General features: G+C 45.5%; 3 protein-coding genes across 5 annotated transcripts; 1 reads left to right on the forward strand and 2 right to left on the reverse strand.

Annotated features, from left to right (window-relative positions):
* Nucleotides 1-5818: 5818 nt before the first annotated feature.
* Nucleotides 5819-109576, reverse strand: PROSER3 (proline and serine rich 3). 3 transcript variants are annotated; one of them, XM_069201131.1, is made up of 14 exons: nucleotides 109251-109568; nucleotides 94852-94939; nucleotides 84602-84764; nucleotides 62630-62958; nucleotides 60579-60736; nucleotides 60083-60171; nucleotides 55494-55576; nucleotides 54053-54186; nucleotides 50454-50650; nucleotides 47516-48610; nucleotides 17940-18114; nucleotides 15585-15666; nucleotides 9411-9498; nucleotides 5819-5959 (listed from the first exon to the last, which is right to left on the reverse strand). In XM_069201131.1, exons 2-13 carry the CDS (start codon nucleotides 94860-94862, stop codon nucleotides 9432-9434), a joined length of 2583 nt encoding a protein of 860 aa, XP_069057232.1. In that variant the 5' UTR covers nucleotides 94863-94939; nucleotides 109251-109568; the 3' UTR covers nucleotides 5819-5959; nucleotides 9411-9431. The 3 variants fall into 3 exon arrangements, with proteins under 3 accessions (XP_069057232.1, XP_069057233.1, XP_069057234.1); XM_069201132.1 differs by having other exon boundaries at nucleotides 84602-84710; nucleotides 109251-109564; XM_069201133.1 differs by lacking the exon at nucleotides 47516-48610 and having other exon boundaries at nucleotides 109251-109576.
* Nucleotides 109577-109825: 249 nt separating this feature from the next.
* Nucleotides 109826-179108, forward strand: LIN37 (lin-37 DREAM MuvB core complex component). Its single transcript, XM_069201134.1, has 10 exons — nucleotides 109826-110113; nucleotides 124567-124622; nucleotides 125698-125773; nucleotides 127641-127691; nucleotides 134408-134437; nucleotides 135975-136060; nucleotides 146374-146540; nucleotides 148129-148275; nucleotides 174777-174850; nucleotides 178383-179108. The coding sequence occupies exons 2-10, from the start codon at nucleotides 124589-124591 to the stop codon at nucleotides 178462-178464; spliced, it is 747 nt and encodes a 248-aa protein (XP_069057235.1). The 5' UTR covers nucleotides 109826-110113; nucleotides 124567-124588; the 3' UTR covers nucleotides 178465-179108.
* A 57424-nt stretch (nucleotides 179109-236532) lies between these two features.
* Nucleotides 236533-243043, reverse strand: LOC138246490 (alpha-crystallin B chain-like). Its single transcript, XM_069201135.1, has 3 exons — nucleotides 242659-243043; nucleotides 238098-238220; nucleotides 236533-237429 (listed from the first exon to the last, which is right to left on the reverse strand). Exons 1-3 carry the CDS (start codon nucleotides 243025-243027, stop codon nucleotides 237232-237234), a joined length of 690 nt encoding a protein of 229 aa, XP_069057236.1. The 5' UTR covers nucleotides 243028-243043; the 3' UTR covers nucleotides 236533-237231.
* Between the last annotated feature and the right edge of the window lie 45315 nt (nucleotides 243044-288358).

Raw genomic sequence — 288358 nt, forward strand, 5'->3', positions numbered from 1 at the left:
ATCTGCCCCAATGCAATCTGCTGCACTCCAGTTCAAAACAATGTGTCCCACTCCAATAAGCCCCATTGCAATCCAAAAAATGTGCCCCACTCCAATCCAAAACAATTTGCCCCACTCCAATCCAAAACAATGTCCCACTCAAATGCGATTTCATTCCAATCCAAGTCTGCCCCACTCCAAACCACCCCAACTTAAGTCTGCCCCACTCCAATCCAAAACAATCCACACCACTCCACCTCACCCCAATCCTATCCACCCGACTCTCATCTAATCCACCCCTCCAACCCAATCCACCCAACTCCAGTTCAATCCACCAAACTCCAATCTGACCAATCTAAAACAACCTGCCTCACTTGAGTTTGATCCCACTGCAATCCAAAACAACCTGCCTAACTCCTTCCTGCCCCACTCCAATCCCAAACAACCCATTTCAATCCAAAACTGTCTGCCATACTTCAATCCAATTCACCCCTATCCAATTCACCCCACTCCAATACACCACACAGTCCACCCCACTACAATCCAGTCCACCCCAGTCTAATCCACCCCACTCCAATCCACCTCATCCCAATTCACTCCAGCCCAATCCACCCCACTCCAGTCCGATCCATCCCATCCCAGTAGTCCACGCCACTCCAATCCACCCACTCCATCACACACTCATCTACCCCAATCCAATACACCACATCCCAATCCTTCCCACTGCAGTCCACCACGCCCTAATCCAGTGCACCCCATTTCATCCACCCCAACCCACTCCAATCGACCAGTCTATTCCAATCCACCCACTCTACCCCAATCCAAGCCACCCCAGTTCGCCATACCCCACTCCAGTCCATCCAGTCTACCCCACTCCAATCCATCCAGCCAACCCCAATCCACCCCACTCCATTCCTATCCACCCCACCCCACCCCACCCCAGTTCAATCCACCCCACTCTAAACCAGTGAATCTAATCCACATCACTCCAATCTGCTCTAGCAGTTTCATTCCAACCCAGCCCTATCACTCCAATTCAAACTGCCTATCCCAATCCAACCTAATGCACCCCACTCTAATCCACCCCAATCCCATCCACCTCACCCTATTTCAATAAACCCCACTCTAATCCAATCTACTCTAATCCACCCCCACTCTACCCCAATCCTATCCGCCCCATTACCTGAATCCACTCCAACCCACTCCCCTGTATTCCACGACATTCCACAACACTCTCTACCACTGAAACTCTACTCCCCTCTACGACATTCCAATAAATAAACTCTACAACACTCTACTCCCCCCCACTCCACTCTGACACTCCATGCCACTAACGTTTAGCCATGCTGAACAGCAGCCACACTGATGTACAACATGGTAAAACACATTGAGAACGCCAATAGCTATGGTATAGGCAAAACCTATTGGCTTTGCCAATGCTTGTTTTGCTGTACTCCTCTGTTTCCATTATTGTCTACACTGCGTTTCTTACGTTCAAATTGTACTGCTTATCATTATGTTGTGTCAACACAACAGGAGCTACTAACTAAACCACATATTTGTTGGGGCCATACATATTCACACACAATAAGGGCAAACGTGATATAACTTTAAAGAAAGTAATGGTTCAGAATGCGAGATCGAAAGATTATCGCATATGTCAATAAACTCTCTGCCACACAGAAAAATAATCACAAGTTTATATATGGATAATGCTGAATGTGTCCGCCTGCCGATTGGCCGTCAGGCAAATCCCGTGAGACACAGACCCCACCCCCCTCTGCCTTTTGAAATACCATAGGCCATTTGTGCTGCCCATCAGTACCTGGAGTGCCCCGCATTGGATAATGCTTTTAGGTGGTCCAAGACTAGCTGCATAGGGGCTGCCTTGAGCAGCCAATCATTAAGTGCAGGAGTACACACATTCCTGACCTGAAAGGCTATTCCACAACCATCAACATGACCTGTGTGAAAACCTGAGAGGCTGATGCAAGGCTGAAGGCCAATGTAGTAAACTTGAAGTGGCCTGACCCCACCACAAAGCAGAAATACTTCCTGTGGGACTGCAGAACTTGGAAGCACATGTGCTACTGCTCCAAGCACAGCATAGAGTCTTCATGATCCAAGGTCTTCAGGCGCCCTCAACTGTTCCTCTGACCCACACCTTGAGAAGATCAGCCCTTAACTGGCTAAGAATGGGCTGGCCGCCAGTGACAAGGCAGGCGGGCACTCCTCTCCCCTTCCTCAGGACCTCCTAGCCATGCGCTACCACCTGCGGTGATGCGGTGACGTGGAATAGCTATAGCTCGTGTTCGTCTCAGATTCTTTTGATCTCTCTTAGTCATTATTCTCAACTGTGCATCCTGGAGAGTCCAATTTTCAGTGAAGAGCCTGCACCTTGCAATAGTGGCCTTAACTCACGAGCCAAACCTGAACAGGAACACCCCCCCTCCACCACCCTATTGTATTTTTATTCCTTAGATTTTTAAATGTATCCTATCCTCCCTTCTACCTCTTCTGTGTTTAAATTATCGGGCTCCTTCGCAGGTCATATTTTACCACTCTTCTTTCACTCATCATTAGATCTCTACCTTGGACAGTCATTAATCTATAGCTGAAATTTCAAGATGTCGTCTCCAGTGTGGACACCTAGATACGTCCCATCAGATGTTTGTTCAGTGATAACACACCTTCATTTTCTGTTGGTTATGTCTTTTCCTCTGCACCCCATAATTAATCTGATTTTATAATAGCAGTTTGCCAACGCTGAAGGAATTTGATAAAAAAACAATACTCTTGTAGACATCTCTTGGCACCTTTGCACAACTCTTAGTGGCAGTTTTCGATCATAGTTGTCAATCCCACACCAGCTCAAACCATCTTAGAGTCTTTCCTTTCTTTCGACTCCATCATGTCACCTGCAAATGTGTGTACAGCTTTTCCTGACACTCGTTTTCGCTGATGATAAAGACTCTAAAAAGGTTGGACTTTAATGCAGTTCCTGTGGCATCCCACCTGTCACCCCCTCTCCATTTATTACTACCTGATGTCTAATACCACTTGGCCATCTCTAGATCATTAGAAATATTTCATTAGGAAATGTTTGTTAAATAATTAACTTTTTTTTGGTCAGTTACCTTCTTCAACTTTCAGTGTAGTCAGAAAATCTTCAATAGTATCACAAATGTGATTAAAGTGTCATCAATTGACAACCTGTGCGACTGTGCTCTGAGAGGTAAAGCTTGGCACTACCTTTCCTGTGTTCCTCTAACATGTGCTTGTCTTCCGCTTATGAAAATTCCTTACGAGCAATCTAGTGCCTCCAACCACTTCCTTCCAGTCTCGGTTTTGGACGTCTGAATCTATCGCTATTTCTTTTTCTTCACTGAAGCTGTAGTTTGTTCTTTTGGTGATTGTGCCCATCTCTACACCTACATGCAGACACACCTCTGAATGCCACCCGCCAGCTTCCATCTCCAGGATTTCACCATCAAAGGTTCCATAAGAACAGGCTTACCCAAGGTTCATTCATTCAGCTTAACACGTGGGTGGTCCTAAAAGCATTCTTCCACAATCCAACAAATGCAGCTACAGGAATGTCCACATTACCGTACCGTACCGTACATTACCAGCAGGTGTCTCTGGTCCAATATCTTGACAGGACTAAGCATTTCTGAAAATCCGGTCAGCTTTTGGTGGCCATCCGACGTCCTCAAAAGGGTGGTCACTCTCCAAGCAGGTCATCTCAAGCAGGATGCTCCCTTTAGGGCAGTTACAGGGCATTCCGGCAAACTCTACAGCCCTTTATGCAGCAGCAACAAGGGCGATCAGCCACCTTAAAGTCACCACAAGGCAATACTGCCTGGATGGAGAGGGGTTTAGCAGTGGGACAAGCAGTTCTTCATCATCATCTGTTTTGGTAAGGTGAGCCTCTTCTCTTTATTCCCACCATCCGCTCTCTGGCATGTTTATAACTATGTTGTACTGCTTACTATTCTGATTCAAAGCATGTGAAACTTGTCTTCACCCTTTGCTCTAGATTACCAGTTTTGTTTTCTTTTCACACTTAGGCTTGAAGTCGGAGGTCTAGTGCACCCTCACTTTATCGGGGGAAGCCTGGGTCTTTTCCAATGAAGTACTTCTGCTACAAAAGAAGCACTATTTGGAGCCCTTCAAGGCACGCCAACATTTAGTATTGCAAATCAAAAGAATGATTCAAATATGTGAATCTAGAAGACCCAACCGTGGAGAATGACCAAGTAATAGGGTGAGTGCAGCCAGATAAGACAAATAAGCAAAGTGTTTCTTGCAGAGAATAAGCTATTGCAGACTGCAAGGCGGGCATTAGAATAGGAGTGGAGCATCCCTTTCTAGATACAGAGTGTGAGACAAAATGGTGACTAGCTATGGAACTGGAAGAATGGAGGCAAGACTGTGGTAGAAAGAGCAAGAGAAGGATCATGAACTGCAGACATAGTGGGGGAAAAACAGGAGGCACAGAAGAAAAAGGCCACATGACAGGGAATAGTTACAGAGCTTCTAGAATTTGATGAAGACATACCAGGAGGACATGCAGCATGAACAAAAGGAGTTACCTCCCTTTTATGCAGTGTGTCTGGGGACCATGCGTAGTCCCAATGGAGTGAAAGCCAGCTGTATGAGCGTGCGCTGTCTTGTGGTACGTTTGGTATACATGTGCACTATGCAGATGTCGCTACACGTTGGGCATTTCTATCTCTGCTTCTGGGGTATGTGCTTCTCCACAGCATCAGTTCCTATGCAGAACTTACTGGGACCTTCTGCCTACGGCAAGACAGAAAAGGATGTCAATCTCCCTCAGAGCAGGCACCCGGTGAGTAGTCGGAATTGTGACAATATACAAGACTGGGCCAGGAGGTCTGACAAGTATTCACCACCAAATAGCTTTTTTTCTTGACAGCTACTTACATCCGTCACTGCAAAACCTTCTTCACTACAGATTCTAGAGACACTGAAACATCAGGAACGAGCACAAAAAAAACAGTGTCCTCGTAATCTGGACAGTGTGGCCCTTTTAGAGATGCTTTGTCATAATTCATTTACATATAATCACGTTAATTAAAATATAATACAATTTTACCAGCCCCCCTCAGACGTAACAAGACAGATTACCCTTGGCAAATCCTAAAGATGCGAATTACATACCACCAAGACTGCTACCGAAATCACATCATCACAACTAGTCGCCTTTTTAGGATAATAATGGTACTTCTTCCTAGTTGAAGCCTTTTTCTCAGACAGAGTAAGATATGCTGAGTGTGCAGACTGAGTTCTCTTCATATGCCAGACTGCAGTGCACCTCACAATCTGCAGGTTACATACTGGGGTCCTAAATCACTTTCTTTTATGGTTCCATTTAGTTATATCGTTTCTTTGGTACTGCCATCACTACTACTATTTAAAGTCCTTTGAGAAAAACTTTAGGTCCATACATAATGGCCTCTGTGCGCTTCTCCCCATCCCCCAAGATGTATGCAAGTATGCAGCCTATATTGCTTCGTCTTTCTGTAGGCCAACATCCATTGATGTCGCTTTAAAGGCATTGAATTGCAGACGATGTGGGGAAAGAGTAGTCACAGTAAAGTCACTAATTGTATAGTCACTTCCAAGGTATTGGTCTTAGGGGACATGGCAGACCTCATGTACCTGGAGGTAGTCAGAGAAACTTTACCAACAATCTACAGGCTGGACTAGTCAATGGAATCAAAACAGGAAGCGGACGAGAAAGGGAAGTAAAAAGAGGAAAACTAGAGAGGGGATTTGAACAGAAGTAAGATCAATAGACTTACATACACAGTGATGAGCTACTAGAATCTTTTTATTACTTTAAAAAATAGATATATTGCTGGAAATGTTCCTTTTGGATCCTGATCTGCAGAGTGTGCAGCTTCCTGATAGCGCCACTCACTGAAGCGATACTGTTTAGTCCATCATCCAGGAACTGTGAATACAAAGAAACCACAAGCGAGAGATTAGAGAGGACACATTAGAAAGGTGGAGTACAAACATAGGGATACACACTGATGTCATGAGAGTGAGGTGCCATATTAGTTATCAGGTGTACATCAGATGGTATCAGTGTGAAGAACAAGTTACTTACCTTCGGTACCGCATTATCTGGTTGAGACATAATCTAGATGCCTTGGCCAAGAGAGCTGAAGTGCCAGGTGATCCTCCGTCATCCAATCGCAGGATGGTGGCAAAGATGGAGGGTCAATTTCGAAGGGGAGGGAGTAGCCCCTTCAGACTATTTGCAAAACCCATCTATCTGACGTGATGGATTGACAGCAGGGCAGGTGATGGCGAATCCTGCCTCCCATTGGTCCCTGATAGGGAAGCGCCAGAGTAGGAAGGTTTAGAGGCTGCAGCGGGAGGGGTGGTGGGCTGGGAAGACCGCAGGTCCCCTGATCCAATAGGACGTTGGATCCTACATCCCCAGCCACGCAGAAGCTTGGCATCATGCGTGTCACGGTGGCTGGAGGGAAAGGGATGTGGTTTGACGCCCCTTCTGTGGCCACAAAAGGGGCAAACAGCAGACTGGGGGGGGGGGGGGGGGGGGGGGGATGGCGGAAGGTGGTAAAGGGCAGCAGCGAGGCCCAAGGAGCAGGCCGAAGCCCCCGACTCCTTAAAGCTCTCGAGCACCGAGACTGCTTTGTCTCCAAAGAGACAGGTGCTATCAAGGGGCACGTCCGTAAGCAAGGCTTGAACATCCCTCGAAAATCCGTACGTCCTCAACTATGCGTGGTGCCTCAAGGCCACTGTCTATGTAACCGACCTATCCAGTGAGTTAGTTGCATCCAGTCCACATCATATAGTGAACTTTGGTGCTTCTCTCCGATCAGCAACAGCTTCAGAGAGAATGGCCCAGGCCTCCTTCAGGACCTGTCGCAGCACCTGCGTGAGCATGTCTTATAAAGTATGGGATTAACAGCCCATAAGTCATGCGGCGTTCACGGACTGCAATGCCAGACTGGAGGAAGAAAAAAATCTTTTTACCAAGCTGATCCAGTCTTTTGGATTCCTTATCCAGGGGTGCGGAAGGGAATGCGCCTGGGGATGTAGAGGCCTGGATAGCCAAGCTCTCAGGGGTGGGGGTCTATGGCGGCAGGCAATTGTCCTATTAACAGGAGCCCCTGTGCTGGGTTTGGACCAAGTTCCCAGCAGGACATCAGTGAGGGCTTCATTAAAGGGCAAAAAGGGTTCTGAAAAGGAAGTCCCAGGCTGCAGCACTTCAGTCAGACCTTGGCAGCTCTCCTCACCACCAATGAATAAGATGCTCCCTCCTCGTAGCCACGGTTGGGGGAGAAAACATGCCAGCGTCAGGGAAAGTGTCCAGACCAATGGCTTCACCCAGGTCCTGAGCCCAGTCCATGGGGTCATCAAGCTGGTATTCTAAAGGGTCCAGTGACCCTTCCATACTCTCACCGTACCCATAAGAATAAGGGTCAGGATCCAACCTAGGGAGCAAGTTCCTCGTCAAAGTCAGAATCTGCATCGAGCGACGCTGGTATGGCTCCGTGTCAGAGTTGGGAATGAGTACAGGATCAACGCCAACCACGGGCCAGGGCGGCATCAGGTGCGTTGACGTCTGAACCATCATCGGGGAAAGACGCAGTGGCACGACGGATGCCAGTTCGTATCCAGGAACAGATCCCAGGGTGCCCACCAGAGCCGAGGCCGAAGCTGCCGGCATGGAACCCGAGGGGGCCCCTGCCAACCCTGCGGCGCTAGGGTCCAAAGGTGCTCCAGCAGGGTCAGACTGCCCAAAAATGAGGTTCATGGCCTCATAAACGCACGCAATTAGGCAGGGGTGGCTCTGTCACGCTTAAACTCAGGGAGGCACAGCGCCGACCCAAAAGTCGGCTTTCGTGGAAGGGGGCCTAGAGCGACAACACACCTTTTCCCACGTCATGTCATCCAACCACTGGGGTGAAGACAAAGAACGCCTGCTCTTCTTCAACTTCTTCTTGTGCTTACCCGAACATCCTGAGGACTTAGAGTGGGAGGACGACAAGTGTGGACTCCGCAAGCGGTCTCTGGACCTTCCTCTCAACCAGGAGCAATGCTGAGATGATCACCGGGCTGCAATTAGCTTTAGGGACCGCTCCCTCAAAGCTTTTGGGTTCATGGCCGGCACTTGGAGAACAACTTCGGGTAGTGGTCGGGCTCCAAGCACCAGAGACACACAAGGTGCAGACATTCCAAGGTAAGGAATCTGCAACAGAAGTCTCTATCACATTTTTAATATTCATGATGAACTACAAAAAAGTGGTGTGAGCAGCATTTGGCATTTACAAGTGTAGGATACCTCTGTCTCTCAAAAGTACGATAAGGACACGCTCTTACTATTTTTAATCCTTTGAAAAAATCAGGGGTTTCCATTTTAGGCCCATACATAAAGGGCTCTGTGCACTTCTCACCATTCTTCAGCCTGGCACCATTCATTCATTTGGCAAGAGGAGCAATGATGAGTGTGAGAGATTTTTATAAAATACTCACAATGGTGAACTACCTGATCTAAATGGCATTTCATGTGGATGTAGCCTTCTGTTCTAGTAACTGAACAAGGACTGCTCAAGTCCATTCAAGTATTTTGTCAGATGAAAAACCAAAAATGATAAAGAAACCATAATAATGTACTCTACAAGCAAGGGCGTGGGTGTTCATGACTTTGGCCACGGTGGAAGGTGTGACATAAAACCATCCTATCTTCCCAGCTCTAACAAGAAAAGTAAAATGCCAGGTACATTTGCTCAGTGTAGAGAAAATGCTGGCCAACTCTGAGTGAGAAGAACCTTACATTGAGTAAAGAGTTGCTTGTGCTGCGCAGGATGGGAATGGGTTTAAGTCAACTCAACGTAGTCAAAAAGCAATGGCCATTTGTGTACCTCCATGATAAACTCCTACCAAATGACAGAAAACACACACAAGCAAGAAGCCTAGAGTCTGCATTTCAGAAGAGGGAGCCCCGGAACATCTCTGCGGCATGGTAACGTTTTAGGATTTCATTTCAGTTCCTATATGTCCCGGTGTTGTATAGATGTAAGTTAAGCTTTAACTTTATTAATTTAGATACGTTTTAGATGATATTCTCCTGCCTCAAGTATGAGTGAAGGCTTTCAGGAGGCCTGCCAAAACGCTTTTATGATTGGCTCAAGACTGTGCAGGGGACTACGCGGCACCTGAATCAATGTGGAGAAGGGGGGGGGGGGGGACCACCAGACTCTACCTGTGGCAGGATGCTTGAGTAACCGTGAACTCAGCCCTCGTTTTGGTTGTGACAAACCAAAGCGCCCCAATATACACTCAAGGCACATTGATGTGAAAGACGCAATGCTAGTAGGAAGCGCAAGAAACAAAGCTGTACATTATCAGTAGTTACAAATACTCACAGTTATCAGTAGCAATGAGTGTCAGTCTGGCTCAGGGGGCTCGGAAGACTCATGCGATTCCAATTTGGTAATAAAGGCATCCACATCCCTGGAGCAGACAAGAAGTTAAGTGAAAAGTGAAACTGTGTGGTATGCTCTGATGAGAAGAGAGATAGAGGAGAGGATGTGTGTGCAAAGTGTCCAAATGAGAAAACAAAAAACAACAACATGACTAAGTGCGCAGAAATTAAACGGCGGCAGAGAAAACAGAGTTACAATATTGTTTTTATGAGGAAAAAGCCAGAGACCAGAGGAAAGATTGTGTGTCCCAGTAAGGAGATGGGAAGACCATCACAACATGACACATACAGAAAGAGCTACGGGATAGAAATGATGCTCTCACAGTGACACTTTACACAGAATCCATAGTACTGGTCACCCAAATGTAAACTGAAGCCTAGAAGGGTTACCTAGGAAGGGGGGCTGAGAGCACACTACCGCATATCCCAGCACAGTTTGCCCCTTTGCATCCTGGTAAAGCAGTTCACAGATAGCACCTACTTGAAAATTATCTGTAGTTTTTCACCAACGTTGGTGCAGACATTGCTGTAAATCTCTAGTCACTTATTTCTGGGTGCTCCCAACCCCCCTTCCTGTTTATCTTCAAAGGAAAGCAGAAGATCTGTCATGAAAAACCCACATCACATTGAGACCAGGAAGAGAATATAAGGAGCTCTCAGAACTCGACTCAGACTTGCTGCTCTTTTGGGAACCTATGTCAGCGAACTGAAATGATCAGGAAACAAAGGACGTGCGGACGGTGGACTATAGAATATCTTGTAATAACCCCCACAGCCCTCATTCCTAAAGTGGTAAAACTTTCAAGAAAGAAAGATACCCATATAGAACACATAATAAGAAAAATCTGACACAGCAAAGATCTATAAGAGGAAATACGGGGCATCTCGAGCATGTTTCAGTAGTGCCAGAGGAAATGGAAGAGAACTTCAAGTATACTCTATTTCAGCAACATCTCTGAATACAAGAACAGCAAGGGCTGCACAAACAACTACTAAAACAGACAAACTCTTTTTAGGTACTATGATGCCTAAGACTTCTGCACTAAGATGCTGCCCCTGATCTTGACTAATGATCTTGCCTCCGTTTTCTGAAAGCTCCACCCAGACACTTACTGTTCAGGTGAGATCAGTGATCAACAACCCTGATTTTTTTAAATGCAGAGGATCTATGGTTTTCTGGAAAAGGCTAACGTGATTGTACACAAACTGGATGGAGACCAGGATGAGCAGTACGTAGAGGATGAAGAGGAGGGACGAGAACAAATATGCGATAAGAGCAGCTCAGATGAGGATGATTCAGGTGTAGTTCATATTTATTCAGAGTTAGCGGCTTAGAAGTTCACCAATGGAACAAGAACATAGGATCAAAGTTGACTCCTGGAACATGAGAGGGTGGAATCACTTTGATGATAACAGCAACTTCCACACATAGTGAAGATGAAGATATGATTTACAGCGAGATATACTAGATGCTTTGATGCTTTTATGCTATGGGTAGATATGTTATAACAGATCTGCACTGAAATCAAGACAAGCAAAGTAATATCAGCTGAGCCGTAGGAATGCCACACATGATGTATCGTAATGCCAGTATGGCATATCAATTTTTTTTCTTCATAACAGTTAGTAAACCCTTTATATGCAATGCCTTTGTAATTCTATCAGGGGCGATCATAAACCTACATTATGATTATACTGATTATGGTCGATATGGATGGAAGTTAAAGGAGCTCTGCTTGGTGGAGCTAAAGATCATCACTGGGGAGGTCCTTCCCACAAAGGATGTTGGTTAGGTAGGGTCTACAGAACGTGGCGTTGAAATGCATTGTAGTGAATGGCAGGCTTCGAGGGTCACTCGCGCCATCACCATGCACTGCTAATTACCCCAGATAGTACGCCACTCATAACATCTTCTATGACATCATTGATAATATCACTGTAACATCTGCAGTGAAATTACTGATGAGAAAACGGTGCATGGCGAGGGCGCGAGTTATAGTTACCTTAGGGTACGAGTTATAGTTGCTTGAAATAACTAACTATAACAGCTGAATTTCTATGGTTTTGTGCATGTAAAATCTGAACCTAACTATGACGTTCCCATAACCTTTGGCTTTTTAGTAAAAGGAAAAAAAATATTAATATATATGATTTTTCAGTCAGTGAAGCCAAAACACGTCAGCCATTAATACTTTTTGTTCACACTATTTTTGAAGTACTGGTGGTAACCGATAAAACATTAATCTTTTTTGCACTTTCACTGGCTGTGGACGTCTCTCTATAGTTGTGCTGCTGTGTCACGAGTCGAGAGAGAGAGTTTCACTAAAATCCAAAGGTTACAGGAATGTTATAGTTAGGTTCAGATTTTACATGCACAAACCCATAGAAATTCAGCTGTTATAGTTATTTTAAGTAACTATATGTATTTGCACCTTAACCTGAAATCTGTGACAATCTCCTGGCATTTTTCAAGAACAAAATTGACTCCCTCAGGTACCATATCGCTGACTCCAGTGTGAGACCTTCTGCACATGAATCTCAGTCCTCCACTGATATATTTACAGGACTCGAGCCAACACATCCCTTCAACTGAACGTACTTATACTAATGGAGTTAGCTTCAGTGTCGGAGTTAGAGGTTAAAAAAATTCCATCCTTCAAGACGTCATACCTATTCTGGGATGCAATCAATGCTAAATTAATTAACCTGGGCCTACCTGCAGCCGTACTGCTTATTATCAAAAATGGAAATAGCTCCCTAGTTAGTGCGCAAATCCCACAGGACCAAAGACATGCAATCATTACCGTGATTCTAAAGAAGGACAATGCAGAACACAGTGACTTGGCAAATTAAAGACCAATCTTTAGACTCCCTTGTGTTGATAGGTTTATTGAAATAGTGGTGTCCCAACAACTCTATCATCTTGAGAACAACACCTTCCTCAATGACCTCCAATGAGGCCTTAAGACAAGAAGAATCACCAAAACTACCCTAATAAACATAAAGGAGGAACTCTGGAAGGCAGATGGTGATAAAGTTCTTCTAGATCTCTCTGCCGCACTCAATACCAAGGATCATGATGTGCTCATCCACAGGTGGGCATTAATAACCACGCAGTAGCAAACAACAGCACCAATAGGGTAATTTGGGCTCTTCCTCTTTAAAACTACAAATATCTACTATGGTGTACCCTAGGGTTCTGGATTGTCTCCAACCCCATTCAATGTCTACATGTCACAGCATCCTGACTTCCTACAGCGCTGGATACCATTTCCACGTGGACGACTCCCAGCTCCATCGAAGGATTGAAGTTGACTGGGGCTCTGTAACCACGTTTTCTCACTGCGTAAGCCCTGAAAATTCGCTATTTGTGAAATGTAATTCATACCATAACTCACTCCATTCTACATAAAAACATAGATTTCTTTTAGAGATTAATAAAACACCAAGACATTATAATAAAGAGACTCAACAACTATATATGAAATGCTCATATCGGAGTAGATTTGGAATCCTTTCATTGAATTTTATGACAAAACAAGAGAAAATGTGAAGTTCTCTACCCTTAGATAGTTACAGTAGTTTGATTACTGCGTCAGGAGCACCTTCTATATTTTGGAACTGTATATGATATTTTTGTCGTGTGGTCGTATATGCCATGGATTATGCATTCTTCCCTGGTTCCACTCCGCTGTTTTCTATTGTTGTCGTATCATTACTACGAGTTTCTAATAGCCCCTATTTAACTTCTATCTGTTTTGCTCTAGAGTCATGGGACGCTAAAGCTCGCAGGCCGCCAACGCAACACCAAGATCATTTTTCTTAGCTAATGTGAAGCCCAGGTCCTGCTGAACTCAGTGCCTGCCCATGTCCAGGTCCCAAGCTCAAGGGGAGGAGGGAAGTAATGCCTGGTTATAGATAATGAGTGACCAAAAAGGCCAAAACAAAACACCAACTTCTGTCTGCCCCTATGACATTTTATTTTTTTCCCCTCAACATATCTATAGCTAAAATGGACTTTAGTTGCTCTAACTGAATGTTAGCTAAAGTCTATAACTAGTTTTACCAGGAGCATTCCTATCTTTGTTATAAAGAGCTCACCAACGTCTGGCTGGGTAACTGGCAGTACACCCACACTGCTCAGCCTGGCTAAGGCTTCACACAGGGGTATCCTTAAATTATGTTCCATTGCATACAGTGTCATAAACTCTTGGCTCACTCAGTGCAATAGCCATTGGTACATAACAACTGACTCCCAAGGGTCCCAAACATCTTTGCATCGTTAGCTTCAAAGCCAACGTTAACGCTGTCCCAAGCTGTTCACAGACTTGGCTTGTCTATGGTCTACTTTTAACATGTTCAGTCACTTCTCTACTTCTGGACAGAGACTGGTAGAAGAACCCAATATTTTAGGGCTAGCAATATAGTCTGCTCGTTCTTTAAGCATGCATCAGTGGACCATGCATACTTGTATGGATGCCTCCTCGCTCTACTTGGAACTGAACCTTAAAAGGAGAGTGATGTTTCATCATACTCCTTCGAACCACCTGGATTTTGAGCAAAAGCTGTGCAAGCAGACGTTCTTTAATGTAATACTCTTTAAATAAGTCTTTATCATATAAGAACATACAGCTCTCAAAGATGCACAACAATGACAAATGTCAGCCGCCCTATTTGAGACTCATCACATGATATTACCAACACGCTTTAGAATGATAAAGCTCTAAATAGCAAACAATTTTCATTGATATGACAAATGAAATGGGAAAACTACATTCTGTAAAGAGCAGATGGATTAACTATTCCTTCCAAACCCTACACCCATCCCAGATCCAGAACATCTACACACCACAAAGCCTCAATATAGCAATTATGTAAATAATTTTACTTGGGAATCAAGGCACACACAGAATGGGCTCTTAAAAAATGATGTTCTGTGCTGACTAACACTTAAGTACTGGATCTTAAACAATGTAAACCTAACTGACGGGTACACTGAGAGCATTCCCTCTAACACAAAAGATTACGACAGAAAATGAGAAATAAGATGTGGGGAAGTGAGCTGTCATTGCTCAAAGAAGTCACGAGGAGCCACGTACTGTCAACTAAGCAGAGAGCAAGATTATAATAGGAGAGCATTAAGACAAAGCAAGAGAGATACAGCATGGAACAGAAGCAGGGAAGGAATCACACGGGTTGATGCTTGAGTGGAGGGGACGCAGGACAAACTTATTAGTACTCTTGGAGGGGCAAAAATAGATATGGAAAAAGCAATATTAGTTAATGTATTGGAAAAGCAGGCAAAGCAATGAAAGTCAAGCTAAAGCAGATATGGTCCATGTGATATATACAAAGACTGTGCTGTCACCAACCCTGTATCTCCAGCACACAATTCTGTAGCAGAGACAGTGGAGGATGGGAATCTGCTAAGGACCTTAAAGGCCAAAGCCATTTGCTTTCCTCAAGGATATAGCCATTGAGGAAATGCCAATGCCAAAACATTAACAAATGTCTGCATTTCAGGCAACCTTTTAACACAAAGCTGCACCCTTATGATCCTCCTGCACATAGGACAAAAACAAAGAAATTCTGGAAGGCACACAGCACATAGGTAGGTAATGTTTGTGGCAGGGCAATAACATTGATAGACTGGGCGAGAATTATGTCAGGCAAAATCTATAAACAAAGCAAAGAAGCTTAGACTGACTGATAACAGTGAAGGAAAGGGATAAGCAAGCAGAAAAGTATGGGGATCCTTTAGAAATAGATCAATCGATTTACAAGACATGACCTCTATAATGGTGACCTTGATGGATCAACCTGCAGAATACCAAGATAACCCTTTAGGTAGGACAGTGCCGAAAGTTATGAACTGTTACACAATAAGACAAGGAGGCCAGCGTGTATGCACACAGGTAAAGTTCTCATAAGAAGTCAAAGTGATGGGTTTAAAGCCCTAAGAAAAGGTTATGGATGGAGCCAAAAAAGGCACTCCGCAGGAGCAAGATCTCTGGACAATGGTGATATAGGACACCTCATCCTGACACCTGAAAGACAAAAGTGATGACGAGTTGATAGCATGATGGTAAGGAAAACAAACATGCAGTTCTTTAACCTGAGTCGTTGAAGGATGCCGTTTCGTCTCTCTCTCAGCACCTGCAGCAGTGGATCATCTTCAAACTCAGTGCCATCAGAATCTGTATAAGACAAGACAAGATTTTGTGATGAAATCATTATGACCAAAGATGACCTGAATACCACCAATCCCTGGGTAACGAAACCCAATCCTGTAAACAAGGCTTCTCCAACAAATAGCTTGTGAGTAAGTCTATACCTGCAAGTATGTCTCCTGTGTGCAGACCAGCCTACTACATTAGAGGCTTTTGCTTGATTGAATGGATATATGTATAACATTGAAAAGTGTGTATTCAAGATGAAAATATGTACATTTTCAGAACTCATAAGTGGAGGTTTGGAGGAAAATTATTGAATTTCCAGTTCATCCATTCCTACCACTGAGTTGGGTAACAATAAATATGTTATTTCAGTTCAAAGATACTTCTCCAGGTAAACTTGTACTTTACAAATACATGTTATAATATGTTTCAGGCGGATATTGGAGTTATAAATCATGCGACGTTGGGAGACTTATTACCCTAGTGCATTGCAGCTATGGCTGCCATGTATTACCCAGGTAGAAGCGTCTAAACTTGAAAATGCATGTTTAACACTCTGCTGGCATCCCTGACTGATGCACAAAGTTGATCACTGCTGGTCATCTTGCATAGGGTTGCCACTAATGTAATCTTGTCTGATTTGGTCACTATTACAACAGTAATACTATTAGTAGCTCAGGCTGATATTCATTGTACATATGTAACTCTTATGAGAAAATAGGTTGGAGATCCCTGCTGTAAACTGAGATTTGTCCCTCTTGTTTGCCTTGCCGTCACTCTCCTTTTTTGTTTCTCTTTCAGTGTATTTCTTCAAAAGCTTACCTCAAAGTTGAAATGAAATTTGCCAGGCAAGAGTGTACGTCAGTTGTTGTTGCTGTAGATTGGACTGAAGGTCCACCAGTTCTTCTGTATTACAAGGGACTACTGCAGATGATGAACCAGGTGTCAATAGAGTGAATCACAAGGACTCCTATTTTTCTTATTGGTCAATGTTATTTCAGGCATTTACCCAATTCTTTTGAATATAGGAAAATGTAAAAGTAAAACACTTTGATGTTTAATGATCTTATCCACCTCTGTTTTTCATTGGTCCTGCCATAATAAAAACACTTGGAACCCGCTGTACTAAGACCCATTCGCAACCCAGGGTGAGCAATTTATACACTGACTGGTTTGCAAATGGGTATGCAATTTACGACCTATGTACTAATACGTTTTTGTACATTGCACATTTATGGGAATTGCAAAACCACATCTCTAATTAATATTAGGTGTGTCGCAATTTGTGAGTCCCTATAATTGGCTGCCAGTGCAGGGACAGCAGATCACCATCCTTGCCTTTGCTTTCTCGTCAGAACACATTTCTTTAATAACACTATGAACTGTACACTTTGTTTAATAAAACCAGCCTGTGTCCTCTAAAATGACAGTTGCTGCTTTTAAAAACAAATGTTTCCTGTTTGGGGACACATGTGGGGAACACAAAGTGGCCCCTTGAACCACTATCTACTTACCCTGAAGCTGCCTGAGATCATTTCCAGTCACTTACCATTCCCCTTACTGATGCATGCCAGCACGAACTGCAATTTGGAGGAGACACCCTTTTCACATCCCATCCTAATTGTGGTACAATATGGTTTGCAAGAATCATTTGGTGAGTCAGAAAGGCTTTTCCAACTCAACAACAGAGGTTTAGTACATGGCTCAACATCACCTTGCAGTAAGAACCCTGTGATGTTGCAGTCATCTGCTTTGTGTCTGCACACTGGTTTAGTATATCTGGCTTCTAGTTCTCAAGCACTGTGGTGAACCCGTGGTCCTTTGACTGGGAGAGTATGTTGTAGGCTCACATCGTGGCTGATCCTTGAAGATCAGACGTTAGTCCTGGTGATAAGTGGTCTTAGAACTGGGTGACAAGATGACTCAGTAGGGCGCAACTACAACTGTGATACCGCTGACATTTTTGGTACCTGCCGCTCATTGTTTCTGCAGGAAGAAAAACTTTGTGTATCATCATGGTCCACTGACGCCCATTACCTGAGAACTGTATCTCCTCTGAAAAGATGCACCAGCATGAAGACTCTTTTCCTCTCCTTATGTGGAAGCAAACTTTACTAGCTGTATAGTAACCTGTCCCCCATCCAAGGCAACAGGATATCCAAGGTGTTTTAATATTTCTTCCTTGTTCCACAAGCAAACAGATATACTCACCATCCCTAGATTTGAGAAAGCCTACAAAGACTTACATTTAGATTAGTTTTACTCTCTAACAAACTTCTGAAGATGATGCTCACCTTCTGCGTCATCCAGAAGCTGTGTTGCAACCTCCAGGGGCTGCATTCGAGGCTGTTCAACTGTGGCGCTGGTGCTGGGACGTGGCTCATCACTGCTGATAAATGGCTGTTGCTTTGATTTATCCCCAGTCGGGTGTGGAGATGTGGGGGGAGAGAACAGTCTCTCGGACATCACCTAAAAGAATAACATATGCCTCATCAGTTAAAGTTCTCAGACATTGCTCACTCTTGCCTTTCACAGTTGTCATCAGTACCACCCCATCATTTCAGCGCCATGGCTCCCAACATGCCCACACACCCCATTTTGAAGGAGGGTATTGATCTGCTTCTAAAAGGAGTGGCAACACATCTTGATCCAGAACCAATGGTGAAAATGTGCCTTCTGTTTCAGATTGTTCTGTGCTCAATGGAATAGACTGGAGGATGTGCTGTTGTGGTTTTAATCATCACCCATGAAAGCTAGTTTTCAAGGCACTTAAACATAAAATCACGGACTATGTCACTCTTCCTACTGATGAGAGGGCGTCTGCATTACACCAATATTTAGAGCATTCCAAAAATCAGTGCTGCCATGTTAAAGCTTTGTATACGAATAGTATTGTGAGATAAGTTTTCCAACTGGCTCAAAAGACAATCAGGTGATGTAAAACTGAGGATTTAAATTACTAATATGAGTTTTTTAGCACTGTTATTTAGCATTTTATCATATAATAGCATGGCAATAACAAGTAACTAAACTCAGCATAACTATGATACCATATTCGAGTCTGTTTTCACGTTCCATTGTACTAACATAGCACTGTATAGTCCCAGTACAATTTATTATAGGGATAACACTTGTTCACGATCTAATCGACAAAGTCCGTCTCTCTCACTGTGAATCCTTACAACTCCTCCCCCCCACGGCTTTTTTGCATTTATGTATATTGGTTATTAGAATTCTCTGCTAAGACTTACCCCCAGATCCCCAAATCCCTTTCTACATCTATTCTACCCTCACACAAAAAACATACGTCTGCTACAGCCCATTCAGTCGTGTAGGCAATCTGGGATTGAAACCGAAGGACCACACGGGAGAGCCAAAGTATAGCACTTCTTGTTTTTGCCAAGAGCAGTCCCAGAGAACCAAACCTTTTTTGGATTTTTCGGTCTTTCTTGGGTCTAGGTATTAATCCAGAGAGGCATTATTTTTACTGTACCACACAGCTTTAAGGTGGTCATTTGACCAAGCTTAGCAACCACCGCCAACCAGTGATCCATCCCACCACACGACCATGTCATGGGTAAAAAAAAAAAAAAAAAAAAATATATATATATATATATATATATATATATATATATATATATATGTATATGTATAGTCCGCGCGCGCATCACATCTCAGGCAAGACACTGATCGTGTCGAGAATATTCAATTAAGTCTCTGGTGTGCCAGGTAGGTGCAGAGTAGAAGTGACTTTTTCCACATTTCTTTATTGATTTTTAAAGATGATGCACACATTTACTCTTATCGGCGTTCATTGCCCACAGGCCACATGCAGGTCACAATTCACAATATTAATTTACCATTCACCCTTCAGCCAATAATTTTCACCACTCTGTGCAAGTGCACCTGATCTGAGTCCTTCTCGATTTTATTAGATTTATCCGCAGCGTTGAAAACTATCTCAAATGACATTCTGCTGCAACGAGCTCATTGTGGTATTTCTCATCTAGCTCTGGCCTGGATCAAATAGTTCTCATCTAATTGCAGACAAAATGTCATGCTAGGATCCTTCTTCTCCCCTGAAAAACCGGTCAACACAGGTGTGCCCAGGGCTTTTCACTAATCCCAGCTTCAGTTAATATTTATGCCCCCCTAAGTTACACATCCTCATTGGGCATTGCTGTTGCTTCCTATGCTGATGACATGAAAGTTATGCTGTCCTTAGATAAGGCCTCTTTGAGCTCTAAGCTAAATTTTAAATGTTGTCTGACTGAGATCATTCGGGTGAAAATGCAACACCGATAAAACAGAGATTGTGCTGTTTGGAAGCTTCAATACCTTTGACCCTATTCTCTGGTGACCATCTTCTACCTCGCCTTCTCCCTCCTCCAATCCAGGTGGCCAGAAATCTTGAAGTTAAATTTGACTCAGCTTGCTCTATTTTTTACCTCAAGCAACTAGTGTAGCAGGCACTTGCTTTGGCCTCATGAAAGCTTTGAAAACATTTCTCGACTTCATTCCACTTGCTGCTAAGAAAACAGTTGCTACTGCTCTAATATCATCACTGCTGAAGTTCAGTAATAGCCTGTAAGCTGGATCCTCTAAACTCACTATTCAGAAGCTTCAGGTAGTCCAATGTGCTGCAGCCAGACTGGTCCTGAAACTTTCCCGTCGGGCTTCGGTTTCCAGACCCCTGAGAATTCCACATTGGCTACCAATCTACAAAAGAATACTCTCGAAGATCCACCTATTAATATTCAGGGCCCACAGAGCTTCGGGACGGGAATATCTATCTAACAGATTTCAGGTCGTCAAAGGCTAATCTCAAGAAGGTACCAGTATTTACACTTAAAACTAAAGGGGGTAAATAATTTGCAGCACTAGCAGCCAAGGCATGGAATCACATGCCTATACATCTTCGTATGATTGAATCTGAGGAAAGGTTTAGAAAACAGCTGAAAACATGGATCTTTGGATTGCCTGATGCACTTTGCTATATCCTCATGATTTGATCTAGGTCTTCTCCCTTTCAGTCTTTAATCTGGACTAATTGTCTGTTCAGCGCCAGGATGCTCCCTTGGGAGTGACAGTTGCACTATACAAAAACCTGTCATTCATTCATTCATGCTATTTTCTTTTTTAACTACTTTATTTTTGACGGTTATATAAACAGTAAAAAAAAAACAACAACAAAAAACCATACATTTGTGGGTGACCCAAGCCATCAGCCTATATGACAATTCATGAAAAGGACTGGGTGACAAGGTTACATAGTTTGCCCAAAAATTAAGAGGCAATTATCACATATATCCCCACTGAACCTCAGGTATTGATCGCCAGAACCATTGTTGTCCTACTGGAGCGTATTTTAACCGTTTCTGTGCCTTGGACGAGATGACCTCGTCCAAGGCTACAGTTCCCGTGTGCCTTGGACGAGGTCACCTCGTCCAAAGCCCGGGAACTTGGGGGAGCGCTAGCGCGCCCCCCCGTGCAGCCCCTATGCCGCCCAAGGCGGGGATGGAAGGGGAAGACCTTCCCCTTCCACCCCCGACCCCCCCCCCCCCCGGGAATCTGATGACGTCAGCGCGCGCACAGCGCACCGACGTCATCAAGTGTTGCCGGACGCGCTGGAAGCCATTTGCTTCCAGCACGTCGAGGGTTAAGGACCCAGAAAGGTGAGTCCTTTCCTTTTTTGGGGTTTTGGGGTGGGGGGAAAACAGACACGGGGGAAAGGAAAGGGTTTTTCCTTTCCCCCTGTGCCTGTTTTCACTAGATTCCTGCTCCACGATCGCGGGCCCAGCAGGAATCTCCACTAGCCACCAGGGATTTCTCCAGGTCTGTTTCTTTCGGGGGCGACCCCTTGGGCAAGGGTCGCCCCCCGGGGCGCATTTTTTTTTTTTAGTATTTCGCACCCCCCTGGGGGCAGCGAAATCCACTAGACACCAGGGATTTTGTTTTGTTTATGTATTTTGGGGGCGACCCCTTGGGCAAGGGTCGCCCCCCCCCCGGTGTCAATTTTTTTTAGTGTTTTGACCACCCCCCCCCCCCGGGGGAGGCAGATCGCCTTTTTTTCCGGCCGATCTGCCCCTGGGGGGGGCCAAATCCACTAGACACCAGGGATTTATTTGTAAAGAAAAGTTTCTTTTGGGGGCGACCCCTTAGGCAAGTGTCGGCCCCCTGGGGGGCTATTTTTTTTTTCCTGTTTCGGCCCCCCCTATGGCAGACAAGGCATTTTTTTTGGACGATCTGTCCCCCAGGGGGGTGGAAGCACACTAGGCGCCAGGGATTGTGTGGTGTGTGTGTTTGGGGGCACCCCTTGGGCAACGGTCGCCCCCCTAAAGTGGGGAAAGTTCGTACTGGCCATCTCTGCCCCCTTTGGGGGCAGATGGGCCTATTTTTGTAGGCCCATCTGCCCCCAAGGAGGGCAGAACCCACCAATACGCCAGGGATTTATTATTTTTTTTCCCCTTTTTTTTGTTTTGTGCTGGGGGTGCCCCCTTTGGGAAGGGTCGCCCCCTAAAGGGGGCACAGAGGTGTTTGCCCATTTCTACCCCCCTTGGGGGCAGATTGGCCAATTGTTTTACGCCCATCTGCCCCCGAGGGGGGCAGGATCCACTTAGGTACCAGGGACAACTTCTAAGTTCTTGGTGGTGGGGTGTTTGTCAACTGGCGAAGTATTTGTATTTGTGATTATAACAATTTATTTCTTCTTTTTCTTCTAGTTCAACGCTTTTGCTTCCTTTGCTGTGGATCCTTGCGGTTTTGGCAGTAGTTGTCCTGCGGTTTGCATAGTTGCATGTTTTAGGTAAGTGAAAGCAATTTACTCCAAAGGAGTATTGTTGACATGCATGAATGACATGTTTGTAGGTGGTGTACTAAATGCAGTATTGTGTGTTTGACATTGTCCTTAGATTTGGGCACAATGATATTTGCGTTGTCATATGTCTAATTTTCTTTTTTCTTTTTAGTGGTTTATCATTGGTGATTGCTGTCTGTGCAGAGTAGTTGCTTGGTGAGTATCTTTTTCAGGCAAGTGAGTGGTATAGTTTTTTTAGTACATAACTCTTTGTGATAAAGCTACACTTTGTTTATTACTTATTTTAGTGCTAGTTGTTGGCAATCCATTTGTTGTTAGTGAGGATCATGGCTAGCCGCAGAGTGACCGCTAAGCAGGTTGTTCGCATGCTCTTTGAGTAGTCTTCAGACCATGATTACGACACTGACTCTGCATCTGAGGCAGAGGAGGAAGCAGGAGATTCTGGAAGTGAGTTTTCTGTCAGAGAGTATTCTTCTGATGAGGAAGCTACTCTCAGTGCAGATGAAGGGCCTGTGTTAGAGGAAGACACTGATGTGCCAAGAGTGCAGCAGCCTGGGGCTGAAGGGTTTCCCATTAGAAGACCTGACACCTGGATTGCCCCAAACATGGAGCAGCCACAGTTACCTGCATTTACTGGTCTCCCAGGGTGTAGAGTTAATACGGAAAACTTTTTGCCTGTCCATTTCTTTCACTTGTTTATGGACGATGTATTTTTGGAAGAGATTGTGGAGCAGACAAATGTGTATGCAGAGCAATATTTGCGGGACAACGCTGCCAGACTTAAGCCTCAGTCTAGAGCTACTCAGTGGGTTTCCACATATCTGGAAGAGATGAAAAAGTTTTTAGGTTTGTCTTTTTTGATGGGGTTGATCAGGAAGCCGTCACTGGCTTCTTATTGGTCTACTAGTCCAACGGCTATATTTCCTGCAACTATGACACGTAATCGGTATTTGCTTCTTCTTCGTATGCTGCATTTTGTAGACAATGCTTTAGCCTTGCCACGAGATCACCCTGATTGTGACCGTCTTTTTAAGATTAGGCCTGTCCTTGATCATTTTGTGGATCGGTTTTCAGAGGTCTATGTTCCAGGCAAAGAGATAAGTGTGGACGAGTTTTTGGTCCTTTTCAAGGGGTGTTTAGTTTTCAAGCAGTACATTCCTAGTAGGAGGGCAAGGTATGGGATTAAATTGTATCTGCTGTCAGAAAGCAGTACAGGATATGTGTATAATTTCCGGGTCTACACTGGTAGGGATTCCAGTATTGACCCTCCTGGTTGTCCGGCCACTTTTGGAGTTAGCGAAGAAATTGTGTGGGAACTTGCTAGACGGCTGTTTAACAAAGGTCACCATTTGTACGTAGATAATTTCTACACTGGAGTGCAGTTGTTCAAGGAGTTGTTTAGAGTGGACACTGTTGCTTGTGGCACAATCCGTTCTAACCGGAAAGGCTATCCAAGGGAGCTTGTCTGTAAAAAACTAGAGAGGGGACAGTGCAGTGCCTTGCGGAATAATGAGCTGCTAGCTATGAAATTTTCAGACAGGAGGGATGTGTACATGCTATCTACCATCCATGATGAGAGTACTTCTCCTGTGACTGTATGGGGTCAGGTTGCGGAAGTGCGCAAACCTGCGTGCATTTTGGACTACAATAGGCACATGGGTGGTGTTGATAGAGTAGATCAGAGGTTGGAACCTTACACTGCTCTTCGTAAGTCTTATGTGTGGTATAAAAAGTTGGCCCTACATTTATTTCATTTGGCAACTTTTAATGCCTTTATTGTATACAAGGATTGTTCACCTGAGTCAAGGATGACATTTGTTAAATTTCAGGAGTCGGTGATAGAAAGCCTTATTGTGGTGGAACCAGCAAGAGTTCCTAGAGTAGAAGTGGTGGAGGATGTGGCTAGATTGAAAGATCAGCACTTTCCAGATCACATTCCTCCCACTCCCAAAAAAGACTTGGCCACAAAGAAATGTAGAGTATGTGCCCGGAGATTAATCCGGAGGGAGAGCCGGATGTACTGCCCCAAATGCCCTTCAAAGCCTGGGCTGTGTGTGCCCAGCTGTTATAGAAGTTACCACACAAAAAAAACTTCTGGGAAATACCGTGAGCGTAAGCTGTCTGTTATATATTTTCATATGTTTCACGGTTGGCATCTCTGTCATGTATTTAGTTAGAGCTTTTGTGTTTGTAGTTTTGTGCTTATTTTATAATTAGTGGTTTCTTTGTTGTTTATAAACAAAAAAAAAGTGATGGCGGTGTGCGTGGGGTGGCGCTTGGCTGACGGTGTGCGTGGGGTGGCGCTTGGCTGGCGGTGTGCGTGGGGTGGCGCTTGGCTGGCGGTGTGCGTGGGGTGGCGCTTGGCTGGCGGTGTGCGTGGGGTGGGGCTTGGAAGGCGGTGTGCTTGGGGTGGCGCTTGGCTGGCGGTGCCAGCCAAACGCCAGTCCACACTCCAATCAGCTGGTGTGATTCTTGTATCAGGCATGTGGGTGTATGTAAGTGATGGGCCCTTGAGTGGCGAAGTCTGTCGATGTGAGTGTTGTAATGTGCTGGGCCTGTGGCTGGCGGTGTGAATGGTCTTGTGCGTGTCATGTATGAAAGGTGTGTGAATGGACTGTAAAGCGGTTGGTGCCTTGTCGCGGCTTTACAGCTCACGAGCTGTGAGTCATTGGTTCCGTTTTTTGCCTTTCAGTTATTAACAGTGCGTTTCATTTTTGTCACGCTAGGTGCCTTGGGTGCCTTGGGTGGGACCCCGATGAAGAAGCATGCCACCAACTTGGTTGGTGGGTGAGGGGTCTTTTTCACATAACCTAAGTGCGTTTCTTTTCACAATTTTAGTGTTTGGCACATCACGGACGTATGTGCACACATCAAAATGATATATTACAAAACTACCTGTGTTTGGGGGGGAGAGGGCACCTATGTTTTGGTCCTGGGTGCGGCCTTCATCTAGGGAAACCTACAAAACCCAGACATTTTTTAAAACTAGACACCCCAAGGAGTCCAGGGAGGTGTGGCTTGCGTGGCTCCCCCAACATTTTCTTACCCAGACTCCTCTGTAAACCTCAAAATTTGCTTAAAAAAAGCATATTTTCCTGACTTTTCTTAGTAGGATCACCGCTCCAGCACATAATTCCTACTCCCCAGTTTTCCCCTCAGTCTCCCAAGTAAAATGACACCTCACTTATGTGGGTCCCCAAAGCAGTCAGTCTAAAGATGTATAAAATAATATGTCCTTATAAACTTGCTGTGCTATCCCCTCTATCTCTACAAGTTTTGGGCCTTATTCTGTTGCAGGCACCGGGCCCACCCACACAAGTGAGGTATCATTTTTATCGGGAGACTTGGGGGAATGCTGGGTGGAAGTAAATTTGTGGCTCCTCTCAGATTCCAGAACTTTCTGTCACCATAATGTGAGGAAAATGTGTTTTTTTTTTTAGCCAAATTTTGAGGTTTGCAAAGGATTTTGGGTAACAGAACCTAGTCAGAGCCCCACAAGTCACGCCATCTTGGATTCCCCTAGGTCTCTAGTTTTCAAAAATGCACAGGTTTGGTAGGTTTCCCTAGGTGCCGGCTGAGCTAGAGGCCAAAATCTACAGGTAGGCACTTTGCAAAAAACACCTCTGTTTTCTTTAAAAAAAATGGGATGTGTCCACGTTGCGTTTTGGGGCGTTTCATGTCGCGGGCGCTAGGCCTACCCACACAAGTGAGGTATCATTTTTATCGGGAGAATTGGGGGAACATAGATTAGCAAAACAAGTGTTATTGCCCCTTGTCTTTCTCTACATTTTTTCCTTCCAAATATAGGAGAGTGTGTAAAAAAGACATCTATTTGAGAAATGCCCTGTAATTCACATGCTATTATGGTCACCCCGGAATTCAGAGATGTGCAAATAACCACTGCTCCTCAACACCTTATCTTGTGCCCTTTTTGGAAATACAAAGGTATTCTTGATAGCTAATTTTTACTCTTTATATTTCAGCAAATGAATTGTTGTATACCCGGTATAGAATGAAAACGCACTGCAGGGTGCAGCTCATTTATTGGCTCTGGGTAACTAGGGTTCTTGATTAACCTACAAGCCCTATATATCCCCGCAACCAGAGGAGTCCAGCAGACGTAACGGTATATTGCTTTCGAAAATCTGACATTGCAGGAAAAAGTTACAGAGTAAAACGTAGCGAAAAATTGCTGTTTTTTTCACCTCAATTTCAATATTTTTCTTTTTCAGTTGTTATTTTCTGTAGGAAACCCTTGTAGGATCTACACAAATGACCCCTTGCTGAATTCCGAATTTTGTCTACTTTTCAGAAATGTTTAGGTTTCTGGGATCCAGCATTGGTTTCATGCCCATTTCTGTCACTGACTGGAAGGAGGCTGAAAGCACAAAAACATTGTAAAAATGGGGTATGTCCCAGTAAAATGCCAAATTTGTGTTGAAAAATTAGGTTTGCTGATTCAAGTCTGCCTATTCCTGAAAGCTGGGAAGCTGGTGAGTTTAGCACCGCAAACCCTTTGTTGATGCCATTTTCAGGGGCAAAACCACAAGCCTTCTTCTGCAGCCACTTTTTCCCATTTTTTTGAAAAAAACGAAATTTTCACTGTATTTTGGCTAATTTCTTGGCCTCCTTCAGGGGAGCCCACAAAGTCTGGGTACCTCTAGAATCCCTAGGATGTTGGTAAAAAAAGGACCCAAATTTGGCTTGGTTAGCTTATGTGGACAAAACGTTATGAGGGCCTAAGCACGAACTGCCACAAATAGGCAAAAAAAGCCTGGCACAGGAGGGGGAAAAGGCCTGGCAGCGAAGGGGTTAAATGCCAGCACTGCATAAGGTCGGGTTGGAGCCATTTCAGATGGGAACCCTGTCTCCGTGCCAGGTTTTTTCAAATTTGTACATACGGTCGTGGACCAGTGCCAATAATTTCTCCATGGCGCAGACTACCATAACTGTCCCTACCACATATTAATGGGGGGTGTGCTTGGGAGTTTCTATAGCTGGGCTATGTTAAGCCAGGTGGCCAACAAGAGCAGAGAGATCAATTTTCCTACCTGGGTAGTCATGGGCTAAGTTCCAAAGTCTCCACGATGACCCAGAATTATCATCAGGGGATGGTGTGGAAGAACGTTTGCAATAGTCTGTATCTGGGTAAGAACTCTGTGCCAAAAGGACTGGATGTGGGGACAGGACCACCATGTATGCAGTAAGGTGCCTCTCTCCCCACAACCCTTCCAACAGGTATCTGCCTGCCAAACATGGAGCAGAAGCTGGTGGTGGAAAGGTACAGCCTAGTCAATAACTCATAGTTAATAGCTCTATGTTGAATGCATAAGGAGCACCCTGCGCACTCTTCCAAATTATCGTCCAATCGCTGTCTGGGATGCCGACTTCTAAATCCTCCTCACATTGCTGTGAGGCATTGGCATGCTTTTTGTGGAAGCCAAGCTCAAGGATGCACTTGTATAGCCAGGAGATACCCCTTTGTCGAACATTACTGCTAAAAGGGAGGGATTCTAAGTTTATCTCATCTGTGCAAATCTTATCACAATGGGTTCTCCCTAGCAACAAATGTAGCATATTTGCGAGTTGATAGGCACCCTTTCTATTTAAGCCAATTTTTTCAATTCAGCCTTCTTGTGCTAGAAGATCACCATCCTTGAAAAAGTCTTTCAGAAGAGGGGAATCCCCAGCATTCTGAGAGGTAAATCCTGGGTCTAAGATGGGGAACTCTGGGTTGTGTACTATGGGGGTCAATAGGAACGGATACTTGGGGAATGACTTCTTACTTAACAGTCAAACACCTTCAATATGCTCAGGAGGGGGTATTTATGTTGGCCTATTCGGTAGCCGCAGTATATATTTAGGCAGAACTTTATAAAGGCCTCCTACACCTGTACCCATGGTTAATTATATGGAGTGTAGTTCCAGACCAGGACTGGACTTAGCTGGGCCTCCCAGACTTAAGTGACCACATCAGGCAAAACCAGGCCAACCTCAGTTAATGGAGGAAAAATAGCTGAACAAGCCATTCTAGTGAATTTACCCTGCCACGCAAAATGAAGCATTTTTTGTCGGATGTGTGTCAGTGTTGGTTTGGTAATGATCAGGGGAAGCATTTTTCAGCACATTAAGTAAACGGGCATGAGGTTCATTTTTAGGCTACTCATCCTTCCCAGACAGCAAATCTCAGGCTTACCCCAACATAGAGATTTTTAGACAGGGATTAAAGAAGGGGAGGGATGTTACACTCATACAGTGAGCTGGTGTTTGCCGGCTGAAAGATTCCCAGATATTCAATAGTCCATGAAAATCCCTTCTGCTGAATCTTTCACATCTGCACGAGGATCCCCTCACGACCATCTTCTTTGATTTGGAGTAATTTATCCTAAAGCCTGAGTCTTCTGCAAATTGGTCTAACTCTGCATGCAAGATGGGAGCGCTCGATCCAGGTTGGCAATAAAATAAAGGACATAATTGGCAAATAACACTAGTTTTTGCTCGGTCTCACCCATTTTCATGGTACCTATATTGGGATTGTGTAGTAGGTTAGCTAATAGCGGTTCCATTGATAAAGGAGGCCAAGGGAGAAAGAGGGCATCCTTGCCTCGTCTTCCTGGAGTATTTTTGAAGTATATTCACAGTTAATCTTGATTTTTGCTATTTTCTTTTATAGTTCACCTGAATGAAGGCTCTTTTGTTGATTCCCAGATGGATCTTTCGCAGTAGCATTGAAAGTTAAGGTGAGTCCACTCTATCGAAGGCCTTCTTGGCATCAAGGAAGAGAAAACCCATCAACTGTTTGCACCTTTTGGTCACTTCTATCAACGTCACTGCCAGTCTGTTGTAGTCAGCTGCTTACCTATTTTTAATAAAGCCAGACTTTTGGATGTAAAGCATTTCACTTCACAGCTAAGTAATGCAATTGACAGGTATGAGGTGCAGCGCTGAGGATTTTTACCTGGTTTAAGAAGCAGGGTGAGGTGGGCTCCCAGCAAAAAGACTCTGGCAGTCCTGAAAGTCAGGAAATAATTGAATACTTTTGTAAGAGGCTTGGTAAGTAGTGAGGCACAGGCTATATCAAAGGAGGCAGAGAAGTCTCCTGGGCCCGGATATTTACGACTCACTAAGCTATTAATTGCTTCTTCTACCTCCTATATAGTAATGGCCACCTCTAAGGAGCACAGCTGTCCCTCAAGTTCTGGGGGTGGAGGTCTTGGGGTATAGCTATTCAGATATTTATCTAGGGATGTACCATCAAGATTTTGGTGAGCAACCAGGGACGAGTGATATCAATGAAAATCGGACAGAATCTCAGGTGTTTCTGATGTTGCATGGTCTTATTTTATCTTTGATGTCCTGAATATGATTCCTGGTGGTAGCCTGACAATTTGTAGGCCAATAGCCTACTGTCATGCTATATTCTGAAGCTGTCTGCCCTAAAGCGACCTATCCATTCTCATCAATTGGGAAATAGGGGCAGAGGAGAAGAGGGGCAAAGGAGTAAAGGCCAAAACAAGAGTTCCAGGGAAGGCTACATCTCTCATTCACCATCCTACCCCAGATCTAAAGCGACTCCTCAGCATTACGGAATGCGCATCAGTACAGTGTTCTGTCAGGGTGGCCTTTCATCGGATTTTGCTTCTAGTTGATCTAGATATCTGTCCCAGTCTGTGTATCTCATACCCCAGCCTCCTGTGTACATGGGGTTCAACAACATAACTATTTCACCATGATCCCATTAGTAGAAGCGAGTTAACTTAAACCAAGCACTGCTGGCCCACATCCTGTACTGCAGTGCAGACCGTGTTCCAGTCACTATAATTTCAGAGTTCCGGAAGGTCAGCTTCAGAAAGGCTCCTCCTGTTTATCTATTTACTATTCTTTCATTAGTGTAAAGTCTATACGAAAAATCATACCTCTACTCAACCCTGCGTCCCACAGTAGCTCTAGAGTCACCAGTTAATATAAATTAAATTGATTTTGTGGTTTTCTTATTTTGTTAACCCAAACTAGAGGCGAATTTAGTTAAGAAATGAATGCTGGACACAAATTAGATCTTTATTTAGCCGAGTACTGACCCTCAAATTCTGCAGGGACATGATCCTGAAACCTTAGTAGTGTCTTCTCTAGAATTTGTAATAACTACTACTATGTTAAGTTCTAATATGACACTGATTAGGTATTTCACAAGTAGAAAACCTTGCAGCACAACAGCGAGGGGGAAGGGGATTCTTCACTTTTTGTCAGAAGTGGATCCCTTTTCGATCTATTCAAAGAGACATGGATTCGGCCTCATAGCCCCCTCTTTGCTGCTGAACTATTATCTGTAAAAAAGCCATAATCTTTAACCATTCTCGTTTCCTCACCTGCCACCCATAACAGTGAAAGCTTGGAAGATTGAGGGTTGCAAAATATTCTACACATTTGCATGTTACTATTTACCCTCAGAAATTAATCTATATTGATTACCTCTGATAAGTCATTTTTGTGTTCTTCCTAACGTTGTTGCAGTTTCAAGAATCTTTCAAACTTTCTGATAACAAAGCTCATCCACTTTGGCTCCAGTATGGCAGCCTCTGTCAAGCAAGGGACAAAAGGAAGTGGGGTCCAAATAGTCACATTTCCCATCGTAACTCCCAAAGAGTTATTTACTCCTCGACACAGAAAAACAGCTTAATGGAATTACAAACTTAAAATGATAGAGGAACTATAATCATGGAATGGCTTTGCTTGATTTGGAGTAACTCCATTCAGTAGTTTGAGAAACTAGAGTTTAGAACTGGGTTCAGTCTGGGCATGATGAGGTTAAACTATGGAGATATGTAGATGCTAATCAGCAGGTACCAGAGTTTGTGCCTCTCCTCCGGTCCTGAGATTCCAAAACATAATCACACCTGACTGGAAGAGGAAGCTATTTCTCACAATTCCAGTTTCAGGTCTGCAAATCTAAAGCTGGGATTGCAGACCCCCAAAAAACAAAAGCTCTTCGATTGGATGGATGCAACAGAGAAAAATCAGTTACAGCCATATTGCGGGACTCAGGAGCTCACTCCTAAAATCATGAAAAATAAACTGAAAAGAGCCATGGAGGGGACAGAAGGGCAACTCCCAAACCCGGGCTCAAGTTGAGGGGAGCAGGGGCTGGGGGAAGGTTGAGGCGGAAGAATCGCCAAACAACATTTAAAAAAAGAGAAGTATATTTTGTTGTAGAATTCACGAACCCAGCAGCAGGCTTCGCCGGTCCCTCTAAAGCAACCCCTGAGGCGAGTAAAGCCTAATCACAGGTCCACAAATCCGCCACGATAAATCCTTGTTGGATGTCTTGTGGGGTTCACACCACCTTAAATAGGCCTGGGAACATCACTTCCTGCAAGAGATCTCCGCTAGGATTTGCAAACACTTATATAGGGTCTGCCAACCGCAAAAATGTTTTGAACAAAAAAAAAAAAGAAAGGATGAATGTTATGTGCAGTGGGGGCACGATGCAAAGCCCCACTGTGTGCCCCTGGCCATAGGCCAGGCCCTGTACTCAACCCCAGCTGCACATATTCAAAGGTCAGGAATGACTGGCCGTGGAATTCTGAGGGTTGGGTGCAGTGCCTGGCGTGAGGCTAGGCCCCGCTACAGTTCCCTGCTGCACATGGCCAAAGCAGCGTGGGACGGCCCTTCAGGCAACCTCGATGCAGAAGGGGAAACAGTGCACAGTGGGAGTTGGCCATATAAAGGAGGTTAAGTGGAAGAAACAGCTGGATGTGGAATATGATCAGACTAAATATATATATATATACACATATATATTTTTTTTCTTCAGCAAACAGGTTAAAGTTAAGTTGTGATTCCAAACATGTTTCTCTCGTGCCAGCCATTTCAGGATGCAGGGCATGGTACTCCTGTTCTGTCCTATAAATCAAGAGACCATATATGGGGGGGGTGGTGTAGGCACACCTTGACTCAAAGGATATAGTAAGGGGGAGGGGGCACAACCCCCAAAGGGCCCTCCCACACAGTAAACATATATTAAAAATAATTTAAATGCGTCACTCACTCTCAGGATCCTTTTCGGGAATTGCCAAACTGACTCTTTAAACAGTGGCCAGGGTCCAATGCACTGAGGTACTGCAAACTCCATACACCATTTTAGGAGTTGGAGGTTCCACGAATCACAACAAAGTACCAAAATCCAGGGCAACCTTCATGCCCACATACCGTGGGCAAGCTGGCTGTGTGTTGCTAGGTGCAGGCCCACCTACCAGCAACTGCTGCGCATGGCCTTTGGCCGCACGAACCTAGAGCTGGAAATTAAGTGCACCATAAAAGTAAATAAAAATATTTGGAAAAAAACAGTTAAAAACTGTGTTATCGTTCCAACTCAAATATGCAAAATCACTGAAATTTGCTAGGTATGATTACTAACTCACACACAACACAACACAGACCACTTTCCATGGTCAAAACAACAAACTGCCAACAGTGAAGAAACAAGAAACAAGGAAAAGGGCCATCAAGAGAACAAAATGGCAAGTGGTGCAGGGTGTATTGTGTGGACTAGTAACCACCATAAATGGATAATTTCAGGGGTTTTGCTTGTTAAAATTCAGTTTTTAACATTGTATTTTTCAGTGACTATAACACACACACACATATATATATATATATATATATATATATATATATATATATATATATCAAAACAAATCCCTTTCAGGGTTAGAGTGCCGCATAAATTATGCAAAAAAGAATAGAGAACTCTGGGTAGTTCCCAAGTTTAGGTGGAGAGCAGCTCTAGTAAGGAGCACCCTGCAACACCAGCGACACTCTAGATTTGCTCACCTCAAATGTCTGTTTATCTAGCAAAGTTTTTAAGCATTGGATCAGCACAGTGCTATCCACGCCGAGCTAGATAATGACAAAGTCTTTTGCCATTTGTACAGCAAAGTCTTTAAGCATAGGTTTGACACAGTGTCAACCTTGCCGAGCTGTAAAATGACAAAAGCCATTTACCACTCCAGGCACAGTATTACAGCTTTGGACTGGTAAAATACCATCCAAGCCAACCTGGAATGAGTAAAAGCAACCCCTGACACGTGTTTCGCTCTCATTAGAGCTCATCAGAGAGGTTTAGCTTTGTCCAGACACAAGGGAGCACCCAGTATAAGTCAAAACAAATCCCTTTCAGGGTTAGAGTGCTGCATAAATTATGCAAAAAAGAATAGAGAACTCTGGGTAGTTCCCAAGTTTAGGTGGAGAGCAGCTCTAGTAAGGAGCACCCTGCTCTCCACCTAAACTTGGGAACTACCCAGAGTTCTCTATTCTTTTTTGCATATATAAATATATATACACACACACACACATATTTCTATATTTTTCTGCATGACCTTATATTATATATTTACACCTATAGTTAATATTGCAATATTCATTAAACATATATGTGAAGGTTTGGTGTTTTTAGCTTTTATGATGAGGGAGGATACCTCCCAAAAGCTCCCCAATCTTTTTTTAAATGCATATATTTAGGTTGCTTTGCACTAGTAGTGACTAGATATTATATTTCCCAAATTCACTTCGATCCTCTTTCCTTGTTTTAGCATCTGTTTTTCTTCGTGGGAAGTCACTGCACTGAATGTGCAACAAAAAAGCTAAAAGTTCTATCTCAACCATCCCATTCTGAGAAAAATAAAATCAGCAAGACAATTCAAACCAAACCAGGAAATATGGCAAGGAGTACACAAAGAAAACATTAGACACATCAGAGCAAACCAAGCTAATTACCAAACAAACACTACTCACTCAACTTTAAAATGCACAGTAAGTAAAGATTTGCCCAAGCCCATGCTTATAAAATGTCTGCCCTACTAATCTCTCTTGACTAAGAACTACTCTTAATAACAGAAACCTGGATCAATGACATATTAGTAAACTACCTTCCACAAACTGCTACCATCAGAATACTCAGTCATCCACAAAGACAGACCTGAGGCAGCATGGGAGTCATTCACAAGAACTGCTCTGAACGTTCTACTTCAGAATCCCACTTGTTTCCCTCTTTTAAACTCCTTTCAATCTCGAGTCCACTATTTTTCAATAATACATGCTGTTTTTCATACAATTCACTCCCCCCATGGCCACAACTAAACATTCCGAGGAACTTGAGGAATTATTTACATTAATAGAAACTGATCACTCTAACAGCATCTTTATTGGTGACCAAGAAATACTATGGATTATTCTGAGACATCCGCTCACTAGAAAATAAAAAGATATACGTACCCGAAATTACCTTATACAGTTAATCCCATACGCAATAGACAAAAAAGTGAGCATGATTGACTTAATTTTCTCTCCAGCAAGCCGTATCTTACCAAACAACCCATTCAACCTAGATTGGTCTGACTAGTTCGCTATCCCCTTCGAGTCTGGGGTGGTAGGACTTCTGTGGCTCCCACTGGGTTTTCTTACCCAGACTGCTTTGCAAATGTCAAACTTTGGTTAAAATCACAGATTTCCCTTACATTTCTGTGAGTGAAAGTTCCAGAATCTGAGGAGATCCATAAATCTACTTACTGTTGCCACATTTCTCCTGATAAAAACCGATCAGCACTTGAGTGACTGGGCCCACAGCATGCAACAGAAATCAGTCAAAACCTGGACCTTTTGAAGCCAATGTGGTTTCAATAAGGTTTTCACATAGTTACAGTTTTGGTTCATCCCTAAAACATACATTAGGACCACCACACATGGGAGGCAGCATTTTAATTATTTAAGTGTGGAAACAAGGGTGGGAAGATTTTAGCCATCTGCTGTTGGCTGTCACCTAAACATGAGGAACATAGTACTTTTTGACCCATGCTTTGACGCTTGCAAGTCATTCTGGGTAAGAGAACGCGCCACAATCCACACAAGCCAAACCACCATGGGTTCCCCTGGGTCTCTAGGTTTCAGGAATGCCCAGAGTGGATAGGGATCCCTAGATCCTCACTGACTCAAAGCACAAATGTTACAGCCATCTCCTGTGGAAAGAGGAAATTGGGTGTTTAGGTATATCTTTCAAGTTTTCAGGGCATCCTGGGTAAGAAAACATGTCTTGATCTACAGGACCCTATATTGCCATAGGTCACTAGATTTTAGAAATTCCCAGGACTGGATAGGGATCCCTAGTTGTCAACTGATCCAGAGCCTAAATGCTGCAGCTTTTCTGCTTGGCAAATTAGAGAAAAAGGGCACAGTTTTACATTTGGGTTGGCAGAGAGCTGGTAAACTCCACTCATTCTACCTCTACCTGGGGGCACAAATACTGTCTTGTGCAGGAAGGTGGCGCTAGATACCAAGATAATTCAGAAACACACCCCATTTTTGTTTCCACTTTTTTCCCCTGGTAGGCTGGTGGGCTTTTTTGCAACCCTTGGTATACCACCTATGCACCAGTCCAAGGGACGACAGCAGGGGAGCAACGGGAAGGCGGGGGGAGGGAGGGTTGTCAGAAAGCGCACCAGAACATCAGGGGAAACAAACAGTGAGAAACAGAATGTGATATGCAGCTTGCCTCTCCTGGCACTGCACCCCCACCCCTGGGCACCAAACAGTCTTTCTGTCCCCTTAAAGGGAAGATTGGAGGATTCATATCTATTTCTACTATAGGGCAAAAAGACCGTCTTAGCATAGGGTACCACCCGTCTGTAAATTTCAAGGACTGCCGTAATTTCGCCCTGCCGTCCGCTGTCCGTGATGAAAGTCTTAAAGGACGGCATTTGTCCGTAATTTTAGCCTTTCACCAAAAGTACAATGGATGGTAGGGCGAAATTACAGGCAGATTAGTTTCCCCAAGTGGATTGAACAGCAGGGAGTCTCCTGTGCTCTGAGGGAGGGAGAGGCAGACAGACAAGAAACAGACCTTCTTGCCAGGGTGTCTCCTCCCCTAAAGAAATGCAAATGTGGGCAACTGGTAAATCTCCAAATACAAAGGGGCTTGAAAACCTACATTGACTTTAACCAAAGGAGTCACTTGAAGCTTTCTGATGGCAAAGATATTTTCTTTTAGAGAGGTACTGAAATGGTGTTCCAAGGTGAGCTGTGGAGTATGTGGTTTTAAAAAGTGTTATAAAAAAAATTAGTACTAGGTATAAACTGTATTTTATTCAAATCTGTATTTGAGAAGCACTTTTTTTTATCTAACCGAAATGTATTTGCGCATTTTGTACCAGCCTATATTATGATGCAATTGTTTTTATATAGCGCTTACTACCCCTGAAAAGGTGTCTAATGCATGTTTAAAATAAAGACTTACACATTCACAGTTCTTTCAGGGACCTCGGTACCTCATAGTACTAACAAACATTGGCAAAGCCAATAGGTCTCCTCGACGCAAGAGTTATTGGCTTTGCTAATGTGTTTTAGCCATTAGCCATGTTGTACACCAGAGTGGCTGCTGTTCAGCACGGCTAAACGTTAGTGGCATAGTGGTGTGGAGTAGAGTGGCAGAGGAGCAGTGGTGCAGAGTACAGTTCAGTTGTTTAGAGTGCAGTGGTTTAGACTGCAGTGGCATGGAGTGGCGTGAGACAGGGTAGAGTGGCATAGAGTGCAGTGGAGTACAGTGGCATACAATAGAGTGGCAGAGAGTGCAGTAGTGTAGAGTGGTGCAGTGGCATAGAATGCAGAGTAGACTCGTGTGGCAGAGAGTGCAGGGGCGTGGTGTAGATTATAGTGCTGTAGAGTGCAGTCGCATAGAGTCGAGTGATGCAGAATAGAGTGGCATAGAATGCAGTAGTACAGAGTAGATTGGTGTACAGTACAGTGGCGGAGAGTGCCATGTTACAGAGTAGAGTGGCAGTGCAGTGATGTACAGTGGAGTAGAGTGGCACAGACAGCAGTGGCTTAGAGTACAGTGGTGCAGAGTAGAGGGCAGTGGCGTACAGTGCAGTTGTTTAGAATGAATTGGCGCAGAGTGCAGTGGCATAGAATGGCATGGGGTAGAGTATTAGAGTGCAATGGAGTAGAGTGGCATACAATAGAGTGGCAGAGAGTGCAGTAATGCAGAGTGGTGCAGTGTCAGAGTGCAGAGTAGACTCGTGGCATAGAGTGCAGTGGCAAAGAGTGGTGCAGAGTGGAGTATTGTAGAGTGGTGCAGTGCAGAGTAGAGCAGTGGTTCCCAACCTTTTGACTTCTGTAGACCCCCATTTTATCAATACTGGAGCCCGGGGAACCCCACTGACTCATTATTGGAAACCGGGGACCCCCACGGACTCATTACTCATAGTTGGAACCTAATATTATTACATTTTCTAAGCAGTCACGGACACCCTGAGGAGGCTTTGCGGACCCCCAGGCGTCCCCGGCCCACAGGTTGGGAACAACTGGAGTAGAGTATAGTGCCTAGAGTTCAGTGGCATAGAGTGCAGTGATGCACAGTGCAGTGGCATAGAGTGCAGTAGTACAGAGTAGAGTGGTGTAGAGTGCAGAGTTGCAGTGTTAGTGCAGTGGTGTTGAGTGGTATAGAGAACAGTGGCATAGAGTACAGTGGTGCAGAGTAAAGGGCAGTGACATACAGTGGAGTTGTTTAGAGTGCACCGGTGTAGAGTGGCATGGGGCAGAGTAGAGTGGCAGAGAGTGCATTGGAATAGAGTGTATTGGTGCAGAATGTAGTAGTACAGAGTAGAGTGGTTTAGAGTATAGTGGTGGCCAGTGCAGTGTTGCAGAGTAGGGTGTCAGTGTGCAGTGGTGTAGAGTGCATTGAACTAGAGTGCAGTGGTCAGAGTGGCATAGAGTGCAGGGGCGTAGAATAGATTGTTTCAGAGCAGAGTGCAGTTGCATAGAGTGGAGAGGTACAGGGTCGAGTGCAGTGGCCTAGAATGCAGTGGCATAAAGTAAATTGTTTCACAGTAGAGTGAAGTGGCTTAGAGTGGAGAGGTGCAGGGTAGAGTGGAGTTGCATAGACTGGCATAAAATGCGATGGCATAGAGGTAAGTGGTATAGAGTGCAGAGGTGCAGAGTAGATTAGAGTGGCGTACAGTGTACTAATGTAGAGTGCAGGGGCATAGAGTTGAGTGTTACAGAGTAAAGTGCACTAGCATAGAGTGCATTAGCTTAGAGTGCAGTGACGTACAGTGCAGTGGCATACAGTGCAGTGTTGCAGAGTGGCATAGGGTGGAGTTGTGCGGACTAGATTGGTGTTGCCTAGGCTGGAGTGGTATAGTGTGCAGAGGAGCAGAGCGCAGTTGTGTAGAGAGGCGTAAAATGCAGTGGCGTAGAGTGGTACAGAGTAGAGTAGAGTGGCATAGTGCGAAGTAGCATAGAGTGCAGTGTCATAATGTGGAGTGGTTCAGAATGGATAAGAGTGCAGTGGCATGGAGTGGCATAAAAGTGGAGTGATACAGAGTAGGGTGCAGTGGCATGTAGTGGTGCAGAGCAGAGTGGAGTATGCATGGTGTGGTAACACACTGCTATTACAGACAACACATTTTTGATTGAAATGACCATTACTTTTGCACAGATATACAGTTTTTCAAAATCAAACTATACTGTGCACAGATGATGATGTGTGGAAATTGCATCACCTAATGCAATGATTTGTTTTTAATCATATAAAGGAATTTGTTTCCAGCACAGTTCAGATTTAACAAAAATGTGCTTCATTTGTACTCCTAATGCTGATATATTCTGAAATGTATTTAAATGTTGTCATGTGATAGAAAAACTCTTTCTTAACCCCAGTATCCAGCAAAATTGTCGCATAAATCCTCTCACTTTGAAGTCAGAGAAAGAAAAGTAAACAGTTCCCACCGAAGACAGAGCCTGACATTTGACTTTGTTCTTTGAATACACAGCAAATGTGATAAGAACAAGATTTACAGGCCTGTTTACAGAAAGGGAGCACTCAGAGGGATACTATAAATAACGTTTTGGCAAGGGAAGAGACAAACTCAAGCTGCATAGCCTAAGACAACTAAAGCCAGCAAATTGAAAGCAACAAAATGTAAGTTACAAACCACCAGGCCAATGGCAAGCAACGGGTGGAATGCATTCACAAGGAAGCACTATGAATGTACTTCAAGTGACAGCCGTGGGATACTTTGTGGGGAAAGTCCAGTATTTTAGTCAAGTCCTTATCTTGCAGAGGTCTGGCCACATCAATCACCCAGGTAGTATGACAAGAAGTGGTTTCCATGTTGCAGGAATGGTCTGTACACCCATTCTATCAGTTTGCCACCAGTTGCTATGGCGTAGAGCTTCTGGCACACCTCTTGTAGGGTTCGTGCTAGGTGGCAGACATGAAATAGGGCATTTAATGATTATTTACGGTGGTTTTAAGTAAGGAGTTGACCAGGGTGGAGATGGTAGTCTGCCACAAGGTCTGGAAATTTAGTAGGTCGGCGTTCAGAAACAAATCCTCCAATTTTAAGATACCTGCAGCATGCCACTGATGGAGTTGCTCAGAGCACAGCCGTCCTGTGCGAGTGGGAAGGCTTAGCAAAAGGTAGTGCAGGAGCATAGAGTTTCTTCATGTCAGTGAGTTTACAGGTTCTAGCAAGGCAAGAGAAAGCTGTGCGTGATAACCCCGGATGGTGATCTGTGGAACGGTTAGTAGGAAACAATGAGCAGTGCATTAAGCCTTCCTTAAAAGTCTTTACTGGTAAACCCCATCTCATGCAGGGAGGGGGGCAGAAAGCCAGCGAGCCACCGACTGGACCCGTGCAGCTGAATAATAGCATTCTAAGTCGAGAATGCCTCACCCATCTGCAGTTACAGGTAGCTTTAGAGTGGAAAGAGCTACCCGACGGCACCGCAGCAACCAAATCAGATGTGTGGTATGTCTGAAGAGGGAATGAAGGACGAGCAGGGGAAGGTTTGCAAAATAATACTATCATTGGGGTAGCACACCATCTTCACTAGTGCTATGTGGCCCACTACAGAAAGCAGAAGAGAAGACCAAAAAGCAAACTGGGCTTGGAGGGACCGTTCGCTCTGCAGAGATTTCCATCCAGCAAATCTGTGGGAGACTGGTAGATATTAATCACTAGGTATCAAAAGATAACTGGTTCCCAGTTGAATCTGAGATCTAATTGTAAGTAAAGGGGAAAACAGTGCCATATGTTAAAGAAACACTAATTACATTTTAAAATATTTACATTTTGTTTGTGTAATTTACATCCCAAATATTTTGAAGATTCTATGTGTACTTTGACATTTAGGGATAACCCAGATCACTAGTTTTGCTTTTGCTCAATTTCAAAACCAGTTAAAGACAAGGACAAAGTGGGTAATTGCCTTGCACAACCTTGCAAGGGGTCTGGCCCCTGCTCACCCTCATAAGCACGAACAGCGGACCATTGCACCAGAAGAGTTTGCCAAGGTGGATGGGTGTTGCTTGTTCAACCACTTGACAGTGGCCTCTTCTGTTTCTCTCCAGTGTGCAGAGACAACTCCCCAGGTACCCAGTGCCTTCCAACAGTCTTGGTGGACCCATCTTGTCTGATTTTAGGAATTGCCCCACCTTGTTCTTCTCTTCCTTATTGTAAGGAAAAGTCTCCCTGTTGCAGTTACCCCCCACTTTTTGCCTGATACTAATGCTAACTTGATTGAGAAGTGTGCTGGGACCCTGCTAACCAGGCCCCAGCACCAGTGTTCTTTCACCTAAAATGTACCATTGTTCCCACAATTGGCACACCCCTGGCACACAGATAAGTCCCTTGTAAAAGGTACCAGTGGTACCAAGGGCCCTGTGACCAGGGAAGGTCACTAGGGGCTGCAGCATATGTTGTGCCACCCTAAGGGACCCCTCACCTAACACATGCACACTACCATTGCAGATTGTGTGTGTTGGTGCGGAGAAAAAGGCAAAGGCGACATGGCATCCCCCTCAGGATGCCATGCACACAAAATGCTACCTGTGGCATAGGTAAGTCACCCCTCTAGCAGGCCTTACAGCCCTAAGGCAGGGTGCACTATACCACAGGTGAGGGCATAGCTCCATGAGCAATATGCCCCTACTGTGTCTAAGTCTATTCTTAGACATTGTAAGTACAGTGTGGCCATATTAAGTATATGGTCTGGGAGTTTGTCAAAAACGAACTCCACAGCTCCATAATGGCTACACTGAATACTGGGAAGTTTGGTATCAAGCTTCTCAGATTAATAAACCCACACTGATGCCAGTGTCTGATTTATTAAAAAATGCACACAGAGGGCATCTTAGAGATGCCCCCTGTACTTTACCCAATCCTTCAGTGCAGGACTGATTGGTCTGTGCCAGCCTGCTGCTGAGAGACGAGTTTCTGGCCCCCTGGGGTGAGAGCCTTTGTGCTCTTGGAGGACTGAAACAAAAGCCTTCAAAACCCTTAACACCTCCCCCCTGCAGGAACTGTAACACCTAGCAGTGAGCCTCAAAGGCCCAGGCTTCGTGTTACAATGCCCCAGGGCACTCCAGCTAGTGAAGATGCACGCCCCCTGGACACAGCCCCCACTTTTGGTGGCAAGTCCAGGGGAGATAATGAGAAAAACAAGGAGGAGTCACCCACCAGTCAGGACAGCCCCTAAGGTGCCCTGAGCTGAGAAGACCCCTGCCTTTAGAAATCCTCCATATTGGTTTTGGAGGATTCCCCCAATAGGAATAGGGATGTGCCCCCCTCCCCTCAGGAAGGAGGCACAAAGAGGGTGTAGCCACCCTCAAGGACAGTAGCCATTGGCTACTGCCCTCCCAGACCTAAACACACCCCTAAATTCAGTATTTAGGGGCACCCCAGAACCTAGGAAACTAGATTCCTGCAACCTTAACAACAAGGACTGCTGACCTGAAGCCCTGCAGTGAAGACTGAGACAACAACTGCTTTGGCCCCAGCCCTACCGGCCTGTCTCCCAACTTCGAAGAAAACTGCAACAGCGATGCATCCAACAGGGACCAGCGACCTCTGAAGCCTTAGAGGACTGCCCTGCAACCAATGACCAAGAAACTCCCGTGAACAGAGGCCCTGTTCAACAACCTGTAACTTTCTTGCAACAAAGAAACAACTTTAAAGATTTCATGTTTCCCGCCAGAAGCGTGAGACTTTCCACTCTGCACCCGACACCCCTGGCTCGACCTGCGGAAAACCAACACTACAGGGAGGACTCCCCGGCGACTGCGAGCCCATGAGTAGCCAGAGACGACCCCCCTGAGCCCCCACAGCGATGCCTGCAGAGGGAATCCTGAGGCTCCTCCTGACCACGACTGCCTGTAACAAGGGACCCGACGCCTGGAACCAACACTGCGCCCGCAGCCCCCAGGACCTGAAGGAACTGAACTCCAGTAAGGGAGTGACCCCCAGGTGACCCTCTGCCTAGCCCAGATGGTGGCTACCCCGAGGAGCCCCCCTGTGCCTGCCTCATCGTTGAAGAGACCCTCGGGTCTCCCCATTGCTTTCAATACAAAACCCGACGCCTGTTTGCACTCTGCACCCGGCCGCCCCTGTGCCACTAAGGGTGTACTTTCTGTGCCTGCTTGTGTCCCCCCCGGTGCCCTACAAAACCCCCCTGGTCTGCCCCCCAAGGAGGCGGGTACTCACCTGCTGGCAGACTGGAACAGGGGCACCCCTGTTCTCCATTGAAGCCTATGTGTTTTGGGCACCTCTTTGACCTCTGCACCTAACCGGCCCTTAGCTGCTGGTGAGCTATGGGCACCTATTCTCCTAAATGTTCTCAATGCAGCAGTTACTGTGGGCATTCCTGCCTCTTGGAGACTGGCATGTATTGTCCCAGTGTTTAAAAAGGGCGATCGCAATGACCCTAAGTCTTATCGCCCTATATCCCTCCTGGACTCACTGCGGAGATTCTGGGACATATCATTCTAAGGCGTCTGGAGGCCTGGATGATAGGAAATGACATCTTAAGCCGGGAACAGTATGGTTTTAGGGAAGGCCTCGGCACGCGAGAACAATGTCTTAACTTACTGATGATGATCGGTAAATACACGCAGGCCAGGAAAGGTACCCTTTATCTTGCTTTTATGGACCTTAGCTGTGCCTTTGATAAAGTGAACCGGTCTATTTTATGGGAGAGGCTAAATCATTTAGGTCTGGATCCTAATGTTGTAGAGCTGCTCCGATATCTCCACTCTGGGACAGTTGCAAATGTAAGGGTAGGGCCTAATGGGGAATGCTCAGAGGCTTTTAAACTTTCAAGAGGTGTGCGTCAGGGGTGTGTCCTGGCTCCTACTTTGTTCCTTCTATATACAAATGGACTGTCTGATTTTTTGATGAAACACTGTAGGGATGTCCCAAAGGTGAAGGGTATTGATATCCCTGTGCTGATGTACGCGGATGACGCAGTCCTCATGGCCCGCACGATGAATGGTCTCCGGGAAATAGTTAGAGCTTATGTTACTTTTATGTCAGCTTTGGGTTTAGAGGTCAATTTTAAGAAATCACATTTTATGGTTTGTGGAAGACCCCTGAGCAGGGTGGGGGAGCTTAGGGTGGAGGATCAAGTTATTAGCAGGGTCCATGAGTTCCCATACTTAGGGGTCATTTTTGATGAGAAAGGATCCTGGAAACCCTGTATTGCCAGAAGGGTTGTGCTTTTCCATGCAACAGTTGGTGCGGCTTTTGACTTTGCTGTAAGGGTAGGTAGTAGACCTATCAAGCCCCTGCTTGAAATCTATAGGCGGAAATGCCTTCCTGTCCTGCTGTATGGCACGGCACTTTGGGGGTATAGGGATACTCGAGCTCTTACGGTGGAAGAAAATCGCTTTTGTAGAAGGCTCCTGGGAGTTGGACAAAACATCCCTGGTTTTTGCCTTCACCTGGAACTGGAGCTTGAGTTTGTGCCGGATACTATCCAGTTGGCTCCCCTTCTGCTATGGATTTCAATCTGGAGTAACGAACATGCTACTCTTAATAGGGAAATCCTAAGGGATTGTTTGGCTTGCGACAATGTAAAGAATATTCCCTGGCTGATGCACATAAGGAAGATGGCTCATGACCTGGGGCGGCCTGAATTGTTTGATTATCCCGAGGATCTGACTAGCCATGACAAGAAATGGGTTAAGGACAATTTTCTGAGAATACAGGCCTCCAAAAGGGAGGGGGAGGCTTTAGGGAAAAAATCAATCAGGGACTACATCATGTTAAAGATGTGGGTGGGCCCTGAGCGCTATCTTTTAGAAATAAAGGATGTGAGGGAAAGGTCTCTCATAACTAGATTCCGCCTGGGTAGCATTAGAAGTAATTGGTGTTTCCCGCTAGGTCAGTTTGGGGACAAATGTTTTAGACTTTGCCCCTGCGATGGGGTGTCCCATCAGACCTTGCTCCATTTTACATTGTTTTGTGTTTTTTATGCACCGTTTAGAACTCATTTTTTATTACCTCTCCTAAGGCCCAAGGGTTTCGTGCAATATCGTCCTGCTTTTCTGTGGTTACAAATGGCCTCAGATATATTGGTATGGAAGGGCCTGGGATCATTCTTGAAGGGAGCTATCACCTGGCGTAATAATGTAGAGTTTTTAGAATGAGTTCTTCTATTTTATTGTTTTTTTATGAATGTGGTTTTTATATGTTCAGATCTATGATCGGTGTTTTTATCATATATGGTTTTATTGGTATATTAATAATGTATTGGTGATTATTTGCTGTAATGGATGAACTTTTTCATACCGAATAAAAGTGTTCTTTCTTTCTTTCTTGCTGGTGTGGTAACTTTGGGATTGCCTTGAACCCCCAACGGTGGGCTACCTTGGACCCAACTTTGAACCCTGTAAGTGTTTTACTTACCTGTGAACTTAACAATTACTTACATCCCCCAGGAACTGTTGATTTTTGCACTGTGTCCACTTTTAAAATAGCTTATTGCCATTATTACCAAGACTGTACATGCTACTGTGATTATTCAAAGTTCCTAGAGTACTTAAGTGAAATACCTTTCATTTAAAGTATTACTTATAAATCATGAACCTGTGGTTCTTAAAATAAACTAAGAAAATTTATTTTTCAATATAAAAACCTATTGGCCTGGAGTAAGTCTTGGAGTGTGTGTTCCTCATTTATTGCCTATGTGTGTACAACAAATGCTTAACACTACCCTCTGATAAGCCTACTGCTCGACCACACTACCACAAAATAGAGCATTAGAATTATCTCTTTTTGCCACTATCTTACCTCTAAGGGGAACCCTTGGACTCCGTGCATGCTATTTCTTACTTTGAAATAGTATATACACAGAGCCAACTTCCTACACTTATTATTCCAGTTCTTAGCAACAACCCTTTGAATCACTTGCCGTGGATCTCCCATTTGATCTCGATTTCATCCTCCTCTTTTATTATCTTTGGTTGGTAGTCCGGGCTCCCATTTCTGAGATAAATGTAGAGTCCCAGACATACACTCTAGTGCTGTGAGACTACAGACAAGTTGTGGGTACCCCACATCCTGGCATTAGGTGTGAGACTGCCGCCCACACCATCACCCTGCCTCTTTACATTTTTTTAAGATTGAAAGTCCATGGGCGCCTGGGGTAAGCCAGATGTTTTTGTTCAATTTGCTTAAGATAGCATAATTTTAATTACCTTAATGTGTCACAAACTGTTTGCCAGGGGTTTTAAAATGTTCAGAAACATAAATCAAAATGTTGCTGTTACTTTCTCTTCAAGAAAGATTGGGTAGATTTGGGTAGGGGTGATGGCCTTGCCGCAGTACTGAAGGACATTAATTTACTACTGAACAAGGGCGTAATGTGACACCTGAATGTAGCATACCAGGGGGCAATCACAAAAATACCACAGTGAATAAATAGTGCTGTGTTAAAGAAAAAGTAAATAAATGCACTGACAACATAGTGAGGCATGGACTCTCTTGCGTGTGTCTGTAAAAGTGACATTTGTTCTTGAATTTTTTACCTGAATTTTTACCATTTGTCCTGAATTTTTGTCCTGAATTTTGACCCTTAGTCCTGAATTTTTTACAGTCCTCTTCAGAATTTGCCTCAATGCCAGGTGGTCATCCTATCTTAGCATTGGGTCCTACTCTGGGGCACCAGATAGTCTTTCAGCTATCCGGGTCTGGAAGAATTGGGGGTTGGGTGGGGGGCAGGGTGGAGACAGGGTTAACCCAGTCACTGCTGGCCCATAGGTCAAAACCATGCCCAAAGGCATCTACATTTAAAATTTTCTCTCTCGTCCTCCGAGCTTCAGGGTTGGTGGGGGAAGGCGGGGCAGGGGGATAGTGTAACCTTAATTAGGTGCACCCAGCGCAGACTGGGACAGTGTGCCCGATTACAAAAATCCCAAAACCTCAGCGCAGGCGGTGACAGCCCGGGCCAAGAAGAGAGCGCTGGTGACAGGCACGGCTGCGGGTTGAAGCCTTTACTGGAGGTTGGGAGAAGAATGGGACGCCTGGGGGTACCAGGGACATGCATGTCTCGTTCCCCAGGGGCACCATCAGAGTCTGCGTCCTGCATCACTACTCCATGCCCCTGCTGTTACGTGGCTCAGGTGTAAGGGCAAAGGGGCCCATCCTGTGCCCGGTGCTAGGGCCCCAAGCAAATGAAGAGACGAGCCCCCGTAATCACAGTGGCAGAAGCTGGGTGCAAGGACGATCCATGCTTTGCTCTGCGTGCTGATGTCATCCAAAGAGAAAAGGGGCTCTTACCTTTTAGCTCACCTGAGAGATTTTACAATTGAGAATCCTTCTGCTGTGGCCACAAGAGGAATTCCCAGCTCCCAGTACTAGGACGTGCTGGACACGTCCTTGCCATATAAGAGGTTGTACCAAGGGTGCGACTACACACACACACACTGTCCTAAGATTGACGGGGAGGGCAGATGTAGATAGGCAAGCCGTAAAATAAGAGGCTAGATGTGGATGGATTGAGCAGCAGCTCTACACAGGCTTATACTGAAGATTAGAGGATTGAAATGGACTGACAGAGGTAGCTGTACCCACACAGAGACTAAAGAACAGAGGACAGAAATAGATTTAGAATAAGAAAGAGACAGCTGTAGAAAGAGAAGAAAATACCATGGAGGACTGAAAGAGACTGAGACAGGAGATACAAGAGTGTGGCCCCATAAGGTATCCCGTCCCCTTCTTTCACCTGTCCCAGGACGCTGCGAATGGGAGAACGAGCAGGTTGTCCATGTCCCCTCCTGACACCGGTGTCGATCAGACCATGTTTTACGCTCCCCGGGTGATGGGCTCCAGTCTCATCTTCCAGCGCTCCTCTATCCTTTGAAGTGCGACTGAAATACTTTTCCTTGGTCATCTTGGCTCTCTCTGTGGTCCTCTTGTGGGCAGTCTCTTGTGTCCTGGTGTCTGCTTCCAGCACACACTGGTTCTCGCTCCCATTCTGATGGGTGATCTTTTGTGTGGAGGACCCACCCCCTGGCCCTCTCTCTCTTTTTGTAGACTTATGGTGACTGATTTCTCTTTCCCTAGTCTCTTCCCCTGGAACCAGTTCTCTCTCGGTCACTCTGTGATCAGAGTTCTTTCTTTGGCTGGTACTGTCCTGCAGAGGTCCAATTCTCTCACTCCTGCGGCGAGAGTGGAGGGTTCCTTCGAGAGGGTCATCCTGAGGTTTCTCTCTCCATGCAGCAGTCGGTTTTGATGATCTTTTCTCCGACTCTTTCTTTGTCCATTGAACTTCAGACTCCTGCCTTCTGGAGAATGATTCTTGGTCCCTCTGGGAGGTCCTGTGTGCTGTTGGCATTGAAGTCGGCCTTTCTGAGGAGCTATAGACTCTGCGTGCTTTTCCCGGTAGCCAGGTGGAGGAGGTGTCCTGAGGGTCCTGATTCCTGGTGGTACGGATCTCTCGTCCCTGTTCTACTGGAGTGTGCTCCAAAGGAGTGACATCCATGGAGCTCTCGCACAGCTCTTCAGAACTGGCCTCATCGGGGGAGCCTGCCTGCTGGCTGTGCTCCAGTCTGCTATCAGTTATAGGCTGACCTCTGTGCATTCTTCTTTTCCCTGTTCTGGACTCCAAGGGGTGCGAAGCCTGGTGGGGGCAGGGTAGAAGGTCACAGAAATGGTGCAGGTGAGGCGGGACAGGCTGAGAACTGATAAAGTCACCAGAGGCCAGACGTTTCGCATGGGGCACAGGTGATGCTACAGCCGCGTTGTCCCATCTGGTGTCACCTCTAGGCCCTGTCTGAAGCGCTCTCTCCACCACCTTTACGTCATGTCCATCTGCACCCTGTCAAAAGAACATGCAGAAATCAATCAGTCGGAATGACCAACTACTATAATCCTTAGGAGGAGGACGTGCCCCATAACATTCTAATGGAGTAGGACAGATGTCCCTTCTGGGGAAGTTGAGGCCCCTACTTCCCCCAAAGGAACCACTGTCCTACTCCATGACCATCCTGCCCAGGTCCCAGGGTTTGTACATTTGCAAGGAAGCGGAGGCCTCTACTTCCCCTGAAGGGACCACTGTACTACTCCATTTCCGTCCTGCCCAGGTCCCACCGTTACCCCTTGTTTCTCATTGTATTGCCTATAACATCCTAGCTACATGCGTACCTCCTCAAGCCCTGTTACTATCTTTTAGGTCTGTGAAGATAGTTCTAGCACTGCAGTGAAAACGTGGAGTATACTATCCCTGCACACTACATGAGGCTCACTGCTGCCCTTACAGTGCTTGGTATTTTTGCCTTAATTGCTTTACCCATGGCGGAGTTAGGGTAGCCAAAGATGCCTCTGCTCTCAACGTAACTTGGGACGTCACTGTACTCCTTAGGAACCTAGGCTGTGTCCCTGCTTTCTTGATCATGAGACCGCATTGTGCTTTCTTTCTATATCACTGATGCCTCTATATTTTCTGGATAACCGGGATGCTCTGTGCTTTCTTAGTAGAATGGTAGCTGTGGATAGCTATTTGCTCCGGAATGTCACGGTGCTTGCTCATTTAGCTCTCTGGATATCACAGGTTAGCTCTGCACTCTATGGGTACTCTGAAATGATTCATACTCTGGAGGTAGCTTCATGGATGCTCTATCCTAGTAATTCAGGATGCCTCTCTACTCTATGTGTACCCAGGAATGTTTCTGCACTGTTGGCATACCCAAAGATGTATTTTTATTCTCTGTGTAGACCTGGTTATCCCTTGCTCGCTGAACAGTCTGATGTCCCTGTACTGTGTAGAAAGCCCTGGACTCCATTTGATCATTTGATCTATGGGTAGTTTATGGTGTTGCCATACACTATGGCCATTCCTCAGTGCTATTGGGATATATTGGGATCCATCATGGAAACTGTGTATTTATGGAACCTTCATGATCTCTGGGTATGTAGGGACGGTCCATGCTCTCTGGGTATCAATGGTTGATCCATGCTGTCCAGGTATTCATGGAGGATCCATGCTTTCCAGGTATCCATGGAGTGTTCTCTGCTCCATGGGTATATAGGGATCTCTCCAGTTATCTGCTAGGTGTTCTGGCAACAAGGGCAGTTCCAGGTTATATTGACTGGGTTGCCCAGGATGTCTCCATGCTCTCTGGGCTCCTGGATGACTCTCTGCCTACTGGGTATCCAGGATATCTGTATGCTGTCTGTGTGTCTCAGAATGACTATGTACGCTCTAGGTTGCCAAGATGTGCCTGTGCTCTGTGGATAACCAGGTTTCTCCTTTTTGTTATCTTTGGATGTCTATATGCTTTTGAAGCATCCCATGAAGTTTCAGATTTTTGGGTAGACCAAGATGCAGTGGGCTCTCTCGTTAGCTTAGCATGCATCTTTGATCATTGACACATGCAGGCCACTAGTCATGGTAGCCTGGGATGCCTCTGATTACTAGCTAGCCCGCCCTTTCTCAGCTATTGGTACCTCAGAACGCTGTGATAGTTCATGATGCTCTATTTTATGGGGGGGGGCCAGTGAGGTTTTGGGCCTTCAATGTAAATAAGGTTGTGCCACACTGCCCTGTTCCTCTTTTGACCTATCTTCTTTTTATGGGATGCTATAGTGTTATGTGGTTGATACCCTGACTGCATCTTAGAATTTGGTCTCAGTAGGCAAACAATCAGGCTGGGTTCACATACCTGCTTGGAAAGGCGAACTGGTGGCGAGAGAGATTTCTTCCGGGTGCTAACAGGAAGGATCCCGTCTCTCGCCTGTTCCATCTTCCTGCGAAGACGCCACTGGAACAATATGTCTTCTTCTGGCCGGCAGGGTGGCAGCACCTGCAGAGGCTGGTAAGGTGTCACTGAGATGGGCAATTGGAGACTGCCAACGGGTCCTGACAAAAAAAGACAACACCACAATGAAAGAAGCAGCATGCAAACAAACTAAAAACCGAAAACTAAATGGAAAAATATCCAGTTGGTTCCATCTCTAAAACTAGGAAACAATGCTAATGAAAACATGGCTGTCATGTTCTCCCAACCAAAAAGAACCTTCAAAACTAAAACATACATTCCATTACCAACCATTACCAACCAAAAAAGGTGGTAGAAAAATCACTTTGAAAGGCAGACAAACTCTTGTAATTTCCAACATCAAACTATAATCAACACCAAGCTACAACACTCAGCCTTGATACCTCACACCAATAAGTGCACACAGGAAGAACACACTGTAAAATTCCACAAAACACCGAAAAACACAACTGCCAACAATAAAAACAAAGAAATTACTTTCTCTCCTGGGACACTCTTTCTAGTCCCAGGAGTATTAAAAAACCCAGAAGATAAACACAAAAAAGTCCCATCACCACACACTGAGACTATGCGTACATCACTATTGGAAGTGCTGTCTCTGCAACAGACAAACAAGGCATCACACATGTAATAGACCTTGATAACTCAAGTGCTGGTCAAGGAAAAGGTCAAGAAATCCAGGTTCATACCAAAGTAGACCTCTAACCTGCACAGTGATCTACAGATTGATAAACCCTAGTACTCATTTGTAGAGCTATTTATTCACATATTCACAGAATTAGTGAATTCTATATGTACATGAGGAATTATCTATTCAGGTTTAGAACATCCTGGTTCTTAAAAGAAGATGTATCTGGCCAGAGAACCTTGGTTCATATTTGTGAAGGGATCATCAAGGCTTTACAGAATTCTATTACTTCCTATTGGACAGTCTATATGATATGAAAGGATTCAGCTCCTTCCTATAGTGGTGTCTGCATGTGTAATCTGCACTATTATTCGCAAGCATATCCTGCCGCTGAACAGGTGTGTGCGCCTAGCCTTGCCTAGGGGAGGTTGGTTAATTGAAAAAGATCAGGTCTTTAGCTTCTTGCAGAATTCAAGAACAGAGGTGGAGGCTCTTGTGGAGTGGAGACTGTTCCATGCGTTAGGACTGAGGTAAGAACTCCTGCTGTACTCCTGATCAGTTTCTGTGTATGAGAGGAATGTGTGCGAGTAGGACTCCTGTGGAGTTGAGGTGTCTGGGTGGTTGATGGAAGGAGATGCATCTGTTAAGGTGGGTGAAGCCTAAGTTGTGTAGTGCCTTAGATGTGCGTGAAGAGTTTGAAAAAAGCATGTTTGTGTATCGGAAGCCAGTGGACCTCCCTGAGGTGTGGTCTGATGCGAGTTCTGTGTGGAACGTTGAGGAGGACAGTGGCTGCCGAGTTCTGGATGGTTTGTAGTCTTCTGGTAAGTGGCTTGGTGATCTCAGCAAAGAGGGTGTTCCCATAGTCCAACTAGCTGGGAATTTTGGTGTGAGCGACAGTTTCTCTGTTGTCTCTTGGGAGCCATTTGTAGATCTTCCTCAGCATCTTCAGGGTGTGGAAACAGGATGCACCGACATGTGCAGTCAAGTCCAGTTTGCGTTGATGTGGATTTCAAGGTTCCTGCCGTGGGTCCAATTTCAGCTAGCCACTAGCTTGAGTCCCATGGCAAGGTGTTCTTGCCGAAGATCACTACTTCTGCCTTGTCAGTGTTGAGCTTGAGATAGCTTTCATCCAGTTAGCGATTTTTGTTATGCAGGCGGTGAACTTGTTCTTATGTTGGAGGGTCCTGTCAGAGAACGAGAGTACAAGTTGCAGGTCATTGGCGTAGGAGAGAATGTGGATGTGTGTGTGTGTGTGGGGGGGGGATTATGTATGTGTTAAAGAGAGTAGGGCTGAGCGATGAACCTTGAGGAACTCCACAGATAAATTTGTGGGCTTCTGAGGAGTAAGGTGCCAGGTGGACTGCTTGTGGTCTATTCATTAAGAGCAGATTCAGTGGATCCATGAATGCCAATCTCATGCAGGCACCTGATGAGGATGGGGTTCAAGACCATGTTAAATGCTGCTGAGAGGTCCAGGAGAATGAGGGATGACGTCTATTTCATCAGGATCATGTTGAGATTGTCTGTGGTGGAGATCAGTGTTGTTCTGTACTGTGGTTGGGCCTGAATCCAAGCTGTGTGGCAGCAAGGAACTAGTTGTTGGTGAGGAGGTTGGTGAGGTGTGGGTGGACTAGTTTCTCTAATACCTTCACCTGGTATGGTTGGAGGTAGATGGGCCTGTAGTTGGAAAGTGTGGCTGGGTCAACAGATAGCTTCTTGAACAGAGGAGTGATGGTGGCGTGTTTCCAGGTGTCCAGGAATGTGGCTGAGCAGATGAAAACGTTAAGGATGGGTGTTAGTGCTTCACTGATCTGTAGGAGTCATTTGGTGAAGGCGTGGAGGGGCAAGGGTCAGATAGGGCCCGCAGTGAACAGTTTCAATAGTGGTGATGGCGGGCCACACAGTCAGGGTTGGGTCTTCGCCATGATGAGAAGTTGAGCTGTGATGGTGATGGGGTCTGAATGGAGGGGTTGAGGTTGCCATGCATGGAGGGTATTTTGTTAGAGAAGAACTCCGAGATCTTGTTGCAAAGGTCTTACAAGCAGAGGTGATGTTGCTGGAGGCAGCAGGAAAAGTGGTGAAATCTTTCATAATGGTGAAGATTTCCTTGCTGCTGTTTGTTCCGGTGTCAATGAGGTCTGTAAGATCTGTGCGCCTGGTGTGCCGTATCTGCTGGTGGTAGCATCTAAGGGCGGATTTGTAGATGTCTTTATTCATGGTGTCTTGACTTGTGCCATCATCGCTCCTGTTCCTTGCAGCGGCGTTTCGTTAGACTGAGTTCCTCTGTGTACCAGCTGGCATGTGGTCAGGCTCTTGCCATTGGGTTGCGCTTGATGGGAGCCAGGGTGACAGTGCATGCCATGACCCAGGTGTTGAGGTTCTTGATGGCTCTCTGCGAGCTCCTGGTGTAGTCGAGTCTGGCAGAAGCCCAGTCATCTACAGTGATGTTTTTCCAGCTCTGGCAGGTGGGTCGGTGGTGGCAGGTCTGTGGTTGTGCAGGTTTGCATTTACAAAGTGAGGGAGTCCTACTTCAGATTGTGGAAGTTCCTATAGGAGGTGGGGAAATGATGCTTCTTCTGAGAAGCAATGGGAGGGAATTTTACTTCATGTTCTGTAGGAGATGCTATGAGGTACACATCAGAGAACTATCTTCTGAGGAGTTGTCAATGCAGGGTGAGAAACGCTTACTTCCTGTGGACATGAAGTATCAGGAAAGACATTTCTGCACCTGGAAATGGTCTCAATAGAATGTGTATATCATTTGAGAATTCTTACTTCCTCCTGCGGAATTGTATAACGAGGGAGAGAATTTCTTTCCAATGCTTGTAGCCTCTGGCCAAATCCTGCTTCTTACCTGTTGAGAAGTCTGCCACGGAGCGAAGCAATGGTTTTCTGATGGCGTCCTCATCTGACTGGGAGGTACCGGAAAGAGGAGATGACCCTAGACCCTCTGAACTTACTGGGGGGGTACTACTGAGGGAAGACTCACTTAAAAAGATTATAACAGAATACCATGTTAGTACACAAGCAGTTTAGCACAACCCTGTTGACTTCCAAGGTCAATGCTTCTGACAATGAAAACAGACTACTGAATGCTGGACCACAGTAAAGTACAATAACAATATTTTATAAGTCTGAATAATGCAGACAGCGTATTAACGTTGAATGAAGTATAATTCAGCAGTCTGATGGATATAGAATCCAGTCCAAATATTTTTGCTGCAACAGGAAAATGGTCTTAAAATAGCAAAAGTTCAAACAATTGTATTAAACACACAAATGCATACTTAAAATTGTGGAAGTGTTTTTTTGAAAAGCAGCCTGTTGTACCACAAACAAAAGTAGTACATGCAACGTTGATTAGTCATAAGCTGCAATCAAACAGACACCAGTAAGGAGCAAACAAGTGCAAGTCTTATGCCGGGCTATTGATTCCTCAAAAAAGCTTAAAGATGCCGAGTCAATCAATGAAGTAAATCACTACCTTTCAGATAGTAGCATATTTTATGCGACTGGCAAAATAAACACAAAAATAAAATACAAAACAGAGCATGCCAATTCACAAAAGAGCTGCCAATACCATGAACACTTTCATTCTCATGGGTTAATGTGACTTGTTAGTTTCGAGCTTTTAAAGAAACTGATAAAAAAAACACCTGTGGACATTTGGCAGGTTTCAACCACTATGGATGGGATGGAGTGGGGAGACATGAGTAGACATATACAAACCCTTTTTATGACAATGAAATCCCCATGGCCCCTGGACAGGGTGTCGCTGAGGTGCCCTAGTGTTAACAATGCAGCCAATGATCCCTGCTTGCTTCAGAAAGCTGACACACAACCCCCAGGTGATATTCATGTGGCACAGACACTAATGAGGTTGTAGTCACGAGGTGGAACAAGTATGAAATGGTCATGGGAGTGCTTCCTACTACTGTCCACATCTAAATAGCGCATGTTACCGGCAAGGATATGTAGGCGCTGAATACACTTTCTACTGCATGCAGAAAAAAACATTATGTTGTGGAATCAAATTTTGATAATACAATAGCATCATCTCTGGCTATGCTGTTGAAGTATAACCCTATTCATATGATGAAGGGTGCTCCTGTGACATCCCAGTGGAAGGGCTGAGCAATGGAGGCTGAAAGGAACCGGAGCCAGTGAGCTGAGCGAGGCTGGACTAAACTTGAACTAGTAGCGAAAGGCATGCATGAGCAGAGGAGGCAGGCGCCATTAGCATCTCTGGTACCCGAGCCAATTATCAACTCCAGAATAAAGTAGGCAACATTTACCTTCTCTGCAGAAGCCTTGCAGCTCTCGCCTGGAGCCGCAGCGTTTCCTGGTCAGGTGTACACAGCTGTGATGTGCCAGCACCCTGAAACAAAAGACAGATCTTACTCAGGAGCCCAACACACCAGCTGTAAACCGTGACTACAGTCCTGTGCCCTCCGGAGCAGCATCACCATGTGCTGGCAGGGGCATGTGCCACTCTTTAAGGGAACTTGAAAAACGAAGTCTCATGGCTTATTTGACCCCTCTAGGGGTTTTGCGTTTATATACATTGAACAAACTCTTGACAGAGAAACCAACAAGGCATCTGTGGACCCACTGTAATGCACCTGTCGATTCATCTCACTGACCCTTGAGAAGGAAGGGAAGGTTTCCTCACCCGCAGCAACTATTCCACCGCACAGGTATCCTCGTAACGTTCATATACATTAGGATTATTACCCACGACCAGGGAGTATCTCGGAACATTCAGAAATAACCTTTCATACAATGTTTGAAACGTGTGACTACAGCATTAACAGTGCAGAAATGTTTTGAAGTATCCCACGGAAAACAACAAATGGCGTCAAAGGATGGGATGGGATGGGATGGGCTCCCACAATGCACAGCAACAAACAAGCCTCCCCAGATTCGATTTGTAGAGTGAGATGGGTGGGATATATCCTCGCCCAAGAGCGATGGAAGGTTGCATGTTCATTTAAAAAGAAATACCCATTCTGGAGAACTGTTATAACTGTTCCTTCTACGTGGAAAGGATCCTTTCCAAGGTTCTTGCGCTTGTGGTAAAAGGACAAACCTTGAGGTATTCCAAAGCAGCGAAACAGGAATTAAATGCATTGCTAGATCCTTTCATGCACAATTTTTTCTTGACTTGTAAAACAGACCTTGGGCTGTGCTGCTGACCTAGGAGCTGCAACTCTACCTCTCCCAGACCTCTAGAAGGGAGGTTGCACAGTTTACAAAAGAATGTGGAGGCTACAGCAGGTATGGAACCTGCTGCACAGTAAATACTATCGGAGTAAAGTATATTCAAAACCCCCTTCTTCGATTACCCTTCTCTATTCCCATCCCACTGTCCAAGCATTCCCACCTTCTGGTTTATAGTCCCACATCTTTCAGATTAACTCAAAATAACGAAGAACCGGAAAAGGTCCCATATAGACAATCTGAGCACAAGACCCCTTTCAAAGACCCTCTGTTACTACCAGAGCCGGCAGGGGGTTCTCTCTTTCCTGTGGTCCCAGCTGTTCTATTGTTCATCAGTATCCTTGCTCAGTGAGCAGTACAATGACCGAGTTGGTTGGCGCCCACAGGCAGCCAGGTAGAAAAGGCTGGCATCTTGGAAATTAAAGGTGGTCTCTCTGCCAGGAGCCGCCCAGTGCTACTTATGACTAGAAGCTGGTGACCCCAGTGACACTGGACACAATCACCTGCTGGCAAGGCCATGTCTGCTCTGCGTACAAGCTGTAAGAGGGGTTGTTACTTCTTGCAGACTTAAGGGGGGGGGAATGAAGATCCTGGTTTTACCGTGCAGAATCTTCCTTCGCCGCTGGTGGGCCTGCTGGGACTTTGGATCCTTTGAGCCCTAAGTAGCCTCGCTTTCCTATTGTTCTGCCCCAGCACTGCCCTTGGATTGATTGCCCCCTCTTACCTTTAATCGTGTGGAAAGGAGAACGAATTATGCAGGACAAAAGTACCACACAGACGTCTTTCCCTGGTAACTCTCTATGCCAGGTGCTTTATCCAACACGATTACAACCAGCCACACATGACCAAGCTATAGATTTATCACATAATAGTAAAATAGGGCAATGCCAGCGTATGCCAACCTATTTTTAATCTTCTTGGAGAGTTCTGCTGGCAGGTAGTGGTACTCCGGTCTTTGTGAACCAGGAGTACCTGTGAGTCCATGGGTCAAAAGGTCCAGGTCCATCAAACTGCTTCAGGGAAAAAAGCCTGAACTCTGGATCCACCAAACAGCCATCAGGAGAGGGTGTTGCAAACAATCGTCATATTAATGTAACTGGTTGGCTACAGATTCAGGTCTCCACTCATACCTGGTATAACAGCCAAACACGGCAGGACATGCATGAGTCAGCACCATCATAAATAACCAGCAGTCAAGGGTCAAAACCTCCAAAGCAGCCAAAATACAGGAGCTTTGGAGCAACCGGAGTGTTTGGACATGCATCTGCCTTCCCCAAGGCAACTTAACCAGCACTATCAACACACACCAACAGTGCCCCAAGCTCACAACCACGGAGCAGTTCCATCCCCGCTGTCACAAAGGAAATTACCCTCACTGCCGCAAAGCAATGTCAACTCTACTGGCATAATGGCAGTCACACGCACACTGCCAAAAATCACAGCCAGACAGCAATGTGCTAACAGCCATTAAGCACCCACGTGCTCACAGCTAAAAAGCACATTCTCATTTGCAGTCACACAGAGGCCAGACACTGGTATGTGGACTTTGTGTTGTGTTTTTTTGCCGACGGACATTTCTCAGACTGCATTGCATCGCCTAATTAAACAGCACTGCAGTTGGAGGTGGCGAAATGCCCGTTGGCAGGGGTTGGAAGGGAACCACCCCCCTTTAAAAACAGCGATCACAGGAGAGCAAACACCAGAGTCGAGAACGCATAGGTGTTTGCCCCGAGGTGAAATGTCTCCAAATCACCACACTTATTGCCATAAAGCACCCACCCTCTCACTACCACAAAGCACCCACCGCTCACTGCCACAAAGCAGCCACCGCCCACTGCCACAAAGCAGCCACCCGCCCACTGCCACAAAGCAGCCACCCGCCCACTGCCACAAAGCAGCCACCCGCCCACTGCCACAAAGCAGCCACCCGCCCACTGCCACAAAGCAGCCACCCGCTCACTGCCACAAAGCAGCCACCCGCTCACTGCCACAAAGCAGCCATGAGCCCAGTCAGAACTTTGCAGGGGCTGCAAACAGATGAATAAACCCAGAGGGCTCTTCCCAATTCCTCGAGCCACGCTCTCCAGAGAGGATGACCATGCACCTGACCCACTAACTTCACCCTTGCACTCCACCATCGCTCTTCCAGACACTTTTCACCTGCACATACAGACTGAAAATGCCAGTGATTTTCTCCCTGGAAACAGGGCAGATCACATGCTAAATGATCCAATGTCGCCTGGTCTGTGTGGTCTTTGAAATTCTTGGGAGAAAACTTCTAATTCGCAGATGTTGTTGTGGGAATACTGGATTTCTGGCTCTCCAGTATCCCACACCAAAATACACCAAACTCCCACTGATGGCCTAAGATACTGGAGAAGAATCCATGGTTCCACCTTGGAGACAGTGGTAGGAACTATTTTGAGATGAGGAGCTGGCAGCAACAATACGGGCGTCTTTATTCATGCACCGCTTTGGTTTCAACCGGCTTTTTTAAATAGAAGCAATTTCTTCATGGTCAACAGGGTTGGTCACTTGTTAGTAGCAAGACAAGCCAACAAGACCCCATTCATGAATTACAAAGATTTAAAAAAGGAGTGATTCAAGGAATATATGAGGGACAAAGCAAAAAAAAAAAAATGTTTTTAAAGAATTGAAACTAAATGCTGTCACATGCTCACTGCCAAAGCACCTATATGCATTAGCACAAATTCCAACCCTTTCACTAGCTACAAAGCACCCATGCGCTTACTGCCACAAATAAGACACTCCTGTGAAGAATCCTCATCCGGCTCAAAAAATGTAAATAGCATAAAACAACATGCATAAAATACAAATCCACACATTAGTGTCCCAGTATCAATGCCGATATCAGTACATCAAGACCTAACAATGTGTAAAGACCTGCATCTCCTGGCCCAGTGAGCAAGGACCTGTTTCTTCCAGTCTCAGGGCAATCAAAAGCAACTAATATGACCAGCCTCTGCCTGCTACTGAGCAAGAGCTGGTGCAACAATCAACTTCTGCAGCCACGTGCTCACTGCATCAAAGCAGCCCCTTTGCTCGCCACCGCAGAGCTGGGAGCAGCTGCATGATCACTGCAGCAAAGCAGCCTCTTTGCTCGCCACCGCAGAGCTGGGAGCAGCTGCATGATCACTGCAGCAAAGCAGCCTCTTTGCTCGCCACCGCAGAGCTGGGAGCAGCTGCATGATCACTGCAGCAAAGCAGCCTCTTTGCTCGCCACCGAAGAGCTGGGAGCAGCTGCATGATCACTGCAGCAAAGCAGCCCCTTTTCTCGCCACCGCAGAGCTGGGAGCAGCTGCATGATCACTGCAGCAAAGCAGCCCCTTTTCTCGCCACCGCAGAGCTGGGAGCAGCTGCATGATCACTGCAGCAAAGCAGCCCCTTTGCTCGCCACCGCAGAGCTGGGAGCAGCTGCATGATCACTGCAGCAAAGCAGCCTCTTTGCTCGCCACCGCAGAGCTGGGAGCAGCTGCATGCTCACCGCCAGACAGCCGCTGCTTGATCACTGGGAGAGAGCAATGTTGCAGTCACCAACAGAAAGCAGCAACATGCACGCTGCTTCTCTCACCATGGAGCAATAATGGCATCAGTCCGCAGTAGAGAACTCAAGTAAGGATGGGTCAGTCTCCAAAGTACTGACCTTTCGAGAGAGACTTTCGCCACCGAGTCGACTTGTGTTCTGGGCAGAATTTCTCATAGATTTTCCAATCATTTTAGAAACATCATATTCTGTAAAAAAAAAAAAAAAAATAAACACACTTTTTTGGACTGACAGACACCAAAAGACAGAAATGGCAACTCTTACAAATCAGCTTGGCTTACGTAGTAATAAGGTAGGGACAGCAAGCGGAGCCTTCGAGTAATAGAACAGACAGAAGCCGAACAGCGTGCAAGCAACAGAGAACAACACAAGAGGGAGGGATTTCAATAATCTCAGGAGGGTTGCACATAGAAGTGTCTAGAAAGCAAAATAACTCAGACAAGGCAAGCTGGCTGGGAACCACAAATCTCAGAAACACACGTAGCGTTCAAGAACTGGATGCCAGGACGTCTACAGAAGAGAAAAAGCAGACACAAACCTAGTTGTCTGTTGGGTATAATATAGCAAAATGGATTTATGTAGCCTAAGGAGTTACCAAAGTGACTTCGTCTGCCAGCGGACAAGTCATCGCCAGGGCTGGAGCTCTTTGTGGGAGAAGAGTGAAGCCACCAGAAAGGCTTCTCCTCTATTGGCACTGGTGCTGAACGCTCTTCGCGGCTAGAAGGACGTCCGTGCCGGAAGCGTTCCATGTACCTGTGAGCCAGGAACAAAGCAAGCAGTCAGAGAAGTCAGCCACAACGTACTCAGCCTTCTAATGCTCCATCAGTCAGGACTATCTCTCTCTGTTATTTTCACCCCCTCTCACACTAGAGCAGGATGACGCCACGTCAGTGTCCCAGCCTTACTCTCCAACACTGCGAATGCTTCCTACCGTAACCATCTATCAATGTTCCTCAACAGTATCCATCAATACTTGAGGCACACCTGTGAGGGGCCATCTGAGCTATTCCCAGCCTGAACACAACACGGCAGAGTTACTTTGGTTGCCCAGGAACCTTTATTTACAATTATATCTGTCTTGCTTCAGTTAAAGTATTCTGAACCTGCTGTGCGCCAGAGAGAGAGTTATACAAATGTACATGTATATACTATTACTTTATACTAGGTATCATGATTTGTAATAAATGAGTTTGCAGTTCAAATCAGGAATACCTATTTGTCCATTAATACTTTTTAGTGAAGTACTGCAGTACTACTGGATATACTCACACAACTTTTGTTTAAATAACAAGTAAAATGCTGACGTTTTGGGGCATCAGAAAGCAGTAAGTGAGTATTCATGCATAAAGTAATTAATGATAAATGAACATGTTTGATAATATCATTGTGAAGAATGACATGTTACTCCTGGTCAAAGGCTGACCCAGCCGGGTTACCAAACATAACATATAACTTCCTACATGGCTTGTCTCTATTCTAGTAGGACACTACGGGGGCCGTGACACGTACCCTTGGCTTTCATTTGAGATATATCTATATATATATATATATATATATATCCAATGAGTGTGTAGATGTGCACACTCATGGGGCACTTCAGAACACCTGCTGGAACCTACATCTCAGAGCTCTGCAGTATTCATGACGCTCCCCAGAACAGGATGCTGTCCTTTCATCGATGGCTTATTTACTATTGAACTCTGACTCAAAGAAAAGGATGTTCCTCCTATGTTTAAAACAACAGATTATAAAGCAATCGCCCACAACAGAACCACAGGAGAATGCCTAAATAGCCTGACTACAAAGGAGGAACATACTTTTCTTTGAGTCAGAGGTCAGTTCAGTAGTAAATAAGCCATCGATGAAAGGGCAGCATCCTGTTCTGGGGAGCTGCATGAATACTGCAGAGCTCTCAGATGTAGGTTCCAGCAGGTCTCCTGAAGTGCCCCATGAGTGTCCCATGAGCTCCTGCTTAGAACTGATGAACACAGGCTGTAGGGGAGACAGTCTGGCTATCGCCCCGAAACTCACCTTTTCCCCTCCAATTTTCCCTGCCATTGTCTCACTCAGAATGGAATGATTTGGTTTAGTGGGGAGGATTCCAAGCAATCCTCTCTGCAAATATCTGTTAAAAGTAAGTAACTGGGCCTGTCTTTTGCCACTCACCCTAGGCCGGCTGAATATTAAGATTTTCACAACCAATTTTGTGGCCCAGGCAAGACTTTTATGCAGAAGTGGAAGACAGGACAAAGGAGAGCAAAGGACCTAGTTGCTGGTGCATATTTCTTCTCTGTATTTTTATGAGCAAATAAGTCCCGCTTGTCTTCCAGTCTTGGGCTCTTCCCAAAAGCCCTCTTTACACAAATTCCATGTGCTTTCAACATGTGTAAGGGACAACGAGACCACCAATTCCACTCTGTGTCCTAAGAGCACGTAGCCCGACTGCACTCGTTACGCCCTACAACCCTCCCTTAAATCAGATCCAAGTTGAGAGATCATATAGTAAACATGAAATAAAAAAATAAAAAAATCTACAGGTGTTTAAGGAAGATGGAGAAGGTAAAGAGAGGAGGGTAAAATATAAGGGAGGGACGTCAGGGCTGAGAAGAGGGCTCTTCTAAAGGCAATAAATGTCAAACAACATACTTGGCAATCACTGATCCATCCTTAGGAGTCCCATCAGCATCTTCAAACAGGCCAGAGACATCCTGTGTTGGGTAGGAAGGAGACAACCAACCTTCATTTGTCCACCCAGGCATGGGTTCCCGGGTGGCCCCCTCAGGAGACTGGGAGGTGCTGAGCTCAGTTGAGGGCCAGGACTCATCGAAGGGACTTGAAGAGCTAGCAGAGTTGTGGGGCTCCACTACCAGGCGCTGGGACCCTTTTAGAAAGTGTATGTCGGGCGGGCTGAGAGGGTCATCCGAGAGGCGAGCGTGAGAGGCTCCTCTTGGGTGCAAGCGAGCAGGGCTCAGGACCTGGGAAGAGAGGACAGACCTCACAATTACTTCAAGAGGACTACCCGCTTCAGAGCACCAAAAACAAACAAAATAAATAATACATGGTTGCTACTGTCCCACAGTCCCTACTCCATAATTACCTGAAAAGGCCTGTAAACGTGTTTCCCAAACGTATCTCCACTTTAAAGCTACAAGTGTGTAGGGTATGACTTTGGTGGTGATCAGCTCTGCGTACAAGAACTTATGATGGAATAAAGTTCTATGTTCTAGTGTGAGTTATTTTCAAACAAAGGATTCTACAGCCCGAGAGTTTGGTGGAAGTAACGTTACTGAAAATAAAAATACATCCTCTGGATTCTCCTTTCTTGTTGCTGCCCTCTTGACATTGGCGACGAATGTTCTACAGACCTTCTTCCTAATCACCTGTTCCCAACTGCACGTACTCAGCAGCACCGGAGTGGCTGCATGCCAGCACCAACTGGAGGCGCTGGTCTCTCCTTGTGGGGATCCACGTCTGGACACCCAGCTGCCTCCTGCCTCTACATGTTCGATAGCATTGTGTTGGAAATGAAGGGCACACCAGGGCAGACCGAGAACCAGGCAGTCAAACAAGGAACATAGGTCTACGCCTTAGCTATATGCACTTGTTTGCATCATATTTTTGGTGGGTTCAGTGCCCATCTCTTGCAAAGTTAAATACTGTAAGGAGGACATAGGGGGTTATTCTAACTTTGGAGGAGGTGTTAATCCGTCCCAAAAGTGACGGAAAAATGACAGATTTACCACCAGCCGTATTACGAGTCCATTATATCCTATGGAACTCGTAATACGGCTGGTGGTATATCCGTCACTTTACCGTCACTTTTGGGACGGATTAACACTCCTCCAAAGTTAGAATAACCCCATATTCTCCAACAGGGGATAGTCTGAGACCTTTACTATACTGGTGGGATTGAACTGTGCTGTTAATTAGGAACCCTGAAAGCAGACGTGAGAGTGGCGAGGAAGCCAACCACTGGCTAACGGACGGGTCCCCAAGCCCCTTTTAAGTTTTTTAGTTAACAAAAGATTTCACCAGCAGAGCACTCATGCATTGCCTCAGGCGAAACCTAAAACACGATCAATAAAGTTTAAGACACTACAAAATGCAGGAATGTGAGCAGACAGTGGCTGCTGAAATTCCACACTGTGTTGTAATACTGGCCAGGGGGTTGCAGGATGACTTATTCCCCTGCCACACTTGTGGTGTTTCCTACACCCATAAGAGCAAGGGGATCAATTAAGTTACAATGTAAAACAGAAGAAACTGAAATCCATGGAGGTGTATACCGTGGCCACAGCTTGATTCAAAGATGCAAATATATTTGCCTGCTGACACCATCATGATGGTCCCCTGCACCGGGACCTCTACTCCGACCAGGCTTATCCCTGCTGGACCGCCGGATCATAGTCAGAAAGGGCTTAGTACCGGCAAATGACATGCCTGAGTCCAAGACAGAAGACACTGGGCCTCATTAAGACAGCCAGGGCTGTTTTGGAGATTGTACCGCCAACAGGCTGGCGGGACAATCTTGCGGATTATGACCGCGGCGGAAACGCCGTGGTCGCACTACCACCCTGGTTGTCCCGGCGGTTTTAATCCGCCAGGGCAGCGCTGCCCAGGGGATTACGAATCCCCTTCCGGCCAGCCTGTCCATGGCAGTAGAGACCGCCATGGAAAGGCTGGCAGGAAGGGGAGTTGCGGGCCCCTGCACTTGGCATGGGCAGTGCAGGTGCCCCCAGGCACAGCCCCACAGTGCTTTTCACTGAGAACAGCGCGCCGGGTGCAGCTGCACCCGTCGCACAGCCGCAACACCGCCGGCTCCATTAGGAGCCGGCTCCCATGTTCCGGCCCAGCGGAGATGTCGGCCGCCGGGCGGAAACACTGTTTCCGCCCGGCGGGGATGTCAAAATGGGGCCGGCGGGAGTGCAGCCGCATTGTCGGCCGCACAGCAGTTAAACCTTGTTGTAATGAGGCCCATTGTCTGCATATGGTTTCATAGCAAGTCAAGTAGGCAAGCCAGGATCAAACTTCAAACCATGAGTCCAAACCAGAATTCATGCCTCCAGACAGCCTCTGCTTTTCACGGTCAGTAGGATTATATCAGTCTTCACTGTGGATTCACTTCTTGCAGATCACACCACCAAATGTTTCTTCTTAACCATATCCTGCTGGATGAACCATGTAGCCATTTTATTCACATTTCATTTGTTGTGTTAGTTTCAACTTTATTGCCTCCAGCTAAAATGTGCTTTTAACTTGGTGCTGTCTCATTTCTTCTTTGCCTTTATGGCCTTTAACACACTGCTGTCCTCCACCTGTGTTCATGTTTCCTCAATTTATGGTCACCTGCTTTTCTTCAGCTACTGGTTGCTATTCCCCAGAGCACCCTCCCTTTTCGCTTATTGATGAATACCCACCAGATAGCTGCATCACAAACAAGTAGGGTAGCTCAACCAGTAGAGAGACAGACTGTTTCCTTATTTGGGAATACAAGTCCGGGCCCAATTTGAACATCACAGGAATACTGTCAGGATATATGGGAAGACAATTAGTTTGGAAGAGGAAGCCTAACACACTGCGTTTCATGCTTTACCATCGGCAACCTCTCCCCACCCTGGTGGGACACTGCCACCAGGGCGGGCACGACCTCCTGGGGGACTTGAACAAAGGAAGGACTTCTTAGAAAAAGATCAACTGGACAAATGGCGAGATCCAGGTAAACTAAAAGTACCTGGTTGTTTCCAGACATTTCACCTTTAATGATGGAGACCTCAGGTACATCTAAAAAAAAAATTAGATGGTACTGGAGAACAATGGCTCAAACCATTTCCCTAAGCCAACATGTTTCTGCCCTAATGTTTAGCCAATACAGGTCTTGAGGGCTAACTATCCCTAATTAAGTGGTGTAATTGCCAAATATTTAGGACATTAAAACCAGTGTACCCAGGTGAATCCTACATGAGCATAGATATTTGAGAAATTCCAACCTCGTGATTTGAGGGGTGTTCTCAGTTTCTCAAAACGAATTCTGTTTTTTTTTATTATCCAAAAGGAAACCTGAGAGGACTATCAGTCCTAAGAAAGAAATCTTGGGTTAGGCGAACAGGGAGCATATGAGACAAGAAATTAATCAGAGGCGATACCATCAATTTGATGGATTCTTGTCTGCCCCACTAGTACATATGTTTAGGTGACCATGCAGACCGCAGCTCTTTAATTTTATTCAGCGTTATGTTCCCTTTGATGGACACAGATTCAGAAAGATTATTGTAGAACCAGAATTCCAAGATATTTCCGAGATATTGGATAGTAGATTTCCAATTAAATTTAGAGAAGCCAACAATTGAAGAACTGCAGTGAACATTCGGGGGAAGGATCTCAATATGTCTTTGTTTAGAGAGTAGCCAGTCAATTTTGTTTAGAAACAAGAATGGCAAGGTTAGGGGATCATGTGAATATCAAAATGTCTGCATATGCAGCCTATTAGAATGATTATGTTACTTTCCCTGTAAGCATCTGTTTGTGGCATGTAGTGCTGTAGATTCACATGCTCTGCATACTCCTGCCATCTAGTGTTGGGCCTGGAGTGGTGCAAGTTGTTTTTCTTTGAAAAACAAAGGATGGCGGTTACTGCTGGCAGTCCTGGTAGTGCCTGGATCATTCAAAGTCAGGGAGCAGCTGGCAGCAGGGCAACAAGCAGAAAAGCAATTAGGTCACCCACCAGACTGCAGGTAGCACGGCAACAGCAGAAGAGCAGTCCAGATGAGTCCCTTAATGCAGAGCAGCAGTCCTTCTGCCAGAGGTTCAGTCCCAGAAGTGTTCTCAAAACATGGGGGTCAGGTCCTCTGTACTTATACTCAAAAATGTAAGGGGGCATCAGTAGGTGATAAATCAGCCCATTGTGTGAGGCAGGGACAGAGTCTATAGAAATGTAAGTGCGCCCTCCCTTCCTCTCCCCAGCCCAGGAAGACTATCAGTATGCAGATGGATTCAGATGCCTTTCCTGTCACACCTACCTCCTCCTGTATTTTGGCTATCTGGTATGCACAAAGTCTAGCTGTCACTCTGCCCTAGACGTGGACTGGAGTCAGACTGGAAAACACTAGTTATAAGCACAGAGAAATTTCTAAAATAGTAATGTAAATTCCGAATATACCACTGAGCGGGATTTCTCTCTACCATTCCAAGCATATCAAACATGCCCATGCTACTCCTTTCAGATCAGAAATTACCACTTAAAAATAATAAGTGAATTCCCAATGCTAATTAATGAGAGGAGCAGCCCTCACAGTAGTGAAAAACTAAATAGGCTGCTTGTCACTACTAGGACATGCAAAACATAAAAGTGCATGCCCTACCTTTTATATACACAGCACACTACCTTAGGGGTGACTTAGGTGTAGTAAAAAAGGAAGTTTAGATTTTTGGCAGGTAGTTTGAAAAGCCAAGTCAATGTGACAGTAAACTACGCACACAGGCCCTGCAGTGGAAGGCCTGAGGCGCGCTTGAAAGGCTACTTCAATGGGTGACGCAATGAGCTATGCAGGCCCACTAGCAGCATTTACTTTACAGGCCCTGGGTATATGAGATACCGCTTTACAAGGGACTTACAGGTAAATTAAATAAGCCAAACAGGATTTTTGCTTATATTTTTCCTCCATGTTTATAAGGGAAATGGGACTGAATTTTTTAGGTGTGGTCCTTTTCATCCTTGGGAATGACCACAATAGCGGGTTCAGAAGCAGATCCTGACACACAGCTGGAAGTTTTGAAATGAGACGGGGTCAATTCTAGTGCATCAATGATTGTAGAGGCAAACGCTTTATAGAATTCAATTGGATAATACTCTAGTCTTGGTGCTTTACCAGATGGAATACTTGTAATGGGGAGATTAATCTCTTCTCTGGTAAATTAATCTTTCTGGTGGCTACCCTACCTAAATGGAGATGTGTGAACTTAGAATAACCATTAATAACCAGTGGACCCAGATAATTATGCAGAGGTGCTCCCGCACTCTGCTATGTGGAGCCACTAAGTATATGCTTAATTTATATTGCCCCAGAAGTGAAAACGCAGAGCCGCATATAATCACCACCCTGCAAGCTGAAGTCAGTCTCTTGTCATTTACCTTTATGCACCCTTAGACAAAGAGCGTAAAAAGCTGTTGGTAACTGTGTTTATCGTTAATATGGGATCTTTTTAGATGTTAACAGAGGCCACTCCACAGAACAGGGAGGTGGTAGGGCAGTACGGAATACAGGGAGTGCAGAATTATTAGGCAAATGAGTATTTTGACCACATCATCCTCTTTATGCATGTTGTCTTACTCCAAGCTGTATAGGCTCGAAAGCCTACTACCAATTAAGCATATTAGGTGATGTGCATCTCTGTAAAGAGAAGGGGTGTGGTCTAATGACATCAACACCCTATATCAGGTGTGCATAATTATTAGGCAACTTAACAAAAAACAAATATATACCCATTTCAATTATTTATTATTACCAGTGAAACCAATATAACATCTCAACATTCACAAATATACATTTCTGACATTCAAAAACAAAACAAAAACAAATCAGTGACCAATATAGCCACCTTTCTTTGCAAGGACACTCAAAAGCCTGCCATCCATGGATTCTGTCAGTGTTTTGATCTGTTCACCATCAACATTGCGTGCAGCAGCAACCACAGCCTCCCAGACACTGTTCAGAGAGGTGTACTGTTTTCCCTCCTTGTACATCTCACATTTGATGATGGACCACAGGTTCTCAATGGGGTTCAGATCAGGTGAACAAGGAGGCCATGTCATTAGATTTCCTTCTTTTATACCCTTTCTTGCCAGCCACGCTGTGGAGTACTTGGACGCCTGTGATGGAGCATTGTCCTGCATGAAAATCATGTTTTTCTTGAAGGATGCAGACTTCTTCCTGTACCACTGCTTGAAGAAGGTGTCTTCCAGGAACTGGCAGTAGGACTGGGAGTTGAGCTTGACTCCATCCTCAACCCGAAAAGGCCCCACAAGCTCATCTTTGATGATACCAGCCCAAACCAGTACTCCACCTCCACCTTGCTGGCGTCTGAGTCGGACTGGAGCTCTCTGCCCTTTACCAATCCAGCCACGGGCCCATCCATCTGGCCCATCAAGACTCACTCTCATTTCATCAGTCCATAAAACCTTAGAAAAATCAGTCTTGAGATATTTCTTGGCCCAGTCTTGACGTTTCAGCTTGTGTGTCTTGTTCAGTGGTGGTCGTCTTTCAGCCTTTCTTAACTTGGCCATGTCTCTGAGTATTGCACACCTTGTGCTTTTGGGCACTCCAGTGATGTTGCAGCTCTGAAATATGGCCAAACTGGTGGCAAGTGGCATCGTGGCAGCTGCACGCTTGACTTTTCTCAGTTCATGGGCAGTTATTTTGCGCCTTGGTTTTTCCACACGCTTCTTGCGACCCTGTTGACTATTTTGAATGAAACGCTTGATTGTTCGATGATCACGCTTCAGAAGTTTTGCAATTTTAAGAGTGCTGCATCCCTCTGCAAGATATCTAACTATTTTTGACTTTTCTGAGCCTGTCAAGTCCTTCTTTTGACCCATTTTGCCAAAGGAAAGGAAGTTGCCTAATAATTATGCACACCTGATATAGGGTGTTGATGTCATTAGACCACACCCCTTCTCATTACAGAGATGCACATCACCTAATATGCTTAATTGGTAGTAGGCTTTCAAGCCTATACAGCTTGGAGTAAGACAACATGCATAAAGAGGATGATGTGGTCAAAATACTCATTTGCCTAATAATTCTGCACTCCCTGTATGTAGTTATATAGTGTGTCCACCAGAAAGGGCACTATTGAAAGTATCTTATCCCTCTGATGGATACTTCTAACCAGAGATTTCCAACAGTAAAATAGATACCAAATCAGTACCTACCCAAGATGAAGAGTCAGTGGAGTGGACTCAGACCATAAAGTCTCACAGAACCAAATGGGTTAGGGAGAGCAAAGAATGTCAATAGAGTGACAAACTGCCCAACGTCAAGCGGGATCACAACTTTCAGTAAGAATGCCATCCGAGACCTCAGTACCAGTTTGTCTGGACATAAGGTGTTCGTGGGTGATTTACTGGAAAAAACAGCAGTTCACTCATTCTACGAGCTGACAAACACAATGAGGAAGACACAACTGAAGGTCTAAAGAACCAAGCGAGCAACCATGCATAGGCTCAAAAGACATACACATGAGGAATGTCAAGACCAATTGAGAGTCCTAATGTAATGTCACAAACTGTTTGGTAGGGAACATGTGTGTTAAACATTTCATGAATCTCATCACAACAGATGTTTTGAACAGGATAGTTGGTACAACAAATGTAGAAAGGCCAAAAAGGCCAACAAATAACCTCTTATACTGCCCACTGCAAGGCCTCGCTGGGCTAAAAATGAAACAAATAAAAGGATGTTGGACTGCTTCAACTACATGGGGTCAGTGTTCCAGGCACTACAGCAGTTTACGAACTTATCTCAGAGCCCAAATAGATGGATTTTGTGGTGTGGTTTCTAGTGTCAAAGATAACATCCACCACTTCAGGGAGCAGATCAAAGGCAGTCAATTGCCGCTGCTCAGTCTTCACGCATTGACACATAAGTTGTTGAGAGTCGGATAGAATAGAAGGTAGGTCATCCTCCCGAAGTGGTAGCCTGATTGAAGGACAGATGCTCATGCCAGGAGTTCCAGGTACCACATTCTCCTGGTCCAATCAGGGCCACTAAGATCATAGTTGTTCGTAGTCTTCTTCTGAATTCAATACAGAAGAGTTAGTGGGTGGAAGCTGTACTTTTTTCCATTCCAGCTGGAACGCGTCTCCTAATAATTGCCTTCGCGGAAACTCCAGTGTGCAAAACTGTTCACACTGAGTACTCGATGGTGGCGAGAACATCTAACCAGGGCTTTCCCTGCTGGTCAAATATGCCCTTTACCACCTTTGGAGCAGGCACCACTCATGATCTGTCAGAAGGAGACTGCTCAGTTTGCTTTTTCTGGCATTCCGGCTCCTGTCAGGCAGTTGCCGACCTGGAAGAAGTTCTGGCGCTTTAGCCAACTCCAGAGATGGAAAGTCGCTTGCACATGACCCAGGGTCCGTCACATAACTTTGCTTGTTGCAGTACCATATGGCAGAAGTTTTGTCTATGATAATCTGCACCTGCCGCCCCTTGATGGATAGCAGGAAAGCCTTAAGGATTAGATGAATGACTCGTAGCCCAATAGTTTGATGTGGAGCCGGCTCTCCATTGGAGACCAGAGACCTCTGAGATCTCCACCTCCCCACCCCCTCAGTGGCCTCCTCTCACCCCATAGCAATGCATCCATCGTCATTGTCTCTGGATGAGGAAAGTATTGTAGTCTGCCACAGGACATATTGTGATCAGTTAGCCACTACTGCAGATCTCAAAATATCTCCAACGAGATCTGCATAGTGTGACAAAAGGCGGGCTTGATGCTAGGCAGACTGGGATTTTAGGTTCAATTACTGAACCTGCATGTGCCAACTGGCATTGTTGACAAGGAGGCACAAGGCTAAAATGCCAAGAAGTCTCAAAGCCACCTTCACTGGGATCCTGAATTGAGCCTAAATGTCCCAGACTTGTTGCGGCAGTGGAAAGCCCTGAACTCTACCATGTCCAATATTACCCGAATGCATAGAAGTCTATGATGGAATAAGGTGGGACTTTGGCTCGTTTATGGTAAACGATGTTAGGAGTTCCGCTGTTGCCTTAAGGTGGTCTACGACTCACTGCAACAAGCTCCTTTCAACAGACAATCATCAAGGTACAGGAATACAGGAAGTCCTAAACCTCCAAAGATGGACATTGACCGTTGCAAGAGGGTTGCTGGTGAGGCCGAAGGGAGCCCAGCAAACTGAAAATGCTCCTGATTCCCCTTGAACTGCAAGTAAAGCCTGTGGTGCTGCAGGACAGGTAAATGAAAATACACCTCCTTCAAGTCCAATGACACCATCCAGTCTGCAAGGTCCAGGACAGAAAGAATCTGAGCCAATGTGAGCATTGTGAATTTGTTCTTACAAAGGAAGGCATTCCTGTGGTCAGCGGCCCAAGAAAGGCGTGAAGCCCCCATCTTTTTCCAGGATAAGGAAAGAGTAGGATTAACAACCCCGCCTGTCCCCAAATTCAGTACCCACTTTATGGCACCCTTGGTGAGCAATTTGCATACCTCCTGTAGCAGGATGGAAAGAGGCCCTCACAAAACTTGTTCTGGTGTGAGAGAAATATTGGGCAGGCCAGAGAAAAAAGGTAGGCCACAGTTCTTTTGAACAAGTTGTGAGATACATACGTCGAATGTTATAGATCACCAACCTGGGAGGAATCTTGCCCCCTCCACAGTAGGGCATTGCCACTGAGGATAAACTAAAGTGGGTTGTTGGTTGCTGTAGCAGAAGAAGAACTGGAGGACTGCTGCCCGTGTTGACCGGTAAGCAGACTGCTGGTGCCACATCTACAGCCCCAAAAAGACTGGGCTGTCTGCAGCCTGGGAAGACTGTTTGCAGTGCGCAACAATTCCATGGAATGTACCATAGCTGTAATATCTTTAAAATGATCTAACGCAGAGTACGCCTTCACTCCAAAGAGGCGAGACCTATCAAATGTCACATCCATTAGCCATGCCTGTACATTGTCTGAAAATCTGGTTGATCTCATTAAGGCATTTCTATGAAGTACAACACTAGTAATGCGTGCCCTGCCAATATGGTCTGTGGTATCCAAACTTGCACAAATTACATACTTGGCCAGATCTTGCTCATCATGGATGGTCTGAGCCAAAGAGGGCCTGGGGTCCTTCGGAACCGCCAACAATACAACACTGGCCATGTTCCAAAGAGCAGGTCTAGACTGGCCCAACGGACAGACTGGGTTTATGGATTCAGTGCCAGGTTGGAGCAAGAAAACATTTGTTTACCAAAGGCATCAAAATCCTTTCAGATTTTCTGTTTTGATTCACCTTACTGATCAAGGTCCATATGATGAGACTCTGGAATAGGGTGCTTGGTTTGAAAATCTGGGTCAAGGAGTGCAGGCATTTGTCGCTGTGCCATGTGGCGGTAAACAAGAGTGCACAAACATGCTTTCAATCAGGTAGGGTGAATAAATGAGAGCAAGGGCTCAGATGCTGCTGGCCCAGGGTGCAACATTTCTGTCAAAACATCTCTTTTCGTTTCAGTGAAGGGCAGCTGTAATGCTAGTACTTCAGCTGCACTCCGAACCACCCCTGTAAATGAAGAACTTCCACTTCCACTGGTGGCCCATCTGTTGAGTCAAGCTCTGTCTCAGGATAGGCATCAAGCCAGCTGGCTTTTTGAAAAATGAAGGTATAAGACATCATCAGCATAAAATGTGGGCGAGCTTGCCATCCACCGCAACACCATCATCATCAGTATCCTGAGATGAACACTGCTCTGGCATAGGGTCAGTGCTAGAACCAAAAAGAAAATGGAGCCTCTGCTGATAGTTGCAATAAGGTACAAATACAGGTTTAGAGTCAGGCTCCCTGACTACTGGTTGTCAAGCCTGAACAGACAATGGTTCAGGGTACAACATTGGTTTTGTCACCAGATCATCAACTGGTACTGAAGTCAGGGAGGCAGGCACTGGTTTGGATTCTGGGCGCCACTGTAGAAGTCTGTACAGGAGTTAGTACAGACCCAGTAACGGACCCCAAAGGTAGAGACTGCAATGGGGAAGGACCAGATGGTGGTACCCTAACCAGGGAAAGACCTGAAGGGGCACTAGAGGCAGCCAGAAAAGCAATAAAGATTTGCGGCATGGCATCTTTGAAGGCATTGATCTGCTGAGGGGTTAAGATTTGGCCAGGGGAACTCAGATGCATCAAGACTGACTGAGGAATTGGTTTGTGCCTGGTGACCTTGAGGGCCTGAGACTTTAATCTTCATACCTTTGCATCTTTTCTATGGTGTCAGAGTGGCGAGATGGGTTTAAGTCATGCTTTGTTTTCCTATGCTTCCATTTACCCAAAGATTTTGAGTGGAAAGCGGAGCAGTTGCGGGAACTGCCCAGTGATTGGGGACATGACTTGAAGCAGGACCTGCATAAAGATTTAGTTTTGTGTTTGGCGACATAAAACGTCATCTCCTAGCCTCTAGTTGCCTTTAGGTGCATTAGGGCTCATTTATCACGTGACTGAGATATGTCTAGAGCCCAAGCACCAAAGGCAAACGTCATGTGCGTCTGTTACCGACATCCTGTTACAACTTGAATCCTATTATTATTGTTGGGGATATTGTGCCGTAGCACACTTTTCAAAAGTTGTCGCAGGAGTTGGTAGAAAAGGGATAAGGTGAGAGTGGAACTCAGGATCAACGTCGGACACTTTCAGACACGTTTCTGACCACATGGAGTGAGTCTTTGTGCTCTTGGTGGCCAGAAACAAAGCCTGCCCTAGGTGAGGTGCTTCACACCTCCCACCTACAGGAACTGTAACACCTGGCGGTGAGCCTCAAAGACTCAGGGCTCTTGTTACTGCACCCCAGGGCACTCCAGCTAGTGGAGTTGCCCGCCTACGGACAAAGCCCCACTTTTGGCGGCAAGTCCGGCAGGAAAATTAGGGAAACCAGGAAGGAGTGACCACCCCAGCTGGGACCACCCCTAAGGTGTCCAGAGCTGAGGTGATGCCCTCCTTGCAGAATCCTCAATCTTAGTTTGGAGGACAGGGACCAATAGGGTTAGGTCTGTGTCCCTCTCCACAAAGGGAGTGGACACAAGGGGGGTGTAGCCACCCTTAGGGACAGTAACCATTGGCTACTGCCCTCTGACCCCCATAATGCCCCTAAATCCAGGATTTAAGGGCTACGCTGAATCCAGTTGTCAGATTCCTAGCAATCTCACAAGAAGAAAGAAGAAGGACTGCTTAGCTGAAACGCCCAGCAGAGAAAACAGAAGACGAAAACTGACTTGCCCTCCCAGCCGGTCTCCAATTTCAAAAGTCCTGCAAAAGAAAGCGATGCATCCTGTGGCTCTGGGGACCTCTGCCAAGCCTCCAGAGGACTGCCTGCATCATAGAGAACCAAGAACTCCTGTGGACACTGCCCTGTCCAAGAAGAAACTACACCTAAGGACTCTAGAGCCTCCCCGGATCCGCGAGTCCTGACCACTCTGCACCCAACACGCACGGCCCGTGTCCAGGTGGCCCAACCGACTAGAGACAATCCCTAGGCGATTCCTAGCAAGTGCCCACCCTGGGTTCACCTCTTCTCTCCTCCATGAGAACGCCTGCAGCATGAATTCAGAGGACTCCTCTGACCGCAACAGCACCGGACGACGATACCCGTTGCCAAAAGGTGCACTACACCCCAGCCCCCTGGCCTTGAGGAACCTGACCTCCAGTGCAGCAACGTTCAGCAGGCGGCCCTCGTTCTAGTCCAGCTTGCAGCAGCTAAGTGACCCCCGGAGTCCCCTCATAGGAAAGCATTGGGAGCCCGATGCTGTCTGCACCTAACTGCCCCTGCGCCACTGAGGGCATGTTTGGTGCTGACCTGTGGCCCCACTGGTGCTTCTCTAAACCCCCCACGTCTGCCCTCTGAAGACACAGGTATTTACCTGGAAGCAGACCTGAATCCGAGTGCCCCCAGTCTCCTTAGGAGCCCACATTAAATTTGACTTAACTTTGACCTCTGCCCCAAACTGTGGACTACCTAACCTTTGGAGACTGGAACTGTAAGTTGAGTACTTACCTCAAGACCGTACTAACTTTTCCTCCCCTCAGGAACTGTTTCTGAAAATTGCACTGTGTCAACTTTAAAAAAAGATTTTTGCCATTTATTCAAAAACTGTACAACTTGCTGATTCTAATCAAAGTAATATTGATACATATGTGAAGTATATATTTATTGATGTACTATCCTGCAACTTGAATCTTGCGATTCTAGAAATAAATTAACAAAATATATTTTTGCTATATTACAACAATTGGTCTGGAGTTAGTCATTGACTGTGTGCTTCTTCTATTGTCTGTGTGTGTACAACAAATGCTTTGCACTACCCTCTGATAAGCCTAACTGCTCGACCACACTACAACAAAAGAGCATTAGTATTATCTACTTTAATTTCTGTTAATCCTCTGGGGAACCTCTGGACTCTGTGCACACTATAACTCATTTTGATATAGTATATACAGAGCCAGCTTCCTACAGGGATAATCCAACGTGTGGAAACTGCAGTTAGAAGTATTCATCAGAAATAAAAGTACTTCACACCTCTGATGAAAGCTGAACACAAGCCAACACTAGAGGAATGCTGCAGGAGACACAGATTGTGGACTCTATTTTCCTGATGAAAAGTCCAAGGTGCAAGGGCCAGTTGTGTTCACAAATGCTTCTGGTGAAGGCCAGAAAGTGTGAGAATGTGATAAGCTCCAGTGTTTCTCCTTGGAGGACATGGCAAGCACAACATTTACCATCATCCCCTCGGACCAACTGCAAACAAAAGAATGACAGACGTAAGAGATTGGTAATGATTAAGGCTCCCGGATTCCCGTTTTTATGGATTTATACAGATAAATACAGACAGAAACCAGTCTTTTCCATTATCTGTCAATATTTATATAAACGGAAAAATATGTAAGATAACAAGCAGGTTTTATTTCTCAGTGGTGGTGTGATACAGAGGTGAAGCGTTTTGAGAGGTCTGTACAAGTGGAGGGGGGGAGGGGAGGAGATGACCTTCAGAATGTTCGACATTCTTCGAACCAGTAATATCTACCTATGCTTTTTAGGTATGTTTTGTTAAAAGAAAATAGCTTGAGAACTATGCAAGTGCAGTAACTCAACTGCTGGTTACAGGCTTCTCAAAGCAATTGCTCAGGGGGTTGAGTTTTTGCTGCAGTGACCGGCGTCTGACCTACATGAAAATGGCTACAAATCCAGTAAAATAGCTTTCTGGATATTGCACATGCTGCACAAATGGGTTCATATGTTGGTATGCGATCAAAAATATTTAGATTTTATGTTAAATCTCTGGTGTAACATGACTTCAACCCCTGCAAACAGTGAAATTGTATCTTGTGCTCCTCAGAGTCTCCAAATATCTCTTTAACAAATAAACAAGTGGAAACTGTCTCACTTGTGAAATTGTTGCTGTAAAGCACTGGTTTTTAATGTGAAACGTTTCTCTTCAAAAGAGCCATCAGCTCTTCACCGGGTTCATTTAATTAACGCCTTTGTCTTCCACTGTCTTTTCAAGTACATTTTCTCTTAAATAAATGTGTAAAAATGTCGATTGCATCTTCTTCTTTCTCCTGCATGAAAAAATGTATGTGGAAAAATAATGATAAAATGAATAAGAAACTATTACTATCTCGCAATGCACCTGCTTGTAATAAATGACTGGGGGGGTGGACAGATCTGGCATACCAACTGGAGCTTCGGACGATGGGTTACCCCAGGGTGCTTGAGGCACTATTCGGCCGTCCCATCCCCCGTGCGACCCCTGAAGTGACTAAGACGGTTTTGTTGGGCTGGCGCGAAGCCCAGGTGTCAGGTTGGTGGGGCTGTCTCACCCAGCAGACCCCATTATGGCATGTGGGGTGGTTGGCAGAGGTTTCAGCTCTGGAGGGATTTAAAAGATGGGACAGCATAGGAATCTCCATGCTTGGAGACGTTTGGGTGGGGCCGCGCATGCGATCCTTTGAGGAGCTCCAGCGACTTTTCTCACTTAACAAGACTCAGTTCCACAGGTACCTGCAGCTCCGTCATGCGTTACAGGTGTATATCCGGGCTGGGGAGGTCATCCCTGAGTTCAGTCCCATGGAGGCGAAGGTGCTGATGGGGAGTCTGGGCGGGGTCTCACGGATCTACCGCTCCCTGATTACCAACACCGCTCGGCCACTGGAAGGGCTTCATCGGAGGTGGGAGGAGTGGTTGGGTCCTATGGAGGAGGACTGGAGGGAGGCGCTGATGGCCCCTCGGGCCTTAACCATGGCCACTCGCTTTCGGGTGTTACAGACCTACTACCTACACACAGCCTACCTCACGCCCCTCAGGTTACATAGAGCGGGCCTCTGGCCCGAGTGGACTGTCCTCGATGCTTGGGCCTGGATGCCGATTTTTATCATAAGGTGTGGACCTGCCCGACCATCGCGGCCTATTGGATAAAGGTAACAACTGAGATTTCTGGGGTTCTGCATGAGGAGGTGGAGGTGGCTCCATTGCCACTCTTGCTTGGGGTCATGGGGGAAGGGGGGGGGAGTTGGAATCTAGAAGAGCCGATCGAACCTTCCTGGGTGTGGCATGTATGGTGGCCAAAAGAGACATAGTGGCGGGCTGGAAGGCAAGGGCAGCACCGACGTTGGCCAGATGGCGGCGAGGAGTAGACTGGTGCGCTCAGCGCAAAAAACTTCTATATTAAGCAAGGGGGTGCCCAAACAAATACAATAAGGTGTGGGGGAAGTGGGAGACAACATGGTGTACTTAATTTGCACATGGGCCGGGAACGGCCAGTCGTGTGGAGTCTGCTCCTAGCAGGAATTCGTGGGTTTTTAGAATATGTCTGTGCAAATTGTACCTTTGATGTAAAGTACTTTATAGTAGCTTGCGCGGGGGCGTGGGAGGTGACCCGGTTGTTGTTTTTGTATTATGTTGTGTATTTTATTGTTTTCACAAAAACCAATAAAGTTCTTTATAAAAATAAAAAAAATGAATAAGAAATAAAGATGGATCAATACTGACGGAAATGTTAAAAAATAAATACCATAAAAGCGGTAGCCCTAGTAATGATTAATGTGAACCCAGAACAGTAAGATTTAAATACCTCTTCAAAAAACCTGGACAAGGGCTGGCTTATATTGCATTGTACGTTGATTATATAATGGGTCATGCTGTAGGTGTGCCAAAGAGTAGTATCAGACTAGTGGAATGCTATGTAGTGGGGGAGTGTGTGATTCTATTAGTGGTGAATCTGTGTGAGAAGTCTTTTTGCATCAGTCACCAGAGCTGACCTTGACCTATCCTGGACGCAGCACTGGGATTAAGCAGAAAGCGTAAGAGTCGCGCAAATAGTAATTGTGGTCATCTGGTGTCCATAAGTTATTTTGCAGGTCCTGTGTACACTTATGATTTTCTTTATAACTTTTTATAAATCTATCTGGGTGGGCTGCGCTATATTCATCCTTGATATGATTTTCAAATATCTAAGAATGGTTGGGCAGCAGATCTCCAGCCATTGGTTGCCTGTAAGTTTTGTTGTTGAATGGTTGGACATGATGAGTTGATATAGGATTTTGCATCCTACTTTATCGTGAAACAGTTTTGTTATGGGTGCTTCAACTTGGCTATTAGGGTCTATGTAGCCTTAAAGGACGGTGTCTTCTGTGGTGCGGGAGTACTATCTCTGGGTAACTGGCATGAAGAAGACTGCCTTCCATCTTCACACCAAGATACCAACACTCCCTCCTTGCAACCAAAAGTTTTCAGTTTCCCCAAGTGGTTTGTGTCATGTTTAGACAACAAAAAGAATACATCATGATATTTGTGGATAACATTTTCAAGGAATATATAAAATAAAACTTTAGAAATGTAATCAACACTACACATCCAATACAAAATAAGGCAAAAAGCAGTGATTAAATACTGGCGTAAAACAAATTCAATCAAGTATAAGAGGGTGGTTGAAGAAATTAAAAAAAAATAAAAAAAATACTTGCAATAAATTACTGACAATTGATCACAACTGAAGTCAAAATGAAAGACGTTAAAAACTCTCAGAAAGAGTGAACGGGAAAGAGTGAAAGATTATAAAAATATACCATGACATGCCATTGAAGAAAGTTAAACATGGTGTCTGCTTTTAGAAGCTTTTGACAGCTACCAAAGTATCTGCTTTTAACCTCTTCGTTGCGTGGCCGACGCCCACACACCATCCCTGGTGCGGGTCACGACCAGTGGCCGACACCAGGAAGGGTATCAATAAAAAAAATGTAAACCCCCCCCCGGGAGACACAATTAATTTTTTTATAAAAAGGTAGGTGCCCCCTGGGGGGGTGGGGGGGGCGGAAACCCCCCCCCCCCCCCAGGGGATTGGTTTTTTTTCAAAAAAATAAAAATAAAAAATAAATAAAATGACAGGGGGGTCGCCCGTGGGCAGGGTGACCCCCTGTGGGGGCTATTTTTTTTTTTAGATGTTGTAGGGTTTCCCTGGGGGCCATTTTGGCCCCCAAGGAAACCATAAAACAACTAAAAAAAATAGATCTATATATAGATCTATATTTATATATCTATGTAGATAGATATATCTATGTACATGGATATATCTATAGATATATCTATGTACATGGATATATCTATAGATATATCTATGTACATAGATATATATATATATATATATATATATATATATATATATATAGAGGTAGATCTATATATACCAAAGATATTTATAAAGTGTGCTACTCACCTGTGAGGGTCTCAAGGCGCTTGGGGGGAGGGGGGGGGGGTGGGGGGAGGGAAAGGGGCTGGGAGGTTCACTGTTCGAAAAGCCAGGTTTTGAGGCCCTTCCTGAAAAGAAGTAGGTTTTGGGTCTTGCGAAGGTGGGTTGTGAGGGCGTTCCAGGTTTTGGGTGCAAGGTAGGAGAAGGATCTGCCCCCGGTGGTGGTGTGTTTGATGCGGGGGACAGAGGCGAGAGAGAGGTCAGCTGAGCGGACGTTTCGTGTGGGGGTGTGGAAGGTGACTCTCGTTGAGGTAGGCAGGGCCTGTGTTGTGGAGTGATTTGTGTGCGAGGATGAGGATCTTGAAGGTGATCCTTTTGTCAATGGGGAGCCAGTGGAGGGATTTGAGGTGTGGAGAGATGTGTTCGTGTCGGCGGAGGTCGAGGATGAGTTGTGCTGCTGAGTTCTAGATGCGTGTAGTTTGCGCTTGAGTTTTAGAGTGGTGCCGGCGTAGAGGGCGTTTCCGTAATCAAGCCTGCTGCTGATGTGTGCGTGAGTGACAGTTTTTCTGGTCTCTGTGGGGATCCATTTGAATGTTTTTCAGTATACGGAGTGTGTTGAAGCATGAGGAGGTGAGAGCGTTGATTTGTTGGGTCATCGAGAGGGAGGAGTCTAGGATGATGCTGAGGTTGCGTGCGTGGTTGGCGGGGGTGGGTGCAGGGCCTAGCGTGGTGGGCCACCATGAGGGGTCCCAGGTGTTTTTGTGTGGGCCAAAGAGGATTATTTCGGTTTTGCTTGAGTTGAGTTTCAGGTGATTGGCTGTCATATATATATCACTTTTGTCAATATGTGTGTGGTTTCCCTGGGGGGAAAAGGGTCCGACTTGTCTAGTGGCAGTTTTAGTGCCATAAAGAAGCGCAGAAGGTTTATATGCCTACTGCAAAGAGCAAATCTGTATTTTATGTAAATAGCTGAGTACATTAGCAAAGTCTATGGAGAGATGAAGGGCACTTTTGCTGGGTGGTAATGAGGGAATCCGAGGAGGAGGGAGTGGGAGCACCAATAATGATTGTTGGACTGGGCGCAGGAGGTGCTAAAGACTGTGACGAATGGTATGTGACAAGGTGTTTTTTGAGTGTCTTGAAAGTACGTGCTGATTGAGGGAAGAAGCGCAGGTAAGGTGGCCTCTACTGTTGCACGTATCTCACACACCATCGATTTTGTGACTGTCTACGTAGGCTAGTGTTTTAGAGCAACAGTTTAGCCAATAGCAGAGATGGCATCTTGATGGATGACTGCTGCCTGCACTCGGGTTATAGAGGACCGCTCTGACATAGAATCAGAGACTGAGACATCAGATACTGAGACAGCATCTGAGGGATAGGACAATGGCGCAGACTCTGAGAGTGATTTTTCAGTCAGAGGAGTCCCATTCGATAACTCCTCTTCCAGTACATTATGAGGGAGGTGATGAGGACAGTCCTGCTGTCCCTTCGCAAGCTGTTTGTGCAACTGGGTAATAGTGGGTTAGGCCAACCCAGAGAGCAGGTGAATGCGGCGGCAAGCAGAGAGAGAGTGCTCTCTTGGGAGCTCCCCAATTTAGTTCAGCCCCAAATTCCACCACCCAAATCATATTGTGGAGACATCAAAATTATCCATGGCAAAACAAACTGGTTTTGTAAGGCAGGCACCTGTGTTTTTGGTCCTGGATTCGGCGGCCATATAGAGAAACACACTAAACCCAAACATTTCTGGAAACTAGACATTCGGGGGAGTCCACAGAGGTGTGACTTGTGTGGCTTCCCCAAAGTTTTCTTACCCAGAATACCCTGCAAAGCTGAAATGTTGAAGTAAAAAAAAAAATTCTCGCATTTCTGTCACACAAACTACAGGAATATGCTGGGATCCACAATATTCCTACCACCCAGTGACTCCTCACCTGTCCTGATAAAAACACTACCCCACTTGAGTGCCTACACCTAGTGTCTGTGTCAGGAATGGATCACCCCAGGGTCAACAGCTGCCTCACGTAAGGACCAACATTGACCGTTGTGTGATCTATTCCTGTCGCAGGCACCAGGCCTAACCACACAAGTGAGGTATCATTTTTATCGGGAGGCTTGGGGGAACGCTGGGTGGAAGGAAATTTGTGGCTCCTCTCAGATTCCAGAACTTTCTGTCACCGAAATGTGAGGAAAACTTGTTTTTTTAGCCACTTTTTGAGGTTTGCAAAGGATTCTGGGTAACAGAACCTGGTCAGAGCCCCGCGAGTCACCCCATCTTGGATTCCCCTAGGTCTCTAGTTTTCAAAAATGTACAGGTTTGGTAGGTTTCCCTAGGTGCCGGCTGAGCTAGAGGCCAAAATCTACAGGTAGGCACTTTGCAAAAAACAGCTCTGTTTTCTGTGATGTGTCCACGTTGTGTTTTGGGGCATTTCCTGTCGCGGGCGCTAGGCCTACCCACACAAGTGAGGTATCATTTTTATCGGGAGACTTGGGGGGACGCTGGGTGGAAGGAAATTTGAGGCTCCTCTCCGATTCCAGAACTTTCTGTCACCGAAATGTGAGGAAAACTTGTTTTTTTAGCCACTTTTTGAGGTTTGCAAAGGATTCTGGGTAACAGAACCTGGTCAGAGCCCCGCGAGTCACCCCATCTTGGATTCCCCTAGGTCTCTAGTTTTCAAAAATGTACAGGTTTGGTAGGTTTCCCTATGTGCCGGCTGAGCTAGAGGCCATAATCTACAGGTAGGCACTTTGCAAAAAAACAGCTCTGTATTTTGTGAAAAAATGGGATGTGTCCACGTTGTGTTTTGGGGCATTTCCTGTCGCGGGCGCTAGGCCTACCCACACAAGTGAGGTATCATTTTTATCGGGAGACTTGGGGGAACATAGAATAGCAAAACAAGTGTTATTGCCCCTTATCTTTCTCTACATTTTTTCCTTCCAAATATAAGAGAGTGTGTAAAAAAGACGTCTATTTGAGAAATGCCCTGCAATTCACATGCTAGTATGGGCACCTCGGAATTCAAAGATGTGCAAATAACCACTGCTCCTCAAAACCTTATCTTGATCCCATTTTGGAAATGCAAAGGTTTTCTTGATACCTCTTTTTCACTCCTCATATTTCAGCAAATGAATTGCTGTATACCCAGTATAGAATGAAAACCAACTGCAGGGTGCACCTCATTTATTGGCTCTGGGTACCTAGGGTTCTTGATGAACCTATAAGCCCTTTATATCCCCGCAACCAGAAGAGTCCAGCAGACAAAACGGTATATTGCTTTCAGAAATCTGACATCGCAGGAAAAAGTTACAGAGTAAAACATAAAGAAAAATGGCTGTTGTTTTCAGCTCAATTTCAATATTTTTTTATTTCAGCTGTTATTTTCTGTAGGAAAACCTTGTAGGATCTACACAAATGACCCCTTGCTGAATTCAGAATTTTGTCTAGTTTTCAGAAATGTTTAGCTTTCCGGGATCCAGCATTGGTTTCACACCCATTCCTGTCACTAACTGGAAGGAGGTTGAAAGCACCAAAAATAGTCAAAATGGGGTATGTCCCAGTAAAATGCCAAATTTGTGTTGGAAAATGTGGTTTTCTGATTCAAGTCTGCCCGTTCCTGAAAGGTGGGAAGATAGTGATTTCAGCACCAGAAACCCTTTGTTGATGGCATTTTCAGGGAAAAAACCACAAGCCTTCTTCAGCGGCCCTTTTTTCCCATTTTTTTGGAAAAAACTAAATTTTCACTGTATTTTGGCTATTTTCTTGGTCTCCTCCAGGGTAAACCACAAACTCTGGGTACCATTAGAATCCCTAGGATGTTGGAAAAAAAGGACGCAAATTTGGCGTGGTTAGCTTATGTGGACAAAAAGTTATGAAGCCCTAAGCGCGAACTACCCCAAATAGCCAAAAAAGGGCTCAGCACTGGGGGGGGAAAGGCCCAGCAGCTAAGGGGTTAAGGAAGACTAAAGACAAATGATTTTACGGAGAGATATTTTATACGCTCCATCCCATGATGGTGAGGGTAGTCAGAAGAATTTAATCAAAGGTAGATGGAAAGTACGAAAACCTTCGAGCAGTCAGCTAATTAAAGAACTGCATCAAGGCCTAGAGGAAGGACAGCTCCATCCATCCCTGGCACCAACCCCCTCATCCTTTCCGGCCGACCCCACTCACCGTCTGCTTCTGCTCAGGCGTCAGAGGGCTGGCTCGAGATGGGTGGTAGTGGCCCTTGGTTTGGCCTGTTTCTGGAAAGGGGTTTCCTTGGTTGGAGAACACGGCATTACTGTGAGGAAGAGCAAAGAGTTTTAAAAAGCAGGAGGCTGTCTGTCGGCTCTCCCTAGTGAAGGGACAGGGAAAAAGAGCACAAAGAAAAAAGAGACAAGGTTGGAAAACTGAAGATACATTGAAACTGTCACTGGAGAAAAAGATAGAGGAGAAAATGGGGGTCTGGGTAGATCGAAAAAGGGCAGGAATATTAAAGCACCGTACAAGACAAGTCAATAAGCTTCAGTGATGAGCTGCAGCTCCCCTGCTATTTCAGACACAGGTCTCTGCAAATGAGCAGCAATCTGGACCTGCAGCTACTGCTTCTAGTTCACCACTGGGGTGAAGGGATAAAGGTGGTTGCATTGTGCTTCCTGCCTCCCAGTGCCTAGAAGCGCTTTGGAGCGCTCCTCCTTGTACTCTAAACAGCTGTAGGGAGAGAACTCAAGAGCCTAGGGCTCACCATCCTATAACTTGTGGTTATTAGCCTATCGCCGCACGAAAACATAGCTGCACCCTAAATTAAAGGACCCCCATCCTTCCAGCCTACCAAACGGCCCAGAGAGAGCCTCTTCCAGGCAGGAGCTGAGAAGGTGACCAGCTGTTAGTAAGTTACAGACCACAGACATTTGTGACGCCCAAAGAGTGTCAGCCATAAGCCCCCATTCTATGTCATGTTACCCCTTGCACCCTGACCCACACTGAGATCTGTTGGAAACACTAACAATTACCTATCACACCTACAGGGTAACTGTTGGCCTCTTCAGAGAGCTACACGGTTAGCAACATCACAAATGGGCATAAGTGCAATCCTGTGTAGTGCTTCCTTCAACTGCTACCCCCATTTTCGCAGAATTTAGGAGAAGGTGAGGCTGAACAGTTCCGTTTCTTTGGCATTTCCTATTTAAATTCCGCCTTGAAGCTTAGAGTCAAGGTGTGCCACAAACTGAGATCCTAGACTTACCAGTGTCTACCTTCACATTTCATCCATGTGATGGCTTCTCGAATGACCAGGCATGGAGGTGCAGATGACAAGATTCTAGCTGGCACTTAGTGAAGTCATGGTTTTAGGAATTAGCCCTGCCCTGAGTCCATGAGAGCCTCTGTACAGGCAAGAGGCAATGTCATTGCAATGCCTGTGTTCAGTGGATGTCAGTGGAGCGTGTTTGTGTGGTTTCTTTATAGGGCTTTGAATACAGAGAATACCGACTATTGCAATGGGTGGACCAGAGGACAGAAGAGAGGAGATAAAGGTGAGAATCTGTAGTCATTGAAACAAATTCCTGGATTTAAGATATATTGAACTCAATGAACACCTGGAGGTCTCCTAACCCAAGGTATTTTAGTGTCTGAATTCGGTAACTCCTGGTATATGTTAGAGGTCTTTCTACTTTGGTTAGAGGCCTTCCTTTCGCACTTGACCCTTTTTGCTCTACGGACGCTGTTGGCAGCCCGCGCCTCAGCATGCTTACCATGAAGCTCACTACTTTAGCAGGACCTTAACCTTTCGACTCACAAGGTTCGATTTTTTTTTTTTCAACACAGCCAGCTCCAGGATATATCAATTGCTGTAAATGAGAATTTGCAGTCTGCATTTTTTTTTATCATGCAATTTACCAATCTTGGAAGGATTGAAGACTTAGTCAGCCATGTCGGGATTTGAACTTGTGGCCTCCAGATCACTGCAAGTCCCAAAGGCCAGATCACTGCAAGTCCCAAAGGCCAGATCACTGCAAGTCCCAAAGGCCAGATCACTGCAAGTTCCAAAGGCCAGATCACTGCAACCCAGATCACTGCCTGTTCCAAAGGCCAGATCACTGCCTGTTCCAAAGGCCAGATCACTGCCTGTTCCAAAGGCAAGCGTTCCGCTCACTCTTCCATCCTGTTGGACTTGGCGACCAGCCTTAGTCTGCTTGCTCGGACAGGGGTCTGATTCTCCTTGGGGGAGGATATACTCGAACAAAATTTCAGGCTCGCCATCGTTCTGGTGTCAGATTGCTCCGAGAGCTGTCTCACACTCTCCTAAGTTTGTTTTTTGAAGTGTAACAAAGCTGGAGTGTGAATAATCCAAGACAAGGTGGTAGGCAATTTAACAGGTTAGAAAAGTGAAGCAAAATAAGGGTGCGGTAGGTAGGGCAGGGGCAGCGCTATTTGTTTCTCTGTTGTGTACACACAAGGTGTGGAGGGCGTCTCCAGCTGTGTGTGCTTATACCTGCTTAAAGTTTAGTGCATGCATATTTTCTTACAGAAACCGTGCAGCTAGCTTAGGGTCAGGTATGTCAACCTACACGTTAAGGACATACATACCCAGAGCTTTTTCTTTGGCTATGGCATGCAGGTGGGGATGCAGCGTGGCTTACAATGGATTCAGAAACCTAAGCCTTTGCGCTCTGGTGGGCACATAGGAGGCTGGACTGGCTTGTAGTGAGTACCTAGGGGTACTTGCACCTTGCACCAGGCCCAGTTATCCCTTATTAGTGTATAGGGTGTCTAGCAGCTTAGGCTGATAGATAATGGTAGCTTAGCAGAGCAGCTTAGGCTGAACTAGGAGATGAGTGAAGCTCCTACAGTACCACTTAGTGTCATATGCACAATATCATAAGAAAACACAATACACAGATATCCTAAAAATAAAGGTACTTTATTTTTATGACAATATGCCAAAAGTATCTCAGTGAGTACCCTCAGTATGAGGATAGCAAATATACACAAGATATATGTACACAATACCAAAATATGCAGTAATAGTATTAGAAAACAGTGCAAACAATGTATAGTTACAATAGGATGCAATGGAGACACATAGGGATAGGGGCAACACAAACCATATACTCCAAAAGTGGAATGCGAACCACGAATGGACCCCAAACCTATGTGACCTTGTAGAGGGTCGCTGGGACTATTAGAAAATAGTAAGGGTTAGAAAAATAGCCCACCCCAAGACCCTGAAAAGTGAGTGCAAAGTGCACTAAAGTTCCCCAAAGGACATAGAAGTCGTGATAGGGGAATTCTGCAGGAAAGACACAAACCAACAATGCAACAACAATGGATTTCCAGTCGAGGGTACCTGTGGAACAAGGGGACCAAGTCCAAAAGTCACCAGCAAGTCGGAGATGGGCAGATGCCCAGGAAATGCCAGCTGTGGGTGCAAAGATGCTGCTACTGGACAGTAGAAGCGTAGGTTTCTGCAAGAACGACAAGGGCTAGAGACTTCCCCTTTGGAGGACGGATCCCTCACGCCGTGGAGAGTCGTGCAGAAGTGTTTTCCCACCGAAGGACCGCCAACAAGCCTTGCTAGCTGCAAATCGTGCGGTAAGCGTTTTTGGATGCTGCTATGGCCCAGGAGGGACCAGGATGTCGCAAATTGCGTCAGGAGAGAGAGGGGACGTCGAGCAAGACAAGGAGCCCTCTCAGCAGCAGGTAGCACCCGGAGAAGTGCCAGAAACAGGCACTACGAGGATGCGTGAAACAGTGCTCAGCCGAAGTTACACAAAGGAGTCCCACGTCGCCGGAGACCAACTTAGAAAGTCGTGCAATGCAGGTTAGAGTGCCGTGGACCCAGGCTTGGCTGTGCACAAAGGATTTCCGGCGGAAGTGCACAGAGGCCGGAGTAGCTGCAAAAGTCGTGGTTCCCAGCAATGCAGTCTGGCGTGGGGAGGCAAGGACTTACCTCCACCAAACTTGGACTGAAGAGTCACTGGACTGTGGGGGTCACTTGGACACAGTTGCTGGATTCAAGGGACCTCGCTCGTCGTGCTGAGAGGAGACCCAAGGTACCGGTGATGCAGTTCTTTGGTGCCTGCGGTTGCAGGGGGACGATTCCGTCGACCCACGGGAGATTTCTTCGGAGCTTCTAGTGCAGAGAGGAGGCAGACTACCCCCACAGCATGCACCACCAGGAAAACAGTCGAGAAGGCGGCAGGATCAGCGTTACAGAGTTGCAGTAGTCGTCTTTGCTACTATGTTGCAGTTTTGCAGGCTTCCAGCGCGGTCAGCAGTCGATTCCTTGGCAGAAGGTGAAGAGAGAGATGCAGAGGAACTCGGATGAGCTCTTGCATTCGTTATCTAAGGAATCCCAAGAGACAGAGACCCTAAATAGCCAGAAAAGAGGGTTTGGCTACCTAGGAGAGAGGTAAGGCTAGCAACACCTGAAGGAGCCTATCACAAGGAGTCTCTGACGTCACCTGGTGGCACTGGCCACTCAGAGCAGTCCAGTGTGCCAGCAGCACCTCTGTTTCCAAGATGGCAGAGGTCTGGAGCACACTGGAGGAGCTCTGGGCATGTCCAAGGGGAGGTACAGGTCAGGGGAGTGGTCACTCCCCTTTCCTTTGTCCAGTTTCGCGCCAGAGCAGGGCTAAGGGGTCCCTGAACCGGTGTAGACTGGCTTATGCAGAAATGGGCACCAAATGTGCCCATGAAAGCATTTCCAGAGGCTGGGGGAGGCTACTCCTCCCCTGCCTTCACACCATTTTCCAAAGGGAGAGGGTGTAACACCCTCTCTCAGAGGAAGTCCTTTGTTCTGCCATCCTGGGCCAGGCCTGGCTGGACCCCAGGAGGGCAGATGCCTGTCTGAGGGGTTGGCAGCAGCAGCAGCTGCAGTGAAACCCCGGGAAAGGCAGTTTGGCAGTACCAGGGTCTGTGCTACAGACCACTGGGATCATGGGATTGTGCAAACTATGCCAGGATGGCATAGAGGGGGCAATTCCATGATCATAGACATATTACATGGCCATATTCGGAGTTACCATTGTGAAGCTACATATAGGTAGTGACCTATATGTAGTGCACGCGTGTAATGGTGTCCCCGCACTCACAAAGTCCGGGGAATTGGCCCTGAACAATGTGGGGGCACCTTGGCTAGTGCCAGGGTGCCCTCACACTAAGTAACTTTGCACCTAACCTTTACCAGGTAAAGGTTAGACATATAGGTGACTTATAAGTTACTTAAGTGCAGTGTAAAATGGCTGTGAAATAACGTGGACGTTATTTCACTCAGGCTGCAGTGGCAGGCCTGTGTAAGAATTGTCAGAGCTCCCTATGGGTGGCAAAAGAAATGCTGCAGCCCATAGGGATCTCCTGGAACCCCAATACCCTGGGTACCTCAGTACCATATACTAGGGAATTATAAGGGTGTTCCAGTAAGCCAATGTGAATTGGTAAAATTGGTCACTAGCCTGTTAGTGACAATTTGTAAAGAGAGAGCTTAACCACTGAGGTTCTGGTTAGCAGAGCCTCAGTGAGACAGTTAGGCATCACACAGGGAACACATACCTATAGGTCACAAACTTATGAGCACTGGGGTCCTGACTAGCAGGGTCCCAGTGACACATAACAAACATACTGAAAACATAGGGTTTTCACTATGAGCACTGGGCCCTGGCTAGCAGGATCCCAGTGAGACAGTGAAAACACCCTGACATACACTCACAAACAGGCCTAATGTGGGGGTAACAAGGCTAGAAAGAGGCTACTTTCTCACACAAGAGTACTCCTAAGATGAATTAGAAGTTCTTGTTATACTCTGCAGCAGATGGCCACACTCTAACAATTACTTTAAGATATTAGGCATTCCATAGTAGTTACTCTGTAGTCTTGATACAACCTATCCCTTCCCTTCTTTTGCTCCCTGTTTTTGTGGAGAGTTTTGATCCTAGTGGGGACTGTGTTGTCGAGGATGGTGAAGGAATGGTCTCCAAACTGTAATCATAGCATGTAGGTTCAGATAGTAAGATACAAGTCCCAAGCGTTCTTCTGGTGCCAAAAAATCTGATGAAGACCATTTCTGAATTAAATTGATTGCTGCAGTAGGGAAGTACAAGAATACGGTGACAACGGTACCATCGAGCGGCATCTCGCATGGTCCAGAGTTGTTATGGGACATTAGAAAATGAAGCTGGTGCATTCTGGGTAGTACTTGGTTTGGTAAGGATGTTGTTACGAGGGTCTTGACACTGACAAGACACACAGCCGCAGAGACAAATACTCCCCCTACACCTAAGATATGAACCAGTAGTGGTGTTGTGTAGCCATCTCGGTTATAGCTCCATGCACGTTATTTTAGCAAAACCAGGCCTGCAGCTGTGCACTTTAACCTAGATATATTTTATTCAGTTTTGTTTATTATTTTAAAAATTGTCACATTTGCAGTCTTGTTTTATTTCTCTCTATCTAGCTGTTCTTTGCCTAGGCCAGCACTGCGTTCTTAAACAAGACATTTCTTTCACTCTGTGCTTTTCTCAAGGCTGCAGTAAGATACATAGCCGGTAAACGTGTTAACGCTTTGTCTCTGGTATTCATAGAAAAGGTACACATCCTTACGTAGGGACATTTTCTTAGAACATTAGCTGTGTTATTATAAAAACACTTCTCCGTCCCATACACATTAGAGGGAGATTCCAGCCAGATGACCATGACTGTATGCTTCCTTACAGATGCTTATGCAGACTTCAAGCCTTTGCTCAGGTATGGGGGCTGATGTCTTCCCAGGGGAACCTGAAGGGCAGAACTAGAGCTTAACATGCTGTGCTCTAACATAGCCGAGGTAGGAATTAGTATATCAACTCTAGTGACAATATGATAGCGTTATTTTTATGCTTTACTCTCCTTGTCACAATTTTAATCCTGTCATGCTTTATCGTCCTGGTTATTGCAGTACATGCTTTATTATCTAAGATGCAGTTGCTTCATTAAAACCTTATTGAAACATATACTGCCTCTGCTTGTCCTTGTATATGTGAGACTAATGTAACTGAGAGAAATAGATGCAATCTGAGTGACCACGATTTCCCTGAGGAGTCAATTGTGTCATGCGCGACTGCCCAATCATCCCTGCTCTTGGGCATAGATGAGGCACTGCTAGTTAGCCAGAATAAAAAACCCGGATTAGGCCAACAGGTGTCACCTGCAGTGGATTAGACTCAGTCCCCCACATCGCAGGCGATTATGCCGCTCAAATCCAGTAGTCTCATTAGAATAATGAGAGCCTACGCGAAAGTGGTTTATAGGCTGTTTTCTACTTTATTGCCCGCCCAAATCCCCATTGTGGGAACCTTCTTGCACTGTTTCCAGGTATGGCTTACTGACTGACACCCGCCAGATGACTTTTAACTGTCTGGAGGTGAAAGACCTATTAGAGGAACATCCTAAAACATACAGTGGGCTCATTGCTAGCCCATTGCTTACCATTGGTTGGCTTTACTGTCACTGATTTTCTTGCTTCTCGTTGATGGCTTGCCCTCTTGTTCTTGTGTTTGTTCCTCCCGGAGCGCAGGCTCCTACCATACTTTTGATTGGATGACTTGTATCCTTCCACTGCTCACTCTAGGTGCTGCCTACCCGGCTTCTAGTATCCTCCCCCACCTGTTTCATCCCCTTTTCCTGCTCCGCTGTTGCTCCCCAGCCCCTTGAGGTACTTCTAATGCACAACTGTTTCCATGGGCCCAGTACCACCTCTCAGCTTTGGCCCGCCTCCTCTGCTCCCTCTCCGCCCTCGACTCCACCTTGCTTTGTGCCGAGCCTACAGAATAGCAGCAAAAGCATCAGTAGAGCCAATAGGTCTATTAGGTGGGGCTTACTGGCCCTGAAAGTGCTTGTTGATTTTAGCCAGGGTGGTAGGTGAGCACTGCTCCTATCCAGAGCCAGGGGTAAGGGATGGAAGAAGTGCCAGCACACAAACTGCCCCACAGAGAAGACAAGGGAGATGATGCATAGTCACAGAGAATACAAGCGAGAGTATGGATAGTCACAGAGCAGGCAAGCGCGATTATGCAGTCACAGAGAATACACGACAGATTATGTATAGTTAGAGAATACAAGCGTGATTATGCATAGTCACAGAGAACGCAAGCGACAGTATACAGAGTTCCTGTGGAAGGTCAGTAGGTGAGGGGCATAGTTGATCAAATGTCTGTAAGAGGCATTGTTGTACCACACTCACTGCTGCAGAATGGCAGAGACGTTTGGCTCCATAGACAGGCCCTGCCCAGCAAAAGGGCATGAATAAGAGATGTGGTAACAAAGGTGCCCTGAATCAAACACCCAGGCCACCATGGCAGCAGGAATCTGAACCGCTGCATGGCATGGGCACCGCTCTCTTGTTCCCCAGACCCAGCAGAGCGGATCGCTTACAGCATTGTTCCTCGCGTGGCAAGTTGGGTTTTATTTTCAACCTCTTTTCCTGGTCAATGTTCCACGAATAGAACTTTGTCTAACGGGGACGGTGGGTGAGCCGGGGGCACAATTTAGACACAAAGGGAGGGTGAACTAAGGCAGAAACGGGCAGGCTGCTTGTGCATAAATGTGCTGGAGAAAGGGCTGGAAAAGCATGTTTTGAAAGGAGGTGGATGTGGAAGAACCACATCCGGGTCACTAAACAACAGTCTAAATTGAGGTGTATGTCTGAGTTGAGCGCGAGTGTAAAGCTGGAAGAAGAGAGGAGATGCGAGGCACTATTAAGGTACAATGACAGCCGTGTGTGAGTGCCACAAGCCTCGAGCATGACGAAATGCTGCAGGTCACACCAGATGTCCTGTGAGAGAGCTGCGTGTGTATGATGGCGCTGGAAGCCTAGAGGAGTGCAGGTCAGGACTGAGGTACATTCACAGAGCTACAGTGTAGTCCCAACAGTGGGAAGCAGGGTGAGCGTTGTGCATTGACGCTATGCGAGGTCCCCGTGATGACACCGTGATGCGGTGCGCCAGAGTTGAACATACTGACACAAACTAGGCGCTGGAATAGCAGGGAGGCTGCTTCAGAGCTCTGGCAGAGCTGGCCTTGCATCCCAGTGCTGGATAGCGGGTGTGCTTCAGCCCGCTGAGAGGTACAGTGAGATAGCTGCGTGCGGGTCTCAAAGCTTGTTTAATAGTGACCTCTACAGACAGGATTGAGGTACATCCGCGCAGTGTATATCTAGCTACAGGAATCTCAAGGGGGTCAGCGGCTTATGATTAAAATAGGTGAATAGAACCTGTATGTGGATCTCGGCACTTGGACAGCGCGGAAGCTGCGGGCCAGGATTGAGGTGCACTGGCAGATCAGCTGGTGCACAGCCACAGCTGAAATAGCAGGGAGACTTCGGAGCAGGATGGGTGCACAGAAAGAACTGTAAATGCCGAATAGCTGGCATGCTACCTGTGTACACTGGCGGGGAGGCGGGAGCTGCAGGTCAGAATTAACGTAGCTAAATCCAACTGTATCCGGCTTTCAGTCCTAGTACACCAGGGGGCGCTGCAGGTTAGGCATGAGAACTGTATGTGGCTCGCAGGACCAAAACAGTGAGGGGTGTGGTAGGACAGGACTAAGGTGCACTGACAGAGCTGTAAATATAAGCTAGGGTTGGGATGGCGGGGAGTGTCAGAGAAGGAATGGCAGTGGAGTTGAGCTACACGTGCTGAGTAGCAGGGGTGCTCCCTACCAGCATTCAGGTACATTCTCAGACCTCTGGGTGTGGGGGAACAGGAGTCGAGGCCAGGATTAAGGCAGGTTAGTGGGCTCAGGGCTCTCAGTACTGGACTAGTAAATGATGCTGCAGGGCAGAACTAAAGTGCCAAGCAGGGAGGCGCTAAAGTCAGTAATAAAGTATTAATGGAGGCTGCAAGTGGGGGGCGACTTAGGCCAGCACTGTATAGTTCCTTGCATAGCAAGCAGTTTTCAGGCAACAATAAAAGTGCCAATATAATACTGGTTATTAATGCACCTGCTGGAGAGAGACCTGAGTTTTGTCTAGAGGCAGTTTTTGACTCATCTAAGGTGTGCAGTGGGTGAATATGCCTGCTGTAAAGAATGTGTACTATGTGCTGTAGAATGCACCGTTCTTGCCATTTTCCCAAATTTTCTAGGGGGGGGGGGGTGTAGAACCCCCAAAGCCTCACTGCAGAGATCACCCCCGTCGCTATGCACCCTGTGTGGGCTGGTCTGACAAGACGTGCCAGGGCTGCTGTGGGTTCCCAGTCCGGCCCTGGGTGCACTGGTAGCGCAACGGCGGGCCTCGGTACTGGGAGAGAAGGAGGCGCCCAGCAGACGGGCCCTGGATGCCACGGTCGGTCGGTGAGTGGGTGCTGCATGGACTGTGAGCGTGCAGTTTGTGCTCAAGATCAGAGTGCTGGAGCGGGGAATGCACGTCACGCTCCGCACGCGGACGAGCACGCGCCTCGCTGCCGTACCTGGAATCCATGCCTCCTCAGGGGCGGGCGACGAGGGTGCAGCGGGGCCCAGTCTCTTCCTCGTGGCCAGTCCTGCGGACCTCTCCGGCTGCACAGGGAACAGAGAGAGGAGACAAAGTCAGAAGCAGCCGGAGGCAGCAGGGCAGTGAGGAGCCCCTCTCTCTTTAGGTCTAGCTTGACAGCTCCAAACATGTCAACAACAGAAAATGAGCCCCAAGAAGCACTATCGAGGGGGCTTTAGCTCCTTCCACATGTCCATACGCCTTTCTAAATGTAGAGCGTGTGTACTTCCATTTAAAAAGAGCCCCTCTACCGCACTTTTTACTGTGTTGGAGGCGTCTGTAAATGTGCCCTCTCATAAAGAAGGCTGGAGTTGGCTATGGTGACACACAGATGACAAATGTTACAGGCCCGATTGCTTCATTGGTAAAGTTCATGTCATATACGATGTATCTCAGCTGTATACCATAAAAAGCCACGACAAAGACAATAGCTCTGACGCATTTATTGTGAAAAGCTTATGTTAAAACCTATGGGTCTTCAAGGCTGAACTATTAGTAGTGTTAAATCCTGTAGACAGGTATTTTGTTACATAAAATTACAACAAATTACCGTAATTTGTGATTACTTATCTTACCATAGCCTAGGGGTAGACAGTTTTCATTGTGAAACTCCTGGGTAGGCCCTTTTAGGAGGGGCTGTATGTTGTTGGGTCAACTGTAATTTTTAAATACCTTTAATTTTGTGCATACTATTTTCCTGGATCAGGTGTGACACCATTAGCTGTCGGCCAGCGCCTTGTAATAATAATAATAATAATAATAATAATAATAATACACAGATTCATAGAAGAGCCTTTGGCCAGCCCTCAGCAGCCGCTGGTGCGTTCGAATATCATTCACACTCTGCCTGTGACTGCATGTATCAAGTGGCAGTGAGTCAGCGCACTTCAGCCATTAACTCTATTAGCCCAAGAGTGTCTACATTTGGCCTGATCACAAGTGCACATTTACCTCAAAGTAAGTGCTCTTCACAGCGAGAGCTGGTGGGCCAGGCCAGTCCTTCTCTTTTTATAGGTCCACTTTATTTCCTCGATCTTTATTATGCTTTTTTATAGTGCGGCTGGCAGCTCCCTAGCCAGCCAGTGCTATCATATCACTTGCTTGCCACTTTTCATCCTGCTCAACCACTAGTGCTAAATGGAAGGCCATCTTGAAATCATTAAAATGATACACAATGTACACTATCAGTCTTAGAGTGCTGCCCAGTTTGGTTACTGGAAGCCCTCTTGTAACAGCATCGTGAATGGTGTTTTACTGTATTTTTACTGAGGACTGGAAGCACGCCGAGATCCACCCGCTCCAGAAGAAACCTACGGCTAACCCTCTGGACCTCAATAATTATGGCCCCATCTACCTGCTGCCTTTCCCATCCAAAGTCATCAACACTCAGCTCCGCAAGCACATCAAGGACAACAGCATCCTAGGCACCTCCCAATCAGGTTTCAGGAGCAACCACAGCACGGAGACCACCCTCCTCACTGCCACAGATGACATCAAATCAAATCAAACATTTATAAAGCGCGCTACTCACCCGTGAGGGTCTCAAGGCGCTAAGGGGATGGGGTTACTGCTGCTCGAAGAGCCAGGTCTTGAGTTGCCTCCTGAATGCGAGGTGGTCCTGAGGTTGGTGGGGAGGGAATTCCATGTCTTGGCTGCCAGGTAGGAGAAGGATTTCCCACCTGCCGTGGTGCGGCGGATGCGAGGGACGGCGGTGAGAGCGAGGTTGGCGGAGCGAAGATGACGGGTGGGAGTGTAGAAACTGAGGCGACGGTTGAGGTATTCGGGTCCCTTGTTGTGGAGGGCTTTGTGTGTGTGGGTGAGGAGTCGGAAGGTGATCCTTTTGTTGACAGGAAGCCAGTGCAGGTGTCTCAGGTGGGCGGAGATGTGGCTGTTGCGGGGTATGTCGAGGACGAGGCGGGCGGAGGCCTTTTAAATTCGCTGCAGACGTTTCTGGAGTTTAGCGGTGGTTCCTGCGTATAGGGTGTTGCCGTAGTCCAGGCGGCTCGTGACGAGAGCGTGGGTCACGGTCTTTCTGGTGTCGGCGGGGATCCAACGGAAGATCTTTCGGAACATGCAGAGGGTGAGGAAGCAGGAGGATGATACGGCATTGGCTTGTTTGGTCATGGTGAGAAGTGGGTCCAGGATGAATCCGAGGTTGCGTGCGTGGTCTGAGGGGGTTGGTGCGGTGCCAAGGGCCGTGGTCCACCAGGAGTCGTCCCAGGAGGACGGGGTGTTTCCGAGGATGAGGACTTCTGTTCTGTCTGAGTTCCGTTTCAAACGGCTGAGTTTCATCCATTCTGCAACGTCTTTCATTCCATCTTGCAGGTTGGTCTTGGCGCTGGTGGGGTCCTTGGTGAGGGAAAGTATCAGCTGAGTGTCGTCGGCATAGGAGGTGATGTTGATGTTGTGTTTGTGTACGATGTCGGCGAGGGGGCTCATGTAGATATTGAAGAGAGTCGGGCTGAGCGAGGAGCCTTGTGGGACGCCGCAGATGATCTCGGTGGGGTCTGGGCGGAAAGGTGGGAGGTAGATTCTTTGGGAGTGGTTGGAGAGGAAGGATGTGATCCAGTCCAGGGCCTGTCCTTGGATCCCGGTGGAGTGGAGGCGGGATATTAGGGTTCGGTGGCAGACGGTGTCGAAGGCAGCCGAGAGGTCGAGGAGGATGAGGGCGACTGTTTCTCCATTGTCCATCAGAGTTCTGATATCGTCTGTGACTGAGATGAGGGCGGTTTCTGTGCTGTGATTGGCTCGGAATGCGGACTGAGAGGGGTCGAGTAGGTTGTTGTCTTCAAGGAAGATGGTAAGTTGCTTGTTGACGGTCTTCTCTATGACTTTGGCAGGGAAGGGGAGGAGCGAGATGGGGCGGAAGTTCTTCAGGTCGATGGGGTCCGCCGTAGGTTTCTTCAGTAGGGCGTTGACTTCTGCATGTTTCCAGCTCTCGGGGAAGGTGGCAGAAGCAAACGAGCTGTTGATGATGGTCTGGAGATGCGGGGCGATGATGTAGTCGGCTTTGTTGAAGATGAAGTGTGGGCAGGGGTCCAAGGGGGCAACGGAGTGGATGGAGTTCATGGTGGCTTTGGTCTCTTCCGTGTTGATGCGAGTCCAGGCGTTGAGGGTGATGGCTGGGGTTGTAGGTTCAGTGGTGGTTGGCTGGGTCTGGTGTCCGAAGCTGTCGTGTAGGTCGGTGATCTTACGATGGAAGAAGGTGGCAAGGGAGTTGCAAAGGTCTTGTGAGGGCGTGATGGCGTTGGCGTTAGGGTTGGAGAGCGCTTTGACAATGTTGAAGAGTTCTTTGCTGTTGTGAGTGTTCTTGTCCAGTCTGTCTGTCTAGGAATTTCTTTTGGTGGCGTGGATCAGTTGGTGGTGTTCGCGGGTAGCGTTCTTGAGGGCGGCCATGTTATCTGCGGTGTGGTCCTTGCCCCAGGCCTTCTCGAGAGTGCAGCAGTTTTTTTTAGGTTCCTTGAGGGTGTCTGTGAACCAGAGAGGTTTTTCGGTGTTGGTCTGTCTTGGGAGGCGTCTGAGGGGAGCGAGGTTGTCTGCGCAGTTGGTGATCCAATGCGTGAGGCTGAGGGCTGCATCGTTGGGGTCGGTGGAGAAGGTGGGTTGGTTGTCGCTGAGAGTGGAGAGAAGCTGTTCCGCGGGGATTTTGTTCCAATGTCGGCGTGGGATGGATTGTGTGGAGGTGGCGAGTCTCACGTCGGAAGGTGAAGTGGACACATCTGTGGTCGGTCCAGTGTATTACGGAGGAGTGGCTGAAGGATACGTGGTTGCTGGCGGAGAAGATGGGGTCGAGCGTGTGTCCGGCGATGTGGGTGGGGGTGTTCACCAGTTGCTTGAGACCAAGGTTGGCGAGGTTGTCGAGCAGGGCGGTGGTGTTGGGGTCGTTGTTCTGTTCCAGGTGGAAGTTGAGGTCACCGAGGAGGATGTAGTCCGGCGAGACAAGGGCGTGTGGGGAGATGAAGTCAGTGATAGAGTCGCTGAAGAGGGCGCGTGGTCCAGGGGGTCTGTAGATGAGAGTTCCTCTGAGGGTGGTCCTGGGGTCGGTGTGGATCTGGAAGTCCAGGTGTTCGGCGGGGAGGGGGGTCTCTTCGGTGTAGGTGGTGACTTTGATGGAGTCCTTGAAGACGATGGTGATTCCTCCACCGACTTGGTTGGTGCGGTCTCTCCTGGAGATCTTGTAGCCGTCGGGAATGGCTATGGCGATGTTGGGGGCCGAAGAGGCGTTTCTTCCAGGTCTCAGTGATGAAGGCGACGTCCGGTGGAGTCCAGGAGGTCCCAAAGTTCAATGGCGTGCTTGTGGACGGAGCGTGCCTTGATCAGGATGCATTTGAGGTGGTTGTTGGAGCGTGGGCTGGCGTCCGGGGTGGTTTCACGGTGGAAGGTGAGTTTGCAGATGTGGTAAGCGAAGGGTCCGTGGGTACGTTTCGGGTTGGCTTGGAAGCAGGTGCTGGAGCGCCCCGGGTTGAGGGCGTGGAGGGTGTTGGGGTCGCAGCGGTGCTGCGGGGTTTGGGAGGGCTGGGGGCCAGGGGTCGTGGCGCTGGGCACGGTCCAGACACGGACGGGCGCAGATGGGCTTGCCTTTGGCGCGCAGCGGCCGCCATAAGAGGGAGGAGGGGTCAGCTGGGGGCGGGAGGGGGGCGACGAATGGGAGCAGGGGGTGACGGCGGGAAAGCGGAGGGTGGGGGGGTCAGGTAGAGAGGAGGGGAAAAAAGATAGGTGAGGGGGGGGTTAAAGGTGGAGGGGAGTAAGGAAGAAAGATAGGGGAGGGGGGTTAAAGGTGGAGGGGAGTAAGGAAGAAAGATAAGGGAGGGGGGGTTACAGAGGTGGAGGGGAGTAAGGAAGAACAGAGAGAAGAGTCAAGAACAGAAGAGTCAAGAACAGAAGAACAGAAGAGCCAAGAAGAAGGGTAAAGAAGAAGAGGAGAGAAGAGTCAAGGAAGAGGAGTCAGGCAGCAGAGGAGAGACCTGAGAAGCAGAGGGGAAAGAAAGAACCCGCAGGTCGGGGTGCAGAGGACAGAGAAGAGACACAGATGAAGAACACAGATGAAGAAAGAAGAGAGAACACGCAGGACGGGGTGCAGGGAACATCCGCTCACTCCATGACTGTGGCCATACAGCAGCCCTCATCCTACTGGACCTGTCGGCTGCCTTTGACATGGTTTCACACCTCACCCTCTGCTCAATACTCCACACAGCCAGCATCCACAGAAAGGCACTACAGTGGATACGTTCCTTCCTGTCTGGCAGAACCCAGAGAGTCAGACTCCCGCCTTACCTGTGAGAACCTACGGAGATCAACTGCGGAGTTCCACAGGGTTTCTCCCCAAGAGACCAAAAATAGCCTGGAGTCAATGACCACTCCTGAGTTTGTCACACCTTCTGATATCACTGATGGTACACTTAGTTACTGCAGCCAGATGTTCATTGGCTGGTAGGTCTACCAGTCTAGGTAAATTGTGGACAAGTTAAAGTCATTTGGGTTTTCCAGCTTTAAGATGATCAGAGTGTTGTAGTAGATTAAGGTGAAAAACAATTAAATCTGGAGGTGGGGTAATGTAGGCATTGAAGAAGAGTCGTTGGATGACTGAGGCTAGAGCGCCTGGGTCGATGATGAAAGATAGTGCTATGAATGAGGGCTGCAAGATGACTGAATGTGTCTGAGAGGCTGGTGGATTCCCAGTCAAGAATGGCAAGTTCCTCTAGCCTCAAAAGGGTTGTGGAGAGACAGAATTGTATCATGTAGCAAGATTGCCATTATGATGTATTTTTTTTTAAAGTCTGGTTGCAATTTCCCTGGGGGCTGCCAAGTGCTTTACACAGGTCAAGAAACTACAGGCCAAAATACAGGAGTGTTGAAATGTCTTCTTTTTTCCTGTTGGAGATGTTCAATAGCATCAAGTTTATGCTACAGGGAACACGCACATTGCAGCATCTGTCCATCAAAACAAATATCAACTCTTCTCATCAACATGATGGACACTGGGCGAATCAGTGAAGATGCTGGATACGTCTGACTTGGTCAGCATCTTGGAGTGACGGTATTTAACTACTCCGCCTGAAATGGGATCAAGCTGTTGAGTCTGCGATAGTATAATGTAAATGCTTGAGAGACTAAAATCCTACTTGCTACACTACCACCCATAAGAATTGGAGCAAATGAGTGAACTGATAGTACATTTAACTTGTAGGGCAACAAAATCTGCACCCGAGTCTCATTAATATTCCTACCATAATTGCTTGTATCTAGGGCCACCCAGGTGAGGGATAGCATGGAGGGAGATAAGTGGTGTAGTGCCATAAAACAGGTGTGACCAGGATTGATACCCTATATACTGGATTGAACTGTGTAGTACTGGGTACTGCTGTGAGATTAAAACATACATTATTTTCTGAAAAGGAAAGCACTTGGCTGGATATTTATTATGTCTGCTGGATGATTGTTGAGTTCTGAGCTTGTGCACCACACTACTCCCTTGAGAAGCCTTTAGCAGTACCCCCCCCCCACTAACCTGGGAATCTAGTACAGAAAGGGTCGAACTTAGCCCCAGTTGCAGAGGCAAACTGTACAATGGACACCAATGGCTAACAGCCACAACCACCACGGCTGGGGCTCAATAGCCCTTATCAGCTTTGTGCCCCACACCCGAAACGGGTCAGACAGGTGTATATATCTGCACACGGGACACTTACATAAAGTAAGAAGTGGGTAAGAGTCATATGATTCATAATGGTATGCATTGCCTGTTAAAAGCACATAGGGCCAGATTTATGGAAAGTGGCGCTGCACCGGGTACAGCGACACTTTCCCTGCGCCCCTTAGCACCCCCTACCGCCAGCATGTGTGCGCCGCATTTAAAATACGGCACACCATGGCGCAGGGGAGGGGGCGATAGTGTCATTTTTTATGACACTATTGATGTACTCTGCAGGAGTAGCGCCAAAATATTGGCACTACTCCTGCAGAGTACATAGGGGCCCATTCTAAAGAATCTCATAGATTTCCTTGCACCATTTTACCGACTCCTCTAATGGGGAAGAGCCCCCTTTGCATACATTATGCCTGGTGCAGGCATAATGTTGTGCAAAGGGTTACAGAGTGGCGCAATACACTCTGTAAATCCGGTGTGGGGATTTTGGCCTTGTTGGGCCACATTAAAGTCAAAATAAATAAATGACGTTAATGTGGCGCAGGGTGGCGCTAGGGGCCATAAATAAGGACCCTAAGTCTGTAAAAACACAATGGTAAGATACAAATATGGTTTACAATCTAAAGAACACAATTATTGGGGGTTGACTATTAGGAGTTGTTCATGCCTTTTCTGAACATTGTGAAGAATTGGACCTTGCGTATGATTGTGGCCAGAGAATTCCAACATTTTTGGGGCAAGCATATTTCAGTGTGGAAGAAAAGTTGCACTTTGGTAGATTGAGACGAAAGGAGCGTTTTTTGATCATCGTGCAGGAGTGAGATAGGAGCGGCAAACATAGGTTGTGGTATTCGGGTGTAGCGCTTTACACGTTATAGAGGCTGTTCTGTAGAAGCTCCCTGACTCAAGATTTACAGAGTTTAGTGACTTGAAAATTAGTATGATGTGGGCAAACTTTTTCTTGGATGACTCAAACTGCAGAGTGAAACAGCTTTCATTGGTGCCATTGTGGGTAAACCATTGAGCAGGGAGTTACTAAATTAAATTCTAGACAAGTGCTCCAACCTAATTATTCAGGTCAAATCTGGGGAGGAAGTGTCTCTTGACTTTTGCTTTGATGTGGGAGTCAAGTCTGAGTTGAGAGTCACGTAAGATAGCGAGAGATTTACCTGAAGATATTGTTTTCAGATAACCTCATCATTTAGTTTTTTGTCCAGTTCAGTGAAAGACACGTCTATTTTTAGAGACAAAATGAGGAAAACTAATTTCTGTGCATTGTGTTTTAACTTCATTTAATGCCTCCAGTGCTGGATATCAGATAGACAACCTGTTAGTTTTATAAGGTTTTCAGGGCAGTCCTTTTGCATGTACGGTGTCGTCTACATATTGATGGACAGAGACGCCATATGTACGCAGAATAAAACTTAGGAATTCAATGTAGAGGCTGACTAGAATTGGAGCAATATCTCACCCTGAGGTACTCCAAAAATGGATGGGGAGAGATTGGGTGCCTCCCCTTGGAGAGTGGTTGCCAGACATACACCAGACTTTATCACACAACAGCCCTTTGAGTAGTCTATGGAGCACATCCTTCCTTGATCAAGAAGGACTTGAAACCTCAAACATTAAGAAGTCCTTAAGGTCTGAATAGTAGAGGCAACTTATGCTATACGAGATAACACAATATAGTTTTGTATTTAAATGCCGAAAGCCCTCACCCGCCTAGGGTTGGCATGCTCCATTATACGGGCTCTTCTCACATTGGTAAGGACACTCTACCAAGGTGGGTTACAACTTTGAAAAACAGAGGAGCACTTGTGGTGGAAAACCTATGCAGCTAGTTCGCTGTGGAGGGCCCGAGTTTTCTGGTGTTGGGATAACCCTGTTGTGAAATGCAGAGGGAAAAACTCCTAGAAATACCTACTGTTAGACTAAACATAAACTGCTTTTATTGGTGTCTCCTGCGAGTATGGATAAAATAAAGGGAAATTATTATTCTACCCTTATCGTGAGATCGACATGTCTCTATCCCTCTATATGCCCTAACTAGGTGGCAGGAGTTTTCTTCAGGATCTACCTGTTCTGATCGAATCACTCAATGAAATGATATAAAAAGAAACTGAAACAAAGCCTAAGTATCTACAAGTAGATCAATGTTTTCCATCTTCCAAGGATCTAGTAAAAAACATTATAAGTAAAGTCAAGTGATAAGAAAGGAAATAGACATTTCCATCTCTGTATTGCATAGTGTTACCAAAAATAAGTGTCACTGCACACACGTTTGTGTAAACAAACTCTATAATTCAGACCTTGGGTACTTCCTTTTGTTTTGTGTTTTGGTTAGGCAGGAGTACCTGGCTTTTAGTGTAATCCTCTTCTCTCTCTTAGTCATAGGCACATGAACAAAGTGCAGTGGTCCGAGACCCAATTTTACATACATTTTCTAGAAAGGAGATATGGATCCACCATCACAAATTTCAGAACCAATTTGGGTTGTACCCTTTCAAGTGAACTTCTATGGCTGCTCTCCAGACACAGTGTTTGTGTAAAGGGATGCTTTTCAAGGTAATAGCACGGGGGCTGTGTCCAGACTGGAGCATCCCCAACATGGGCACAATGAAATGTGAGATTTCTGCACATAGCTTTCAGCCTCTCTAAAGCAGTATTAAGAGACAGGCAAAAGGGCAGACTTTATCCAGAAACTCCCAGACCTTGAACAATAGAAACTGCAGTCCCACCTTTCACCCCTACCATCCACCAAACGGCAGTGCTCAGGAAAAACTAATCAGTACTATGCTAGCAAAGTTTTCATGGAATTTCTAAAGTTAGCCCTGTCTCTATCCTCCTCACTTTGGGGTCTGGATCTCAACCTTCCAGGCACAGAAATGCAGGCAATATATTTTTACTGACTGGGGAAGGGGTCCTTATCAACCATCTCATGGAGCTGCATGAAGAAAAATATGTAGTCCCTGTGCAATAGAGACATTCTTTCTTTAATGCATTATCTAGAAATGGATCTCAAGAATATACAAAAGAAAGACTGTATAAAAAAAAACCTTTGCCGGTACATATATTTGGTTACAATAATACATTTGTTTACTTATTTAGGAGTTTTATTCAGCACTAAAGATAGCCTCGTGGTTAATTTCTATCCTACCCAAAGTCAGCAGTACTGCGGTCACTTAATACTCCCTGAACGCTGTAGACACTGTGAAGACTCATTTCCTCTTTACACAATACACCATGACCCTTTGAAAGAGCATGGCATTCACTCTAGGACTCTCTGCAACCAGTGGTAACTGTAGGGTTCTCTGTACTCCTATACCCTAGACGATCACAATCGATCCTCTAAAACAATTCCCACAGTACCAAGTGGTCATGCTTACGGGCACAATGAGATCTGTCACCCATCACTACAACTGGAGCTATAAGACATTATAAGCAATTGCCTGGCCTCTTGGGATGACTTTCATATTGTGCAAACTCCCAAGTCCCAATCTGCCCTGATCACCGTCTAGACTGGATGCTCTAAAGCAGTGCTTTCCAGACTTTTTAAAACCATGCTCCAATTTTTAAAATGACAAATTTTGCGACTGACCTGGCTTTAAGAGAGGCAATTTTTTTAATGGAACTAAAGCATTGTGTGGTAGTGCATTGTAATTTACAGATATCACATTTTCCATTGAAATGCCCACTAAATTTACACCGACATGCAGTTTTACTGATAAAACTATATTGCACAGACATGATGTGTGGAAATCAGGTTTCAGTGAATATTTATCATTTGTGCATCAATAAGATTTGTTTTGACACTATTAAAATATTTGTTCCCATCATACTTCAGAATCACAAAAAAATGTGCTTAACTTTTGCTTTTCTAACTGCTGAATGTGCACAGTTCATTTACAGGTTTTTACATTTTTGTTGCGTTACACAAAATGACTTTCTACAGCTTTTCCTTTCAAACTCCCTGAACCGCAGCAAGAATGTTACATAATTTACTTTATTTTCTCTGACTGCAAATTAAGAGGGGTTTGTAAACACTAATCCCATGGTAAAAAAATAAGTAGCAATTTCTCAGAAGACGAAGGCTGATATATGTCCTCTGTCTTTGATGTGCAGCAAATGTGGCAAGATAAATACAGAATTTAAAGGCTCCTTTCATTTATTAGTTGGACTTTTTCAACCCACCAAAAATCAGCTCATGACCCACCCGTGGGATTGTGACCCAAAGTTTGGGATTACTGCTAAAAAGCACTTTGAGTCCCAGGAACAAAGCAACAAGTTGCAATAGGATTGGCTTTTGAAGAAGCCCATCCCAGCAGATCTCTTACCTTTCTCTAGTGCCATCTGTGATTATACAGTATGATGGCCTCCAACTGTGGCACAGAGCACAGTAAATGGGTTTATGATTCAGCAGTCACAAACATTTAAAAAAACCTCAGAGAGAACATGCACAGTAACTCACTGCAGCCAATTAACAAACTGCTTTGCTCTATTTCTCACTCTTTTCCTGGCACCAAACTTTACGGATCACAGCTACCCTCAACATTTTGAACAGGTGTTGCACCTCGATTTCATAGCACCTGGTGCCCGGGCATCAACATAATTTCGAAGACTTTGCAAGCTGTTTACCTGAATAGAGCATAGTTACTTAGCTGTGGCAGCTCCAAATAACACTGGCATATGATTCAACAGGTACATCTCCATATGTGGAAAACTTGGAACTTTCAGGATGGTGACCTGGCATATCACTTAAGTGACAATGTGTCTGAACTAGCAAATTCACTCACTCACCCACTCGTACATTCCCCTCGTTGACTTAAAGCACCTGTTCCAGGGATCTTTCTCTAACCTGCGTGTGAATCATGACTTAACTGTACATGTTCTCTGACGGATGAAAGTGTGTCCTGGAATTCACCTGCTGGGAATGGAAGATTGCACTTGATACCTTCTATAATAGTAGGAAGCTTTCTTTGGTATTGCCATTCTGTAAGGAAGCAAAACTGCACTGCTGCTGCCGCCTGATTTGTATGTATCCTGTGGAGAGAAACGCTTGCAGTACGGCTGTCCTCCCTATATTTGTCTTCTGATGAGGGATGCTTGTACTATTTCTGCCCTAACTGTGCCTGTTTTATCAAAATGGGGCATCTCCTCTGCAGAAAGAAGGTGCTTCCCCAGCTTCTGAATTTAAAAAAGGATATATAGAATGCACTTGCATAGCATGCCTTATGAGCAGGGCATTTGTCACAATATTTGAAGTGAGATGCATGTAGACCTCAGGAAGTTCCGTCACAGTAGGGGCCAAATTTGAGCGCCAAAACATGACTTTTTTAATCTTGTGGCATGGACACACCAGTAAAAAAACATTGTAACTCACCCACACACATTTATTATTATACGTCTAAGTGTTTAGCAATAGTGAATATAAATGTTTTCACAAGAGACACGACCTTACAATAACCGAGGAATCCATAACTAGGAGTTTGCTCAACAAGTGAAAGTATTACCCTTGGATATTTACAGTGCTAGATGTAGAATCTACCATGAAACATACCATGCTAGGTAGGTGGGTTTCTTCATCCTATACGAGTATGAGAATGTATGGTAATTCTATTAGTGGTCTGGCTCTTTCTTCCAGGTGTGCTGTGCTTTTTCTAAGCTTGCGTATGTTTATGCTGCCACCCGCTCTTTACTTATTCTTGTGTTAGGGAAAGGTGCACTGCTACTGTCCTTGCTGTACCTTTGTTGTACTGTGGAGTTCAGCATAAACGTTTCCACTACACAAAAGACAAAGCAATCCATATAGCCAATGCTTGTTTTAATACATGACGTGAAACAAAGAGTGAACCCCACAACAAAATACCCGAGCAGAGTTTACTTTTTATTTTACGTGTGACACAAGCAGATTTTGAAATGAACAAGATGATGTTGTAACATTTTAAAACATACTTGACAATTGGCTCCATGCCATGTATAACACCGTCAGTTCTGGCATTTTAGCCAACATAACTTTGCATTCTGGTGTTTTCAACGCATAAAGTGTCAAGGCAAACACTGAACCACCACAATGGAACACAAAGTAGGCTGAGAAGCGAGGAAAGGCTGATTTGTTATGGTGCACTTGACAAACTCGTGAAATGAAAAATAAAATTTTGTTTCTGACTTTCTTCCTTTTTTTCTCCAGGGCTAAACAGCTTGGTGGGTGAGTTGCCTTTCAATTGCAGATAGTAATATCTCACTGCTAATGGGCTGACAGTAACACTTTTGGGGGAAAGAACCACATGCTAAAAAGACATTGTTTCCCAGAACAATGTGAGTGGCAGAGACACTATGAAAAAAATAAAATAGTAATAAATATAATAGGAATCATTATCATCCATTTGTACACCCGCACTAAACGGAAAGCAATATAGAGAAAACATTCACGAAATAAGAAAAATTATATAATCTAAATTAGTTGAAAAAACATCTAGCCTTTAGATGTAAATTGGGCCTCTTCAAATAGAGTTCGGTTGGTAGAGGCAGCCATTTTCCTAACCCTGTAGCACAAAGAAGCTAACACATGGGTGCCACTATGAGAGGAGCAGTGTATCATAGGGCACAAAAGTGAAGCAAACGCCATCATTTCCTCCCCTCAGAATTCACTAGTGTCATGGGTTTGACAGTCCCCTCACAGCTACTGTGACCTTGCAGTTGCCACTTACGGAAGCGCTATCTAAAACGGTGCTCAAATAGCACTGCTTCCTGTTTGAAGAGACTCCACCTCCAATACCCCCACAGTCGCTGTCACAGGGGAAGAGCGCTTCCCCATCAGCCTCAGGACTCCTGTCTGTAATATCACAGCCAGTCTGTAGGAAGGGGGCAAAAACATTCTCAAGATGGCAGCCTTGGTGTGTCTTCTCTCCTACAGCGACAGGCCTGGAAGAGTTGCTGTGGCACCTGGCATACATCCACTACACTCCAAACCAAAGCACACAGGTAAAAGACATTGTCATTTACAACACCAATACCTCCAACTGTCACAAATGCAAGACCCATTGCATTGCCAATGCTTGTTTTTGATTTAGTTGGCAGGTCTGTTGTGGTCACAACATGCTCTTTGCAGCCTCTTACAGAGCTCACTCGCCCTGCAACCTATAATCACTCCCAAGCGCTGTTTCGCCTGTGGCAGAGATCGCCGGCAGTCTTTAGGCACTGCAAGCTTCCTCCAGCTCTAGTACAACTGTGTCTCAGTCCTGCTACCCATTGTTATTGCCAGCTACCCTTGCTCTGATAGAGCTCTCATCATGCCACCGGAAGTAACTGTAGCATGCATGCGGTCCCTGATCATTCTGCTATTTGTAGTTATCACAGGCTCCCTGTAGTCTGTGGAGAAGCCATCACCCTGCAGCCTTTAGTCACTGTAGGCTCCCTGCAGTCTGTGGAAGAGCTAGTTCATCCTGGCATCGTTAATCACAGCAAGCGACCTGCATCCTCGAGCAGACCCCCTATCATCAGAATAGTTTCCATTTCCAGCTCACTCATCCTCCAACCTGAAGGGTCCCTGACCTGTCCTGCGTTCCCTACTTTCAGAGCTCTGCAGTTTTATATAGAGGACCCTTGGGGCACTGGCAGACCAACATACACTTGCAGACTCACTTCCCTTCAACATATTTATAGGGGGACCTGGCACATACTCCAGTACTTACCTCTCCACACTTCTGCTGCCTGTCTCATTCCAAGTCTGAACCTCCCGCGCTTCCGCCCGCTGTTGGTTCCCATGGCAACTGCCGGAAATTGAGGCACATTTTGGAGGCTACAAGATCTCTTCGTGTCTTACTGGTCAAGAATACATCACGTGCCTCGCTACGTCTCCCGGCATACAACTGAAGAGACTACGATTCCCGGCATGCCACTCGAGGAGACGTTAGTTCCTGGCATGTCTGACAGCTGCTTCTCCAAACTGGAAAACAGTAGTCTACAACGGGATCCGTCACGTCCATAGTTTGACGATATAACATTTATTTTGTATTGCGCCTGTTTTGTAGTCCTTCCATCTAACTAGTTGTTTGGGCTTCATTCCGTTGTTTATGAGCGGTTTGCCCGTCTTTTATCTACAGGAAACGGCTGTATTATTTTTCCTGTGCAGGGGCGAATGTATTGAATTAAGTGATTGGCTAAGCTTTACAACGTGACTTCTGGAGCCTGTCCGGACTGGTACATACTCTACCCTGTAGGGATTGGTAAACTGGCGTGAGTGTCATTATGGTGCGCCAATCAGAAGCAGTCTGTAAGCGATTTTTGACATCGGTGTGCGGAAGGCCGTGGGATTTGTTTGTTAGATCCGTGCAACAGCTCGACGCTGGGAGGCGGGAGTTTTGCAGAACAAACATTCCCTGAAAACCCCCTCGCGGTGCAAGGCATGCTGGCAGATGTAGTCCTGCAATACAGGGTTCTGCTTCGTTTCAGACGGCGAAGGAAGTTTTTCTGAAGGCCGTCTGCGCAAAGCAGAACGGAGGTAACCGGCGAACTCCATTCTGGGAGCTGTGGTGCGGCCGACGGCTTTCCGGAGGTATGTGAAGAAGAGAGAGGCAACATTCTGGTTACAGGCATATTTGTTGAAAATACAACCTTGCCCGCATCAGCCAGTGACCTGAAAGTAGTAATCCGGGCTTGTGCGCCTCTTCTAGTTGGCACAAATCTGTTTATACAATTTCAGGCTTCAATATTCGCCACCCCCATCTCTCACTTTAACCTTCCAACTGCTATACCTCGCCTTAACGCATCCCTGGTTTTACCCCAGACGTCTGCAAATAAGCGCAAACCTGGCCGAAGGTAGGGTTAGCATATTTTGAAAAACAAGAACATTTCACAAACGTATAATGAGCAGAACTGCAATTTGGCACCGACAAGTAGGCACATAATGACTTGGTTACCTTATAAAGATGGAAGACAGTTGGACAAATAGGCATATTTAAATGAAAAGGGGGGGGATCAATGAGACCGCAGCTGATAGGGACCAGGCACATCAGGGTAATACAATTGAGGTAAATCAACATCATAGATGACTCCTACAGCATTCAGTACATCCATGAATGGCAGTTGCGTAGTTAACATCAAGAAGAGGAAATACTACTTGGTAGCAATGATGAAAGGCAGAAGGCCAGTTGAGTTGGAAAGAACCGAGCATCTGTCATAAGGTTCCATAGAAACTGCAGAACAGACAGCAGAGAGAAGGAGGAGACAGCAAGAGGGAAGTGTCAGGAGGCTTCGAGTGCCACGGGTAGCTTACAACTAGAATAAAGTTATCAGAAGGTTAGAGATTTGTCTCAATCGCAAGGTAGCTTCTTGAATGTTGCTAGACAAGGAGTAAGCAGTACATACAGTGGAAAACTATTTCACATTCTTGTAGCACTTCCAGAGAATGTGTTGAGTCATAACCCTAGTTTGAATATTGTAGGGTTGAGAAGAAGAAATTCCGCACTGTGCAACCCTTGTTGACCATCAGACATTTTCAGTTAATCCGCCATATAGAAGAGTGTAGTATAAAGACGCAGGGATTACTTTAAGTAAATCTTTATTCAAATCTTCAACAGGATACAGCTCCTACCAGGGTGCCTCGCATTCCTCCTCTGCCCATCTCCGTCTCCCTTCTCACTCCATCACCGTATTCTGTCACCTAGGTTACTCCGCGTGGGAGCATGCGTGGGAGCCCCTCTGCATTCACCAACAATATAATTGCCAAGACCCAACACATCTTCCCCCTTATGTACATGAATAAACATTTCCTACAGTTAAATGTCTAACGAAATACAAACTTAATATAAACTAACTTTGCAAAATTGCATATGTGAAATTAAAACCATGCACTAAATTGTTCAAAGACAAAAACATTCCTTGCATCATTAAAATGTAACAATTTTTTTTAACAAATCCAAAATTAGATTTAATCATTATCATAGAACATATTCCTGGAACTTGTTTAGTAACTGCTTATGTCTGCTGGATACATTCCATAATGGATATTTGTTGACATTTGCTTCCACGGTATTATACTTTCTCACATATTTACCCCCCTTGATAACTGCGTTTCCCCTCCTTCATGATATGAACCTTAGACACTTTCTCCTTATTTCACCATTTACCATCTTCAAGTTTGACCACACATTTTTTGACCTCCATAACTTTTTTAGGTGCTGAGAATTTGAACTCAGTTTGATATAATTTTCGGAATCTTCACTCTTACATAATCACCCACATATAATTTAGTTACTCTTCCACATTCCTCAACATATTTATCCTGAGCTTCTAATCTTTTCTTGCCGACATCATTTACCTTATTCCTGCAGATAGGAAACTCTCCCATCCACTGTCTTGTCATTTTGGAGGCAGGAATTCTTCCCCTCTACAACTAACAGCCCACAATAGTTTTCTTACCTCTAACTTGGCATTTAACCTATTTGCTTTGGACAGTTGTACATTTTCCTTTATCGCTCTGTTAAATCTTTCTACTAAACCATTACTCCTAGGATGATATAAGGAAGTTATCGTATGCTTTATTCCTAGAAATGTAAAAACATTAACAAACTGAGACGAAGCAAACTGACAACCATTGTCCGTTAGAATTTCATCAGGAATGCCTTCTCTGTCGAATACGTTTTCTAAAAATTCTATGACCTTTGAACAGTTTGGCACTTTTGAAAATTTAACTTCTGGCCATCGGCTATAAAAATCCACCACCACTATACCATACTCAACCTCACTTCCAGCCAAAACCATTGGACCAATAATATCCACTGCAAATTTTCTCCAAGCCTTATCAGTAACGTTTATCGCTTCCACTGCACTAGTAACTGTGACTTGAGACTTCTCACTAATTGCACAGTTCATACAGTCTCTAACAAAATACTTGACATTTCTATCTAAACCTGGCAACCAGAAGCTTTCACAGATCCTTCTTTTCATTGCTCTCATACCTATATGCCCTTCATGAGCTAAGCACAAAACCTTGTTCCTAATGGCTTGTGGAACCACTAAAACATTATCTCTGTACAACAAATTATTAATGCCTGACAATTTCTCGTATACCTGTTTATATGCCTCACTCAGTTTACCCTTGCAATCACATTTTGATCAGTTTAGTGTAATGCATTTCTTCATTTTCTTGATTTGCTCATCAAAATTGATAGCTCATTCCCACTCTTCTTTAGACAGGGCACCTTCTGTAAGACTTTCTACAGTGCATATTAACTGTGAATCATCATCCTCATTATTTTCGTCCTTACTTCCCTGAATACCTAGAGGTGGAAATTGAGAAAGACAATCTGCTAACACATTTTTACTCCCTGGTATATACACAGCCCGATAATCATATTCCTGAAGACGATACTGCCATTTGAGGATTCTAGAAGTAGCCCGCTCCCCACCCTTAGTAGTAAATATACCCACTAAAGGTTTGTGATCAACTCGTACTGTAAATTTGGAGCCCCATAAGTATGGTTTAAAATGTATGATGCCCCACCAGCATGAAAGAGCCTCCTTTCCTATAGCTGAATAGGACGATTCTGCTCCCCTGAACCCCCTAGATGTAAATGCTACAACCTCATCCTTACCGTTCCTACGTTGCATTAGAACAGCACCTAAACCTTTGTTACTGGCATCAGTCGTAATGATGCTGCTATCATGTGTATCAGACAGTTTCAGAGGAATAGCGTGACAATTTCCTCCTTGATTAATTCAAATTCTCGATTATATTCCTTGCACCATTCAAATGTAACTTTAAAAAAACAAAAAAAATCCTCAAATTATAAGACTTCTCACTGCATTTAGGAATGAACCTGGAATAAAACTCAACTATAACCCATGAATGATCTTAATTGATCCTTATTCTCAGGTGGACATAATTTTTCAATTGCTTTAACCAAACTTTCCTTGGGTTCATTTCCCTCTGCTGGCAGTTTACAACCCAAATAATCAATGGATGTTGTACTAAATTTACATTTCTCCACACTCAAGGTAACACCCTTATTTCTTAAAATATATAAGGTTTGGTCCAATGTTGAATCATGTTGGTCCTGATCTCTCCCAAAGACTAATACATCATCTTGAAAAGCCAAAAATACATTTTTGCCCCTTGAATATACTCTCTGTCACCCTTTGAAAAACCACAGAAACAGAAGCTAAACCAAAAAGGCATACTCTAAAACTGAAATAGTCCTTCAGAAGTTATAAATGCTGTTAAGTGTCTAGAATCCGGATGTAAATTGATTTGATGGTATGCTGACGTCAAGTGCAACAAAGTGAAGATATGTACTCCTTTCAAACTAGACAACATCTCGCTTATGTTAGGAAGTGGATGATGATTGATCCATATATGATCATTCAAGTCTCTTAGATCCACACACATCCGAATCAATCCATTCTCCTACTGTGCAATAACTATAGGTGCAACCCAATCGGACTATTCTATTGGTTCAATTACCTCCTGGTTTCACAACCTGGTAAGTTCTTCCTTTATTTCAGAACGTAAGGCTAATGGAACTCTACGAACCTTGTGCACAGCAGGGATGGCATGTTCATTCAACTTAATTTTATGACTGAAACCCCTGAACAATCCCAAGTTATTTTGGAACACTTCTGGATAAAGTTTTTCCAACATATTATCCTTCACTGATCAAACTCCAACATACTCTTCCTTCAGTAATACTTGATCTGGGTTATTAGGATCTAAAATGATTCACAAATTCTTTTGGTCATGCCAACCTAAAAGGCATGTGTCCTCTTTAACAACATACACCACTCCTTGAGTCATGTTTTCTTTGAATTTAATTTCAGCCTCCAATTCACCCAACACCTCCATATGTTTTCCACCATAACCAACCGGCCGAACATCAGAGATGTTCAATTTGATTCCTTTGAATATGTCCTCTATACTTTTTCACTTATAAGCGTGAACAGTGATCCTGAATCTGCCATGACTTTGATTTCATGGCCATTGATATGCAATAAACAAAAAGGTCTTTTTAGAGAGTTTAAAATACACCCTACACAGTATCTTGATGATGAGATTCTGTAGATTTATCTTCTAACATCAATAGCTCATCTTTATCCTCAGACGAACATATCTGTTCTTTTGCCTTGTTTTGTTCAATTTTCAGTACCTTGTTTGTTTGCTTCCTGCTCGTTGTTTGGCAAACCTTGGCAAAATGACCCTTTATGAAACATTTAGCACACGAACGATCAGTGGCAGGGCATGAGGTTGAGTTGCCTAAATGAAAACGTACTTCCGTACCTCTAGCACGACAGATGCTTTTTTGTATTGAGTTGTTTTTTATTGTAATTCTTTTTATTTAATTTATTATATTTACTTTTTACAGCTAAAACATCTTGCTGTTGGAATTTTTCATTTGACACAGTCAATAGTTCCATATAGGAGACAGTAATTTCGATTTCTGGTCACTAGCTCTACAGCTTTTTCCAAAGTCAAATTGGAAGTAGATATTTTTTGTTATTTGTTTTTTCAACCAATTAATCTCTAATCATTTCGTCCTCGAATGATTTATATTCACAAAATACAGCTAGTATTCCTAAAGCACCCACAAAGCTCAAAGCAGATTCTCCAGGCATTTGTACTCTTTTATAAAATGTATGCCTTTCCATTATTAAATTTTTGCATGTTTTAAATCTTGTGTCTAGAGATTTTATAGCGGTAGCATAGTCATCAATACCACCTTCACCTTCTCCTTCGTTTAATGGCAGATCTATTCTGAGAATATGTTTGAAAATTTTCCGGCCTTCTTAACCTAAACAATGTCTCAAAACAGCAAATTTCCTTTTGTGTGTGAAATTTTCTCCCTCTAATTCATCAAGATATGCTTCAAAGCTTTCCTTCCATATTTCCCAGTCTGACTCTAAAGAAGATGGATTTGGAGTAAAGGCTGATGGTGGGATATAAACTGATGCATTTCAGTATGTGAAGAATATTTGTGCAATTATAATTTGCCTATATATATATAGTAAAAGCAAAACAATACTGTACCACTTTACAATGATGTGCTCTGTTTTGCTGCCAAAATGCTAACTTGGAAAATAACAATGTGTAACTCAGAATGCGCTTGACATAAGTAAGCGCTTTACTGCTTTGGCCTTAATGCTCATGCCTCGCCGTAACTTTGTAGCAGATGAAATCAGCGGGTGTACGGACTCGCACACACGCACAATCCAATGGATCCAGTGAGCTCAAACCAACACTGTAGATCAGCTGACGTGTGCGCCTTGTGCACGCACATGCTTGAATGCGTGTCATTGAGTGCAATGAACTCAAGCCTTTAGTCTCGGGCGTGGCGTTCAAGAAATAAACCATGAATCAGGCAAAGTAAGAGAGCACAGACACTTATGGAGATGCTGGAAAGCCCAAACCAGAGCAGTGCACTTGATGCGGCAACCTCAACAATCCTGAACAACGCTCCAATTAAATGGCCCGACAACAGCGTGGGCAAGGGTCCTGTTGAAGTCCACTCATCCCCACTATAAAGACGCGGGGATTACTTTAAGTAAGTCTTTATTCAAATGTTCAACATGATACAGCATCTCTCAGAGTGCCTCGCATTCCTCATCTGCCCGTCTCCAATTGTCTCCGTTCCCGTCTCCCTTCTCACCTTTTGCCTCCATCACTGTATTCTGTCCTCTAGGTTACTCCGCGTGGGAGCCCACGAGGGAGCCCATTTGCATTCACCAACAATGTAATTGCCAAGACCCAACACGTAGGCAGCTGCAAAGCATTGTGTCTGATGCAGACTGCCTTAGGTTTCATTGTTGCTTCAGTGGGACCAGAACAAAGGTTATGCCGCCACCTTTCTTGCACCCAGAAACAAAGAGAGCAGCAGCATGTAACACAACTTTAAAGGAGGTAAGATGAAAATTTAGTAGGGCAGTGAGGAGTAAATTCAAATAGTCCATTGTATAGAAAATAGGTGACTGAACAGCTGTCTGTAGGCCTTGCTCCAAATAATCTGCCTAATATCCTAAAGAAACTTAGGTTATTAATGAGTGCTTCCATGGAGCTTTGAGGAACTCTTTGTTGTAGACTGGCAATGCTTTATAAAGAGTTACTTATTTTAACTGCTTTGGTCTGGTTTGACAAGTAGGTGGTGAACCAGTTTAGAATTGCACGTTCAATACTCATTCATTCTTCAAGGAAGTTGACTATAGATATATGGGTGACAGTATCAAATGCAGCAGATGGATCTAGAAGCACAAGTAACCATGAGTTTCTTGATTCAAGGAACATGTAAGCGAGCCGTCTCCATGCTGTAACTCTGTATCAATAGGTGCCTGGATAAGGTTACTATGTTCCATTATCTTTAATAAAGGAAAAGTACCAAGGTGGAATGTAGTCGGGGATAGTGGAAATGTGGGGGTGACAGGAGCATTATCTAGGCAAGGTTGGGGCCGATAATTAGATGGTTATAACCTTCTATGAGTTCCCGTAATTCCCCATCATTAAGAGCGGACTCAGCTGTTATGGTGGGAGGTTCATGTTTTATCCTGGGAGGCTAGACCACCCATGATTGTCCACATTGAAACATAAAATTTGGTTAATAGCAAACTGAAACGGAGTAATCAGGTTCGATGAATTAGAACGTCAGATAATCTCAGAGTAGTTGACTTGTTCTTCCAAGTAAGCTTAGCGACCTGGTCTAGATATGGAGCAGCAGTGGGTTTGTTGATATGAGCAGCAAGATGGCATGAGAGCACTGATTCTTTAAAATTGAGGTTCAAGCTGTTCTGTAGCACATGTGCATATTGATCAAGTGTTCAACTAAAGTCAGATATGGACTGCAACAATAGTGAAAATAGAGCTGGGGAAGAATGGTTTAAGGTGGAGCAGCAGGGAGCCTGGAAAATGACTTTTGTGGAAAGGCTTTATGAGGTAGGCCGAGAGAAAACGCTTGGGCAAGAGGTGCAAGGATGATGGGGTGGATGTGAATCTGATGGATTTCCCTCCATCTGCTCTCTGTTCCTTATCAGTCTTGCCAGATGAAAATTAATCCTCCATTTATTTTTCACACTTTATCAGCCTCTACTCTCACCACAATAGAAATACAACTATAACTGGTTCTGACCATCAGGCCTTACTTTGCACCTCACTGTGTGGCTTCTTAATGCAGACAAACTGTTGCACTCTAATATTTACTCATTTTGCTTCCCCTGTCTATTGTTCTTATATTCCTTTTTATCTTTTGATACTTCTTAACTCTCACTACCAAATCACTGCACAGCATCCTCTGTTCCACACTATGGGCCTGATTTAGATATTGGCAGAGGGGTTACTCCATTACAACGGTGAAGGATTTCCCGACTACCGAAATCAAAATCCTATTATATCCAGTGGAGTTTAAATTTTGGCAGATTGGGTATCCTTCACTGTTGTGACAGAGAAACCCCTCAGCCAATATCTAAATCAGGCTATGTGTTTCCTTTTTAACCACCATACTATCAGCCAAATAGGAAGTTCACACTCTTACCAATTCAAAACTGTGGAAGTCGTGGGGCAAAATGTGGCATTGTCCTATATGTGAGCAACACTTTCCTCTTGCATGTGCCTCCTTTCACAGCCAACAAGATGGGCTCTGTGGTAAATTTGTCAACTTGACCATTTGATTCAGGATGGTAAAAAGTTGTCATTCTACATTTAATCTCACAGCTATCTAGATAGTCTCTCTTTATCTGACTGGTAAGTTAAGGAGGTTTGCACAACACTAATACAAAGGGCAATCCTTTCTAACAAAACACATTCATTAGGCATTTTATCACTGGATCAGCCATAACTTTCCTAATCATTTACCCCTCTGGCCACTTCTAACGATAATCAATGCGATGACGAAGGCTTCAACAACATAACAGCAAAAGATCCCATTATGTCAATGTGACTTTTTTCATGTCCCATGGAAAATCTCATGGGCTGTGATACAACTACAAATGGTTTGCTGGACTTGTCACTCACCTCACACGCAACAATCACAAACCCCTCCATTAGCCATAGTATTTGTTCCTGGCCACCAAAGATAATCTTGTGCGCTCCTGTTTGTCCCTGAAATCCTCAAATGTCTTTTGTGACTCATCTGAATAATCTGTCACTTCGTCCCTAAAGGAGGACCTATTCCATCACCCTTTAATAAAAGTCCACCTTCTTGTGCTAGTTTGCATCTTCCTCTTTTTGTTAATCTTTCTTTGTTAGATTAGCCTACTGCTACTAATATGGTGTCTTCATTTATCTCTAGATTCCACATTTCTTTGGATATCATTAAATCTTCCTTTTCTCTAATGCTAACCACGTCCTCTTTAGTATTCGCCCCTTTGACATTCATTTTCCAACTGAAGAGGTACGCAGGGATATTGAATGATTACTTACCAGTAAGCGCCAGTACTCTAAGTCCTACTTGTGCTTGTCATAGTTATTACAAAGTCACCCACCATCCCTCTTTGCCTTTGATTAGACTTAGATATTTCAGAAGGGTTCTGGGTAAGCTACCCTTTTATGGAACCCAAGACGAGGGTCGGGCTAGCTAAGAACTCTCTTACTTTTTGTCTGTCTGGGAGGTGGAGCCACGTCAAAGTGTAATGACTGGGATGAGTAGGACTAAAAGTATTGAAGATTACCAGTAAGTAATCTGAGCATTCTAGGTAACTCACTCAATCTTCCGATGTCTAAACAAATGTGTAATGTTATCTGATAGTCATGTAAAGTGCTCCAATGGCTTTGTGCCAAGTGTACGCTATATGAAACTGCAAAAAACAAAAGCATAAAGTAGAAAAAAAAAAATAAAAAATTTGGAAATCACCCACACATCTTTAATGAACGATAAAGAGCAATCGCAATTGAGAAGGCAAGGCACTTTATAAGTCAAACCAAACGGACTGTTAGAGACAGTTGTAAAGTCCTGCACTACCTGAGCACCTTCAATGCAGTGACCCACTGGCATACATACATTTGAAGACATCAAGCAGTGTGAGGAAATGGGGTGTATTTTATTGTGTGGTTATGCAACCTCACTATGTAATAAATTTACCAACCGCTTCAGCACCAGTCGTTGTCATTTTCTAAACCTCATAGCTCGACCCTGGGTAGCTGTAGGTCTGTGCAGCAAGGCTTACACAAACAAACAAGAGTAAAGCATTTAACCAGCACCAAAACAATCAAAGAAGAAATCACCGAGCCACCCAAGAAATCCAACACCAATTATTAAAAATAGACTGTATTGCTGTGTATTTGTAGACACCACTACAAAAAAAGATCCACTAGAAAGTTCTGGAGATTTCGAATTTACACAGTACGGTAAATCAAAATATTTCACTCGCCCGCGAACAACCATTGGCAAGTTCAACAAATTTGACAGAAACATTTTGAGCAGAAACTTTGGATGGTTGTATTGCGGACAGATGTTTTGGGCAACTAGTTTCAACAGGGATCCAGTCAGGGGGACCAGAAAGGCCCTCAGGAACTGTTACCTTAACAGTTTAAGCAGTCTTCAGTCAGTTACAGGCACTATTATCTTTTGCTGTTGGTTCCTATGGAAGTGGCACCAGCTTGCCCCACTAGGTTTCTCAGCTGTTGTGGTCCTGTGCTGTGAACAGGTCAGGCAACTGACTCTTGGAGTCTCTTGGCTTTGGCTGGGCTCCGAAGATGACCTTTCCACAAGCAGAACATAGCAGACACAGGCCCTCTTTTTTGATAGCCACCAGGTTTAGCAGGTGCAGTCTAAGCCAGTGCAGTCTTTCTGTTCCAGTTCCTCAGTGCAGCACGGAAGTCCTTCTTTGGTCCTTCATCTGGTCCAGTTGTGATATGAAGTCTAGGTGCGAGGGGTTCCTATTCATATGCAGAAAATGCCCTCAGGGTAGGATGTGGTGGATAGACAATGGGTTACCAGGTTCCCTCCCTCCTGATGACTACTTCTGGGAAAGTTTGGCATCTGTCTATTCCAGGATTCACCATTCTGCCCACTCCAAACTTAGCAGAACCAGCCTCACTGCGTCCAGAGCTCTCTAGCTCAACACAGGTGTGGCTACCAAGGGGGCTACATGCCTCTGAGAAACCGGTTTGGCAACTGGTTTCCCCACCCTGTCCCTAGTGCCAGCAAGGCTACCTACTGTAGACAATGGAGCAGCCCCTCTCCCAGGTGTTACCCATTTGCCCTTCAAAGGCGTCTTCTCCTTTGAAGCTCGTCTTTTACGCCAGCACCTGCATGACTTCCTGCAGGAGGGAGGTAACACCTCTCTCCAGTGCAGGGTTCTATTGTCTCCTTTCATGGGAGTATTTATCATGACTGTCCAGGAGGGCAGGAAGCTGTCTCGGGGACAGGCCCCTTTTGCAACCAGACATAGGAGACTGAAGGCAACAAATGGCAACTTTGTAAAAGTTGCACACTGCAACCTGTTGCATTAATTTCGACTTGAGAATCGAGTCATGCTTAATGTAAAAAGTTGTTTGATCAACTTTGGTCATTCTGTCCAGGAGATAGCACAGCTGAGGTGTCAGTGTGTAACCCTGTACTCACTAATGGGACAAACAAGTCTATTCACAGTAAAAAAAAAGTCTGTTGTGCATTTTTACTGTCAGTGCGTGTCAAATACATGTTCTGCCCATGTGATCTGCACCCAGCCTCAGGGCTCGCTAGGTTTGCCATAGAGGTGACTTACTCATATTGCTGAGGGAGGTATAGCTTTGCCATTGCTTTAAATGGCAAAGCCTGGCTAGCCATTTTAAACTGCTCTCCCAGTCTGCGTTGGTGGACTCGGAGACTCGTTTTACTAGTGTCACTCTCAAGTTGGCACACCCAGTGCTGCAATCCCTGGGGTGACTCTCTAACTTACATATCCTTAGAGCCATATACTAGAGACTTACAGGTAAGTTAGCCTATGCCAATTGGGTATACCCAATGTGACATAGATCATTTTTGCACAGGGCAATGGCACTGAGGTCTGGTGATCAGGCCCCAGTGCATTCTCTGAGTTGAAAAACCAGCAGGATCTGTGTCCATACAAAGCAAGCATTTGCAATGCAGTAGGTCTCGCATTTGCTTGAGTTAGAGCTATTGGCATTGTAAATTCATAACTGGGCTTTTCTTGCCACATAACTTGGTAGGCCCTGCCTCATAATTTCATCTTTTCCTGCCATATAATTCCAGTGGCCCTGCATATACTTTCATTTAACTTCTTCCTCTGTCTGCAGCAAAAAATGAAAATGTTGCCATTTAGCACCCTAAACTGACATGCTAATTCTATTAGAATACCACTTTCACCACCCCAACATCAGAGTAGCTGGCTGACTAACACAATTCCACAAAAAAATACACAAGACAGCCCAGAGGAGAAATAAACCAGAAAAGTCACCCAAACATTTCAAGAGTGTTCAAACAGTCATAGTGTAATAAGGATGTTAAGATGGCTTGGATTTTGGTCTTAACTGTAATAAATAGAGATTATTAAAACATATACAATTATCATATAATCCTTTATCAGAAATACACTTTTGGCATTAGACTGTATTGCTCAAAACAGCCCCTAGAGGGCACCATAACAAAAGTATCATGTGTAAGAAACATGGTCAGGTAACCATATTGTTAGCCCTTAAAGGGCATATCCCCATAAAAAAAACAGGAGAAAGTAATGCTATGTAACCATATATTAGCCCCTAGAGGCATTTTTAGGGCATGCAGGCCTACTGCAATGATATTACAAATAAGGCCTTTAAAACAAAACTTCTCCCAGCTGTAAAACAAACGTTCTAGCCATGAGAACGCTTAAAAGGCACTGAATGGTGGGAGGGGTCATTATTTTGGAATCACCACTAACCTAGTGTGGGGACCCAGAGATGATGTAGACAGAGCGTTTTTAAGGTGGTCCCATTGTCCTAGGACCACCACAGGCTGAGTTATGAGCAAAAATGTTTTGTAAAAGTAATCCCCTGAAAAGCATTATAGGGCGATTTTTTTCATTCCACGAACATTATAGTATGTTGATTGCAATGCTCAGAACACTCCCAAGAGGACACCACAATAAATATAGCATTTGGAAGAAACATGGCTATGTAACCATATAGTTAGCCCATAGAGAGCATAACCACATTAAAAAAGAACTTAAAGTAATGCAGTGTAACCATATATTAAGCCCGTAGATGGCGTAGTGCATAATACATTTTCAAGGCTAGCAGGTCTATTGCAGTATTATTACAAACAAGACCCGTGAAACATAACATCTCCCAGGTGTAAAAATAAAAGTTACAGCTTAAAAAGATAACAGTGGTAGGGGCTATTATTTTGGAGTCCCCACTAACACAGTTTGGGGACTCAGAGCTGATGTAGACAAGAAGAGCACATTGTGGTTAATGTTTTGAAGGTGGTCCCATTGTCCTAGGAACACCACAGGCTGAGGTATGAGCAAAAATGGTTTGTAAAAGTAATGCTCTGCAAAGCATTATGGGGAAAGCTTCCGTGCCACGAATATTTTAATATGTTGATATGACTGTAATGCGTAGAACAGCCTCTAGAGTACACCACTATTAAAATAGCATTTGTAAGAAACATGGACATGTAACAACATAGGTAGACCCTAGTGGGCATAACCATACAAAAAGTAGTGCATTACGACCCTTAAAAATGTGTAAGCCTATTGCTATGATATTACAAACAAGGACCATGAAACTTAACTTCTCCCAGCTGTAAAACAAAAGTTCCAGCTATGAGAGAGCTTAAAAAGATAATGAATGGTGGTAGCGGTTATTATTTTGTGGTTCCCACTAACCTAGTGTGGGGACCCAGAGATGACATGGACAGAAAGAGTGTCCATTGTCCTAAGACCACCACAGGCTGAGTTATGAGCAAAAATGTTTTGTAAAAGTAATGCCCAGGAAAGCATTATGGGGCGAGTTTCCCGAGTGCAGTGAATATTGTAGTCTCGGCTTTTCCGCTGTGCCGTGAGAGCCACTTTGGCTTTGAGGATCTCTGCTTTACGTAAAGCATTTACCATTTTCAAATGTTTTAAGGGGAGAGGCACAAGAAATGACTCTGTTTAGGTAACTATGAACTGTGTGACCAGCGCTCCAAAAGCGCAGATCCAGTTCACACTATTGTGCCTGTTTACGCTGTGAGCTCCATTGCCGCCATGCAGCGCAAAGGGCAAAGACAAAAAACATAGTTTGCCCACGCTGAAGTATATTGGCAATCATGCAATAATCCATGTAACAGGGACAGTCTGCAAGGCGTGACAAAAACAGCATCAAGGCAGAACAAACATAAACCATTTACCAATGACATCAAGTGATTTTTGAAAGGCAAGCCCACAAATGATTGAAAATGATGGGCAAGAGGTGGGCGTAGTTAAAAGCCCACAATTCTTACAACAGGTCAAAGAGCTTGTGCGCTCAACCTAAAAAAGACATTTCCTTACAAGCAGCATAAAGATGGCATGGAAAGTCGGAACATTGTGGTGCGTAAAAACTAACTTAATATGTGGACTGCAACACATTGATGAGATTAGGAAGCAGTGGGTGTTGTGTAATGCTGTGTTTATTGTATCTCAGAAGTTTTAGTTCAGTATTACAGATACATTTTAGCGTTGTAGTCCAGTGCCTTGCCTTCTGGTAAGCCTACTGCAGCATTAACACTTATGAGGCGCTGTCCATGAAATGTGTAATACAGCAAGAGGTGGTCTGAGTGGTGTTGTTCAGTAGAAGACCATTGTGGGAGGCTTAGGCACACAGAACATGGAGAGCCGTAGTTTACAACAAGCCATTCAAGGAAATGTAGTCCACGTTAAAGAGTCCTGAGAGGTGTTATTCATAGCTACATATTGGTAGATGAAACCGAATTTTCAAAGGTGAACTTTAAAGCAAAGCATTCCTGTAGGTAAAGTACAGCACTAAGTTACTGTCACGTTTTCCTAGTCACTGCAGTGACCCATATATCTTTAGTGGCTGAACATTTTCATGGGGTGCTTCTTACCTCTCTCTTTTGTCTGAAACTTCAGGTTGTTCCACTCCGGCCGTAGAATGTTGCCAGTCAAAGTGAAAATTGAAAAAACAGGTGAGATATGAAGGCTGCATATTAGAGGTCTTATGCTGTGTTGAAGAGCTGCTGACCAGCATCGTGTTTAGTTTCTTTACTTGTACTTGCCTTTCTTTAAGATGCAACGGCTGTGTTTGTTCATTTCTATTTCCCCACTTAATGCTGAGACGCCTTTTACATTAACAAGCCTAACAGCCCATGTACTTCATATGCCAAACGTTAATGTAACAATTGACAACCTAGCTCTCCTTATAAAGTGCTTCTCCGCCTCAGTGCCCTACAATGGGGGGAGCACCACTGAGTCATACTGCCCATTTCTGGCAGTTGTCCGTACTGTAGGAGGGTACCAGAGCTTTTAGTCAATAGTTTTCAAGCTTCTAGAAAGTCTGTACCCAATTTCAGTATGTTCACATATTGTTACCTTGTAGTCTTGATTTAAAATGTATGAAAACATTTTTTTGTCAGTTAACTACATAAGCCACTCCACGACTTTCAAACAAAGAAATATTTTAGGTAGTTTTAGGAAATGAAAAATAAAACCTTTGTAGCTTGGCTGGCTATCCACTCTCCATAAACTAACAATCAAAAATCCGTTCATGTGTAGTCCGTCAACATGGAAACATTTGCACCCCCTGTCCCCCCCAACATTGCAATTCACAGGATTTAAAATATATGTTCAACAGTTCTTTTATGTTTCTCCTGCTAAGGATGCTCAGACTGGAGTTGTATCTGTTTCACAGGAACTTGCCCTGCTGCTTCTGAGGGGAGGTAGAATGAAGTTTGCCATGATGCTGCCTGTGATCCCGAGAGACATTTGTCTGTATACATGCCAGAAGTGACACTACTACATCCCTTGCTTTTATTTTGCCTAAATAAGTAATTGGATTTTCTTACCTTGTCTTCTTTCCTCTGGCGACATATCTGCAATTCAGAGCCAAAACGAACATCATGTAGTGGGCCCGAGCTCCATCTATGTCACGCTGTCTCACTCTTTGAGAAATTCTGATTCTTACTTCAGTAGTCCGGGTGCTATTGTTTAATATCTGTATTAGTCCCCACTGACTCCTTTCTTTTTATACCTCCATCTGCCCAGAACTGGAGACCGGAAATGCCAGGAACCGCCTCGACGCTGTCCTGCAGGGTCTGCTTGAAAAAAATGATGTGGACCGGTAAGCAGTCTTTGAGTTTGCTATTTATGAGGGCGAGCATGGAAAGCATGAAGGAGACTGTATTTCAGTTTGAATGCTTGCCTGCTGTGGAGTGGAGGGCACTGTGCACAGCTGCACCTCCTGTAGATCTGCTACTTATTGAACACGACACAAACTGAAGGTTGTACATAGCTGAGGGGCTGACATTTAGGTCAGTCAACAAGGGAACCCACGGATATGAAGGGACCAGGGGTATCAATCTAAAGACAGCATAAAGGTCCCTTATGAAAGATTATTACACCAATAAATTCGTAGAATTACAACGAAGCCTGTGTATAAACAGAATAATGATTGGTTATGAATAGACAGTATGGATATGCATTGCATTTAAAATACAAGTCAATCAAAACAAAAAAAGTATACTTTCCAAACAGGCTATTTTTCATAAAAGCCAAATCATATCTTTAAAAGACTTTGCCTAAGTGTATTATTTTTCGTAATAGACAGTGACAACAATTCATAACTATGTAGTCTAGTGACTCAGGCTGTTGAATAAAGACACAGCAATACACAATAAATGTGTCAATAGATGGTACCCATACTCATACACAGAAGACTAGTATTGTGAGTCAGTGTGCAGTTGTTGACGTTAGTTCGGATCCCAAGACCTAAATGGACGGGATCTTAATTGGGACAAAAAAATGAGCCGGAGGTGAATTATTGAAAATGTGTGCCTGAACAAAAAGGCATCCAACCTTAGCCCAAAATATAGCAACTACAGCACGCTGTCTCAATGAGTCAATCAACGTCAGTATGTCACTATAACCTAAGGTGGTACCTGTGCAAATGGCCCGGTGTGGGCCTGAGGCTCTCCGATCAGCTGCAACATTTGATGCTATGATATGGCAGTTATGAAAAATAGCCTGCTTGGAAACTATACTTTTCTGTTTTGATTGACTTGTATTTTAAATGAAATGCATATCTATAAACTATACTTTTCTGTTTTGATTGACTTGTATTTTAAATGAAATGCATATCTATACTGTCTATTCATAATTATTATTTTGCTTATTTATAGGATTCATTGTAATTCTATGAATTTGTTGGTATACTTCTTTTGTAAGGGACCTTTGTGCTGTCTACAATACTACATTTAAGCAAAAAGTCGAGATATCACTAAATACTGCCTCAGATTTACGCAAGGTTGAAATATCACGGAACTTTAGGCTGTACATTTACAAATAACCTAGATGTGACTTCAACGACCTTCCACTTGCCTGAGATATCACATTACAGTGCCACAGCCTGATACCTGCACTGTGATAGATTGCTAAGCAGCACAAATATACAGAATGAGATATCACATTATAAAAGTCACAACCTCGCCTATTAATTCAATAGCCCAGACTGACTGATTGAAAAGTTGCATGTATGTACTGAACTAAACCATTTTGTAACACAAGGTGCTGTTATTGGGTTTTGAATTTTGTATTTAAACTCATAGCTGCTGTCCTAAAGATAGCCAACAACTGAATTTCTGAACTTCTTTATTTCCCCAAAAAGTTCTAGACTTCAAGCATCTGCACACAGGTACACCAGGCCTCTGAAGTCGTTGGGTGCATGCGCAAACTACTGTAGGGCAAGATTTCCCTGAACACAGTCATGTATTGGTATGCAGATCGTTTTACTTGTTGAGATGCATATTTCCAAACTGTAAACATTGAACAGCAGGGTTGTATATGTCAAGCGCATGGCCCGTTCATCTGCAGGGCTGATACTATCTTTGGTATATAGCTGGACAGCTGCATAAGTATCCATATAACATCTGAACATTGAAGTAAATGCTGTTTGTTTGTTCCTTATGAAGGCTCTTTTTCTTCAATTGCAGGGAGCAGATGGAAGACGAGGCAGGAAAAACAGCATCAGATTCCCACAGCAAGTATGTTATGTTTTTTTTACCACATCCATTGTAGACTTCATTTCCAGGATCTTGGGTTTGATGTAGTAAAACTTGTTTGCAAACCTGGATGTGCAAATTTTTCACCACCTGTTTTCTGAACCGGGATGCAATTTGAAATGTGGCCACCAGTGTACTAATGGCATACACCACAAAATGCCCTTTCATAGCTGGATGCATCCATCCTGCATAGTGAATAATAATTAGGTAGGTCACTATTTACGGCCCTCTGCGACTCACTATAAAGGCCTGCAAGGGACAGCAGACATTCATCCCTCCGATCCCTGCTTAAACTTTGCCAGATTTTAAACATTTTATGAAGCAGTCTGTGTCCCTTAAAGGAAAATGCTGCTTTTTAAAGAAAAATGTTTCCCATATGGAAAGACGGCACTGGGGGCAGGCTTGATTTATGATCACAGGTGATTACCAATCGCAATTGGGAGGGTATGCCCCTTTCTCACCTCTAATTATTGCGATTCAAAATAAATCAGAGAATGCGTTTTGTGAGTCGGAAAGACTTTTCTGACCTGAAAAAGGAGTTTTATAAATTGCAAAAAACATGTTTTGCAGTGACGAACCCGACAACTGCGTAATGCATGGTTTTAACCCCACAAAACCTTTTATTTTTTTTTTATTTTTTTTTTAGTCAATCCATTTTCCCATCTATGTTGGAGAATTAGTGATTCGTTTGAATGTGCATAATACTGTTATGCTATTCACTTGATGTTCTGGATCTCTGGTGCACTTTGTTTTATCTTTGTGCTCTATCCCCGATGCACTGTGATGTCCTTTTGTCTCGGCACCAGGGCCCTTATTATGATAAGGGCGCACTTTCTCTGTTTGCGCCCCTTCTATCAGGTGCACCAAGCGCAAACAGGGAAAGTTCTCGCTATTATGTTGAATGCGCTGCCCTTAGGGCACCCACAAACGTGTGGTGCCCTGGGGGCACTACATATGAAGTGAAATACGGAGCGGCTGCTTCACAGCCACTCTTTTTCACAGGTATCCGAGATCCCATTGCATGCAGATGCAGTGAGTGACTGCACCCGCCTGCAAGTGGGTGTTTGGGGGGTCCATGGGACCTCCCTCTTTCAGCCCTAGAGAGGACTGTCCTCTTGGGGTGCACTGACATTGCACCACCTTTTTGTAGCGCGCTGTCAGTGCCCTTCCTAAAGGCATATTTGCCTCTGCGCCCACATCTGTAATATGACGCAGGCATAAAGGGAAAATGATTCCCTCATTTGCATGAGTGAGCGCCCTCTAGAGATAGCGCTGTCGCTACATGTACGCCAGTGTTATCAGTATTACAGAAGGGGTTGCACAAGCGGCTGCGGCCCCTTTTTTAATACCATCGTGCCCGAGGGTGGAAAAAACAGGCGTACACACACACTGCACCCACTGGGCACTGTTTGTAACATGGCCCCTGGTGTGCTAGAGTTTCTCAGGCTATAAAACCACTGGTTTAAAGTATACTGTGTGCATGCTGAACCATGACACATTAGTCTCCCTTTGCAGATTATCTTTTTCTGTGCTTTCTTATATTTACCCCTGGTGATAGAAGCTCTTGCTAAGCCTCTTTCTCCTATTCTATCAGGCATAAGCACACTGGAGATGTCACTGGTAGCAGAAGAGAGCACAGTAGTGGTACCGGTAGCAGGAGCCATAAAACTAACAGTAATATTAGTAGAACTGAAATGAAATTTGTAATGGTGCGACTAGTAACACTGTCACTACTACTGACATAAAAAGAATTATGAAACGAGTGCTGCTTTAATAACTAAACTAAATCACTAAACCCACTGAGTGGACCCAAAAGCTTGAAGAACGGTATCAGCATCTTCTGAGTCGGGGTGAATGGACACGGTATATTGGAGACATTTTCTGGGAAGAGTCTTAAATATCTGGCTGTGCTTGTGCAAATGATATGCCTAGTGAAGGAGTGTGGTTGAGCATATGCAGGAGGCATTGTTGGCAATTATGTTATTGAGGTTGTTTCACAGGGTGGATTTGTGCTTCACTGATGTGTGTTCTGAGATTGAGTGATGATTTGTGGATTAGTATAAAGAGTCTCATAGTCTTACTATTGCAAGTAGCAGTGGGATGTAAGTCACTTAGGCAGGCACTGTTAGTGTTGAAAAAGTTCAATTAATTGATTGTCACGTGTGTGTGTGTGTGTGGGAGGCTATGGTGGAATGTGGGCTGTTGTGAGATGGAGAGACTAGTTGCTAAGAGTTCAAAACTGCACGATGTGTGGGAATGGAGTCGGGGTGATGGAGTGAGCTTGTTGTTGGCTCGCCCAGAGCTAATTGCTAGCAGGAGGAGTAAGTGGTGAATATTGTGGCTGTTGTAACCACCCAGCATAAATTTGCCAGAGATACCGGGGATGATATTGTTGTGAGGTGAAAAGATATTGAAAGTTAACTGAGTGTTTGTGGTCAGAATGTGGTTGGTGAACATAAGGCTGAGGGCCGGAGTCACATGGTTATGCTGTTGAGTGTTATTTTGGGAGATGTATTTAAAATTAGTGTATATAAGAAATTGCATTATTATTTGGGGGGGATGACTACCAGCCTCAATGAGTAATCACAGCATTTGTCATGGTGAATCCTCTAGGTTACTAAATGAACCGGAGCTCAACCCCTTGTTAGCGGTGGCTCAGAGCACACAGGCTTAACTCATGGCAATGTGTAAAGTATTTATGTAGTACCAAAACAGTATTAAAGTCAAAGTTCTAAACAATAAAAATTCCAAACCAAATTACAAAGAAGTTAAAATTTAATAAACAACATTAAAATGACAACAATATAATAAAGGGAACTGTTTTAAGTAGAGGACTAAGCACAGGCATTCACGGTATCGTTATGTTGATTTTATAAGCATCTTTGCGAAGACTTTAAAATTGGATATTTATTTGCTATCTGGGAATCGCTTTGACGGTGGAGGAGGGACTGGCCTTGTGAACGTTTTTTTCTGAGAGGATAGCGGGATCCCAAGAGTACATTGCTGAAGAGAGTTCCTTGTTTTGTTTTTGTGGTGCATTTGCAGGGCAGGCTGTGTTCAGTGCCTCGCCTGAGCTTTGCCTCACTAGCGACCGCCATTTTGGTCAGTGTACTAGTTGTTGTTGCTCTATTCACAAGATGCGCCCGGCCCAGCTATTTAAGGAACACTGGGACGCAAACGTGATACTAAGCACAGGCATTCACAGTATCTTTATGTTGATTTTATAAGCATCCTTGAGAAGACTTTTAAATTGGCTATTTATTTTTTATCTTGTGAACTGTCTTTTCTGAGAGGATAGCGGGATCCCAAGAGTACACTGCTAAAGAGAGTTCCTTATTTAGTTTTTGTGGTGCCTTTGCAGGGCAGGCCGTGTTCAGTGCCTCGCCCGAGCTTAATGCCACTAGCGACCGCCATTTTGGTCTGTGTACTAGTTGTTGTTGCTCCGTTTCCGAGATGCGCACAGCTAGTTAATGAACGCCGGGGCGCCGATGCACCGCTGATATGCCGATGCACCGCCGATGCACCAAAGGCAAGCCCATCTGCGCCCGTCTGCAGTCCATATAGGGTAGACTTGAAGACTTACACAGTTCAGGAGCTCAGTAGTCTGAGACCGGAACCAGGTGCAGCTTGTGTACTCCCTAGACATTGAGTCTTCTGTAAGTAAGTGCCCTCACTGTAGTTTCATGTTTAAATTTTGTCCTTATAATTTATCCCATGAGACTACGAACGTAGTGAATGACCAGGGGCCCATTGTCAAACAACAGAGACAGAAATGCCTCATGCTCATTGCAAATTGCAGATCACTCCCAAAACACAAATAGGAGATTGTCACATTATTGGAAAATCATAACTCGGACATGCTTTTCGTAACTGAAACCAGGCTGAGGGAAGATAGTTGGTCAGACATCACGCTAGCCTTGCCGTGTGGCTATGCGGTTGCCAGATACGATTGGACAGGAAAGAAAGGGGGTGAGGAGGATAGCTATAGTCTTCAAAGAGCACATCCACTGCAAATCCTCCAAGTTCCCCTGGCGGAGTGTGAAAGTCAGTTTTTTCACTAAAGCTAATGTACTCATTTACCTTTTCATATGCTAGTACATCGTCCTCGCGGGCCCACAGCAACTTTCATACAAGAGTTACCTGAAATTATTATAGCTTCATATAGCATAAATACGTCCAATTTCACGCTGCTAGGGGATCTAAACATCCATTTTGATGATGGTGCAAGTACCCAGGCTACAGTCCTGACGCAAGAACTAATGGCTTTACAGCTTTGACATTTAGTGAATCATCTCACTCACTGTAAGGGACATCTATTGGACCCCATATTTTCAAACATTACGTCCCTAAGAGTCGCTCCGCCTTCAACAATGGTCCGACCATTTGTTGATACAGTTTATTCCAAAGACTGCAGCCCCTATTCCTGACAGAGTTTTTGACCAAACTTAGAAGCAGTGGGTGAATCTGGATACCCTAAGGTGGCAGCAAGTTCTCAGTAAGCATTCCCCAACATGTGAAGGTGATATCTCCGTAGATTGTTCGACCTGTAGGGATTGGATAGAGGATTCAGTAAAGACCCTGGTCCCTCTTTAACCAGGGAAACTGAGAAGCGATAAAGCTAGGGTGGGGTGATTCTCGCCTGAATTAAGAGAACTAAAGAAGGAATGTAAACAGATGGAGAGGAAATGGAGACATATGTAAAAAGACTCTACAAGAAAGTAGTCAAAAAGTACCATTATGCTATTCGGAGGGCTAAATTGTGTGTTTTTGCGTCCGAAATCAAACAAGCCACATGCACAGTCAAAGGGAGGTATGCAATTGTAAGCTTGTTTTTGAAACCCAATGTAATGGGAAAAAGCACCCTTTCCTACAAGGAACATTGCAAGCAGATGGCTAAATTCTCCCTGGATAGAGTTAAACAGATCTGCGATTCCTTGGCAGAGACAGCAGACTCACTGGCAGAAACTGATCTTTGTGAGTCAGTTAGTAATCCTACGGTTGTTCTCCCATTTTTTCTGGTAGTGAACAGATATTGCAGACACAATAAGGTTAATAAAATCAGGATTGCCACCGGACCCCGCGCAAATGAACATTCTGCTACAAGGCTGGGATGATGTAATCTCAGCCCTAATGATCTAGTACAACGCCTCATTATAACTGGGGCAGGTGCCGGACGAGTGGAAGCATGCAGTAATTCGTCCCCTACTTAAAAAAATCAACCTCTTTAGACCACGACAAACTGGAGAATTATAGCTCCATCTCCTTGCTCCCGGGGATAGGGAAAACTCTTGAGAAAATTCTTAGTGGAACAGTCTCGAAATTCCTGGAAACTACCGACTTGCTGCATCAACACAAACTGGTTTTCACCAGGGATACCGCACTGAGACTGCCCTTCATTGGGCCACTGAGGACACCAAACGGATGATGGACCAAGGAGGTTTGGCAGCATTTATACTATTGGACTTAAGCCCGGACTTTGATACTGTCTCACATCCAGTCCTAATCGAAAGATTGAACGCAGTTGGCATTGTAGGGTTGGCCCTTAAATGGCTAACTTCGTATGTGACCAAAAGGAGCTTCCAAGTAAGCGAGGGTCCTTTAATGTCAAAACATATAAAGTGAACTGTGGGGGTCTTCCCTAAGCCTCACGCTGTTTAATATTTACATGTAGCCACTTTCCAACATTATTTGATCCTACGGTTTACTGTGATTTCATATGCAGACAATAGGCAGATTACCATATTGTTACCACTGATGAAACTATTGTCACATTCCTGTTCTGTGATTTTTATTTATATGTTTGATTCTAGGTGTGGGAGTGGTATTGATACTGCAATAAAGAGAAAGGCATTGCTAAGTTGCCTCATTATTTCTCTGTCAAATGGTACATCGTTCATTATCACAGGTTTGGTAATGATAGATGAGCTTTGAGGTTGATATCTCAGATACTGCAATTCAATGGGAATCAGGTTATTGCAATAGTGGAAATTATTTTATGTAAAAAGTATTTCCTGTAAAGTGGTTTCTTCAAAGGTGATCACCTGAAGAGGCATATCAATGAAGCCTGGGATGAAATTAGATTTGTTTTTAAGGCCAGTCGTATTGCTTTCTATCGAGACTTGGTGTTCTGCAAGGAATAATTTTAGCCTGATTTTGCAATTGTAGGATTTCAGTCTTGGTGTCTACAGGATCTTGTAGTATGGGTAGAACAAATGAGAGGCATTTATTTACAACAGATTTTTCTGATTCAGATCATGTGTTTAGACAAATAACATATGGGAACTTTATCCTGAATTACTACCTGGAGATCCTCCTCCTAGTTCTGATTTTGCCTCATTGTTGAGACCTGCTGCAGCTCCCTCCACCTTCCCCTCTGCTGCCTCTGCCGCTGGAAAACATATACGGATGTCTCAGCAGCGTAGGGGCCATCAGAGTAAGGACATCGGACCGCCCTCCCATTTAGAGTGAACGTTCTGATGTTCTTTTTTCTGTCTGTCACTGCATTGCTTTTACCAAACCAAAATTGCAAATCCATAAATAAATGATGTCAGTCAGCCCCACCTTGCATCAGTGCATCATTTAGCTAGAGTTTATATCTTTGGTCTATTGAGACAGTGAGTTCAGTGACCCCCTAAATACAAAGAGAGGTCTTGGTGGGATGTAAGTTAAAGTTTCTGATCCTGTCTTTTCTCTTATAGAGAGTCGTCCCCCACGGCTGCAGGAAAGCGGTAAGTGGAGCTGTTGGTGAGTCCCTGTGAGTGCTTCCTGGATTTTCAGTACGTTGAATGCATCCCTAGTGCAGCTACAACTCAAGTGAGGCACTTTGGGAGAATATACTGTATCTCCCAACTGTGGACAGCACGTGTGGCTCCCTTCGACGACTAGTCGACCACTAGCAGCTACATCCCATCAGGCATCTCTGGCTCAACTCTGTAGCACCATTTGGCACACTTCCGTAAAGCCACAGTCCGTTTCGGATTCACCAATACACTTTCTGTGGGCGCTTGTAACTCATTCCTTCACAGTGTTAGCTGCTTACTCACCCAATGGTACATCTCCAGGGTCACCATGTAACACCCACCAGCCCAGGTAACTGTCACATCCCTTAGAGAACTGTCCGAAACACTCCTACAGTGACTCCTTTCTATCTGTAACATGCCCATGTAAGAAAACATCTCATCTAAGTATAGATCTTTGGGCAGCATGTGAACCACCCCTGCTGTTCTTCTGCTCATTTTTCATCCACCAGAACCTCCCCGTGGACAGCACGTCACTTGCACACTTCAGGTTTCAAAGTACAAAATCCTCCTTTTGCACAACTCTCTGGATAGTCTGTCGACTATTTTTAGAATCCTTGGGGCATTTACTGATTTCCTGAGATGAAAATTAGTTAACAGTATAAATGTCTAAAGGCAACTACAGAACAGTGCACCTTTCTCCTGGGCACCTTTGACTTCCGATACCTTTAATTGATCCATGATACTTCTCTGGGCTGAGCAAGACTTGTCCTGTTGTCCTTCGTCCATTGAGGGCGTGCTGATGCTCTTGAACAACCACTGTTCGGGAGGAACCTGTTGCTGCTTCCAGCTTTAGATTTATGTCCTCAGTGCTGAATATGCTGTTTGTTGATCAAGTCACAATGCTGTGAATATTATTATTCAAATACTATGTGTTGAATTTGGCTGATCCCTCAGGGCCATGAGACAGACACTGGCCCCCGTAGCATATCTTGTCTGAAAAGCTCCCAATCTCTTGGCACATCTTTTGAGCAGAAATTATTTCACTCACAATGCTAGAAATTACAAAATAGATACACCATGCATTGCAGCACAAAAATGTTGCAAACCTGGATAAACAGCAGTTAGATTTATGGTAGAAAAATCTGGTTATCATGCTGGTACTGTTTTAAACACGTTACCATTTTAAGTTCCTATCATTATTTCATAACTCACTTACTTGTGTTTGTGTAAGAATTGGGGCCTATTCTCAACACCTGCTTCTATTTCTAAGGCACAGAAGATTGTGAAATCATAAATTAATTTTGGTAGTAAGACTAAATCTACACCCATTACTCAGTGCACTGCCTCCTAAATTAAATCACCTGTGTAACTCTCATGCCCATTTTCTTGGGAGGTCTGCCCTTTGTAACATTGTCATGAACTCAGCTGTCGGAGAGATGCAAGGCGAGCTTGCACTTGTTCCAGCACACTGAACGAGTACTAACTCAGGTGAGCATAGTCATGCCTCTCTTTTCTGTCCATACAGGCCTTCCTCCAGGTTTCCTCACCACCGGCGCAAGAAGAGGAAAGAGATGGAAGATGGCATGACAGATGTAGGTCCACAGAAATCAAGTAAGTGTAGGCACCAGTGACCTGGAGGGTGTAAGGGGGATGGGTCATCACACATTCTGGTAAGGTGAGCAGAATCAAAGAGTGTGATCAACACTCTTGATGCATTGCTATTTTAAAGAGAAAGGGGGACAAAGGGTAGGTTCTTCCTGTATACCACCATGCTATTGTACAGGGTGGGATTAGAAACTGTGATGCACAAAAAATGTGCATCATGAGGTCAGAATATGGTGCCCTGACACATTAACAAGACAAGGGCATCAGAACATCGAACTTGCACACCAGGTTGTTGTATTTGTGGTGGATATCTTGTGGGATCACCATACAGAACATGCAGTTACAGTACTTGGTGTCCTTAGTGTAGCAGAATGTAAATTCTGGAAACACTAATTCTGAGGCATTGTAGGGCCATATTTCGTGTACGACGTGGGAGATCAACATAATATTGAACTATTGAGATGTTCATTGCATTTGAGGTGTGAATTATGGTTTGCATGGCAGAAATGTGAATTATAGTGTGTTCATCTAAGCATAGCCAGTCAATTTCTGGGGGTGTATCCGTTTTGTTTTGTAACCCTGACCCGCAATAAGGTCCTGCATCCAAATGTTTCACCAAACCACTTTTGGCCACCTGTGGTTGGGGTTGGCCACTGGACTTGTGCTCAACCTCATGGGAATCCAATCTTGCAGCCTTGGTTCCTGCACATCAGACCCAACTACCAAAGCATCCAGTGCCCACTGCACTTGGTAGCCGATGTGTGTGGATTTGGCCTTTCATAGCGTAGCCCCCATCCTCTATGCTGCTGGACCCCCTGTACACACCCCTCAACAGTGCACAGTATGCTCTGGGCTGAGGCCCTACTAGTGAACTATTTGTAAAGGGCTGTAGTCATGCACTGCAGCTCTGGGAGAGGACCGGCCCTGTGGATTGGTCTTTGCCATACTTGGTTGCACTGTGATTATTTTTTTTTTCTTTTCAGAATTGCAGGGAAAAGAATACCTATTCACAATTTTGCAAAGTTTAGATTCTGCAGACTGGAATTTGATCACTAAGTAAAACATGTTTGTTTTTTTGATTGTTTTTTTTGTGTTGACAGTTTCTGCCTGTGGTCAGGAGATGTTTGCCAGCCTCCTCATACACGCTACCACTTTTGTTGACATTTTAGTGCTTGGTACGATGTAATTGCTGTCGCTGCAAGTGAATCAGATCGTGACAATGCTCAAATATTAGAAACATATTATTATGATGTTCAGTGTTTCAGTTGTTAATGTTGTGAAAGATGTTAGTTGATGTAGGAATAAAAACTTGTGTAAAACATTGTGTATTAGAGGACAATTTTGTTAAAGGTGATGTAATGTATGGGTAATATATATTTTTGATGAAGTTTGATAACATTGTCCAACATGTTGATTTTGTGTGCACCATATTGTTCAGTATATAAAATGCATTCATTATTAATTGAGATTGTAATTAGTGGTTGAGAAACTCATGCACTGAGTATGACGAAGTGGAATGTGGTTATTTAGATAATGCTTTAAAAATATACTTTTTTTGTTTTTCATAAGTTAGTGCTATATTTTTGAGAGTGTCAGAAATGTTGACTATGATAGAATTCTAATGTTCGATGCATGTGTGGAAGTAGATACATATGCTGTGCACACTTCTGCTATTGAGTGTTGGGCCGGATGTGTGCAATTTGTTTTTCTTCAAAGAAGTCTTTCGAGTCACAAGGTACTCTGACTCCTCCTCCTGGCGATAATGCGCATGCTCATCGACTCCATTGTTTTTTTTTTTTCCCGCCATTGGGTTGAGCCGTGTGTTCCAGGTTGAAACTGTTGCTGTGCTTTTTTCGGGTCACACTGTTTCTTCCTTCCATTGGGATTGTACTTTGTTCGCATCTCCCTTACTTTCCGTCTCGGGTCTACATCTCATTACTTCACTCAAGCGGAGTCTGGGCCTACACCTGTCTCTACATCACATCTCTCCACCATGCCTTGATGGTGATGGAACGGATGCCATTTCAATATGTTCCTCGCTATCACATGAAATATCCTCGGACCAATCTCCATAAATTCTGCACTTTGTGTTTGTCGCTGGAACAGAAACAAGGCCGCCTGTGATGTTTACTGCTCCTTCTGCTCCAAAAAGAGTCTTTGCGACTGTTGCCCACATTAACTCGAGATTGTGTAGGGACGGGGATGACACCCCAGACCTCTTTGATCTCGAGGACGTCAAACGTTAACAACACTCACAACCGTGGGCTGCGGCTGAAGAGGCTTTCTCCCCTGAAGAAAGTTCTGGCTCCATCCTGGAAATCGAGGAAATTCCATCAGCTCAGCAGTCCATGAATACGGCATCCCCTCGATACCTCAATCACGAAGAGCAACCTTCAGCCAAAGGACACTCAGTCACCCTGTAGCACCAGAACCAGGCTTTCGGACCGCCACTGCCTTAGGGCATTGACAAACCTTTGGATGCCTTTCCCAGCTTGGCAGAGAAGAAGCCTGCAAAACTGACCGCTTCAGTGGCATGCACCCTGACACCGGCACTGATCACATCCACCTCAGCACCAACTGGAACCTTGGCCCAATAACCGAAGGCACCCTTCGACATTGACCAGCAAGTCCAGCACAGGTGCAGTGGAGCTGATTATCCATAAGCTGCATGAGCAGCTTGCCTCAACGCAGAAACACCTGGTTATCTACTCCCACCTGGGCCGTATCCTTACCGGCCTTTCGGGCCCTGCTAGTCCACCATTAAAACATCAGCTGTCCTTTTAGGAGACCTTGGACATTCGGAGTCATGGATAACAATGTACAAAAGCAGATAAGGCTACCAGCCTTTTACCCCATGCACCACCATCACTTTACCCTGTTTCTTAGCCTTTGCTCTCTCTGCCTACTTCTTTAGGGGGCCCCTTTGACATCACACCTCAGGGGTCCCCACTGTCTGACACAGGTGGGTGTGGGAGGGTGGCTGGGTCTGGGTTGGGGGAGTTGATGACACATTTGACACGCATTCACAAGGGCAACCCATGGGACTTCTACGATGTAGGCCCACTAGAGGACCAGACCAAGACCTTTACCCTGCCCTCCCCTCACCTCCGGATGATTCCACTTTCTTTCAGTAACTCATTGGTAGGGCCACCTCCTTTCATAATCTGGAAATCCACACAGATCCCATAGAGGAGGACTTCTTCAAAACCCTGTCCTCCACTCAGTACCTCCCCATGCTCAAGGGCACGTTACGTCACACCCCTGACATTTTTAAAGGCCCTTTCCAAGCTAGGTTATAACACCATAGGTGGTTAAAAAAATATAAAACTTCTCCTTCTGACCCCATCCATATTTGCGGTCAGCTCCCGCCCAACTCTGATAATCACCAGTGCCCGTTAGTGAGCCAACTCACAGTTCAGCGGGGATGCCCCGCCACCAAAAAACCCAACAAAGCAAACCTATAGATGCAGCAGGGAAGCAATCAGCCACCCACTGGTGCATAGCTAATTCTGCCAGCCTTCTTGGAAGATACGATCATGCCCACTGTGACGAAATGGAGGAGCTCCTCTAGTACCTCCCTGAAGCGCTTAGAAAACTGAGTCAGGAGATAGTTACTGAGGAAAAGCTAATATTCAACACCTCTACTCGCTGTGCTCTAGAAGCAACCAACACCCCTTGCTATGCAGACATGAATGTCTGTGTATCTCTGCCTTTAAGCTCAGCGGAACCTGCTAAACATGCCCTTTGATAGTGAGCACCTCTTTGGTCCACAAGTGGGCAAAGATTTAGAAAACATTAAAAAGAATAGAGACCCCCATCAATGGGGTCCCTGCAAACACCTGCTCCCATCAGCTCCTTTTGCCACACCCCTTACCATGGAGGCTCAAAGACCACCTCCCCTGAAACCTCCAGGGCCAGCACTCCTCTCCTAGGGGTTATTTTAGAGGGTCCTATAGGGGGCAAGGGTAGCTCCACAAAAGCACCCTCTACCAAACCCTGACTTGCCTTTTCTTCCCCACCAACCACGCCTGTCAGGGGGCGTCTTCAAGGCTTTCACAAACACTCACCTCAGACCCGTGGTTATTGTCTGGAGCTCACTTCCACGCCTCCCACCATTCCACCTCACAAACACAGACCCTCACCGGAACATTAAACACTGCTCATGGAGGGGGTCAAACTCCCTCCTCTTTAAAGGTGCTATAGAACCTGTTTCCTGCCATCAGCAAGGTACAGGAGTGCACTCACTGTTCCTCCTCATACCCAAAAAAGACGAGCCCCTCAGGCTCATTCTGGACCTCAGACTCCTAAATGAATATACACACTGTCAGAGCATTTTCACATGGTGACCCTTCAGGAGGTTATTCCGCTTCTCCAAAAGGTGACTTTATGGCCACACTCCATCTAAAGGATGCCAATTTTCACATACAAATACATCGGGCTCATTGCCGGTATCCCAGATTTGTGGTCACCGGAAGGCATTCCCAGATCAAAGTGCTCCCCTTTAGGGTCACTACTGCGTCTTGGGTGTTCACCAAGTACCTTGCAGTGGTGGCTGCACACATGCACAGACAGAATGTCCATGTTTTCCCATATCTGAATGATTGGCTTATCAAAATTGCTGCTCCCCAGCAGTGTCCCAAACACACACAGTTTACAAAAGACCTGTTTCATTGCTTAGTGTTTACCATCAACGCCACAACATCCCATCTTTACCCTCAACAGATCCAGCCCTACCTAGGGGCTATTCTCAACTCTGAGGTAGGCATAGCCTATCCAAATCCTGCCAAGATCTAGTTCTTTCAGGCACTGATTCCCTTGTTTCAACCATATCAACAACTCAACAGTCATGAGCCTCCTGGACATGATGGTCTACTGCATTGCCATAGTACCTAGGCTTCCCATGTGTCAGCAGCACAAATGTTTATCTAATGTTGCTTGGGCGCCACACTCATTGCTCTCTGCAGTGGTGGAACACCAACAACCAGTTGCAGCGGCGGCTTTTCCTCGACCCAGTTCCAAAGAGGATAGTTACATCGGGTGCCTCTCTTACAGCGTGTTGCGCACACTTACAGGATCTGACTGTACAGAGTCAATGGGAGGCTAAGTACCAGGGCCGCAATATCAACTACCTGGAACTTCTAGCCTTTCACCTAGTGTTAAAGGCTTTCCCACCTTATCTAATAGGCAAGGTTGTTCTTCCAAACGGACAATATGACAGCCATATATTATCTTCAGAAACAAGGGGGGCATCCTCTCCACAGCTGTCTTGGCTATCCCAGCGCACTTGGTGTTTGTCGCTCTCCCACAAAACTCTTTTGTTAGTGGAGAACCTTCCTGGGATGGACAAAAATTTTGTTTACCACAGATGGAACCGTTCGCCACAGTAGAAAACTCTAAATGCCCAAACTTCACCTCCAGGTTCTCACACCCACAGTTAAGTGGCAATGCACTATGGATGAACTGGTCAGGTATATTTACCTACACTTTTCCTTCTCTCCCTTTCTTCCATTTGTGGTTCGGAGGCTTTGACAGATGTCCCTCACCCTGGTGGCAACTTGGGCCCGTTAGTCCTGGTTCATGACTCTACTCAAACTGTCACTGGTTCCGCACAAGAGACTCCTCAACAAGCTGGAACTTCTTAAGCAGAACCATAGAGAAGTCAGGCCCCCAGATCCCAGGTCTATCCATTAATCTTCCACCTGAATGCTTGAGCATTCTCAAGGAAGCCCGCAGACCTACCATCCGTGCCTGCTATGCAGCCAAGTAGAAGAGTTTTATCTGCTTCTGTCATTTAAAAGAAATGGGCCCATTGAACGCCATAGTATAAGACACTGTCCATTACTTCACTTGCAGGTTTCTGGTCTAGCCTTTACCTCCTTACGATTATATCTAGCTGTCTACCCTCAGAATGGACAACACTTCTCTCTCGTCAGGATACTGGTCATGAATGCTTTCATGGAGGGTCTCAAAAGGATCATTCCTCCTCAGGTCCCACCGGCACCCTCATGGAATCTCAACATTGTACACACACAATTCATGGGTCCTCTACTTGAGCCCCTCCATACCTGCCCACTTCAGTTCCTCTTTTGGAAGGTGATATTTCTAATTGGCACTTGAGCGCTGTAAAGATAGCTGAGCCATTGCTAGATCATTGAGACCATTAGTGGTCCCACTACAGCCGCATTCTGCCTTCCATATCTTCCATGTAGGGACTTTCAACTGCCTCCTTTCACTCCCAGCCACCATAGCAGCACGCTTCTGAGGCTCTTCATGACGTTGAATACAGCTCCCACAGACCTAGTGGATCCCAAGTCCAGAGGTCTGCCCAGAAAGCCAGCCCGACCCCCTTCCCATGGCAGACTCAAAATCCCTTTAATATGTGTTCGCAACATCATAGGCAACCAGTTGGCGGCCCAATCAGACACCACTGCCCATATGGCAAGCTGGAACATCAGACAAGTTGATGCTTTAGGTTGCTCTTCTGGGTTATGTCCTTCCGTTCAAGGAAACCCGCAGCCCTTGGTACCAGCCCCAGATTGGCTGACGGAGAACCACCTATTACTCTTGCGACAGGAAGGGCCGGCTTTTTTGGCCAAAGGAACTATTGAGAGAGTGCCATCGTCAGAAGTAGTACACTCCCCTTCATTGGAGCCATTCTGGACACAGTGTAATTCTGAACTTATCCTCTGAAGAGGCAAGTCCAGGATATTCAGCTCACAGTGCAGATGTTTCAGCCTCTTTGCTGCATCTCCGTGAGAATGATTCTGAGGCTGCTGGGCCTCATGCGTTCTGCTGGTAAAGCATGCCCGTTGGCATATGCGGGCGCTGTAGTGGGACCTGAAGTCTCCAGCTTGGTCAGAGGGAACTGCAAAAGAACTTCAGTGGTGGCTAAGGAACTGCAGTTGGGTCATCAGCAGACTCCTCCATTTCTCACCCAGATCTCACAGTGGTGGCAGACATGTCTTTTCTGGGTTGGTACAGTCATCTGGGAGAGGTGGAGATCAGAGGAGTGTGGTCCCTGGCAGAGTCTCGACTCCACATCAACCTGTTGAAGTTGAGAGCGATCCGTTTGCCATTGAAAGCCTTCCTTCCATCCATTAAGGGAAGGCTGGTTCAGGTGTTCACGGATAACATCACCACCATGTGTTTCTTAACAAACCGGGTGTGTGGGGTCCTGGGCTCTGTGCCAGGAGACTGTGCACCTCTTGACGTGGCTGGAACATCAGGACATTTTCCTGAATGTGCAGCATCTGGTGGGATGAGTAAATGCCAGGGAGAACTAACAGATTCCGTCAATTTCTCATGGATCACGAATGGATTCTTCATCCGGAGGTGGTCCAAGACCTCTTTAACAATGGGGAGGACCTTGTTTAGATCTATTCACCACAGCTGAGAACGCGCAGTGTACGCACTTCTGCGGCTCGTAGATGCATTTCGGAACAAGTGGAGCTTAAAATTCATGCACCAATACCCCTCCTGCCCGGGTTTGCAATAAGATCATGACGAGACAACCAGCCTCATCTTAGTGGCTCCAGATTTGGCACAGAGAGTATGGTATCCCAAACACCTGAGCAGGAGTATTGGTCTTCCAATCAGGCTTCCCCCTCTTTGGACCTCATGTCGCAGCAACAAGGCAGGGTTCTGCATCCGAACCTGCTAACCCCCCACCTACATGCATGGACATTGAGTGGTGGTAGCCGAGAGTATTTGATCTGCCTTTTGAAGTGTGTGGTGTTATTCTAGCAGCCAAGCACTCCTGCCTAAATGTGATGGGCATTTCGCCTGTTCGGTCCCTCAAGACTTCTTAGTCTAAGCATTTTACAGACCTTCCTCCAGTGATTGTTTAGGTATCTGTTCTAAGGTAACAAATCCAAGGTTAGAAGTCTATCAGATGAAAAAGTTACTTATCTTTGGTAACACCTTATCCTGTAGGGAGTCTATCTAGCCATGGATTTCTTAGTGACCTTCCCATCCTCCTCGCTCTGTGAACTGTCATTTCCATCTCTAGAGGTCCTTGAGGACCTCACTTTTGGCACATTGGTCGCAATTCTTCAGTGTGGCCCCATGCTCCTAATGAAGAAAGTAGTCACAAACTGAGATCAGCATGCTGGGATGGTGCCTGTATAGCCACCGCACACTCACTTTCGGCATGGAAGACGCCGATGCGGAGCCAATAGGTGCTACCTACCTGCACTCAGAAGTGCTGCTCGAAATTTTCCAGACCCTGTCGGACTCCTGTGGAATATTCTAGGGTAAGGAATCTGCAGCGATATAGAGTCTCTACCAGATAAGACATAACCGAAGGTAAGTAACATGTTATTTCCATATCACTTCAAAATTACAAAAAATTGCGTGCCTAAGTACCGAAATATATTTTGAAATATTTGTACAGTTCATTTACAAGCTATTTATATTTGTGTGACCAGCACAATTGTCAGATGCCAATCTTTAAGACAAAATAGGCAGTAATTTGTAAGACATAACCTGACAGTGGCCTTCTGTCTTTGCACGCAGAGCAAATGTGATAAGATAAAAACAAGATTTAAAGGCATCGTTATTGCTCATTAATTTTCTGAATGAACAGAACTCATGTTCTTTGCCAACTCGAGCTCTCTTGCCAGACCAAGGCAGTAGACCCTAAAAATATCTCACCCTGATAAAATCTGACTCACCATAGCAGGTGGGCAAGTAGATTTCTCGAGACCTGCTGGTTGGATTGGTGTATTTGTCTTTATGCGCAAACATGGCTGCATTTTTATGAATGTTCAGACCTGAGTGTTGTTAGCTGAAGTCCCACTAAAACAATTCAGATGGCATTTATCTAGTTTTCCTTGACTTTAATCATGAACATCACACTGTTCGCATATCAATAGAGGTAAAACAAAAACAAATTGTTATTTCTCTGCCAGAACAACTTTCTCCACCAGTCCAAAATGCTGCATCAGTTGTAGCATCTTCTTTTTAAAAGAGGAAAATTACCTCATTTACAAATAAAAAAAAGCCTCCTAATGTGAAAATCAGGCGTAATAAAGAAAAAGAGAACACTGCAGGCAGGAATGCACATTTATATACAACTCTCCCAGACCGTCTTGGTGGCAGAGGAGATGTGAAAATGTAAAGGGACCTAACTTTCAGCCTGCCAGTCTTGTACCGAATGATGTGTTGCTCTTAAACAAAAGTGATGGATTAAACCCTGATCTGTGACTAGGGTTGAGTGTTTGAAAAGGTTTAACACTCCATTCATCATTTTATTTTATTTTGTTTTGTGATGTTGCCTTGTGTGCCTTAAGTGTCTAGGGTATACCCAGACTTGGGTCCTTTGCTCGCTACACCGCTGTCTTCAAGCTAGCCTGGCTGATGAAGGGTGATACCCTCAAACCAGTCCTAGGATGCTTGTTTCCTGCCAGGGAATACCTGGCCTGGCAGTTCGGGCTCGACTGTTCCCATAGGGAACAGGGTCAAGACTGATTTGCATATGGCTGTGTCCAAACCGGGGTGATGTGGCGAGCAAAATAGCAATGGGTCAAACCCAGATCTGTGACTGGGGGTGAGTGTTTCAAAAGTTTCAACACTCCATCCATCATTTTATTTTGTTATGTGATGTTGCTCTTAAACAAAATACAGTACAGCTTTGCCACATATCCATTGAGAGTTGTGTCAACCCTGCCTTTGCCCAATGCAAACCCTTTCTTCCCCTTAGTAAAAGCAATGGGAACCTTCTAGTGTGTGTTCACCTCCCCTCCCCAGGCCTTGCCCCAGTATCCGGAATGGCTGCATTGGCCATCACAGTTTACGGCTTAGCTGGATGTAGTGTTCTGATTTCCACCCTAATTCCTCCATCCTTTGGCCTATAAAATCTATGCCCTGTTAACAAGTATATTTTGAAAATTGTAATTGAAATTTCCTTGAACCTATTTTTTTCACAAAATGTTCTTGGGGTAGGCTGCCACTGGAACAGGGAGTATGGAGTCATCTGTCTTCTGAAGACTTCTGAGCTGTGCTAGCATTGAAGGTATTTTCAGGACATCTTTGAATCCCAGTTCATCACTGGGAGATTATTCTGCCAACAGTGGTAAAAGTACGTAGCTCAGTCATGAGAGAAACATGACAAACAAGGTTGGTTTGATAAACCATGACTACAACAGACCCAACATTTATGTTATCAAGGTGCATTCCATATATGTCATTGATTTTCTATTCACTAATATTCTGACAGCGCACAAACAATTAATATCTCTTTTCTGGTTTATCTTTGAAAATGAGAAAAAAAGAAAACTGCGTTTGTAGGTGTGTAACTCTTACTTACTATCTCCCTCCAGACACGTACGTCATCAAACTCTTTGATAGGAGCGTGGACCTTGCTCAGTTCAACGAGAACACCCCTCTCTATCCAATCTGCCGGGCCTGGATGAGAAACAACCCATCGATGCGAGAGGAGGAGCGCTGCCCCAGTCCTGCCCTGGCTGTGGTTCAAGAGGATGAGGAGGTGAGGCACAGATCCCCAGCGGTGTCTCCTAGTCCAGACTTCTCTGAGAAAGTTAATGTTTCTTAGGAGTTGCTGAGCTGTCTATCTGCCTTTCTACAGTGATTCTCCTGCCCGATCTCCCGAGCTGTTGTCTGCATTCTATATGGCTGCTGTGAGTCAGTCTGACCCATCAATCTGTCCATATTTCCATGATCTTCGACTGCAGTGTTTTTTCTATCCAGTTGATGCTGAATGTAAATAAACATTGTGCCTTGGAGAGTACATGCCGCTATCATCGGCAAGTTCAAAGCCGGTTAAACAGCTTTGCCAGGAGAGGAGACAACCCCCATATGACAATCACTGCGGAGGTTGCTTCAGCAACTGATCTGCCAGAGATTCATGAGATCCTGACCAGAGTCATTGAAGTCATTCTAGATATTTCCGTGGTTTGTAATTCTGCAGAGACGCTTTCCTGCCTAGGGTGACCCTTCACAATCTCTAAATTGGTCCCTACTATTAGGTTCCCACTGTCAAACTCATTCAGGCTACAGAGGGACACAGAGGTCTTTTCACTTCTGCTGATGAAATTGGGTGCCACTTGCTAAAATAAGTTATCTAGAGTCTGAATCTGTTTTAACAATCAATCTTGCCCGTGCTGTTTCTGGAATATAGTATTTCAATCCACAGTGTGATCTTATCCTAATTGCGACTTCCCATTTGAAAATGGTTGCGTTCTTTGGAGTAGGGACTGCCCCCAGTATTGTGGGAACCCTGTCACCACAAAATCTTGACCATGATCAGTGGGCCACCAGATCGCATTCACTGCTTTATTTCTCTCCATTGGAAGAACTTGCAGCAAGTAAGCGGCTTTAGCTGACCTCTTTTTGAACTCTGTCTGGGCCAAACACCCAGTCCTCTTGTCCCAAACGCACTGAGTTGTTCAGTTTGCACCAAAGTCAGAGGCACTGAAACAAGGCTAGCCATATCTTTCCAAACCTGCTACATTGTGGCTTTCTGCCTGCCACCCCAATTCCCTTTATTAAACTTTGCAGGTGAAAATTGTGGTATAATCCAAAGATGATCACAAACACTCTTGCCCATTGGATAAGATGGTATACCACTTAGTGCTTTAATGCAGTAAAAACATTTGGGGTACTATCTTAAACCCGAATGTTGTGAGTACCTTCCGACATTCACTCTTTTCGGTACCTTTTGATTTGTGTGTTAATATAATCTTATGTCTCTGTGGCGTCCTATGTATCTGTGACAAACTGGACATTGATTTGAATTTTATCTATTGTGTCATGCTGAAGTCGCACCACCTCCTAAAGTATGCCATGACTGTTCAACTTTACTACTACTTGGGAGCCAATAACCCAAAGTCAGTAACCCAACTGGAAAGCAATAGTACTAGGGGTCCTGTAACACCAGTGGTAAACAAGTGTATCACCACTGGGTGCTACCCAGTAAGCTCTGACCTTCGGCCACAGTACCCCAAGAAATCCCTCTAGCGTGTCTGCCTTTGACTGCAGTCTCCGACTCCCCAGTAAGCGCATTGTGTTCACCTCTGTTTGGCTTCAGTGCTTCTGAACACTGCCTTGTTTTCTAGAGTGCAGAGGTGATGAATGGGGCTGCACAGGATGTATACAGAATGCCAGATCCTTCTCCTTGTCCAGTGAATGACGCTGGAGAACCCCAGAACCTTCGTATACCCTCAGCAGAGCAGAGCACGAAAGAGCCTGTCAATATAAATTTGGTAAGTGAATACCTTTGTGCACTGCTGATGTTTTATTTTGAAAATACAGGAGTTAACTCCTTCCACAGGTCACTATAAATGTGGTGAAGAGAAGACCATAGTGTAGTAAGATTGTAAAGTGTCAGAGTGGTGTGGAATGTCATTGTCTCATGGAGGGCTTTAGAACTGAATAGTGTTGAATGGAGTAAAATGGCATAGTGTTGTGACACAGAGCAGAGTGTCGCAGATTGGAGTGGCGTGGAGTACAGTGTTGAATGGCATAGTGTAGAGTGAAGTAAAGTGTAGTAGAGTTGAGTGGCAGAGTGGGGTGGAGTAGAGTGGCATAAACTGGAGTGTCAGTGAATTACAGTGGGCTAGATTGGCATGGAGTATAGTGGCATCGAGTGCAGTAGAGTGTTGTGCCATAACATGTTTTGGAATAGATTGGCATAGAGTGGAGCATACATTGTGCGGTAGTGCACTGCCATTACAGACAGCACAGTTTCAATTGAAATGACTATTACATTTGTACAAACATACAGTTTTCGTAATAAAACTATACAGCACACAAACAATGTGTGGAAATACAAAACCAAGGGCCAGATGTACCAAACAGTTTTTCCCATTCTGTGTCTATGGGAAAATGTGTTCGTACATATGGCCCCTAGTGTATTGATTTGTTTCGATCGTAGTAAAGTAGTTGTTTCCAGCACCCTTCAGAATTACAAAAAAAATGTGCTTCATTTGTCCTTCCTAACTGATATATTCTGAAACATTTGCACAGTTCATTAACAGACATTTGTGCTACATAAAAGCATTTCCTTTCAAACTGCTAGATTGTCAAATAAATCCTCTCACTTTGAAGTTAGAAAAAGAAAAGTAAGCACTGAACTCCTTCTGAAGACATCTGACCTCCATCTTTGAATGCACAGAAAATGTGACAGGATATAAGAATGTGAACACTCGTGTAAGAATACAGTCATCAGGCTGTACTCCACGTGAGGGACAAAGACATGCTGGACAGCCTAAAACAAATAAAGCCAGCAAATGGGAAAAAAAAACAAGCAACTGTGAGGTACAAAACTCAAATCGAATGGTAAGCAATGGATAGAATGCATTCCCAGGGAAGCTTTCAGAATGTCCCCAAAGAGTCTTTGGCAAACAGAACAGCTGTGCTGTTTGGTAGGCTTCAGCCTAAAAATGTTTGAAGCTTTGGACAAGCCCATCGTATGATGGGTTTCCCTTCCCCTGTACTTTTACAGAATATTCCTGATTCCATAAGAGTTGCACTCTTCTCGGTCATAAATATCACCCATGCACCATTTTAGGCTTATCCCTTGCTCTCAGTTCATCTGAAGGATGAGGAATGTACCTCTGAATAAATCCGCCTTATCACCCACGACTTTCCCAAAACGTTTATACCAGGCAACACACCTGACCTGTTGTGTTGGTACATGTCTGTCTCTATTGTAGTGCACTTAAGATATACACACATTGGCCATCGGAGGCACTGGAAGTAGTAGTAGCTACAACACCCCCAACATAACCATGCTGGAGTTCCCAAGGTGAATCAGCAATAAAGCCTTGAAAGTGTGCTTTTATCTTCTCACATTTGTTGTTCGATTAAAGACTGAGGTCAAATGTCAGGCTATGTAGTCTGACAAATTGCTGCTTACTTTATCATGCAGATTGTTATTTTTACTTTCTTTTTCTCTGACTGCAAAGTGAGATGATTTTGTAAAGTGAAGCTATGTGACAATCTTGCTGGGGTGCAGGAAGTGTGATAGGAAAGGCTGTCTGTAAATAAGTGTGCTACCACACCATGCTTTAGAATTTGCGAAGTTTCCTCCAAACTGCATCACTACCTATATTCTAACACTTAACAGGTGCTTGACGAATGGGCTACACTATTCATTTGCTACACTTGTTCTTAGTGTGATGGATGGATTTTTCAGAGCCCCTATAAGTCCAGTGATTTAACATTGATGGCAGCACTCCCACTGTGAAAATTGTTCCAGCACCACTGTTGCCCGTGTTTCACAGGATTCATTTTAGGTTGTGCCTACCAGACAGTGCAAGTCAGTGCAGTGCAAAAGATCTATTGTTAGAATTGACTTGAAACCACCCTTGTGCTTGCCACCCTGTGTTCCGTGTTGCTCTCTCTCTCATCTGTGAAAAAAATCTGTAATAAACCTTATAGGCTGAAGCTAGATCTGATTGAAACCTAGTATGACTGAAACCCGACAGGTCAAATTTAGTTGTGACAGAAACCCGACAGGCCGAAGCCAGGTCTCACTGAAACCAGACAGGCCAAAACCAGGTCTGACTTAAACCAGACAGGTGGAAGCCAAGTCGGACTGAAACCTGACAGGCTGAAGCCAGGTGGGACTGAAACCCGACAGGCTGAAGCCAGGACTGACTCAAACCCGACAGGCTGAAGCCAGGTCTGACTGAAACCCGACAGGCCGAAGCCAGGTCTGACTGAATTCCAACACGCTGAGCCACGTCTGATTGAAACTTTCAGACCAAAGTCAGATCGGACTGAAACCCAACAGGTTGGAGACAGGACTGACCGTCACCTGACAAGTCGAAACCTGGTTTAACTGACAGCAGACAGCCTAGGTTAAATCAAACTGAATCCAGATATACTCAAGTCATAATATGGTCACCATTGGCGATCCAACCCTTCTTTAAGGGGGGTTTGCTGACTATACCCACATCCAACATAGCAGTCAGAGCGGTAGTGATTCCGCCCTATTCTTTGCAGGATCTGACCTACTTTACCCCATCACGTAAGATGGACATTCGCAAATAACTTTTGCTGTCTTTTAAATACACCTAACGTGTCTTGACACAAGTTCTCACAGGTGTAGGGTGCTAACAGCGATTAGGTTGTGTCAGCATTCAGTGTCGTGCTGGTAGGGATATTATATACGACTGCGAATGTAGTCAAGTTTTTCTGTCTCCATGAGCAGCTCTTGCAGACCATTTTTTAGGGTCGAGCCTGCGTTGCATGCGCATGCGTATCGCAGCAAGACGCTTTAGTATTTAGAAAAGGGCTCGGAGCCCTGTCAACTTCACGTCAGCTTTTTTTATTGGTTCGTGGGCTTGCCTAATAAAATCTACTTGCTTCCATTAGTGGAAGGCATGCATACGTCATGCCTTTTCCGGTGGCTAGCCCTCCTCGAGCGCAGCGACCAAGTACAGAAAACATGCGAGGCTCGCTGTTTTCCATCGGGCTCGTGGACTTCTTTTTCTCTAATTTACGAGCGCGATCTCGCTTGGCAGAAGTCGAGCGCTTTACATAGTTAATTTCACTTTTTCGGGTTATGTACATAAATGCACTTTTGCCCGATAGGTGAAAAGTCGGGTTAGGAGTTTACAACGCGATCAGCTCTAACATGAGCAAATGCGAGACCCGTTGCATTGCAAATGCTTGTTTCCTTTCCATTCTGAACTCGTGGAACTGTTGTTTACAAATTCCAGCGTGCAATTTAAAAAAAACACGGCCTGGATGACATACTTGCTCTCTTGGGACCCACTACTCACTCTCTCGGGGCTGGTAATTCGAGAGCTTTAGTTTGTGTAAGGCATGGGGCTGTGCGGTCCCAGAATGCAAAGGAAAAACCTGTTTTAAACAATTAACTCGCGCGTGAATTGAAAAACTTCCAATATGGAATTACATGGTTGAAATGATGTTTTCAAATAACTGCACCTTTTGTTCTTCAGATGCGGAGGCCAGCTTTCCACAATCTCTTTACACGCCTTTGTAGTTACTGCGCCCAGCTGCTTCCCACTTGACACGTTTAGAGCTTCAATGCACAGTTTTCTTCATGGCCAACATGCATGATTCCGAATATTTTTCATGTGTGTAAATTGGCCTAGCATTCTTCTAAAAAGTAAAATAACATTTCTTTGTGACCCCTCGTAGATGCGTGTTCACTGCATACCTCCGGCATTTGTGTAGCGTGCCTGATCACTAATGCAATAACCTCACATCTCGCTATAGTTCTTGCAGTGCTCTTTGTTATCGTATCCGTTGTCCATAGGAAGGGGAAACCGACATGTACGGCTTCTGCCCTTATAAAATGACGGCAGAGGACCGCTGTCCCATCCGTAGGCACTAGCATCTGTAGACAATGGCCAGAGGACCGCTGGCCCATCCGTAGGCACTAGCATCTGTAGACAATGGCCAGAGGACCGCTGGCCCATCCGTAGGCACTAGCATCTGTAGACAATGGCCAGAGGACCACTGGCCCATCCGTAGGCACTAGCATCTGTAGACAATGGCCAGAGGACCGCTGTCCCATCTGTAGACAATGGCCAGAGGACCGCTGTCCCATCTGCAGGCACTAGCATCTGTAGACAATGGCCAGAGGACCGCTGGCCCATCCGTAGGCACTAGCATCTGTAGACAATGGCAGGAGGACCGCTGGCCCATCCGTAGGCACTAGCATCTGTAGACAATGGCCAGAGGACCGCTGGCCCATCCGTAGGCACTAGCATCTGTAGACAATGGCAGGAGGACCGCTGGCCCATCCGTAGGCACTAGCATCTGTAGACAATGGCCAGAGGACCGCTGGCCCATCCGTAGGCACTAGCATCTGTAGACAATGGCCAGAGGACCGCTGTCCCATCCGTAGGCATTAGCATCTGTAGACAATGGCCAGAGGACCGCTGGCCCATCCGTAGGCACTAGCATCTGTAGACAATGGCCAGAGGACCGCTGGCCCATCTGTAGGCACTAGCATCTGTAGACAATTGCTAGAAGGGACTTGACACCGCTTGCTGAACAGAACGAGAGGAAATATACGGTTTGTCATTAAAGCACACCCAGCCACCCTTTCAGCTTTGACAGGCTGATGGAAAGACGCATGTTTTTGTTGTGTAAACATACGTTATCAAATCCCTTTTGTATAGCAAGCACACGTATACAATAAAGGAAAAGAACTTATGAGGAAGTTTAACATGTTCCCAAAGAGTGTATGATTAGCTAGTTCTTTAAACAATTCTTTTGCCAAGATGGCTGATAATTTAATGCCAATGTTCTTTATAGACCCAATGCTCCTTTGGAATTTCTTGTCTTCCTGGACGAGGCTTTGAAAGTGTTAACATTGGTAGGCAGTGTTTCATTTCTTTTTTATTAGAATTGACTGCTCACCTGTTTAATTGTTGGTATGTCCTCCAACTTCGTTAATGTATTGATTTGTAACCAGTCACACACTGTATCACAGAATGTTTTTAGGTGCTTCACTCTTGTGCCTGTGAAGGTGAGTGAGGCCCCTTGAGTGACGCTTCTGTTCAGCGAGTGCCAGAACAAACAAACATATCTTTTAGCAACAAAAAAACACGTTTGCAGCTTTTAGTTATGTATTGGAGCATTTATTAAAGCCGTGGGTGTTCTTACCGCTCTACCTTCTGCTCATCCTGCCTCCTTAAATAGTGATGTAATATTTGCATCTCCTGGCCTCCCACTCCATGAAAAAGTGCCTGGTCGGTGGTCCGTGTTTTAGGAACTGTTCACTTTTGTCTATTTCACTTTGTGTATGTGCACTATTTTTTATTTTCGTTTCTTTCAGTCCATCTTTTGGGAAGGTTCCCTTTTGATTTCTGTAGTCCAGTAAACAGACCTGTAAATCTTGTCCTTATCTCGTCACATTTGCTGTTTTCCAAGGTGACCGGTTCCATCCATCCACGTACCCACTCACTCGTGGCTGCTTGCCCCCTCTGTCGTTGGCTGCTGTTTCCATCTCCTTCCCTCCGAGTTCCACTTTAGCTTCCTGGACCCTCGTTACAACTGCTTCCAGTGGAGAGCTACACACACAATCATCACACAGAGGCACAATACATTAACAGTAATCATTGCAACCATATATGCATGCCCCAAACTTTACAGCTATAAAGTTTATAAAAGGAACCGTTAGTGCAGTCTTGCGGCTACCTCGCATGTTCCAAAAGTTAACGTTCAAAAGCAAGGAAAGCAGTTGTGCGAGCTGTCTACTCCATCTTCTTGTGCTGCGTCACGTGACTCATGTTCGCTGACTGATTGTGCAGAGACGATGCTGCGAGAGGTAATTGATTTACAGACAGTGATTCACACTTTTACGTCAAAATGCATCAGCAGTACTCCACAAACCAGCTCCCAGTTCTATCATATGTTGTGATGGCTCTGCCTTTACAATATAGGGAGCTCCGCTGCCTTTCAATATAGCCTTCTAACCCACTGTGGCAGGCTACACCGGCCATTAAAAGCCCGCTCCAGCATTAAACAAGGAAGCAGGACTTTAATGCCAGTGTAGCCCAGCTACAGAAGGCTACAAGGCTGTTAGAACATCCGCCACTAGAGGGCAGACTGTTAAAAAAAAACAAAGGCATCACGGAGCCCTCGGGCTCAGTGTGCGCTTTGTTCACAGCAACAGCTGTGACCAACATTTGACTGTTGGAGCTCTGGGTTTCTAGTAGCCATTAGAAGCCCGGGGCACTCTACTGTTTTCAATTGAGCTCCCAACATTCCAATGTTCTAATTAGGTTTATATATAAATACATTATACGTACACCTTCTGTACTGAATGAAGGCTAAAATGAGGCCCCCCCTCATACTGAAAGAACCATGCCTCTGTGTGCTGTGCTAAAATGGCTTAACAAAAGTACGTACTAAGGCTCGCGGAACACATGCCAGAGGGAACTTATGTATTCTGCAGAAATGGTTCTCAATGCCATTGAGAAAGTGCCGGGCATTAATCCTTCAGCTGGCTAAATTGACAAAAAACATATGTAGAGCCAATAGGTCTACCTACTGTGGCAGACAAAATATACAACAACCATCACTTATACAGCAAAACATCAAAAACTATTTTATTAACACAAGCATAAACAATCTACACTTACTATCCACGCAACTACTGTAGAATAGAGAAAACAAAAATAGAACCTCTCTCAAAGGCAAGACATATTGGCTTTGACAATGCTTGTTCCTTTTTTTTGTGCTTTCAGCCTCCTTCCAGTTTGTGATAGTAATAGGTGTGAAACCCAAGGTGGATCTAGGAAGGCTACACATTTCTGAAAACTAGACAACATTATGAATTCAGCAAGGGGTCATTTATGTAGATCAGTGGTTCCCTTTGACTTCTGTGGACCCCCATTTTATCATTACTGGAACCCGGGGACCCCCACTGAATCATTATTGGAATCTAGGCACCCCCCACTGAGTCATTACTGAAAGCTGGGGACCTAATCTGTTAATAATTTTCTAAGCAATCGCGGACCCCCTGAGGAGGCTTCACGGACCCCGAGGGGTCCCCGGACCACAGGTTGGGAACCACTGGTGTAGATTCTCAAGGCTTTCCCAAAGAAAATAAGTGTTGAAATAAAAATAAAATTTGAAAATTTGTAGAAAAAACAGCCATTTGTGACTGTGTTTTCATTTGTAACTTTTCGTCACGATGGCCGATTTACAAAATCAATATATCATTACATCTGCTAGACCCTTCTGCTTAAGGGATATATAAGGTTTGTGAGTTTTTCCAAGAACTTGAGGTTCCTAGAGACAATAACTGAGCTCCACCTTGCAATGGTTTTTCATTGTGTATCTGGTACACAGCAGTTTATATGGTAACAGAGTTTGAGGGAGAGTCCAGTATCACATCGCCTTCCCACAAGCTGATTGCAGAGTCCTACTGGTTGCTGACTTGCGCTCGTCTGAGGAAGAGCCAGGGTTAAGCTGCATGGAGCTGTTGCCGAAGTGAAGTTGTTGATGGATCGCTGAAAGGACGGACTGAGGGGGTCACGGTTGCGGTGTCCGGGGTACCTGGGCCTCCATGGCTCCTTTCACTCCTCCTGGTTTCCTGGGTGAAACATAGGCAAACCCAAGCCCCCCTCCCCCTGGGGGAAAAAACATCCTGCACCTTTCCCGGCAGCCGATAAAACCAACTCAGCTCCCCACCATAGTGGGCGGTAGTAGGCAACCCAGGCCTCAGGAAAGCTGCTAACAGTGCCGCACACATCGCACTACTGCCCCCACCAACACCAAAGTCACGCAGACACCGGGGCGCTGATGAATTCTGGTGTGCTCCGTCCACAGAGCTTACCCCGGCCAACTCAAAGTGAGAGGGGGTTGTGGCGGTGGCACCACCAGCTTTAACCTCTTAGCTGCTGGGACTACCCCCCACCCCCCAGTGCTGAGCCCTTTTTTGGCTATTTGGGGTAGTTTGTACTTAGGCCTTCATAACTTTTTGTCCACCTAGCTATCCACACCAAGTTTGTGTCCTTTTTTTCCAACATCCTAGGGATTCTAGAGGTACCCAGTGTTTGTGGGTTCCCATGGAGGAAACCAAGAAATTAGCCAAAATACAGCGAAAATGTTGTTTTTTAAAAAACGAAATGGGGGGAAAAGGGCAGCCGAAGATGGCTTGTGGTTTTTCCCTTGAAAATGGCATCAACAAAGGGTTTGCGGTGCTAAAATCACCATCTTCCCAGCTTTCAGGAACAGGCAGACTTGAATCAGAAAAACACATTTTTCAATACAATTTTGGCATTTTACTGGGACATACCCCATTTTTTACTATTTTTTGTGCTTTCAGCCTCCTTCCAGTTAGTGACAGGAATGGGTGTGAACAAATTCTGAATTCAGCAAGGGGTCATTTGTGTAGATCCTACAAGGTTTCCTACAGAAAGTAACAGCTGAAATTTTAAAAAAATGAAATTGAGCTGAAAAAAACAGCCATCTTTCTCCACGTTTTAATCTGTAGCTTTTTCCTGCAATGTCATATTTTGGAAGCAATATACCGTCTGCTGGACTCTTCTGGTTGTGCGGATATATAGCGCTTGTAGGTTCATCAAGATCCCTAGGTACCCAGAGCCAATAAATGAACTGCACCTTGCAATGGATTTTCATTCTATACTGGGTATACAGCAATTCATTTACTGAAATATAAAGAGTGAAAAATAGGTATCAAGAAAACCTTTGTGTTTCCAAAATGGGCATAAGATAAGGTGTTGAGAAACAGTGGTTATTTGCACATCTCTGAATTGCGGGGTGCTTATACTAGCATGTGAATTACGGGGCATTTCTCAAATAGACGTCTTTTTTACACACTGTCTTACATTTGGAAGGAAAAAATGTAGCGAAAGACAAAGTGCAATAACACTTGTTTTGCTATTCTTTGTTCCCCCAAGTCTCCCGATAAAAATGGTACCTCACTTGTGTGGGTAGGCCTAATGCTCGCGACAGGAAACACAACATGGACACATCACATTTTTACATTGAAATCTGGCGTGTTTTTTGCAAAGTGCCTAGATGTCGATTTTGGCCTCTAGCTCAGCCGGCACCTAGGGAAGCCTACCAAACCTGCGCATTTTAGTAAACCAGACACCTAGGGGAATCCAAGATGGGATAACTTGTGGGGCTCTCACCAGGTTCTGTTACCCAGAGTCCTTTGCAAACCTCAAAATGTGGCCCAAAAACACTTTTTCCTCACATTTCGATGACAGAAAGTTCTGGAATCTGAGAGGAGTCACAAATTTCCTTCCACCTAGTGATCCCCCAAGACTCCCGATAAAAATGGTACCTCACTTGTGTGGGTAGGCCTAGCGCCCGCGACAGGAAATGCCCCAAAACACAACGTGGACACATCACATTTTCCCAAAGAAAACAGAGCTGTTTTTTGGAAAGTGCCTAGCTGTGGATTTTGGCCTCTAGCTCAGCCAGCACCTACTGAAGCCTACCAAACCTGCGCATTTTAGTAAACTAGACACCTAGGGGAATCCAAGATGGGATAACTTGTGGGGCTCTCACCAGGTTCTGTTACCCAGAATCCTTTGCAAACCTCGGCCAAAAAAACACTTTTTCCTCACATTTCGGTGACAGAAAGTTCTGGAATCTGAGAGGAGTCACAAATTTCCTTCCCCCTAGTGATCTCCCAAGACTCACGATAAAAATGGTACCTCACTTGTGTGGGTAGGCCTAGCGCCCGCCACAGGAAATGCCCCAAAACACAATGTGGATACATCACATTTTCCCAAAGAAAACAGAGCTGTTTTTTGGAAAGTGCCTAGCTGTGGATTTTGGCCTCTAGCTCAGCCGGCACCTAAGGAAACCTACCAAACCTGTGCATTTTTTAAAACAAGACACCTAGTGGAATCCAAGATGGGGTGACTTGTGGGGCTCTCACCAGTTTCTGTTACCCAGAATCCTTTGCAAACCTCAAACGTTGGCCAAAAAAACCCACTTTTTCCTCACATTTCAGTGACAGAAAGTTCTAGAATCTGAGAGGAGCCACAAATTTCCTTCCACCCAGCGTTCCCCCAAGTCTCCGATAAAAATGGTACCTCACTTGTGTGGGTAGGCCTAGTGCCCGCGACAGAAATAGATCACACAACACTCATTGTTGGTCCTAACATGAGGCAACTGTTGACCCTGGGGTGATCCATTCCTGACACAGGCACTCAAGTGGGGTAGTGTTTTTATCAGGACAGGTGAGGAATCACTGGGTGGTAGGAATTTTGTGGATCCCAGCTTATTCCTGTAGTTTATGTGACAGGAATACAAGAAAAAATAGAGTTTTTATTCAACATTTCAGCTTTGCACGGTATTCTGGGTAAGAAAACGTTGGTGAATCCACACAAGTTACACTGTGGACTCTCCCCGGATGTCTAGTTTCCAGAAATGTCTGGGTTCAGTATGTTTGCCTATATTGCCGCCGAGCCCAGGACCAAAAACATAGGTGCCTGCCTTACAAAACCAGTTTGTTTTGTGATATATAATTTTGATGTCTCCACAATACGATTTTTGTGGTGGAATTTGGGGCTGAACTAAATTGGGGAGCTCCCAAGGGAGCACTCTCTCTCTGTGCTTGCCGCCGCATTCACCTGCTCTCTGGTTTGGGCTAACCCGTTATTGTCCCGTTGCACAGACTGCTTGTGAAAAGACAGCATGACTGTCCTCATCACCTCCCTCATAATTGCTGGAAGAGGAGTTATCGAATGGCACTCCTCGGACTGAAAAATCACTCATAGAGTCTGTGCCACTGTCCTATCCCTCAGATTCTATCTCAGTATCTGCTGTCTCAGTCTCTGATCCTGTGTCAGAGCTGTTCTCTATAACCCGAGTGAGGGTGTGAACAGCAGTCATCCAATGAGATGCCATCTCTGCTATTGGCTAAACTGTTGCTCTAAAACACCAGTCTGCGTAGACAATCACAAAATTGCTGGTGTGTGATACGTGCAACAGTATAGGTCACCTTACCTACGCTTCTTCCCTCAATCAGCACGTTCTTTCGAGACACTCAAAAAACACCTTGTCACATACCAATCGTCACAGTCTTTAGCACCTCTAGCGCCCAGCCGAACAATGATTATTGGTGCTCCCTCTCTCATGTCCTCCTCCCCAGATTCCCTCACTACCACCCAGCAAAAGTGCCCTTCATCTCTCCATAGCCACCCCCCCAATCACATACATTTCATTTGTATTATAGCGCAGGTAATAGCTGACTTTACTAATGTTCTAAGCTATTTACATGAAATACAGATTTGCTCTTTGCAGTAGGCATATAAACCTTCTGCGCTTCTTTATGGCACCAAAACTGCCACTAGACAAAAGTCTGATCCTTTTGTAGCAGAAACATAATCACAAGACTTCCTTGACTTTTTTATTGCTGCCTAAATGCTACAGTTGAAACTCGTCAGTTGAAGTATGTGCATTGCTGTGAAGACGCAAGCTGCAACTGCAAGACAACTGGTGGCATATATATATATATATATATATGTTTGATGGCATGTGTAGCTGCAGATACACATGCTGTGCACAGTTCCTGCCATCTAGTGTTGGGCTCGGACTGTTACAAGTTGTTTTTCTTCGAAGAAGTCTTTTCAAGTCACAGGACTGAGTGACTCCTCCCTTTCGGCTCCATTGGGCATGGGCATCGACTCCATCTTAGATTGTTTTCTTTCCGCCATTGGGTTCGGGCGTGTTCCTCTTCGCTCCGGGTATTCGATTTGGAAAAATAATAAAATTCAGCGAAAACCATCGGTATTGTTTTCGATCGCGGAACATCTTGACATCGACACCTCGATACCGACGAATCACAGCTTTGGTTGCCCTTCGGGGCTTCCGCGCCCAGCAGGGCCTGGTTGGCCCGACCGCAGAGGACATCGAAGCCTAATGGACCGGACCCCGTTCCGTTTCTGCCCACAGTGTCAAGCCAAGTATCCTTACACAGACCAGCACCGAGTCTGTAATCTGTGTTTGTCACCGGACCACCAAGAGGATACTTGCGAGGCCTGCAGGCCCTTTCGATCAAAGAAGACCTTGAGGGATCGAAGGGCGAGGCGTCTGCAGATGGCGTTGAAAGGTTTAGAGCACCTCGACGTTGAGGAAGAGGAGATGGCTATCTCCATCCAAGGGTCCGATTTGGACGACTCCGACGCAGACTGACCACCCACAGCTGGCCAGCACGTGAGTACGCCTGCCCCGACCAAAGTCCAGAGCCAGCCCAAACCGAAAATAAAGGCCTTGGGGACGCCACTGCCGGAAGGCCAAGGCTCGACCCATAAGAAATCAAGCGGTGATCAAGAAATATCCGCACCGATAAAGGCCAAATCCATGCCGAAGTCTTCGGACTCAAGGTGAGAACCCGTGCCCGAGAAAACTCGACATCGACTCGTCGAGTCGTCGAAGCCTCGAAAAAGTCTTTCGGAGCAGAGGCCTACTGTCAGCATGGGCATTTCGGTGCCGAAAAAACCGGCTTCGGAGCCGAAAAAAGCCTTGTACACAGAGGAACATGGACTCTCAAAACAATTGAAAGTGAGACACAGATTTGAGGAGGAACTTCACCAAATGGAGGAGTTTGATGAAACACAGGCAAGGATACAGATCCATAAGGATACTGGGAAGATCCAAACAGCACCTCCTCTCAAATTCAAAAGGAAACTGGCTTTCCAATGACGTACGGACACTGAACAGCCAAATGCTAAAGTGCCTAGAGAAATATCTCCGTCATGCCAATTCTACCCAGAACATTCTCCTCCGCATTCTCTGCAAAGAACAATTTCACCTCTTGCCACGCCCACTGCACAGTCACCCACACGCACTGTGCAGTCGCAACAAGCTACAGACCCCTGGGACCTCTACGATGACCCTGTGTCGGACAACAGTCCCGAGTGCTATCCCTCAAAACCCTCTCCACCTGAGGATAGCACCTCATACACCCAGGTATTGGCTAGGGCTGCTGCATTCCATAATGTGAGCATGCACTCAGAGCCATTGGAGGACAACTTTCTCTTTTATACTCTGTCCTCCACGCATGCTTCCTACCAAAGTCTGCCTATGCTCCCAGGCATGCTTAAACATGCCCAACAAATCTTTCAGGAGCCCGTGAAAGGAAGAGCCATTACATCACGGGTGGAAAAGAAATACATGCCACCACCGTCAGACCCAGTGTTCATTACACAGCAGCTGCCCCCAGACCCCGGTAGTGGTTGGAGCTGCGCAAAAGAGAGCCAACTCGCAGTCATCTGGAGATGCACCACCTCCAGATAAGGAGAGTAAAAAGTTTGACGCAGCAGGAAAGAGGGTAGCGTCACAAGCTGCCAATCAGTGGCGCATAGCAAACTCTCAAGCCCTCCTCCCACGATATGACCGAGCTCATTGGGACGAGATGAGCGATATCATCCAACATCTCCCCAAGGAATACCAGAAAAGAGCTCAGCAAGTGGTAGAGGAGGGACAAGCAATATCGAACAATCAGATACGATCTGCACTAGATTCCGCAGACACTGCCGCAAGAACAGTGAACACTGCAGTGACAATTAGACAACATGCTTGGCTAAGATCCTCAGGGTTCAAACCAGAGATTCAACAGGCGGTCCTTAACATGCCAATCAATCAGCAACAACTGTTTGGCCCACAAGTTGACACAGCCATCGAAAAAATTAAGAAGGACACTGATACGGCCAAAGCAATGGGAGCGCTCTACTCGTCCCAATACAGAGGGACATTCAGAAAACCGCAATATAGGGGAGGTTTTAGACAATAGTCTTCAGAAACATCCACCTCTCAAACAAAACCCACCTACCAATCACAGTATCAGAGAGGGGGCTTTCGCGGGTCCTTCAGGGGACAATTCCCAAGGTCCAGGGGAAAATTCCAGCCCACAAAGCAGGCCACAAATAACAAGCAGTGACTTGCCCATCAATCTCCCCCAACACACATCCCCTGTGGGAGGAAGACTGAGAATTTACCACAAACATTGGTCAGACATAACAAAGGACACATGGGTTCTATCAATTATCCAACATGGTTACTGTATAGAATTCACACATTTTCCTCCAAATATTCCCCCAAGAGCACACAAACTGTCGTCGCAACATCTAGCAATGTTACAAACAGAGGTGCAGGCACTATTAACAAAACAAGCCATAGAACTAGTACCTCATCAACAAAAAGGAACAGGGGTTTATTCCCTATATTTCCTTATTCCCAAAAATGACAAAACACTAAGACCAATTTTAGATCTCACGACTCTCAACCTATTCATCAAATCAGAACACTTCCACATGGTGACACTACAAGATGTAGTCCCCTTGCCAAAACAGGGAGAATACATGGCAACACTGGTTTTAAATGATGCGTATTTTCATATACCCATCCATCCATCTCACAGAAAATACCTCAGGTTTGTCATATAAGGAACGCAATACCAATTCAAAGTATTACCCTTCGGGATAACAACAGCCCCCAGAGTATTTACAAAATGCCTTGCAGTAGTAGCGGCCCATATAAGGAGACAACACATGCATGTATTCCCATATCTCGACGATTGGCTAATAAAGGCCAGCACTCAACAGCAGGGTCACAATCGCACACGTTATGTAATAGATACCCTACACACACTAGGCTTTTCTATAAATTACTAAAAATCACAGTTGCAACCATCCCAAGTTCAACGATACTTGGGAGCAACACTCAACACTCAAAAAGCGATTGCCAGCCCAAGCCCACAAAGGGTACAATCATTCCACACCATGGTACCAAAGATACAACCAAATCAGCACTACACAGACAGATTTGTGATGAAACTCCTAGGCATGATGGCATCATGCATCGCAATTGTCCCAAACGCACGGCTACACATGCGGCCCTTACAACAGTGCCTCGCAAAACAATGGACGCAGACACAGGGCCAACTCCACGATCTAGTGTTGATGGACCGCCAAACACACTATTCGCTTCAATGGTGGAACCCCGCAAATGTAAACAAAGGGCAGCCTTTTCAAGACCCTGTGCTTCACGCCATTTTCACAGCAGATGCATCAATGATGGGGTGGGGAGCACACCTCAACAATCACAATATACAAGGACAATGGGACAGTCAACAGAAACAACTACACATAAATCACTTAGAGCTGCTAGCAGTTATCTAGCACTAAAAGCATTTCCACCTCTTCTGCTCACAAACACATTCTTGTCAAAACAGACAATATGACAACAATGTACTACTTAAACAAACAAGGGAAGGGGGAACACACTCATCACAACTATGCTTCCTCGCACAAAAAAATTGGCATTGGGCAATTCACAACAATATTCGCCTAATAGTGCAATATATTCCAGGCATTCACAATCAATTAGCGGACAATCTCAGTCGAGATCACCAGCAAACTCACGAGTGGAAATTACATCCCCAGATACTACAAAAATACTTTTGCCAGTGGGGGACACCAGACATAGATCTGTTCGCCACAAAACAAAACACAAAATGCCAAAACTTCGCATCCTGGTACCCACACCCTCAGTCCAAGGGCAATGCTCTATGGATCAATTGGTCAGGGATATTTGCTTACGCTTTTCCCCCTCTCCCACTCATTCCTTTTCTAGTCAACAAATTGAGTCAAAACATACTCAATCTAATACTCATAGCACCAACGTGGGCATGTCAACCGTTGTACACCACACTGTTGGACCTCTCTGTAGTATCTCACATCAAACTTCCAAACAGACCAGATCTGTTAACGCAACACAAACAACAAATCAGGCACCCCAATCCAGCGATGCTCAATCTAGCAATCTGGCTCCTGAAGTCTTAGAGTTTGGCTATCTAAATCTTCCAAATGAGTGTATGGAAGTCATTAAACAAGCAAGGAAACCTACCACTAGGCATTGCTATGCTAATAAATGGAAAAGATTTGCTTTCTACTGCCAAGCAAAACACATCACACCGTTAGATGCATCCATACAAGACATCATAGGATATTTACTACACCTACAAAAAGCAAATCTTGCTTTTTCTTCCATCAAAATACACCTCACTGCAATCTCTGCTTACTTGCAGATTAAACACACAAAATCAATATTTAGAATACCTGTCATTAAAGCCTTTAGGGAAGGACTAAAAAGGATCACACCTCCAAGAACCCCACCAGTACCCTCGTGGAATCTTAATATTGTACTCACAAGACTCATGGGTCCACCTTTTGAACCCATGCATTCTTGTCAAATTGAATTCTTAACTTGGAAAGTGGCTTTTCTAGTAGCAATCACTTCACTACGAAGAGTTAGTGAATTACAAGCTTTCACTATTGAGGAACCTTTTATACAGGTGCGCAAACATAAAATTGTTCTCCACACAAATCAAAAATTTCTGCCAAAAGTCATTTCACCGTTTCATTTAAACCAAACCGTGGAACTCCCAGTCCTCTTCCCACAGCCAGACTCAGTAGCAGAAAGAGCACTGCATACATTAGACATAAAAAGAGCACTAATGTACTATATAGACAGAACAAAACCATTTAGTAAAACTGAGCAATTGTTTGTCGCATTCCAAAATCCCCATATCCAAACTGGGCATAGCCAGATGGATAGTTAAATGCATACAAACCTGTTACCTAAAAGCTAAAAGAGAGTTACCCATTACACCAAAGGCACACTCCACTAGAAAAAAAGGAGCAACAATGGCCTTTCTAGGTAACATACCAATGACAGAAATTTGTAAGGCAGCTACTTGGTCCACACCTCATACTTTTACCAACCATTACTGTGTAGATGTGTTAGCAACACAACAAGCCACAGTAGGACAGGCTGTATTAAGAACATTATTTCAAATAACTTCAACTCCTACAGGCTGACCGCCGCTTTAGGGAGGATTACTGCTTTGTAGTCTATGCACAGCATGTGTATCTGCAGCTACACATGCCAACGAACGGAAAATGTCACTTACCCAGTGTACATCTGTTCGTGGCATGTTCCGCTGCAGATTCACATGCGCCCTCCGTCCTCCCCGGGAGCCTGTAGCCGTTTAAGTGCAAATAAAAATTGTATATATGTAAATAAACACTACTTTAGCACAAACTATGTACATACATATCTATTCCATCGCATGGACATCTTTACTATTCTCATTCTACCACTCCTACCTCACCCTCTGCGGGAAAACAATCTAAGATGGAGTCGATGCCCATGCGCAATGGAGCCGAAAGGGAGGAGTCACTCGGTCCCGTGACTCGAAAAGACTTCTTCGAAGAAAAACAACTTGTAACACTCTGAGCCCAACACTAGATGGCAGGAACGGTGCACAGCATGTGATATATATTGATATATATTGATATATATATATATATATATATATATATATATATATATATATATATATATATATATATATATATATATATATATATATATATATATATATATATATAGCTATTTAGTAGTTGTATGGTTTCCTTGGGGGCCATAATGGGTCTCACCCATTTGCCGAGGGGGCCGACACCCAACCCTCCCCCCCTAGTGAAATCCCTGGTGTCTCCTGGGGTTTCCTGGCCCTCGATTGCAGCTGTGCTGCGTTGCGATCGAGGGCCAGGAAACCTGTTCAGGAAGGCCTCGTTTGAAAGGGGAGTCTCCCTTTTCAAACGAGGCCTTCCCGAATATTGGGAAGGCCGTTTCGGGCTGTGCTCCCCATCGGAGCAGGAAGCCGCCTTGCGGCCTCTTTCTGCTATAATGGGGAAAACAAAACAGTGAAGTCAGCGCGCCACGCGGCACACTGATGTCACAAAGAGGGGGGGGGGGGACAGGGGGAGACACAGAAGATCTTCCGTGTCTCCCAAGGGTTTTATGGAAAAAAAACAAAAAACTATTTTTTCAACCCCCTCCCTGGTCGTGACCCACGCCAGGGAGGTAGTGTGGCTGACGCCCGTACTAAACGGATTAAGGGCTTTAAGGGCAACCTGCCTGAACCAGGACAGTATTTTTTCTCTGCAAGTGGCATTCAACTACCATTGAACACTAGAACTAACCTCAGCAGCTGGCAGGGAAAGAACCAATGAGATCAGGATGAGTAAGAAGACCCCTCCCCCCACTCCACCCCCAGCAAACCAGCAGGAGGAAAGTGCAAGAGGAACTCCCATTTGGCTGCAAAGCACATAAATATGCAGCCTGATCTTCCACTCATAGAGATTGAATCAGTTAAAGAAGATAAAGGTAGCAATAGCACTGGCGGCATAATTGTTGATGCAGAGAAATACTGTACAGACCCACACCAGCCAAAAAATATAGCCAAAGTTTTACTTCTAGAAGGATGCAAGATTGGTCCTGTTTTCAAGTAACAGCAGGATTCAAGACCTGCAGTCACCGTTACAGACGTAAGCAAAAATCACCCACGGGAGAGAAAGTTCCCCTTGCCTGTTTAATGCCAAGGTAGAGGGAGGGCCAAGAATCAGTCCAACGGCTGCTATAATCTTGCCAACCCATGACTAAGGCCTTTGGGTGCCAGGACAGTTGGGGCTAACAGTCTGGGCGAACGTCATTGCAGCACACAAGCAGAGCTTGGGGGCAGAAATATCCAGTTGTTGCGTACAAAGCCACAACCTGTCCCCACCTCACCAGGCCCACAAGAAAGGTCCAAAGAAAAACACAACGCACAAAAAGGCAAAAGTCTTAACATCAACACTAATCATTACCATCCAGGAGAAAAACCCATCACACCAGGCAGCAAAATCAGGACACTGCAGCCAACTCTTCTTAACTTTCACTATGAAATGGTGACAAATTAAATCACTCATCCCTAATGCATCCAGTACACCAGGAGGCAGTGCAACATCTCCATGCAGAAGAACAAAGAGTAATATCATATCTTGGCACTCAGTAATGGGAGGAAATGTTAACAGCGTGCTCATAGGACACCTCTCACGCACCCAGTATAACAGTTTTCAAACAGAGAGGTAATGGCACCCAGCGCAACCAGAGGAGAAGAGGACAACCTTGGAAATGAGGACTGACCAAGCTTAGACAAATCAAATACAGATAGCACCTGGGCATCCTTGCTAAAAACGATGCAGCTCCTGGTGGTGGCTCTTCACTATCAAGCCGATAAAATGGATGTTCAGCTCACGCTACTGAATGCCTTGGCAGTCTTTGTCGCGGGTATCAATTGCAAGTTAGGCGATCTGAAAATACTCTTCACACAGGCACAGTCTGACTCTCTTAGTGCACAAGTTAATTGTGGATGTGGCCCAGTTGTGGACAAATTATTTTCTCTTCCTTCCATTCTTAGTAGTTTATGCAAGGATATAAAACATGGGGCTCTAAGTAGTCGCACCCGCTTCAAAACACGCAAAATACACCATTGCATGAAGAGCAGGCACCTCTGATAACTTCACTAACTAAAAATGCAGAAGAAACACTTATGTAAACAGCATGTGATAGAGGAGTAAGAGATCAAGATCTGCAAACAGGGAACCCAATTACCATTGTTGGTTTTGATCCTATAAGGGTCCCAGGTACGGCTGTTGGAAATGAACAGTCTCCAGAAGGCATCTTGGAACCTAAAATGAATGCAAGGCAAGGTGGGCCCAAGGAAGAAAAAATTCCCTCAAAACCTAGCAGATATCTCCTCAATTTTCAGGCCAGTAACAGCACAGAAAACAGGAACTGCAATGGCAAAAGAAAGCCAGCCAGCCCTCAGAGATCTAAGGGGGGGTCCGAGGAGCCACAATCTAAAGGAGTGTCATACCAGCAAACAGCTGCTATAAATCATCTGCTATCTCCTATAGCAGCGCTACCGCTTCAGCCAGTGCACTACACTTGCACACAAAAGAGGGCTCTTCAGTAGAACTAATAAGCAATGCAAAAATAGGAGGCAGGCCAGAACGTAAAGTAATAGATTCCAGGGGTATGGCCACACCGCCTCCCTCTCCAACTTCAATTCCAATTTTAACCAGTGCTCATACCCTTGTTGTGGAAATAGCACGGAGAGAACCAAGTGCAGGGCTGCAGGAATCCCCAACGAGGGTCAGCTGTTTGGAAACAATGTACACCTCTGGGGTAGCGGTAATCCAGACAGCCACCGCCGGCAACCTCACGGAGGTTGCGTCAAGTGCTGGGAGCACTGAAGAGACAGCACACAAGCAGGTTGAGCATTATACTCTCTCGGCTTAGCCCATAAACGGCGCATTCCATCAGACTCAGACTCTACCCAAAATCCTTAATACAAGGGCAAGCAGACAGAACACTGTCAATTTGTGACAGAATATGGCCCAAACAACACAGCATGAGAGCTCAGAACCCCCAAATTCAAGAGGCATCTTATTGTCAATTGGACCCAAACATCCTTATGTTCAAACCAAATTATAAATTTAGAGGTAAAGGAGGCATCCTGAACGGGTCCTAGCTCAGCCGGTGCCTAGGTACATCTAGCAAACCTGATTTTTTTTGTTGTAAAACTAGACAACTAGGGGAATCAGGATAGGGTGACTTACGTGGCTCTCACCAGGCTTTGTTACCTAGAATCCCTTGCAAACCTCAAACTTTGACCTAATAAAACACATTTTCCTCACATTTCTGTGATGGAAAGTTCTGGTATGTGCAGAGAGCCATAAACTTCCTTTCACTCAGAATTCCCCCAAGTCTTCTGGTAAAAATTGTACCTCATTTGTGCCTGCGACAGAACAAATCAAACCAGGGTCAATGAGGGTCGCTTGCAAGGGCTCCGATTGATGTTAGCTTGATCCGTTCCTGTTGCGAGCCTTAGGCCCAGTCACACAAGTGGGGCAGCATTTTTTATTGGGACAAGTGGTGAAACGCTGGGTGGTAGGAATTTTGTGGTTTCCTTCTGATTCTGGAAGAATATGGCACAGAAATGCAAGGAAAATGTGTGATTGTAGCCACATTTAAAGATTTGCAGGGCATGGTGGGTAAGAAAACTTGATGGGATCCACAAGAGGCAGACCACCATGCTCTCCCCTGAGTGTCTAGTTTACGAAAATATCTCAAGTTGGTAGAATTTCCTTAGAGACAAATCCACCCTAGCACAGAAATACAGAAAATACAAATATTACTACACAACCATCTATTCCTCAAGTACACGCATATACTGGTTGGATTTGCCACAAGGGTGAGTGACAGGTTCAAAATGTAAATTTTACTAACAATGATTTCACAAAAGTGAAATACACTGTTAATAATTGAAAATTTAAGAAAAGCTGAACCAATGGCTCGCAGCTCGTGAGATGTAAAGCTGTGACAAGGCGCCATCCGCTTTATAGGTCATTCATACACATTTCATGCATGACGCACAAAACCATTCACACTGCCAGCTGCGGGCACAGCACATTGCAACACTCACATCAACAGACAGTGCCATTCAAGGGCCCATCACTTTCATACGCCCACATGACTGGCATAGCAATCACACCCGCTGGCAGCCGACAGAGTGTGTGGACTGGCGTTTGGCTCGCAACGTGTGTAGTGACCAGCAGCATGTCACTAGGCACACACCGCCAGTCAAATACCAGCTCTCATACATCTCCAGTCAAGCGCCAGCCACACACACCGCCAGCCAAGCGGCAGTCTACGCACAATGGCAGCTAAGTGCCAGTCCACACACACTACGTGCCAGTCCATGCACACCGCCAGCCAAGCGCCAGTTCACACCCACTGCAAGCCAAGTGCTATTCCACGCACATTGCCAGCCAAGTACCATCTGCACAAACCTCCAGCCAAGCGCCAGTCCATGCACACTGCCAGCCATGCACCATCCATGTACGTCGCCAGCCAAGCGCCAGTGCACACTCCCCACCAGCCAAGCGCATGTCGAAGCACACCGCCAGCCAAGTGCCATTCCACACACACCACCATCACTTTTTTTTTTTAAACAAAAATAACACAAACTAATTTGAAGGAGGTAACAAAACCAACTAATACTACGAACACAACAGGTCTGACTAAATATATCAAACTACTGCTAACCATGAAACTGAACAAAAAATATAAGACGATACAGACCAGTCAGTTCACTTTTACGCTCACAATTGCTTCCAATATTTCTGTTTGCCTGCAGTACAATTTAAAACATGCAGGCACACATAGCCTAGAATTATAAGAACACTCAGGGTAGTACATACGCCTCTTTGGACACAGACTCTACATCGCCTACAAGGAACGTTATTTTGGGATTGGGAGGAATGTAATCCGAAAGTGGTGATCTTTCAATCTAGCCACATCCTCCACCACTCCAGCTCTAGGAACACTCGCCTGCTCCACTACAACAAGGCTACATATCACAGACTTCTCAACTGAACAAAAGTCATCTTTGAATCTGGACAACAGTCCTTGAATACAACAAAAGCATTGAAGGTTGCTAAATGAAACAAATGGCTAGCCAACTTCTTATACCAAACGTAAGCCTTAGGAACAGCAGGGTAAGGCTCCAACCTCTAATCCACTGTCTACACCACCCATGTGCTTATTGTAGTCTAAAATGCACACCTATTTGCACGTTTCAACAACCTGACCCCAAACAGTCACAGGTGAACTACTTTCATCATGAATGGTTGTCAGCATGTGGACATCTCTCCTGTCTGGGAATTTCACAGCTAGGCAAGGCAATGCACTGTCCCCTCTGAAACTTTTTACATACAAACTCTTTAGGGTAACCTTTATGATTATGCCACAAGCAACAGTGTCCACTTTAAACAATTCCTTGAACAATTGCACACCATTGTAGAAGTTATATATGTATAATTGGTGGCCTTTGTTAAAAAGCCCTCTACTACGTTCCCACACAATTTTCTCACTGACTGCAAAAGTGGACAGACAACTTGGGGGGGTGGTCCAATAGTGGAATCCCTACCAGTGTGAACCCTGAAATTTTAGACATATCCAGTACTACTCTCAGACAGCATAAACATCCTAATTCCATACCATGCCCTCTTCTTAGGACTGTACTGCCTAAAGACCAAACGGCCCTTGAACAGGACCAAAGACTCATCCACAGCTGTTTCTTTCTCTGGAACATAGATCTCTGAAAAGCAATCTACAAAATTATCAAGGACAGGCCGAATCTTGAAGAGACGGTCACAATCAGGGTGATCGTGTGATACTGCGGAAGCATTATCAAAAAAATGCAGCATCGAAGCGGCAGAATACAAAAAAAAAAGAAATGCCCCCGAAGGGGAGCGACCATTGCCCAAGGGGTTGCTCCCCCAACAACAAAACAATCCTTGGTGGTCTAGTGGTCTTAACTCCACTTAAGGGCAGATCGGCCCAAAAATGGCCGATCTGCCCTCTGAGGGAAGAAAAGGGTGGGTGGAATTCCCCAAAACATCTCACCTCGAAGTCGAGGGACGTTTGCCCAAGAGATCGCACCCCATAATCAATGCAATATTTAAAAATTCCTGATGAGGTAGTGGGTTTCGGTCCCCCTGAGGCCAATTGGCAGGGAAAAAAACAGCAGATCTAACCCCCAGGTTCCGAAACATAGATAAATATAATGCCTTCTTAGGGGGCGGCCTGTTCCCAAGGGGTCGCTCCCACAGCACAAAAAAGAAAAATCCCTGGTGGTCCAGTGGTAGGATTTCTGCTCCCTAAACGTGCCTCTCACTGCGATCATGGAGCGGGAACCTACTACAAACAGGCATAGGGGGGAAGGAAAAACTCTTTCCTTTCCCACTGTGCCTGGTTTTTCCTAAAACAACCCCCACCCCCAGAGAAGGACTTACCCAATACATATCCTCTCCCCTGATGCACTGGAAGCAACTGTTTTCCAGCGTGTTGCCTGCTGCATTTGATGACGGCGTGCAGTACGTGTGCGAACATCATCAGATCGCCGACAGCGGGGTTGGGGTGTAAGCTTCTGTTGCCATCCCTGGTGGGGAAGGTATTGAAGGGGAGGCCCACAGGGTTGAGCACCAGTGCTTTCCCCATGGGTGGATGCAATGACGGTGCAGTGCCGTCCACATGCCCATCGTGGCAGAGGACGTCACGGAGTGGGTTCATGGATATAGTTGTGTTGTACTGCATGCCCTGTTCGCATCATCTACTCATCATATCCTTGAACTGCTGTGCTGCACTACCTTGAGAGTCTAAGGCTTGAGAGGGCTACTTGATAATTCAGTTTGATAACCAGAAATGCTGTGGGCCCAAGACACTAGTGGTAAAAGACTATTTGTCACATTTGGAATTCAAAAACCCCTGACTTTCCTTGGACCACAAGAACTTAGAACTAGTATACAAAATTAGTCATAAGAGATAGTTGTTAGTCCTAATGGTGGACTCTCTTTTTTGAGAATAGAGTTTGGTTTTATTGGTTTTATGTTAAAAATAGAAATCCGAAGACAATAAAAGCAGCACTGTGGCACACAGCGGGTTGCTATAAGCTATGTGGCTTTTATTTCTCTTTTGCCAAAGCTCCCGTTTGCATCCACTTAGCATGCAATTGAATGGAGGAATAAAGCGGAATTAGCGTGTGCACCATAATGACGCACAAGAGTCTGGAGGGCTAGGTGTCCCAGCAGAGGGCTCACCACGAGAGAGGCCCGCTGCCCACATACTGGCCTGCATGCCCTGTGGTGGAGAGCTGAGGAAAGCAAACAAAACAGAGGGAGAGAAAAGCATTGACAGCAGATACGCGACATGCCAAAGCCATCGGAACTAGGACTGGGGCTAGTGAAGTAGTCATTGCGAGATATAGCGTTGGGTACGGTAATCTCTAATACAGTGGTTGCAGTGGAGATTGATCTGGGGCTCTACTTTCTTACCCTGCCCCATCCATCTATTGTATGCCCTTCCATTTGACACATGTAGGGAAAATGGGGAAACAAGAATCAAGACATTAGGTAAACGTTGTAAGCGCCAAGTAAGGCCTTTGCAAGAGTGCGTACTACTGTAGAAACAAGATAGAAACAACATCACTTCTATAAGCTCCTATTAGGAGAAAGAGGCAGCACTTCTAGAAGAAACACCCCTTGCGCTGGGGATCAGGGAAGTGTGGTACTCTATTATAAAGTTTCCACTTGTCTTCATGGCTCTAATTTATAAACTTCCTTGCAGAAACTCTGTGCTTATGTTCCTAACCACGTTTGTCCTGGTGATGATCCAGCAATTCAGGACTGAAACAGTCAACATATTAGGCAGTTAGATCAGGATATTATTATCGATACTAGGTGTGTAATCTAATTAAAGCAATTATTTGTATCAATTGACTGCATGGTATTATATAGTTTGGTTGAATAAGACATTATTTGGTTATAATACATATGTAACATAATGTATTTCGAGTAATGCAAGTATGTTAGCTTACAACAGCAAACTTTCTTTGTTTACATGTATTTATCATTCGGTCGGAATCCTTTGTTCATTTTTAATCCTTGCTAAGGTGGCCTCTGGGGTATTTCTACACAGTAGAGGAAGATTTAGCATTTTGGGTGACAACCCTTCCCACCGCGATCATGAATGAAGTATAGTGACCAGCACAAACACATCTGATCTCTGTTTAGCAGGTGCCGAATCAGTATTTATGTAAATATTGTCAAACTTGTTTGATAGTCTGCAATCTTCTAAGGAACAGTGCTGTCTTTTAATCAAGGATCCATTATATGTAATGTTGATCATCAAACAAGTAACCAGAAATAATAAAAATGTATTTTATTGTATTTATTGTATCTTATTGGTTTTCTTAAAATAACAAATATTTATCTAAGTTTTCCTTTAGCAACTTAATATTTGCAGTGGAACACCCTATTCACCCTACCCCACCCGTCCCACCACTTCCATTTTGTCTTTCCTGAATACTTGTCCTTGTCGGTGGCCATGGTACTTTTCTCTAGTGCACAAGATCTGGTATGTTCAGGTGGGAGCAGTCAGATCCTTTCCATCATTCATAATCATTCCCCTTCTATGACATTCCCCTACTCTGAGAAAGATTGTGTGGTATACGTGCTAATTATGAAGCCATGTGTGTCACCGCACCACACATCATCTGCCTCTCTGTCTCCCTTTAAGCATATCAAATAAATATAGAATGCGGCAGTAATTTCCCTTTACCTGGCATAAAAAGAGGGAATACACGTGCATCACCCACAGGGACCCCTTGGCACTGTAGCCCTCACCTCTAACCATCCAAAACAACTAATGAGTTCTAAGGGCTGTAGTCAGATTTAGGAAAACCCCATCTAATTATCATTCATTTGCTCTTGACTTTTGCCTATGTATCCCTTCTACATGTGTGTCTTCTCCCTTCATTTCTCTGTCATCTCAGGCTCCAGAGTTGATGCCGACGACATCCACACTCATCTACGAGAACATGGACAGATGGAAGAAGGTTCGCCAGAGGTATGTAAGCTGTGTACGTGGCGCAGTCCGGGGGATGCCAAATGCTGCGAGAGTTATCTTAGTCCCTTTGGTTGTGAACATGACATGTGTTAGGCATGCAGCTTGCTTGTGCGTTCTAGCCACAGTCTTCGACTGCTTCTGTTCGAGTGTTAAGTTGTGCGCAGACTGCCTGCATTAAATCATACACCTGCTCAGCTGATTTAAAATATGCCCCTGATTTTTATCTTTGTCTTGTGAGAGAAAAATCTATTTTGCCTCTGCTTTTGCTGCTGTCAGTCTCTGCAGTGCATACTGTTTGCTCATCATTGTATTTCGGTTTATGATCGAGCTCATCACAAAGGGAAATCTAAAAATAGCATTTCAAGAAGCCTTGAATAAACTTTAGAGAAGTAAAATGAGCATTGCATGACTGGTTAGGATTATTAACACGCCTTTGATGAAACGATATATAAAAGCTACAACTATTAAACCTCCCTCAGAAAATCAAGTGTTAAAAATGTACATTTTTAAGCTTCAGAAAAAACATTGGAAAGGCGGCACTCACAATGCACTGCTATTGAATTGCGAAGGAAGGCAAACAAAAGAAGGTAAGGAGTTTCATTCACAAAGAGCTTTGGGCTGTTGGTCATTGGACAGGCTACAATCTTTACCAAGAACACATTAAAGAATGTCTCCGAAGAGAGATCAGTCCTACCAGGCAAAGAGGACTCTTGTGCTGGAAACATCTATCTTAGCTCTTTTAGAAAAAACTGTAAATAATGCAAATCACATCCAAAATATGCTTTTTAATATGTTGAAAATGTTGGTGAGTCCAAGGGGAGAGGAGATCTCTCTAAATCAGGCCAAGCAGTTGGCTACTAGAGGCATCTTAATCAATCCAGGTATTAAGGTTTCCCGCCACACATCCCGCGTAAAGTTTGGGCTGATCAACTGTGGATCACAAGTTAGTACCACCTGCAGGCAGATGCTTCCATTCAACCTTTACAGACAAAATGTTTGCATAAAGACCATAGGACAGAAGCTGGTAAACCCCAATTTAAGAAGCTTTCTGGATCCATTTAGAAGCAGCAGAATGAGGAAAGACCTATTTACTCTGTGTTCCCAGTGAAGGCCTCCTGTTCAGGGTCAGAGGCGTTTCCCATTTTCAGGTTTAAAGAACTTGTTAAATTGAGCTTGGCTGGCACACTTGCCTTCTCTGTCTAAAGAAAAAGCTAAAGTAAAAAAAAGTGTGGGGAACGAATAAATGGAGCAATTAAAAAAATTATAATAATAACCTTCAATTTTCAAGAAGTTGGCTGAACACTTTTGTGTTGCGCTAATAGATGACTGGTGGAAACTATCCCCATCCTCTCTTCCTGCATTAACCTCTACGCTGGATTTTGTAGCCTTATTTGATTATGATTTAATTTTGAACCGTTTTTACTATTGCGTTTTGTGGATATTGTAAATTTGAGGAGGATTCAAAGCAGTGATATTTCCCTTGTCATCTTCGTGCTTTTGGCATTGGTGATTAAAGTAAGGGTTTTGTTTCTCTCTAAAGTTGTTGCAAATTTGGTCCTGCAAAATAGTGATTATCTTCAGTGTAGAGTGATTGATGTAATACCTGTACTCTAGGAAAATACAATTTATAAACATTAGTATGAAATTTAAGTCGCTCTCTCTCTGAGTGCTGGCCCGTTTCTGGTGAAAATTCAAAACTCTTACAGGTTTCTATAGCGAATGGTGGGAGATTTGTGGTTAATTGTGGTATTATGGGGTCAAGGTCTGCCCCCTCTATCACTGAGGATGTTTGTACGAAATGGAAATTGCTGGCCACTGCACTTAATGGTGCCAGTACATCGAGACATTATAGCTGATAATAATTGAAACCGTGGTTCCCTGGAATGCAGCAGGTGTATTAAACCGGACAAACTGCAATTTTTAAATAGTTTAAAATCTGATTTAATCTGCATCCAGGAAGCTTAGTGATCCTCTGATTTTGTATGTGGTGGACATTTATCATTAAGCTGTAACACCACATCTAGGAAAGAGTATGCAAATGGAGGGATGGCTATTTTTTAAAATAATATTAAATTGAAGTATAATCGTTTTAAAGATTCTTCCAATCTCTTTCAGGTGGTAAAGATCTCCTCAACCTTGGCTAAGAGCATGAGGGATCCTATTTTAGTAGTAAATGTTCACTCTTTCCCCTTACCCCATACTCCTACTATTAATATATTGCTACTTGACCGTTTTGCCTTTATAATTGAGGTTACGGATAAGGGGGGGTACATTGTAGGTTATTCTAGTGGGAGATGTAAATTGTAAGGCTTCCAATCATTCTATCAGCCTGTTAACTTATGCGGAAAAAGAAGAGGCGCTACATACATTCCCCTCACCCACCCCTAATCCATTTCTTGTCAAAAGTGACAACAGATAAAAGAGGACAATTGCTTCTTGGCCAATTGAGAAAGAATGACTGTGAGATCGTAAATGGTAGACTTGTTTATGGTTCTCCTGCCTAATATTCCCATGAATCTCCATTGGGCAATTCCATGAGTGATTATCTTATTGCCTCTTACTCCGCTTATAATTTTTATTGATTTGAAAATGACACATAGCCCGTTTAATGACCCTAGACATTAGGGTCATATGTACTAACACATGTTCCCATAGACACAGAATTGGCAAAACCCTTTGGTACATCTGGCCCTTTGTCTTTTCTCTAGAGGTCAGTATGTCCTCAGTGGGGTCATGGAAAATTGATGGAGCCAACTCGAAGTTTAATAAGAACTCTGGTAAAACGCAGTGATCCACCACCAAGGTTTCTAACCTGAAAGGGCTATTGGAAAGGGCAGTTAATTACTTAGGGCTGTGGAAAGTTGATGTTAGCAGCTTCTTTTGTCAATTTATAAGAATTGACATAGACCAGGATGTTAGTGCTGATCCTTAGGACCCCCAGGAGACAGAGACCCTACCAGCACATAGATGCAAATACAGATGTTGCAGGTAGAGGGTACTGTGTGTGGTGCAGTTAAATATGCTTTACCACTGGTGACCCGGAAGTTCTTTTGCCAGTTCTGAAGTTCGCAACCACCCAGTAGTTACTTGTCTATCTTTCTCGCTTGCCACTTCAAAGTTTCAAATTTTCTTTTTAAACGCATCCTGTTTTCCTTTAAGAAAGTATTAATAAGCAATCACAGACATGCTGGTCTGCTGACCTCTGCAGGCCACCATCCCTATGATGGCTGTGATTCCCAATGGGGCACATATGGTGACCTATCTCATTGATATTTATGAGATAAGTCGATTAGTGACCCTCTAGGAATTGCAAATTAAGAAATAAACATTTCATATGTTTCGAATACTGATTACCAAATAGCGATTCTGAAAAAATATTTATTTGGGAATCCTTATTCTAAAGGTACATACATTTGACCCTTACTTTTTTCTCTACAGTCCTCCCCAGCTTGATTTTATATCACTTTGCTGTCTTGGATGGCTACTCAGCAGGAATATCAAATCATTTAATTTTATGTTCTTTTCATTGCAGATGGAAAGAAGCTTCTCATAAGAACCAGCTGCGGTATGCAGAGAGTATGAAGATCCTGAAAGAAATGTTTGAGAGACAGTGAGAGGTTCCCATGGTCTCCACACCCTACAAAGGACTTTCCTCTGGCCCCTCCACCCCTTGAACATCAGCAGACTGTAAAGGGTTCCACTGAAAGACCTGGGGTTGAAATAAGTGACTTGTTGCTCTCATTAGACCAGTTTGTTTTTCTCCTATTTTTGTATTCTGTGGCCCATTAATCCCTCCCACCCAGCTTCCCCAAGAGACAGTGTTATACTGATACCCAAGTGGTAATGGCATTTGGCTTGTTTATGCACTGTAAGAAAAACTGGTTACTTTCTGCAGTCTCAAATTCTAATTCTTCACTGTTCCGCCTACTTCCTCACTGGTTGGCACCTTCAGAGAGTAATATCATCTTACGTTCTGTACCAAGACAGCTAGTGACGGGGTCTCTAAGCTCCACAGACATTGTCAATCTGTGTCTGTTCTCACATGGACCGCAGTATGTTTCCTAGAGCTCTGTGCTATAAATGGAGATGGACTTCTGCTGCTCACCTCTGTATTGCTGCTCAGAACGTTCAAGTATCCCATCCCCATTCCTAAATAACAGCTTGAAGATCCTTACAACACTTCACCTATGTATGAGTTACCTTTTTTATGTGATTGTTTACACATTTAGAGTTCCAACCAATAAAGGTAGATCTTGTATCCCCGTGAATGTTTCCTACTGTGCAGGTGGTAACATCATAAGCAAAGAGCACAATACATTTGCAGTATCACTCTACCACTGATAACACTTCAAACAATCAGTCTTTTTTTAAAGTGCAACACTGCCACCCCTAGGGTTATCTGGGCGCTGAGGTTGCCGCGTCTGCATCAAAAAGCCAGGTCTTGAGTTGCTTTCTGAAGTCTGCTTGGGAGGGTGCTATTCAGATGAGGAGTGAGAGGACATTCTTGGCTTTGGTGGCGATGTAGGAGAATGCACGGTCCCCACTATGTATGCATGGGACATGTGCAAGGGGGAGTGAAGTGGAGCACAGCTGTCTTGAGGGAAAATGGAAGTTCAGCCAGTATTGATGTGGGAAGGTCCTTGTTTGTGGGGTGCTTTGTAGGCGTGTCAGCGTCTTAACTGGCATATTTTCTGGACAGGGAGCTAGTGGAGTTCCTGAGGTGAGGAGTGATGTGGTTACGCTTGGGAAGATCCAGAATGAGTCTGGCTGCTGCGTTCTGTATTGTTTGGAGTCTTCTTGGGAGCTGATAGGAGATACCAGTGCAAAGCACATTGCAGTAGTTGAGGTGGCTGGTGACGAGGACTTCTGTGACTATCTTTCTGGTGTTTTCTGTGACCCATCTGAAGATCTTGTAGAGGGTGCAGAAACAGGAGGAGGCGACTGCATAGACTTGTTGTTTCATGGTCAGTTGGCTGTCCAGGATTATGCCGAGGTTGCAGTCGTGGTCAGTCAGTGTGGGAGTGGGTCTGACTTCTTCTAGCCACCAGCTGTGGTCCCAAGCGTGGGTGTTCTTTCCGAAGATCAGTACCTTGGTTTTGTCAGAGTTCAATTTGAGGCAGCTGTCTCTCATCCTGTCAGCTACGTCAGTCATGGCGTTGCTGAAGTTGGCTTTGGAGTTAGAGGGGGTCCTTGGTGAGCGAAAGGATGAGTTGAGTGTCGTCGGCGTAGGAGATGACGTTGAGTCCATGGGATCTGACTATGTCCGCGGAGTTCAGGGGTGTCATGTAGATGCTGAACAGAGTGGGGCCAAAGGAAGAGCGTTTGGCCACACCGCATATGATGTTCTTCGTAGCGGGGGTGAAAGGAGGTAGACGGATGCTCTGGGTGCATCTGAGAGGAATGAGATGATCCACTTGATGGCATGTTGTTGGATGCCGATTTTGTGGAGTCTGTCCATGAGGATGTGGTGGGCGACTGTGTTAAATGCTGCTAACAGGTCGAGGAGAATCAAAGCTACTGTTTTCCTTGCTCAAGGAGGGTTCTGATGTTGTCTGTTGCGGCGATTAACGCGGTCTCTGTGCTATGGTTGGCCCGACACCTGACTGCAATGGATTAAGTAGGTGGTTTCATTCTACGTGGTCTGTGAGCTGTCGGTTGATGGCCTTCTCAAGTACTTTGGCTGGGTATGCAAGCATGGAGATCCAAACTGCTTCAGAAGTTTAAAGTTATGTAAGATGTTCCCTTTGGCCAGGGTACCCGATTCAAACATTTACTCCCAAACTCCCTTTGAATCCTTTCCTTGGATACCTTGGCTTCTCTTTCCATATCAAACTTGCTCTTACATCTACATCAACCCTACGCCCCATTACTTCCCTCCCCAAACCTCCAGCACAATTGACGTTACTTAGGTCTTTCTGATTGCGTTCGTCTCCTTAATCACCTAGTAGTAGCCATCCTTAGGTCGAGTAGGAGCGCAGCTGTAATTTATAGAGAAACTTTTCCAGTACTACTGAATTAAGAAATAATTGTCATCTTTATTTTTTAAGAGCTGATTCTGGTGCTACAGCATTTGGCCCTAGTATTACCTCACATTGAGCATAGTGTTCTCTCCTCGCGCTCACCTCCATGTGACCTGGTGCACTTCAGTTTGACAACGCAGAAGTGGCAAGGGCCTGATTTCGCAAACCATGAGATAGTGCTCCACCTGTCCTCCTGCTTGGCCTCTGGCAGTCAACAAGCATAGACATCCAGCACACATAGCTGTGGTTCTTTGAGGCAACATACACGTTAGCATCGGCTCAAAAAGGTTAGCTGCAGGTAGGGCAAGGTTAAAGGGCTATGGAGTTCTATTTTGCGCAAAGCATACGTGAAGCAGAAGGAGTGCAGCTCTGTGTGTTTCTCTGCTATGCTGCCCTTCCAATGCTGTGTTTAAATACCCTAGAAACTGGTCAGTCCTTTTACACCTCGGAACAGTAAATGTCACCTTAAAAGATAGTCTGACCATCAGATCTATCAGCCTATGCAAAGGTAGTTTCCTCAGGCTCTGTCCAAAGTTGTACATTAATTCTCAAGTTAATGCAGTTGTCTGGAACACTCTGTGGTGGTGATTTTCTTTTTTTCCACAAGGAGAAAGATTGCTACTTATCTTTCTTGCACTTCCCTTCTCTTACACTGGACTATTCCAGTAACTATAAGATCATGTGAATCATTTGTTTCAAAATGTAACATCTTTGCTTGTACTTGGCCTGCTGGTCTTTGATCAGGTCTCAATGGTTTAAATATCTTCATGTTGGTTCATGACCTGTGTGACATATTGCCATTCGTGTTTAAATGGGTCATTGATGTGGCACTTACATTTTGGTCTGGGAAAATAGCATGTTTGTAGCTACATGTGTGCAAGATATCACACTTTTATGTAAGGGAAGTTTGTTTTACAAGTAGATCTAACACACACCCACACTCTCTCTCTTTCTTCAATCACTTATGCTCATTCTTTCTCCCTGCCAGCCCTGCCACCATTGGTTTGTTTATTGCTAACTGTTCTTTTGCATGCTAATAATTAAAGGATGTGCTCTGGACACTGATCTGTGACCTGTTTTGAAACATCCAGGCCTTAACAGAAGCCTGAAAGTCATATGGGACTGATTTAATCTACTTTTAAATGCAGCAACTTCCAAATCTTTGTTACCTAATTTGTTAATCTTGAAAGAAGGAGCTATTGCCGATAACCCAAGCACAAAGTTCTTCTAGGGCTACCCTTGACTTGGAGGTAAACCCAGGGCAACTGTATTTGAGCGCATACATCCAGAATAGTCCGACTTAAGTGGAATCCTGCCATTCATGTTCAACATGTGGTCTTCACACCACTGAAGATAGTACCAACCAATAAGGGATAGATGAAAGCTGACATGATGACTAAAGAAGTTAAATCCTTAAAACAACGAAAAGGTTCCTGTAGAGACTGAAAAAAAATCCCACAGTAGTAATTGACATTCTAAAGTCTACAAAGCCACTGTCAAAAAATGTGAAAAACTGCCACTACTCCCAGCACATCTCAGAAACCAACTACCCACCAACTACATGAACTTATTTCTGAATTCCAGAAACAATACTGTACTGCCTCCAAAGTTACCTCTTCTCAAGGAACATGAGCAAGCACTTTTTCGCAAAAGAACTAGAAACAAACTTAGAGATGTAAACGCGATCATAACCAAAAGTACCAAACCACAGCCCTGAATCACAGGCCTCAAACCTTCAACCTCCTGATCCCAGAGGATTTAACAAACTGGAAAAGCCTGTGAGTCTTCACAAAAACAAGCAGTCCCATGCCCAGCTCACATTTTCAAGGACATCTTTATCAATAGTAGTTCGATGGCATCTGTCGCTGTAGATACGCATGTTTTGCAATAGCTCGCCATCTGGTGTTGGGCCGGAGTGTTACAAGTTGTTTTTCTTCGAAGAAGTCTTTCGAGTCACGGGACCGAGTGACTCCTCCTTTTGTCTCCATTGCGCATGGGCGTCGACTCCATCTTCGATTGTTTTTTTTCCGCCATCGGGTTCGGACGTGTTCCTGTCGCTCCGAGTTTCGGAACGGAAAAATAGCTAATTTCAGAAGATTTTCATCGGTATTGTTGCGTTCGGGGTCGGCGTAGTTAGATTCAACACCGCGTCTAAGATCGAAGAGCTCCGGTGCCCTTCGGGGTAATTTTTTCGATCCCCCGTCGGGGCCTGGTCGGCCCGACCGCGTGCAGAAGAACGCCGATGGAACGGACCCCGTTCCGTTTCTGTCCCAAATGCCACAATAAATACCCCTATACAGACCAACACTTGGTCTGCAACCTGTGCCTATCACCTGAGCACAGCGAAGACACCTGCGAGGCCTGTCGTGCGTTCCGGTCCCGAAAAACTCTCCGAGACCGTCGAGCCAGAAGACTTCAGATGGCGTCCGCGCCGACAGCCCACCGGGAGTTCGAGGAACAAGAAGAGGAGGGATCCTTTTCGATCCAAGAATCGGACTCCGAAGGATTCGACGATACACAAACCGTGAGTAGGACGTCGAAAACCACTCAAAAGAAGATTTACAAGGCCCAGGGGACGCCACTGCCATCAGGCCATGGCTCGACCCATAAATTCGGTGACTGACCGTCGGCACTCAAAAAGGCCCAAACAGTGCCGAGATCGTCCGACTCCTGTCGAGACACCGGCACGCAGCCTTCTCGGGACCGAGAAAGTGCTGGAGACAAGCATCGACACCGAGATACCGGTGTAGACACGGCTCGACGCCGAGACAGCGGCACCGAAGAAGATCGACGCCGAGAGGTTTCGGCCCCGAAAAAGAAAAAAGTCACCTCGGAGCCGAAAAAAGATGCAGACAGGGTTTCGGTGCCGAAACAAACTGCAACCGACCCAGTTTCAGGCTCTTATACAGAAGAGCACTCGCTAACCTCCCAAATGCAAAAGCATAGGTTTGAGGAAGAACTACACTCAACGGATGCAGACCATACGCAAAAGCGTATTTTCATACAGCAGGGGACAGGAAAAATAAGCACCCTTCCCCCTATTAGAAGAAAGAGAAGATTGGAGTTCCAAACTGAACAAACACCACAAACAAAAGTGGTGAAAAAAGTTACCCCACCACCCTCTCCTCCACCTGTGATTAACGTCTCACCAGCACAAACTCCATCACATTCCCCAGCTCACACCACCATGAGCCAGGGTGACCAAGATCAAGACGCATGGGACTTATACGACGCCCCAGTGTCAGATAACAGTCCGGAGGCATACCCTACGAAGCCATCTCCACCAGAGGACAGCACTGCGTATTCTCAAGTGGTGGCTAGAGCAGCACAATTTCACAATGTAAGCCTCCACTCAGAACAGGTCGAGGATGACTTTTTATTCAACACACTCTCCTCCACCCACAGCTCCTACCAAAGCCTGCCTATGCTCCCTGGTATGCTCCGGCACGCAAAAGAAATCTTTAAGGAGCCAGTCAAAAGTAGGGCAATCACACCAAGAGTGGAAAAAAAGTATAAGGCGCCTCCTACAGACCCGGCTTTCATCACTACACAGCTGCCACCAGACTGTCGTTGTAGGAGCAGCTAGGAAAAGGGCCAACTCCCACACATCTGGAGATGCACCACCCCCAGATAAAGAAAGCCGCAAGTTCGATGCAGCTGGTAAAAGAGTCGCAGCACAAGCTGCAAACCAGTGGCGCATTGCCAACTCCCAGGCACTACTTGCGCGCTATGACAGAGCCCATTGGGATGAGATGCAACATCTCATTGACCATCTGCCCAAGGACCTACAAAATAGGGCAAAACAAGTGGTTGAGGAGGGACAGACCATTTCCAACAACCAAATCCGCTCCTCCATGGACGCTGCAGATACAGCTGCACGGACAATTAATACATCCGTAACTATCAGAAGGCATGCATGGCTCCGAACGTCTGGATTTAAACCAGAGATTCAGCAAGCAGTTCTCAATATGCCTTTTAACGAAAAAGAACTGTTCGGTCCAGAAGTGGACACAGCGATTGAGAAACTCAAAAAATACACGGACACTGCTAAAGCCATGGGCGCACTCTACTCCCCGCAGAGCAGAGGGAATTACAGCACATTCCGTAAAACACCCTTTAGAGGGGGGTTTCGGGGTCAGAGCACACAAGCCAGCACCTCACAGGCAACACCGTCCAGTTACCAGGGACAGTACAGAGGAGGTTTTCGGGGACAATATAGAGGAGGGCAATTCCCTAGGAATAGAGGAAAATTTCAAAGCCCCAAAACCCCTACTACTAAGCAGTGACTCACATGTCACTCACCCCCTCCACACAACACCAGTGGGGGGAAGAATAAGTCATTATTACAAAGCATGGGAGGAAATCACTACAGACACTTGGGTTCTAGCAATTATCCAACATGGTTATTGCATAGAATTTCTACAATTCCCTCCAAACATACCACCAAAAGCACAAAATTTGACAAAACATCATTCCAATCTCCTGGAGATAGAAGTGCAGGCACTATTGCAAAAGAATGCAATAGAATTAGTGCCAAACACACAAATAAACACAGGAGTTTACTCACTGTACTTTCTGATACCAAAGAAGGACAAAACGCTGAGACCAATCCTAGACCTCAGAATAGTAAACACATTCATCAAATCAGACCACTTTCACATGGTCACACTACAAGAAGTATTACCATTGCTAAAACTACACGACTACATGTCAACTTTAGACCTCAAGGACGCGTATTTCCATATACCAATACACCCATCGCACAGGAAATACCTAAGGTTTGTATTCAAAGGAATACATTACCAATTCAAGGTACTGCCTTTCGGATTAACAACCGCACCAAGAGTCTTTACCAAATGTCTAGCGGTAGTCGCTGCACACATCAGAAGGCAGCAAATACATGTGTTCCCATATCTAGACGACTGGCTAATCAAGGCCCATTCGTTAATAGAGTGCTCAAATCACACAAATCAGATCATACAAACCCTCTTCAAACTAGGGTTCACCGTCAACTTCACGAAATCCAACATTCTGCCGTGCAAGGTACAACAATACCTAGGAGCCATAATAGACACAACAAAAGGAGTAGCCACTCCAAGTCCCCAAAGAATTCAAAATTTCAACACCATCATACAACGCATGTATCCAACACAAAAGATACAAGCAAAGATGATATTACAACTCCTAGGCATGATGTCTTCATGCATAGCCATTGTCCCAAACGCAAGACTGCACATGAGGCCCTTACAACAGTGCCTAGCATCACAGTGGTCTCAAGCACAGGGTCATCTTCTAGATCTGGTGTTAATAGACCGCCAAACTTACCTCTCGCTTCTGTGGTGGAACAACATAAATTTAAACAAGGGGCGGCCTTTCCAAGACCCAGTGCCACAATACGTAATAACAACAGATGCTTCCATGACAGGGTGGGGAGCACACCTCGATCAACACAGCATACAAGGACAATGGAACGTACATCAAACAAAACTGCATATAAATCACCTAGAACTACTAGCAGTTTTTCAAGCACTAAAAGCTTTCCAACCAATAATAGTTCACAAATACATTCTCGTCAAGACAGACAACATGACAACAATGTATTATCTAAACAAGCAAGGGGGGACACACTCCACGCAGTTAAGCCTGCTAGCACAAAAAATTTGGCGTTGGGCAATTCACAACCAAATTCGCCTAATAGCACAATTTATACCAGGGATCCAAAATCAACTCGCAGACAACCTCTCTCGAGATCACCAACAGGTCCACGAATGGGAAATTCACCCCCAAATTCTGAACACCTATTTCAAACTCTGGGGAACACCTCAAATAGACTTGTTTGCGACGAAGGAGAACGCAAAATGCCAAAACTTCGCATCCAGATACCCACACAAACAGTCCCTAGGCAATGCCCTATGGATGAACTGGTCAGGGATATTTGCTTACGCTTTTCCTCCTCTCCCTCTCCTTCCTTACCTGGTAAACAAACTCAGTCAAAACAAACTCAAACTCATATTGATAGCACCAACTTGGGCAAGGCAACCCTGGTACACAACGCTGCTAGACCTATCAGTAGTACCCTACATCAAATTGCCCAACAGGCCAGATCTGTTGACACAACACAACCAAAAGATCAGACACCCAGATCCAGCATCGCTGAATCTAGCAATCTGGCTCCTGAGATCCTAGAATTCGGGCACTTACAACTTACCCAAGAATGTATGGAAGTCATAAAGCAAGCCAGAAGGCCATCCACCAGGCACTGCTATGCAAGTAAATGGAAGAGGTTTGTTTGCTACTGCCATATTAATCAAATACAACCTTTACACACAACTCCAGAACATGTAGTGGGCTACTTGCTTCACTTACAAAAATCTAACCTGGCTTTCTCTTCCATTAAAATACACCTTGCAGCAATATCTGCATACCTGCAGACTACCTATTCAACTTCCCTATATAAGATACCAGTCATTAAAGCATTCATGGAGGGCCTTAGGAGAATTATACCACCAAGAACACCACCTGTTCCTTCATGGAACCTAAATGTTGTCCTAACTAGACTTATGGGTCCACCTTTTGAACCCATGCACTCCTGCGAAATACAGTTCCTAACCTGGAAGGTTGCATTTCTCATCCCCATTACTTCCCTAAGAAGAGTAAGCGAGATTCAGGCGTTTACAATACAAGAACCTTTTATACAACTACACAAGAATAAGGTCGTCCTAAGGACTAATCCTAAATTTTTGCCAAAGGTTATTTCACCGTTCCATCTAAATCAAACAGTGGAACTTCCAGTGTTCTTTCCACAGCCAGATACCGTAGCTGAAAGGGCACTACATACATTAGATGTCAAAAGAGCATTAATGTATTACATTGACAGAACAAAGAACATCAGAAAGACTAAACAACTATTTATTGCATTTCAAAAACCTCATGCAGGAAACCCAATATCAAAACAAGGTATAGCCAGATGGATAGTTAAATGCATCCAAATCTGCTACCTTAAAGCTAAACGACAGCTGCCCATTACACCAAGGGCACACTCAACCAGAAAGAAGGGTGCTACCATGGCCTTTCTAGGAAACATCCCAATGCAAGAAATATGTAAGGCAGCCACATGGTCTACGCCTCACACATTCACCAAGCACTACTGTGTAGATGTGTTATCCGCACAACAAGCCACAGTTGGTCAAGCCGTATTAAGAACATTATTTCAAACTACTTCCACTCCTACAGGCTGAGCCACCGCTTTTGGGGAGATAACTGCTTACTAGTCTATGCAAAACATGCGTATCTACAGCGACAGATGCCATCGAACTGAAAATGTCACTTACCCAGTGTACATCTGTTCGTGGCATCAGTCGCTGTAGATTCGCATGTGCCCACCCGCCTCCCCGGGAGCCTGTAGCAGTTTGGAAGTTACCTTCAACTATTTGTATATGTATCATCTCAACCTTAAATAGGTACTTACTTAGTCACTCCATTGCATGGGCACTATTACTACAATTCAACTCCTACCTCACCCTCTGCGGGGAAAAACAATCGAAGATGGAGTCAACGCCCATGCGCAATGGAGACAAAAGGAGGAGTCACTCGGTCCCGTGACTCGAAAGACTTCTTCGAAGAAAAACAACTTGTAACACTCCGGCCCAACACCAGATGGCGAGCTATTGCAAAACATGCGAATCTACAGCGACTGATGCCACGAACAGATGTACACTGGGTAAGTGACATTTTCATTACAGCTGACTCAGCCTGAATTACTGCTTGGTAACAGGGATTTGAAAACATCCTAGATAAAAGCTAAACTAGAAAAAATGGTTCCTGGACCAATTAATAGCCAGCAAATGTTCATCAAGTGTTTATTCAACAAAATTATTGAAAGATTTGCATTCATCAAAGAAAATAACCTGTCAGACTGCCACAATAGATTCTGCCCTGGCAGTTAAGTAGCAGTGATTGCCACACCATATGATATATAACTCAATCTTCCTTCTTCTTTTTCACTGATGCTACCACAGAGACGAGACAGCATTGGATTGCAAGGAACTGTACTAAAATGGATTGCTTCCTTCCTAACAGACAGATCCCTCATCATTTCACTTTGCCCTTCAATTCAGGACCATTTAGTTCCATGGCCGGTGTACCTCAAAGCTCAACCATGGCACCCCTGCTGTTCAGTATTTAGCTTAGCATTCTAGCATATCTAATCTCACTCATTCTCATCTGCTATAGCTAGCCTCCCACAATAAATTATAAATTTACTTGAAAGGTCTCAAACTTTGACTTGTCCTCAATTGGATAATTCTTCCAAGAGGTTTAAAACTAGATGCTCGGTCTCCATCTTAAACTAAACACAACAAATGGCACAGATATGACAGTAGCTTGAAACACACCTAGGCTTATTACCAACTCAGCCCATATGAGGAAACTAGGGTGACTATAGGCTTTCACATCAATTAAATGTGCTCTATAATTTTTATAAGGCACCCATTGATACCTAAACCATCAGTGACACCTTCTGCAGACTCTGAGCAACAGATCCTTCAGGAGGAGCTGGACTTGAGACAAAAACATCTCTTTAGCCATCCCCATATTGGCAGGATCCCCACAGGACCCCCTCCCAAGCCTACAGAGACTTTACCTCAAAAGAGGAGGCCGACTTTCAAGAAGGAACTTGCTTCGGAGCCTCCCACTGTATCAAAGTACAAGAAACTTTTATAAGAACAGGGGCACTAGCCTTATCCTATATGCGCCTCCACCTCCTTCTCCTCTGTCACCCCCTCTACCAAGACCCCACATTTCATCACTTTCATTCTTACCAGAGGGTTCCTCTTACTGTTTATATGGACAGAGCAGTACCCTACTTCCAGTTGACCCTGACGACCCACCATTCGACCTGGTGCCAAGCAATGACCCTTGGCCAGCATCTGATGTAGATCCCCCTTGGATCCTGATTGGAATAATCCAGTTAAGCTGTCACCCCCTTGGTGACAAAACTACATATCACAATATCATACAGAGGGCTGCTGCTTTTTGTTAAGTGGACATGCATGTCCTTCACGGGGACAATGATTTCTTTGCGAAGACATGCTCTAAATCAGAGAGGATGGTCCAATTCCTGTCTGTGCTCAAAGGTATGCTTAAAGAGCCCTCAAGGCCACGATGGTAACACCTAAGGTGGATAAAAAGTGTAATTCATCCTGCAGTGACCCCGCTTTTATCAGAGGGCAGGTTACCATAGATTCCCTAGTGATTCACACTGCACGTAAGTGCACTAACTCTCAGCACACAGGTGACGCTCCCCAATAAGGAGAACAAACTATTGGACGCTGCAGGGAAGAAGGTAGCCGTAGGAGCTACCTCCCACTAGAGAATACCAGACTCAGTTGGCCTGCTCTCCAAATATGACATGGTTTAGTGGGATGAAATGTGGGAGCTAATCAAACTCCTGCCTAAGGATTTCAAATGAGGGGGGCGGGGGCTGCGAGCTAGTCACAGAAGAAAGATCATCTCCAATGCCACTATCCGGTGTGCCCTAGATGCTGCAAACCCTGCCTCCTGGGGCATCATCACCAGCTTCCTGATCAGGTGCCAAGGATGGCTCTGCAGTTCAGGTGTTAAACCCGAAGTCCAGCAGCATCTGATCAACTTGACTTTTGATGGTGAGCATGTATTTGGTCGGCAGATTGACCAAATGCTTAAGCAGATACTTAAAGACACCTACACTGCCAAAGCAAAGTGTGCCCTAGAGACCTCGACCATTCTGGAGTTCCTTTGAAGACACCAGTATAGGGCTTGATAACAACAACCTCCCCTGAGCCTATCTACTCCTACCAGAGACAGCAGCAGCAGACCTAGCAGCAAAAAAGTTCAAAGGGGGCTCCGGCAATGAAGCATTCAACTCCAAACATCGACTCCCTCGCCTCCCACCCAACCCTAAACCCAAGCTACCTGTGCTGCATGGTAAGTGACTGCTGTTATGTCAATGTTTGGCTGTTTGGTGTTACCACTGTGCCAGTGGTCTTCACCAAGTATCTGGCAGTAGTTGCCACCCACTTAAGGGGGGAGGCATCCACACCTTCCCCTACCTAGATGATTTGTGGGTCTGAGGAGCAAGCAAGCGCCAGTGCCTTTTACACACACCAGCTACCATCTCTCTACTTCACACCTTCGGGTTCAACATCAGTGCCACAAAATCCCACTTGCGACCCTTCCAGATACAAGCCTCCCTAGAGGCGATCTTGAATTCGTCACGGGCAAAAGGCCTACTCCAGCCCAAAACGAGTTCTTGACTTGGAACAGCTTGTGCGTCTGTTTCAGGCACTCGGTCACCCCACAGTAAAGACTTTCATGCGTTCGTTGCACAAGATGGACTCATGCATAGTCATAGTACCCACATCCAACTTCACATGTGCCCACTGCAACAGTGCCCATCAGTCTATTTGTCACAAGCAGGTCAAATGGAGAATGTAGTGCTGTTAAAGGCCAGCATCCATCACTCTCTGCCGTGGTGGAACAGCACCATTCTGCTGCAGGGCAGGCCTTTCTTTGATCCCATTCTGCTAGTCGCCATTACCACAGACACCTCTGGAGTTGGCTGGGGCTGGAGGAGCACATCTCTGCTGTGCCGCAGTCCAGGGGGTGTATGCCTCTCACCAACAGGACCAACACACCAACTATCTCACTCTCCTAACTAAAAGGCTTGCGCTCAAAGCCTTCCTTCCCCTCATTCAGGGCAAAGTAGTCCTCCTCAGAACAGATCACATTAACACCATGTATTACCAATAGAAACATGGCAGCATTTACTCCTTTGCTCCTTCCCCCCTGACACAGAACACCTGGCATTGGGTGCTCTGCTACCACATCCACCTCATGGTAAAGTATCTTCCAAAGGTGGACCACCTTTGGGACCTGCTCAGCAGGACACATAAACAGGTCCACTAATGGGCAAGTCTCCATCAATACTTTTGGCAGTGGGAGACCCCTCAAATAGATCTATTTTGCCACTCCTGAGAATGCAAAATGACCAACTTTGCCTCCAGGTACCCACAGTCAGTGGCCAATACACTGTGGATGAATTGGTCATGAAACTTTGCATATGCTTTTCTGCTTCTCCCATTCCTTCCCTGTGTGGTTTGGAAGATGCAGCAAATCTTGTAGACTCTCATCCTCATTGCCTCCTCCTGAGATAGACAACGCCAGGACTCTGCACCTTTTTGAGGCATTATTCAGCCCCTAACAGAAGCTCCACATTAGGCTGGACCTTCTGACTAGGAGCTAATGTCTGACCAGGCATCCCGACTCCAGGCAGCTCAATCTAGCGATTTGGCACCTGAGGTTCTAGAGTTTGGCTACCTGCATCTTTCACAGGATGTATGGATATTCTGCAAGAATGCCAAAGGCCTACCACACGGGCCTGCTGTGCAGCAGAATGGTAGATTCATCTATTACTGCATTTCCAAAGACATAAACCCTACTCCATTAAACCAGCAGTGCAATATATTGAATGCTACTTTCTTCACCTCCAGATGTTTGTCCTTGTCTAAACCTCATTTCACCTCCGCTTAGTGCAGCCATAGCTGCTTATATGTAAAACGGGGAACTTTCTTCCCTGGTTCACATACCTGTTGTTAAGGCTTTCGTGTAGGGCCTCAAAAGGACCATCCCTCCCAGAGTTCCCTTTATTCCAATGTGAAACCTTAACATAGTTCTTACCAGACTCGTTGGACTGCCCTTTGAGCCCTTATACTCTTGCCCTTTATTGTAAAATAGCCTTCCTTGTGTCCATAACCTCTCTTATTCACATCAGTGAGTTAGAGACCCTCATATTCCATGAACCCTTCATTCAGTTTCATAGAGATATGGTAGTACTCGTAAGTAACTATATGTTCCTCCCGAAGGTGGTGGTCTCTTTTCCTCTCAAACAAACCTCAGAGCTCTCACTCTTCCTCCCTCGGCCAGACTCAGTAGCAGAGAGAGCCCTACACACCTTAGATGTCCTACCTGCTCATGCGCATTACATTAATAGAACCAGCCTTTTCACAAAGCGGACCAACTATTCATAGCCTTTGCTAAACCTCACAAGGGTCACCGTATTTGTAAAGGCTGCTTTGCCAGATGGATAGTCACGTTTATTCAGACCTTTTATCACACCAAAAAGAGACCTCCCTGTCACACCCAGGGCACACTGTACTCTGAAGATGGCACTTGCCGTGGCTTTCTTGGGCTATGTTCCCCTAGCTGACCTATGTTCAGCTGCCACTAGGTCAATACTACACTCCTTAACTAAGCATTACTGTGAGACATTTGAGCCAGACGGCAGGCTATGATTGGCCGCATGGTCTTAAGGAGTGGGCCATGTTTTGGGCCCACTCTGTCAATGGCACAATCGGTGCTGCTGTCCAAATGTGGTATTTAACTTCCAGGCACTGTGTGTATTTCCTACACAATATTCTAGGTACTTGAAAGCAGGTTAAACATGTCAATCTGGAGTAAGCCAATTTAACCAGGTTTAAAGGGGAAGCACAGGCCCTTTACTCCTGTTTAGCAGGGATAGCACTGCAGGTAGTCCAGCAAAAAAAGGCAGATTTTATACACTGGGGTATACGCAGACTTCCCTTTCAGCATCTCTGATGGTTATCTCTACTGTACACGAGAGCATCCCAGACACTGCTGACCCTGTGCTGGGCAGAGTCCTACCTCTGGATTCTTCTGTACACAATCAGGGTTTGACTTGTATTTCTTTCCTTCCATTAAATGAAATTCCTTTGTACCTGGAAACCTGCAGGAATGTTGATGCGAGAGTGAAGTCTGGATGCTTTAGGAGTCTGACTCATCTGCTGCCAGGGCTCTTGCTGTCCTGGCTCTAGAGGTTAGTTATTTTTGGTCTCTGCAGCGCCCATGAACCTGAGACTCCCTCCAGTTTCACCTCAGTCTGGCAGTACCCACCACCCTCGAACAGAATGTTGGCACACATCCACATTTCCACCATGGCCGCTCTGTAACCGCTCTACAATACACTGTCTGTCGGCGCAGCAATTCTGTGCAGGAAAAATTGAGAATGTTCATTTTTTGGGCTTCGCCAGAACACTGAGCTTCCTGACTCCAGCTGTTCTTACGCACCTTCTCAGCCTTGGACTCCAGCTTCTAGAAATTTGTATGTGATTGTTTTTAAAACCAAAGGGCACATAAGAAACAAGCATTTGCAATGCAATGTGTCTCGCGTTTGCCCGAGTTAGAGCTATTAGCATTGTAAATTTCTAACTGGAACTTTCTTGCCACACAAACTGAAAATAAAAAAGTAAAACAGTTGACGTAAGCGAGCCGATTCAAAGCGCAGCTGTGAGCGCGGAGGGTAGAGACAAAAGGAAAAAGAAGTTCGCTCGAAGTCAAAATTATCTGTAAAAGGGAAATTATCCATGTAACAGGGTCGATGGCCAAGGCGGTAACAAAACCGCCCTAAGAAGGGACAAACGTAAAGCAGTTACCAACGAAAACAAAGGATTTTTGAAAGGCAAGCCCAGGAATGAGTGATAGGGATAGGCGTGCGGTGGGCGTGGTTAAAAGCCAGATACATACCAACACGTCACAAAAGCAGCATTTGCGCGCTACTGTGCTTTACCTAACAAGGCCAGACCTACCACCTTAAACTTCTGCTGCAACCTTAAGCCGTTGAAGTTGTCACTTAATAAATTATAGTAAAGCAGACCTAACAGAACTTGACATAGGGTCTGTACTTTCAGTTACAACAGAGGCCAGATTCATAGAACAATACATGTAGGGAGGATACTGTGACAGCAAGCTTTGACAAAGCCAATGGGTCTCACCTTACGGCTTTGCAGTGCTTTTATGTTGATGCTGTTCAGCATCCCCAAAACATTGGTTGTTGCCAGTGCATAGAAAAAAAGCCCCAGTCCAGTTATGTATTTGTGTGCCTGTCTCATCAGGCATGCAACCTCTAGTAGGATCCAGTAAAGGCCATCTATAATTAGGTACCTGGATCATCTTCAACTGTATGCGTCCCTAAGGCTAACAGGAGTCCAGCCAACTCACCCTTTGCGAACACTTCCAGTTGCTGAGTGGATAGCTGGTCACATCGCAGCGCTCTTCACTGGCAGATCAGAGACCTTTTTTCTGTTTCTTCAACAGGTCCAGTTATGGTCTGATGGGCTGTACATTAGTAAGCGGCTGATGATAACTGCACATTCAATTTTCAAATAACTTACACTGTGCAACTTGCCTACTTTTTAAGTAGTTCTTGTTTGCTTTCCTACAAACTCTCCCAGAGTCCCCTGCTCTTGTGTCTTTGAATATGGCAGGACCTACTTGCCAGTTTTCAGAGCTCCTAAACACCATTCAAGTGCTGCCTTACTGAAAAGATGATCCACCCCTGCCACACTTTACCCGACTGGTTCTGGAAACAGATCCACTGCCCTTCAACTGTGAGGTGTGATAGGATAGCTGGGAAAGAACCGAGTTCAAAAGCTTTCCTCACACATTTCCTTCTTTATTGGAGAGTCCACCGTAAACTGAACATAGCACTTTATAACTGGTCACTGCAGGGAAATGCTATTTTTAATACTTTCATATTTAGCATGTTCCACTTTTATACATATAGCACCCAGCTTAGTGGGCTGAAAGTCACACATATGGGCTGCTTAGCTAACATTTAACAGCAAATTTATCAACATGTAATACTGATTCTTTTGACATGAGCTACTGCAAACTTAGAGCACTACAGCCCACATGAGACATTTAAATTTTAGCTCTACCATGTCATCACCTAGTGGCTACTTCAGAGCACTAAGGGAAAAGGAAAAGTCAAGGTGGCAGTCTGTAATAAGGATGACTAGCAGAACAGGATGAACCAGACCAGCAGTGGAGTAGAACGAACAAACAATCGAGGGGATAATTTTTTCTGGAAGCCTAGAAATGGAAGAACGTAAAGGCTTCAGTGGGGTTGGTCCTATGAATGTGGAAGTGTGTTGAAAGTGTCTCTGATAAGGACAGTGTAGAAAATTGGTCTTTTCAGCATGGTCATCCCAGCTCTATCGCCTTTTTCTGGCTTTAGAAGTTTATGCACTTTACCACTGATAAACAGTAGCAAAGCGCTTCTGCTTTGCCTCTAAACCACACGTTGTACATTGGAACTCCCTGCCTGGTCTATTTATTTTCCATATAGGTTCATTGTAGATGGTGCTTAAAGTGCACCTATGGCATGGAAAGACAAGAATCATATGTGGGCTGCAGCATGTATTTACACCACCCACATATATGATAAAAGATGTGTTTGTCAGGGGCACCACTGTGCTCTGGTTGGGCTCCATAAAATGCACTGCAGTGACTCATGGCAGGGACAATTGCCTCTGCCATGTAGGAAAAGCCTATTTTTATATATTCATGTTACTCCTAAAGTATGTGTTAAAAGACCACAGGGCAGGGTGCTAATCTTGAAATAGGTCATACTACATATTTGGGTCTGTATGTCCTCACAGTGAAATAAGAGCCAAAACCTTATATCCCTTTCCCTAGAAAATGTAGATGGGATTAAAATCCTAATTTCCTATCTTCTCTTATAAAAAAAAAAAAAGTTAGTTTTTAAAAGCTGATTAAATGGTGAAATCAGACACGTTAGAATTGTGAATTAGATACTGGCTTAGAACTAGTTCTGCTACTTATCACACCCCCAGAGCTGGAATATATATTCTTAGCTGGGAGGGTTATTGATCCTGGTTCCAAGGACAGTGACCCGCCTCTGAGCCCAGGAAGGGCCAATGTGTGTGAACTGCTGACTCCATTGTTTGGATTAGCAATCTGAGAGTGGACAGGAACAGTTGGCAGAACAGGCATCTTCAGCACTACCTCTTGAGTTGGAGATGCCAAGGAAGGCTCCTTCAATTCATTCTGAGGACCTTCACAGGTAGCCAGGCTCGAGTCACAGAGATAAAAACAGGTTTGCTCCTGTCAGGTAGGAGGAGAGCCCAATGAAACAGGGGAGTGGCTTAGGCGCTGAAGACAGGCCTGCCTGGTGACTGCTGGGTTTCACCATCTTGAAGCAGTGACTCCTTGGTAATTAAACAGGTAGACAAAGAGGAAGTGCTAAAAAGAGATGCGGGAGACTGCACCACCTCCTCATAACATTCTTGGATGTGGGGAACCCCATCTGAAGAAGACGGCTCTTATTCGAAGAAGGGACTCACACTAAAATTCTAGGCTTTCTAACTCCTGTGGGCCCCCAGGGACTGGAACTACTGTCCAAGGGACAAACGACTGCCCTCCTGTTTCCTGCTTCAGGGACATAATCAGGACTGTTGATGCCAAGATGGCACTGCTGACCCTTGGGAACTGTACTCTGCAAGAGATCTGGCTGAAGAGAAATCTGGTGCTTAGAAACCTTCCCTGATGGGCTCATGTCTGCAGGACTGTCCAGGAGGACCTTTCACAGAACTTTTCAAATATTGGGACTTAGGGCCTGATTTAGAACTTGGTGGAGAGGAATATGCCGTCACAAACATGACAGATATCCCATCCGCCATATTATGATCCCATTATGCCCTATGGAGATCGCAATTCAGCAGATGGGATATCTAAACCAAGCCCTTAGTCATTATTTTGCCCTTCCGATGACAAGGACAATGTCATAGAAGGTCGCACCTACAGCAGGGAAGAAGTTACCTTTGGTAATGCTTTCTCAGGTGGATACTCTAGCCATAGATTCCTCACCTTTTGACTATCCTCCAGGCATGAGACTGGATCTGGACGTTTTCATAGTAGTGCTCCTGCATGCCACCAGGTGGTGCTGTGTAGCTGCACGTTGGCTTCTTTCCAACCTGGAAATGACAAAGTGTAATTGACTCTTTCAGGCCCTGAGACACGGAGCACAAATCAGTTGGAGAGCCCAATGTGCCAATCTCTAATTTGGCACCTTCTTAGAGGGGGAAAGAGAGATCACTTCATAGGCCAGGTAGGTGGGAAGGCAGTGAAGAATCTGCAGTTAGAATAGAGTATCCACCAGAAAGAGCATTACTGATGGTAAGTAACTTATTCTGATAGATTCTTCTAACTGCAGATTCCTCACCTCCAGAACAGATACCTAAGGAGTACCTGTGGAATAGGGTCATATCAAAAAGTCATAGCAGAGTAAAACAAACGGGTAAAACGCCCTTCTCGTCAGACCTGGCTGTCAAGACAGTAGTGTGTACATTTCCCTCCTATAAAAGTATCCGAGTAGCAGTTCCATAGCGTTGGATTGGATGTCAGGTTCATCCCACATGGAAACCTCAGTACTTCTGAAAAAGTGACCGATTCCCATTCTTTGTTGGGACTTAGAATATTTTCAACGAGAATTTGCCAAAGAGAATATTTTCAGCGAGAAAGCTCTGAAGCTCCAGTAGAACCAACCGGCTGGCCTTTGGTTCCACTGCAGGGTCTACAGTTTCAGCAATTTCCCGCATGGGGAGGATTTTTCTCAAGAAGTGCCTAAGTTGCATTCTGTGTTGGGACTTTGAAGAAATTTCAATGCTTTTTCCTTCACAAATGTGACAAAGTCTGTTTTTGAAGTGGGACTTGGAAACATTTTCTTTTTGACTTTCAGACTTTCATAGGGACCAATCTACTTGGTGTATCCACCTCAGACACCCTCGCGGTTGGCCTCAAATCATGCCTACGTCCCGATCTACTACGACTATTGATTAACATTTGTCTGTTTTGCTTTATGGCGAGGTTTCCACCTAAAACTTTAAAAACTCATATCTCCTGTTCTCCGTATTGGAGTTTTATTCTTTTGATGTCATGTTATTACATTTGAGTAATTTATTTCTACTTTGGTTTAGGATTTTTATTGCTTGGTGTTTTTACTTTGACTGTTTTGGTACTGCATATATACTTTACCCACTATGATAAGTTAAGCCTGTCTGCTTCATGCCATAGCTACCAGGGGGTTGGGTTGAGCTCAGGTTAATTTAATGACTTTAAGGGTTCACCCTGACCGTAGGTGTTATTTTTCTGTATGGTTTGCAGCCGCCCACCTCAAATAATAATAATATACGTTCATACACCCAGGCATTCGAAAGTGCCAGAGGGCTCGACAGCAACACTTGCCAGTGAGAGGGATCTCTTTGTGGGCTCAAGTTTATAGGGTGAGATCAAGGAAAAGGAACAAACTCTCTAGGTGTTGGGGTTGATAGAAGAGGTATATGAGCAATACCTTCTCAAGAACAAGTATATAGGGTATGCAGCAGTGTGTGCTTTATTTGCTCTACGGGTATCACATTCACTAGATGTTTATATGAATTTGTATTGTGCGTGCACAGGGTATAGCAAGAAGCATAACCCATAGTGCTGTTGTCAAGTTAGGTTTATTTAATAAACTTCAGTCAAGGCCTTTGGTGCATCAGGCATAGAAACAGATCAGATTACAAACCAAACAATGAACCGCAATTGAGATGCCACGAAACAGACTGAATACATTTCATCACAAGAGAAGGAGCAGGATACCAAAACCTCCCCCAAAAGGTAAGGAGCAGGTACAGAAGAGGCAGTTCCATAGCAGCGATCTTTCGTTATAATCTGGCTTCACAGCGCAGCTGTCGCCGGACAATTCTGTGAGCATTACCATGAGAGTGGCTTTGGCTCCACCCACATGTTGGAAGCCAGGAGTATATGTTTTGGTTGGGCAGAAGATGTGTGCTTCCACATAAAAGTACTTGGCCTACACACGGCTGTGATTATTTTGTTTATTTTGTGCAACCTTGGGTGACTTTTCTTTCCACTTGTTTTACCAAGGCTTCTTAGTCAGTGCTTAGCTGGGAACTCCGAATCCTGACCAACTGTGCCTTGTGTTTCTTTTGTGAGGAGTGCACTCTGCTGCCCTCCATGGGGTCAAGTCTCTGCTATGAGCAAAGCCCTCAATGTTAATGTCTAAGAACTAAATTTACCCTCAGCGCTGATGGGTCTTTTACAAGTTAAACTCTAGTTTTTAGGGTCGAGCTTGCACTAGCATCCGCTAGCTCACTCGTCTCACTTGCGAGACACTTTTGTAGGTAAAAGAGCGTGGAGCCCACCCGTTGCATACCATTTGTTGGCTTACGTGGCACACTTCGTTACACTGCGGGCCAGGCATCATTTCCGTTCCTATCTGCCATGTAAAAAGATGATGTGTGACTGGCAAAAAATGTGCCAAGCAGAACAACACGATTGCAAAGCTTTATTTTCTATAGTTAACTTCTGTTTGTTTTTGCAAGCCTTCTTTTCTCACTTTGCACTCATGTTTTGTTTTTGCTTATGGGCGTTGTTCCAAAAAGATGACGATTATCTTATTATAACTATTGCAAAGCGACATTCTTTCTTTCTTGTGTGTAATTTCCGAAATTATGCTTTGACACAACCGGGCAGTACACCCCAATCTAATCCGCCCCACTCCAGTTCAGTCTACCTCACCCAGGTACAATCCAACCCAGACCAATCCAACCCACTCCACCCTGCTCCAATCTAATCCACTCCATCCAAAACCACCTCTCACCTATCTGCCCCCACACCAACCTGCCCCAATCCACTCTGTCCCACCCCAAACTAATCCAGTCCAATACAATCCACCCCACAACAATCCAGTCCACCCTACTTCCTTCCAATCACCCTACTCCAATACATTCCACCCCACTCTAGTCTACCCCACCCCACTCGAACCTAATCCAAACCACCACACTCCAATCCAAACCACTCCCTTCCAGCCCACTCTACCATACTTCAGTCCATCCCATTGCAAACTAATCTACTCCAGTCTACCCACTCCAACCTAGTCCATTCCATGCACTCTAATACAATCCACCCTGCTCCACTCGAATCCACCCCAATCCACCTGACTACAAGCCTATACAATTCACCATATTTGAATACACCCACTCCAATGCACCCTCCCCATTCCAATCCAGTCCAGTCAACCACAATCCACCTCCCCCCAGGAAAATCCATTGCACCCTACGTCAATCTAATTAACCCCACTCCACCCCAAGCCAAACCAATCCACAGCACTCCACCCCAATCCTTCCACTCACTCTGGTGGGTGCCCACACATCCCAGAGGTGACTTTCCAGAGGAGGGCGGTGCGGAAGTGACTCCAGGCGCTTAAAGGAGCCGAGCAGTTGAGCAGTCGGGAGAGCAGCTCTCCCACAGCCTGACCCTCACCTGCGTTCCTGGACTTCTGGCTGAAAGCCGGGTAGCGGAGCGAAATCAGCAGCGATAAACGCAAAGATGGCGCGAGAGCCGGACGAGGCCTCACCTACTCCCACCGGCCTCCCGCAGCGGGCCCCGTTCCTGCCAACCATCCGAAGCCCAGGGCCTCGGCACCGCCTGGCATCCTGGAAACACCACACCTGTGCGCAGAAGCCCCCTCCAACCATCTGAAGCCCAGGGCCTCGGCACCGCCTGGCATCCTGGAAACACCACACCTGTCCGCAGAAGTCCCCTCCAACCATCCGAAGCACAGGGCCTCGGCACCGCCTGGCATCCTGGAAACACCACACCTGTCCGCAGAAGCCCCCTCCAGGCCCGGGGAGGTTCTGGGCCAGCGTCTGAAAGGCTTGGTTGGCTGGAAGAACCGTGAAAGCTGGAGTATTAGACGCCACAGCATGGGAGGGGGCGTCACTGGGGCTGCCTGGCCAGACCCAGGTGTGGCTTGTGGCCTCCAGTAGCCCTCCGGCTCGCACCCGGATAAACTGAAACTCTCTGGGGGCTCCAGACCATCACGTAATGCAGAAAAGTTATTGCTTGAACCTCCCATTTTCAAGAAGGAAAGATCGATGGCCCAATCCTTTTCAGGCAACGCGGTGAGAATCTGGAACTCACTTCCACCTCAGCTTCGGACCACCACCTCTTCCCAGGCCTTCAAAACTGACCTCAAAGCTCTCCTCCTTCAAAGACACTTCCAAATTTAATTCAAGCCCTCTGTTTTCTGAAGAAAGTCCTTCCATTATAGGAAATTCTGTTCTCCATGCCTATAGAAGTGCCTTCCCAGGGTGTTTTTGTGTTTTGAGTATCTGCCATTTAATGCAGTACTATACCTCTACCTGTATTATGTACTCGTTTGTAAAATGCACACGGCACCTTTCCCTTTACAACGTATCACTTGCTACCTCTTATATCTTGTTTGCTTTTGATACATGCACAACGGCCACCACTGCCTCATGTAACGTAACTATTGTTTTAGTGTTTTGAGTGTCTACCATTTATTGCAGTTTTTTTACCTCTACTCGTACTTTATTTGCTCTTGTAACCTGCACACGTCACTTTTTCCTTTTGTAACGTATCGTTTGCTACCTCGTGTATTTTTTTTGCTCTTGATACTTGCACAATTATCACTATTGCCTCATGTTATGTAACGTTTGTTTTTGTAACAGGCTCACTTGTAATTCTTCTCCTCTTGTATCTTTACTTTGCCTATTGTGAAGCGCTCTGACACCTTCGGGTAAAGTCCGCGCTATATAAAAACGCATTAAATAAATAAATAAACTACAAGAGGGCCATCAGCATCCACTGACCGCAACTGCAGCTCCTGCTGTCGCATCGGGCTTAGGGGGACCAGAATTTAAAGCCCAAAACCGGGACACTTCACAACGAGGACAAGTTTACGTCAACCAAGCGCACAGGATGACAGCGCTCGTCAGCACAGAATTACTGGAGAGGCACTAAGAACATAAATAAAATACATTTTTAATGCCTGTTCATTAAATTGCTTCCTTATGCTAAGTATCTCTAATTTGGAAAACAAAAACAATCCCCTCCTAGCGCTTTTAGCCGACCCTCTTTAATAGGTACATTTCCCGAAATCTGCTGGGCCAGCTGGTGAAAAACCGGGACTCCTGGTCACCCGCTTCCGGGTACATTGCAGGACTCTCAACGGCTGCATCTCCTCGTCCCCTCCACACCTACCGCCGACCACAGGAAGTCTACACAATCCATCAAACTTGAAGCACTATTACACAGAGACCGATAGGACTTTCGGGAATCCCCGCTCTTATCCTCATAGTTTTCTATACTTCTGATAAGATATCAAAGCGCCCTAAAAGTACTCCTATTAAATTCGGTAAATCTGGTACCTATCGGCCAGTTGGGTGCCTTTCGTGTAAAGGCACTGATGGATGTCTGACACTGCAGAGGCCTGATATAGTGCTTCGATTCTCCCAAAGGAAAATGAAAGGGGTGAGAAGCTACTTAACACATTTATACTCCGGAGGAAACTCTCATAATTCTTTTCACTAGGGTCATATTAGCAAAACTGAGGGTCTTAGAGATAAACGCCCGAATGGCCATTCCAGCACCAATATCCGTGAGAGGGTCCCTCGCGCGGAAAGGGGCTCAGATTAAAAGCGAAATTGCCACAGCCAAAAAAATACATTCTGGTAAAGCACCGGAGGCCAGCACATCAAAATAAGCAATAACCAACACAAAAGCAATTTAGCAATTCATCCACTGGAAATAAGCACGCTCTGTGCCTGAGTACCACCACCAACAACAAGGAAAAAGAGTGCAACAAAATCAATAGAGGCTGTCATTAACCCCTTCACTTCCAGGCCTTTCCCCTCCACCCCCCTCAGGTGCAAAGCCTTTTTTTTGGCTGTTCTGGGGAGTTCGCGCTTAGCCACCCACCCAAATTTGTGTCCTTTTTTCCAACATCCTAGGGATTATTCTAGAGGTACCCAGAGTTTGTGGGTTTCCCTGAAGGAGACCAAGAAATTAGCCAAAATACAGCGAACATTTCGTTTTTTAAACAAAATGGGAAAAAAGGGCTGCAGAAGAAGGCTTGTGTTTTTTTCATGAAAATGGTATCAACAAAGGGTTTGCAGTGCTAAAATCACCATCTTTCCAGCTTTCAGGAACTGGCAGACTTGAATCAGAAAACCCAATTTTTCAACACAATTTTGGCATTTTACTGGTACATATCCCATTTTTAATATTTTTTGTGCTTTCAGCCTCCTTCCAGTTAGTGACAGAAATGGGTGTGAAACCAATGCTGGATCCCAGAAAACTAACCATTTCTGAAAAGTATTTCTGAATTCAGAAAGGGGTAATTTGCGGAGATCCTACAAGGGTTCCCTACAGAAAATAACAGCTGAAATAAAAGAATATTGAAATTGAGGTGGAAAAAAACAGCCATTTTTCTCCACGTTTTAATCTGTAACTTTTTTCTGCGATGTCAGATTTTTTTAAAGCAGTATACCGTTACGTCTGCTGGACTCTTCTGGTTGCAAGGATATATTATGCTTGTAGGTTCATCAAGAACCCTAGGTACTTAGAGCCAATAAATGAGCTGCACCTTGCAATGGGTTTTCATTCTATACCGGGTACACAGCAATTCATTTGCTGAACTATGAAGAGTGAAAAATAGGTATAAAGAAAACATCTGTATTTCCAAAATGGGCACAAGATAAGGTGTTGAGGAGCAGTGGTTACTTGCACATCTCTGAAATCCGGGGTGCCCATACTAGCATGTGAATTACAGGCCATTTCTCAAATAGACGTCTTTTTTTACATACTGTCTTACATTTGGAAGGAAAAAATGTAGAGAAAGACAAGGGGCAATAACACTTGTTTTACTATTCTATGTTCCCCCAAGTCTCCCGATAAAAATGGTACCTCACTTGTGTGGGTAGGCCTAATGCTCACAACAGTAAACGCTACATGGACACATCACATTTTTACATTGAAATCTGACGTGTTTTTTGCAAAGTGCCTAGCTGTAGAATTTGGCCTCTAGCTCAGCCGGCACCTAGGGAAACCTTGCACATTTTTGAAAACTAGACACCTAGGGGAATCCAAGATGGGGTGACTTGTGGGGCTCTCACCAGGTTCTGTTACCCAGAATCCTTTGCAAACCTCAAAATGTGGCCAAAAAAAACACTTTTTCCTCACATTTCGGGGACAGAAAGTTCTGGAATCTGAGAGGACCCACAAATTCTTCCCACCCAAAGTCTCCCGATAAAAATAGCACCTCACTTGTGTGGGTAGACCTAGTGCCCGTGAAAGGAAATGACCCAAAACACTATCTGGACATATCAAATACAAAACTACCTGTTTTTCGGGGGGGGAGGCACCTGCGTTTTGGTCCTGGGCTCAGCAGCCATCTAGGGAAACATACCAAACGCAGACATTTCTGAAAACTAGATACCCGAGGGAGTCCAGGGAGGTGTGACTTGCATGGATCCCCAATGTATCCTCAGCAAACCTCAAATTTAGCAAAAAAAAATCACATTTTTCCCACATTTCTGTGTGGGATCACTGCACCGGCATACATTTCCTACCACCCAACGTTCCCCTCAGTCTCCCGGTAGAAATGATACCTCACTTATGTAGGTGGGCCAAGTGCCTGTGACAGGGAAGAGCCAAAAACATGTTGAAATTGAGGGGGAACCAAAGTGGGTCCAAAAGGGCAGTTTGAAAAAAAAAAAATTTTGGCTGACAAGTGGGGCAGAATTTTTATTGGTACAGATGAGACAATGCTGGATGGTAGGAATTTTGTGGATTCCTGCAGATTCCGGAAGGTTCCATCACACAAATGTGGGAAAAATGTGTGATTTCCAGCAAAGTTGGAGGTTTGCAGGGCACTGTGGGTAAGAAAATGGTGCGGGTGCATATGAAGCACACCACCCTGGAATCACCCAGATATTTATTTTTCAGATGTGTCTAGGTCTTGTGGATTTTTCTACATGGCAGCGTACGAAAAGTGCAGCCCTCACCATTCCAAGTGGGACGATTTTGAGAGTTAGTCAAGCTCTCATGGCCCAAATGTAAAACCAAAACCCAAAATAATCAAATGTCCTCTTGCTTGCCATGGGATAAGTAGTTTTAGTGTGCGGGGGAGAGCTGAAAGACTGTTACCCCCTTCAGTTGGGGTGGGGGCAAAACCAGGCCCATACTGGTTGGTAGCCACCACCACATTATTATTTTTTTTTTTTTTAATTCCCTGGCATCTAGTAGACTTTCTGCCCCCGGGGTGTGGATCATGGGGTAATTGCCCCATCAGCCCACTGGTGGGCAGAACAACTTTGGCCCCATTTATTTGGGGTGGGGGTATGGCCATACCCCTTCCTCTCATTTTGAAAAAAAAAATCTTCCCGGGTGGGCTTTCTGCCCCCCTTTGGGGCAGATGGGCCTTAAAAAAATAGGTTGATCTGCCCCCAAGGGGGGCAGATATGGCCAACAGTAATGTGCCCCCATGGGGAGCGACCTTTGCCCAAGGGGCTGCCCCCCCAAACAAAACACACACACACCAATCCCTGGTGCCTACGTGGTTTCTGTCCCCCTGGGGGCAGATCAGCCTAATAGAAATAGGCTGATCAGCCCCCACGGGGAGCAGAAAAGGCCTAAAACAAATTTCCCCCCAGGGGAGCGACCCTTGCCTAAGGGGTCGCTCCCCTTGCGTGAAATTGACAAAAAAATATAAAAATCCCTGGTGTCTAGTGGTTTCTGCCCCCAAGGGGGGCAGATTGGCCTAACAAAAATAGGCCGATCTGCCTCCAAGGGGGGCAGAATGGCCTAAATACAATTTGCCCCTCAGGGGAGCGACCCTTGCCTAAGGGGTGGCTCTCCATATATAAAACCCTAAAGTAAACATAAAAATATATATATATCTGTCTATATATATCTCCCTAATTATAATAGGCCGATCTGCCCCCGGGGCCTAAAAATATTTCCCCCCCTCCCCCCCCAGGAGCGTCCCTTGCCCAAGGGGCCGCTCCCCTCATTGAATAATATATTTAAAAAAAACAAATCCCTGGTGTCTAGTGGTTTCTACACCCTTGGGGGCAGATAGGCCTAATGAAAATAGGCCGATCTGCCCCCAAAGGGGGCAGAAATGGCCTAAAAGTAAATTTGTCCCCGGGAGCAACCCTTGCCTAAGGGGTCGCTCCCCACATATTAAAAAATAAATGTAAAAAATTATTCCTGGTGTCTAGTGGGTTTCTGCCCTTAATTTGGCCATTTGGGGAGCGGCCCTTGCCCAAGGGGCCACTCCCCTCATGTCAATAACAAAACAAAAAAAATCTCTGGTGTCTAGTGGTTTCGTCTAATAAAAATAGGCTGATCTGCCCCCAAGGGGGGTAGAAATGGGCAAAAATTAATTTTGTCCCCTGGGGAGTGACTCTTGCCTAAGGGGTCGCTCCCCACATATAAAAAATACAAATACACAAAAAAAATTAACCCTGGTGTCTAGGGGGTTTCTTCCCCCCCACACCCTCCCCCGGGGGCAGATCGGCCTAAAAATAATTTGCCCCCCTGGGAAGCGGCACTTGCCCAAGGGGACCGCTCCCCTGATGTCAATTACCTGAAAAACAGAAATCCCTGGTGTCTAGTGGGCATTTCTGCTGCCCGATCGCATCCCGATCGGGCAGCAGAAATGCTGAGAAAGACATCAAAGGAAAGGAAAGGCCTTTCCTTTCCTTTCCTTTGATGCCTTTCTCGGCCCCTCCACATGCAAAAGCATTTCTCCTCTGAGCTCAGCTTCCAGCACGGAGGGGCAGGCCTCTGAGGTCAGCACGCGATCGTGCGCTGACGTCATCAGACGCCACGGGGGCAGGGTGGAAGGGGAAGCAATTCCCCTTCCATTACTGCAGTGGGGGTGCCGAGGCGAGGCTAATGGGGGGAGCGCTAGCACTGTCCCCGTGAGCCAGTCCAAGGACGTAACGGTTATGTCCTTGGCTGCCAACAGGATGAGAAGAAATCACCACAAGTGAGTGGTCAAGAGCAAGCACCCGTGGATAATGCAAATACCCATGAACCCACGCTGCGTATTCCCCTGACTTTAAATAGCCTGTGTCGAAGACTCATTTCATCCTGCTCCATCTGAGGGGGGGGACAATTCCATCATTGTGCTTTCAAGTGATAATATCATAATGGACTAAAACTTACACCCAAGGCCAAAGCTCATTCTAAGACTACAAATCTAAAAGGGGGGGTTGACTGCTCCCCCTCACCTTCTTACTACATTGGTGCTGGTGCATAAGTGCAATCCTAGGGCCTTGGATGAAAACACTGTACATAGCAACATAGAGGGCAATTTGAATGGTGGGGATGGGGGATATGTCACTGTCCACCAGAGACTTTGATTTGAACAACCCATTGCGCTATGGTGCACCAGTGTGTACTGGTAGAATAAGCAATTCATGCAGAAGGAGTGACATTATCACCCCTCTGCAAAAAAAACAAACGTCAGTATCACAGATCCAGTACTCACCTGAAAGTTGGGATAGAAACAATAAATCCGACCAGTCTATTCTCCAGTATTGAGCAGGAAAACTTACTGGGATCAATTAACTGCACCCTGGTTGCGACAAAAACTGTTTTGACTTGGCCATCGCATAAACTAGAATTACAGCTGGAACGAATTCATGCCTTAGCCACGTACAAATATTGAGAGTACGCTAGGCACCCTAGAACAAAGGGAGCAGAGAGCACTCATGGCTGACGCGGGGAAAACCACCTGTGTATGCCACCATGTATTTAAAGAGTTATGCACTCTACCAGAGGTGCTAACCTCAATGATTACATATATGAGGTTAGCCCTTGAACGCCCGGATAAATTAAGTATTCAGTCAAAAAATGCTTAATTGCCCCATCCCACAAACATGACCCTTAGGCACTGGGTGTAACTTATTAACTGCACAGGGGAGTATCAGAGTACAGAGGGACAATTCACCTGCCTATCCATGAGGACATTTCTGCCAAAGCATGCCATGCTTTAGCAAGTAATAAAAAGATCTCATTGTGCTGCAGTAAAACAAAACCCCAATATCCTTGCAGATTAAGCAAGGAGCAGTAAACAGTGAGAATGAACAGTTAACTAGAGCATTAAAAAAGAGCAAAAGAGAGGTTTAAAAAACCCAAAAACAATGCTGCCAAGCAACAGTTTCTAAACTCAAGAAACAGAATGAATCTGTAGGAAGCTGCCTCTGTATATACTATATCAAAATGAGATCTAGTGAGCAGTCCAGGCTTCCCCAGAGGCTTAACAGAGGCTAAAGTAGATAATACTAATGCTCTCTTTTGTGGTAGTGTGGTCAAGCAGTTAGGCTTATCAGAGGGTAGTGCAAAGCGTTTGTTGTACACACACAGACAATAAATGAGGCACACACTCAAAGATTTAACTCCAGACCAATTGTTTTACATAGAAAAATATATTTTGTTTATTTTTAGAATTACAAGATTCAGTTTAAAGTTAATACTGTTGCAGGTAAGTCTTCAACATAGATATCAATGTGACTTTGTTTCACTTTGGCAAGTTAAATGGTTTTTAAGAAAACAGAAAATATCTATTTGAAAAGTGGTCACGGTGCATTTTTCAGAAACAGTTCCAGGGAGAAGAAAAGAAAGTACAGTTTTAGAGGTAAGTACCAGACGTACAGTGACCGTCTCCGGGGTTAGGAAGTCTACAGGTTGGGGTTCAAGTTAACCCTAAACACCCACCACCAGCAACACGGGCCGGCTGGGTGCAAAGGTCAAAGATGAGGCAAATTTAACATGGGCTCCTATGGAGACTGGGGGCACTCAGAATCAGGCCTGCTAGCAGGTAGTTACCCGCATCTTCGGAGGGCAGACCTGTGGGTCACAGGAGCACCAGGGGGGTCACAGGTCAGCACCAAACACACACCCTCAGCTGCATGGGGCGGCCGGGTGCAAACACAGCGCTCTGCTCCCTATGCTTTCTTATGAGGGGAACCCAGCGGTCACTTAGATGCTGCAGGCTGGATCTAGAAAGCCACAGGCTGGACAAGTAGGGGGACCGCCTGCTGAATGTTGATGCACCAGAGGTCAGCTTCCCCAAGCCAGGGGGCTGCAGGTGCAGTGTACCTTTAGGTGTTAGGTAACTTTGTCTAGTGCTGTCGTGGTCAGGGGGGTCCTCTGGATTCACACTGCAGGCGTAGTTGGTGAGGATAGGAGAGGTCAACCCAGGGTGGGCACTTGCTTGGAATAGCCTGCGGAACCTCTCTAGTCGGTTGGGCCATCTGGACACAGGCCGTGGGCGTCGGGTGCAGAGTGGGCAGGACTCGTAGATGCGGGGAGGCTCTGGAGTCCTTGGGTGTTTTTTCTTCTTAGACAGGGCTGCTGTGCATAGGAGTTCTTGGTCCCCAGGGGTGCAGGCAGTCTTCTGGAAGCTTGGCAGAGGTTGCGAGACCCGCAGGATGCGTCGCCTTCTTTTTCAGGGCTCGTGGAGGATAGGAGAGGTCAACCCAGGGTGGGCACTTGCTCGGAATCGCCTGCGGAACCTCTATAGTCGGTTGGGCCATCTGGACACAGGCCGTGGGTGTCGGGTGCAGAGTGGTCAGGACTCGCAGATCCGAGGAGGCTCTGGAGTCCTTGGGTGTTTTTTCTTCTTGAACAGGGCTGCTGTCCATAGGAGTTCTTGGTCCCCAGGGGTGCAGGCAGTCCTCTGGAAGCTTGGCAGAGGTTGTGGGACCTGCAGGATGCGTCGCCTTCTTTTTCAGGGCTTTTGAAGCAAGAGACAGGCCAGTAATGCTGGGGCCAAGTCAGTTTTTGTCTTCCTTCTTCTCTCCTGGGGGTTCAGCTTAGCAGTCCTTCTTCTTTCTTCTTGTGAGGTCGCCAGAAATCTGACAAACTTGGGTTCAGGGGAGCCCTTAAATCCTGGATTTAGAGGCGTTACAGGGGGTCAGAGGGCAGTAGCCAATGGCTACTGTCTCTGAGGGTGACTACACCCTTCCGGTGTCCACTCCCTTTGGGGAAGGGCATGCAGACCTAACCCTGCTGGTTCCTGTCCTCCAAACCAAGATGGACGATTTTGCAAGAAGGGGGTCACTTCAGCTCTGAACATCTGAGGGTAGTCTCAGCTGAAGTGGTCACTCCTCCTTGTCTTCCTTAATTTTCCCACTAGACTTGCCATCAAAAGTGGGGCTTTGTCAGGGGTGGGGGGGGGGGGGGAGATCATCTCCACTAGCCGGAGTGCCCTGGTGCTCTGTAACAAGAGGTCTGAGCCTTTGAGCCTCACCGCCAGGTGTTACAGTTCCTGCAGGGGGAGGTGTGAAGCACCTCCACCCAGTGCAGGCTTTGTTTCTGGCCACGAGAGCACAAAGGCTCTCACCCCATGTGGCAAGAAACTTGTCTGGAAGTGGCAGGCTGGCGCAGACTGGTCAGTCCTGCATTAGCAGTTTGGCTAACATACAGGGGGCATGTCTAAGATGCCCTCTGGGTGCATTTTCCAATAAATCCCACACTGGCATCAGTGTGGGTTTATTGTGCTGAGAAGTTTGATACCGACCTTCCCAGTATTCAGTGAAGCCATTATGGAGCTGTGGAGTTCGTAATGAAAGACTCCCTGCCCATATACTCAATATGGCTACACTGCACTTACAATGTCTAAGAATGGACTTAGACACTGTAGGGGCATATTGCTCATGCAGCTATGCCCTCACCTGTGGTATAGTGCACCCTGCCTTAGGGCTGTAAGGCCTGCTAGAGGGGTGACTTACTTATGCCACAAGCAGTGATTTGTGGGCATAGCACCCTGAGAGGGGTGCCATGTCGACTTTGCCTTTTTCTCCCCACCATCACACACAAGCTGCAAAGGCAGTGTGCATGTGCTTGGTGAGGGTTCCTGGATGCCAGGGTGTGCCAATTGTGTAAACAAAGGTACAGATTTTGGGAAAGAACACTGGTGCTGGGGCCTGGTTAGCAGGATCCCAGCACACTATCAGTCAAAGTTAGCATCAATATCAGGCAAAAAGTGGGAGGGTAACCATGCCAACAAGGGCACTTTCCTACAGAATCAAAATAGATCTCACGTGCTATGGTACTCCTTTGAGCTGAGAAAGGAGAAATCAGCAGTAAGAAGCTTGGAAGAAGGCGGCACCAGACTGAAAATCACACAAAGGAGCATATAAATCAATGCTTACCAATTACCATAAGAAAATTAAATTCGCTCATGAAACAAATCATTAAATAAATTGGTCAAGTAGGCAATTCAACCAAAGAATTATTGAAAGTACTCAATAAATTTGTTAAGTCTCGTGCCTGCTCTTGCCCTCTCCGCCAGATCAGTCTGTCAAAATTGATTGCACAGGCCATAAGGTTGCTTTTCAATCTGTCAGTAGATACTGGGAAAATTCCTTTAGCCTGGAAGGCTGCACAAGTCTTTCCAATATATATAAAAAAAATCCAATGTCGACCCTAGGATTTTATCCAACTATTGCCCCATTTTTTGCTTTCACTCCTGGGAAAGATGCTGGAAGGCCTAATTATTCAACAACTCTCAGGCATATTTAGAGAAGTATCCTTCAAAATCCAGAATCAGAGCATTCCACATACCAAAGACTGCAATGATGCAAGTCATCGACTCCGCAGGATGCAGGCATTCCCTCCATGATGGTGCTGCTTGACCTAACATCAGCTTTTGACACAGTCTCCCATGCTATGCCTATTCACAGGCCACATGCTATGGGCATCGTTGGAAAAGCTCTCAGGCCCTGATTTCTACTTTTTCTGAGCCGCATTACCGTCATTTATTGACGCAAAAGCGGTGCAAACTTACAAAATACAATTGTATTTTGTAAGTTTGCACCGTTTTTGCTTAAAAAATGACAGTAATGCAGCGCAAAAAAAGTAGAAATCAGGGCCTTAGTTCATAAACATCCTTGAAAATCAAAAAATCAAATACACAATTTTAATTGGTTCTTTCAAGTCACACACAATGCTGATAAACAAGAGGGTCCCTCAGGGCTCTTCCTTGAGCCCTACATTATGTAACATCTATGTCCCCAACCCCCTTGTTCAGATTATTAAAGCATATGGATTTGAGGTATTATCATATGCTGAGTGGTGGCCCCCTGAACTAGACCACACTCTGCTTTCCAGGAAGACAGAAACAAATCTTTGGGTTAAACTGGAGCAGTCTCTGTCTGTGAAAGATCATGCCGCATCCGCCTGTGGTCCATGCTTTGCTACAATGCAACTTCTAAAGGAAACATTTCCATTCCTTCCCTTCTGTGCTGGGAAAACATTAGTAGAAGTGTTGACTATTAGCAGGTTAGATTATGGAAACTCTAGTAGGATCAGCTATAAGACTTCTGTCCAAGATGCAAGCAGTACAAATCCTGCTGCATGACTTGTTGGCAATGTTCCTCCAGGCTCTGCCTCCTCTGAGAGCCTCACACTGGCTGCCAGACAGAAAAGGAACAGTTTTCAAACTCTGATGACTTACTCATAAGGCCCAAATGGGAAGTGGCCCGAGCTACTTGCAGAAAAGCTTAGGTACTTCTGTCTACTCGGAAACCTTGGATCTGTGGACAAGGCCTGACTTGATGTTCCCTGTATCCATTTGGCTAAATACAGTGGCAGGTCTTTTCCCTACTTGGCCCCTCATACTGGAACATCCTTCCATATTACATTTGTTCCTGTACAGATCATGCCAAATTTAAAAAACTCCCGAAGACAAGGCTGTCTTTAGTCAACCGAGGTCCCTGTGCCCTAGCAAAGTGCTGAGATGCTCCTAAGAGTGTGAAACGTAGCGCTGTAGCAAGTTAACATACCAAATCCGTGCAAACTCAGCGGACAACATTCCAGTCATCATGTACCCGAGTTCTACGGGAAGGGCGGCAGCCAAGAAAGTGAATGAGCATTTAATAATGCCCTGTTCTGGACCTCTGATGCCAAGCCAGGCAGTGCCAGGCGTCCCTGAAAGAACTGTCGGTTCAGGGCGCTTCAGAAACACGTTTACTCTGTTCCAATCTGCGCCTGGCGTCGGACAGACCGCAAATCCGTACCTTAAACTAGAAATTGAAAAAAGTTCTACCAGTAACCATAATTGTGTCATGAAATTAACAGGAATCAGCTAGTGCAGCGCAAACTGTGCAATGCCGGTAAAACCCCCAATGGCACTATTAGAGTGAACTTTAATGTCGAAATAGTCCGATATAACCCCTCACTAGCGAAACTGATCCTCAGTCCACAATATGCAACAGGGAGTTGACTTGACATGTTAACTAGGTCAAAGTTTTGCGTCTCTTTAAAACCATCCCAACATTAGTAGACGTAACCACGCAAGACATCCTGGGGGTAGAACTTAAACTCCTGGCATATAGCAAGGATGGAAGAGAAGCTAAAAACGCCCTCACTAGCAACGGAGATCTTGTCCTAAAATTCGGCCTTTGGGGCTTTGAGATTTTGAAATCAGAGGCACTGAAGTATCTGCACTTACTGAAAGGTCAAGGAGAGCCACCGAGACAGTAAAATTATCCAAACGGTATCCTGAGAGAGGCAGAGTACTCACAACCAAACTTGGCCTACAACGAGCTGCACATCTCACCATCCTGCAGTGATCGATCCAGTCCACTCAGGAGAGCAGCTCTGCAGCCTGAGGGACACAATCAGGGAACAGACTGGGCCTAGATCCAGTCCACTCAGGAGAGTAGCTCTGGAGCCTGAGGGACACAATCAAGGAACAGACTGGGCCTAGATCCAGTCCACTCAGGAGAGTAGCTCTGCAGCCTGCGGGACACAATCAGGGAACAGACTGGGCCTAGATCCAGTCCACTCAGGAGAGTAGCTCTGGAGCCTGAGGGACACAATCAGGGAACAGACTGGGCCTAGATCCAGTCCACTCAGGAGAGTAGCTCTGGAGCCTGAGGGACACAATCAAGGAACAGACTGTGCCTAGATCCAGTCCACTCAGGAGAGTAGCTCTGGAGCCTGAGGGACACAATCAGGGAAGAGACTGGGCCTAGATCCAGTCCACTCAGGAGAGTAGCTCTGGAGCCTGAGGGACACAATCAAGGAACAGACTGGGCCTATATCCAGTCCACTCAGGAGAGTAGCTCTGGAGCCTGAGGGACACAATCAAGGAACAGACTGGGCCTAGATCCAGTCCACTCAGGAGAGTAGCTCTGGAGCCTGAGGGACACAATCAGGGAAGAGACTAGGCCTAGATCCAGTCCACTCAGGTCCACCCAGGAGAGTAGCTCTGCAGCCTGAGGGACACAATCAGGGAAGAGACTAGGCCTAGATCCAGTCCACTCAGGAGAGTAGCTCTGGAGCCTGAGGGACACAATCAGGGAAGAGACTAGGCCTAGATCCAGTCCACTCAGGAGAGTAGCTCTGGAGCCTGAGGGACACAATCAGGGAAGAGACTAGGCCTAGACCCAGTCCACTCAGGTCCACTCAGGAGAGTAGCTCTGCAGCCTGAGGGACACAATCAAGGAACAGACTGGGCCTAGATCCAGTCCACTCAGGAGAGTAGCTCTGCAGCCTGAGGGACACAATCAGGGAAGAGACTAGGCCTAGATCCAGTCCACTCAGGAGAGTAGCTCTGGAGCCTGAGGGACACAATCAAGGAAGAGACTGGGCCTAGATCCAGTCCAATCAGGTCCACTCAGGAGAGTAGCTCTGCAGCCTGAGGGACACAATCAGGAAAGAGACTAGGCCTAGATTCAGTCCACTCAGGAGAGTAGCTCTGGAGCCTGAGGGACACAATCAGGGAACAGACTAGGCCTAGATCCAGTCCACTCAGGTCCACTCAGGAGAGTAGCTCTGCAGCCTGAGGGACTCAATCAAGGAAGAGACTGTGCCTAGATCCAGTCCACTCAGGAGAGTAGCTCTGGAGCCTGAGGGACACACTCAGGGAAGAGACTAGGCCTAGACCCAGTCCACTCAGGTCCACTCAGGAGAGTAGCTCTGCAGCCTGAGGGACACAATCAAGGAACAGACTGGGCATAGATCCAGTCCACTCAGGAGAGTAGCTCTGCAGCCTGAGGGACACAATCAGGGAAGAGACTAAGCCTAGATCCAGTCCACTCAGGAGAGTAGCTCTGGAGCCTGAGGGACACAATCAAGGAAGAGCCTGGGCCTAGATCCAGTCCAATCAGGTCCACTCAGGAGAGTAGCTCTGCAGCCTGAGAGACACAATCAGGGAAGAGACTAGGCCTAGATTCAGTCCACTCAGGAGAGTAGCTCTGGAGCCTGAGGGACACAATCAGGGAACAGACTAGGCCTAGATCCAGTCCACTCAGGTCCACTCAGGAAAGTAGCTCTGCATCCTGAGGGACACAATCAAGGAAGAGACTGGGCCTAGATCCAGTCCACTCAGGAGAGTAGCTCTGCAGCCTGAGGGACACAATCAGGTAAGAGACTGGGCCTAGATCCAGCCCACTCAGGAGAGTAGCTCTGCAGCCTGAGGGACACAACCAAGGAAGAGACTGGGCCTAGCTCTTGTCTACCCTCTTGAGTGACTCCCGAAACTATAACTATCCCTAGCATGAGCGGCCAATTACTCCGGAAGGGTTTTAAGGGAATGCAAAATATAGAAATAATATCATGGAATGTGGCTGGTCCTTCCACATTGCTTAAGTCTCAATCTGTAAAATCAAATCGCTCATAATGAATGCAGACTTACTATGTTTAAAGGAGACCTAGTCAACTAGCCCCATAACAATCCTTGGATTTTACAAAGTCCATCAAGCCGCAGCAAAAAAAACAAAACATTTTCGAGATATCATCAGGTGGCCTTTCAGGTCACACAAGCGTGGTCCTAGTATTGAATTTAAGGAAGGTTTATGCATGTCAAGAAATTATCAATCTAGCCACCCTGGAAGGTCTAAATATAAAAGATCACTCAACAAAAATATTGCTAGCCAATGTCTACTTTAACTGTTCCGGCTCGAACAAGCTGCAAAACTGACTAAACTGTGCGAGTCCTTTGAACAAAATCAATGTCTAAATCCAGAAGGCTCTTGCTAATACTCCATGGCCCCAAAAGATGTCTATAAAGCCCCCCCCCCAAAAAAAGGCCCTACAATTTTCACATCGGAAATTTACAGAAAGTAAACAGAGCCTACGAAAACTTCAAAAATTATATAAAAAATCGGACAGAGAGGAACTAACGATAAGACTACAGATTTTAAATAAACAACATAAACATCTAGTTAGAATGCAAAATGTGAGCAAATGGATAAAGAGTGGCTACATGTCAACACCCTAATGGGCAAGCTGAATCAAGTTGACTTTTGGAGGTACATCAGATAAATTATGCTCAGAACTGGACAAAGTCAATGTCATTGATGAACATCAGTGGACACTACATGTAAAAAATATATATCTAGACATAATACCAAGCAAAGGATGAAATGAGCCTGCTAGGCCCACACGGGAAGCCTCAAACGTGGAGATGTCAGTAACCACTGAAGGAATATGTAAAATCCTAAGGAAAATCAAGCCTTCAAGCGCTCCCAGTCCCAATGGCATTCCAGCACAGGTCTTTAAAGATGATTTTGACCTGTGGTCAGCAATGTTACTGCCACTGTACCAGTCATGCTTATCCTCTCTGCTGGTCCCAGAAAGTTGGAGAGGTTTGATTCTACATCCCGTATTTCAGAAGGGCGACAAACAGGATCCAGCAAATTATTGTCTCATTGCCCTCCTGGACATCGAATAACAGGCGTATGCCTCTGTTCTCCTGAAAGAACTGGAGCACTAGGTTGAGGCAAACAAGAGAATCCGGCTTTATCAAACCAGGCTCAGGGTTAAATTGTCAACTTTGGTGTTTTTGGCACTTTCCTATTTAATACATCAGGCCACCAAACAGAAACAAACCCCCTCTTTGCTTTTTTTTGTTGACTATTCTGCCACATTCAATTCTGTTGACCAGAACATCTGGTGCAACAAATTCAGAGGGTGGGGTATTCCAAATACTCTATTGCAAGCAATTATATCATTATACACGTCCACCTGGGTTAGGGTTAAGCTATCGCAGACCCTGCTAACAGGAAACATTTCGATAAATAGTGGCTTAAAACAAGGGTGCATGCTTGCGCCCTTGCTGTTTAACCTCTACTCTGTCAATATGGGTCCTGCTCTGAGAAAGGCTAACCTAACCACGCCAAAAATTGGAGCCCGCAAAGATACTATTTGAAAAGATGCAGACGATATTGTCCGGCTGGATCACTCTAAAATAGGGATCCAGAAATCTCTAAATGCCCTTCACAAGTATAATATGGCCAACAAAACGGTCACCAATTGCTCCAAATCTAAAGTAGTAATCTTTTGCAGGCCTCAAAAGAAAATGAGTTATGCTTGGAGTGTGGCACCACTAAAGATCAAAGTGCTGAATCATACAATTACCCAAGAGTTTGGCTATCTCCAAATGGGGGAGCTAAAGCACGCCCGAGGCACATAAAAGCAAAGGTGGAATCTGTGATCTTTAGAATGTGCCAATTAAATAATTCTCTTGAAGCCCTTCCACCGAGTCAATAAGACATGTAATAGGCGCAACACTCCTCCCGAAGATTAACTATGGCCATGAAGCCTATCCCGGTCAACTTTCCAAAGCCTCTGAAAAATAAGAGCTCAAGGCTTATAATAGGATCTTCTGACTACCCTCCGCCTAATCAAGCTGTAATCTGGGCTACAGGGTCAATCCTGGGCCTGCATAGCAGTGTTTTTAAAGTATTACTACAGTATCATGAAAGCACCGCCCCCCCCACTTCCCAACTCGCTGAAAACTGTCCTTCATCTTTGAGACTGGAAAGAATCCATGGTCAAGCTTTCTTCAAATAACAACTATCTCTCTCTGAATTGATCAACCAGAGTTAAAAAAGGCCCCACCTCTTGCATGTGGCACTAAAAACAAAACTATTAAAAAATAAAATAAAAAAGCAAACGAGGATACTCTCGAAAACAAGTGACCTGGGAAAACTTAAGGACTCTTGGCCACTATGAGCCCTGGAAAAATCATACGTTAACACAAATAGGCATGCATACCCTCTCTGCCTGCTCCAGAAAACCTACCTTGGAGAAAACATGATTGGCAGACTGAACGGACTACAGCTAAAAGAACTAAACCCGAAATAGACCTCTCTTTCCAAAATGGTTAGTTGCAGACTTTGCACCTATGAGTACTTTACCCACCCTCTTTGTTGCTGCCTGGCACTTTTGCAAGCACAACGTACTTTGTGTGAAACTTTCTGTTTTATGCACATGGCATTCGCACCTGCAATGAGGAAACTTGGTGTTCCCTAGCACCGAGCCCAGTGAGCTGGCCAAATTTGGTAAAAATATCAACATCATACAAATACATCTAAAAGAGGCAAATAAAATTTGACAGGCTGCTAGTGGAGAATGGGTAACACTGGAACTGGCTGGCTATCCTGTCATCTGCTGGGGATTAAGGCTGTAGAAGGACAGTAGGCGCATTACATCTTTTTTGGGATGGCCGGGCTATATGTAGACTATCTCTGAACAGAGATGATTCAAAGTTCCCTGAATGACGATGGCACCAGCCTTTAGACTACTATGCATGGGATGTGTCATGCTTAGATGCTGAATTAGTACACTATATTTACCCTCGGCTGCTGGCGTGATATTCATTCTGCTAGACACTTTACTTTCACTTTATTCCCGGCACTAGCACTTTATTAGCTGTACGCACTCACTCCAAACCAATCCACCCACACCAATCTAAACTGCACCCCACTCTAATCCAATCCACCTCAGTCCAATTCACCCCACCCGCTTAAATTCACACCGCCCAATCCAATCCACCCCAGTCAGATCCACCCCACACCACCCAATCCACCCCACCCCAATTAGATCCACCAACTCTAATTCACCCCACTCCAATCCAATCCAGTTCATCCCATTCAATCATTCAATTCAATGCACTATACTCCAATCCACCCCACTCCAATTCACTCCACTCCAGTCCATCCCACTTCAGTCCAACCCACCCCACTGTAGCCCAATCCACCAGAACCCACCTCACCCATTCCATTCTGACCCATCTAGTTCATCCCACCCCATTCCAATCACCCCACTCCAATTCACCCCACCCCACTTAAATACACCCCACTCCAATCCAATTCACCTCTTCCAGTCCACCCCATTCAATCCAATCCACCCCACTCTAATCCACTCATCCACCCCATGCCAATTCACCCCACTTCAGTCTATCCCATCCACCCCACTCTAATCCATTCCACTACAATCCAATCCACCCCACTCGTCTCCAATCACCACACTCCAGTCTAATCCAACCCACCACAATCCACCACAATCCACTCCAATCTAATTCAGTCCAACCCACCCCACTCCAGTTCACCCCACTCCCATCCAATGCAAGCCACTCCAGTCAACCCACCCCAGTCCAATCTAATCCACCCCTCTCCAAACCACCCCACTCTAATCTATCCCACTCCAGTCTGCCCTAATCCACTCCATACCAATCCACCCCACTGTACTCTAATCCACCCACTCTACCCCATTGCAGTCCACCTCACTCTAATCCAATCCATCCAACTACCTCAATCCACTCTAACCCAGTCCACCCTATTCCAGTCTACGACAGTCTCTGCCTACTCCACTCCACAACAATCTTTGACACTTGGCTCCAACAGATCTACTCTGACACTCCACACCACTAACGCTTAGCCATGCTGAACAGCAGCCACACTGGTGTACAACATGGCAAAACACATTGCCAAAGCCAATAGCTTTTGTACAGGTGAGACCTACTGACTTTGCCAATGCTTGTGTGTTCTTGTCTTTTTCAATGGTACAATTTTATCCGTTCGTAGCGCTTTCTTTGCACAGCCTTTACGTCTCAAATTATTGTTGTTAATCTGGAATCACTGCTGATGGTGTGCTATTTGCAAAGCACCCCTCCGCAGCCATTGGGCTTCGTTTTCACTGATCACTTGAGGCATTGATTGAAAACGCAGGTTCTGTTGCAACTGCACAGAGAGGTTCGAGGGATATGACCTTCTGTGAAGGTGACCAGGTCATTCAGTTAATCAGATCATTCACATAACAGGACGCCCTCGACCCAGGGGCCAGGACACTTCTTCTGGGAAGTACCAGCTGTGTCAATGGTGAAAGTGCTCCGTCCCCTGTAGTAACCTACACAGCACCAGTAAACTACTAAAAACATACAAGGCTCAATGTTTTCGGCCTGGTTTCCGGACTACTTTATCTGTTTATTTTCCATGCAGCACGATCGTGTAGGGGTTTATGTAGCGAGATCGCGCTCGGTTTTTCCGTTTTCAATTTCAGCACGATCAGGCTGCATTTTACATAGTGCGATCACGCTGTGGTTTTTTTCTTTTAATTTATGTGGCAAAAAAAGTCCAGGTAGGAGTTTACAATGCTAATAGCCCTAACTCAAGCAAATGCGAGACCTGTTGCATTGAAAATGCTTGTTTAGTTGGGGATTGTGCGGCCAGCGTTCCAGCACTATTTCTACATCTTCCTGGAAGGTGAAGTATGTTTTAGTTGGTGATGATTATCTCAGCATTATATGCATGTCTTCCAGGAGGGTGTAATGTGTTTCATTTAGTACTAGTTGACTCGACATTTTAGCTTTCTATGTACATGTATCCCCTCTGCCTCTCTGAAAAATACATTTTATTGTGAACCTCGCCTGTTTATGCCATGTTAAAAAAATGAGATTAGGAACTTTGGGTGCATTTAGGGTGATGTTTCTACTCTACAACGCCTTGAGGCTTCTCAGGGCCATATTAAACTGTTAGCGTTGCACCGTTCATCTGCTGCCGCATTGCATAGGTTTTGGCACAGTGCTTTATATCTGTTAATTCTCCACCTTCCATCTGTTAGCACGCGCCTTGTATCTGACAGCGCATCACCTTGCATCTCTTGGTGCTCTTGCTTGTCCTGTCCCACCCGCCCGCTCTACTATGGTGGTTCCTCCACCACCCCTCCCCCAACAGAAAACAAAACTGATGCGGGAGGCGCTGGCGTGGTCATAGGGCTTTTTTTTTTATAGATCCCTCATTTGTTGCGTGTCCAGTCTCACCCGTTGCCTCCCACTTCCACACGTTGTTGCTTCATCCTCTCCCACCAGAATAAAAAGCATTGGCAAAGCCAACAGGTCTCGCCTACGCAAGAGCTATTGGCTTTGCCAATGTGTTTTAGCTCTGTTGTTCACCAGCGTGGCTGCTGTTCAGCTTGGCTAAAAGTTAGTGGCATAGAGGAGAGTGGAATGGAGTGTCGCAAAGTGGAGTGGCATAGAGTTTTGTGTATTGGAGTAACACATACACAGAGTCGTGTAGCGTGGCGTACAGTGGAGTGGTACAGAGTGAACTGGTGCAGAGTGTGCTGTCTTAGACTGTTGCAGAGTAAAGTGGCATAGAGCACATAGAATTTAGCTGTGTACAGTGCAGGGCCATAGAATGCAGTGGCATAGATAAGAGTGTTGCATAGTAGAGTGCAGTGGTGCAGAGTAGAGTGGCATAGAGTGCAATGGTGCAGAGTAGAGTAGCATAGAGTGGCGCAGAGTAGAGTGGTGCAGAATAGAGTATAGTGCCATAGGGTGCAGTGGCATAGAGTGGAGTGTTTCCTAGTGAAGTGGCTTAGAGTGAAGTGATATAGAGTAGATTGGCTTAGAGTGCAGTGGTTTAGTGTGCATTGGCAAATAATGCATTACTGCACAGTGGAGTGGCTTAGAGTTCAGTGGCCTGTACTGCAGTGTTTCAGGGTAGAGTGTTTAATAGAGTGCAGTGGCGTAGACTAGAGTGGTGCAGAGTAGAATGCAATGGCAGAGTGGTTTACAGTGAAGTGGAGTGGCGTAGAGTAGAGTGGACTGGTGTAAAGTGCATTGTCATAGACTGTTGCCGAGTACAGCTGCATAGAATTCAGTGGCGTACAATGTAGTATCATAGGATGCAGTGCCGTAAATCAGAGTGGTGCATAGTAGAGTGCAGTGGCATAGAGTGCAGTGATGCAGAGTGGAGTCGTGCAGAGTAGAGGGACATAGTGTGCAGTGGCGTAGAGTGCAGTGGTGCAGAGTAGAGTGGTGTAGGGTGGCATAGAGTGCAGCCGTGCAGAGTAGAGTGGCGTAAGATGGCATAGAGTGCAGTGGTGTAGAGTGGAGTGATGCAAAGTGTCAGAGTACAGAGGCATGCCGTAATGGTGTACAGTGCAGTTGTGCAGATTAGAGTGGCATACAGTGTACTGGCATAGAGTATTGTACAGTAGATTGGCATGGAGTGCAGTGGCATAGAGTGAAGTGTTGCAGAGTGGAAGGACGTAAAGTGGAGTTGTGCAGAGTAGACTGCAGTGGTAAAGAATGCAGTGGTGAAGAGTGCAGTGGTGTAGGGTGGTATGCAGTGGATTGGCATAGAGTAGAGTGGTGCAGAGTAGAGGAGAGAGGCATAGAGTGAAGTGGCATAGAGTGCAGTGGTGTAGGATGAAGTAGTTCAGATTGGGGTAGAATGCAGTGGCATAAAGTGGAGTAGTGCTAAGGAGAGTGCAGTGCCCTAGAGTGGTGCAGAGTAGAGTGAAGTGGTGTAGAGTGAAATATGCATGGTGTGGGAGCACACAACCGTTACAGAGAACACATAATTGAAATCACCATTGTATTTGCACAGACATACAGCTTCACAGATAAAAGTATACTGTGCATGTAAGGAAATGCCTCCTTGGCATGGTTACTCCCTGACTTTTTGCCTTTGCTGATGCTATGTTTTGAATTGAAAGTGCGCTGAGGCCTGCTAACCAGGCCCCAGCACCAGTGTTCTTTCCCTAACCTGTACTTTTGATTCCACAATTGGCACACCCTGGCATCCAGATAAGTCCCTTGTAACTGGTACCTCTGGTACCCAGGGCCCTGATGCCAGGGAAGGTCTCTAAGGGCTGCAGCATGTATTATGCCACCCTAGAGACCCCTCACCCAGCACAGACACACTGCTTACCAGCTTGTGTGTGCTAGTGAGAACAAAATGAGTAAGTCGACATGGCACTCCCCTCAGGGTGCCATGCCGGCCTCTCACTGCCTATGCAGTATAGGTAAGACACCCCTCTAGCAGGCCTTACAGCCCTAAGGCAGGGTGCACTATACCATAGGTGAGGGTACCAGTGCATGAGCACTGTGCCCCTACAGTGTCTAAGCAAAACCTTAGACATTGTAAGTGCAGGGTAGCCATAAGAGTATATGGTCTGGGAGTCTGTTTTGCACGAACTCCACAGCACCATAATGGCTACACTGAAAACTGGGAAGTTTGGTATCAAACTTCTCAGCACAATAAATGCACACTGATGCCAGTGTACATTTTATTGCAAAATACACCCCAGAGGGCACCTTAGAGGTGCCCCCTGAAACTTAACCGACTGTCTGTGTAGGCTGACTAGTTCCAGCAGCCTGCCACACTAGAGACATGTTGCTGGCCCCATGGGGAGAGTGCCTTTTGTCACTCTGAGGCCAGTAACAAAGCCTGCACTGGGTGGAGATGCTAACACCTCCCCCAGGCAGGAGCTGTAACACCTGGCGGTGAGCCTCAAAGGCTCACCCCTTTGTCACAGCACCGCAGGACACTCCAGCTAGTGGAGTTGCCCGCCCCCTCCGGCCCCGGCCCCCACTTTTGGCGGCAGGGCCGGGGGAAATAATGAGAATAACAAGGAGGAGTCACTGGCCAGTCAGGACAGCCCCTAAGGTGGCCTGAGCTGAGGTGACTCTAACTTTTAGAAATCCTCCATCTTGCAGATGGAGGATTCCCCCAATAGGGTTAGGATTGTGACCCCCTCCCCTTGGGAGGAGGCACAAAGAGGGTGTACCCACCCTCAGGGCTAGTAGCCATTGGCTACTAACCCCCCAGACCTAAACACGCCCTTAAATTTAGTATTTAAGGGCTACCCTGAACCCTAGAAAATTAGATTCCTGCAACTACAAGAAGAAGGACTGCCTAGCTGAAAACCCCTGCAGAGGAAGACCAGAAGACAACAACTGCCTTGGCTCCAGAAACTCACCGGCCTGTCTCCTGCCTTCCAAAGAACTCTGCTCCAGCGACGCCTTCCAAAGGGATCAGCGACCTCTGCATCCTCTGAGGACTGCCCTGCTTCGACGACGACAAGAAACTCCCGAGGACAGCGGACCTGCTCCAAAAAGACTGCAACTTTATCCAAAGGAGCAGCTTTAAAGAACCCTGCAATCTCCCCGCAAGAAGCGTGAGACTTGCAACACTGCACCCGGCGACCCCGACTCGGCTGGTGGAGAACCAACACCTCAGGGAGGACCCCCGGACTACTCTACGACTGTGAGTACCAAAACCTGTCCCCCCTGAGCCCCCACAGCGCCGCCTGCAGAGGGAATCCCGAGGCTTCCCCTGACCGCGACTCTCTGAAACCTAAGTCCCGACGCCTGGAAAAGACCCTGCACCCGCAGCCCCCAGGACCTGAAGGACCGGACTTTCACTGCAGAAGTGACCCCCAGGAGTCCCTCTCCCTTGCCCAAGTGGAGGTTTCCCCGAGGAAGCCCCCCCTTGCCTGCCTGCAGCGCTGAAGAGATCCCTTGATCTCTCATTGACTTCCATTGCGAACCCGACGCTTGTTCTAACACTGCACCCGGCCGCCCCCGCGCCGCTGAGGGTGAAATTTCTGTGTGGGCTTGTGTCCCCCCCGGTGCCCTACAAAACCCCCCTGGTCTGCCCTCCGAAGACGCGGGTACTTACCTGCTGGCAGACTGGAACCGGGGCACCCCCTTCTCTCCATTGAAGCCTATGCGTTTTGGGCACCACTTTGAACTCTGCACCTGACCGGCCCTGAGCTGCTGGTGTGGTAACTTTGGGGTTGCTCTGAACCCCCAACGGTGGGCTACCTTGGACCAAGAACTGAACCCTGTAAGTGTCTTACTTACCTGGTAAAACTAACAAAAACTTACCTCCCCCAGGAACTGTGAAAATTGCACTGTGTCCACTTTTAAAATAGCTATTTGTGAATAACTTGAAAAGTATACATGCAATTGAAATGATTCAAAGTTCCTAATGTACTTACCTGCAATACCTTTCAAACAAGATATTACATGTTAAATTTGAACCTGTGGTTCTTAAAATAAACTAAGAAAATATATTTTTCTATACAAAACCTATTGGCTGGATTTGTCTCTGAGTGTGTGTACCTCATTTATTGTCTATGTGTATGTACAACAAATGCTTAACACTACTCCTTGGATAAACCTACTGCTCGACCACACTACCACAAAATAGAGCATTAGTATTATCTCTTTTTACCACTATTTTACCTCTAAGGGGAACCCTTGGACTCTGTGCATGCTATTCCTTACTTTGAAATAGCACATACAGAGCCAACTTCCTACAGTGCACAAACGATAAAGTGTGGAAATGTCATCACCTAGACTATTGGTTTGTTTTGATTGTTTTAAAATATTTGTTTCAACGACACTTCAGAATTACCAAAAATGTGCATAATTTGGGCTTCTCTTATTCTGAAACATCTGCACAGTTCATTCATAGACATTTAAATATTGTGTTCTAGAAAAATAAATAACTTTGTACAGCCTTCATCAAGCACCCCCCAGAGCCAGCATGATTGTCATATAAATCCTCTCACTTGGAAGTCAGAGAAAGAAAAGTAGATACCAAGCTCCCTGGAAGAAAGAGCCTGACATTTGTCCTCTGTCTTTGAATGCACAGCAAATGTTAGAAGATAAGAGCAAGATTTAAAGGCATGTTTACAGAAATAGAGCACTGGTGGATGAATACAGTAAATAGGCTTTGGGCAAGGGAAGGGTGAACTCGAGTTGGACAGCCTAAAACAAACAGAGCTAGCAAATAGAAAGCAAGCAAACATGAGTTACAAACCACAAAGCCAATTGCAAACAACAGGCATAATGCATTCCCAGGGAAGCTTTCCTAATGTTTCCAAGCTGTTGTTAGCAAAGAAGGCAGCTGCACTGTCTGGGAGCCACAGTACAGTGGTGCCGAGTAGAATAGAGTGACGTAGCCTGCAGGGACAGAGCATGGTTCCAGAGTGGCATAGAGTTCAGTGACAGAGAGTGCAATCTTGCAGAGTAGAGTGTCTGAGAGTGCAGTGGTGTGGAGTGCATGGACATAGGGTGCATTGGCATAGACTGCAGTGGAGAGTGGTGAAGAGTAGAGTGCTGCAGAGCGCAGTGGCATGCAGCACAGTAGGGTAGAGTAGAACAGGGTGTCATAAAGTGCAGTGACAGAGCACAATTATGTAGAGTTGTGTAGCGCAGTCGCGTAATGTGTTGCAGAGTAGAGTATAGTGGCTTAGAGTGCAGTGCTGCAGAGTAGTTGCCATAGAGTGCAGTTGCATAGAGTGTATTGGTTTTGAGTAAATTGGTGTAGAGTACATTAGGTAGAGTGCAGTAGTTTAGAATAGACTGGCGTAGAGTGCAGTGACGTAAAGTGGCGCAGCAGAGAGTAGAGTGGCATACAGTACAGTGGAGTAAATTGTCTCAGAGTAGAGTGAAGTGGCAAAGGGAGAAGTGCTGCAGGTTAGTGGAGTGGCAGAGAGTGCACTGGTGTAGAGTGGTGTGGCACAGAGTAGAGTGGGGTGGACAAGATTGGAGTGAGGTAGAGTGCACTGGCGAAGAGTGCAGTGGTGCATAGTAAAGTAGAGTGCATTGGCATAGATTAGAGTGGTGCAGAGTAGAGTACAGAGGTGTAGAGTGAAGTGCCATACAGTGCAGTGGTGCATTGTAGATTGGAGTGCAGTAGCCCAGTGGTATAGAGTGCAGTGGAGCAGAGTACAGTGGCACAGAATAGAGTGACAGAATTCAGTGGCGGAGAGTGCAGTGTTGAAGTGTTGACAGCAGTGGCTTAGATGCAGTGGCATAAAGTGCAATGGGTAAAGTGGTGTAGAGAGCAGTGGCATAGAGTACAGTGATGCAGAGTAGAATAGAGTGGTGTAAAGTTCCATGGCTGAGTTCAATGACTTAGAGTGCAGTAGCATAGTGTTGCAGAGTAGTGTATAGTGGCATACGGTGCAGTGGTGTAGAGTGTATTGATTTTGAGTAAAGTGTGGAGTACAGTGGTGTGGAGTGGAATAGTGCACAGTGGAATAGAGTGGCGTAGAGTGCAGTGGAACAGAGTATATTGTTTCATAATAGAGTGAAGGGGCGTAGAGTGTAGTCACATAGAGGAGAGTGCAATGGTGCAGAGTAGATTAGAGTGGATTGACGTAGTCATTGTAGTACACATTCAGGGCATTACCTGTGATTACTTAGAGGTGCATTCCTTGACTTTCTTTGTCCTGAGGAGGCCTGGAACAAGTATAGGCCGAAACACGTCGACATCTTTGTTAGGAGTCCGAAAAGACTGATTAGCATAGATTATGGCCGAGCCAGGAAGATAAGGAGGTCTTTGGCATTTATTCCTTGGTATGAGATTAACTACCTTTAGGAGGATTCAGCACTAAAAGGTTTGGCATAACCACCATTGATACATACTCGGGAAGCTACAAGGAATTTGATGGACTATATTATGTTTTGACAATTTTGTTTCATTGTCTTCTATATATAAAATTGTTTTAGTATTTTGGGTGGCTGGTGATGTATTTGAACAAACAACTCTATACATAATATGTAGAAAAAGCATACAAAAATGAGATGAACAACTCAATATCCAGTGACAATTCAAGGTGTTGTTTTAGATGATTAAACGGTTAATCGATCCCCTCTTTCTGCAGTATTTATTGGCTGTAGTATTGTAGCCCAGGAACTGAGGAGTTATATGGGCAGGCCCTTCATGGTTATTTGTACATGACTAAACAGTGACAAAGCCAATTGATGAGACCTATTGGCTTGGCCAATGTTTGTTAATTCAGAACATTCTGCTCTCAATAGGTTGAGCCCATTCCTCAGGTTCAGTGCCTTTAACAACCGGCATAGCCCTTGGCAGTGGGCTGTAAGGCTGTTTTAGAAGATTGGGATGTTAACAGTCATGGTCGGACTGGGACAAAGAATAGGCCCGGGCACAAAAATAAAAGTGGCCCACGTTTACAAATCAGCCAAGGTTTGAACTTGTAAAGACGTGCCATCTGGGTATTTTCCAAGGTATGGGAGATTGCACGCATTTTGGTTTGCTGTAGGCATTTTTTTTTATTATCATGGGAATAAAAAGTAAAAACCGAACCACCTGGCCTGCATAAAAACCATCCCATATACTCATCTGTCACACCAGTCCATCAGTAACAGCCTACCTGATTACCCTATAGGCCAGTCCCACCCTGTTGAGAGCTCCACCGAAGACAATGGAGTGGGCTCAGGGAATATGACTGCAATAAGCCTCCTGCTACAACATTCTGACATTTGTCTGTCCTCCTCTATAATTTAGGACATTCCACCCTCAGTAAGAGAACGTTCTAATATGGCGCATCTTAGGCCCTCGCCTATGGCTCGGGTCACAGGTTTGATGTTTATTACCTGTACATTTAAGTTGTGCCTGTGTTTCATTAGTTTGAAAACATAGTTAAACAAAAAGTTTTTTTTTTTTTAGTGGTGTACTCCACAAGCGAAACTAGGACCCTACTATGAATAATAGGTCATAAAAACTATGATATAAACTTGCCACCCCTTTGTGTGAGGTCCCTAAGCAATATCCAAGAATGGGATCCGAGCCTGAAGGCTGTCTGTGCTCTGTATACAGCAGTTACCGGATAGTACCTGAAGGTGGGCATTAGAAGAATCCTCTCTCTGCTTCAAGCCCGGGCTGTTAGGTTGCATATGAGGGCCTGTCTACCTGAGGTGCCTTGTAGATGCAGGGCATGACAGCGGTCCTTGGGAGGACCTTCTGATACTCAACAATCAACATGATGTTTTAAGGAAAATACTCACTTCCCAGGGGTACCTTACAAATACGAGGGAATGTCCTCTGATGGGCCTTGGACACGCTGCACAGCTTGTAATGTGAGGTTGCATGAAAGGTCCTCCTAACCTAGGGGGGGCATACAAAGGCAAGACTGGGGGTGGTCCTGCTGCTTCAGAGCCCTTGGTGTGACGTTATTTGAAAGAGCATCATACAGGCACAAGGCGAGGGTTTGCGGTCGAAGGGCCTCCACTACAGAGCCATAGGTAGAGGGCTGTACCTAGGGTATCATACATATGCAACAAGCAAGGGCAGGGTGGTGCTTGGAAGAGAGTTCTGCCTGCTACCGAGCATGGGTAGGAGGCAGTTCTGAAGGCCATCTCTGCCTAGGGTACACTATAAAGGCAATATGTAAGGGTGGTCCTTGGGCCCTTCTAACTGGTAGAGAGCACTGGAGGTGAGAGGTGGAACGGAAGGTCTTCTCTGCCCAGGGTTCTTTACAGGGGCAGAAAGTGAGCGTGGACCTTGGAAACCGTTCTGCAACACAGCCTGGGATGTGATGTTGTAAGAAAGGTCCTTTGCAGCCAGAGATGTGATGTAAGAGAACTCCTCTACAGAGATGTGATGTAAAATGTCCTCTGCAGCTTGCGATATGATGTAAGAAAGGTCCACTGGAGCCTGAGATGTGATGCTAGCATGGAAGGCTCTCGCTACCTAGGCCCCTTGCAAAGGATGAGCATGCTTGAAGGAGACCCCTCTCTGCTTGGAACCCTCTCATGGTGAGATGGCAAAGCTCTTGCTTTGTGCGTTAGTCTATCACCACAAGGTGATTATTCCATTTTATATAAAATTATAAGAGCAAATAATCACCACGAGGAACATAGCTCCAGAATAACAGCCTTCTGCTCAGCTAGCATGCCATAAACATGCGCATTAATGCTGAACACACGTGCAGGAAGAAAATCACGTTCTACATGAAAACAACTCAAAGGTTGACAGTAAAAATCCTATTTTAGGGAATGCGTGGAGCCGCCAGCCAAGATGGCCACTAACTAACGGAGCTCCACGCATCGTCAGACGTGTTTCCGACACCAGAGCCGTTTTCCTTTCATCTTTCATGGTGCCCTTTATATATTTGCCTGCTGGATGTGTTGGTGAGCATTTTTTACGTTTTAAATGCCGCCTAGCTTGTTTTTTTAAACTTTTAAATAGGTTTCTACATTTCTCCTCATGAAATGCGTCCATTTTTAATAACTATTACCACTATGATGTACTTATTTGCTTGTTTTTTGAACCTTTGATGGATTTGTTTGCAGTTTTCTGCGCAAGCCATATAATTTATTTTTAAAATCTCATCAATATATATTTGGAGTTCCTTATTGAAGGATTTTTGTTTTTTATGGGCAAACTAAAGAAAATAAAATCTCTGTCACATCAGTTCTCCTCAACTGATAAACTTTTGCAGTTTTTACAATTGGATACTTCTGCTGCAGCGTCTTCATCTGCCAAGTCAAAGATGTCTTCCTCATCTTCTTCTTCGCCTAAAGTCTCTCAGAATATTTCTACAACTACTCATAAGAGGGTCAAACAAGACCCCCCTTCACCAGTAAAATCTCCCTCACCGATCTCTCTGGAACTTGTGCTTGACTAAATACGTGCACTGCGCCCTTTTATTGAAGAAACTAATTCTCGGATGCAAAATCTTGATACTAAGTAGTCTCAAAAGGAAGTGAGAATTTCTGTTTTGGAGCAAAGAGTCAGTGATGTGCAAGATGAAACAAATAAAATTGCTAACTTGGAGAAGGAAGTGGCCACTTTGAAGACACTTGTGGAGGATTTGGAAAATAGAAATAGGCGCAATAATCTTTGCCTTTATGGATTATAAATTGAAGTGAGTGACCCAATCTCATTTTTTGCTTCATTCTTTCCAAATATAGTGGACCTACCATCTTCTACAGTATTGAACATCCAAAGGGCAAACCGCATTGGACATCGTCCTCCGCATTACTCCATATCTAAACCAAGAGGTGTGATTATTTTCTTTCTTGAATTTACTTATCTATTGAGAGTGCTTAAAGCTGCAAAAGTCAAAAAACAAATTTCTTGGCACGGAAGTAAAATCTTCATCTCATAGGATGTGCCAAAATGACAGCAAACAGAAGGAAAGAATTTTTGGACCTGCGTCCACAGCTTCGTGACTTGGGAGCTCGTTTTGGATTATTCCATCCGTGTTTGTTCAAAGTGACATATCAAAATAAGACCACTTCGTATACCTCTCCTGCAGCTCTTCGCAATTTATTAAGACTACATTCTACAAACCCTATGGAAACAGCAGGCCCTTCTACACGTTGACTATATACGTCTTCTTAATCTATTATGTCCTTGTTCATTACTATTGCGATGGTCCTTCATATACAGTCTATAACAGTATATTTTATTGGTGTGACTATAGGTCTTTTTTGTTAATATATTGTTTTCTTTCCACAGGTTCCTGGTGTCTTATAAATCATTATTTTTGCTCGTATTATTTGTCCGTCGATGCGTTCTGTTTCCTTGCTGTGCCGTCTTCAGTCTGTGCTGTCACCACCCCTGTCCCATTGTTCATTCATCTCAGGTATGTTTTTGCAGTCGTCTTTATTTGACATGTACTGTCTCTTCTTTTTCTCTTGAATATTTTCTATCTTTTCTCTTGTGGTCTCTCCTTTACTCTTCTCTTTCTCTGTTTTTCTGGTTTTCCTATCCCCTATATGTATTTACAGTTATTTACGGTAGAAGACCTTGCGTGTATATATATGGTTATGTGACGTAAAATTCAGAGTTATTTCTTGGAATGTCAAAGGGTTTATTAACCCAATAAAAATGCAGAGAATTTTATCCCATTTAGCTAAATATAATCCAGACTTGGTTCTTTTACAAGAGACACATTTGATGGATTCTGAAGCACTGAAACTTAAAAGAGGTTGGGTGGGCAATGTTTTTACTTCTCATACATCTAAAAAGAAGAATGGTGTTATTGTGCTCTGCCATAAAAAATGATCAGTTAATGTTATTGTGCAAGACTCGGATTCCGATGGTAGATGGCGCTTTGTGACGCTAAGTATTAATGGGATTACATTGACCATTGGCAATATTTATGGTCCTAAACACTCAGGTTATCTTTTTTGGCCTAATGTTACTAAACAATGTTTGCATTATAATGATGATTTTTTTCTTCTTGGAGGGGATTGCAACCAAATTATTGACCGTTTTATAGATAGGCAATCTGTAATTAAATTTTCTCCTCAACAATTTAATTGATTCATGGAGAACTTGTAATCCTGATTGTAGGGATTTCTCGTTTTATTCTCCACCACATAGCTCCTTATCTAGATTTGACCATATTTTTGTTTCAAAATCACTTTCCCAAAATCTTATTAATTCCTCCATTGAACCTATGGTAATCTCTGATCATGCTCCAGTCATCACAGATTTTGATTTGCTCCCGGTGCATCCCAAATCCAATAGGGGGCGATTTAATTATTCATTGTTGCTTGATTCTAAATTTTCCACATCCTTTGCTGCCTTTGCGGAGGAATTTTTCCGATTTAATGATGTTCCTCATGTTTCCCCAAAATTGCTATGGGATTCGTTTAAGGCTGCAGTTAGTGGTCATATACTAAATTTTGTCTCTAATAAAAAGAAAACTTTTAATGCACAGCATCAAACTCTACTTCTCAAAATTAAGCGTTTAGAACATCAATATTATTCTTCCTCTTCAAATTTTAATCTACAAGAACTTATTCAGGCAAAACATAAATTTAATAAAACCTCAATGGATAATGCCTCCTCTTTTCTTCTACGTAGTAGCGCCCGCTATTATGGGGGTCGAAATAGATCAGGGAAACTTCTGGCTAATTATTTAAAAGTATGAAAGCAACGCCACACAGTGAAGTCTACAATTACAGATACTGGTGAGTCCCTTTTCAAAGATGACGATATCTTAGCTGAATTCGTCAATTATTAACAGACTCTTTATACTCCTGAGTCAGTCCCCACCTCCTTACAGATTGATGATTATTTAAAGAAAATTCCACACCCTAATAGGACTCTAGTTGATGTTTCTCCACTTGAAATTGATATTTCTGCATCAGAAATTTTTAAAGCCCTTCAGTCTCTTAAAAAAGGTAAAATTCCTCGTCCGGATGGATTTACACTGGAATTTTTTCTACATTTTTCTGACTTTTTGCTTCCCAAACTTTTACAGCTTTTTCGATTCTTCACGGGTTCTGGGTGGACAGGGGGAGCATTTCAAGAAGCTTTGATTTGTTTAATTCCAAAGGAAGGTAAGGATCATACTTACTGTAAAAATTATAGGCCAATTTCTCTACTCAATACAGATTATAAAATGTTTGCAAAATTGTTGGCCTTACGTCTTGATCCCCTTTTACCTGCGCTGATAAGTTAGGAACAAACTGGTTTTGTCAAAGGTAGACTTGCTTCTGACAATTTTAGAATATTCTTCAATGTACTCAGAAAGGCTTCCGCTCTTTCATACTCTTTAGCAGCAATTTCCATAGATGCTGAGAAAGCGTTTGATCGGTTAGACTGGTCTTTTCTATTAAAAACTTTAGCCTGGCATGGTTTAGGGGCTCATTTCATTTATCTCTTTGCTTTATCAATCCCCAATGGCCGTGATATTGGTGAATGGGAAATTGTCCAGATACTTTGTATTACCTTGAGGCATTTGTCAAGGGTGTCCACTTTCTCCACTCCTATTTATCCTAGCCCTAGAGCCATTTCTATCCTGTATTAGAAATAACATTGAAATTGAAGGCTTCCAATGTGGTGAGAAACACTTAAAATTAACAGCATATGCAGATGATATACTTATATATATTTTAAACCCTGCACTCTCAATTCCATCTCTACTTCGGGAGATAGAAGATTTTTCTTTGATTTCAGGTTATAAGATACATTCAGATAAAACTGGAATCCTTCCTCTAACAAAATTTTGTTTTAGATCATTGTTCGATATTACTGGCTTCCATTGGAATACTTCCAAGATTAAATATTTAGGTATTTGGTTCACCTCTTCCATTAAAAAGTCCATTGAAGTCAATATTTCTGATGCATTAGAGAAGGTTGATAGATTCCTTTTGTTATGGAATCCCTTATTTTTATCTTAGTGGGGTCGTCTTGATTCTATCAAAATGATGATTTCTCCTAACATTTTATATATCCTATCCACAATTCCGATTCCTTTGCCTGTTACTTTTTTTAAACAACTGGACTCCAGATTGTCTAAATTCCTTTGGAACAATAAGAAATCTAGAATTTCTCTTAGTCACCTTTGCCATTCTAAACAGGAGGGGGGAGCCAATTTTCCTGATTTTAGACTGTATTATAAATATTTTTGTTTGCGTCAAGTTCTAGATGGATCTCCTTGTCAAGCTTTGTGTTTACTCCCTTATGGTTGGATATTTAATGTTCCTTTCTCCTACCATTTTCCCCTTGTGAGATGGTATCCTTTTCCTATAATATTTTGCTTATCTCCTCCCCGCTTCTTAAACATACTTGTGCTCTTCTGCATGCTCACTATTTACCTCCAACCGTCACTTATTCCTCTTTTTTTAATTCCCCTATTTGGCATATTCGTCTCATCACTATCAATAAAAAAATGTTATTTTGGAAATCCTGGCGACAAAGAGGCATAGCGTGGGTCAAAGATTTATTTTCCAATGATACTCTGCTTTCATTTTCACAATTCCAACTTCTATTTCATTGTCCTAATTCATTTATGTCTAAATATCTTCTTCTTATTAATATTATTCTTGATGTACTTTTTTCATTGCCTTCCCTTCCTTCTTTGGAATTACTCTTTTCTTTGTCCTCCTTTCTTACCTCATTTCCTAAGGCATCAATTATTTATAAACTTTTTCAATCTCCTGTTTTGACACAGCCTAAGTCTTAAATTGAATCTCAATGGGAATTGGATTTGGGATGTTCCTGGACTATTCCTTTCTGGAATAAGATATGGCATAGACCTTATAGAATATCTAGATCAGCTTCTACCACACAGTCACTTTTCCTTCTTTACCACAGACTTTATTTTACCCCCTCTACTATAGTTACATTTTCTGTCTCTTCAACTTCAAATTGTTGGTCTTGCGATAGCCCAAAGGGAGACCTTATGCATCTCCTCTTTGAGTGTCCTCCCACTGTCTCCTTGTGGAGAAAAGTTTGGAGTCAGCTTACCTCCATTTTTTATCTGCAATCCCAATTATCTCCCTCAGTGCTTTTTCTAGGTAGCCTCTCTGCCGACATTGTTTCAGACGATGATAATATAATGTTGTTGGATCTCATATTAGCTTTAGCCTTTCAGCAAATTACTCTTAATTGGAAAAATTCATCCAACATTTCCTGTAAGGCTTGGTGGTATAATGTCTGCCACTATCATAGACTAGACATTGCTTTTACCTCTTTATGCTGCCCCTCCATAAATAGAGATCTGTACTGGTTACCTTTGACTGATTATCTGAATGCTGTTGCTTACAATTCTACATTATCTGAGAATTTTTATCCGCCATGAATTGTTTGTTATCTCTGTCCTTGATTGAATCTAATTTTAGTTCATTTTATGCTTTACTGAATATCACTGTTTTTTTAGCTTTTCAATAACCATTGGATCTTTTTTCTTTTCATTGGTCTTGTTCAGTTTTTTATGGTTTTCCTCCATTTTACACTTTAAAATGTTAAACAGCTTTTACAATTCCTTTCGAGTTTATCTCATTATCGTCGTGACAGATATCTTGTATTGATATTATGAGATCCATATGTATTTTGATTTTAATAAAAGCTGATTTACCTTAAAAAAAAATCCTATTTTAATCCAAAGTGTCTAGAAAAGCTGCTTCAGCAGGTGACACGCATTAAGTGCGTCTTGCGTTTGCTGCAGCCAGGCCTGTGCAGATCCAGTGGGGGAAAAACATGTTTACCTATCGACCTTCCCAGAAAAATAAGGTCCCCAACCTCAACATGCTCCAACTTTGTTGGTATATACCTCCCCCCTCCCCCACCCCACAAAACGGTACATCCCGCAGCCGAAGAAAGCAAGCACAGACCGTTTTTTCCCAGATCCCACTTTATTTCTTTATTGCGCACAGCAACGTTGTGATACAAAGCAGCAAAAAGAAGCAAGAAAACACGCAAAACCGAGCGGAAAGAGCTCACAGAAGCAGGCCTGGCACAGAGGCAGCATTACCCCGGGCCTCCGTGTGAAGTGTGTGCCCTGTCCCCGCAATGCCTTTATCTCAGTGTTTTAGAGGCCAGTGTTAACAGTTTCTGGGGCCACCACAGGCACATGGGGTCCCCCCTGATCTCAGCAGTCGTGCCTTGCGTATGTGTCTAGTCCATCACACCTGCCTGTACAGGGGCTCCTGCACTCTGGGGTGGCACATCTTTGGAGGGTTCAAGGCAAGGCAGATGCAGTCTAGCCAGTGCGCCAAAACGGAGGGCTCAGGGGGGATGGCACAAAACAGGTGTGGGTGTTGATGTAGGTGCTGTACTTGGTGGCAGGCTGACCTGTAGGGCACTGGGGGTGGGGGGGGGGGGACTCCCCATTGGCTGCTGCCACATAGAGGCCAGGGGAGCCTTGACAGGATCAGTCACACAATTTGCCAGGCCTGGCCAGCCTCTCAAGCAATAGTCTATCAGGAAATGTCCGTAATTATGTTGTGGACTGTCCACCTCGATGTTGGGCACTTAGCAAGGTACCCAGGTAAAAGGTCAGTTTAGCATCTGCCGAAGGGGGCGCAGGCCTCGCTCACTTCACAGCCACTGCAGGCTTGTCCTGGCACACGATGGGGATGGTCCGCTCTTCCGGCTTCTTGGCCTCGGCCGTGGGCGCCTCGATGGAGAGGATGCCGTCAGGTGAGAGCGCGCTGGTGATGGCCTCGGGGTTCACCACCTTGGGGATGGTGTACCGGCGGTGGAACTCTCGAGAGATGTAGCCGTGCTCGTCCTGCAGGGCGGGTCGGAGGGAAAAGAGGCCAGTATCACTCTCATGTCATGAACTTCCCACAGCCAGCCACATGTACATAAACCCACTCAGAAGTCTTGTTAAATCTATACTTAGGCCCACGCTCTGCTTCCCCCAGGTGAGGAAAGACCAGAAGCTGCCACCGTTTTTCCCCGGCACACAAGAGCTCCCCTTCCTCACCCACCTCTAGGGCAACAGTGGTGGCAAAACTGGAGACTTTGGCAGGAGAGTGGAAGCAATGCCCTAGGCCTCGAACTCAGGATAAAATTACTGTTTTTCACTCCAACAGCTCAAGCTTCCCTTTAATCCCTAGTAAAGGCCATCTTTTCATTTGCCCTAGAAAACTAATGTCCTTCTATAGCAGATGGTAAGTGTGGGAGAGATGAGAGGGGGCTGTGAGACAGAAATAAACAGTACGTGTCAGAGACAGAGGAAATGCAAGCGAAGGCGCCCTTGGAGCAGAGTCTGCCCCCTTAAGTGAAAAGATGCCCCCTCTTTGTATCACATGGGTGATATCTATCTCTATCTAGGCCAGGCGGCAGCTAGGTGGCATGAAGGGTTCCTAGGGACCCCCGCCCCTGCATCCAGTGCCACTGGTACTGATGCTGGTGATGTGAAGCGCACCCTATGACCTCCTGCGTGGGACTCACCGCTCTCTCCTCGTGCTTGGCGTGCACGTCTATGTGGTCTCCGACCACCTTCACGCTCATCTCCTGGGGCGAGAAGTGTTTCACGTCCAGGTGCACGGAGAACTTGTCCTTGTCCAGCTTCACCTGCGGGGAGAAGAGCAACACGTGTGACCTGAGCACATCTGCAGGATATGAGGGCGCGTGCGAGCGTGAGCCATGGGGACACAACACGCGTGAGCTGAGAACATCCCGTGGGAAAGAACATGCGTGAGCTGAGAACACCCAGCAGGAAAGAACATGCGTGAGCCGAGAATACCCAGCAGGAAAGAACATGCGTGAGCTGAGAACACCATGTGGGAAAGAACATGCGTGAGCTGAGAATACCATGTGGAAGGAGTACGCGAAGTTGAACTGAGCCCATCTTGTAGCGCAGGCCTCATGCGTGGATGAGAACTGAGAATATCCAGTTGGAGAGGACAAACTGTGCATAGTAACAGGGGACCTGTGAGTGTGGGCTGTAGAATATGTTGTGGGAGAAACACATGAGCTGACTGTGTGTTTTGGAAGAGACAAAGGAGTGTGAGCTGAAATGTGCTGCGGGAGAGTCCGCTTTCCCAAACAGCTTGGGCACAGCTGCATTAAAACAAATAAAAAGCAGGAGGGGGGCGGGCACACACCGAGAGAATAAGGACATCCCCAGGGATGTGTGCCACGCCCTCAGGCGTGCAACAGATGTATTCAACACAAGAACCAACAATGCAGTATGGAAGTGAGGTGCGGTCACGGACTAACAGAGGAAATCACACCCAAGGATATTCGACTCAGCTAGTAGGCACAGACACACGCACAGTTTCAGGCTGGAGAGACGCCCATGAACAGACACCCGCAGCCTACACGGGATCTACTCTTACAGACCCCCTGCCAGGCGAGTGTGACGCACCCACCCGTGTGTAAACGTGAACACGCGCACCCACCGCGAGAATACACGGCACCGGCTGCTCTACTGGCGCCACTCGTAGACATACTCGCTCAGTGCAGAATCACGGAGGGATGACCCAGAGCTAACGGTATTATAGTGTGTCCGCCCCCTCCTTGCACAGACCCTCCATCTCACTTTTTTCCTCTGTTTCTCCCTGCCAACCCCTCCCCCCCCGTTCTAGCTCGCCAGCCCACTTCTAGAATGTTCTCCGCAGTATTTATCTTCGCCACATATAACTTTTTTGTTTCCTTCTCTTCCCCCTTCTCGGTCTGGCTGCTTCCCCAGCTCACCTCTAGAATGTTCTCCGCAGTGTGCGCTTCCCATCCACCTGTTGTTACATCTGCCCCTTCCCTTGCCCTGGCGCTCTCCTTTTCCCGCCCCTTCCAAAAAGCTCAAGGTTTGTCGATAATGGAGGGCCCCGTGGAGAGCAGACGCAGTCTCGTCTCTCCATGTGAGCTTTCAGGAGGGGAAGTGGCGTCAATCAATCAGTGTTTATAAAGCGCAACTACTCACCTGTTAGGGTCTCAAAGCGCTGGGGGTGGGGGGAGTGGAGCGTATACCACAAGGTGGATTAAAAAAAACATATCTTCAGCTCCTTTGTGATGCTGGGGAGGGAGGTGCTTTGTCTGATGTGGATGGGCGTTCCAGGCAGTGGCTGCGAGGTAGGAGAAGGAGCGTCCTCCTGTTCTGGTTTTCCTGATGCGGGGTACTTCTGCGAGAGAGAGCTCGGCTGAGCGTAGGGCCCTGTGGGGTACGTGGAAGTTGAGACGCTGGTCGGGAGTTGTGGAGGGCTTTGTGGGCGTGGGTGAGGATCTTGAAAGTGATTCTTTTCTCTATGGGGAGCCAGTGAAGTGTATCTAGGTGTTGTGAGATGTGGTAGTGTCGGGGTAGGTCGAGGATCAGTCTGGCAGCGGCATTCTAGATGTTTTGCAATTTGCGGGTGAGTTTTTTGTTGATTCCGGCATAGAGTGTGTTGCCGTAGTCCAGTCTGCTGGTGATGAGGTCATGTGTGACGGTCTTTCTATGTTCAAGGGGGATCCATTTGAAGGTCTTGTGTAGGAGGCGGAGGGTGCAGAAGCAGGTGGAGGTGACTGAATTGATTTGATGGTTCATGCTGAGGTCAGGGTCCAGGATGATTCAGAGGCTGGCTGGCGGGGGTGGGCGGGTTTCCGAGGGTGGGTGGCCACCAGAAGTCGCTCCATGCGTTGGTTTGAGGGCCCAGAATGAGTACTTTGGTCTTGTTTGTGTTGAGTTGAAGGCAGCTGTCTTTCATCCAGTTGGCGACTACTTTCATGCCTTCGTGGAAGTTGAGTCTGGCCTTGTCTGGTTCATTGGAGAGGGAGAGGATGAGTTGGGTGTCGTCGGCGTGGGAGATTATGTTTATTCTATAGCTTCTGACGATGGTGGCTAGCGGGGCCATGTGGGGCTGAGGGAGGATCCTTGGGGCACTCCGCAGGTGGTGGGTTCTGCGAGGAAGGGGGCGACTCTCACTCGTTGCGTTCTGCCGGAGAGGAAAGATTGGGTCCAATCAAAGGCCTTGTCTCTGATGCTGGCTTCGTGGAGTCTTCTTATCAGGGTGTGATGGGAGACTGTGTCAAAAGCTACCGAGAGATCAAGTAGGATGAGTGCCGCCATCTCTCCCTTGTCCAGTAGGGAGCGGATGTCATCTGTTGCGGCCAGGAGGGCTGTTTCGGTGCTGTGGATTGACCTGAATCTTGATTGGGAGATGTCGAGGATGTTGTGGTTTTCTAAGAACGTGGTGAGTTGGCTGTTGACTGCTTTTTCAATGACTATCGCAGGAAGTGGAAGTAGGGAGATGGGCCTGAAGTTGAGGTTGGTGCGGTCCGCTGAGGGTTTCTTTAGGAGGGGGTTGATCTCGGCGTGTTTCCAGTCATTGGGTAAGGTGGCAGCAGCTAGTGAACAGTTGATGGCTAGGTGGAGCTTGGGGGCGATGGTGTCTGCAGCTCTGTTGAAGACGTGATGGGGGCATGGATCCGTGGGGGCCCCGGAGTGTATGGACTTCATGAAGAGGACAGGATTGGGCTAGGGTGTGTGGGGGTGGGAATAGGACAAGGGGTTGAATAGGATGAGGTGGGAGGGACAGGCCTCTTCCGCTCCATGCGGTAGGAAGATTGGCAACCCACCCACCCTACATGTGGAAAGGTTTCAGGATGTGGGGTGCTGTGTGGATCGTGTGGGTGTTGGGTGAACGCCAGTTAGGGCAGGTTGCTAACAGGGGTTGTGTGGCAGTAGATCGGGGAGGGTGGAGAGTCAGATGCAGGCCTGGCCACCCTTCTGGGGGGGGCAGGGGAGAAAGAAGCAGGTGAAGGATGAGAGCGTGGGGGATGCCCGAAGTAGGCAGGGGGTTTAAGGAAAAAGGGGTTGTGTGGGTGAATTGAAGGGGAAGATGGGTGAATGGAGGCAAAGTCAGGGAATTAGTGAAAAGGAGGACTGTGGAGAAGTTTCAAAGAGGTGGGGTTTTAAAAGTTAGTTTGAAGTTGAGTATGTACAATGTTATGTATAAGAGGCAATCCTATCCTAAATAAATAAACTTTTACACTACGTAAACACTGTGTCACTGACTGTGTCCCAATAAACACACAGCCCTGGTGCGCACTTCACCCAAGCCCTCTTTGGACACTTTAAAATCTGCCTTTGTGCATCCAGAGGCCATAGAACGGTGTCAGTGTGCTTATTAAAGCGGACCTTAGCGGTGGTAGCAGATTCTGTGTGTGCACTCAATGCTGCACTTTGATCCACGTCGGAAGGATGAAATGCTGCGCACCCCTGCGACTAGAATCTACGACCACAGACTGGAATAGTGGGCATCCTACTGCCCTGAGCCACCAGGCCGCCGTGATGAGCGCAAGCAGACGCAGGCACTCAGTCCCCCTTAAAATGCACATATAACGGCCATTCGTTAACAAAGCCTCCCCAAATAAGTGTCTGCGAACACAGTAATGCAGCAGAACACCCAGAAGCGCCGAAAATCTCGCAGGGCTGAGGCCGAGTCAGTTTAACACGCAGCTCCCAGGTTTTAATGTCGGTGAGGTAGCTCGGAGGGTCAACGCGGCTCCGTATCGTACCTGATTAAAGGTGCATCATGTTCACATCCTGTTGCTTGGTCTTCTCACTGCAGTACACGGGGGTGGACTATACTGATTAGCCGCCCCTACCCCATTAAAAAAACGATGTAGCAAACCTATCCTTTAAATGTAGAATCGTTCAATGACTGCAGCTTTATAGCGCCTACAAACGATGTTATTAAAAGTCTTTCGCATTATAGCATCCCGTAAAGACAGACAGCGCTGTGACTAACATACTTTTGATAAGCTATACAACACCTCAGTGGGTTAACGCGCTTGCTGGAGAGCTTTTAATAACCTTCACCGAATCAAGAGTAACCGCACCCAGGTAATTACAGCCATAGCACAGTTCAGGTGCATAACCCGCCGATGCCAGGTGATTAATACTCTCTTGCAGACAGAAGCGGGTAATAAACTCTTCGAAGCTAGCTCGGTGGGTCAATGCCCTTGCAGCGGTGGCACTCGTGTATACGTCCGGCCCTGCGGCAGTTCGCTCTTCTATACACCGGTCACGTACCTCGGAGAGGCCGGTCTCCACCGGGAAGTGCATGCTGGGGGTCCGGCCATAGGGGAAGATGCTTCCGGAGAAGCCGGGGACCAGGTCGGAGTCAAAGATCCCCTCGCCGAAGCGCTGGTCGAAGAGGCGGCTGGGGAAGAGGGGGCCCGGGAACCAGGGGCGCCTCATCCAGGGGTGGCTGATGGTGATGTCCATGACGCGGGGTGCGAGGGGTCGCCGCTTGTCCGAGGGTCTCGAAGAGAGAGCTTCTGTAGCGCTTCCTACAGTCCTTGTGCCGCCAGGCGCCGCCGCCTCCTTTATATACCCGCGCGGAAGGAGCCAGAAGTTTACATAAGAGCACTGACTGAATGCCAGCGGAGGGTAGATCATTCCAGACGCGGAGAGCCCGGGGCTTATCTGTCACCAGAGAGAGGAGGGTGTGCGGGGACAGGAGGGACATCCGGAGAGCTGGGGAAAGAGAGAGAAGCAGCGAGAAAAAGGAAAGATGAAAGCCAGAAACCCTCAAACCCTTTGTTATAACCCACTGATTGCACACACTGTAGGACACCCTCTTGTGTCAGACTACACACCAAAGGTTGTCCAAATCGTGTGAACGTTTTATTCTACTGCTGCATCTGCAAAGCGCTTCATGCTCCCGACAAGGCATCGAAGCACTCTGATTTCCTCGGTTTATGGGCGCCTCATCGGAGGTGTGTGGTTAGAGGGTGATGAATGTAATATATACAGAGCTTGAAAAATAATTGTAGACGGGCAGGTACTCACCATCCAAGAGTACCTGTTTGTTGCAAGGAAGTGCTGGTACTCTCCTATCAAAAGTGTTGCATCATTGCCAGGTGTGGAAGTACTCAGTATCCAAGACAATCGACTTCCTGCAGAGAAGTGCAAGTACTCTCCTATTAGAAGTACTGCACCGTTGCCGAGCCATGCAGGTACTCACTACCCGAGAGTACCTGTTTGCTGCAGAGAAGTGCTGGTACTCTGCTATTAAAAGTATTACACAATTGCCAGACGGGGACGTACTCACGACCCAAGAGTACCTGTTTTCTACAGAGAAAGGTTGGTACTCTCCTATTAAAAGTATTGCACTATCGCTGAGACGTGCAGGTGTTCACTTTCCAAGAGTACCTGTTTGCTGCAGAGAAGCGTTGGTACTCTCCCTTTAAAAGTATTGAACAATTACCGAGGCGTGCTGGTACTCACTATCAGAGAGTACCTATTTTCTGCCGAGAAGTACTGGTACTCTTCTGTTATAAGTATTGCACCATTGCCAAGACGTGCTGTTTGCTGCAGATAAGTGCTGGTATTTTCCTGTTAAAAGTAATGCACCATTGTCAGACGTGCATGTAGTTACTATCCGAGATTATCTATTTGCTACTGAGGTGTGCTGGTACTCTCCTATCAAAAGTATTTTACCATTGCCAGACAGGCAGATACTCACTGTCTAAGTGCCCGTATCCTGGAGAGAATTGCTGGTACTCTCCCGTTAAAACTATTGCCCATAGCCGAGGCATACGGCCACTCACTATCCGAGAGTACCTGTTTGCTGCAGAGCAGTGCTGATACTCTCCACTTAGAAGTATTGCACCATTGCCAGACGTGCAGGTACAGAGAAGTGCAGGTGCGCCCCCTTTAAAAGTATTGTATGATTGCCAGACATGCTGATACTCACTATCAGAGAGTACCTGTTTGCTGCAGAGAAGTGCTGGTGCTCCTTTATTAAAAGTACTGCACGATTGCCAAGACGTGCTGGCATTCACTATCAAGGAGGACCTGTTTGCTGCAGAGAAGTGCTGGTATTTTCCTGTTAAAAGTATTGCACCACTGCCAGACGTGCAGGTACTCACTATCCAAGAGTACCTATTTGCTCCTGAGAGGTGCTGATACTGTCCTATCAGAAGTATTTCACCATTGCCAGACAGGCAGATACTCACTATCCGAGAGTACCCCTTTCCTGCAGAGAAGTGCTAGTACTCTCCCATTAAAACTGTTGCCCGTAGCCAGGGCCACTGGAATTATGTGGCACGAGAGGGCCAATTTATGCGGCAGGGTTTTGTAAGTTATGCAGCAGGAAAGGGCAATTATGTGGCACAATGTGGCACACTTTGTAATAATATTAGTTAATTATTTCAAGATTTTTAAACTTGATAACACTATCTGGGCATTGGTTGCTCCTCGTTAGTACCATTCTAATACCCAAACGGAGCAATAAGCAAAAAAAAGGTGACAAGTCCAGTTTTGCAAAACGCCTTTCACTGCCCTGGACGTTTTTTTTTGTTAAAATCTTCAGATTATGCGGCAGATGATGGATTACGTTGCAAATGCGGCAAATCTGTAATTATGCAAAAATCACCGCAGCTGGACAATCGCATAATTCCAGTGGCCCTGCCCATAGCCGAGACATACAGGCACTCACTATCCAAGAGTACCTGTTTGCTGCAGAGAAGTGCTGATACTCTCCAGTTAAAAGTATTGTGCCATTGTCAAATGTGCAGGTACTCACTACCCAAGAGTAACTCTTTGGTACAGAGAAGTGCAGATACTCCCCTGTTAAAAGTATTGTATCATTGCCAGATGTGCAGGTACTCACTATCCGAGAGTACATGTTTGCTGCATAGAAGTGCTGGTACTCTCCCTTCAAAGGTCTAGCACCAATGCTGAGATGTGCATGTACTCACTATCTGAGAGTACCTGTTTGCTGCAGAGAAGTGCTGGTACTCTCCAGTTAAAAGTATTAAACCATTGCTGAGACACGCAGGTACTCCTATGCTGAGAGTAGCTGTTTGCCGCAGATAAGTGTTGGTACTCTCCTGTTCAAAGTAATGCACCATTGCCAGACTTGATGGTACTCACTACTCAAGAGTACCTGTTTGCAACAGAGAAGTGCCAGTACCCTCCCCTTAAAAGTATTGCACCATTTCCATATATGCTGGTACTCACTTGTCAAGAGTACCTGTTTGCCACAGAGAAGTGCTGGTACCCTCCCATTAAAAGACCTGCACCATTGTCAAGAAGTAATGGTACTCTTTTTTTGCAGTTGAAGATATGAAGGTACTCCTTTCAGGTCGGAGAAGCACATGCACACAGCAGCGGCAGTGAACGGAGCTGTCAGATTGACTGCAGGAGGATGAGCGGAGCCCATAGCAAGGAGGAATAAGTGAGTGGGGGCTTGAGGGACAGGGGCCGGGCTAGGTGGAGGATAAGCAAAAGACTGGGTAGTTGACGCGGGCTGCAGCCTGTTGCCTACTGGTTTGGCTTGGGCGGACGCCAGCCACACGCCATTTATTAGGTCGAGCTTGGCAGCGCTTAGCGCTGTCTGAAAGACATGTTGTATTGAATATGGGCTTTTAACCACACCCACTCTTGCCATTCACTCTTTGTTGTGCTTCTCTTAAATGCTTCATTTTTATTGGTGCATTTTGCTAAATGTCCCTCCTTTTGCGTGCTAAGTTCCCGCCCAGGGGATTTCACTAAGAGAACATTTTTGTTGGCCATCACACTACGTCACACTTCCTCCTGGTGCAGCCCCTCTTCCTATTTGGTTTTGGTTTTGCCGTCTCGCTGCTCGGCTCTACCACCGAAAGTAACCGAGATGGCAAAAGCCATTGCTGCCATTGAGTTGCGCCATGAGATGCATTGAGACATCGCCTTCTCCCTCATCTGTCTGAATTTTTTGGACGTTTCTTCCTCATGTCTTTTCTCCTGAACCTTGCCTGATGTACTTGGCTGCCAATTGTTTTCGGTCTGGGATTAGTGCCTGCTCCAGGGCTGCTTAGACACCCCCACACCATTTCAGGTGTGCACAATAACCGGGCTCAGCAGTTCATTGTTCTTCCCGTGCCTCATGCACAGCTGCACAGGTCTGGCCTTATTTTACGGGGAGTTGGTAAGCTTTTCCCCCAAGGAGCACATTCATTCGAGGATAGGACCCCTTGTGAGCGCAAATGGTTGCTGCTAAAATGGCGAAGAAAGCTCACACTGAGCTATAGAGGTAGTTTGCAGTGTTTTTTTTATTGATTAGCTCCATTATTCTCCACTGCCTGCACCTTATTGTTTCTTCTGTTTTGTCCAGAATCTTCTTTAGGCTTCAATAGATTCATCCTCCTTCCCGGGCCCTCCTTTCAGGGTTAATGCTCGAGTGAAAGGTGGGCTAATATGTGATTTGATAGGAGGCGAGCACTGTTCTGTTGATGTTACCTCTGGGCTTGCAGCCTCACAGATTTTTGCTCCCCTGGAGCTGTCAACTCTGTGTTTGGGCGGTTGTAAATAGATACCACTTTGAATGCCCGAACCTGGCTCCTGTTATTAATACTGTAAGAAATGGGGTCTCTGGTTGGCAGTCAGTTTGCACCCTGTCCAAGCAGGGACCCTCACTCTAGCCAGAGCAATGGAGATACACACTCAAGATAACCCCCGCTCACCCCCTTGGTAGCTTGGCACAAGCAGTCAGGCTTATTTCAGAGGCAATGTGTAAAGTATTTGTACCAACACACACAGTAATACAGTGAAAACACTACAAAATGGACACACCAGTTAAGAGAAATAAGTAATATTTATCTAAATTAAACAAGACCCAAATGACAAAAATCCAACATACACAAGTCAAGATATGCATTTTCAAAAGAATAAGAGTCTTACTCCATAGAAAACAATGGAAATGTTGATTTTACACAAAGTACCTGGTTTGTGTTAAAAATAAAGCCGCACGGGCGAGTGTGCGTTGGATAACTCAGTGATGCATCGATTCCTTATTCCCAAGTGAGGCCGTGCATCGTTTTCTTCTCCAGTCAGGGTGGCAATGCGTCGTTTTCCTCTGCCGCAAGAGAGCGATGCGTCGATTTCCAGACAGGGCACCTTGGATCCGCGCAGGTTCACGATGACTTTGACGCCCAGCGATGATGCGTATGAAATCCGGTCGCACAGTGTTGAAAACCGCGCTGCCTGGGGTTTGCATCGTTATCAGCAGCCGCAAGCAGGTGTTGCATCGTTTCTCCAGCCGCGATGGAGGTGGAGCATCGATTTTAGCCGCAAAGAGGGTGGCGTGTCATTTATCAGCCACGTTGCAGGTGGTGCATTGAAAATTTCTCCTCACAGTGTTCTGTGTGTGGATTTCAGTCTTGGTTCTGCCAACTTCATCTTTCAAGGGCCCAGGTCCTCGATGGGGCACCACTTGGCAGGGCAGGAGTCTCAGCAGAGAGTCCACATGCTGACAGAGGAAGTCTTTGATGGCCCTGAGACTTCAAATCAGGAGCCAAGCTCAGTCCAAGCCCTTGGAGATTCTTCTCAAGCAGGAATGCACAGCAAAGTCCAGTCTTTCTCCCTTTTCACAGGCAGAAGTAGCAACTGCAGGATAGCCCAACAAAGCAGTCACAGGCAGGGGCAGAACTTACCCTCAGCTCTTCTCCTCGGCAGAGGTTCCTTTTGAATCCAGAAGTTATATTGAAGAAATCTAAAGTCAGGGGTTTTGGGTCCAACCCTTCCTGCCTTTCAAGTTGCCCAACTTCAAAGAAAATTCTCTGTTCTTTACAGGATACAGCCTTGCCTGGGGCAGGCCACAGACACACACCAGGTGGCTGGTGACTGCACTGTGTGAGGGCAGACAAAGCCCAGACAGGGAATCCACAAACAGGCAGAGTCACAGAATGGTTTAAGCAAGAAAATGCCTACTTTCTAAAAGTAGCATTTTCAAACTAACAATCTAAAAGCCAACTTCACTAACAGATGTATTTTTAAATTGTGAGTTCAGAGATTCCAAACTCTACATCTATATCTGCTCTCAAAGGGAAACTACACTTTAAGGATATTTGAAGGCAGCTCCCATGTTAACCTATGAGAGAGATAGGCCTTGCAACAGTGAAAACCGAATTTGGCAGTATTTCACTGTTAGGACATGTAAAACACATCAGTACATGTCCTCCCTTTAATATACACTGCACCCTGCCCACGGGGCTACCTAGGGCCTACCTTAGGTGTGCCTTAGATGTATAAAAAGGGATGGTTTGGGCCTGGCAAGTGGGTACACTTGCCAGGTTGAATTGGCATGTTACAGTGCACACATAGACACTGCAGTGGCAGGTCTGAGCCATATTTACAGGGCTACTCATGTGGGTGACACAATCAGTGCTGCAGGCCCACTAGTAGCATTTGGGAACCTCTAGTACACTTTACTAGGAACTTGCTAGTAAATCATATTTGCCAATCATGGAAAAGCCAATTACACATATTATTTACACAGAGAGCATATGCACTTTAGCACTGGTCAGCAGTGGTAAAGTGCCAGAGTCCTAAAGCCAACAAAAACTGGTCAGAAAAAATAGGAGGAAGGAGGCAAAAAGTTTTGGGATGACTCAGCAAAAAAGGGCGCGGCCCAACATGACCCCCCACCAGCCTAAAGCCAGGGGAGACCAATCAATACCTTCCTTGATGGGCTTCCCTGATTGGGGCGATAGAACAGGGACCATGGCCCACAACAGCAGGGGCCTGTTCAAGTTCTTCGCCTTTCTGAACCCAGTTGGATCCCTCAGTCCATACTCTCAGGGCCCACTAAGCTAACCCATGGGGAATCCTTCTCCTCACCTGCGGATACCATCTGTACAGAACCTAACCTTACTTTGCTCACAGATGTATCCCAGTGGGAAGACTACCACCATGGCCAACACAGTTGTGTAGCCCACTCCACCCCTGGGTGTGACTCCTGCCTCCCCCCAGGGGCAACTCTGTCCACCAGGACAGCAATCTTTATTTGCCACTGACAGTTGTCAGGGATGAGAGCCAGGCCACAGGCCTTTAAAAGTGCTCCAAACACTGTGACTGTGGAGAGTGGAGGGCAGTATCCCCAGGTGCCTGGCACCCTTTGGCCACTCTCCCTTCTACCAGGTCAGGGATGGCAGCCTGACCCTGGTCCTCCCGTCTGGGGCTCTGTATCCTCCCCACAGGAGCAGTACCCCAGAGTCCAGAATTGTCAGGGTGCTTGTAGAAGCAGTCCTGCAAAATTCTCCCAACAGTGCAGGGGTGTTAACCTGCAACTGGTCTCCGAACCTCAGGTCTGTACCCTCAGGTTGGACTGGGATCAAGGGCAAGGCTTCCCCCCCCTACCCCAACTTCTGGGGTCCTGCACCCCCTCTCCCACTAGGAATGCCCCCTTTGCCCCCCAGAATCCAGAACAGGCAGGGTGCTTGTGGAATCAGTCCTGCACAATCCTCCCACCAGTGCAGGCCTGCAACTGGTCTCCCAAGCTGGGGTCTGTAGCCTCAGGTTGGACTGGGGTCAGGGGCAAGGCTGCCCTCCGCTACCCCACCTTCTGGGGTCCTGCACCCCCACTACGAGTGCCCCCCCCTTAGAATCCAACATGGTAGGATGCACTGTTAGAAGTGGCCCCTCCCTCAAGGTGAGGGGGGACACCCTGAACCTGGCCCCTCAACCCAGGGTCTGTACCCTTGGATTGAACTGGGTTCAGGGGTGAGTCTCTCCCTCCCCCTGCCCCTACTCCCAGGGTTCTGCACCCCCCCAACATGGAGAGTGCCCCTAGAAGTCACACTTGGGAGGTGATTGGGCAAATTGTCATCGTCACCCCCCCAGGTCAGAGTTTACCCCCTGCACCTGACCCTCCAGCCTAGGGTCTGTACCCTCAGGTTGGACCACTGCCTGGCAATCCAGGACTTCCTGGGGAGCACACCTACCCCCACAAGGGAAACACCTTCCCTAAGGGCTACATGAGAGTCTGGCTGGCCCAGGTCTCCTGACCTCTGCTGGGGCCTGCAACCCCTTCTAAACCCTCTGTCTGGACTTCTGCACCCCCTCCCTCAGAGTGGTACTGCCAGACACCAGAACTGACGGGATGCTGGCTACAGCCGCCCCCTAATTTCTCCTGACACTATGGTGTCCCCCTCAGCAGATGACCCTATGATATAGGCGAGGCTTCCCTCCTGGCGTTCACTCATGGAACCCTTCAGGTTCTGGGACTGGATCTCAGGCATCCTGGGACTCAGTCCACCCGCATTCCTTCTCCTCTGAGACTGGACGTGGACTACACTGGGCTACACTGGGACCAACCTGGGACACTGCAAGCCTTCCCCACCTCACCTGGTTGGGAAATACCTAAGCCACTCCCTTCAGGGGCACCCCCAAATGCCTCTTCTGACCCTCTGGTACTCACTTAGAAGTCTGCCTCTAGTGCAAGTTCCCTGGGGTCAGAGAACTCACACTCCACCTGGTGTTGGCATAGCTCCGGAAAACAAGCACTAGAAATATGCTCTCCTGCAATCACATCACACAGCCCCTCACATGAGTTAACCAAACTACCCTTCATGCAACCACCCAGTGCTTCAGCCTTGAAAAAGTACCCCACATCACCCTCCTGAGACTGGTGAGACAGTACCTGACTGTTCCTGTCACTCAACCCAAACTCTTCTGGGGTGTCTCCACACTTCACAACCAGGACCTCTACCTGGGGGGGGAGGACCCTCTCCCTGTCACTCTCACCTAGAGCCAGTAGAGTGTCCCTCCCACCACAAGGAATATGACTTCCCATACCAGTTCCCCAAGCCCCCTCAGGGACCCTGTGCACCCCTGGAGCTACTTCATACCCCTGATACTCCTGGTGTATGTAAACCCCCTCCTTCAAGTTGGGCACCAAGTCTCTTGGCATGCGTACTTCCTCCATACTGGACATAAAACTTTTGCTGCCACCATCTGAACTGGACTCAGCCCTCATGGTTTCCAGCTTCCTCACACTCAGCTCATAAGCCAAGAGCATCTTTTTCACCTCTAAGGCCAGCCTTCTCTGCTCCATCTTCATCCTAAGCTTCTCTAGCTAAAATTGGTGCACCCTCTCTACATGTCTGTCCAGCAAATCTTAAGGAGTCAGACCCTCTGAGGACTCACTGCTACCCACCATGGAGACCCTCCCCCCAGGCAGTATAGGTACCTCCACTACACCCTCATGGCTGTTTTGCACATCCTCACACTCAGTCTCCTCCTCTGTGTGACCCCCAACCTTCTTGGGTGTCACCCAGACCCTCAGTACCTTTTCTAGCTCCTCCTTCCTGGCGGAGCTACTAATAGGACAGGCAAGTTACTTACTGAACTGTTTCAGTTGAGCAACTGAATAACTCTCCAGCTTCTCCAACTCAAAAACAGCTCCAGCTGGTGGATCTCCAGATTGAGACATGATAGCAAGTCAAAAGTGCAAAGTTCCAAGGCAGAACAAAGAGTGTCCAATGAGAAGTTCAAAAATCAAAAATGATGAAATCCAAAAAGAGAAAAAGCTAAATCACAAAAACAAGTGGTCACTTAATGGTCTGTACTGAAAAACAGTAGTGTACACTTAATCACTGTATATCAAGTACAATTACAAGTCCAATCCCACTGCTGCCACCAATGTTAGAAATGGGGTCTCTGGTTGGCAGTCAGTTTGCGCTGTGTCCAAGCAAGGACCCTCACTCTAGTCAGGGCAATGGAGATACACACTCAAGATAACCCCCACTCACACCCTTGGTAGTTTGGCACAAGCAGTCAGGCTTATCTCAGAGGCAATGTGTAAAGTATTGTACCAACACACACAGTATTACAGTGAAAACACAATAAAATGAACAATACACTAGTTTAGAAAAATAGGTAATATTTATCTAAATCAAACAAGACCAAAACGACAAAAATCCAACATACTCAAGTCAAGATATGAATTTTCAAAAGAATAAGAGTCTTACTCCATAGAAAACAATGGAAGCATTGATTTACACAAAGTACCTGGTTTGCATAAAAAATAAAGCCACACGGGCGAGCATGCATCAGAAAAGTCAGCAATGCGGCGATTCCTTACTCGCAAGTGAGGCCGTGCATCGTTTTCTTCTCCATTCGGGTTGGCGATGCATCATTTTCCTCTCCTGCAAGAGAGCGATGCTTCTATTTCCGGACTGGGCACCTCTGATCCATGCAGGTTCACAATGACTTTGACGCCCAACGATGATGCGTGTGAAATCCGGTCGCACGGTGTTGGAAAACCGTGCTGCATGAGGTCTGCTTCGTTATCAGCAGCCGCAAGCGGGTGTTGCTTCGTGTCTCCGGGTGTGATGCGTTGATCTCCCAGCTGCGATGCAGGTGGAGCATCGATTTTAGCAGCGAGGCAGGTGGCGTGTAGCTTATCAGCCACGTTGCAGGCGGTGTGTTGAAAATTTCCCCGCATGGTATTCTGTGTGTGGATTTCAGTCTTGGTTCTGCCAACCTCTCCTTTCAAAGACCCATGGACTGCATGGGGCACCACTTGGCAGGGCAGGAGTCTCAGGAGGGAGTCCAGGTGCTGGCAGAGGAAGTCTTTGATGGCCCTGAGACTTCGAAACAGGAGGCAAGCTCAATCCAAGCCCTTGGAGAGATTTCTCAAGCAGGAATGCACAACAAAGTCCAGTCTTTATCACCTTTCACAGGCAGAAGCATCAACTGCAGAATAGCCCAACAAAGCACAGCCACGGGCAGGGGAAGCACTTCTCCTCAGTTCTTCAGCTCTTCTCCTTGGTAGAGGTTCCTTTTGAATCCTGAAGTGATCTTGAAGAAATCTAAAGTCTGGGGTTTTACGTCCACTACTTATACCCCTTCCTGCCTTTGAAGTTTCCCAACGTCAAAGAAAAGAGACTGTTGTTTACAGTATCCTGCCTTGCCCAGGCCAGGCCCCAGACACACACCAGGGGGTTGGAGACCAACAGCCCATTCAGATGTAAGAGACCACTCCTCCCTCCACTCCAGCCCAGATGGCTCATCAGGATATGCAGGCTACACCCCAGCTCCATTTGTGTCACTGTCTAGAGGAGATTCACAAACAGCCCAAATGTCAGTCTGACCCAGACAGGGAATCCACAAACAGGCAGAGTCACAGAATGGTTTAAGCAAGAAAATGCCTACTTTATAAAAGTGGCATTTTCAAACTAACAATCTAAAAACCAACTTCACTAACAGATGTATTTTTAAATTGTGAGTTCAGAGACCCCAAACTCTAAACCTCTATCTGCTCTCAAAGAAAAACTAACTTTAAGGATATTTAAAGGCAGCCCCCATGGTAACCTATGAGAGAGATAGGCCTTGCAACAGTGAAAACCGAATTTGGCAGTGTTTCACTGTTAGGACATGTAAAACACATCAGTACATGTCTCACCTTTAACATGCACTGCACCCTGCCCATCGGGCTACCTAGGGCCTATCTTAGGGGTGCCTTACATGTAAAAAAAGGGAAGGTTTGGGCCTGGCAAGTGGGTACACTTGCCAGGTCGAATTGGCAGGTTAAAACTGCACACACAGACACTGCAGTGGCAGGTCTGAGAGAGGTCCACAGGGCTACTCATGGGGGTGGCACAATCAGTGCTGCAAGCCCTCAGGTAGCATTTAATTTACAGGCCCTGGGCACCTCCAGTGCACTTTACTAGGGACTTGCTTGTAAATCAAATATGCCAATCATGGAAAAGCCAATTACACATATAATTTACACAGAGGGCATATGCACTTTAGCACTGGTTAGCAGTGGTAAAGTGCCCAGAGTCCTAAAGCCAACACAAACTGGTGAGAAAAAATAGGAAGAAGGAGGGAAAAAGTTTGGGGATGACCCTGCAAAAAGGGCCACGTTCAACAAATACAACCTGGATCTTGAGAAGAAGCTGAGAAATCAGACATTTGGGTAATTTTAGTGTATTTCAAGGGCATCTGTTGGGTTTTGTAAGATGATGTATATTGGACACACAATTAAAGGGATAATCATTAAAAAATACAATTGCATTTTATAGAGCGAGCAAGTGCGTTAGTGTTCAGAAGGCATCCATGTCTGAAGGCCTGCAGTGTGGGAGAGGAATATATCAGGGAGAGACTATATTGAGTGAAGAAGGAAGTTGTTTCCCCTTTACTCTGCCTGTATTGCTTTTGGGAATTGAGATGAAACAGGCAAGGTCTAGAAATGCGCAGTCAAAATGGTGTACAACTTAGATCATGTGCCCCATGTAAAGGGTCTCAAAACCGTATGTTGATGGCGGAAGGAATATGGCAACAGTTCTATTCCTAAACTAAGGTAGTACCATTGTGAAGGGTGTCAGGCCTGGAAAATATTGCTTCTTGAAGCAGGCATCCACCTAAACCTCACACCAAAACTAATGTAATCAGAAATATGATTGCAGTAATACTTTGACATAAGAGACCAAAATAACGATTTGCTAATCAGGAGGTAGTGTTTTTTGACAGAAATAGAGCATCTCAACAAGAAACGCTGTACAACAGCAACCAAATGACCAAATGTAGTACACAAGAACTGGTGAGTTGGCAGGGAGATACATGAACAGATTGGTTTTGGGAGTATTGCTTAGTGAGTAGCACATACCTTACTTTATTATAGATCAATAACCCTCTCTAGGGGAAGGCCTGGGGTTGCATGTCTGCAATAGACAGCAAGTACCAGCATTGCAACCCATGTTTATGGTTGAGTCTTTTGATCTTATTGTGTACTTAAAGCGCTTTCTTCAGATGTGCATCTCAGAATAGATGAGGGAGATCTCACAGAAAAATGACGAGGGGAAAACCTAGAATTCAGCCAACTGGGTGGCGAGGAAGCTGCAGACCGCGAGAATCTAGTTGTTGATCCTTGTTAATGGCTCTACAGCAGAAAGTATTCTATTATTGCAGAGGTAATGCCGTTACAGCAGTAGCACGTCCACTACAGCGAAATCAATGTTATTCCAGCAGTGGCCATGCTTTTACTGCTGTGGCAGTACCTTAACAGCAGTTACAATGGCAGGGATGACCAATTTATGTGGCATGAAAAGTCCACTTATGAATTTACAACACCAATAGCTCTAACTCAAACAAATGTGAGATGAGGCTGAGGTTAGCTTCTTATTCGGCCAGCATCTTATTCGCAGTCTGAAGTTAGCTTCTTATTCGGCCAGCATCTTATTCGCTGGTAGAAGTTAGCATCTTATTCGACCAGCAAAAAACACTACATCTCCCTACAAGCTCCATAAGGGCTTACATTGATCCAAGCAATGTTTCCAACTGTGCCACCCTCAAGTCAATGCAATCCAGTGGACTTATAGATGAATAAGTAATCATTCTTTCTCCCATCAAGATCAACTTGGCTCAATAACTTTCATCTTGAGCCTAACAAAGCTATCACCCTCTGTAATTACCTGAGCAGAGTTCAATTTGTCAAAACAGGTGACACCAAAAATAAGTGCCCTCGCAACAATGCAGTCCTAAGCAGCTACATCCAAATAAGTAATTGTGGTTCTCCTATAGAAAAAATAAATTGGCGCACAAATATGTATTCTGTTTTTCATACACACCACATTCCCCTACAAAGATTATAAGGAGTTAGCTTAAGCCAAGCAACGTTTCCACAAAAATATATACCCACTATGCCACCCACCAGCCAATAAGAAACCATCCTATCTGTCATTAAGATAACCTTGGCTCACCAATTTTCGTATTGATCCTAATAAAGGGAGCTCTGGTCTACACTACCTGTATGTAAATTGTCTGAGCTGAGACAACTTTGTCACAACTGGTGGCACTATATTGGCTGACCTCACCTCAATGCATTCATATAGAAGTACATCTGAATAAGTAAGTGTAGTACTCTTATACAAAAAACACATTGGTTTACAAATATGTATAATGTTTTTCAAGCACACCACACCCCACTACAAGCACCATAAGGATTTAGCCTGAGCCAAACAATGTTTCCACCTCTGCCCATGTGCGACCGTAAAACCAATGCATTTCTATGGAGTTATAGAGGAATAAGTAACTATACTTTCTCCCATCAAGATCACGTCGGCTCACCAATGTTTATATTGATTCTAATATAGGGAGCATCCCTATACCTCTTTACCACTTGTATGTAAATTGTCTGGGCCGAGCAGTATTTGCCACAATAGGTGGCAACAAATTGGCTGCCTTCACCTCAATGCATTCCTATAGAGTTACACCCAAATAAGTAATTATGGTTCTCTTATAGGAAAAACACATTGGCTCACACATACATAATGATTTAGTTTGAGCCAAGCAGCGTTTCCACCAAAACATGGGCCCTCTGTGCCACCCAAGAGTCAATAAATTCCTATGGAGCTGAAGGCGAATGAGAAACCATCCATCTCCCACGAAGATCAACTTGGCTCATCAATTTTCATATTGATCCTAATAAAGGGAGCTCCGGTCTGTACTACCTGTATATAAATTACCTGAGCCAAGCAAAATGTGTCACAACAGGTGGCAACAAACTAGTTGCCCTCACCTCAATTAATTCGGAGGCAGTTATGTCTGAATAGGTAATTCAAGTTCTGTTATAGGAAAATCATATTGGCTCACAATTATGTACTTTGTTTTTCGAAACCCACCACATCTCCATACAAGAACCGTAATGATTTAGCCTAAGCCAAGCAACCGTTCCAGCTGTGACCACAGTGCCACCCTCGAGCCAATGCATTCCTATGGACTTACAGACGAATAAGTAACCATCCTTTCTCCCATCAAGATCAACTTGGCTCACCAATTTTCATACTGATTCTAAATAAAGGTAGAATCCCTCTAAAGCACTTGTATGTAAAATTTCTGGCCTGAGAAAACTTTCAGACAACAGGTGGCACCAAACTGGTTGCCCTCACCTCAATGCATTCCTAGAGAGTTACATTTGAATAAGTAATTGTGGTTATCTTATAGGAAAAACCCATTGGCTTGCAAATACGTATTTTGTTTTTCGAACACATTTTGTTTTTCAAACACACTACATCTCCCTACAGGATGGTGCATGCAGGCCCACCCTTCTGATTACAACCTCGTTCTCCACCAGCCTTTTCATGGCGATTTTACCAGCATGAAAAGGCTGGCGGAGAACAGGTGCAGGGTACCACAGGAGGGCTCCTGCACTTGGCATGGGCAGTGTAGGGGTCCCTCTGCCCAGCACCATCACAATGTTCACTGTCTGCTGTGCAGACAGTGAACATTGTTAAGGTGCTGGTGCACCCTGCAGGCGACAGCATTGCCGCCGGCTCGATTTCAAGCCGGAAACAATGCTGCTGCCAGTTTCCCGCTGGGCTGAGGGGTGGAAAAATACAGCCTAAGGAGAAACTCGTAATAGGTCCCGTGGGGTGGTCGCCACTACAGAGGCAGCCACCCTGACGGGAGTTTGGTGGACAGGTGTTCCCGTCTGCCAAGCTCATAATCAGGCCCTATATGTATTTGTTTTTCAAAAACCCTACATCCCCCTACATGGTCCATAAGGCTTTGTGTTCAAAATATTTTTTTGAATGTTATGATATGACCAAACAAAACAAACCAGACAAGACAAAAAAGAGCACAGAAAGAGGTACATTTAATGTTTTTTACAGTATAACATGAATATAATAATTGTACCTAAACAATGACAACTGCTGTTTAGGAATAACCAAAATTGAAAATAAAAGAGGGGGAAGCAAGAAAAAACATCTTTACAAGTTTATCATACTAGAGCTACTACAGTAATCATAAAGACTTTACTTATTATACATTGTATTGCATATTAATAATACTTATTTATAAATCTCTTGTTGTACAATTATCAATCAGTTTCCAAAATGACTGATAAGCATTGGTGTTATGAATAACACCCAAAATAGCCAAATCGGCTCCTTTTCTGGTAAAAAATATCCATGACCACCATGTATGAATTGATAATAATGAAGCATTTTTCCAGTTGGCAGTAATTGATTTTAGAGCAGCAGGAATAAAAAAAAACTGAAAGTTTGTTATTTGAATCTGACAGTTTTGTTGAAAGTAAAATTGACTTACAAATCAGCATGCTATATGAGAGTTTATCTGAAAAATTCAAAATTTTTGTAATAACATCCCCAACGTCCTCCCAAAACTTAGAAACAATATTACATTTATAGAGCATATGTTTTAAGGAGCCTGAACATATATTACAATGACAACAATTCGGAGAATTTAGTAATTTTGCTTTAAATAGTTTTAACGGAATTCATAAACAAATATATAATATGAAGGAATTAGTTTGGTATAGAGATACGGGTAAGCATGCAGAAATATTATTGAACCATATTTTTCTCCATATATCTTGAGAAATAGATAAATCTAGTTCACTATTTCAAAAAGAGGAGAGAAAATTAATATTATTTCTTTCAAAATTATTCAATCTTTTATAATTCATTTACACTGCGTGAGAAGAAAGTAGCAATTGTTTGAATGTAAATTTCTAAATCAGAAATATTCTTCTCCTGAAAATTGGGCAACAAATTAAGGATTAAATTACAATAAAAGATCATACTTGAAAATATCTGATGTGGACAGGAAATATTTTTGTTGCAGTTCTTCAAAGATTAAAAAATTATTGTTATGAGAAATATCTTCTAAGTAAAAAATATAAACATTTATCCAAGATTTCCAAAATTTTATGTTACAATTAAGTTTTAACAAGGGATCATACAATAAAGATTTATTTAAGGTATTAGAAATAGGTGCCTAGAAGATAGAGTCCAAATCATGTAATATTAATTTTGCAGATTTTAGTATTGAGGATCTTCTGATTAAAGAGTTAGAAGAAGGCATAAGGCCTTGTTATGAGTTTGGTGGTCCGTGCACCGCCTTGGTGGCGGTGAAGATCCAACTGCCATCAGCTTGGCGGTCGGACCACTGTATTTTGAGTCATGCGGGCCTATGGAGCAAAGACCTGTGCAGTCCCACCAGCACGGCAGTCAGCACAGACCGCCGCGGTCACAAGGCAGTCAAACAGGGTGGCAGAGACAGTGTTTCTGCCGGACACATTATGAGGTTGCACACCACCAATGCAACCGTGGCAGTCCAACCACCACGTCTCAGCAGGTGGAAATGGAAAAGGGAGCAGCTCACCTGTAGGCAGCCTTACACATCCGGTGCCCCCATGGAGCCCACACAATTGTCCTGCCGCTGCTGCTGATCATCAAAGGAGCACAACATCTATGCCACCATGGACACCACTGACTGTAAGTACATGCTCACCAACAGATCGTCGCACCATCATCCACACCATATGGGGCTCACTCTACAGACACCAACTACGCTTGACGTGTACATAGCCTGAGTCATTCACACAAAAGGACACATTCACAGCCACAAAGCACCCCCTTTGGGCAGATCCCTCACACTGCACCACAACACTACACAAAAACACAGTCTGACCATCTCAGGCACAGCGACAGTGAAGTGTACACAACATTGTGTCACACAACACCAACAGCACAGCAACATCACATCTACAAATACAACCGACACACTCAGATTCCTCACATGCCATGGACTGCCGTCACATTAAACACAACTATGTATGAATGTGTCATAAAACACAAACACCCCTCCCATTAAACAGCCCTGCAATGGACACACACATCACCCACATTGCAACAAAATGGAAGGACAGTGTAATGCACAATAGAGAAGAGCGGGTCTAGCTTGTTAGCAAGTAACATCTGTCCTAACTTTGTGTGTGCAATGTCAAGTGCTATAATCAAGAAGTGTGTGACTCACTGCAACACTTATGTCTCAGTACAAAACAAGAAACTCATCATATCCCAGCCGTCCTTGGTTGTTAACACCACTGAGGAATCCAAATACACCAGGGGAAGTCTGCATCAATGAGGCCTGTGGAAGAACATGGGTCCAGGGGAGCAGGCTTTTGTGCTCCAGAAGGTCAGATTTCACTGTCTGGACAAGTCTAGGGGAGCCCTCCTCTACATACCCTGGACAGTGTGTCATAATACCATGGGCTGTTGAATGCTCCATAACATCACCATGCGCAGGAAATTCCTTTACATCCCAGAGGACGGAGAGCCTGAGGTGCCTCTGGGTAAGAACCCTGAAATACCAAATGATGATGATAGTGGGGAAGAGGAAGGAGTTGGTTTGCAACAAGGTCTCATCAACAGCTTCTTCTCATGAGTGTATGTCATGAAATGTCATGACTGACTGTACAATGAACTCTTGTTATGATGGTGTAAGGACTATAATTGTAGCACGTTAGGAAGCTGAAGCTTTGGCAAAATCTGGCAAAGGGTGTTTATTGCGGAAGCTTTTGACACAGTCACATTTTAGTAATGTTGCTTTGTTTGTGTCACATTTTTTTTAATGGATTGCGTTTTACTGATGTTTGTTATGTGAATTGTATCATAAGTATGTTTGAATACTCTACTCATTGTTTTTGTGTTTGTTTAAGTACTTCAACATGGCCTCTTCATTTGGACATTTCAGAGTTGTGACATTGGTAGGTATACGATGTTGCTGGGATATACAAAGTGGACATGTTTTGTTCCAGGGAATTTATGTCATAGACTGTGTGTGTACAAGATCTGTGCCAAGACAGCTTGCACAGTGATAGGATGGAAGTTGAGGAGACTCCATTGGACTTGTTCCTTGTCGTGTGGTGGCCAGGTGTATCATGTTTGTCATCATATGGCCAGTAAATATGTAGTTCTAGCCCAAATTCATGTTAGCTTACGTTCACATTGGCTAAACACTCTTTTTGTATGAAATGTAGTTAGCTGTTGTAGTGTTTCATCATTGTAGGCCAAAGCTCCTGTGGCCCATCCCTGACATTTGTTTGTGTCAGCACCAGATGAAGATGCACTGGATTGTAATGACCCTGTGATCAGGAACTATTGTACTGTCATCTGTCTGAATCTTTCATGTTATGATGTTGGTATCCTTTTGTGAGGTAGGCGACATGGCTCCAGCTGGTGACATCAACCAAATTTATGTTTTGCCTATTCTACAGGACAATGTCTGATATATCCCTTCATTCCATGTTCTGGAGGTCAGTCCCTGTAAATTTGATCACATACACAGTATGAGTCCAACCTGGATGATTTCCTTTGTTTTTGACATCTTGACAGCCTAAGATTTCGACAGTGTAAAAAAAAAGTCTTAGACAAGAAACTTGTATGTATGTGTTCATGTGGCATGCTTGTGAACCTAGGCTAAACATTGTGTACATGCAAGATATCCCTGCATCCACAAGTAGCTTTTTTAAAATTGTACTGTTCACACATCTACAGCGCTGAATGTGACATTTAAGACAGCAGACAATTAGTTTGTGACTGGTGAATTTATTATAGTGCTAATGGTGAAAACAACCATTGGACGTCCAAAGCCCAGAGCACTCCTCCCATCAGAAATGGAATGGGGTTCAGGATCAGTCCACATAGTGAATGTGTGACACACAAAGGAGGACATTAAAGATGAGGTTTATTGCTGGCAGTGGTGAATGTCTTACCATCCGCACCTCCCGGGTTCTTACGTGGATGTCCCTGCTTGTGAGGGGGGGGGGTTCAGCTGCTGCAGAGCCAGGGGTGTCTGAGGCTGATTGGTCCTCTGTCAGGACCTCCCTTCCTGTGGTTGGTGCACAGAAAGGAGTGAATGGTAGTTGAGAAACCCTGCTCAGGGTTGTGTGGATGTCCCTCAGCACCCCTGTTAGGGTGCCAGTGTGTGCATTATGGCGTCTATTCGTTGGATCTGGTCCTTCTGTAGCTCCTAGATTTCCCAGAGTTCGGTTAGCACCTGGCCCATCATGCCCTGGGACTCATGATAGACCCCTAAGACTTGACTAATGATATCCTTATCAGGAGCGAGCCTAGTGACCTTACTCTGCCGGCCCACACCATCCCTCCCATGGACCCTACCTCCACGAGCCTGCACCCTCGGCATAGTGTGCCCTCTCCAACTGGTTCCTGGACCCTCAATGTCTGGATTGTTGATTTGCTCCTGATCCAGGACTGTGGGTGAGGGGGGGCACAAGATGGTAGCAATTGTGCTAGGTACAGAGAGGGATGTTATGCAAATGGGGTGGGAGGTGCCGTTGTGGACACAGTGAGATTAATTGTAGCCGTCTGACCAGGCTGCCCACATGGGCCAGGACGTCATCCACGTCTTCATGTCCAGGAGTGTTGTCATCACTGAGGGCTTCATCCAGAGGTGGGTTGGGAGTCTGGTCAGTGGACAATGTCTGGACATGTGTTGTGCCAGCTCGACCTGTTGAGAAAAAAAGTACATTGTTATTGGGTGAAATGTGTAATCTACATCCAAAGTGTTTTTGTCACTGTCAGTAGAGAGCTTGGGCAATCTTATGTCATAGATTAGCTGATTGTGTTATGTTACCATGGTTTTGAGGGTGTTGACCTGACGTGTGAAGCTTGCTGAAAGCATTAGACTCACGCAGCTCAGTAGATGTGCTGATCAGTTGCATTTTAGATGAGGGAATGAACATGACATCTTACATACGTTCAAGCCAACACAGTGGATGTGTATTTCACCATTCCAAGGCTTAGTTGTATGAGATACAGGCAAACACACAACTTTGTTGTATTTGCAGCTGTAGCCATCAAATGAGCAGTGCCGAGTCAATGTGTTAGCTGCCACAACCAATCTGATGAAGCAGCTTTATGACTTGATGTACTAACTTGGTAAGTTGTAATTCCTTTCCTCAATCATTTCATTTTGGGATACCAGAACAAGAGCAGACCCAGAAGACAGACATGTCTCTGAGTTAAGCATGATAAGAAGATTGCTCACTCCCATGTGAGTGAACATCAATTGAGAGATGGCACACAGGTGTATTTGGTCAAGTGCAGTATGGCCTGTTGGTTTGTGTTACAAAAACAGGGCCTCCTGGCAGTTGTAGGGATGTCACTCTCTCAACGTCCCAACACCTGACAAATGTTTATCCATACATATCTGTTGGCACACTGCAGTTAGGATGGGCCATACATTTACAAGTTGACACATTCCTTGGGTCCTGGGAGGATCTTTTGCTGTTGATACAGTTACAGACCCCATTCAAACATATGGCATGTAATGAGGATTGATGCGTGTGATGTTCTGTAGGACAATACACATTGACAAGCTTACATATCTGTTACTCTGGGCATTGCATGTTGGTTAAGTAGTTGAACAGCCCAGTGGCAAAAGGTGAGATGTGAGCATACAGGACAATGAGGATTCATGACAGTTTTTGTGGTGGGACTTAACAGTCTCCACTCCCCCAGCTATTTCGGTCAAGCCCTCAAAATGCGGCATGGCCAAGACTGTCTCCTCCCAGGGTAAGAATTGTAATGGGGCACTGGGAGGACCACCACCAGTCTTCAGGGACTCCAGGTGTTACCTGGAGCCAGGGAATGCTCCTTTCCCCTAAGGTCATTCTACCTCTTCCTTATGTCCTCATTTGTGTGCAGGGTCTGGTCTACAGTATTCACTTCATCGACAATCCTTTGCCACATTTCCATTTTCCCACTGTGCTGGTCTTTGGCCCCAAACAATTGTGGCTCTCCTCTTATGATTGCATCCACCATGACTCTTACTTCATCATCTGAAAAACTGGAACTTTTGGGATGTGACATGGATGTAAATTAAAGTGGGTGACAAGGACTTACTTAACAGGGAAAGTGAAGTATCAATCAATCAATCAGTTATTTTAGAGCAAGCTACTCACCCATAGGGTCTCAAGGCGCTGTGGGGTATGTCCTCAGGGTTCAGTCGAAGAGCCAGGTCTTGAGGTCCTTCCTGAATTGACGTAGCAATGGCGATTGTCTGAGGTGGAGAGATAAGGTGTTCCAACCTCTTGCCGCCAGGTAGGTGAACAATCTTTCTCCACCCTAGGACTTCTTTATGCGGTGTAGGGTGGCGAGCAACTGCTGGGAGGAGGGGAGAGGCCTGGATGGGGAGTACTAGGTGATGCAGTGGTTGAGGTAGCTGGGTCCAATGTTGTGGAGGGCTCTGTAGGCGTATACGAGGAGTTTGAAGTTGATCCTCTTCTTGACAGGGAGCCAGTGGACGTCTCCCAGGTGTCCTGTGATGTGTTCTGTGCCAGGGATGTTCAGGACGAGTCTGGCGTCTGAGTTCTGCATTTGTTGCAGCTTGCTCAGGTTCTTCTTCATGGTTCCAGCATAGAGGGCGTTGCCGTAATCAAGTCTGCTTGTGATCAAGGCGTGTGTCACAGTTTTGCGGCAGTCGCTTGGTATCCATCTGAAAATCTTCTGTAGGAGTCAGAGGGTGTGGAAGCAGGTGGATGCGACGGAGTTGACCTGTCTGATCATGGTGAATTTTGATTTGAGAACGCTGCCGACATTGCATGTGTGGTCTGTGGGCGTGGGGGGGGCTGCCAGGTGTTGAGGGCCACCAGGAGCCGTCCCAGGCTGAGGAGGATGGTCCCAAGAAGAGGATCTCTTTCTTGTCAGAGTTCAGGTTAAGGCAGCTCTCCTTCATCCAGGCGGCGACTGCTTCCATCCCATCTTTGAAATTCTTCTCGGTTGGTGAGGGGTTTTCGGTCAGGGAGATGATCAGTTGGGTGTCATCAGCATAGGAGACGATGTTCATACTGTCCTTCGTGATGATTTAGGTGAGCAAGGTCATGTAGATGTTGAGCAGCTTGGGGCTTAACAAGGATCCTTGGGGTACTCCACAGCTGATTTCTGTAGGTTCTGACATGTGTGGCGGTAGCCTGACTCTCTGCATTCTGCCTGTCTGGAAGGAGTGTATCCATCAAAGGGTCTTGCCTCGTATGCCTGCTGTGTGAAGTCTGGCGGATAGGGTGCAGTGGGATACTGTATTGAAGGCGGCTGAAAGATCTAGTAGGATGAGGGCTGCTGTTTGGCCGCGGTCGATGAGTGACCAGATGTCACCTGTGGCAGCGAGCACGTCGGTCTCGGTGCTGTGGTTAGTTCTGAATCCTGATTGGGAGATGTCCAGGATGGTGTTGTCCTCGATGTGTTGGCAGAGCTGATCGTTGGTTGCTTCTCTTGGCGACCTTAGATAGGAAGGACAGTAGCGATATGGGTGGTAGATCTGTGGGGTCGGCTGTGGGTTTCTTCAAAAGCGGGCAGATCTTGGCATGCTTCTAGTCCACGGGAAAGGTTGCTGACTCTATGGAGCAGTTTGGTCTTGCGGAGCTTGTGTGCGATTGAGCACTAGCCTTGCTGAAGATGTAGTGGGGGCAGGCGCTGGTAGGGGCTCCAGAATAGATGCTGCTCATGATAGAGTGAGTCTCATCCTTCGTGAGGTGGGTCCAGGCGTGCAGGAGTCGTGGGTGTTTGGTGGGTCCTGATTGAGGCATTATTGGTGAGTTCGGAGAGTCTTGGGTTCCGAAGCTGCCGTAGATGTCCTTGATTTTCTGATGGAAGAAGGCGGCTAGTCTGTCGCAGGGGTCCTGAGATGGAGAGATGTTAGTGGTCTCAGCTTGTGGTTTTGTGAAATTTTTGACGACGTTGAAGAGTTATTTTGTGATGTGTGTGGTGGTGTTGATGCAGTCCTGCAGGGCTGTTTTCCTGATGGATGTGATGAGGCCATGGTGGGATCTTGTGGTGGACTTGAAGTCTGCAAGGTCTTCTGGGGATTTGCTGTTCCTAATAGGGAGTTAATGGAAAAAAGTGCATACAAGTTGTGAAATGAGATTGTGAAAAAAGGGGTCGCTAATCTATCTGTGATATGCAGTGGCCTCTGGTGTCTGTCTTGCTGTGCTGCAGTGGAGAGGCAAAGGATCATGGTCTGGGAAGGGGTGTGCTTTATAGTGTGATTTGCAGGTGTGTCCACTGTAGGTAAGCTGTTGTTTTTTAATTCATCCAGTGGGCACATGCCGTGAGCTGACCGCCGCAAGAAGACAGCCACTGCAACTCTGTTTTTGTAATGGGCTTGGCAGTGCTACGCCACTATGACGGCGATGAAGTGCACAGCGACAAGGTTGCTGACCACAGCATGGCTGGTGAAGCGCCATTTGTCTTGGTGGTCTGCGTATCAATGTGCATACATTGTGATATGGCGGTCTGGAGAAAGCCGGCGCAACGGTCTTCTTGGGATCTCCAACACGGCAGTCTGGCGATCCGCCCTCCAAACTCGTAATCGGGCCCTAAATAATAAAATAATTATTATTAAGAATTGAATAACTAATTGATAATTAATTATTACTTAAATAACTTCCTATTACCCTATAAACACAACAACCTACAAATTACATCTAGCATTTAAAAAATAATTATTAAACAATTTACATAATTATAATTCAATTAAATACATTAATAAAAATTAATAGAATTATTGATAATTCATTATTACTTAAATTTCTATCATTTACCACTCCATATTATACAAATGAGACCTAAAATATAGGTTAGAAAGTAGACTAATTACACAATTTACATACTTAATTGTCAATTAAATAATTAATAATTAACAAAACCACTACAAACCCAACAACCCACAACTAATATATAACATAAAAATATCACTATTGAAAAATTAACATAATTATAATTCTATTAAATACTGTAGTACAAATAATAATTAATTATTTCTTAATTAGACTTCTACCTATGCCCTAGAAACCCAACGCCCTTACCTAAAATATAACTTAAAATATATAATTACACAATATACATATTTAATTATCAATCAAATAATTAATAATTAATTAATAACTAGTAACCAATTATTACTTAACTCTCCACCCTATACCCCTACAAATCCAATAACCCACAACTAATATATAACATAAAAAATATAATTAATAAACAAATTACATAATTAATTCAATTTACTATTATTACTTAATTAACTTCTCACCCTATACCCCTACAAACCCTATAACCTTCCCTTAAACTATAAATTAAAAAATATAATTACACAATTTACATAATTATCTCATATCTAATTATTATTAAAATATTAATGATTTATACTTAATTATCTTCCCACCCTGTACCCCTGCAAACCTCACAACCCGCTACAACACTATAAATTACTATTAACAATTAAAATAAAAAATATAAATTACTTAAAATTACAAACTATATTTAAAAATATTAACAACAGTTATACAAACAATATAAAACATAGACAGCTAAAATGACTAAAACACATAAATATAATTAAAAAGCCATATTTTTGACACCTATATTTGTGAAAATAATATTAACAACACAAATATCATCGAAAACTATATTACTTACCTAAAAATTGATATATATGTCAGCAATATGTTTGCATCACGTTATGTATGTGTCACGATAATAAAAACTCAATATTTCTGTAAGTTGATATTTTTAATCTGATATTTTCTCCAAGCACTTTCAGTGGTGTACCGTTTCTTCTCTTACAAGACCTCTTGGAGGCCATGCTTGCCAAGCACTGCAGCATCCAACGGGTTATGGACTTTCTTGTCACACTTAACACTAAGGAGCTGATTACGAGTTTGGCGGTTGGAAAAACCCAACTGCCAAACTCCCGATGAGGAGACAGCTACGGTGCTGGTGGGCTCCCCACCGGCCTCATTATGAGTTTTCCACTGGGTTGACCGGCAGAAACCAAGGTTTCCACCGGTCACATCAGTGGAAAACGTGGGCAGCATTGGACTCTGCTCCACATGAAGCTGAGTCCAATGGCGTCGCACAGGGGGTCCCCCTTGCACCCCCAGAATGCGCACTGTCTGCACAGCATTCTCACGGGCAGTGCAGGGCCCCACCTGTGGGCCCTTGCACTTGTTTTACTGGCACCCTTTTCATGGCGATTGAACCGCCATGAAAATCCTGCCGGAGAACATGGTTGTAATCAGCACAGCGGCACTGACTTCAGCGCCGCCATGGCTGATTATAACCGTGACTGCCATCATCCTGTCGGGATCTGAGATCCTGTTGGAGACGGCAGTCTTTTGGCGGTCCAACCACCAGGGTCTCCATGTGGCAGTCGGACCTCCACAGCCGTGGCGGTCCGACTGCCACCACGAGTCTGTGGGTATTCCGCCCACCAGACTTGTAATAGGGCCCTAAATAACACACTGCATATCCATACTGCATCATCTTTTCATTGGAGCGACAAATGCATGTCGTAGCCTCACTCTTAGAAGTAAAGCAGATCCTGGGTCTGCCCAAGGAGGCTGCTGAGCTTGGGATTCCTGGGGTTCTAGGGACACGGATTCTGAGTGGTACAAGGCAGAACAAATCCATCCCCACCAAAATCAACACCAGCAAGGTTCAACTGTTGGAACACCTATGTCACTCCACTGATGATAATTCCCAGCACAGGAACTAACTGATGGATCTTCTCTGCAAAGTTTCCCTTTTATCAATCCATGTTAGCCTGCTCTGCCTCGGGACTACTCCTGCATCAACTTTTCTCTTTCTCTTCAGAATTGGGTCAGGGATCTGGGATTGGACCAAAGTCTATGAAGCTGTAACCCCTCTCTGACCCTTTTAAATGTAGGGGATGATATTGACCTAAAATTATTTTTTTTAATGTTTCTTACATATTCTTGTTATGCACATTTGGAATTTGGGAGGAACGTGAGAGAGTATGCACCAGCCACCATCCTCCACAGCAGCTAAATGCCAGGTCTGGGGAGAGAATGGAGCAGTTTCTCACACAATCAGTCTTCAACGATCACTAATCCTCTAATGATAAAGGTTGTGACATATAACATTTGAAGTCTCAATAACCCCTCCGAGTGACTGGGTATCTCTAGGAGAACGTCACTTGCTGGGTGCTGCCATCTGCATACTTCAGGAGACACATCTCCCGAGGGCGGATACACTTGACTCCATTTACACAAGTTTCCACTCAAAAACCATACATGCTTGTACTCCTAAAAATAGGAGTAGTGATTCTTATTTTTACACCCACGTGTTTCACTGAAAAAAGTCAGAAAGTGGATACAAATGGCAGGTAGCTGACAGACAGTGACCTTTGGGACACCCAACCTATCTACATAGCTCTGTCCTGAACTACAGCCAAAAAACATTCTTAAGAGATACATTACAGACCATTAATGCCCTTGCAACGTGCCCCTTGATAATTGGGGGAGACTTTAATATGGTCCTTAGCACAACACAAGATAAATCACAGCAGCATCATGGTGGGACATCAGATTATCTCCTGGGGGATGAGCATTGCTGGCATACCTAGGCCTAATATATGCATGGTGCACAGAACACCCTCTCACAATCAACTACTCTCACTACTCGGCATCACACGGCACATATCGCCAAATTGATTTCCTCTTGTTAGGCACAAAACTCCCCCAGACTCTTTCAGATCAGAGCCCTGTAGCTATCGCTTTTCGATTGAATCAACCCCAACCCAGGCACTCCAGCAGCTCATGGTGGCTGAATGACTACATCCTCCAGGATTAGGAGATCCTAGCTGATGTTCGGGAGGAAGTCACTGAATATCTATCCTTGGGAAATGGACAAAAGGGAGGCATGGAACACTTTTAAGGAAGTCTTTCTGGGAACCTTGATACAGAAAGCTACACACCTCAAATCCAGGCAAGAGTTTACTAGGGTCCACATAGCTGTGGATTTGGTGGATGCCGGGTGCTTGAGAGGTCAACTCCACACACTTGTTTATTGTGTTGTAATTTGATACGGCAAGTTACATCCTCACCAGACTGAGGGATAGCTTTCATGAGGGTGGCAACAAACCAAGCACCTTAGATGTGTTTACTGTGCAAAAACAATGTATCATTTATCACGTTTGTCCTCATTACTATGCTGACGGTCCTAGAACCACCAACCCTGCGGTGGCACTCCGACCGCCGCGGCTGTGGCGCTCTGACAGTCACATTACGAGATAGGCAGGCAGACCGTCTACAGACCGCAGTCCCCTTCAGGATCAAACATCCTGACGGGCTGACAGGAGTCTTGGTTATAGTCAGCCATGGCAGCACTGAACTCAGCGTCACCCTGCTGATTACAACCTTGTTCTCCACCAGCCTTTTCATGGCGGTTTTCCCACTATGGAAAGGCTGGTGGAGAACAAGTGCAGGGGGCCACGGGGGGAGGGCCTGCACTGCCCATGGCCAGGCGGGAACCTTGGTTCCTGTCCGTCATCCCAGTGGGAAAGTCCTAATAGGCCCGGTGAGAAGACCTCCATGTTCGCGGCCGTCTTCTCATCACGGGGCTGGTGGGCCGACAGTCAGCCTGTCAGCCTAGTAATGAGGTCCTTAGCCTTTAATGTTTAATTTGTCCTTAATGTATGTGTTTTTCATTTTGTTCGTAGGTAAAGTCATGCATTTAAATATCGTGGAATTTTATTCCAGTGTTTTTAAACAAGAAATATTTACATTAATTGTCCAGAAGAAGATGGCCTTTATACTTTTACTCACCAAAATGTATCAGCGATTATAAGAGGCGTATTTCTTGCCACATTGGAGTTTAGCAAGCCTCAGTAATGTACATGGATCTATTCTCTAATGATATGTAATAGAGGAAGGACCATTTTAAAATGCATACTGACAATATTAGTATGCATTTTAAAATTTGATGGATTGACTTGGAGTTGATTTTTATGTTGTCCATTATTATACGTGTATGAATTTGTTTGATAAGTGTTTATAATTTTGCATGTGTGTATATTTAATAAACAATATATTTTTGTATATTTCTTATTGTGTAGAAAGTTTTTGCACAGCTTACAATTAGGTTTTTTAAAAATTTGTGTCTGGGGGAAACTTTATTGTTTGCCAAAATAAAGTGGAAACTGGTAAAGCCAGACAGTAGGTGTGGGTATCCTTAAAATGTAATCCAGCCATAAGAACATTTTAAGAATACAAAATATGTCTAGGCAGGCAGTTAACCTACACAGACTCAGGGCCTGATTACGAGTTTTGCAGTCTTGTCACTGCAGCATCTGAAAGCCCGACTTCGGATTAGGCAGTCTGCCAGCTGAAGTACAATGTTGGTGGTTTGCTGAACTAGAGACCACTAGAGTCCCACAGACACCGCCAGCCATTCTCCGACTGCTTTGACGGCAGCTGGGGAAAATCAGCTGTCAGAAGGCGGAATAGACAAGGGTACCGCCTTGCACATTACGATGTGCTTTTCCGTTGAGCTGGCTGTGGCAGGGAGACCGCCTGCTTTGAGATGGCGTACTCAAAGGAAATGGGGTGTTAGCTCCCCATTTCCTTCCTTTCCCTTCAGTCTCTGACATGGGCCCGTTCGTCAAGGCAACCCGTTCACAGCAGCAGCTTCACCCCAAAAATAAAACCAAAAAATATAGGTAAGTACCTTTTATATGTTTCTGCCATTAACTGGACTGGGCTTATATGGCCCAGTCCCCAGCAATGGAATGGTACATGTCCAAAGTATGTTTAGACATATATCATGCATGTGTGTACATTTTGGTCAAAATTGACACACCTGCATCAGCACATATATAAAAATATACCTTGTATTGCTGACCGCATCCCCTGCCGGGCCACCGCCATCAGGAACACTGCTGCTGGGCCAGCGGTAAAATTGTAATGCAGCAGATGGGAGTCCGTCGACTTGGCTGACTTTTTGGGACCGCTGCCTTGACGGTATGGTGTTCTGACCGCCAATCTCGAAATCAGGCTCATTGTCTCCTATGGTATTACATTACTGCTTGTTGGTGCTCTTTCCATGGGGTGTTGTAGAAAGGATTATAGTGGCCTTTCTTCATGTATAATCCAGGAAGGCCCAACTGTGGGTGTAATCTTGGTAACCACTGGTGTGGTGAAACACATAAGGGCCTGTGCTGAGTCACCATTTTAATTTGCATATTTCAGCTTGACATTTTTTTCTGATGGTGATTTTTTACATGTTTTTAGTCCTTTATGATAATGTACTGAGAAATAACTGTACATGTAGCTTATTCCTAGTTACAGTTGCTGTCGTGTAATGTGTACACTCTGACCAAGGCTGGGCACATAGAACTCAGTGCCCTTATTAGGTTATTGTCTATTGGAGACATCTCTGAGGCTATAGACGAACCGTTGCATCAGTTCTGCACCTTTGATACAGTGTGATATGAACAGTGCTTTTATTATATAAACAGCCTCTTGGCTACATTCAGCAGAAGAGCACTTCTGCTGAGATTATCGTGGAATGCGATGCACTGTGACTGAGATGCAGCCCTGCTGCCTCTGACCTCTATCCTGCATAGGACGATAGCCTGCTCTACAGCAGATCGGCTTCCTGGCACATCATACCCAGGTAAGGGGGAGCTGGCTATCCCAATGGATTTGGTAGAGGGTACTCCCACTATGCTCTCAATTGTGTACGTAGTAGCAGACATGAGTGTAGCAACGTAGTACCATTACAATGGTTGAATTGTTTACCTTTTTACCATTCTCGTAATGCTGGTTATAATGCTTTGTTTCATCTGCTTAATAATCGCAGCTCATTCTCCATATGCAAGAATATAACTGTTTCAATAAATGTTTGAAAAGCCATTTTGTATTTTTCTTGTGCATACTTTGGGCATGCAGAGTAACAACGAAATGGTAGATCTGTTTCTACAATTTTCTTGGTAATAAGAATGGTCATCTTCAAGTTTGCTGATACCGTCTGGTACCCTGGTAAGGTACGGAGTTCAGATGGAGCACTGTGAGCTAACTACAAATTGTGTCGCCGTTTTCTGATAGTATAGGTGGACTACGTCCCTATATCCTGAAGATCATGTTGATCTAATACTCAGCCCTACTTATTTAGTAGGAACTGTATAAGAACTATATAACACTGGTACCTTTGTGACTGCTAAGTTTGGGAAGGTTTCCTTGGGCGATATTACCCAGGACAAAAGGCTGGATGCAGGGCATGGACAATGCTTAGACATAATTAAACAAAGAGCGTATGGGTCTTGCTGTTCTCTAGAAATGTGGGAGGGAGACCCACCTAAACATTCAAATGATGTCCACTTGTTAAGAGAAGGTCCCAAAGAGAAATAAGGTGTTCCAGATTTGGTGAAAGCCAGAAAGATGTCTCACCTGGTAAAATGATAGAAACTTCTTTACTCACTGTGACCGGGCCGCCCCGGGCAACAGCGGGGAACCGGCAGAAACGGAACCGCTACGGCCGCGTTCCCAGGTTCCCCTGGAAACGCGTCCGCAACGAGGCCAGCGTCCTGAGGTTGCCTCGGCAACCTCCGGTGACGAGGAGGCTCCGGATTGGCCACCAGGCGGCCAAAAGACGGAAGCTCCGGTCGAGAGGAGGAGAGCCGGGAAGGAAGAGAGGAAGGAGAACGACGGCGGCGACGGCGAGCCTAAGGAGGAAGAGAGAGACGGCGACAAGGACATCGGAGGAGGACCCCAGTGGCCTGGAAGCGGCGGAACCCGAACCCAGAGGAACAGCGCCCGACCGGAAGCAGGGGAGACCAGCCCAGACCGACGAGAGGACCTCCACAGAGCCAGCCACGACCCTGGAGGGTCGTGGCTCTACAAGGTACGGTCCTTCTGGACAAACCGAGGGGCACAATAAAAGGGGAGAAACGCTGGGGAAGGGAGGGAGGCAGGGTGAGGGGAGGGAGGAGAGAAGGGCACTTTAGAGAGCACCGGGAGAGCACAAAAGGGTAAAGTACGGAATATACACAAGCCCTGAAGTCCTCACTGGCACCTATATAACACATAAAACCCCCCCCCTCCTTAAACCTTTTCCCCAGTAAAACATATAAGTAGAAGACGTGGTATAAGGCGTCCGTTCCACTCACCAGCGGTATGTGTTCCCTTTTTCTTGTATGTCACATCCGGGACCTGATGAGGACGATCCGGTACACCACCTAGAGAAAAGGAAGAAAAGGGACACAGATTAGAAGGAAGATATTCACCACTCCAGAGAAGAAACTGTCGCTAAACGTCGTACTGACTTTTCATCAGTTCTTATTTCAAATTACTAATAAATACTTACCTCAAAAACCCAAATTTACCTCTCCTGAGTGTCTATACTGTGGGGACTGTCTACAGTGGTGTCAGAAGTGGGATCTTGTTTCTAATCCCTCTCCATAAAACAGTCCAGACAGTATACACAATGAGTGAGAGTCCATCGTTAGAGACCGTGATTAAGCAACTAGCGGAAGGGCAAAGACACTTACAACTAGTATGGGAGGCCCAACAGAGAGAGGCCAAAGAAGACCGAGAAACCTTACAATCTGCTCTGAAGAGCCAGGCGACCATACTGGCGAACAACCAGTTAGTCCATGAAAGTGCGATGAAAAAACTAACGGAGACTATCGCCGCTAGTAAGGTACATCCGAATGTACCTAGTTCCGTATTACAGAAGTATCAGGAGGGAGAGGATCCGGAATCCTTTTTCACCAACTTTGAACGGGTAGCCTCCTCCGCCCTATGGCCAGAAGATAAATGGGGACAATATGTGGCCCCCCTGCTCACCGGTCTCTTACAATCAGCATATCAAGCCGCTAACCCAGGTGGTGTCAACCCCTATCAAGACATAAAAACAAGTATACTAGAAAGGGTGGGTCACGACACAGAATATTACAGGATGAGATTTCGTAAAGTCAAATGGGGCACCAACGAAGATCCTAGAACCTTTTATTTTCGTGTGAAGGATCTAGCATTAAAATGGTTAGGCCATATTGGAGATAGTCGGGAGGAAGTCATCAAAACCATTATACTGGAACAATATCTAGATGGTCTACCTCCATCCACAAAACACTGGATAAGACAACACCCAAAAGTGGATACTGAGACGGCCATCGATCTGGCCTGTGCTTTTCATCGATCCACCGATGTCAGAAACTGTCCCACGCGAAGTATCATTAAACCAGTTCTACCGACCCCAAAGACATTTGTAAAAAGTCCACCCGACTATCTAGTACCACGTAGGATTCCTGAAGGCCCGCCTACCATGGGACCCCAATGTTATAGTTGTGGCGAATGGGGACACATCGCACGTATGTGTCCCCAGAAACAAGAAATGGGAGAACCAATGGAGATAGGGATGACAAGGCGAAGGGTGTTATGTACTGGGAAGGGCGCCCTAAAATTTAAAATGATGATACAAGTGGACGGGAAAAGTGTATATGCCCTGGTTGACTCCGGCTGCAGCCAATCAGTAATTAGGAAAGACTTGATAAATAATGATATAGAAGAGAAACAATGGGTATCTATATGTTGCATACACGGGGACAAGGCCCAGTATCCTATACAGGTACTCCAGATCAGGTGGGGACCCTATCAGGACTTCCTCCCAGTGGGGATAATGCCCCGGTTAATCGAGGAATGTATCATTGGGACAGACTACATCCACTTCCAAGAACTATTAGACTACGTCAGAGATAGCAAACAAACTAAGGATTGGTGGGGAGAGGCACCTTTTTCAGAGAGTGATATTGAGTGTCCGCTATATCGTAGAAAGTTGTCACGAAGAGAGAAACGACAGGGAAAAGGGGACTATCGGAAGACGAAAGGTGACAACACCTATGGAGAGATAGTGGCAGAAATTCATGAAGTTCCTAGTACTTTTGTCCAACAACAGAGAGAGGACCCCTCCCTTAACAATGCCTGGAGGTCGGCAGTAACAGAGGAGACAGAAGAGGTGGGTCCCTACTTTATAGTGCAAAAAAACTTATTATATCGGGTTACTACCACACGACGGGGAGAACGTAAACGCCAACTTCTGGTACCTACCCACTATCGGGAACATGTTCTTACACTAGCTCATAATCACCCAGGGGGAGGACACTTTGGGAGAGAAAACACCGAGGAATATTTGCTCAGAAGGTTTTATTGGCCTGGAGTGTACGCCCACATACGTAGGTATTGCGCCCAATGTCCCCGTTGTCAGTTAACCGAACCTAGTCGGCCTAGGAAGGCGCCTCTCCTACCCCTTCCCATCATCGATATCCCGTTCAAAAGAATAGGGATGGATCTAGTGGGACCTTTGATTCCTTCGTCAAAAGGACACACCTACATCTTAGTCATTGTAGATTATGCTACACGATACCCAGAGGCCATTCCCCTGACTAGTATGACAACCAAGACAGTGGCCCAAGCTATGATTAACGTATTTTCTCGTCTTGGGTTTCCACATGAAATCCTCACGGACCAGGGGACCCCTTTTATGTCCACCTTAATGAAACAAGTGTGTAAAACATTGGGGATAGCTCAGATCAGAACCTCCGTTTACCATCCTCAAACGGACGGATTAGTCGAAAGATATAATCGAACCATTAAAACCCTGCTGAGAAAGACTATCAATGAGACAGGGAAGGATTGGGATCAAAAGTTACCCCTAGTGTTGTACGCCATACGGACACATGAGCAAGCATCCACGGGGCATAGCCCCTTTGAGTTGGTCTTCGGACGCCAACCTCGGTCCCTTTTAGACATGGCGGTAGAATCCTGGGAGGCCGAGGCTGAGGAAGCAGGGACTCCTTTGTTAGAATATGCGGAAAAATTGAGGAACCACCTACACAGCTTATGGACCGACGTACACGCAAACCTGGAACAGGCCCAACAAACACAAAAGTCCTATTATGACAAAGGAAGTAAACTACGGGTTTTCCAACCCGAGGACCAGGTCCTAATAATGAGACCCACCTCCGACCATAAACTCCTGGCCAAATGGCAGGGCCCATATCGAGTAATCAAAGCAGTTTCCCCTGTCACCTACCTTATCGAAATATCCTCCCGTCCAATAAAAACACAAATATATCATGTAAACCTGCTAAAAAAATGGGAGACCCCCGCACAACCTGAACGTTCCGTAGAAATGGGTCAGTTTGTGTGTCCCGACAAGACCCTAGATATCGAGTTCTACCCTACCAACCCCGATACTGAAAGTACCCTACCCATAGTAGACGATACTTTACCTGAAGGGCAAAAGCAACAAGCCCTTAAGGTTTTAAAACAATGGCAACCACTCTTTTCAGAGAAACCAGGAAAGACGTTTTTAATTCACCATAATATACGCACAAGCTCCGGGCAGATCACCAGAGAATGCCCGTATCGTATTCCAGAAGCTAGAAAACACATAATCGAAGAAGAAATCAAAACAATGTTATCCCTAGGGGTCATCGAACCGTCCACTAGTCCCTGGTGTTCACCGGTTGTCCTAGTACCGAAGCCTGATGGTAGCGTCAGGTTTTGCATAGATTTCCGCAAACTTAACTCAAACTCCCTATTCGACACCTATCCCATCCCTAGGGTGGACGATGTTCTCGAAAAACTAGGGAAAGCAAAATACATGTCTACTATCGACCTAACTAAAGGGTATTGGCAGATTCCCTTAGCTCCTCCAGATAGAGAAAAAACAGCTTTTTCTACCCAGTCCGGGTTATATCAATTCACAGTACTGCCTTTTGGGCTTCATGGAGCCCCGGCAACCTTTCAGAGGTTGATGGATAGGATTCTAAAACCCTATCCTGCATTCTCCGCTGCGTATCTAGATGATGTAGTCGTATTTAGTGAAACATGGGAGGACCACTTAATACACCTACAGAGAATATTCAAAGCCCTTCAAACTGCGGGTTTGACGGCCAATCCCAAGAAATGTGTGATAGGTAAAACCGACATCTCCTATTTGGGATATCGGATTAATCAGGGTACACTACAACCTCAAAATGGGAAGGTGGATGCCATTTTACATGCCCCTCTTCCACACACGAAAAAGGAATTACGCTCCTTTTTAGGATTAGTGGGCTATTATCGGCGCTTCATTCCACATTACTCCACCTTAGCAGCACCTCTTACGGACCTACTCACTAAACGATATCCCAATCGACTTTTGCCTTTTTCGGAGACGCAAAACGCGAGTTTTGAACAGTTGAGAGTTTCCTTAACCTCCGATCCCATCCTGCACTGCCCAGATTTTACGAAGCCGTTTCACCTCTACACTGACGCATCGGATGTTGGGCTTGGAGGGGTTCTGACTCAGCCAGATAGCGAGGGGCTTGACCATCCGGTGGTCTACATCAGTAGAAAACTGTTTTCCCGGGAACGTAACTATCCAATTATAGAGAGAGAGTGCTTGGCTATCAAGTGGGCCATTGACTGTTTGCAGTACTATCTCCTAGGGCGGCCGTTTATACTATTCACGGATCACGCTCCTCTTACGTGGCTGGCTGCGCATAAAGATTCTAACTCCAGGATACTGCGATGGTTCCTTGAACTGCAACCATTCTCCTTTCAGGTTCGGCACGTCCCTGGATCTCACCAGGCCCCCGCTGATTATCTGTCCCGATTTCCTCTGTCTTCGCCTGTCCTGGAGCAGGACAGTTCTTGGGGAAGGGTGTGTGACCGGGCCGCCCCGGGCAACAGCGGGGAACCGGCAGAAACGGAACCGCTACGGCCGCGTTCCCAGGTTCCCCTGGAAACGCGTCCGCAACGAGGCCAGCGTCCTGAGGTTGCCTCGGCAACCTCCGGTGACGAGGAGGCTCCGGATTGGCCACCAGGCGGCCAAAAGACGGAAGCTCCGGTCGAGAGGAGGAGAGCCGGGAAGGAAGAGAGGAAGGAGAACGACGGCGGCGACGGCGAGCCTAAGGAGGAAGAGAGAGACGGCGACAAGGACATCGGAGGAGGACCCCAGTGGCCTGGAAGCGGCGGAACCCGAACCCAGAGGAACAGCGCCCGACCGGAAGCAGGGGAGACCAGCCCAGACCGACGAGAGGACCTCCACAGAGCCAGCCACGACCCTGGAGGGTCGTGGCTCTACAAGGTACGGTCCTTCTGGACAAACCGAGGGGCACAATAAAAGGGGAGAAACGCTGGGGAAGGGAGGGAGGCAGGGTGAGGGGAGGGAGGAGAGAAGGGCACTTTAGAGAGCACCGGGAGAGCACAAAAGGGTAAAGTACGGAATATACACAAGCCCTGAAGTCCTCACTGGCACCTATATAACACATAAAACCACCCCCCTCCTTAAACCTTTTCCCCAGTAAAACATATAAGTAGAAGACGTGGTATAAGGCGTCCGTTCCACTCACCAGCGGTATGTGTTCCCTTTTTCTTGTATGTCACATCCGGGACCTGATGAGGACGATCCGGTACACCACCTAGAGAAAAGGAAGAAAAGGGACACAGATTAGAAGGAAGATATTCACCACTCCAGAGAAGAAACTGTCGCTAAACGTCGTACTGACTTTTCATCAGTTCTTATTTCAAATTACTAATAAATACTTACCTCAAAAACCCAAATTTACCTCTCCTGAGTGTCTATACTGTGGGGACTGTCTACACTCACACTGGAGGACTCAGAAAAATCTTCACATAGCATTGAGTATAAAATCTCTGGCTTAGCCAAGCAGGTGTCTTAAACATGAACAGAACTTTCTTATCCATGGACATGGAGAAGGACAGAAGTGCACATTTGTTCTATTCAGGAAACAGGTAATGTGCCTTGTAAATATCTATTGCAATACCAAACGATCAGGAAAATAAATCGTTTAGAGCAAATAGAAACCCTTAACCCCACCCTGCAACCTACCATCCTTATAAGTTAATGCCTGATTTAGCTACTGAACACCACTGAGATAAATGCCTCATTAAAACAAGAAATGCCGAAAGGTCAGAACTGTGCTTGTCTCCAATAGAAATTCCAATTGAGAGCCAAGATATGTGTGTGTTCAAGGCATGGAAAAAAAATCAGGTGCTAGCCAATTTTGCTTGTTACTCAAACACTGAAATCATTTTTAGTGTCTCTTGTAAGTCATTTCAGGACAAAAAGTTCAAATGCTAAAACAGCTGGACCCGTCAAGGCAAACACATTATTGAAGATGGGAACTAAGAGCCTCATTATGAGTTTGGAAGTTGGACGAGCATACCACCAAAATCACAGGGAGGATGCTGTCGTCATGCTAGCTGCATCCCCCCCCATCGTATTACAATGTTCCTGCCGGGCTGACCGGTGGGAACATTGTATTATGACTTTCCCGCTGGGCTGACCGACGGGGACAGTGCTACGGGATTGGGTCTCTGCTCCTGTAGGCCAATATCGTAGCACACCATCACCCTAGGAATGCGCACTGTTTGCTTTGCAGACAGTGCACATTCCGAGGGTGCTTGGCAGGGGGACTGTGCACTGCCAATGCCTTGTGGTTTCCTGCACTGGCTTTCTCCCAGCCTTTTCATGTAGCGGTCCCTGCCATGAAAAGGCTGGTGGAAAGTTGAGTTGTAATCAGCACAGCACTGCTGAGTGCAGCGCGGCTATTGCTGACCACAACTCAGACTGCCGTCAGCCCGTCGGGAACCAGGTTCCTGGCAGGGACGTCGGTCCCCTGGCGGTCTGACTGCCAGGGTCCTAATGTGGCAGTCGGACTGCCTGGAAAGAGGTGGTCCGTCCGTCACCGCGTGGCTGGTGGTCTCATGACTGCCAGCCTCATAATGAGCCCCTAAATCAAGCTATTGATAATCCAGGTGTATCACTATCACCTTCTTTCTGTAACCTCCTGTGATGTTAAAAAGGTTGTGCGCAATTGGGCCACAAAATTGATCTTTTCAGGTGAAGAAGTGGAGAAACTTTGACTGCCATGCTCTTGGTCTCATTCTAAGCCTTTAAAGTAGAATAATTTGCTTAGAGTAAGTAAGATGTAGTACCTGAATCCCAACTCTAAAATATCCTGTGGCCATAATATTCTGCTCATATATCATGAGTGTCAAAAGATGCGGGACATAATATTGAAGACAAAATATCTTGTTTTATTTTTGCTCATAATATTGATATATAAAATATAGTATATTAAAATATTGTTGTAGGTAATATAATTTTAATGTACGTTGTTTCGTCTATATGTTTATTATGTTTTATATGTCAATGTGTTACAATTCAGTTATTTTTTCTAGGGTTGTGGGGCTTATTGGTGGATTGGGTTTGGTAATGTTATCATTTAAAATATATTAATTCAGGTGTAATTATTATTTGTTTTATGATATTAGTTTAATTGTATTCAATTAACTGATGTATGTAATATCTTATAATAAATCAGTTTGTATATATGTTACTGTTTTGGATTTTGGGTTCTGTTGGGGTAATTGGTGGACAATTGCATTTATTATAAGCATACAATAATATGTAATCATTTGTATTAACATTTTAGATTGTTATTCTATTCAATTTATATAACAATATTGTAATAATGTTATGAAATAGTGTGGTTCATTGAAATGTATTTGTAATTTTAAATCAGCAAATGGGTGTCTTGGAAAGCAGTTCATTATTAGAAGGTTTAGAAGGTTTACTGTTATAAGAAAGGCCAATATATATATATATATATATATATATTGGGTTAATAATGTGATAATATTGAATAAAATACTTTATCAAAGAATATATGTTTAATAATAAAATCTTGTTCTAGTTTTTAACAGAACATATAATTAAAAGCAAGTTTAATTACAAAAACACATTAGGGTTTTACTTTTTTTTAATATGAACTAGTACTCCCTTGGATTTTGAAAACATATATTTTAAATAGGAACCTCAATAAGGGTTTCTTAAAAATATAACATTATTTAAATAAAGTACAATTACAATTTTAATTTCAATGTATTTGTTTTTATTAAACCATGATCATAAAAAATAAAACCAAATAATAAAATATTCAATTTTATATTTTGAATATTTTTTAATTTAAACAACAATGTGTATGTTTGGTGTTAGGAAAATAAAATATGTCCTCCTTTATCAATATCTGTCTTTTCGGAGACCGTTATTGTACTTGTCCCTTCCCCTGAAATGTATGCCCTTTCCCAGGAGTTTGTGATACTTGAGTAAAAACAGTAAATTCACCCCCTTTTTCAAATAATATATGTATTATTCCCAACATTTATGGTTAGAATAATAAACGTGCGGCCACTTCCTCCTCAGAAAATGTTTAATTTCCACATTTTTAATGGAAGGGACTGAGAATAGTACATTTTAGCAATGTTATTTATGCAATTTCATCAATGAATGTGGAGAATGGGGACCCCGCCATGAAAAGGCTGATCGAAAGAGGACTTGTGATCAGCACAGCAGTGCTGAATTCAGCGCCGTTATGGATGACCAGGACTCTGACTACCACACACCACCGGGATCCATAATTCTGGTGATGGCGGCGGTGGTTTCCGGGCAGTCCGACATCCAGGGTCGTAATCTGGTGGTCAGACCGCCAGAAGTGCGGCGGTCTGACTGCCACCGGAGGTTTGGCGATCCTCAGACCGCCAAACTCATAATAGGACACTATTGGGGTCATTTCGACCTCGGCGGTCTATTGACAAGACCGGCGAGGGACCACTGTGCTGAAGACCGCCAGTGGTGGCGGTTTTCCGCTCGGCGTATTATGACTGCTGGCAGCCCTCCGTCCCTTTCCGGACGGAGAGCCGCCAGCAGCCATACTGGCGGGCGGTGGGGAAGTGGAGGCTGCTCCACCTCCACCGCCACGTCAACAGAACACCGCCCACCGAATCACGTTCTGTGATTCGGCATGGCGGTGTTCTGTTGACGGTGTGGTGGCGGCGGAGCAGCCCCCATGGATCCCGTCCCCTCCCGGAAGATCAACGGACAAGGTAAGTTGATCGGCCGTTAGGGGAGGGGGGTGGGGGGTGTTGTGTGATGTGTGGGTGGATGGGGGTGTGCGTGTGAGGATGTAGAGGGGGTGTGTCAGTGCGTGTATGCATGCGAGGGTGTACTGTGAATGGAAATGTGTGCGTGTCTGTCTGTATGTATGTCTGTATGGATGTGTGCCTGTATGTCTGAATGAGGGTGTGCGTGTATGACTGTGTGTGTGTCTGTTGGCATGTTTGTTCGTGTGTGTGCGGGAATGTGTGTTGGTGGTGCCTGCATGTGTGTCGGGTATGTGTCTGTGTTGTGATGTCGGGGGTAGGGGTGGGGAGGGGGGTCCTGCCACCTTTGGGGGGTGGCAGGGGGGTGGGGGGTGTCGGGGACGGACTCGGGGGAGGGGGTGGGGGGTGGCGGAGAACCCTATCAGTGCCAGGGAAGGAATTCCCTGGCAATGATAGTGCTTGCCGCCATGGATTTCATGGCGGTTCCAAACCCCATGAAATCCATGGCGGTAAGCCGGGTCATGATACCGCCGGCCGTCTTGTGACGGCCGCCGGGCTGGAGACCCAAGTTTCCAGCCCAGTGGTCGTCTCCGCCATGGCGGTCTGATCGGAGAAGTGGCGGATGACCATGGGGGTAACCGCCATGGTCATAATTCCAATTTTTTTACCGCCAGCCTGTTGGCGGTAAAACCGCCACTTCTCCGTCAACCGCCAGGGTCGTAATGACCCCCTATATGTTTGGTGGCTATATTTTTAATATTTTTATTTACAGTACATAAAATAATATTTTCATTAAAAATATTTAGGACAGTATCCTTTTATGTCCTATTTTTGTTATTGATATTCTAACATTCAACCATACGTAGGCCCCAGCAGGATTTCGATGAAGTGGTGTGAAATGTCAAAATTTGGTCTTAATTATGTTTTTTTCATGCTCGTCAGCATTTGAGATTTATTATTTTGTACAGAGCTTTTTTTCCTTTTACTTATCTATCTTCCACATTCCTTCTTTCTCCCTTGTAACTGTGGTCCACCTATCATGAGGATCGCATTAGGGGCACCCCTTTCCCACACTCATGGAATAGGGGGGGTTCTTCCAGGGGTTGGACGAAGAGGGGAGTGATTGAAAAGGGAGAAACTTAGGAGAACAACAAAATCTGTCTTTAGTTTACGGCTAAATGTTACAGCAAGGTTTAACCTCTGGATCACTGTAGCGTTCTCTTTTATTATGATGAACTACTTTGAGGAAATTACATTTGTTCCTGTTTAATGGATTGGAATGGCACTGAAAATGAGAGGCTTCCTTCTTGCTTGCAGAGGCCTAGGGAGAGGTTATTCTCTTTCAGGAGATACATTTTTCATATGACCAAAGAATGCTTTTTAACCTGAATGTATAGAGGAGTTAATTGCCTCCTCACAAGCCACAGCATTCCAGTGGGTGGCTATATTGGCTATAAAAAGTAGGGGGTTGATATAAAGTCTTACGAATGGCAATAGCCCAACTGGAAGATCTGTTAAGTGTTCATAGCTTTTAAACCAACATTCTTACATCTTTATACAAGCTCCACTCAATTCTCATGGAAGTAGAAAGCCTTATGTAATCGCCAGTGCTTGCACAGTACAGTACTGGAAAAAGATTGATCTGCAATGTTTTCTGGTAGAAAGCTGTGTATCCTATCAACAATGTATTAACTGCAAGTTCTTAAGTGCAGCTCCTCGCTGCTGACAGCATCAGCCTGCTCACACCCACAAATACAAACCCCAAACACCTGCTCTCCTATTGGGACCCTCTCACAACTTGAGCTACAATCTCCATCACTCTGTGCACCCAAGAGCACCCACAGACCCCTGTGCCAACCATGTCTTCAACCTTGGCAGCAAGACAATTGGTGACGAGCTCAAGAAATTCCTAAACAACTCTGTCACCTCGGCCTTCTTTCCAGAGGACTGGAAACACATGGAAGTGAAGCCCCTCTTGAAGAAACCATCTGCCGACCCAGGAGAACCGAAGAAATACTGGTCCATCTCCCTGCTCCCCTTTCCAGCGAAGGTTATCGAGAAGACAATCAACCAGCAACTCAATAACCACCAGGAATGCAACAACCTGCTGGACCCCTCTCAAGCCGGATTCCAGGCCAACCACAGCTCCGAGACAGCCTTGCATCAGGGCCCTCTTGGACTGCGGCCAAATGGCAGTGCTCATCCTCCTGCTCCTGGACCTGTCAGCTGCCTTCAACACTGTCTCCCATTACATCTTGAGCAACAAACTCCACCACATTCGAATTCAGGCAGAAGCCCTCAAATGGATCACCTCATACCTCTCCGGATGAACTCATAGAATCCATCTCCCACCATTCACCTCGAAACCCAAGAAGATCATGTGTGGCATCCCCCAAGGATCGTCCCTCAGCCCCACTCTTTTCAACACATACATGACCCCCCTGGCCAACACCATCAGTCAAACGGACTCAACATCATCTCCAAAGCAGACACACAACTCATCCTCTAGGGATCACAAGTCTCCTCCACCACCAAAGCCAACTTCCACAGATGTATGATGAATGTTGCCAGCTGGATAAAGGGCAACTGTCTCAAACTCAACATGGACAAGACAGAAGTCCTCATCTTTGGGAACAATACCTCGCCATGGAACGACGCATGGTGGTCTGCTGAACTCGGCCCATCCCCTGCCCGACACACCAAAAGGCAAAAGATGTACCAACTTGGTTTTCTGCTGCGTTGTATCATCAGTACTCTTGTACTGATTTTTTATTATTTACAAAGCAATTTTTAACCAAGGGATAAAATGTATTGCTAGCCCCTAGGGCCATATTGTTTCCTTATTGATTTGTTTCAAACATATCTGGGGTAACGAAGATTAAGGGCTAAATCAGTGCTTGAAAACTAATCAATAAATCAATAACCAAGATTACATTGGGGGTGCCTTACTCTTCTCCAACAATGAAGGGTCAGCTGAATTCAACATAGCTTCAGATACAGCCTAGGTTCAATTTAGAAGATCAGTCTCCTGGTTTGGAAAGAGAAGTAGTATAGTTCAAAAAACCTGAATGCAAAGAGTGAAAGAGTTGATATCTCAGCTAGAAAGTGAATACTTGCCATTAAATTCTAAAGGTATAAGGAAGGGGTTGTAAGTAGCTATTCAGACTGGAATAATGGAGGCTGGCAGTATTACAAAAACGCAAATGTCAATGTTACCTCCCTAAACTCAGATGAATTGACATCACTTACAGAAATTGCAGCTGGGTGATTGAGATGTCATTTGTTTTTAATGGAAGTGTGGCTTGCCTTAGGCTACATTTTCCATACTTTTGTACGGGAATGTATAGTGTTTGAAAACCAAAACACACATTTGTGAGCCAACCTGATTTTCCTATAAGAGAACTACAATTACCTATTCAGAATTGATATATGGATTGAGGCCAGGGCAGCCCTTTTGAGGCCAGCTTTTGTGACAAGTTTTGCTCAACTCAGGCAATTTACATGCAGGCAGTAAAGATAGGAGGTCCCTTTTTTAGGATCAATATGAAAATTGCAGAGCTAAGATGATATTCATCAGGGAAAGGATGGTTTTGAATTTACCTATAGCTCCACAGGAACACATAGACTGGTGGATGACACAGTGGGCCTATGTTTTGGTGAAAACATGCTTGGCTCATGCTAAGTCCTTATGGCTCTTGTAGGGTAATGTGCTATGTTTGAAAAACAAAATATATATGTCTGAGTGTAAAGAAATGGCTCCCTGTTGCAGTTACCCCCCACTTTTTGCCTGATACTGATGCTGACTTGACTGAGAAGAGTGCTGGGACCCTGCTAACCAGGCCCCAGCACCAGTGTTCCTTCACCTAAAATGTACCATTGTATCCACAATTGGCACACCCTGGCATTCAGATAAGTCCCTTGTAACTGGTACTTCTAGTACCAAGGGCCCTGATGCCAAGGAAGGTCTCTAAGGCTGCAGCATGTCTTATGCCACCCTAGAGACCCCTCACTCAGCACAGACACACTGCTTACAAGCCTGTGGGTGCTAGTGAGAACAAAATGAGTAAGTCGACATGGCACTCCCCTCAGGGTGCCATGCCAGCCTCTCACTGCCTATGCAGTATAGGTAAGACACCCCTCTAGCAGGCCTTACAGCCCTAAGGCAGGGTGCACTATACCATAGGTGAGGGTACCAGTGCATGAGCATGGTACCCCTACAGTGTCTAAACAAAACCTTAGACATTGTAAGTGCAGGGTAGCCATAAGAGTATATGGTCTGGGAGTTTGTCAAACACGAACTCCACAGCACCATAATGGCTACACTGAAAACTGGGAAGTTTGGTATCAAACTTCTCAGCACAATAAATGCACACTGATGCCAGTGTACATTTTATTGTAAAATACACCCCAGAGGGCACCTTAGAGGTGCCCCCTGAAACTTAACCGACTATCTGTGTAGGCTGACTAGTTCTAGCAGCCTGCCACAAACCGAGACATGTTGCTGGCCCCATGGGGAGAGTGCCTTTGTCACTCTGAGGCCAGTAACAAAGCCTGCACTGGGTGGAGATGCTAACACCTCCCCCAGGCAGGAGTTGTCACACCTGGCGGTGAGCCTCAAAGGCTCACCTCCTTTGTGCCAACCCAGCAGGACACTCCAGCTAGTGGAGTTGCCCGCCCCCTCCGGCCAGGCCCCACTTTTGGCGGCAAGGCCGGAGAAAATAATGAGAAAAACAAGGAGGAGTCACTGGCCAGTCAGGACAGCCCCTAAGGTGTCCTGAGCTGAAGTGACTCTAACTTTTAGAAATCCTCCATCTTGCAGATGGAGGATTCCCCCAATAGGGTTAGGATTGTGACCCCCTCCCCTTGGGAGGAGGCACAAAGAGGGTGTACCCACCCTCAGGGCTAGTAGCCATTGGCTACTAACCCCCCAGACCTAAACACGCCCTTAAATTTAGTATTTAAGGGCTACCCTGGACCCTAGAAAATTAGATTCCTGCAACTACAAGAAGAAGGACTGCCTAGCTGAAAACCCCTGCAGAGGAAGACCAGAAGACGACAACTGCCTTGGCTCCAGAAACTCACCGGCCTGTCTCCTGCCTTCCAAAGATCCTGCTCCAGCGACGCCTTCCAAAGGGACCAGCGACCTCGACATCCTCTGAGGACTGCCCCTGCTTCGAAAAGACAAGAAACTCCCGAGGACAGCGGACCTGCTCCAAGAAAAGCTGCAACTTTGTTTCCAGCAGCTTTAAAGATCCCTGCAAGCTCCCCGCAAGAAGCGTGAGACTTGCAACACTGCACCCGGCGACCCCGACTCGGCTGGTGGCGATCCAACACCTCAGGGAGGACCCCCGGACTACTCTACGACTGTGAGTACCAAAACCTGTCCCCCCTGAGCCCCCACAGCGCCGCCTGCAGAGGGAATCCCGAGGCTTCCCCTGACCG

Source organism: Pleurodeles waltl, chromosome 7, assembly GCF_031143425.1.
Source record: "Pleurodeles waltl isolate 20211129_DDA chromosome 7, aPleWal1.hap1.20221129, whole genome shotgun sequence".
NCBI lineage: Eukaryota > Metazoa > Chordata > Amphibia > Caudata > Salamandridae > Pleurodeles > Pleurodeles waltl.

What these genes read in the sequence shown, in the direction of transcription:
- PROSER3 (XM_069201131.1), bottom strand. An exon ending in GATGGATCAGTGATTGCCAA is followed by an intron (nt 60,737 to 62,629) that starts GTATGTTGTTTG and finishes CCTGGCTCACAG; the next exon opens with GTACATGGAACGCTTCCGGC. An exon ending in GCTTCTGGATGACGCAGAAG is followed by an intron (nt 15,667 to 17,939) that starts GTGAGCATCATC and finishes TGTCTTATACAG; the next exon opens with ATTCTGATGGCACTGAGTTT.
- LIN37 (XM_069201134.1), top strand. Translation starts at nt 124,589, where the DNA reads ATGTTGCCAGTCAAAGTGAAAATTGAAAAAACAG. An exon ending in GCATCAGATTCCCACAGCAA is followed by an intron (nt 127,692 to 134,407) that starts GTATGTTATGTT and finishes TTTCTCTTATAG; the next exon opens with AGAGTCGTCCCCCACGGCTG. An exon ending in TGTAGGTCCACAGAAATCAA is followed by an intron (nt 136,061 to 146,373) that starts GTAAGTGTAGGC and finishes ATCTCCCTCCAG; the next exon opens with ACACGTACGTCATCAAACTC.
- LOC138246490 (XM_069201135.1), bottom strand. Translation starts at nt 243,027, where the DNA reads ATGATCTACCCTCCGCTGGCATTCAGTCAGTGCTCTTATGTAAACTTC. An exon ending in TGGAGACCGGCCTCTCCGAG is followed by an intron (nt 238,221 to 242,658) that starts GTACGTGACCGG and finishes TTCTCCCCGCAG; the next exon opens with GTGAAGCTGGACAAGGACAA. An exon ending in CCAAGCACGAGGAGAGAGCG is followed by an intron (nt 237,430 to 238,097) that starts GTGAGTCCCACG and finishes CCCGCCCTGCAG; the next exon opens with GACGAGCACGGCTACATCTC.